Source organism: Pongo pygmaeus, chromosome 7, assembly GCF_028885625.2.
Source record: "Pongo pygmaeus isolate AG05252 chromosome 7, NHGRI_mPonPyg2-v2.0_pri, whole genome shotgun sequence".
In the NCBI taxonomy this organism is placed as follows: Eukaryota; Metazoa; Chordata; class Mammalia; order Primates; family Hominidae; genus Pongo; species Pongo pygmaeus.
The window spans coordinates 121,895,524-122,136,416 of NC_072380.2; the positions used below are offsets into that span (position 1 = coordinate 121,895,524).

The window sequence follows — 240,893 nt, forward strand, 5'->3', positions numbered from 1 at the left end:
CATTAACACCTAGGCCCTTCTTGATCTGACATCGTGTTTCTCTAGTTAGACTAAAGAATCCCCACTATGAAGTTGTTTCATCCCTAAGTACCTTTGAAAATCTGTTAACCCAGAAGCCCCCTTTCTCATATGTTTCTCATTCCTGTTTGCCCTTCAAAGTTCAGCTTTAGTTGCTAAAACATTCAGACATCCTTCTGACTTAGATCCCCCACTACTGTTTTTCTATAAGAAGCAGCTATGCATAATTCCTCTTCAACACAGTAGTTCTTGAACTTTTGCAGGCCTCTCCTGGAGAGGAGGAAATGACTTCTCTGACTTTGTATGATGCTTATTTGTGGATGAATGGGCAAGGGAACAAATGAAGGAACAAACAAGTGAATGAACAGTATGGGAGTATGAGAAAAGGTATAAATTGGGTATAGTTGAGAAAAGGATTCAAATTGATCTTTGGTTCACTTCCAGAGGCAATTTCATCTTTCTGATGAATTTAAAGTGTAGTCTTTGAACCAGCTGGGCTTAATTATGTAAAGTTTTGAGCCTGAGATAAGCACACAATCACAAAACCTACCCGAACGAGTTTTTTGTTTCACTTCATCTCATAAAACAATGTTCTAAAGTAAGTGATAGGGATGCTCATCATTCTGCTACCCATTATCACAATGAAAACAATCATAAATAGTACACAGGAAAGGTGAGAAATAGCGGATAGTTCTTATTTCATAGTACTGTATATGGAAATAAACCAAATTTGCTCATAGAGATACTATTTTATTACCTCAAAAATATATAAAGATGAAAACGTTATGAAAATATTTTAAAATGGGATTTAAAAATAACTGAATTGAGAACATCACAGCAATTTAGAATACTAAAGAGCATAGCTTTAAAATGATAGTGCTGAGAACTCCCCACCTCTACCCCACCACCTATAGGCTTCTTTGACATCTTATAAATGTTCTCTAGTTTGTATCTAGAATCACTTATATCTTTCAAATAAACCAACTTTGTGAACATCTTGACTCACATGATTGATTTCTGTAAGCTAGGAATATATTCTTTAAATTCTTGCACCCTTTCATGCTCAATGTTGGAAATTCAGGATTACTGTTACATGACTGCACCAGGTGAGTAAAATACTAATTAGGATTACTGTAAGCTGCTCGTATAGGATTAAAGAAGACCCAACTAAATTATTTATTTAATCACTTTGCTTTAGCATTATAAGTGTATCATTTGGTTGAGCAGTGCCAAGCCAGGAAATGGGTGATGCTGGGGATTGGTAATTGGATATGGGGCTTTTCATAACTTGATCAAAAGCTCCATCCAACTGAAGAGAGCTGTGACAGCTGTTCAGTAGCTGATGTTGGAAATGATCCAGTGTGTGTGTGTGCAAAACCCGTTTTGTAAATGACTCGTGTTACTCAATGACTTCATAAAACCCCTCATATTTACCATTAGAAACCACACGAAAGTCATTGGATGAATCTGCCAAGAAAACTAATGGGTGCAATTAATGCAGGTTCCAGTCTCATCTCTGATACTGAATTACCAGGTAAGACTGACCCTTCTGCCTCAGTTTCCTTATCTGCATAATAGGTCTGATAGTGCTGACCTGGAAGGAATGCAAATAATAAAACAAATATTATTAATAGAATAAACAAAAAGTAATATGGATTCATGTTATCTTAGAAATAATTTAAAAATATAAAATTGTTTACAATGTGTTTTCTAGTTGTACAGAGATATAGTACATGAATTACACTTGTGTAGAAAATAGCTGCTTTTATTTTTTAGGAATTTCTAATATTAATTACCATAAGAATATCTACAAAAATGAAGATGACCAGTGTAACTTGATTGAAATAGAATAAATATAACTATAGTAGCACTTAGCAGGGAGGGTTGAAATTATCTGTAGTCATCTTCGCCTTTGTTCTGTTATGAACTTCTCTATGACATGGACTGTATCTTATTTATCTTTGAATTTTCGGTGCCTAATAAATTATTGATAAGTAAGTGGCAAAAGAGAAAAATTTGGCTTGCGCCAGTTTATTCCAAGCTTCAGATTATATTTGATTATTCTGTTATCAGCCACAAGAGGGCACTTGAAGCCAGTATTTTGGTCCTCCTTGGGCGTCTAACTGAATTGTGTATTCTTTCAAACAGGTCTGCTTCTGATTCAGGCCACCCAGCCAGTAACTTTTTCAAGATGAAAGTGTTACTGAATTAAAACTTAATGTGAGGACTTCAGAAAGTGCTTCTTGTATAAATTAAGATGAAGCTACTGTGAGATGTAGATGTTGTTTAGCTGGGATCGTTTTCTGAAGTCAATTCAGCAATTCAAGCAAGAAGATGATTTAAATAGCATACACTGCTACTGAAATAGTCTATTTCACTTACTTTATCAACAATAATAATAAGAAGAAGCACAGTAAATTCTTAATAAAAATGAAAGAAAAATAATTTTCAGTGTTTATTTTCCTTGCTGTACCTTTCTCATAGCCTTTTTTAAAGGTAATAATATTGATATTTTCCTTTTTTAACCTGTATCACTTTATCAAAACACACACAGACACACACACTATGAATAGAGCCTTATATTATGCCAAAACCCTGTGGTCACTGAATGAATGTTGGCTTTTGATTACAATGGTAAAACACGTCAATAAACAAAGGCATGTAGAACCTGCAGTGCTGGTGCTATGTTGTTCATAAAGTAATTTTGGGTACAGGAGTTGGTGCCAGTGCTTATCACATCCATTAATGCCTCAACTTTCTGCCTGGGATCACTAGAATTAAATGATAAAAAATGGCTTTCAGTTGCCATATAACTTTTTACCTTAAAATATTTTGTTGAGCGCACACCCTTGATAATTTATCCCTCCTAGACAGCTACATATATCAAAGTTGGGCTTTTGCTGGGCTAACAGCCACAGAGTAGAATAATGGAAATAGAAATGTTTATTAAACCATAGCCTGTCTGATATGCAGGTGATTTAAGTAATGATATATATTGTCCGATTGGAGGAGCATTCAGTTGGGCTGAGATACTGACAGTATGTGAGTGAGTGTTCTGGTTCTCTTCTCAGTTCTACCATTAATTTCATTACTTATTTGTGGGTTCATGTGACAATTGCCTTTCAACAATATATCTCAGATTTGCTAGGGATACTGGCAATATAATCAAGTAAAAGAATTATGGGTGCTTCTTTCGAAGGTGTGACCTAGAGTCAGTTATAGTAAAGAACTTTACAAATCCATGTGTATATACACACATATGCACACACATGGATTTCTGTATATGCTGTACTATTCTTCTAGCAATGGTACTCATAAAATAATTCTGTATGTGTGGTCTATCACCCATATTTCACCTCCTACAAAAAAAATTGGGCTTTCAGGTAGACGAATTAATAAAATAGGGCAGACATATTCATTGATTAGTTGCATTTCCTGTGTTTCTGATCTAATTATTTCATTTTATAAAGACTTTTTAGAGACCTCCAATGAACTCCCCCTTTATCATTATCACTGCTCCCCACATGATTTCACTTCCCTCCTTACCAGCCTAAATTTGGTCATTATTAAGCTTAAAATTGATCGGTTTATCATTAGAACCTCCTTACTATTAACCTTAACTTCTCTCTCTTTTTTTTTGTAACCACACACAGTCTTGTCTAAACCTGGCTACTCTGAAAGCTTAGTCCATGCATGCACGTGTTTATCTGAATTTTGTTGAAGAAAATTACACAACCCTTCTGATAAGGCTCATTTTAAAATAAAAACCACTACATTGTGAAAAACAATTGGCATGGATTTCTCGAAAAGAAGTCAATGTCTTGAAGGAATGAAACACTTAAAAAAAGAGAAAGAAAAGCAAAAGCAAAGACAGGGCCTGTGCTAGATTAAAAGAAAGATATATTAAAGTTTAAAACAATGTGTCATCCTTGATAAATAAACAAAACACAACTATCCAAAGCATTATTTGGACATTTGGAAAAATTTAAGCATAGATTGTAGTTTCAGTGTTAAATTTCTTGAGTCTTACACTTACATTTGGGAAGAATGATCCTGTTCCATCTTGAAGTATTTAAGGATGAAGTGCCACATTGTAACTAACTCTCAAATGTTTTAATAGCAAAAACTGGTACTATATGAATAGACTATGAATAGAAAAATTAATAGAAAAAATGATACTATATATGGAGATAAAGATTTAAAATGTGAATCTAATAGAAGTGTATATACCTACTTATTGTAAATAAGTTTAAAATTTTTCAAAATACAAGTGTGATTTTTTGCTTCATTTTTAAAATGAATAAAATATTACAGATAGCATAAAAATATTTCCTGGTTTGGGTACATTTAATATGGAACAATAATATGTATAATATGTCAGCATTCCTTTTATATCTTTGGATACATGTTATATATATATATATAACTTGCCTTTATTTTCTGTGTTTTCAAAAACCACTTTATTGAGGTATGATTGACATGTAAAAAGCTATACTTATTTAATGTGTACATCTCAATGAGTTTGGGGATAAGTGTATACCTGTGAAACCATCACTACCATCAAGGTCATAGACATTTTCAGCACCTCCCAGACTTGCCTCCCCCACCCTTCGTTATTGTTTGTGTGTGTGTACGTGTGTGCGTGCATGTATGTAGTAAGAGCACTTAAGATCTACCCTCTTAGAAAATTTTAAGTATACAATACAGTATTGTTAGCTATAGGCACTGTGCTGCATAATAGATTACTAGAATTTACATAACTGAAACTTTGTACACTTTAACCATCATCTTCTAGTTTCCTCATCACCCCAGCCCCTGACAATCATTCTACTCTCTGCTTCTATCAGTTTGACTATTCTAGATTTCACATATAGGTGAGATCATACAGTATTTGACTGTCTGTGTTTGGCTTTTTTTCACTTAAACATTATATCCTCTAGGTCCATTCATGTTTTCACAAATGGCATGATTTCCCTTGTTTCTCAGGCTGAATAATTCTAGTGTGGAGGAGAGTGGGTAGATGAATGTAGAGATATGTATTAAATTTTCTTTATTCATCTATCCATCGATGGACACTTAGGGTAATTCCATATCTTGGTTACAGTGAATGATGCTTTAATGGACAGGAGGTGCAGACACATATTGAAGATCCTGGTTGGGTGCAGTGGCTCATGCCTGTAATCCTAGCACTTTTGGAGGCCAAGGTGGGTAGAATGCTTGAGCCCAGGAGTTCCAGACCAGCCTAGGCAATATGACAAAATCCCATCTCTACAAGAAATTCAAAAACTAGCTAGGTGTGGTGGCACACGCCTATTGTCCCAACTACTTGGGAGGCTGAGGTGGGAAGATTGCTTAGCTCATGAGGTCAAGGCTGCAGTGAGCCATGATTGCGCCACTACACTCAAGCATGGGTGACAGATGAGACCTTGTCTGAAAAAAAAATTCTGATTTCAATTCCTTTGGATATATACCTAGAAGTGGAATTGCTGGATTATATGACAGTTCTATTTTTTAACATTTTGAAAAATCTTCATACAGTTTTTCATCATGGCTGTACTAATTTACATACAAACCAACAATGTATCAGGGTTCCCTTTTCTCCACATTCTTGCCAACACTTATCTTTTGACTGTTTGATAATAGTCATTCTAAAAGTTGTGAGGTGAAATGGTGATTTTGATTTGCATATCCCTGATTGGTGATGTTAAGCACCTCATCATATAGCTTTTAGTCACTCGTATGTCTTCTTCTTTAGAGAAATATTTATTGGGTCCTTTGTCTATTTTTTAAATTGGGTTGGTTTATTGTTGTTTGTTTTTTACTATTGAGTTGTAGGAGTTCCTAATATTGTGGATATTAACCCCTTATCAAATAAATGGTTTGAAAACATATTCTTTCATTCTATAGATTGCCATTTCACTCGGGATTGCTTTCTTTGCTGCAAGAAAGCTTGTTAATTTGATATAATCTCACTTGTTTATTTTTGCCTGTATTTTGGCATCATATCCAAAACATCATTGCCAAGACCAATGTCAAGGAGTCTTTTCCCTGTTTTCTTCTAGTTTTATTGAATCATGTCTTTGAGTGTTTAATCAACTTTTGAGTTGATTTCCTGGTACTTAAGATATATGGATTAAACAGTTTTTTCCTTTTTCATATGCACATCTAGTTTGCCTAGCATAATTTATTGAAAAGACTGTTATTTCCCATTTTATATTATTGGCATTTTTAAAAAAAATTAGTTGACTGTACATGCATGGGTTTATTTTGGCCTCTCTATTCTGTTCCATTGGCTCACGTCTTTTTATGCCAGCATGACACTTTTTTCTTTCTTTTTTTTTTTTTTTTGAGACAGGATCTCCCTCTGCCACCCAGGCTGGAGTGCAGTGGCATGATCATGGTTTACTGCAGCCTCAACCTCTCAGGCTCAAGCGATCCTCCCACTGCAGCCTCACAAGTAGCTGGGACTACAGGCATGTGGCACTACACCTGGCTAATTTACAAAAAAAAACTTTTTATGTGGAGTTGGGGTCTCAGGTCTCCATATGTTGCTCAGGCTGATCTCAAACTCCTGGGCTCAAGTGATCCTTCCACCTCAGCCTCCCAAAGTATGATGCTTTTTTGATTTCTCTATTTGTTATGGCTTTATAAAATTATTTGAAACCAGGAAATGTGATGACTTCTGCTTTGTTCTTTTTGTTCAAGATTGCTTTGGCTTTTCAGGTCTTCTGTGATATCTTTTGAATTTAAGGATTGCTTTTTCTGTTTCTGTGAAAAATATTATTGAAATTTTAATGGGATTGCATGGAATATGTATATTCCTTTTAGTAGTATGGACAGTTTGACAGAATTAGGTAGTCTAAGCCATGAACATGGTTTGAAAAGAAATAATGGTCACAACCTCAAATGAACACTTTTTTCCTGCCCAAGAACTCCAGTACATTTTCCTAGGGTATACACTTTCCTACTCACCAAAATGCCTGTTTCCCACTTCTCTCCAGCACTAATAACACTGCCTCATGCTTATCAAGGCAACAGCAGCAATCTGACAAGAACGTGGCATCATCCCATCACCAAATTTACCAGTCTTCCTGAATCTGGACCCATACATTTAACCTTGCCTCCACTTGTCCCCTGGATTCCAGCGTCTCTCTTCTTCTCAATGATCTGTCTCTTACAGTTGTCCCTCCCGCTCTTCCATTGGAATTTTACCCCTCTGCTACATCAGCCATAGCAGCACAGTCACTTGGCCTGGTAACTACAATCTTTTATAAAAACCATGTCTTGGTCACATATCTCCCTCTAGGAACAGCCCCATTCCTCTGCTCCCATTATAAGCAAAACTTTTTAATTGGATTGTCTCTACTTCTTCACCCCCCACTCAACTCACTCAATTTGGCCTTATGGAAATCACCATTTCACTGAATCTACGTCCAGGTCAAGAGAGATTATCACCCTCTTCAACCTCCCAAAAGCATTGATAACAAGTGATGATTCTACATCCTCAGATGCGTTCTTCTCTTAATTTCTGTACTGCAATAGTGTTCTGCTTCCCCTCTAACCCATGGCTGCTGTCTGTCAGTCTTATTTGCTAACCTCTCTTCTGCTAGACCTCTAACTGTTGGAGTTTTCCAAATCCTAATCTTATGACCCACTTTCTTTTGTATCTTTACCCTCTGCCTAAATCAGTTGTTCCTAACCTTTTCTGAGTCCCTTTGGAAGTCAAGTGAAGGCTATGAACTCTTTCTCAGAATATTATGTTTAAATATACATAATAAAATTTGTAGAATTATACAGGAAACAAATTATATTAAAATTATAGTGATCAAATATTTCAAAATAAATGCATGATATTCATCTTTATTAACACAAAAATAAGACAATATATTTTAAATACAATTAACTTTAGAATCGTACCTTATTTAAAAAAAATCAGGGTAAAGTTGTTTCTTAACTTGGATAAGAACATTACACTGTAGGGTTGTGATTGACAGGACAAAATGCTTGCTATTGTTATGCAGGATATGTTTTCAATTTCAAATTTTTGTTTTAATGTTTATAAGTATTGAAACTCTTGATTAGTTAAGATTGTGTGTGTGTGTGTGTGTGTGTGTGTGTGTGTGTGTATGTTTGTAGCAAAAAGGATATCTTAGTACATTTGGGCTGCTGTAACAAAATAGCATAGACTAGGTGGTTTATAAACAACAGAAATGTATTACTTACAAACAGGAAGTTGTTTCTTATAGTTCTGAAGGCTGGGAAATTGGTGATCAAGGTGCCAGCGATTTAGTGTCTGATGAATGCCATCTTCTGGTTCATAGAAAGAATTTTTTCACTGCATCCTCACATGGCGGAAGGCATGAATGAGTTCCTTTGGGCCTATTTCATAAGGACACTAATCCCATTCATGAGGGCTTTCCAAGACCCAATCACCTTTAAAGAGCCCTCACCTCCTAACATCATAACTTTGGTATACCATCACTTTCAACACACAAATTTTGGGAGGATACAAACATTTAGATCATAGCATCAAATTAAAGTTTTTTAAGCTTATTTTACAAGGCCAAGATAAGCTTGCCTCAAAAGATATCAGAATCCTCAAAGGTTTTTTGAGTTAAATCCTACCTATAATGTTTTTGAGCCTAAGATCAAAGATTATAGACTAGGACAATGCTTTCAATACAGTTTATATCAGAAAGGAAAGGATTCTGGATTCATGGTTCAACTTTAATACAATTAAGATAGAAGTAACTTCCAAAAGGGTACTAAACAGTTTCTAGATATTTATAGATGTCTCTTTTCAAAGAAATTGGTAGTTAGCTAAGGGTAAAACATTTCAAAGTTTGGCAAAGATGTCAGTTTCTATTTTGATCTTCCAAATCAGCTACATATTCTGGAAAGATTACAATATTATTTAAAGTAGAAAGCCTAATGAACTTGAAAATTTTAGCCCATCCATGTGGCTAAAAATAATTTCCAGGTAAGCCAACCCATGCATCAGTAGTTTTTTTGAAGTATTCTGAATGCAGAATTTCTTTTCTTTAAGAAACATTAAGTAGTTGCCTTTAACTTAAACAAGCTCATAAATCTTACCCCTCACTCCCAAAATGAATTCATATATTTATGGTCAAATGATTTTCAACAAAAATGCCAAGAACACATGATGAGAAAGGGCAGTGTCTTCCAAAAATAGGGCTGGGAAAACTGGATATCTACATGCAGGAGAATGCAATTAGGACCTCATCTGATACCATAAACAAAAATTGACTAAAATAAAGATTTAAGTGTAAGACCTGAAACCATAAAACCACTAGAAAAAAAAATATTGGGGAAAAGCTTCAGGACATTGGTGTGGGCAATACTTCTTTTTGGATATAATTCTAAAAGCACAGGCAACAGAAAAAAAAATAGACAAATGGGCTAACATAAAACTAAAAAGCTTTTTCACAGCAAAGGAAACATCAACAGAGTGAAGAGGCTATCTATTAAACTGAAGAATATATTTGCAAACCGTGTATCTGATAAGGGGTTAATATCCAAAATATGTGTGAAACTCTTATAACTCAACATTAAGAAAACAAATAACCAGATTAAAAATAAGCAAGGACTTAAATGGATATTTCCCCAAAGAAGACATACAAATGGCCAACAGGTATACAGCAAGGTGTTCAACATTGAGCCAGTATAGGAAAGAAAGAAACTCGGTCCTGGCAGATAAGAGACATAGTAACCCAGATCTCCTCGCCCCTACTCCATAGACCTCAACTGTCCGGGCATTTCCCTGCCCTACCTTCTTGCCTCCCTTAACAAGCTGACCCAAGTCAGGGAGTAGAAAGCTGCCTCCTCCTAACTTAGCTGACCTGGCTGAATTCCCAACCATAAAAAGAAGAAACTGACCATTTATATCTTTGAGTGATGTCTTCCAAGGTTACTGAAGTGAAACTCTGGCATTCCCAATAATAAACAGACCAGATCCAGCCAGCTGAAGACAAGATGAATGAACTCCAGCACTGACCTTTCATGAAGGTTTTCCTCATTATAATCTCATTATAATACTTAAAATCACACCCAGGGGTGGGGATTTAGCATGCTAATGACACATACGACACATAAAGAAATATGTTATTAAACTGCGCAGGTGCTAAAAGTTTCCTGCCTCTATATGCCTACACATAGCTCCTTTTCTCACCTTAGCTCCCTTAAAATGACAAGAGCCAAGCCCTTTGGGGAGCTGGCACTGAGATCCATTTTCTATACATTTCTCCCTTGCTTTGTGTGAGCTGGAAGCCCATTAAAACCTTGCCTCAACAGAGCGAGACTCCGTCTCAAAAAAACAAACAAACAAACAAACAAAAACCTTGCCTAAGAAACATTTCTGTTTGGCCTGGTGTTCATTTCTATTTACTTGAGAGTCAAGAACTCAGAGTATGAGCTGCAGTAAAAACATCACTAATCATCAGGGAAATGCAAATAAAACCACAATGACATATTACCTCACACTTGTGAGAATGGCTATAATAAAAAAGACAAAAGATAACAACTGTTAACAAGAATCTGGAGTAAAAGGAATCCTGGTGCACTGTTGGTAGCAATGTAATTCAGTACAGCCATTAAGGAAAATGGTATGGAAGTTCCTCAAAAAATTAAAAATGGAACTATCATATGATCCAGCAATCCTACTTCTGGGTATGCATTCAAAGGAATTGAAATAAGGATTTGTAAGATACATCTGAACTCCCATGTGCATTGCAGAATTATTCACAATAGCCAAGATATGGAATTAATGTAAGTATACATCAGTAAATGAATGAAGAAAATATGGTATGTATACACAAGGGAATACTATTCAGCCATTAAAAATAGTAAAAAACTGTGATTTGCAACAACAGGGATGAACCTGGAGGACATCATGTTAAGTGAAATAAGCCAGGCACAGAAAGACAAATACTGCATGATCTCACTTATATGTGGAATCCAAAAAGGTCGAACTCATAGAAACAGAGAGTTGAATGTTGCTTATCAAAAGTTGGAGGTGAGGGGCTTTGGGAGATGTTGGTCAATAGATACAACATTTCAGTTAGACCACAGGAATAGTTTCAAGGGATCTATTGTACAACATGGTGACTACAGTTCAAAACAACATATTGTGTGCTTGGAAATTGATAAGAAAGAAGATTTCAAGTGTTCTCACCACACACACACACACCAACAAGTAATAAATAAATAACTCCTGCTCCCTTGGAAATCAGTGAACTTCTATTTGATAAAATGTAATTTATTTTTTGGTTGCCCTATTTCTTGATCATTTTTAAAACATGCAACAATTCAGAGGGTACTTTAAATAATGTCAATGACTTCTATGATTGGTGACAAAGCTTCTCTCAGGATTGTAAAAACAGCCTTTATTCCTATTGCATGTCTGTGTAAAAAACAACAAGTAATGACAGCATGAGGTGCTTTCATTGTCACTAAGGTAACAACACCAGATACATTGAAAAGCATTGTTAGAACCAATTAAGTAAAGAGTGTATAATGCTTTAATTTTTCCAATGTTTTATTTGGAAAAAGAATATAAAACAAAGCAGAACAATAAATTTTTTACCTTTCCCAAAATGTCACCAGCCTTGTTACTTTCCAAAAGAGACTCACAAAATCAGAATTTTGCCAGGTGCAATACTGAAGGGCAATGGTGAGAACATCAATCCTTTGATGGCTCATTTTAATGTTATGATATTTCAATAATTCTACAATGTATCAACACACTGGACAAAAGCACCTCTTCTAGATTTTTCCTCTATTTCAGTGCAAAAACCAGCTTGAGCATCTCCAGTGCACATGGCTGAACTGAAGTCTCTCCAACTTTATAGGATCTTAAGTAAAAGAATTTTGCTGGCCCAGCACGGTGGCTCAAGCCTGTAATCCCAGCACTTTGGGAGGCCGAGGGGGGCGGATCACGAGGTCAGGAGATGGAGACCATCTTGGCTAACAGGGTGAAACCCTGTCTCTACTAAAAATACAAAAAAAAAAAAAAAAAAAAAAAGAAAAGAAAAAATTAGCTGGGCGTGATGGCAGGCGCCTGTAGTCCCAGCTACTCGGGAGGCTGAGGCAGGAGAATGGCGTGAACCCGGGAGGCGGAGCTTGCAGTGAGCCGAGATCACGCCGCTGCTCTCCAGCCTGGGCGAAAGAGCAAGACTCCGTCTCAAAAAAAAAAAAAAGAATTTTGCTAAAAGGAGAACTCATATTTTCAAAGTGTCCTAGCTTTTACACCTTGAGATTTTTCTTGCATAACAAAAATCTGCTATTGGCAAGACATTTTATAAATAAAGACACGGTGGCCTTGGTGTCCCACCACATTTATGCGAGCGAAGCTATAATCCAGTCTTCATCATCATTCTTCTCTTCAATATAAACTGAAATCGGTTCTGTAAAAAATATAAGAAATTATGATAAAATAAAACATTTGATTCAAGTGACATTTTGAAACTCTATATTACACGGCTTAAGGCTTTTAAGCAATTTGATAAATGTCATAGAAACAAGTAATTTGGCTGTCAATTAAGTAAATTATAGGATATTCAAGAAATTTGTAAGACAAGTGAAATAAGACAAGTTTTTTTTTTTCAATTTGTTCATTTTTTAACACTTTTTATTACTTTAAACCTCAGGTAGACACAAGGTTTCAGCAGGAGTTCAGAAGCCATGCCCTTCTAGGAGTGCGAATAGTTTCGAGCATGGAATTTCATGGCGTTTTGTGTCTGTGCCTTCCTACAAATAATCATTCTCATTTCTGATATTCACAATTTTCTCACAGTTATTTTTAAAAGACACACTATATTTATGAAGGAGTAATCACAAATACCCATTTTACAACACACCAGATATAAAAAAGGAATTTAAAGGAAATAAACAAGTAAATGAAAGAAACATTGACACTCACAGAAGGTACCAAACTCTGTAAAACCTTTGTTATGGCACAACATGTTAGCAATAATGAATGACTTTAACACACTTCAGTAATCGTCTCAACAGTCAAATATGTTTGACATTACCTGGGCCATGTAGCTCCATGAAAATTTGCCAATGGAGAGTTAATGATTTTTATTTGAATGGTCCCATATTTGCACCCTTAAGCAATTAGAAACCTTTCATCTCCTTCCAGGCATTAAGCAACAAGGTTACATTGTTTGTTGTCTTCCTTGCTTTAGTATTTTCTGTCTAGCATCTATTAATTTTGAACATGTTATGTATTTCACTAATTTTTGTATTTATTGTCTATCTCCACCAAGAATGTAAGCTCCACGAGGACAGGGATTTTTCTTAATCACTGCCATTTTCTTAATGCCTACAATACTGAATATATGTTAAAGGCAAACTGTTGTTTTCCAAGTACCTCATTTTGTTCACCATCTTTCACTAATAGGTCTGGTTTTGAAATTAGGCCCTGAGTTGAGTGATACATTCACAATTAAATTCCTTATTCCCTCTAGTTCTGCAAGAGTTTCTATCAGTCCCTTATCATTTTCTTATTGCTTTTAAGTCAAGGGACCAATAAGTTTAAAAACAGTCTCTTTTTTCACCATATGGGCCAGTAGAACAGGCTACATAATTTGTGAGGTCTCATGCAAAATGAAAAGGGGAAGTCCCTTCCTCAAAAAATATTAAGGATCTCAAGATGACAGCAGAGTATTAAACCGAGTATGGGCCCTATGAGATTGCCCAGGTCACACTCACTATCCTGGCCCTTTAGGCAGGGTTTTGTTAGAGCTAGATTTTTGAAAACCTACAAAAGAAACACAGGCTTTAATGATCAGGATTCTACTTTCATGTTTTCTCATGTCCATGATGAGTCTGTGTTGCAAAGATTTGAAGACTGTAAAAATGAACACAAGTTAAATCATAAATTACATCAACTACATAACTGCTTTTTCTGGATCCAAGTTGACCTTTTGGTTATATGAATTTCCATCTAGTTACGATTATTTATTGGGACATTATCCCATCCAATTATTTTAATAATTCAAGACCAAAATTCTCACTGGTGTGATCATTTTTAGGACATTTATTTATCATGTAAATAAGCACTCCTTAAAGGGAAAAATCAGTTAAAGATGCTCATTCATTCCACAAAAGTTTATTAAAAATTTATATATGCAAATTATGGGGCTTTTTTCTTAGGCATTATAAGACAAGAAAGAAGGCTAATTTACCAGAAATCAACTTTCCTGAAGCTAATTAGTCCAATGATCATTTTGCTGAATGACTAATTTGCTGAATTTGCCAACTTAGATGACTGTAGTTTAATAGAAGTATTTACTAGCTTTAGTATGATTGTTGAATGTGAGTGACTAATGGTGATACATACAGAAAAAAATTATATATACATATAATATTGAATACATATGTACGTATATAATATGTATACCTAATACATACTTTATATATATTTAACTTATTCTAAGAAGACTAAGTGTGAAAGAAAGTGAAGCTATCTGAAAGAAACTAGTATAATGAACCATGCAATTAGTATGTGTTAAGTAGAAAAATAAAATAGGACACAATAGAAGTAACCATATTATATTTTGGATGTTGCATGCCATTTGCTGGTTGATATACTATCTAAAAATTTGGTAAAAAAAATCTTTTAAAAGTTTGGCAAAACAGAAGTCAACATAAAAAATTTGAAGCACTTTATTGATACACTCAATACTTAAGAACGTTTTCCTCTTTGTTATAAATTATATGAATTCTATCTACAGGAAAGTCTGCCTAATTTAATGGTTTCTCATTAAAAATTACAACTTCAGTATATAATATGGTAAGGATTCCTAACCCCAGGCCATGGACTGTTACCATGGCGAAGTATACACTCTTACATACTTTACCTTTATAGGCACAATTTTCAGTAGCTGATGACTTGGAGAGGGATTCCAAAAATTTATGAGACGAATATAACTAGATAACAAAATTATTTACTTTTCTTTTTTGGTTCTTCTTTCTTTCTTTTTTTTTTTTTGGACAGAAAGTCAGTCTCTGTCTCCCAAGCTGAAGTGCAGTGGCACGCACCATCATGGCTCAGTGCAGCCTCGACCTCTTGAACTCAAGTGATCTGCTCACCTCAGCCTCTTGAGTTTCTGAGACTACAGGCATGCACCACCATGCATGACTAATTTTTTAAAATTATTTATTTATTTTTTATTTTTTGTAGAGATGGGGGTCTCGCCTTGTTGCCCAGGCTGAAAATTATTTTCTTAACCCCACTAGACAGATATAAACTCCTCAAGAATAAGGGCCTAACTTTACTTATTTTAGGATTCTTTCTTCTATTTCTTCTCTCTTCCTTCCCAACTAGAGTTGTCAGATTTAGTAAATAAAAATATGGAAAGCTGAGTTAAATTTGGATTTCAGATAAACTCTGAACAATTTTTAGTATACATATGTCCTAAATCTTGCTTGGACATACTTAAAACTGGAAAAAATAATTTGTTGCTTATTTTAAATTCAAATTTACCTGGGTGGCCTGTATTTTATCTGTCAACTTTACTCCCAACCTCTACCTTTCCTCCGTCACCCAGCAAGTACTTAGAACAGACCCTGGAACACAGATGGCCTTGTGCAATAGATGAATGAGTAGGTGGACAGTGACCTTGAACAAGGAGTTTACTAAAACAGGCAGCTCTTTCAAGAAGTTTAATAACAAGTAAACTAGAGAGTTTGCCTCAATTAAGAAGAGAAGAAAGGATTTTTTGCTTGTGTTTAGTTTTTTAGTAATGAATACTGTATATCTTTCTAGGAAAAGAGGAGAACGGAGAGTGAATTAATTAGAAGTGAGATAAGGGGGATATTGTTAGAATAATAATCAGTAAGATGGGAAGAGAAGAGTTTTCACAAAGAGTTCAAAGAGGGGATTGACCATGTCATGGAAGAAAAATACTTCTTCCTGAAAGAGAGGAACAAAAAGAAAGGAAGGAGGGAAGGAAGGAAGGAAGGGAGGGAGGGAAAGAAAGAGAACTTAAAATTTTCTACTTATAAAAATTTTTAAACTAATAAAAAAGTGCAAAGGATCATACCTACACTTAAATTCAAACATTGTTTAAAATTTGCCAGATTTTTTTTTCAGCAAAACCATTTTGAAGTAAATTCCAGACATAAAGACACTACAACCCCAAATACTTCATCAGGCAATTCCATCACTTGAAAACACTCTTTGACTAAAGTATGATACCACTGTTATACCTAATGAAATGAACGCTTCTATAATATCTTTCAATACTTGTTACTTAATCCATATTCACTTTCCCTAATTTGTTCTGCAAACATCCTTCATAGCTTTATTATTATTATTATTTTTACAAACCAGGCTCCAATAGAAGATTATGCATTGCTATTTGGGTAATAATCTTTTAATATCTTGTAAAAACACATAACATTTTTAAATGTAGAAACTGCAAACTAGGTGGGTGGATCTTCTTATCTTTTTTTGTTGTTTGTTTTTGAGAGGGAGTCTCACTGTGTTGCCCAGGCTGGAGTGCAGGGGTGTGATCTCAGCTCATTGCAAGCTCCGCCTCCCGGCTTCAAGCAGTTCTCCTGCCTCAGCCTCCCAAGTAGCTGGGATTACAAGGCGTGCGCCACCCCACCCGGCTAATTTTTGTATTTTTAGTAGAGATGGTGTTTCACCATGTCAGCCAGTCTGGTCTCGAACTCTTGACCTCAAGTAATCCGCCCACCTCGGCCTCCCAAAGTGGTGGAATTACAGGCGTGAGCCGCTGTGCCCAGCCCCTTCTCACCTTTTAAAGAGTAGGGAGAGGTGGGCAATCAAGAGAGCCTGAGGTTAGGATATTAAGAACAGTGAGAGGATTTGGAATTAGCCCCTGGGGAGCACTCAGTGGGGAATAATAAACTGCCTTCTCCAGGGAGGTCAGAGACACCTGCGTTTCATTCGTCTGCTATCTGGCATCCCAGAAACAGATCAGCAGTGCTGGACTTCCCTCCATGCTAACAGTAAGCCTTCGCCCTAAGTCTACTGAACTGAGGGCAGTGGAGAGGATTAGAGAACTGGCTCTGGAGTCTCTCTGCTTGAGTCCTCACTCTGCACTTAGCTGTATGTCCCTGGGCAAGTCACCTAACATTTCTGTGTCTCAGTCCACTGCTTAGAAAAATGGGCATGAATAACAGTCCGCTATTGGAACTATTGTCTATAAAGCACTAGGCGCCGTGTTTGGGACATGCTGAGAAACCAACAAATATTATTATGATTGTCAATTAAAGAGATAGCACAATCTCATATGAATGTGAAGGGGTAAAAACGCGTGGGGTTTGTGTATTAGGTGGACTTATAGGCCCACCTGGGGAGGATTAATGACCAAGGCAGACAGGCAGATGAAAGTACGCGGGGAAAGAAAGAAAAGAGAAAAGAAAAGAAAAGAAAAAAGGAACAAAAAGAAAATAGAGGCGATCTAGGCAGACCTCAGTGATCATTGATTCCTTTCGCCAAAAGGAGTAAGGCCCTTCCACCTATGGGGACAGCCTTGGGAAGGAAGCACCCGGGTTTAAGTGTGGAGGTTTGATTATCAAGGACTGGTTCGGGGCCGGCTTGGTTCTCCCGCGAAGATTCCAGGGTGTGTATGTGTGTGTCCGCGCGCGCATGCAAATCCCAGAGGCGCAGCCCGACAGCAGGGGCGGGCCAGGCCACGGGAGGGCGGCCCATTTCCCCAGCTCTCCCGGGACGAAGCGGGCGCGCCAGCGAGTCGCAGTCCCCGGAGCCGAACTCCAGCACTAGCGCCAGCTGCGAGCGGAGGGCACCAACTCCGCGGAACTGGCTTTTCAATGGGACACCTGTGGCTCCTGGGTATTTGGGGCCTCTGGGGGCTGCTCCTGTGTGCCGCGGATCCCAGCACAGGTAACCCTTTGGGCACGCTAGGCAGGCAAGCAGGAGAGGCCCGCGTAGACACTACCCCTGCTCCCGGGGTCCTGGGAGAGGCGGGACCACCTGGCACCTGGCTGAGGCTGTGGGTGCGGTTGCATGACGATCCTGGGGACCAGGGGAGCTGGATAGCGGGCCTAGCAAACAGAGACAGACGCAGAGAGAGAGAAACAGAGACAAGGACACAGAGAAAGACATTGCGAGAGATTGCCTTTTAACTCATCGACGCTGCTACTTGAATGATGAAATCTCCCACTGGCACCCCCAAAGTGACACAAGTGAAAGGAGACTGAAATTTGGCGGGGGAGTGGGGACTGGGAAGAGGCAACCTGAGTCCCTTTTCCTCCATTCTTCTTGGGTCGCTTTCCTCACAAAAGAAAGGGCAACAACCCCCAGTAGGACGGGGATGGGCCTTCGTGGCAGGTGTCAGTCATTTCCAGGGGCAGCTGCCCTGTGTTTTCAAAGTAATACCCAGAAGAGGGCTGGGAAGAGACTGATAAGATAAGAAATTGGAGTTGTCTGTGGAGATAACAGGAGGATGAACCTGAGATAGCCGAGGAGCAGCACTGTCTGGAGATAGGATCCAGCTTCCTCGCTGGAGTTTCCTACTGTTGGCTGTGGGCTGCCCTGAGATATGAATATGCGCGAATAAGAACACCTTGGAGCTCTTGGCAAAGACAGACCCGAGGTACAGAGGCACTGGGTCTGGGGCCTCGGAACTGATCTCCTTTATGTTGCAGAGCTTTTGCTACTATAGGTGAAGTCCACTCTAAACCTTTTTAAGACAGAACTGAACAAGCCAATCATAATTCTCTTAGCCTTTTTATATACATCCATTTTGAGAAATTAATAATTTCTGTGGCCTTTCTTTGTATCATCACTTAAATTTTTCTACCTACTGTGAAAATTTCTTTTAGGATTCCAGCAATTACTAGATCTGTACAGTGTAAGCAGAAAATAAACACCTCTATCCACTGTGTAGCTTTGAGTTGTTTTAAAGAATTATTTGCAATACTCCAAAGAAGCAGGTCACACAACCCTGTTTGCCCGAGCAGTTCCCACTATCTAGAACTATCTTTATCTTTCTGACAACTGGTCCAGTCTAATTCATATTTGTCCTCAAAAACGTGGAAGGGGCATGTCTTCTTTGTAGAAGCCAATGTGACACAAGCAGCGTGGGTGAAATGCTCCTTGAGTCACCCATGGCCTCTATGCGCTCCTCTGTCTCTTCGTACTGTCTAACCTAAGCCTTCGGAAAGTTAGGACTGTTATACATTTATGTATCTCCAGGAAGCTAACACAGTTTGTTGAATGAATTAGTGACCTTTATATTAAGAACTCACTATCATCAGGAGGCTAGAAGAATCTCAGAAATTATCTTTCCTGAAGCCACACTCCCTCACAGAAAACAATTTCTTCTCAAAACCAACATTTCTCTTTGTATCTGGTCTAGTCTTTCAAACAACCTAGCACTGCATTTCTTCTGTGCTCTTATAATGACTTATTTCTTCTTGGTGTCTGCTGTTAGGTGAACTGGTAAGCGTAGTTACAGATCTGCAGTTAGCAGAGCACTACATGAAATTAAGGATTTAATACATGTTTTATAATATGATAGTAAGTGATGAAAATGATCATGTGTTATTTTTGCTCTTGGTAGCACCTAAGATAGTGCTTTGCACAAAGCCAGTGGGTATTAACTAAGTTAATAACTCTGTCAAGTCATTGGCAGAGCCAAAAATAAAACCTGGGTGAATTTTACTTCCAGTCCTGTAAACTTCGTAATGTTTTCCTTGCAACCTTGTGGTATGTGTTACAAATTTTGATGATTGAAATGAAGAACTTGGTGATTTGTACCTCTACTGTATTTTAATATTTTTCAGATGGCTCTCAAATAATCCCCAAAGTCACAGAAATAATACCTAAATACGGCAGCATAAATGGAGCAACAAGGCTGACTATAAGAGGGGAAGGTATCGTTGCTTTTTTTTTTTTTTGCCAAGGTTGAGGTATTTTCAAGACTATTTCATATTTAGAGCTTTATGGTTAAACAAACAAACAAATAAACAAACACCACTGGAGTTGTTTCTTCACTTGGCCAGAGTAGGAAAACTCTATCCTCTTTGATAGCTAGTGAAATCCCCAAGAGTCTTTATCAACTTGATCATCTGAATTTTTATTATACTGACTTGCTTAACATCAAGATCTGGATTAATGACTGAACTGAAAGAAATGAAATTAACCCAACTCAGCAATTATTTGCTTTATTCTTCATGAGCCTAATAACATTTAATTTATTTTAAGATCAAATAAAACATTTTATGGGTGTTGGGTAGAATGTTGATAAGAAAGTATAATAGAGAAATAGGAAATAGTATGTTAATGAAAGAGGAAAGGCAATAGAAAACCAAACGTTAGATTCCTTCTCCTGCCACCCAATCTCAGGCTTCATAAAGGCATGAGTACCATACATGGTTCCCCTTCTCCTTGCCTGGTCTTAGAATGAAACATAGAAGGCAATCAGTAAATATATTTAATGCACAGCTTTTCCTAGGTTTAAATAGGAATATGTGTTTCTTTCAGCCATAAGACCTTTGCAATATAAATGATACCAGTAATCAGATACTTAGGAATTTTTGAACAATAAGAAACATTTAAAAATATTAGAAAAATCTATTATTTGGTCTTTAAGACATGAAAAGTTTTAATAGCTCACAAAGATATTTAATTATTTTGTTATATAATGTAATGTCTTTTAATGTTTCTAATATTTCTGCAGAATTCAATCTCTCAATGATATGCTTAAAATGGTTTATGCTTCTACATTACAAACAATATATTTTGGATTAAAGTGTTATTTTTTAGAGTTAAGACCCATGAACAATATAATTGTTAAAGATTATTTTATATTATTCATATATCTTTAACCATATGTTTCTTACATTGTAAATTGCTGATAAGATGGTATGCTTGAAAGTTATTGGGTTTTAAACAGAAATTTAAATGTCATGAGAGAAATGCTCAGATTAAGAAAGAAGAAGGGCTAGGTGCGGTGGCTCACGCCCATAATTCCAGCACTTTGGGAGGCCGAGACGGGTGGATCACGAGGTCAGGAGATTGAGACCATTGTGGCCAACATGGTGAAGCCCCGTCTCTACTAAAAATGCAAAAATTAGCTGGGCATGGTGGTGCACGCCTGTAGTCCCAGCTGCCCAGGAGCCTGAGGCAGGAGAATCGCTTGAACCCAGGAGGCAGAGGTTGCAGTGAGCCGAGATCGTGCCACTGCACTCCAGCCTGGCGACAGAGTGAGTCTCCATCTCAAAGAAGAAGAAGAAGAAGAAAAAAACACCCAGCCATTTTCTTCTGTTTCCAGACCTGAACATTTTCTGATCTAGGAACTATGGCTTCAATTTAAGCACATAGACCCAGATCATCCCTAGTTCGAAATAAAAAAAAACCAAAACATTCCATTCTTTGGAAAGGTATCCTTTTAAATCTAGCTAAAATGTAATCTTTTCTCTTGTGTGGACGTTCTGAGGCAATTAGCCTGAGGACTCTTAATTATAAAGCCCAGAGTGTCATTTGGTAAATTTCTACTTTTCTCATCCGTCTCAGTTTCTGAATGTGTTCGGCATTGCAGATACTTAACACTTCCCAATTTCTCTTACAGTCCCCTGCCTTAACTACATTTTACAGATGACTAAAAACGTATTCTCATACGTCTTTCTCAGAGGCTGAGTCTAAATACTGTCTTATAGAGGCAGAGAATAGAATAGCGGTCATTGAGAACTGGGAAAAGAGGAAGTGGAGGAGGGGTATTGGTCAAAGGGTACAAAATTTCAGTTATGCAAAATGAATAAATCCTAGAGACCTACTGTACAGCATAGAGCATATAGTTAACAAGACTGCATTGTATACCTAAATGTTTGCTAAGAGGGAAAATCTTGTTACATATTCTTATCAAAAAATTTTTTTAATAAATAGAGCAGGAGGAAACTTTTGGAAGCAAGGGGTCTGTTTATGACCTTGCCTGTGGTTATGATTTTTTTTTTTTTGAGACGGAGTTTCACTCTTGTCACCCAGGCTGGAGTGCAGTGGCATGATCTTGGTTCACCACAACATCTGCCTCGTGGGTTCAAGCAATTGTCCTGCCTTAGCCTCCCGAGTAGCTGGAATTACAGGTGCCTGCCACCACGTCTGGCTAATTTTTTGTATTTTTAGTAGAGACGGGGTTTCACTATGTTGGCCAGGCTGGTCTTGAACTCCTGACTTCGTGATCTGCCCACCTCAGCCTCCCAAAGTGCTGGGATTACAGGCATGAGCCACTGAACCCTGCCGTGGTTATGGCTTTATGGGTATATACTTATATCCAAGCTCATAAGGTTGTATATATTAAATATATATAGCTTTCATGTGTCAATCATAGCTCAGTAAAGTGGTTTAAAATAAATTAATAAATGCTATTTTAATGTAGGCTTTTGGATGCCCATAATATATACAGAATGATTTTTACAAAATGATAATGAATTTGCAAAACACACCAGAGTTTCTATAGCTACATGAATGAACTTAAAGTTAATTTGGAGGGACTATATTCATGTAAATCACCAGGCTTGTCTCTGATAGATTCTCTGTTTTTAGAATTGCATGCAGTACTTATTTATCAATTACACAAGAACAATTTCTAAATGGAATTGTAAATTCTAGATGACTACCTAACTATTGGCTTCATATTACTTTTTAAAATGTTTTATTTTTGTAAAAGTCATTATAAAACAGTAAAATATTATAGAAATACTTGACTTAGAAAGTGAGTTCTCTGAAATTCTACCCAGTAGAAAGATCTACTGTTAACATTTTCATGTATCCAAATGACTTTTGGCTATTTCCAAACATAGTATAGTATTGACTTGTAAACATTTGCCACAGCATTACTTTGTTTAAAAGGCTGTGGTTGGGCTGGGCACGTTGGTCCGTGCCTGTAATCCCGGTGCTTTGGGAAGCTAAGGTAGGAGGATCACTTGAGGCCAGAAGTTTGAGACTAGCCTGGGCAACCAGCCTGGGCAACACAGCAAGACCCTGTCTCTACAAAGGAAACATTTAAAACATTAGTCCAGCATGATGGCCTGCATGCCTGCAGTCCTAGCTACTTGGGAGGCTAAGGTGAGAGGATTCCTTGAGGCCAGGAGTTTAAGGCTGCAATGAGCTATGATTGTACCACTGCACTCCAGCCTGGGTGATGGAGTGAAACCCTGCTTTAAAAATAAAATAAAACCTCACAAGACTATGCTTCAGGAGATACAGATACATGATTTTACTCTTATGATACCCAAGCCAAAGTGTTTTGAACAATGGCATGATTGTAGAAATTATTATACCTCCCTCTGAGATGACTAATTTGATTAAGAGCATTATAATTTTGATAAGTTCTGGAGTGTTTGTAATTATATTGGCTTTGTTACTTTATAGTCATATCTTGTATTTCTCAGTTGTTTTCTTTGATATTTATCATGTTTGTTTTTATTTTAAAAAATCAGTAAGATGGGAGGAATAACATTTTACTTTTGGCTCCTTTTTCTAGCCATTTCCCTTACAATTTCTGGCACACACATTTTTGTTGAAGTGTTGAATTATATACTTTTAATAATGTTACAGAAAGCATATGGACTTTGGTTCAGTCTGACTGGCTTTCAATTCACCTTTGCCATTTCATATCATGTGACTGGGGCAAGTTACTTCTCTGAGCCTCAGCTTACTCATCAGTAAAATGGACTATTAATTCCTACCTCTTGGGACTGTTGTGAATATTGAAAAGGATGATACATCTAAGGTATCCATTATAAATACCATAAACTCTATACATTAGAGCTATTTTTGTTTGTATTATTCTTTGCATTTATGTTATAGGTCTAGTTTAAATCTTTAGGAGTTGTCTTCCATCCATCGCACTGTATCTTTCTTTCCCATTGCTTTGAATGCTACAACTTTTAAGTAGGTGAATACACTTTCAACACTGCTTTTTTTAACTAGAGAAAACAAAACAGCCTGCGTTCTTCATGACAAGTGCTGGCTTTAATAACACTGACATTTTCCATGATAGCAGCCCAGGCGTTCCTTTTGGATTGCTGCTAACAGGAGACCCAGGTTTGCGTGCCTGGCAATTCCTGTCTCCAGTTTTTCTGCAAAATTAAAAAAAAAATACATCAACATGTCAGGAATTTCCATCCGAAGCCTCATCCTTTTCCATTTCCAGGGTACACTCAGCCTTTCCTGTAATCTTTGTGACTTGGAGAACTTCCAGAGGTGGTGTTTTTATCCTCAATCGTTGGTTTAGAATTATACTTTTTTTTTTTTTTTTGAGATGGAGTTTCACTCTTGTTGCCCAGGCTGGAGGGCAATGGCATGATCTCGACTCACTGCAACCTCCGCTTCCTGGGTTCAAGTGATTCTCCTGCCTCAGCCTCCCAAGTAGCAGGGTTTACAGGCACCTGCCACCACTCCCGGCTAATTTTTTGTATAGTAGAGACAGGGTTTCACCATCTTGGCCAGGTTGGTCTCAAACTCCTGACTTCAGGTGATACACCGGCCTCCGCCTCCCAAAGTACTGGGATTACAGGCATGAGCCACCACACCTGGCCTAGAATTATACTTTTAAGTTAAAATTTTTAAAAGGAAGACTCCTTTGTATTTCTTTTTAACTCTCTGGAATTAGTTTAAAAGTCAGAAATATTTATATACTTGTTTTTTCAGCAATATTAATAATAATATTTATGAATTATTGTGGATTTGGTTCATTATTTTCCCATAGATTTTACTTCTAGGACTTTTTCACATATGCTGTATATATTTGACATTATAGTAACTCCTAAGCTGAAAATGATATCATCTTTTGTTGGCATTATTTTTCAGAATGGTAGTTGTCTTGAGAATGCTGAAAAACAGATCCACGTTACCTATCATTGATGTGACATGTACCTGATAGGAAAATATATATATATATCTCACATCTGGAACCACACCACAAGTAAAACTTTCCATTCTTTAGTTGGTTGCCAGGAGCTCTTCTGTGTGTTACAAACTCAATGTGAACACCAAAGATAAGCAAAGTTGACAAAAGGAAAGAGTGGGTTTACATGTAACTTGCTTTGCAGTGTTTTCATGTCTTTTCACAGTCCCATTTTAGTAATAACTGCCTTTCTAGATTCCAAATTGCAAAGTCAATGCAAATGTCTCTCACATGTGAAATTGGTATTTATATTGTACTTTAGCTTATGCTGGATGAGTTATTTGGTTAACCTTAGAGGAATAAAATGATATTTATTAAAATCTCTACCCTTTTTTGAGTTTCTGCTTACTTTTCCTACATACTAAAGAAAGAATAGTCTAGCAGCTAAGAACATAAGGGCTGGAGGAAGTCTACAGCCTGGGTTCGAATCCCGGCTACCCACTTACTGATTCTGTGTTATTTTTATTTATTTTTATTTTTTTGAGATGGAGTTTCTCTCTGTTGCCCAGGCTGGAGTGCAATGGCGTGATCTTGGCTCACTGTAACCTCTGCCTCCCAGGTTCAAGTGATTCTCCTGCTTCAACCTCCCAAGTAGCTGGAATTACAGGGCACCACTGCATCTGGCTAATTTTTATATTTTTAATAGAGACAGAGTTTCACCATGTTGGCTAGGCTGGTCTCGAATTCCTGACCTCAGGTGATCTGCCTGCCTTGGCTTCCTAAAGTGCTGGGATTGCAGGCATGAGCCACCACACCTGGCCTCTGTGTTATTTTTAAAAAGGGATATTAATGATGAACCTAAATCTCAGGATTTTTTTATATTTTATTTTATGTATTTTTTTTTTTTAATTTTATTATTATTATACTTTAAGTTTTAGGGTACATGTGCACAATGTGCAGGTTTGTTACATATGTATACATGTGCTATGTTGGTGTGCTGCACCCATTAACTCGTCATTTAGCATTAGGTATATCTCCTAATGCTATCCCTCCCCCCTTTCCCCACCCCACAACAGTCCCCATTGTGTGATGTTCCCCTTCCTGTGTCCATGTGTTCTCATTGTTCAATTCCCACCTATTAGTGGGAACATGCGGTGTTTGGTTTTTTGTCATTAGGATAGTTTGCTGAGACTGATGGTTTCCAGCTTCATCCATGTCCCTACAAAGGACATAAACTCATCATTTTTTATGGCTGCATAGTATTCCATGGTGTATATGTGCCACATTTTCTTAATCCGGTCTATCATTGTTGGATATTTGGGTTGGTTCCAAGTCTTTGCTATTGTGAATAGTGCCGCAATAAACATACATGTGCATGTGTCTTTATAGCAGCATGATTTATAATTCTTCGGGTGTATACCCAGTAATGGGATGGCTGGGTCAAATAATATTTCTAGCTCTAGATCCCTGAGGAATCGCCACACTGACTTCCACAATGGTTGAACTAGTTTATACTAGTCCACCAACAGTGTAAAAGTGTTCCTATTTCTCCACATCCTCTCCAGCACCTGTTGTTTCCTGACTTTTTAATGATCACCATTCTAACTGGTGTTAGATGGTATCTCATTGTGGTTTTGATTTGCATTTCTCTAATGGCCAGTGATGATGAGCATTTTTTCATGTGTTTTTTGGCTGCATGGAATGTCTTCTTTTGAGAAATGCCTGTTCATATCCTTCGCCCACTTTTTGATGGGGTTGTTTTTTTCTTGTAAATTTGTTTGAGTTCATTGTAGATTCTGGATATTAGCCCTTTGTCAGATGAGTAGTTTGCAAAAATTTTCTCCCATTCTGTAGGTTGCCTGTTCACTCTGATGGTAGTTTCTTTTTCTGTGCAGAAGCTCTTTAGTTCAATTGATCCCATTTGTCAATTTTGGCTTTTGTTGCCATTGCTTTTGGTGTTTTAGACATGAAGTCCTTGCCCATGCCTATGTCCTGAATGGTATTGCCTAGGTTTTTTTCTAGGGTTTTTATGGTTTTAGGTCTAACATTTAAGTCTTTAATCCATCTTGAATTAATTTTTGTATAAGGTGTAAGGAAGGGATCCAGTTTCAGCTTTCTACATATGGCTAGCCAGTTTTCCCAGCACCATTTATTAAATAGGGAATCCTTTCCCCATTGCTTGTTTTTCTCAGGTTTGTCAAAGATCAGATAGTTGCAGATATGCAGTATTATTTCTGAGGGCTCTGTTCTGTTCCATTGATCTATATCTCTGTTTTGGTACCAGTACCATGCTGTTTTGGTTACTGTAGCCTTGTAGTATAGTTTGAAGTCAGGTAGCGTGATGCCTCCAGCTTTGTTCTTTTGGCTTAAGATTGACTTGGCTATGCGGGCTTTTTTTGGTTCCATATGAACTTTAAAGTAGTTTTTTCCAATTCTGTGAAGAAAGTCATTGGTAGCTTGATGGGGATGGCATTGAATCTGTAAATTACCTTGGGCAGTATGGCCATTTTCATGATATTGATTCTTCCTACTCATGAGCATGGAATGTTCTTCCATTTGTTTGTATCCTCTTTTATTTCCTTGAGCAGTGGTTTGTAGTTCTCCTTGAAGAGGTCCTTCACATCCCTTGTAAGTTGGATTCCTAGGTATTTTATTCTCTTTGAAGCAATTGTGAATGGGAGTTCACTCATGATTTGGCTCTCTGTTTGTCTGTTATTGGTGTATAAGAATGCTTGTGATTTTTGCACATTGATTTTGTATCCTGAGACTTTGCTGAAGTTGCTTATCAGCTTAAGGAGATTTTGGGCTGAGACGATTGGGTTATCTAGATATACAATGATGTCATCTGCAAACAGGGACAATTTGACTTTCTCTTTTCCTAACTGAATGCCCTTTATTTCCTTCTCTTGCCTGATTGCCCTGGCCAGAACTTCGAACACTATGTTGAATAGGAGTGGTGAGAGAGGGCATCCCTGTCTTGTGCCAGTTTTCAAAGTGAATGCTTCCAGTTTTTGCCCATTCAGTATGATATTGGCTGTGGGTTTGTCATAGATAGCTATTATTATTTTGAGATACGTCCCATCAATACCTAATTTATTGAGAGTTTTTAGCATGAAGGTTGTTGAATTTTGTCAAAGGCCTTTTCTGCATCTATTGAGATAATCATGTGGTTTTTGTCTTTGGTTCTGTTTATATGCTGGATTACGTTTATTGATTTTCATATGTTGAACCTGCCTTGCATCCCAGGGATAAAGCCCACTTGATCATGGTGGATAAGCTTTCTGATGTGCTGCTGGATTCGGTTTGCCAGTATTTTATTGAGGATTTTTGCATCAATGTTCATCAAGGATATTGGTCTAAAATTCTCTTTTTTTGTTGTGTCTCTGCCAGGCTTTGGTATCAGGATGATGCTGGCCTCATAAAATGAGTTAGGGATGATTCCCTCTTTTTCTATTGATTGGAATAGTTTCAGAAGGAATGGTACCAGCTCCTTCTTGTACCTCTGGTAGAATTCGGCTGTGAATCCATCTGGTCCTGGACTTTTTTTGGTTGGTAAGCTATTAATTATTGCCTCAATTTCAGAACCTGTTATTGGTCTATTCAGAAATTCAACTTCTTCCTGGTTTAGTCTTGGGAGGGTGTATGTGTCGAGGAATTTATCCATTTCTTCTAGATTTTCTATTTTATTTGCATAGAGGCGTTTATAGTATTCTCTGATGGTAGTTTGTATTTCTGTGGGATTGGTGGTGATATCCCCTTTGTCATTTTTTATTGCGTCTATTTGATTCTTCTCTCTTTTCTTATTAGTCCTGCCAGCAGTCTATCAATTTTGTTGATCTTTTCAAAAAACCAGCTCCTGGATTCATTCATTTTTTGAAGGGATTTTTCTGTCTCTATCCCCTTCAGTTCTGCTCTGATCTTAGTTATTTCTTGCCTTCTGCTAGCTTTTGAATGTGTTTGCTCTTGCTTCTCTAGTTCTTTTAATTGTGATGTTAGGGTGTCAATTTTAGATCTTTCCTGCTTTCTCTTGTGGGCATTTAGTGCTATAAAATTCCCTCTACATACTGCTTTGAATGAGATTCTGGTATGTTGTGTCTTTGTCCTCGTTGGTTTCAAAGAACATCTTTATTTCTGCATTCATTTCGTTATGTACCCAGTAGTCATTCAGGAGCAGGTTGTTCAGTTCCCATGTAGTTGAGCGGTTTAGAGTGAGTTTCTTAATCCTGAGTTCTAGTTTGATTGCACTGTGGTCTGAGAGACAGTTTGTTACAATTTCTGTTCTTTTACATTTGCTGAGGAGTGCTTTACTTCCAACTATGTGGTCAATTTTGGAATAGGTTTGGTGTGGTGCTGAAAAGAATGTATATTCTGTTGATTTGGGGTGGAGAGTTCTGTAGATGTCTATTAGGTCCACTTGGTGCAGAGCTGAGTTCAATTCCTGGATATCCTTTTTAACTTTCTGTCTCATTGATCTGTCTAATGTTGACAGTGGGGTGTTAAAGTCTCCCCTTATTATTGTATGGGAGTCTAAGTCTCTTTGTAGGTCACTAAGGACTTGATTTATGAATCTGGGTGCTCTTGTATTGGGTGCATATATATTTAGGATAGTTAGCTCTTCTTGTTGAATTGATCCCTTTACCATTATGTAATGGCCTTCTTTGTCTCTTTTGATCTTTGTTGGTTTAAAGTCTGTTTTATCAGAGACTAGGATTGCAACCCCTGCCTTTTTTGTTTTCCATTTGCTTGGTAGATCGTCCTCCAGCCTGTTATTTTGAGCCTATGTGTGTCTCTGCATGTGAGATGGGTTTCCCGAATACAGCACACTGATGGGTCTTGACTCTTTATCCAATTTGCCAGTCTGTGTCTTTTAATTGGAGCATTTAGTCCATTTACATTTAAGGTTAATATTGTTATGTGTGAATTTGATCCTGTCATTATGATGTTAGCTGGTTATTTTGCTTGTTAGTTGATGCAGTTTCTTCCTAGCCTTGATGGTCTTTACAATTTGGCATGTTTTTGCAGTGGCTGGTACCAGTTGCTCCTTTCCATGTTTAGTGCTTCCTTCAGGAGCTCTTTTAGGGCAGGCCTGGTAGTGACAAAATCTCAGCATTTGCTTGTCTGTAAAGTATTTTATTTCTCCTTCACTTATGAAGCTTAGTTTGGCTGGATATGAAATTCTGGGTTGAAAATTCTTTTCTTTACGAATGTTGAATATTGGCCCCCACTCTCTCTGGCTTGTAGAGTTTCTGCCGAGAGATCAGCTGTTAGTCTGATGGGCTTCCCTTTGTGGGTAACTCGACCTTTCTCTCTGGCTGTCCTTAACATTTTTTCCTTCATTTCAACTTTGGTGAATCTGACAATTATGTGTCTTGGAGTTGCTCTTCTTGAGGAGCAACTCTTTGTGGCATTCTCTGTATTTCCTGAATTTGAATGTTGGCCTGCCTTGCTAGATTGGGGAAGTTTTCCTGGATAATATCCTGCAGAGTTTTTTCCAACTTGGTTCCATTCTCCCTGTCACTTTCAGGTACACCAATCAGAGGTAGATTTGGTCTTTTCACATAGTCCCATATTTCTTGGAGGTTTGTTCATTTCTTTTTATTGTTTTTTCTCTAAACTTCCCTTCTCGCTTCATTTCATTCATTTCATCTTCCATCGCTGATACCCTTTCTTCCAGTTGATCGCATTGGCTACTGAGGCTTGTGCATTCGTCACGTAGTTCTCGTGCCGTGGTTTTCAGCTCCATCAGGTCCTTTAAGGACTTCTTTGCATTGGTTATTCATTCATCTAATTTTTAGTTAGCCATTCATCTAATTTTTTTTCAAGATTTTTAACTTCTTTGCCATTGGTTCGAACTTCCTCCTTTAGCTCGGAGTAGTTTGATCTTCTGAAGCCTTCTTCTCTCAACTTGTCAAAGTCATTCTCCATCCAGCTTTGTTCCATTGCTGATGAGGAGCTGCGTTCCTTTGGAGGAGGAGAGGCGCTCTGATTTTTAGAGTTTCCGGTGTTTCTGCTCTGTTTTTTCCCCATCTTTATGGTTTTATCTACCTTTGGTCTTTGATGATGGTGATGTACAGATGGGTTTTTGGTGTGGATGTCCTTTCTGTTTGTTAGTTGTCCTTCTAACAGTCAGGACCCTCAGCTGCAGGTCTGTTGGAGTTTGCTGGAGGTCCACTCCAGACCCAGTTTGCCTGGGTATCAGCAGCAGAGGCTGCAGAACAGCAGATATTGGTGAACTGCAGATAATGCTGCCTGATTGTTCCTCTGGAAGTTTTGTCTCAGAGGAGTACCCGGCCGTGTGAGGTGTCAGTCTGCCCCTACTGGGGCGTGCCTCCCAGTTAGGCTACTCGGGGATCAGGGACCTCCTTGAGGAGGCAGTCTGCCTGTTCTCAGATCTCAAGCTGCATGCTGGGAGAACCACTACTCTCTTCAAAGTTGTCAGACAGGCACATTTAAGTCTGCAGAGGTTACTGTTGCCTTTTGTTTGTCTGTGTCCTGCCCCCAGAGGTGGAGCCTACAGAGGCAGGAAGGCCTCCTTGAGCTGTGGTGGGCTCCACCCAGTTCGAGCTTCCTGGCCGCTTTGTTTACCTACTCAAGCCTGGGCAATGGCAGGCGCCCCTCCCCTAGCCTCGCTGCCGCCTTGCAGTTTGATCTCAGACTGCTGTGCTAGCAATGAGCGAGGCTCCGTGGGCGTAGGACCCTCTGAGCCAGGTGTAGGATATAATCTCCTGGTGTGCCGTTTGTTAAGCCCGTTGGAAAAGCACAGTATTAGGGTGGGAGTGACCCGATTTTCCAGGTGCCATCTGCCACCCCTTTCTTTGACTAGGAAAGGGAATTCCCTGACCCCTTGCGCTTCCCGGATGAGGTGATGCCTCGCCCTGCTTCGGCTCATGCACGTTGCACTGCACCTACTGTCCTGCACCCACTGTCCAGCACTCCCCAGTGAGATGAACCCAGTACCTCATTTGGAAATGCAGTAATCACCCATCTTCTGTGTTGCTCACGCTGGGAGCTGTAGACTGGAGCTGTTCCTATTCGGCCATCTTGGCTCCACCCCCCAAATCTCAGTATTTTTGTGACAAATAATAAGAGCAGGTATCTATTGAGATCTTAGCAGATATCTGATTAAGTCAGGTACCATGTTAAACATTATACAACAATGATCCTTTATTATTCCTAACTATCCATTAAGATAGATTATGGCCATTTTTCTAATGAGGAGACTAGGCTAAGAGGGGTTATATCTTGCCCAAGGTCATAATGGCAAGAGAGTGTTAGAGCTGGGATTCCAGGCCAGAATGTCAAGGTCCAAAGCCTGGGCCCTTTCAATTAAACATCACTGGCACCTGCCACGTAGCTTTACCAGAACTGGAGGTGAGAGGCTTTGATATCTGATGAACATCAGGCACAATGAAGTCCTGCTTCCAGGCCTACAAGAAACCAGAATTATTCATGTTGTCTAGCAGCCCTTTTGTGGAACACCGAAAATGCCTAATAATTTAAAAAGCAGTTGTACCACAGATATCTTCTGGCAACCCCAATTCTGCCACTTCAACTATTAAAGGTTATTTAAGGTGAGCATATATTGTAGTAATGATTGCTTTGTTGAAACATTTTGAAAACTGCTAACATTGTAAGGTAAGTAACAAATATTTATCTTTTTATAATGTTAGTATTATAAATGGAATATATTATAGCACTATTTGTCACATTGTAAATAGTATTATACACAACATTTAAAGAGTTAAATCTACATCTCTGGGTTTACCTTTTTTTGTTTACTGATGTTATGTTTATTATTGTATTATGGGATAATATGGTCTGTAGGTAATTAAATTCTGAAATTTAAATAGCTTATAAATTTACAATGACATGGATACGAATTGGCTAGTGCAAAAGAAAAATTTTCATAGTTTCAAATATTATACTACTGGTTAATTTGCCTAAAGTAGAGTTTTACTGTTAAGAACCTGTGAGTGATAGAGAAAAATAATATTTAAAAATTCACATACTGTTAGAATTCAGAATTTAGGAATTTTAGATATTGAAGTAATCTGGGCAAAAGCTGTTTATTTCCTAATTTAACTTTATTCCAAAGCAGTATAATATATAAAATTCCATAGATGTGTGTAATTTACTTTGTGAACTAGAACAGTATGAGTACCTTTTTAACATTTTTATTAGGAGAACATTTAATTATAGGATTTAATTAATAGAACACTAATCTTATTCATAGGTTTTATTTCTTGGGTTTATTCCAAAAGTGAATATTGTTTCAAAAATATAAAATATGCTTATGTGGCATACAAGGCTTAATCCATATTTAATTACTTCCAAATGTAGTTTTCAATTTTCATATGTTTATAGAAAGACTAAGGTAATTTTTGTGTATGTTTCACATTATCCTTTTGTCTCTTTCTGTTAGATCTCCCATCAGCATGCAAATATACTGTTATTCTGCCCACCTGAAAAAAAGTAAAAGAAAAATCATCAGCCTTCCCCTTGCTCCACACACCTCTCCAGCTACCAACACATTTCTCTGCTCCTGTTTGTAATTAAACTCCAAAAAATGTTAGCAATATTTGTTCTCTTCACTTTACTGTCCTCTGATCTTCTGTTGAACTCATGCCATTTATCCCATTATTTATCCCATTGTTCACTGAGATAATATCTTCACTCCTGCCCCTATTCTATTCTCAGAACAGCAGCTAGTGAATCTTAGACAGTGTGAGTCACATGATGTCACTCCTCATTTCAAAGCCTGCAATTATTCCCCACACTTAAAAATAACCTAAGCACCTTCATTTCTGGTCTCCTCTCCTACCAGTTCTCTTCACCCGTACTTCTTCAACCACACTTGCTATTATTTGAATCCACAAACATGGTCCCACCACAGGGCCTTGGCACATCCTGTTTCTTCTACTAAAAATGCACTTCCCATAGATATCCTCATGGCTTGCTTCCTCTGAAAAACTCCATGACTGTCTATAATACATACATCCTGTGTCCCACTTCACATCTTCACGGTATCACCTCTGACTTCAGTCATAAATGCTGCAAAGCGGCCCTAAGGCTCTTAAGTCACTTTTCACTATCCGCCTCCCTGGTAGGCAGAGCCATGATCAGTATGCACAGTTGCTAACTTTGTAGGCAGGAAAAGCGGTTTGTAGTAAGAACATACATGGACTCCTGGGCTGTCGAAGAGGACTTCACTAGTTGGTTAGGAACTGAAGGGAACATGATTGGAAGATCAGAAATTAGAACGTCTTAGAAAGAGGCATATGAAGGGACTCATAATAGTGAGCATAAAGCATGCAGATCTATGTGTCTCAAGTTAACTCCTGCAAGAGAACATCCCCCACAGAGGAGATGGAATAAACAGATGGATTGGATGATTCATCCAGGAGCTTCTCTCCGTGGCCACTGCAGTGCTAGTGCAGTGGGCCCATGAAGAATGGCCATGGGGTGGAGGCCATGCATGAGCCAACATGGACTCCCTTTCACCCAGGCTAAACAACCTACTGCTATTGCTGAATACCTGAACTGCCAGCAGCAGAGACCAACACTGAGCTCTCAATAGGGTACCACTCCTCAAAAAGTCCACCCAGCTTCTCAGTGACAAGTTGATTATAGCACTTTCCTTCTCCCATGGAAAGAACAGAGATCGACTGTTACTGGAACTGACACTCCAATTATGGGCTTTGCTTCCTCTTTCCACGGTTCTCTGTCAGCACCATCTTCTGAGAGCTTAGAGAGCCTGATATACTGCCATAGAATTCCATAAAATATTGCCTCAGAACAAGAAATGTATTTTATAGTGAAAAATTTGTGATAATGGGCACATGACCATGAAATCTGTCACTCAGAAACATGTGGCTTAGTAGAATGATGAGACAGCCTGTTAAAGCTATGGCCAAGATGCGAACTTGGGGAAAAACATCCTGTGGGGTGGGACCCTGGTATCCTCCATAACATGCATTGAACCAGTGACAGACATATGCTGTTGTTTTGTAATAGACAGATGCATGGAGCTGGAGATAAAGGGCTGCTTCCCTTCACCATCACTCCCTGTTATCCAGAAATTGAATTTGTGCTTTCTGCCTTTGCAACCTTACATTCTGCTGCATTTGTGGTTTTGTTTCCAGGTAGAAAATGCTCCCATCATGGGTCACAATATGGATTCCACTAAACTGAAACTACCACCATTGTCTACTCAGTTTGAATTCATCAAGCATATTTAGTATATGTCTAGAGATAATCAGTTCTAATTATCAAAAATAAATAGGGTTGCTTTAACTTAATGTGGTTAAGTAGGAGTTGGTCTGGAATTCAGTGTATTCATAGGGATGTCTCTTGGCTTCATGTCCAGTGATTACTGAGAACAGGCAATTGCAGCAACCACCACCTAACAAGAGCAAGGCAATTAGGAGCTCAGATTTCTGCAGGATGAACATTAGTGTCACCCCATTGGCTACAGTGCCGGCTGCAGGTAAGGGAAATCTACAATGGCTGATAGTAAGGGGGTATGGTGAAAATTAATTATAGTTTTAGGACTAGTTATATAGTAGTATAGCCTGTAGCTTGTCCCTCTAACCCTCTTGTATTAAATCTTAGCAGAGATCTCAGCTGGCTACCTCTAACACTCTTGTATTAAATCTTAGTAGAGCTCTCAGCTGGCTACCACCTCGAAAACTTGGTGATGGATTGTGCTTAATATGTAGGCCATGAGTAGCTATGTGTGGTATAGTGGGTAGACTGTATCAGATGCCTTTTATATTCAGCTTTACATCCTCTCTTTCTTACCTCTAACTCTAGTTAGAGCTGTGGCAAATAGTTCCTTATGTACTTTGACTGAACTTATGCTTCCAGCTTCTTGACTGAGTTCTAACACCATGTCTTTGTCAGTTATTCAAGGACTTGTCTAGTGCAGTAACTCCAGACTTTGGAACTTATATAGCATATACCTATGTGCAGTGTGAAAGTGCAGAAAAAGTTATTTCCCCCAGGGAGAACCCTCAACCAATGGGGACCAGATTTGATGAATAAATGCTTCTTGCCATTGATTTTTTGATTTGGAAAGACATGCTGTATTTTCCTTAGAAATTCCCAGCAATATTGAGCCCCAGTTGTCCTCAGCGGTGCCCAGCTTTTCTTTCCTCACCTTTTGCTCTCTCTCATACCTAAAATAGCTCATTGCCCAAATAAATTATGTGCTGGCAAATCCTTACCTCAGATTTTGCTTTGTAGAAACTTGAAACAAAGACCTCATCCTTGATAAGATAATGTTCTCCTCCTCTACTCTTTTTAGTCCTCTTAGCCTACCTTTTTCATGGTACTTATCACCCCCAGATATAGAATCTGGTGCTATGTAGGCTCACAGTAGGCTCTCTGTAACCTCAGGCCTGTCATCCACGAATCCAACCAACTGCGAATGGGAAATACAGTATTCACCAGATGTGGAATCTGGATACTTGTCCTGCAGGGCTTACTACAGGACTTGAACATTTGTGGATTTTTTATCCAAGGGGATGCTGGAACAAATCTCCATGAATACTAAGAGATGACTGTATCTATCCTCCAGCAATACTTTTATGAGTAAATGAACTGAAGACTAAATTTTGTGCTTCCAAAGAAGATTACAATCATAAGGATGAATATGAAATAGGTTCACTGCTTCAGTACTGTTTATGAAATCATTTACTGCATGATTTGATACCAGGTGACAACTGTTAGGTCTCTGAAGATAGAATACTATTAATAATAATTAAGCCTTCTTACTTTTCCAGGTTTTTCTCAAGCAAACCAGTTTAACTATGGAGTTGATAACGCTGAGTTGGGAAACAGTGTGCAATTAGTTTCTTCTTTCCAGTCAATTACTTGCGATGTAGAAAAAGATGCAAGTCATTCAACTCAAATTACATGCTATACTAGGTCTGTTTTAAAGTATCTTTAATAAAATCATTTTCATTATATCAGAAGTTACAGTTATGAATATTAGTATTATAATAGTTTTATTACCCTGGCTATTATAAATAATATTTTTCTGATTATAGGTTAGTATTTTTCATTTTGTGATGTTTAGACTATTTTATGCCTTTATTATATTCAATTTTAATTGGCATGATAAAAACATATTCTATCTTTTCCCATGTTATTAGAGCTATTACCTTATTGTTGAGCATTTTTAGAAGATAAATGAATACTATTTAATTGTAATGATGTGCCTTAAAATACCAAAATTATGCTTTTCTGTTCAATTTGATTAATTTTGTTCAAAATATTCATATAGTCATTAAGATTAAATATAATCATTTTGTATAGTGGCATTTCAAGTTCTTTACTATCAGCCCAAATTCATGTATGTTATTAGCAACTTCGGAAAAATTTTAAAAATCACTTTAAATTGCAACTTTCAATACTGAAATTAGAAACAGATAGCACATATTCTAGAGGATTTCATTTATCTTAGGCTTGTTGGCTGTTCTTCACCAGGAAAAGCTTACTTAGGGGAAACTTGATTAACTAGCACTTTTTAGGAAGTGAAGCATGGAATAACTGATTGTACCAAGGTGATATGTTACTATTTTAAATGTTTATTATTGCATTTCTTGTTATTACACTTGTTGTCCTTTTTAATAACCACCAATGTGCATAGTCGGAATAGGCATTTGCCTGAAGTTCATGAGGTTAGAGTTTGCAATAAAGAGTTCAGGATGGAGATCATTTTTCCATAATATAGAATGGAACTTAACTAGACATCAGTTACAATGTTGGACATTTTCTGTCAAAAATGTCATGCAGTCTGGGGCAGTATTTTTCATTAATACTATACACTAAATAAGAGAGGTATTGCATGTCTCACATATTCTTCATTTTCTTTATAGAGCAATGCCAGAAGATTCCTACACTGTTAGAGTCAGTGTGGACGGGGTTCCTGTTACAGAAAATAACACCTGCAAAGGTCACATCAACAGCTGGGCATGTACCTTCAATGTATGTAGGAATCTTCTCTTCAATTTATGTATAGTTGATCTTGCTTTCTTTCTTGCAGAACTGAATTTTTGTTTTTTAGTTTTATAGACTATTTCCACATTTAAAAATACATTAGCATGTAACAAAGGATAATTTCCCTCAATTTAAATTATCTTCCATAGTAATTTAATGTCTGTTATTTCTGATTTGTTTCCCCTCCTTTGATTTTATTATTAAATTAAACTTTCATACTTCCAACATGTTTTCTTGTTCATATTTTCCCCTTTATCTCTACTTCTACTCTTAGTATGATTCTCCCTTTTCCTATTTTCATCGAAGTAACTACCTTTCCTTTCTACGTAATTTCTAATATAATGAGATAAAATGTGCCTGCATGTGGTGTAAGAGCCACTCGAAATTTAGCTGCCCTAAATAGAAGTATTAGCAGTAATAAATTTTCTTCTAAGCATTATCCCATATATATAAATATATATAATTATATTAATTATATTAGTTATATATAGTTATATTTTTAATATATAAATAGTTTTATATATTATATATAATTATATATTATATATCATATATTATTAATTATATAATATGTAATTATATAATATATAATTACATATTATATAATAATATATGATATATAATATATAATATATATAATATATTATATATTATATTATATATATTATATATGATATATAATATATATCATATATAATAATATATTATATTATATATTATAATAATATATATCATATATAAAATATATGATATATAATATGATATATGATATATTATATATATTATTATATATGATATATGATATGTAATATATATAATATAATATATAATATATAATATATAATATATAATTATATATCATATATCATATATAATATATTATATATAATATATCATATATAATATATTATATATAATATATAATTATATATAATTATATATATTATATATATTAAATATATATTATATATAATATATAATATAATATTATTATATAATAATATATAATTATATATAATATTCTTATATATAATAATATATAATTATATATTAATATATAATATAATATTATTATATATAATTATATATAATTATATATAATATATAATATAATATTATTATATATAATAATATATAATATATGATATAATATATATAATATAATATATATGTAATATATGGTATATTATATTATATAATTGTATATAAATATATATAATTATATAATTATATATTATAATATATAAGTTATATATAAAATATATAATTATATAAAATATATAATTATATATTTATATATTATATATAAATATATTTAAAATATATATAATATATACATATAATTATATATAACTATTTATCTATATAAATAGTTATATATATATAATTATATTAGTTTTAAGTTGTCAATTACTGAGTACTACATTGTTCTAATATGAGATGAAATACTGAAGAAAACGATAATGACATCTGTCTTCAAGAAGCTTCTATGATTCCGAAATATATTGCCAAATATGATTCCCAGGTATCTCTGGCTTTCTTCTCTTTCCCCAGACGTGGAACTGTTTTTGGTTTTCTGGTATGTCACACCTAAATGGCCTTAAAGTGACCAAATTGAGCATATCTCAAACTGCAGTTTTTGTATTCCTCCTTAAATCTACTTTTTCTCTGATTATTTCTCACCATCTCAAGCTAGAAACCTGTTACCATTCTTGGTTTCTCCCTCCCTTCTCTTTCAGCCTCATAGCTATTAAGAAGCAAAACCACAATGATCCTATCCTCTAAATTAACTCTTAGGTTCATCTTATTTAAATATCTTCTTTCCTACATGACAGTTATATTATGAATATTGTTGAAATTTAGTAATGTAATAAATTATCTATTTCACAAAACTAGAAACAAAACAGAGATAAGTTTTCATGTTGACATTATTCTTTTTACAGGCAAAAAGTTTTAGAACACCAACAATAAGAAGCATCACACCTTTATCTGGAACTCCAGGTCTGTTATATGACATCTGAAATAACTTTTGGTTTCATGGCAAATAATGTGTTTATTTTTTAGTATATAAAATTAGTATAATTCCTGCAATTTTTAAATAGCATTTTTTTTCATTATAAAAATAACTATCAGCCAGCCACGGTGGCTCATGCCTGCAATCTCAGCATTTGGGGAGGCCAAAATGCAAGAATTCCTTGAGCCCAGGAGTTTGAGACCAGCTTGGGCAACATCATGAGATGCTGTCTCTAAAAATTAAAAATAAATAAGTTAGCCCGGCTTGGTGGCATGCACCTTTAGTCCCAGCTACTCCGGAGGCTGAGGCGAGAGGATAACTTGAGCCCAGAAGTGTAAGACTGCAGTGAGACATGATTGAGCTTACATGACAGAGCAAGACCCTATCTGAAAAAAAAAAAAAAAAGAAAAAACTACCAATATTTTTAAAAAATAATTTTCAATGGCTATGTCTTCATCTACTATAATGTATTTATCACCTCCCACCCCCACCACTTATACATTCAACTGGTTTCCAGGGTTTCATTATAATAACTATATTATTCCAGTTTATAATCCCAATGGCAATAACAGAGAATGTGTAACCTTGACAATTCTAGGTACTATTTTTTCAATAATTAATATACAAGATATAGTAGTTTTAAATTTTTTTCCAACTCTTTGATTTATGTAATTAAACTTATTTTTTGCCTATTGACCATTTGTATTCCTTCTTTTATACATTACCTGTTTATCTCTTTGGTTTAATTTAAAGTTATTCACCATTTTTCTTATTAAGTTACAAGGATTCTTTATATATCCTTAAAAAAGGATATTAACCGTTTATATGTTATATGTAAAAGTATATTTTGAATTTATCATTTACTTTTAAAACATATTAATGATTTTTCTGTCATCCAGACAACCTTTGATTTTTATTATCACATCTATAGATCTTAACATTTGTTACTTTTTCTTCATTTTTAAATAGCATTTAAAAATGGGTGGGAGGTCCTGCTAACCTAACTATACAAATATTATATAAATTTTCACCTATTTGTCAATAATTGTTATGGTTTTATTTTTTATATTTCATTTTTATTTCACCTAAGATTTCTCTTACTTTTTGGTTCAGAGATCTTTTTTTTTTTTTTCTCAAATAGTCACCCATTGACCCAAGCAGTACTTGTGGAATACCATCCTGTCTTCTATGCTACACTTCTTTACTCTATAAATATTTACAGATACTCATTCATATTTTACTGTGTTTGCTAGAACTCTCAGAACAATGCTAAACAATAGTGGCAAACATGAGGTATAAGTGTCTGGGTCCTGGTTTTATTGGGAAAATCTCTTATGTTTTCGTATTAAGTGTATGGATAGATTTTCTTACACAGAACCTTTTTGGGGTTTTTGTTTGTTTTCAGGTACACTAATAACAATCCAAGGGAGAATCTTTACTGATGTCTATGGAAGTAATATTGCACTAAGCTCAAATGGGAAAAATGTTAGGATTTTGAGGTAATCTTTTGATGTGGAAATATATTCTTATAACTCATAAATGAGAAGTAATATTCTAAAAATAATGGGTCCAATGATATTAAATCCCAATACAATGTAATATAACTAACCAGTGGGTTTTTTTTTTCAGCCATATTATAGAAAGTAAAACAGACCATTGGAAGATTCATTGACACGAAAGCAATGGTCCATATGTCTTTCTTTTTTGGTCTGATGTAATTTCTTATTGTTTTGTGATGGATTTATTAACAGAAGAAACGCACAGACAAGTCCAATAGTAATTGAGTTATAGTCATACAACTTTATTACTAGAGGCCTTTATTACTTAATCTAACTGTCTCATTTTGTGTATAAAAACACCTGAGGCCTAGAGGTCACACAGCTTAGTCAGGGTCAGGAGTAGAACACAGTCTCGTAACACAGTTTTGACACCTTTTCTACTGCTTCATGACGTACAGGCAAGTGCTGAAACCAAATATTGTCAATAACTCATTAACAGGCCAAGCTTTGAATCCTGTTTTGTCCATTTGCCAGCTGTGAACTAGATAGTAACTTTGGCTAGTTAGCTAATGTCAAAAAAGTAATTGTCCACATTTTGGACCGAAAACTAGCATTGTCACTAGAGTTTCCTCCTGTAGCATAGATGGTGTTATTTCAGTCCTGCCTTTAAAGACTGAAAGGCCTGTTTATTTCCTACAGAAAAAAGTATAGACTCACGGTTATGGCTTTCAAGATATTTTATGTTTATCGAACTCATGCATAAAACAGGTAAATGGATAAGTTAAACAATTCAGATAGACGCTCAGCAATTAGAGAATTTTTTGAATGCTGTAAAGGTGAGGTATATATACACACACATACAAATACATAATTTTGTAAAACAAGCAATTTAAAAGGTTTTAATAAGTGAAATAAAGATTTATCTGGCATTCTATAGAATAGCACCTTTAATTAAATCATATTTGTATGCATCTATAATTTCTGAAAACATTCATACTAATTCCTTATATGTAATGAAAGAACTTCCAAGTGTACAGATTAGTAGAAGTAAAAATTTTGTCTGCTTCAACATAGTTGAGTGTTATGAATGGTTTATATTCTAATTCTTAGACAGGGTTTTCTAAGCCATCCTTTCCCATAATGAAGCCAGGAAATAGAAAGTTTAACTTTCAAAAAGAGATTCCTTTTTTCCCCCACTGAAACTGGAATTTATTTCTGCTTAATATAAAGATTTGGATGGAAATTATTCCATGAAATCACAGAATTGCAGTGAGATGGGACATTAGAGGTCAGGCTACCTAATCCTTGTACTCTGGAAATCTCGAGCTATTATATGTAAATATAGAATTTTTTCACACATCTATTAATGTTTGGGCAAGAAAATCTTGGAGCTGCATTTATCTCATTTCTCCCATGTTGATTATGATACCAGGGCTCCCAAGGCCATTTATTATGCCTGGATTCTGTTAGTAGGGAGGGAGTTGAGAGCAATGGGCTGTGTTCTGGGCAGGAATTCAGGAGACCTGCTTCTCACAAATCTTGTCCATTCAACTAAATCTCCAAATTCAGACCAGGTAGAAGTTATAGAGGACATGCAAATGGATGGAGGGATTAGTGCTTACTAAGCAGCTTTTGATCTAAAAGATCAGGTAAAAAGAATTCTAAAAAGTATGTATTAAAGACCAAATAGGGTGGTTTTACTCTAGATACGCATACCCAGATCACTGTGTGGATTACCAACTGTGGTTAAGAACACTGACTGCAGCCAAACTGTCTGAGTTGGAATTCTTGCTCTACCCCTTATTGTCTGCAGGCTTGGGCAAGCTGCTTAACCTTTCTGTTTCAGTTTTTTCATCTGTAAAATTGAAGGATAATAGTTACTAACTCATAAGATGGTTGCAAGGATTAAACATCATGGGAACCTATAAGTATTAGCTGCTAAATTTGTTATTTAGCTAGAATAAGGCAGGAGGTTAGAAGGAGAATTTAAATCCATGAATGTGTATAATGGGTACAATAATTCAGTTTACTTGCTTTACAATCCTAATGTAATGATCAAATGAAGAGACTTATTATATGTAAAAGTATATTAAAAAGTTCAAAATTTTCTGCAAACAAAAGTCCTTATTTTTTATAGTTCAAGTTTGTATCTGGCCTTATTTTGAGTCTGGGATTTGCTGTCCCAAAAGCTGATGGTTTATTCTGGTGTTGCAAAGAATCTATCACCAATCAGTCACCTGCCAGCCTCCAATAGCATCAGGTACTATCAGCTTCAAAGTAATAGGTCAGACCCGATCACCTGAGGAAATATGAAGGCAGATGTTTTCCCTGCAGCTGAACTCTGGCTCTTCTCAGCTTCTTATTTTCATTTATGTGTCACTGATGCTGTTAGACATCCTCTTTCTCCTGATAACTTTGTGCTGTCTGTGCTGTTTACCTCAATTCCTATAGTATAAAACCTATTACAAAATTGTTTTTGAGTTGATTGAACTTCAGATGGATGACTTTATTATCTATTTCTATGTTGCCTTTTCTTGTAGTATTTAACACCTCTAACACACCAAATATGTTATGATTATCATGTTTTATTCGTCTTTCCCAGTTAAAATGTCAGCTCCCCAAGGGCAACAAAGGAATCTTTGTTAAGTTCACTGATGTGTCCCAGTACCTAGAACAGGGGCTGCCACATAATAGAGGTTCAGTAGATGTTTTGCTGAATGCATGAGTGAGGGATAATAATAAGTGACTGAGAAAAAAAATTTAAGGGAGCCAGTGAGTTGATGGGAGGAGTGCATTTTTGAAACAATTTGTTAAACATAACTTGATTTTTTCTAATAAAAATATTTGTACAGAGTTTACATTGGAGGAATGCCCTGTGAGCTTCTCATACCAGAATCTGATAATTTGTAAGTAATTCAAATTATTTTCTTTATAAAAACAAATAGCAGATATAAGCATACTAAATTTAAATAGTAATTGCTACCAATACTGCATAGCTATATGTTTTATAATACAGCATAAATTATAATATTCCACATAGCAAATTAGCAATCATTTTTACAGTTAGGTGCTACCTTATATCCTACTCGGTCTCCAAGATAGTATGACATGAACTATTTAGATTTTTATGAGAAAAGATGTTTTGAGCAATATCTTTATCAAGCAATTATTTTATTTGGCAGTATCTCAAAGTCTTTTAAAGGATTATTAAAGGGCATAGCCAAATTAATTATAAAATATTTTATTGTTATATAAAATTTTATGCAAACATCTTCAACAAAGTCTGGGAAATAGTTTTATTTTACAGAAGTTTTGGTTGTAGCAACAATTTCTGTCCTGATTCATATTCTGAAATTAATGAGTAGTTTTTAAGAGAAACACAATATTCTAAAATTTTAGTGTCTATGTAAGCTTTGACATTAACTTTTTTTTAATTAGATATGGTCTAAAACTGGATCATCCAAATGGAGATATGGGTTCTATGGTTTGTAAGACGACTGGAACTTTTATTGGCAAGTGTTGGTCATCTTTCTTCATAATGCTCACAGATGCCTTATTCTATTTCACTGTTTTGTATTCTCCTAGACCTCCCTCCTCTGCCCTTTTGGATCAGGTGTTTTTGTTTGTTTGTTTGTTTTTTGTATTTTCTCTTTTCCTTGGCTTCTTTTCACTTTCATGCAAACATGTATGAATCAGTATTTTCTTATGGTTTATATATAAGGTAAACTTCTTCAGGTTTCTCTTTCTTCTTCTTTCTCCCTACAGCATTCCATGTCTAATTTGGCTATTTTGCCTGTTGCCTTAATTTTGCTCTGTTGTTTTCTTCTTGATCTATGTCCTCCAGACACATAGATCTTTTAAGTGTGTGTGTGTGTGTGTGTGTGTGTGTGTGTGTCTGTGTGTGTGTTACAGAGTCTCGCTCTGTTGCCCAGGCTGGAGTGCAGTGGCGTGATCTTGGCTCACTGCAACCTCTGCCTCCCAGCTTCAAGTGATTATTGTGCCTCAGCTTCCCGAGTAGCCGGGATTACAGGCACGCACCACCATGCCTGGCTAATTTTTGTATTTTTAGTAGAGATGGGGTTTTGCCATGTTGGTCAGGCTGGTCTCAAACTCCTGACTTCGGGTGATCTGCCCGCCTCAGCCTCCCAAAGTGCTGGGATTACAGGGGTGAGCCAACGTGCCTGGCCTTCTTTTAATTCTTGAATGGGCTTCCCTCTCTTCTGTCTCAGGCCCTTTGCAAACTTCCTATCCTGAACATTTCAGATAAAATGCCATGTTCTCAAAAAGGCCTAGGTCATCACTTGTCTTACATTCTCAAAGCTCATTCTACTTTTTTTTTTTTTTAAATAGCATTATCACAAGTTTTAGTTCTCTGTGTCATTGCTCTTGGCTAATTTTTCCTTCCTCTAGACAATATGTTCTTTTAGAAGAAGGACAAGCTGTGTGCTCACCCCACATCTGCTCTCTCAGCTTCTAGCAGAGTGTCTGAACAGTTAAATAGCTGTTAGATAAATAAAAGAAATTTCAGGGCAATATGGTTACATATCTGTTCTTTTATTATTATTCATTCATGATCATATTTTGTTAGGTGTTTCTAGTTGTAACGTCAAGATACCTTATTATGTATATTTTTATATAGTGGCTGTTTTAAGATAGTTCAATTTTTATTTCTTTGATGATGAATAGAAAATTGGATAAATACAATTTTGATTTTATACTTCTTCTCTGCTTTTAAATCAGCTTTATAATATAGAGTTTTTGTTCTTCTGTGATTGGGAATTTAATTGATTGTGTATTTTCATTAAATTCCAGGTCATCACAATGTCAGCTTCATCTTAGATAATGATTATGGAAGGTAGGCTATTTTGTAAATAATAATTTTTATAATTGATTCAACAGGGTAGATAAGATAAAATGTATATTTAGTTTGTGCCGTAGATGCAGAGGTTTAAAAAATTAACTACTTTCTTTCCCCAATTAACAGTTATAGAGTCTGTAACTTCTTTTCACTTTCAATTTATGCTTCATACATAACCTTTCTGTTGTAGGGAAATCTAGCATTAACTAAAATAACATAAAAATCTTTACTTGTGTTATGGAAAAGTATTATTTAATGTCCTGCAGCTTTTCTGATTTAATTGTAACTTTTTAAATAACTAAAGTGATTAAATTTTGATTTAAACTAATAGAAGAATAAACAAAATCTCATGGTTAATATTACCTGATAAAGATTTTCTTTTAAGTTATCAAGACAGAGAGAGTTGTGAAAGATGGTAGTTATAACTTTCAATTGTGCATCTTAACAGCAATATTAATAACTCATATTTGACTTTTAATAAAACTAGAACTCATTTCCAGATGTTCTACATTCTAATTTCAATAAGAAAGATCATCATACATTTATAGAAACATCAGAATATGCAAATCTCAATGCATGTTGAAACCCCATATTATAGATAATAATAGTGAACATTTAGCAGCAGGCATGGTATTAAGCACTTTACATACATTATCAAGTTTAATCCTCCCAAAGAAGCTCCCAAGGATAAATTGAGTGTTATCATCCACCCTGTGTTACCCACTGGGAAAATGAGACTTAGGAACATAAAATAATTTGCCTAGGGATATTCAGCTAGTAGGAAGCAGCATTAGTGTGCAAACCCATGCCGTCTAACTCTAGGACCTGAGCATTTTATTCCAGCGCTTTGCCATGACTGATGGAGCAGTTCAGCAACCAGTACCACATTTCATCTCTACTTACCATCCTGATCCAGGATTTCATACCATAGCAGGATTTCCCCACTCTTGGGAGCATTTGCAAATGTGTGGAGAATCCCCTGGCTGTCACAGTAACTGGGTATGTTAATGGCCTTTAGTGGGCAGTATCATGATGTGCCAAACCCAAATTAATTGTTCTGCGCAAGATGTCATAGTGTCTTCCATTGAGAAAGTGAGTTGACAGAAACCCAAATAAATTGCATTATTTAACAATCAATCCTAATATAGCTATAGCAGATTAATAATAGGAAAGATCTGTTAATTTCTTTTTTTGTTTCTGAACAATGATCAGAGGTCTGAAAAAAATGGCAATATTACAATCAAAGTAGATGTTATTCCTAGTAGCACTCGCAGACTACAAGTGAAGGATGAGATTTTGTCCCTTCCTGTATGGAACTGCAATTGGTTAGTGAACTCAAGTACACTATCATTGTATTTAGAGATCATCTACTTCTAGACACCTAGAGGCAATCGGTGTCATTATAACAAATTGATGCCTGGCTGGACACTTTATTATACACCAATACAGGCTAGACCAAAACTAAGAGTAAATCAGAGTGGAAGATATATAAACAATGCTAGGATACACCTTTGTGATTTACATGGGACACATGACTTAGGGTCCCATAACTTAACAGTTATTCTCTTTAGGGATGACCTACTTACATACGACTTGATAAAACAGGACAACAGGATTTTGTTGAACGTATTAGAAAACCATGTTAGGAACAATAATTGTTGAGTTTTACATGATTTTTTGAACCATATATGATTTTTTTAAATGCTCTTAACAGCAACCTTCCCAAGGTGAAAGAAAAATGAATTCTTAGTTCTGAGTCTGTATGAAAGGCATTAATTGCCAAATCCATCATATGTCTCTCAGAGAAATAATTATCCAAAAATAGAAGGTATGAGTGATCAAGGTTGAATGTGATTGATAAGAACCCATAAATCAATATGCTGCATTAACATGCCCAGAAACTTTCAATTTAGAAATGCCAGCAAATTCACATATAATATAAGCAAAAATACTGCATTAAATTGTTGATTCTGTGGACTCAATTTATAATTCCACCCCTCACCCATTTTTTTTTAAAGCCAACGGCTATCCCTTTGTACAAATGTCTTAGAATTGAGGAAATTTGTGTTTCTATATAAAGTATTCTTATGAATTTAAGATAACAGAAATATGACATTTATGATTTAAAAGCCTAGTTTTAAAATTACATGGTGTTTTTGAATGTTAAATCATTCATTAACTTATAAAATTCGTATTTCACAAATTTCATGAGCATTGTTGAATATCAAATGAACCAATTAAAGGCCTTTCTGTGGCATCTATTCTGTATTTCTTTTAATAGCCAACCTTCTCTCCTCTATTACCCCAAGTTCAAACAACAGCTGTTCCAAACTGATAAGGTTCAGAAGAAGCTGCCTTAATTGAGAAATGCCTAGTCATTATCAATGAATTAGTGAAAATAACCTCAGTGTCATCCAAAATAAATTACATTCAAATTTTATTTCAGGAGGCAATTTCCCCACTAACTTAAGAAGCAGAGTTAATTTTTGAGATGCAGGATCTGACCAGACACAATATCGCTGGAGCTAGCATGGTTTCAGATCTTTGGGAAATCAGCCAAAAGGCTTCTGACATAAAAATATGAAATCTAGTATGAACTTCTTAAGTAACTAATCTAGCATAAAATATTTCCAGAGACTCTTTAGTCTTCCAAATGAACATGGTAATGCCTGGGTTAGATTTACAGGAGCATTAATTGTTGGTCTCAGTGACAAGATTTACATTATTCTTTTAGATTCTAATTCAGTGTAATTATGATGAATGAGATTTGAGTCTTAATATTTGAATTTCTTAACTTTTCTAATGGAGAATGTCTTGAAGGTAACTAAAGTAACAGCATTTAATTTCCAGAATTATTTTCCTTCTTAATTCTTTAGGTTTATAGAAGTATAAGTGTATATATATGAATAATGGGCACTGTGTTTATTAAGGACAGTTTTAACCCAGTCAATTGTTGCTAATTTGCTGTCATCCATTTGCAGTGTCACACAGATTAGTGGGCAGAGGAGGAGTACTGTGTAATACACAGGTGAGGAGCCACAGCTCTGGACTCAAACTGCCTGGGTCCAGTTCTGTGTCTGCCACTTACTCACTGTGTGATCTTAAGTTAATTCTCTGAAATTCACCTACCTCATGTGGTTGATGTAAAGATCAAACGGCATAATCAATTGAAAGGTCTTAGCATGATCCCTCCTCTTAGAACAAAAAGGAGGTTCTAAAAGAAGACAGACTGGGGTGGTCAGCAGAAGATCCCAGCCTTTATAAAGGGTAATCCTTCTGTATGCTTTTTTATGTCAATATAATTTCTTAAAATCAACTGTGGGGCCGGGCACAGTGGCTCACACCTGTAATCTCAGCACTTTGGGAGGTCGAGGAGGATGGATCACAAGGTCAAGGGATCGAGACCATCCTGGCCAACATAGTGAAACCCCGTCTCTACTAAATACAAAAAAATTAGCTGGGCATGGTGGCATTTACCTGTAGTCCCAGCTACTTGGGAGGCTGAGGCAGGAGAATCCCTTGAACCCAGGAAGCAAAGGTTGCAGTGAGCCAGGATTGCACCACTGCACTCCAGCCTGGCAACAGAGCAAGACTCTGCCAAAAAAAAAAAAAAAAAAAAAAAAAGAAATCAACTTTATTGAGATATAGTTTGCAATTCAGTAACAAATGTATATACCTATGTCACCAACAACCAAATCAAAATAAAGAACATTCTTGTCTTCTCCCAAAAGTTCCATCCTGCTCTTTTGCAGATTATGACATAATTTCTATCACTGAAGTTAAAAAAAAGTTCCTAAACTAAAGATCATTTGAAGCAGAAAATTTAACCTTTTTTTAACAGGAGTTTTCCACAGAAAATGGCATATTTTGTTTCTTCTCTCAATAAAATTGCAATGTTTCAAACATATGCAGGTATGTGACTTTTCTTTCACTCTGTTTTGGGGGGTGGGGGGAAGGCAGTGTAATTGATTTAATCAAACCAAAGACAATGAGTGTAAGGTGTATTATATTATTTGATGTACTGCTAGGAAAGGAAAAATGCCTAAGATGAGGAGTCTAACAGGAAGCTACAACATTAAGCAGGACCTCCCCCACAGCAGACAATATTCTTAGTTTAAGATTGATTGAAAAATAAACTCATTACACTAACACAGACAGCAGGGAAATTTGCATGTTTCAACTTTGGCTATTGGTAGAGGGAGGGAAAAAAATCTCCACTGTCAATCTTAACCAAAAACCAGTATAGAGGCCTCTCAATTTACGATGGGGTAACCCCATCATAAGTTGAAAATATTGTTACATTGAAAATGCATTTAATACACTGAATGTGTATTAGCTTAGCTTAGCTTTCCTTAAACGTGCTGAGAACACTCACACTGGCCTACAATTTGGCTAAATCATCTGACAACACAGTGCTCTGTAGAATACAGGTTGTTTACCCTCATCATTGCATGACTGACTGGGGGCTGCAGCTGGCTGTGCTGCTCAGCATCGGGAGAGAGTATTTACCGCATATCACTAGCCTGGAAAAAGATCAAAATTCAAAATTCTAAGTACTATATGGTTTCTACCAAATTCATTATATTTGCACCATTGTAAAGTCAAAAAATGTAAAGTCTGACTTTGGTAACTTGGAGACCATTTAAGCTGTCTCAGATTTATGCTCTCAGTGTGGTCCAAAAGAATCCTCAAGACAATCATAATTTAATTTAAAGAGGTTTCAGGTTGATAGTATCCCTTGGAGAGTATCAGAACAAACACAAATCATCCTGAAAGAATTGTACGTCACTCCCAGTCAGGAATAATGGAAAGATACATTTAGATTCCAAAGATGTCAAAAAAGGTGGGTCTTGGAATCAATCAAATGTGATATATCTTGGCTTTTCCTAGTAGTTTATTTAGTGTGAAATTCATATGTAAGAATACATAGATATTTGACAGAGTTAATAAGGATAAATTTTAGTAAGAATCTGCCATATGTCATGTATTGGGCTATTTTACAATATACCCACAACTTATATATACAAAGCCACAAGAAGTTCAATCATAGTTAAATGTATTACTCTAAAAGAAAATTATAAGAGATTAGTCCATAAACATAGGAAAGATTCATTCTTCAAGAGCGTATGGAAGAAGAAGTGGTTCTACCTGCCTTCCTGCTCAGCTCAGGTTTTCCTTACTTCTTTAATGCTCACATTACAAATAATGCTTTAATACCAGTCACCACTAAAGCCTGGTCCTCATGGAATGTAAGTCTCTGTCAATGCCATGTCTATTGTCCTTTTTGCAGGATTGCATCAGAGAAAGTAATGAAACACCTAATTCATGCAGTTGGTAATCTACTACCTGTGTTAGGCACTATGGCTAGGTAATTTGAAATTTTTAAAAAATCAGGCATTTGGGTTTATGTGTAATATTTATGATATTTTATTTAATGCGCTTTTCCCCCAGAGGTCACCACGATTTTCCCTTCACAAGGAAGCATTCGAGGTGGCACCACGCTGACAATAAGTGGGCGGTTCTTTGATCAGACAGATTTCCCCGTCAGAGTTCTAGTTGGAGGTATTTCTCATGGTTTTTGATATATTACCTTATTACCAAAAATTCTGCCTTTAATAATTTGTAATTAATAAAGACAAATTCTGTCTTTAATAATTTGTAATAATAATAATAGTCTTTTCTCAACTCATGCCTTCGATTGGAAGCTGAGTATTTTCACATAGTCATTTGGTTCTGGGGTTTGATACTCTTTCCATTGCAATTTTCCAGCAAGGGTCACTCCCTGAAACCTCATGTGAATAGGACCTGAGCTCTAGGGTTGGCACCAACAGGCTTTGTGTAGCAGCATTGTAGCTGCCATCCATGAATTCCTTGCCACAGTTTAAGGACACACCTATCCTTAATTTAGAAGCTCTTAAATGCCTTTTTTGAATGGTTGTTATTTCTCAGCGAGTTAGCTAATTATGAGGAAATTTAAAGTAATATTTTGGGTTATTCTCCTCATACTCTTCTCATATACTGTGCCTCATCTGGACATCAGTAATCACTGAAGATATTGGCCTTGGAAAGAGCAGTAATTTCAATGAGTTATCTGTTTATAAACGCATGTAGGACTTGGTTTTGTGGTTATGCTTCACTTTTATATGACCTGTCCAGATCTGTTCAGAGGTAGGGAGCTATGCAGTTCAAAAGAAGTGAATGTGATCGTGGGGATCTTCCCATTCAGCCATAATGACATCACTTCTATTGCTAGGCAAAATGCCCATGCAAAAAAGCATATGCATTTCCACAGTCCTCTTGCTCAAATACTTTCTACCTTTTACAGATTCTGCCCACAAGCCAGTCAAAATGTGATTTCAGAAAAAAGAGAAATGGATATTAAGCAACCTCATGTAATATTTATACAGTCTTCTTTCATGTCTGCATGAATCCTTGCTGGTCATTGGCATACATATTAAAACCTGGGCCATAAATATTTCAAATTTGTATAATGTATTAATCTGACCAGATTTTATGTTTTAAACATTAAAACCAGGGCCATAATGCACTTTTAATTTATATACTATGTTTTATAATCTGATCTTATGTTTATTTTGCATACGACTATGATACAGTTGATATGAAAAGAGAACATATTAGTTTTCTATCACCTTTCACTACCATTAATATGGCAACCAGATTCAAGATTTTGAATCCTCAATAATCTCCTGAAAACATGATGTTTATGTGTCTTCCCTTTGCTTCCAATAAAATGGGTGATTGGTTTAATATACTGTTCCTATTTGCTGTTTTCTGGTTCAAATTTCTTGCATCCACAAAACACTCAAAGTAGTGAAACGGGCTGGGTGCACTGACTCATGCCTGTAATCCCAGCAGTTTGGGAGGCTGAGGCAGGAAGATTACTTGAGCCCAGGAGTTTGATACCTGACTAGGCAATGCAGAGAGATCTGTCTCTACAAAAAAAGAAAGAAAAAAAGAAAAAAATTAGCTGGCGTAGTGGCACATGCCTGTAGTTCCAGCTACTTGAGAGGCTGAGATGGGAGGATTGCTTGAGCCCAGGAGGTGGAGGCTACGGTGAGCTATGATCATGCCACTGCACTCCAGCCTGGGTGACAGAGCAAGACCCTGACTCAAAAAACACACAATAAAATAGTGAAAAGTGGTGTCAAAATTTAAATTTTCCAGGCTATCAAACAAAACTTGGCAAAAATATCTCTCTCCATTTCCCTTGTCCTCACATTTCATGGGCTGCAATTGCCATTTCAGTGAATACTTTCTGAGGGCTGACCGTATGTGAGGCATTGTGAGGAACACATGGAGGTTTAAAACATAGACTCTTCTCCTAAGTCTAATTGTGCTTATGTAAAAGTTACAATAGCTATCTTTTAGGCTTTTTTTCTGTTTTGGTTTCAGTCTGTCTGTGAAAATGCCATTTAACAATTATTATCCCCCCTTTTTTTTTCATTTGAAGAACTTGGACTAAGCCAGCACTTTTTTCTACCGAAGAGGTCTAGGGTCATCTACCTTTGCAATTCTGAATGACATGGGTTTATTCAGCAACTTCTCTCCAAGGAACAAAATATAAGTTTTTACTTTGAATTCAGAAGTAACATTTTGTGCAAAGACATAGTATTATCAAATTTTTTATCTCAGAAATTATGAAATTTTCTATCTCAGGTTTGTGATGTTCCACCAGAAAAAAATGTTGCTTTGTGGAAGTATGACAATTATTATGTGAAAAGCTTTAATAGAGAATATGTAAAGGAAATAAAGAGCCCCAATTTTGCCTCTTGTTTATGCAACTTTGTTTTAATTGCAAAAGTGCTTAAAGATACACTGATGTGATTTGCATTCTGAAGTTTCAGTAGTAAAGGTTTTGTATCTTGCTTCTCTATAGGTGAACCTTGTGATATTTTGAATGTCACAGAAAATAGTATATGTTGCAAGACACCCCCCAAACCTCATATTCTCAAAACTGTATATCCAGGTAAGTTACCATAAGGGACAATGGCCATTTCTATATTTACATAAAAAGAATATATTAGTAAAAAATATTATTTAAACTTTTTAGAATTTAGAATTTGTAGTAAGAATTGTAAGAAATTTCCTCCAAGTTTTAAAATTTACATTTTCTGGACTAGAAAATATTTCTATTAAAATAGCTGCCAAAAAGCTGCACCTATGGAGAAAAACCCAGCCTAAATTATCAAGACACCCTACTGAAAACAGCACATCTCTACTGACAGAGTTTAATTATGCTTTTATTTCTAATTAAATTATGATAACTAAAACTTGGTACAGTCTACATAGAAATTTTTTAAGTGCCTTTTTCTGATTGAAAAAGATAAATAGGGGAAGTTAAATATTCACTTGTCTAGAATAATGTGGGAGTGAAAACAGGAGATGAGAGAAATGTTACTCTAAATTCTTTTCAGACTTACACCTTGTGGCTCAGTGAAATTGCTTTCCTATCTACACTAATACCATTGAAATGCTGTACATGTGTCTGCGTGTGGTGTGTATTTCATATCTTGTTCTCACAGTGAAAGTTGTTTATAATCATGTCTTCGTTTCACATTTGAAGCCAAATGAATTGTTTACGAACCTCTTAAATTTCTTTGGTTTGAATATTAGAAAAAAATGAACAGTTTAAGAAAATAATTTTGATAATTTATAATTGATGACTTTAAAGAAAATTGTGTATATCACTAGACACTGCTGCTGTAAAAGTATGAAGTGCTCAAAGCTTGTCTTCAACCAAATTCAGCTGAAGAAGGGTAGCCATTTTTTCCATATACAGACAACCTTAAGGCTGCTAAAGGAAGAAATAAGCCTAATTGTTATTGCAGTTGAAGGAAAAAAAAGAGAGAGATGGCTCCTTTCTGATTAGGAAAAAATTTAATCACAGGGTTTATTCTGGCAAGTATAGGTACAGTTTATTGAGAGTATCCAGTTTTTGATTCTGTCCAAGAAGGAGAAGAAATCCTAGAGTAGAAGTAATGTTTTTTTAAAAAAGTAAAACAAGTATTGAGAGAAATCTGAAAGCCAACAATTTCTCTTCTTTGATTAATGGCTTTGTAAGCCATTAATTTACTTTTGTTAGAATAGTCAAGGCAAAGGTTTTGTAATAAAATGGCATGAATCTTGAAGTTTTGCAACATCAGTTATATCGCAAGTAATAATTACTATATATTATCTTACATAAAGCACTTTTTAAATGCCAGATGTTTTACATGTGTATTATACATAATCCCTATAGCAGCCATGCAAATATTATTATTACTCCCATTTTACATATGTGGAAACTGAGGCTCAAATAAGTGAAGTAATAATGAACAAATTACAGACTGCCCTCTGACTGCAGGTACGTGTAGGGGAATGTGTAATTGTTTTGTTTGCACACATACTAAAAATATGAATTGATATACATAATCTATAACCAACACCCAAGTAGAAAGCCATTGAGACATTGCATTATGATCCTGATGAAAGTCTTATTTTATTTCATTACACTTAGGAGGGAGAGGCCTGAAGCTTGAGGTGTGGAATAATAGCCGTCCAGTACATTTGGAAGAGATACTTGAATACAATGAAAAAACGCCTGGGTACATGGGTGCCAGTTGAGTAGATTCAGCTTCCTATATTTGGCCCATGGAACAAGACATATTTGTTGCACGCTTTAGTGGATTTTTGGTGGCTCCAGATTCTGATGTTTATAGATTCTACATCAAAGGTGATGACCGTTATGCTATTTATTTTAGCCAGACTGGACTTCCAGAAGATAAGGTAGGGAAGCCTCAGAATACTATTTGATACTGTAAAAACATTATGGTGATATTTATATGTATCTTACTCTAAATCAAAATGAATGAACATATTAAAAATGTATGAGAAATGATGTCATGTGGTTTGGCTCGTGGCTATTATCCTGGATATGACACAAGATATAAGATGATAGAAAATCTACAGCCTACAAGAAAATTTCCCATACCTGAAATTATTCTACATTATTCTACATTTACTTGGTCATGAGATAAAATTCATCTCTCTATTTTGTTTTTTTATAAATAGAATTATACATTTAATTTCATATGTAGTTTTTCACATATTAGTATTAAATACTAATTTTATTAAATAATTTATATAATCACTATTTTTAATGACTAAGTAGTGTTATTACTTGGGTTTACCAAGCTTAGATAACCATCTCCCTACTGATAAGTTTTTATTTACTTCTGGTGTTTTATGACCACAAATAATACTCTATTGAACATCTATGATCATTAGACTTTTCTGTATTTGGGGTTACTTTGTTAGGACAGTTTCACAAATATGAAACTAACAGATCAAATCAAAGTAACATTTTATGACTCAACTTATGTGGCAAGATTGCTTCCCAAACTGGTTGTGTAAGTTTAAATTGCTATCTATCTGTAATTTATGAATTCTAATTTTTATCATAGTTTGTACTCCAAAGTGTGTGTACTCCAGAGATGGTATAATCATTCCTAATGGGAAGCCCAAAGTCCTCTTACTCTAGTGTGCAGAACCATTTAGCAATCTTTGGCAATCTAATTTGGATTAAATCTCTCAAAGTTCCCCACAGAGCAAAAGACTATTTTATTTGTCAATAACTACCTTTTTCCTGGTAAGTATCTTCTTAGTTTCCACTGCAGTTCTAATTGTGGAAAAGCTATGATCTGTGTAGTATACTTGGTACAGTAGTGTTGATGTTAGTGAAGGGTAGAAGGAATGAAGTGAACTTTGATAATTTAAAAAAAATTTATAGCATAGTAGATAACAGATCTTAAAAGAAAAATATAAAGTGGTTTTACATTTTTCTACTTATGAAATTTCTAAGACTGAAATAATAAATGATAAATAAATAAATGTTGAAAAGGTCTATTAATAAAATCTCCCTTTTCTCTGTCTCTGTCTCTCTGAGATTAGGTGAGGATTGCATGTCATTCTGCTAATGCCAACAGTTACTTTTCCAGTCCAACACAAAGATCAGATGATATTCATCTGCAGAAAGGAAAAGAGTAAGGTTTTTTCCTGTCATTAAATTACTGTGTGGTATTTACAAGCTTTAAGTTTGTATTTTAAAATAATTTCAATTTATTTTTATTGGTGGAAGTGATATTAGTTTATTGGCTTAATTTATAATTGGTCATTCTCTATAATTTTATTCAAATGTGTTTCTTGATTTTCAAGAATACTGGCATTCAGCTAACCAGGGAAATTTGAAGTCTAGATTAACCCTGTTGCAAAATTACACTTTTGTGAAATGTACTTGATCCTGTTCTTAGTTCTTTACTTGGACTTTTCAGTCAATCCACCCATCTAATTTTTCTGTTCCTGCAGCTGAGCTCTTCAGTATTGCTAGGGAAAAATCACTAAACCACATAGATTGTTGCCACTGTTAATATGTATTTGTTACTAACTGGTTTATTCCAGGCCCTGAGCCAGGTACTGGAAATTTAAGAATATTAAAATACACTGCCAGAACTGAAAGAGCATATCATTTAGTGTTGAAAGGTCAAGTCCAAGGAGCCAGTGAGTGGGATTATCATCCAAATACCAGATAATCCCATTCAAAAAACCATTCAGAATTCCTAGGAAACAGGAAGATAAAAGACATGATACATTCAAAATGGAGAAGGTGGTGGAATGGAGTTACGTGAAGAACATCAAAAGATGCATTTGCATCTGCTAGACTTTACTATATAACAAAGCACCTCAGACTGTAGCAACTTCAAACAACAAGTGTGTATTATTTTGCACAATTTTATAGTTGGCTGAGCTGTTCTTTTAGTCCTGGCTAGTTTATTTGGGGATTGGTAACCAAGAATGCCTCACTCACATGTCTAGAGCCTCAGCAGGCATGGTTGAGTCTTAGATATTTGGGGCATCCCATTGCACGTGGTCTCTCATCATCCAGGAGGCTAGCCCAGGTTTGTCACGTTGTAGATAGCTAATGCATACTGGGCTTAATACCTAGGTGATGATGGGTTGATAGGTGCAGTAAAGAGGGGAGTCCTAATGCACACACACTCTGCAATACTCTGTCTGTGCCATATTTGCTGATATCCCATTGCCCAAAGCAAGTGGCCAAGCCTAGACTCAAGGATGAAGAAATAGACTTCCCTTCTTGATGGGAGGAGTGATTTTTCTTTTAAGTTTACCACATCACCCTTTCAGATATTGATGAAGTTATGCTCAGAGGCAGCATCATGAGGATCTTATGGAATTGGACAGGGAGGGTTGGGATCAGTGGAAACTGGGAGCAAATTAATGTTCTCACACTTAATGTTCTCGCTGAGGTCTTAGTAATACTGACATGGGGAAAGAGTTTAATTCCTTTTTTATCCTCCTTCTTCTACTTTCCTTCTTTAAATATTAAACATTTTCTTCTATAACCATGAAAACTACTGGGCCAGGTCAAGATAAATGGAGTGCTTGATTAATCCCTACTGCAATTAAGTGTCAGTACATTTTCAGACTTTGACTTGGTTTTGGAAAACGAGTTCAGTCTACCAGCTTGGCAGGATGCACAGAGTTTGAATGAAAGCAACTCCTAATACATCTGCTGCCTGGTATCTGTGCTCCTGCAAAACCAGCTTGGAATTTACATACTGTGCTTACAATGATGGCTATGAAATCTGAAATTGAGGCCACTCTAGCTGGTTTATTGTAAAGTGGCTCTTCAAGCCTTTTCAAAGGTAGCTCATATTGCTAAATCATTTTACTCAAATATTAAAAATATAGTTTCATCTAGTGCATATCTTTTTGGTCACCTTATTTTGTTTGGAATTCTCCCTCAGTTACTAGTTTAAAAAATTTTGAATCCTTAAAATTCCCTTAGTGTTTGTTATTCATATGGATAATGGAATAATATCTATTTTATGAGACTTTTGTGAAGATTAAATATAATAGTGTCTGCAAAGTGCTTCGTTTATTGTCTAGCACAAAGAAAGTACCCAATTAATAGTTTTAAGCCACAAGTAAGGATGCAAAATTTTAATGGTTCTTCTTTGAATTCTGCTCTTTAATTAGTGTTGGTCATCTCAAGTCAGCAGAGCTGATGAGCAGGTTCTTATGGAAGTCAAGAGCCTGATATAATCCCCAAATATCAGTTCCATCGGGTGATGATCCAGAACCCCATCATTCTACACATATGAAACATGATAAATTTCCCTCATTCAGACTCTTTCATGAACTGTGGATACTTATTCTTCCTATATAAGAATATATGTTGAGTGATGTGAGACAATTTAGGGAAGCTCCCAGCTGTCCTCTCCAAAGATGTAAGCAATGGTGACCTTGCTAGAGATTTAGAGGAGAAGTAGTAATTTTGCACTCTCTTGTTAACAGCTGCTCAGTGAAGGCATTACCTTGGGTACACAGTAGGATGAGGGGCAGGAGACGTCAAGAATCAGGAATTCAAAATGTAAAGTGAAAATCCCATCCAGCTAATTGGAGGATCATAGTAAATCTGACCGGTAAAAGTTTCCTGAGGCGATGTTTTATTCCCCAAGTTACAAATGGAGCCAAATTTAAGGAACGTGAAAGTAGGAACTTTCATTCCTGACAAATATAACTACTCAGATACAAAATATATGCTATGTCTAAGCCTGCCATTTTCTTGAACACATTAAAATATTTAACCTCTGCATGTTGTCTGTGTTATATACCAGGGACAGGGTTATTTTTCAGGATCTTGAGTATAGGAAATAGTATTATCTTCTATAAATATTTATTGACTAAGCTGAATGAATTGATTATGAATGAGAACAACTTTCTACTAATGCAGATATCTTACATAATTCATTTTATTTTGGCAAAATGCTGTGAAAATTTTAACATTTGAATATTTAAAATATGAGAACTACAATATAAGTCATTTAACAGGCAGGCTTTTAAGATAATGTTGATATTTTATTCATTAAAATAATTTCATGGCAAGTGTTCTGGAAAAAAGTTATATTCATTAGTTACTCTATTTTCCAGATATTATACTGAAATCTTGCTGCAGGAGTATAGATTGAGTGCATTTGTTGATGTCGGACTGTACCAGTATCGAAATGTTTATACTGAACAACAAACAGGAGATGCAGTGAATGAAGAACAAGTTATCAAATCCCAGTCGACAATCATCCAGGAAGTACAGGTTTGCTATGATTGTAGTTCCACTAATAGAAAGAAAACGTTCGAAGGCAGGATCTCAATTTGATTATTAGTTTTTCTAGGTAAGATACTGTTTTAGGTGAAAGCAGTCATGGACAATTATTGAATTATGACTTTGAGTATTTGTGCGATAAGCCGAAAAGGCTGTTACTTGTCATTTTTGTAAAATAGAGCAATAAAGTGGTATTGAATAGCTGAATTATGATGCTTTTAAGATGTATGTATTTTTCATATGTTAAAAATGTTTTTTTAATTGGAAAATAGGTTATAACATTGGAAAACTGGGAAACAACTAATGCAATTAATGAAGTTCAGAAGATCAAGGTAACCAGCCCATGTTTGGAAGCTAATTCATGTTCACTTTACCAATATAAATTAATCTATAATATGGAAAAAACTGGTAAGTTCTAAATAATAAGGGAGATACTGTTTCTATTCATGTATAGATGTAGCCATAAAGTATTTGCTGTAGTCAAATTATACTGTCTGGAAAATATAGTTTTGATGATATGCTAGACAAAGAAGCAGAAAAATATATTATGGAAAAAAGCCTTCAGACTGGGATAGAAAATGACATCCATACAAATAACTTTCTGGCATATACCATCATTTTCTAATAATAATGATAAATATATATCTAAATGCACATGGAATTTATATATTTGTTACTCATAGGTGTAAGTTAAGAAAATAGGAATTGTGAATAGTCGACCCAAATGCCCATCAATGATAGACTGGATAAAGAAAATGTGGTACACCACAGAATACTATGCAGCCATAAAAAGGGACGAGATCATGTCCTTTTCGGGGACATGGATGGAGCTTAAAGCCATTTCCTCAGCAAACTAACTCAGGAACAGAAAACCAAACACTGCATGTTCTCACTTATAAGCGGGAGCTGAACAATGAGAACACATGGACACAGGGAGGGGAACAACCCACACTGGGGCCTGTTGGGGGGCGGGGTCGGCACGGGGAGGGCATTAGGTTAGGAAAAATAGCTAATGCATACTGGGCTTAATACCTAGGTGATGATGGGTTGCTAGGTGCAGCAAACCACTGTGACATACGTTTACCTATGTAACAAACCTGCACATCCTGCACATGTACCCCAGAACTTAAAAATAAAAAATTTAAAAGGAATTAAATTCATCATTGCACAGAAGTAAACATGACTTTCAATTTTTTACGTTAAATGATAGGCCTATGGAACACCAATTTATCAGCTAATAAACAACATTGCATTTCTATATTTTACAATAAATCCTAAAATACAACTTTTGCTACTACTGTTAATTGTTTTAACCAGTAAATATTGATGATTGCTTATTCTTTGCCAAATCCAATGATTATTACTGTGGGAATATTAAAACAATAAAATATCAGCCTTGTCCTCAAAGAGATCACAAATTAATTAGTCAATATTACTGAACTTGAATCAGTTTCAAAATACAATTTCTCTAAGTGATAACTTACGTGGTACAGAGTATAGGCGCTTTAAAAATGTAAATACAAGACATCAGTGTTGGCTGCGGTAGCTCAGAAAGATTTCAACTTTTCTGTTTGTTTGTTTTAATCCAATCAAAGTCTTCCTACCTGCTGATGCTTCTGAATTCATACTGCAATCAGCCTTGAATGACCTCTGGTCTATAAAACCGGACACAGTTCAAGTAATAAGAACACAGAATCCCCAGAGCTATGTCTACATGGTAACATTCATATCAACTAGAGGTAAGCATGTATTTAATTTTGTGCTTCTGTAGGAAACAAATGTATATCCTGTGCCACTCTAAAAGTTCCATAAGATGACAGAGAAAAAGATTTGGTTAATGTTAGGAGAAGCAGAAATTAAATGGTTTTTTTCTACAGTAATTTAAATTTTAGTTGTATTTCAAGGAATGTACAACTCCAATGCATGAGAAATGCACTATACATACTACAAATGCATTTTCCATATAATAGCCTACTCTATAAATTAGTAAAAACTAGTGAAAATATTCATTCTGAAAATAAAATTTAGTCAAATCACTATTTTCCAGGAGACATTCATCTGGTCAAATCTTACCTACTGAAAGGATTTTGTGGTCAAATTCACATGGGAGACACTGTATACCATGGGTCTTCCTTGAAGATTGGCAGAGCTCATTGGAATATTAAAATCCCTGAGGAGTCCTGCAGTATTAAAAAAAAAAGGAAAAAGAAAAAAATCAATTCACCTGTGTTTAATGCAAACTTATTTTATATCTCCATCTTTTTTCAGGTAATAGCTATTAACCTCCTATTAATGTTTTACACAAAACACTTTTGGAAATATTGACATAGACATTCTGCCTTCAAGTCAGACTACACAACTAATTTGGCTATTTGGTATATTTTGCTCAGAAAGTAGGTCCCTGAATGTGTGTGTGTTTACTTTTCTTTGGGCAATCATTGTTTTTCAATATGTAAGTAAAATGTTACTTCAATATTTATGTCTCATTTTATGAAATTGTTTATTTGATTGTTGAGTGGAGGATAAAGAATTTGATTTTACATGAATTTAAGTTTTAAAAAGTATACAAAAGTTAGATTGTCAAAATACTTATGAATAAACATATGGATATCCTTTTTGATGTTGATGTATTTTTATACATCAGAGAGAAATTTTAAGGCTTCAGCAGAGACCTTAAGAAATATGGTACCCAAATCCTAACTGGGCAAATTTTAAGACTTTACCCAACAAAAAGGGTCAAAAAGATCAATGAGATTCAACTGGTAGAGCATCCTTTCAAAGAGGAGAGACATTTGAGGACACGCCTTATTCCTCTCAAAGTGACAAAGCCAATGATTATCATACTAAGTGGCATGGTATGAACAAACCTCACAGGTCAGAGATTGTTTCCTGGAATTCAGCTTCGTGCCCTATTCATGTCTAAAGAAAATAGCAATATTCCAGCTAAGCATTTGCACTAAAATAATGGTACTAGCACAAAACTAAAAGAATTTTTGGAATATCCTACTGCTCATTGATCTTTATCTCACGGTCCTAATACATCTGTCTATCTTACAATACTTCCTTTTAAGCCATAGAAACAGAACCTTAAATATATAGCACTTTGTCTGTTTTGCTATTTATGCTATGGATAAATCTGCTCAAATTTAAGGATCTACATCGTCCCCATTCTTCCTTCTTTTGTGATAACGGAGCACCAAATGAAACCAATTTGGCTACATTTGAGCATCTATTTAATATATATAAATATATATAGTTTTATATATAGGCATTTTATTAGTTAACTTCCACAAATTCTGTTTGGCACTTAATTTCAGGAGACTTTGGTCTGCTTGGTTATGAAGTAGTTGAAGGGAATAATGTCACACTGGATATTACAGAACAAACCAAAGGAAAACCCAACTTGGAGACATTCACACTGAATTGGGATGGGATCACTTCTAAGCCGCTCACTCCATGGTCATCAGAGGCTGAAGTACGCTGTAGGAATGTTTCTACTACGCATTTTCCTTGCACCCTCTCACATCATTCATGGGCCATTTGTAGACAGATGGGAAAGAGACATTACTTCAAAAAAAATCACTGCAAATTATTTATCACCTGATCAACTCACCACAATTTATATACTGTGGATATTTTTATCTGAAAGGAGACTAAGAGTCAACCTAGCGCAGCCACCCCTTTTTCCAGACAAGGCATATCTCAAAGGTTCCAAAGCCTTGCCCTGCCGATGTGTAGAAGCTTTGAGTCCCTCTATGCACACTGGAATTGTTCTTCACTCAAAATCCAATTTGTTATCCTGTAAAATCAGAAATTCCTTGAGAGATGTAGTGCAATAAAAGCTTAGCTATAAAGTATTGGTTAGTTTAAATATCCTATTAATTTATTGATGTATTTTTATACATCAGAGAGAAATTTTAAGGCTTCAGCAGAGACCTTAAGGAATATGGTACCCAAATCCTAACTCGGCAAATTTTAAGACTTTACCCAACAAAAAGGGTCAAAAACATCAATGAGATTCCACTAGTGGAGCATCCTTTCAAAGAGGAGAGACATTTAAACAGAACACCATTTAAATGTCAACCTTTTATAAAGAACACTTTAAGGAGGAGTAATACATTCTTCTATTTGGCGTGATAGGTTGGAGCCTACCCATAGTGAGGAGAGAAGGGAGGAAATATTGCAAAGACAAGAGAAGGAAAGGGAAGTTCTTAGGTCTGTGCCAACAGGGCCTAATGTATCTCCATAGGGGGCAGCCGTTCATAAAGAAAGAATGCTTGTGAGTTACAACATTTTGACAACTATCTGGACAATGAATTTAAGTTAATATCTGTTTGCGGATTAAAGAGTATATATTGTCTCAAGCCCTTAATTCTAAGCGACAATTATTTCTGTGCTTTGCTGGAGAAATTGATATGGAAATTTTAGGAGACTTGTGAATATGTACTAATTTCTGCATAATCTGCAATAATTTATTATTTTTTGAAAAATTATAAATACACGCTTACGGTATATGCATGTAATCTTTTTTGTTTTTCAAGACAGAGTCTCACTCTGTCACCAGGCTGGAATGCAGTGGTGTGGTCTCCACTCACTGCAACCCTCCACCTCCCGGGTTCAAGCGATTCTCCTGCCTCAGCCTCCTGAGTAGCTGGGACTACAGGAGCGTGCCACATGCCCAGCTAATTTTTATATTTTTAAAAGAGACAGGATTTCACCATGTTGGCCAGAATCCATTGGAGTGTATAGTTTTTTTTTTCCAGTTAATTTTGAGTTATTTGGAAAAATTATTTATTTGGAATCTATCTAATTGGGTACTAATTAATTTAGGTTTGCTTCATTGCTCTCTTTAAAAAGCTCCTAAACAAATATGTGTGCCTTATAACTAAGTATGCTATTGTTAGCCAATTGTATGTAACTATTGTTATTCTAGAATAAAAGTCTTGAAAACTCATTAGGCACTAAAATTATCACACTAACTTAAAATTATTTAGAAAATTAACTCATAATCATGACTAAAATATGGGAATTATGAAAATGTCCTATTAATACTAATTAGTAGAATCAGTAGTAGGATTACTAGTGTTCTAACTTTTCATGAAAAGAAGTTACTAATGTTTATATTGCTAATTTAGTTTCAGGGAGCAGTGGAAGAAATGGTTAGCACTAAGTGTCCACCGCAAATTGCAAATTTTGAAGAAGGATTTGTTGTGAAATACTTCAGAGACTATGAAACTGATTTTAATCTGGTATGAAATATTTAATGAACTGTGAAACTGACCTAATAAGAATTTATATAATGGTTTGAAATTTTATTTCTTTTTTGAAGTAGCATTAATAACTTTGTCATTCACAGTCAAATTGCAAAAATGACTTTGTTATACATTTATTGTAAGGGCTGTTGGTAGGTGCTATTGGTAGTGCCTTCTATGATTCGTTCGTTAAAAAATTTTTGCTACTCATGAATTTTCTTGCTAGAAAGTAGGAAAGCTGATCAAAGGTAAGATTTGCAGTGTTTTTGTTTATTTTGTGCATAGGCCATTGTTGCATTGCTGTAAAGAAATACCTAAGACTGGGCAATTTAGAAAGAAAAGAGGTTTAATTGGCTCACAGTTCTGTAGGCTGTACAGGAAGCACGATGCTGACATCTGCTCGACATCTTGGAAGGCCTTGGGAAACTCTCAATCATGGTGAAGGCAAAGAGGGAACAGGCATGTCACTTGGCTTGGTGAAGAGCAAGAGAAGAGAGTGGGGCAGTGCCACAAACTTTTAAACAACCAGACCTTGTGAAAACTCACTCACTACCATGAGAACAGCACCGATGGGATGGTGCTAAGCCATTCATGAGAAATCCACCCCCACGATCAAATCACCTACCAACAGGCCCCACCTCAAACTTTGGGGATTACAATTCAACATGTGATTTGGTGGGGACACGGATCCAAATCATGTCATTTTGTTGGTGTTTTCTTTTTTCTTTTCTTTTCTTTTTTTCTTTTTTTTTTTGAGATGGAGTCTCGCTGTGTCTCCAGGCTGGAGTGCAGTGGCACGATCTCGGATCACTGCAACCTTCACCTCCCAAGTTCAAGCAATTTTTCTGCCTCAGTCTCCCGAGTAGCTGGGACTACAGGCTCGCGCCACCAGGCCCGGCTAATTTTTGTATTTTTAGTAGAGACAGGGTTTCACAATGTTGGCCAGGATGGTCTCGATCTCTTGACCTCATGATCCGCACGTCTCGGCCTCCCAAAGTGCTGGGATTACAGACGTGAGACACCGCACCTGGCCTTGGTTTTTGTTTTCTTAACTTGGATGCACAGTATATCCTTTCTCCTCATTGACTTCAGAGATTATAATTTATGGTGGGGCATTATGTGTTTTTATGTATTATGTAGTTTTATATAATTGCTTCTCGACATAACACTCTGGTTAATTAGTACACGGCCCAGTCATCATTTATTTCTTAATGAGATATTTTCTTTAATATAGAGTAAAGGAAGAAAATTGAATATGTGCTTTCTAATTCTCATTTTCAAGACTTCAGGAAGCCAGCTATTTGCTATTTCCAAGTGAAAACTGTAAGAATAAAAAATGTATACTCTAGTTATTTAATTCAGATTAATACCCTGGATATGAATATAAATCCTTGAAACTATCTCTCATGATACTTTTCATCAGCAGATTAGTGAGAAAAAATCTTTCCATTTAATAAATGACCTTTTCAACTTCATTTAATAAGCATATGTGTATTTATGTTCTATTTTGAACGTAGTAATAGCAGCCATGAGGATGGCACATGTAATTTATCTTCTACTCCTTTCCTACTTCATTTCTCATCACCACCCTCACATGCATTTCCATGCTGCACCTAACCTTACAGTTTGCATTCCCAGCACCATGCTCTCTCACACCTCTGCTTTTTTGCGCATATTTTGGCCTCTCTCCGAAGCCCCTATTTTCTTTTTACCATTTGCACAGTGCCTTTGACACTCTTTTCCATTCCAACAACTGCTATTTATCTTTAAAGACTTAACTCATTTGTCACTTCCCCTGAGTCATCTTTCTTGATGCTTTTATGTGAGTTAGATGCCTCCCTTGAGCCTTAGTATGATAATCATTGGCTTCTTTGTCTTAGACGGGTGGCCTCTGTCTACAGGGATAGAGTTCTTCACCACTTGAATCCTGAAGATTAAACAGCAAACACGCCAACAAGCAGAAACCTGACACACAGTAAACACTGCATAAACACTTATGGAAAGAATGAATAAATACCCATAAAGAGCTCATAACGTAAGGAAAAAAATCGAACTTGGGAACTAGTCAAATACTGGTATAAAGGATTATATAATTATGGATCCGAATGAGAGCTTTAGATTTCAGACAAGGAAGAAAACATCTCAAGTTAAAGTAATCAGGGAAACAATGGGGTCTGGGTTGAACCTTGAGTGGTCTGGGTGTATACATTGGGGGAAAACCAGAACAATAAATCATGTTTTCATTTGAAATATTATTGTTTCGGTAGGAACATATTAACAGAGGGCAGAAGACAGCTGAAACTGATGCTTACTGTGGTCGTTATTCCCTGAAAAACCCAGCTGTTCTTTTTGACTCAGCAGATGTTAAACCAAACAGACGACCATATGGAGATATTTTATTGTTTCCTTATAATCAGGTAAGCTCAACAAAATGATATGCTAATTGAATCTGGAAAATACCTTGGTAATAAAATTTCATGAAATTTTAAGACAAGGAAAAATGCTTGCCATATGATTAGTATGTCATATTGTAACAGGCACTATAGTGTAAATTCTGGGTGCTTATGGTTTCCTCTTCTGAGGATCCTCAAAATAATAAATATATACTATATATGTATATAGCACCATATATCATGTATTATATTTCTCTTTTAATTTCAGAAAAAAATATTTGCACACAAGTTTAAATACTAAAATAATTAAAAATGTATAAGATTCTTCATTTTTCTTCATTAATTAAGAAGAAAGAAAAATGGCTAGCCATCATAGGATGATCTTGGGTATCCAGTCAGGGAGAAGTGAAACAAAATTAGGAGCAGAGGAGATGGCAGTTTTAGTGAGGGTATTTAACACTGTTAATAATAGATTCACCCTTTCTCTTATTTTAAAATTCTCAAATTGTGGCACCTATCCTAAAATTCAAAGTTCTTAATATATTTGGCATGCCTAAGGACTTGGGGACCATTAAAATTGGTATTTAATTACTATTTTACAGTGACATTCATCTCTATCTCTAAATGTTCAATGATATTTATGTCCCATTTAATCTGCCCGAATGTTTACCTCTCTTCTTTTCTATGTGCATTGGACTTTCAAATTTACTGAGTAGCTTAGAGTTAGTACATAACTCATCTCTACAGAGAGTGAATTGTTTCCAGTTTTAAAGGAAACTATACGTAAAAAGAAATAGAGAATTTTAATTAATTGTAAGGTCATCTCAACGTCACTTCATCTATAAAATCTTTTGCAATTCTTCTGCAGCTAACTGGCTGAAATTAATCATTTCTTTCTCTGTGTTCTGGTACATTTTATGTAGAAAATGCTCAATCAATATTTATTGACTGAATTTATTTGAATTGTTATGAAACAATGTAATGGTCATATATTGTTACCATTGTTTTTCATATTTTTATGTAGTTATGTTTAGCATACAAAGAATTCCTGGCAAATTATATTGGTCTAAAATTCCAGTACCAAGACAATAGCAAGATTACTAGAAGCACTGACACACAGTTTACATACAACTTTGCTTATGGAAACAAGTAAGTTACACTATGAATTTGAAAATTACGTTATACCATGGTATATAAACTACAGAGATAAGACAAATCCATTTCTTGGGGTTTTTTGTTTTGGTCTGTTTGGAGAGATGACGGCAAATCATGCGCACAATGGATGTAAATGGCAATTTTCCTATTCTACACACGTACATCCAACAGAAATAGTCATGTTTTAAAGAAATCTCTACATTATGAAAATAACAATTGGTCATGACATAATCACCCATAACCATAAAAAGACAAAACAATGGTAAACTTTAGAATTTAAATTATGTATTACTAAATCTAATAATGTTCCTAGTTATGCTGGAAGGTAGAAAGAGACAGGCTTATCACAATATAGTCATTACAGTTTGATCACTGAAAAAAAGGAAGTAGAGAGATTTTGAAATAATGCTTGCTGTGCCAAAAGTTAGGCACAAAGAAATGCGAATAGAGAAACATAAAGGAAGAAACAAAATAAACCTAGAGAAGCTATTTAATGACTACAACTGTCATGCCTTTAAACACAATTTAGTTCTATATAATTATTTTTGGGGTTTTATTAATTTTTATATCTTCTGAAGTTTATGTCAGTTGTGACTGCATTTTCATACACAGTACATACAAAAATTTCATTTACAGTATTTCATTTACAACAGAAACAATAGTGAAGACATACACAGAGACACATACCTTTCTATTTTGTAAAGTACTCTCCATAAATTGTTGTTGTTTATTAAAGTATAATTTACATAAAGTAAAATTCACTCTTTTTAAGTGCACAGTTTAGTGAGTTTTAACACATGTATACAGTCATGTAACCATCACTCCACTGAAGACATAGAACATTTTCTCTCTACAATTTTAGAAGTTTTTCTTTCATATAAAGTTTTTCTCATAAAAATAACCATGGTGGAATCTCCATATCTTGAAAATATTCCTTTTTTTTTGCTTTTTTTTCTGTTATAGCTACATCACAATCTTTATTTTATATGGGTCTATACAGTTTATATGATACTCTAATACATGCCATGTAAATTTCCATCATTTTATAAGACATGGAGAGCATTATTCTATTATAATAAGACATGGAGAGCACTATTTTCTTCCCATCATAGAATAGAACTCTGTGACTCAGAACTGCCATGTGTGGAACAAGCACGAGGGAGAACCAGCTTCTCCTCTTGACACCTAGACAGAAGGAGTGAGAAAATGATCCGAAGTTGGAAATAGAACCAAATGTTTACCATAAACAAAACAAAGACAAGGAATAAAAACAGGCAAGATGTTAATGGAGAGTAGAGTAGTTAGATGGGAAGAAAGGGCAGTCTTGATGGAAGAATAAGTTTCTTGATGCAAAAGCTGCTGCTCAAATCTGCAATTTCAATTGTCCCGTTTTCTACATCTTCCCAACATTATTATTATTATTATTATTTTTGAGACAGGGTCTGATTCTGTCACCATGGCTGGAGTGCTGTGGGACCATCACAGTTCACTGCAGCCTTCACCTTCTGGGCTCAAGTGGTCCTCCCACCCCAGCCTTCCCCAACAAGTAGCTGGTACTGCAGGTGTGCATCACCATGCCCAACTAATTTTTTTGTTTTTGCGGAGATTGGGTCTTCCATGTTGCCACAGCTGGTCTTGAACTCCTAGGCTCAAGCAATCCTCCTGCCTAGGCCTCCCTCCCAAAGTCCTGGGATTATAGGCATGAGACACCATGCCTGGCCCCCAACACTATTTTCAAAATGCATCAGCCAGTTCCCAATTCATAACTTTAGAAATTCATATACTCTAAAAATTGTTGACATATGTTGGACTGCAAAGGAAACCTTGTTTGTTAAAGGTTTTAAAAACTATATTTTAGAGGACAAGAAGTGTGAAGTGGGAGACAGCCAGGGTGTAGACCTGGAGGTGCTCCAGCAAAGCTAGGTCTCCAGACTCTATCAGGAGGAAATCAGTTGTGTTCACTGGGACAGTGGCAGAAAGGTGACAAAAGATGGGACCAGGCAGGTGGGTGGGAGCATATCAGAGTTATCCTTCCTGTGGAACTGGAATGATCTTATTTTTAAAAAAGGATGGGGCTGGGCAACATGGCAACCATCTCTACAAAAAATACAAAAATTAGCTGGACATGGTGGTGCACACCTGTGGTCCCAGGTACTCAGGAGGCTGAAGTGGAGGATTGCTTGAGTCCGGGAGATCCAGGCTGCAGTGAGCCAAGATTGCGCCACTGCACTCCAGCCTGGGTGACAGAATGAGACCTTGTCTTAAAAAAAAAAAAAAAAAAAGGGTGTGTGTGTGTGTGTGTGTGTGTGTGTGTATGTGTGTGTGTAGGAAGTCATAGTCTTCCATTTTTAATATAAAACATCAACATCATATTTGAAGTATGTATCTCTGGCATCAGATCCTGAGCGTATGGACCTAATTCTCTTCAGATACTCTGATCAATCAATGGATAAAGTGAGGGCAACTGTAGACCAAGTTTAAATACAGGTGTCAGTATTTCTTTAGTCATGAGGTAGGAATCCACAGTCCAACAGGTGTTTGTCAGAGGGAAAAACTTTAATAAGGGCATTAAGCTTTTCAAAGAATTCTTCAGGAAACACAAAAGTCATGCTTCATATATTCCTTAGGTTCTTGAAATAAGCATTAAAAAGATAATGACTGATGTCTTGTCCCAAGTATAATATCTACACGTTTCCACAGAATGTAAAGAAAGAGAAATTCTTGTTTACACAAAGTTCATTAGATACTGAAGTGTGGTAGAACTTGAAGTGGACTTCAAAGAAGAGAGAGAGAAAAATGCCTGAAATGTATACATGCTGTGGATGGTGTTTGCACAGAACCATATGATTTTAATAATTAACAATATCAACTTAAACAATATTAATTCTTCCAATCCATGAACACTGGATATATTTCCATTCATCTGTGTTGAGAGAGGTATATTAGTATTGAAAAACATGTTGCATCCCCCAGTGCACAAATATATGCCTTTGAGGCCATTACATAGTTGAATCCGATGTATAAAATGGGACTGAAGCTAGCTCCTGGAATGAATGAAATGAGTGGGGAGAATGCTGCCATTCCACAGAGGAATTGTTGACTCAAAAGAGGACATCCTTTGTTGGCAGTCACATAGGCAGATGCAATACCAGGAGTTGAGCCAGCCCTGCCTCTGTTAGGTGGCAAGGAGCATGAAAAGTCCATAAACAATATGATTATATACCACTGCTTCGTGCCCAATTTGCTATAGTCCATCTTTATGAAGCAGAAATCCTTCTCAAAGGGACATCTGAAGGTACATTGTTCAACAGGAAGGAATGATTGAACTGAACAGTGAAATAACAATTTTACTTTTGATGCCTATCGCCCTTATGCTATGCACTCCTCCACTGCCACAGGATTTTGGAACATTTTATGGATCCTTGTTCTTCTGTATCAATCAAGTCATCACTTACCATATCATTAAATAGGTCTCTCCTTTTAGCCTATAATTTGGGATGGCTGAAGGGAGATGGGGATGGTTAATGGGTACAAAAAACAGCTAGAAAGAATGAATAAGACCTAGTATTTGATAGCACAACAGGGTAGCTGAAATCAATAATAATTAATAGTACATTTAAAAACAAAGTATAATTTCATTGTTTATAATACAAAGGATTAAAGGCTTGAGGGGATGGATACCCCATTTTACATGATATGATTATTATGCATTGCATGACTGTATCAAAACATCTCATGTACCCCCACAAATATAGACACCTACACATGTATCCACAAAAAATAAAACTAAAAATTTTTTTAAAATTAAAAAACTTATCTGCTGTACAGTAATTTTCAAGACACATTACATTTGATGAAGTTCATGGATTTTCTTTACCCTAAATGTTACAAGACCTTTTTTTTTTTCTTTTATTATTATTATTTTTATTATTATTATTATTATTATTATTATTATACTTTAGGTTTTATGGTACATGTGCGCAATGTGCAGGTAAGTTACATATGTATACATGTGCCATGCTGGTGCGCTGCACCCACCAACTCGTCATCTAGCATTAGGTATATCTCCCAATGCTATCCCTCCCCCCTCCCCCCACCCCACAACAGTCCCCGAAGTGTGATGTTCCCCTTCCTGTGTCCATGTGTTCTCATTGTTCAATTCCCACCTATGAGTGAGAATATGCGGTGTTTGGTTTTTTGTTCTTGCGATAGTTTACTGAGAATGATGATTTCCAATTTCATCCATGTCCCTACAAAGGACATGAACTCATCATTTTTTATGGCTGCATAGTATTCCATGGTGTATATGTGCCACATTTTCTTAATCCAGTCTATCATTGTTGGACATTTGGGTTGGTTCCAAGTCTTTGCTATTGTGAATAATGTGGCAATAAACATACGTGTGCATGTGTCTTTATAGCAGCATGATTTATAGTCCTTTGGGTATATACCCAGTAATGGGATGGCTGGGTCGAATGGAATTTCTAGTTCTAGATCCCTGAGGAATCGCCACACTGACTTCCACAAGGGTTGAACTAGTTTACAGTCCCACCAACAGTGTAAAAGTGTTCCTATTTCTCCACATCCTCTCCAGCACCTGTTGTTTCCTGACTTTTTAATGATTGCCATTCTAACTGGTGTGAGATGGTATCTCATTGTGGTTTTGATTTGCATTTCTCTGATGGCCAGTGATGGTGAGCATTTTTTCATGTGTTTTTTGGTTGCATAAATGTCTTCTTTTGAGAAGTGTCTGTTCATGTCCTTCGCCCACTTTTTGATGGGGTTGTTTGTTTTTTTCTTGTAAATTTGTTGGAGTTCATTGTAGATTCTGGATATTAGCCCTTTGTCAGATGAGTAGGTTGCGAAAATTTTCTCCCATTTTGTAGGTTGCCTGTTCACTCTGATGGTAGTTTCTTTTGCTGTGCAGAAGCTCTTTAGTTTAATTCGATCCCATTTGTCAATTTTGGCTTTTGTTGCCATTGCTTTTGGTGTTTTAGACATGAAGTCTTTGCCCATGCCTATGTCCTGAATGGTAATGCCTAGGTTTTCTTCTAGGGTTTTTATGGTTTTAGGTCTAACGTTTAAGTCTTTAATCCATCTTGAATTGATTTTTGTATACGGTGTAAGGAAGGGATCCAGTTTCAGCTTTCTACATATGGCTAGCCAGTTTTCCCAGCACCATTTATTAAATAGGGAATCCTTTCCCCATTTCTTGTTTTTCTCAGGTTTGTCAAAGATCAGATACTTGTAGATATGTGGCATTATTTCTGACGTCTCTGTTCTGTTCCATTGATCTATATCTCTGTTTTGGTACCAGTACCATGCTGTTTTGGTTACTGTAGCCTTGTAGTATAGTTTGAAGTCAGGTAGCGCGATGCCTCCAGCTTTGTTCTTTTGGCTTAGGATTGACTTGGCGATGCGGGCTCTTTTTTGGTTCCATATGAACTTTAAAGTAGTTTTTTTTTAAACAAGAATATTCTTGTTTAAAGAAAATCCATGGACACCATCAAATGTAATGCATCTTAAAAACCCTAGAAGAAAACCTAGGCATTACCATTCAGGACATAGGCATGGGCAAGGACTTCATGTCTAAAACATGGGCAAGGACTTCATGTCTAAAACATGAACACATGGACACATGGACACAGGAAGGGGAACATCACACTCTGGGGCCAGGAAGGGGAACATCACACTCTGGGGCCTATTGTGGGGTGGAGGGAGGGGGGAGGGATAGCATTAGGAGATATACCTAATGCTAAATGACGAGTTAATGGGTGCAGCACACCAGCATGGCACATGTAGACATATGTAACTAACCTGCACATTGTGCACATGTACCCTAAAACTTAAAGTATAATAATAATAAAATAAAATAAAAAAAATAAAAATAACATGGTTGCCTTGATATTACCAGTCAAGACGAGATAAATTTATCTGCTTCTAACAGTTGTTTCTTTTTTTCTTTTTATTCTTTTTTCTTATTTATTTATTTATTTATTTTTATTATTATTATTATACTTTAAGTTTTAGGGTACATGTGCACAATGTGCAGGTTAGTTACATATGTATACATGTGCCATGCTGGTGTGCTGCACCCATTAACTCGTCATTTAGCATTAGGTATATCTCCTAATGCTATCCCTCCCCCCCCACCCACCCCACAACAGTCCCCAGAGTGTGATGTTCCCCTTCCTGCGTCCATGTGTTCTCATTGTTCAATTCCCATCTATGAGTGAGAACATGTGGTGTTTGGTTTTTTGCCCTTGCGATAGTTTGCTGAGAATGATGATTTCCAATTTCATCCATGTCCTTACAAAGGACATGAACTCATCATTTTTTATGGCTGCATAGTATTCCATGGTGTATATGTGCCACATTTTCTTAATCCAGTCTACCATTGTTGGACATTTGGGTTGGTTCCAAGTCTTTGCTAGTGTGGTATTTCTTTTTTTCTTTTGAGACGGGGTCTCACTCTGTTGCCAAAGTTGGAGTGCAGTGGCGTGATCTCAGCTCACTGCAACCTCCACCTCCTAGGTTCAAGCAATTCTCCTGCCTCAGCCTCCTGAGTAGCTGGGATTACAGGCGAGCGCCACCCTGCCTGGCTAATTTTTTGTATTTTCAGTTAGTGACGGGGTTTCACCATATTGGTCAGGCTGGTCTCCAACTCCTGACCTCGTGATCCACCCACCTCGGCCTCCCAAAGCGCTGGGATTACAGGCGTGAGCCACCGCACCCGGACTCTAACAAATATTTCCAAATCTGCTTTAATATAGGTCAGACAGTCCACCTTGATCAAGTAGATGTATTAGTATTTGTTGTTTTCAGTACACTGTTAGTGTTAAAAGTACCATTTCCCATCCCCTAAAATTGTTCTACAACCTTCCAAAAAGTGGTTTGTAGTTGTAAATCAAGTTTTAAAATCTAAAAACAGGCTGCCTTTCTCTTCAAAAAATGGAATTATTTAATCACAAAGGCACAGTGTACAGTTCAGTTTTGATATCATTTGCAGTCTCCTTTTCCCTTACAAAAGGTCCTGTTCAGTATGCCAAATTTTCTAAGTTGTGGTTTTTAAAATTTTAGAATTGTATAATTAGTTGTACAATTCTACACTGTGGCCCTAGGTACTTTTTTTTTAATTTAAAGAGCACTTTAACTTAATGTCGTTTGCATACAATTTTCTAAAACTGATATGTGTAGTCTAATCTTTGATGAGCTAGAGGTGGATCCCATGATGAGTTTATGAACCCTGAAGAAAATGGGACTCTAAGGTACCCAAACAAACTAGTCAGTTAATAACTACAGTGGTAGCTGATGAAAGATTATTGTTAAACTATATTTAATTATTTGAATAGAAATACTTATATATGTGTTGCAAACTCTTATAGCTTTAATGCTTTACTGTAATTTATGGGATTCCAATGCAGTTATGATTTAATGGAAAATCTGAATCTGAGTTATACATTTAAAGGGTACTGTGCAACCATTTATATCTACAAATAACACCCTTCTAGCACTTAGAACAAGGGACAATGCTACTCCAGGGAACTTTCCTGGAAGTGTTATCAAGTTCCAGTTTTGCTTCTTAGCAGTGGACTGAACTTACTGTTCTATGCCTGGTATTGTTCACGAAAATTGTTGACTCCATTCTTGTGTCTTGTTTTGTTAATGTGCCCTACACCAATGCCTGTGCTTCTTGGTTTCCTTACTTGTTGTTACACAATGTTATTTTACATTCCTATGGCTACTGCCAAGGCTACAAATAAACGAAAGCTTATATTTGTATACAGTGCTAAATCTTTTAGTGCCAATGTAAGTTTCTGCCTGCTGTGCCTTGTTATGGCTGCTTTTCTGTGCTAATAAAGCTCCCTTGATGGTCTTCTTGTGGGAAAAAATATTTTAGTCTACAAAATTTTAATGCTTTTTAAAGTATATTTGCTTAAATGTTACCACAACAAATTAATCAAACATATTTCAGCTGGACTTACACTTGTATAGACCTTCTGGATCTCATAAGAACGAAATACACTGGGACAAATGTTTCTCTTCAGAGGATTAGTTTACATAAAGCATCAGAATCACAGTCTTTCTATGTGGATGTAGTGTACATTGGACACACATCTACAATCTCAACATTGGATGGTATGTTGTATCATTTGATCTCTACTTTAATCTAAATATAGTAAAATCTTACCATGGAAATTATTTTTATATTCTGTATTATAGATAGAAACATTAATATCTAAATATTAATGAGTCACTCTTTTATCTGAATAATATTATTATTTTATTTTGTAATGAATAGTGCAAGGTGATTATTCCAAGGATAAATGAATCCTTAATGAAAACTTTCTCACAATAGCAAGAATTTGCTTTATAGTCCAGGATTTTGTTTATGGATAAATACACTATGTCAAACATTTTCATTTTGCTTTGTTTTATTTTTGAGATCTAGTCCCAAAATGCAACTATTGACATTGACATCCGTCTACTAAGATTGACTTGAAACTTTCCATAGACTTAAGAGTGATAACTAATAATACTACAAATGAAACCTTCATTTCAATAGTGTTAGCATTGTGTTTCTAGTCATGTTAATAGACATGACATTTATTAGATGTAGTAATAATAAAAATTAAACTCTACGGTCTTTTAAAAAATTAACCTAACTCCAAATGTCACCTTAAAAGTGACTTTTCCCATTTTTGAAAGAAACATTAGAATCCTTTTCTTTGGAACTGCTTTCAAGTGCAAGGTGGTGAATTAACTGATTTTTTTTTTAATGTAAATGTTACTACTTCATTGTCACTCCTTTTGAATCTGCTGTCACCAGACCTACATTATGATTGATAGAACATGTATAAGACAGATGGATTGTGCTGGGATAAATGTTGTCGTTCATTAAACGATACTCACTTAGCACCTACTATGTGACAGGCATTGTGTCAAGTACTAACAAAAGAGCAATGAAGATGACAATCTTTGTCCTGCCCTCATGAAGCACACATCCTAGTGAGCACCACATTTGGGGGATGTAGAACAGAACAAAGCTAACTAACCACAGAAGGCTGCAGGAAACCCAGGGATTGGTGGCTTTTAAATATTTAGTTTTTACTTGATAGGGTTCATATGTCAAAAGACATAAAGCTTCATAATATAAAAATGAAAATTTAGCAAGCTTCATAAACTACTTTCCTTCAGGTCTTCTTTCTAATACTTGATTTTAGATACTTTATTCCATGACAATGTTGATATTATTTGATGATTTTATTTTTAGCAACAGAAGCAATGCAATTTTATCTCCTCTCTATTAGGTTAATTTTACATGGCAAAACCCACAATTACTTTTACACCAACCTAATATTTTTATTTATATTCTTTAGAAATGCCCAAGAGAAGACTTCCTGCATTAGCAAATAAAGGAATGTTCTTAGAGCACTTTCAGGTGAATCGGACCAAAACAAATGGGCCAACTATGACAAACCAATATTGTTACCATGACTTCATACAATTGCAGTCACAATATACCCATGATGGCTGTGAGCTTTGGGCAGGTAAGCCTAGAATTTTGCATTAATTTTTATGTAGTGAATTTTATTTTTAATTTTTTTAAATAACCAACATACAGATGGAATATTTTAACAGGAAAAGATAACTAACTATTCTAAGGTTATATGAAGACTTGGAGTACGAAAATTGACTTTAAGTATTAAAAAATTTCTTGCAGAAATATGTCTATGGGAAGGAAAACAGGGAGAAATATCCTTAAAAAACGAAGTCATATTTAAGTAGAGTTTTCTCTGTGGACGTAAAAGAAAAAGTTATGGTCTCTTCCAATAAACATCCTTAAACAGATATTATTGAAAGAAAAGTTGAGATTCTGCATTATGCTTTTAAATTGTTTTGTTATAAACACCATTTATTTTTGCTTGTATGAAAATTTATACAAGGGAAGAAAGAAGTGGTTTTTCATAATTCCAGAAGGACCTGAACAATTTTTTGTACATTTGTAATAAGATTAATATTAAATATTACACATATAAAGAAAAATTTAAAATTAAATTTCTGTAAAAATATTCAATGAGTTAATATGATTTCCTACCACAAACCAAAAACAAGTATAATAAGCTCAAGATTAAAGATTAAATAATCATTAACCATTGTAATTGGATTAGAGCCTCACAGAAAATTTTTGCAAAGTAAACAATTTTATGATTAAAATTACTGAAAACTTATAAAAACTCCAAAAAAGTTGCCTTTATCCCATCCTGGCCCAATGTTTTACTCTTAATATCTTCAAGATTAGCATCTTACAAATGCTTTTCAGTGCTTTACTCTTAGCTCTATTAGAAAATATAATAACTGGCCGGGCGTGGTGGCTCACGCCTGTAATACCAGCACTTTGGGAGGCCGAGGTGGGCGGATCATGAGGTCAGAAGATTGAGACTATCCGGGCTAACACGATGAAACCCCGTCTCCACTAAAAAGTACAAAAAAATTAGCCAGGTGTGGTGGCGGGTGCCTGTAGTCCCAGCTACTTCAGAGGCTGAGGCAGGAGAATGGCGTGAACCCGGGAGGTGGAGCTTGCAGTGAGCGGAGATCGAGCCACTGCACTTCAGCCTGGGCGACAGAGCGAGACTCTGTCTCAAAAAAAAAAAAAAAAAAAGAAAATATAATAACTAATTCAAAGCATCTGTGTCAAAATTCTCCCATTTTTCAAGATTCCTCAATAAACTAATTGGTAACTGTAACCTCTATCTTTAATTATTTATCAAAGTTGACACTGAAGAATACAGGACTTAGATTTTTGTGACTTTTTAAGAAAATTCAAGTGATAGGTACATGTAATAATATGCACATATGTTAAATGTATAGATCAATAAATTATTTTAAGAACTTTAACTTTGACATAATTGTAGATTCACATGCAGTTGTAAGAAATAACACAGAACTATTTTTATATCCTTTACCCATTTTCCCCCAATGATAATTTTTTTGTATAATATAGCATAATATCATAATCAGGAAATTGACGTGATAAAATCCACTGACTTTATTCAGATTCTTCCAGGATTGTGTGTGTGTGCGTGTTTGTGTAGTTCTTATACAATTTTATCACAGGTGTAGATTCATCTGACCACCAGCAGAACAGTTCTATTACGAGTATCTCTTGTGCTACCTTTTTGTAGCCGTGCTGTCACAGCCACCTCCCTTGTTCCCTTCCTCCTGCACTCACTCATATATGGCAACCACAAATTCATTCTCTCAATAATTTTGTTGTTTCAAGAATGCTACAAAAATGGAATCAGATGTCATATAATCCTACAAATACATAGCTTTTGGATACTGGCTTTTTTTCACTCAGCATAATTCCCTTGAGATCCATTCAGATTGTGTCGATCAATTTATTCGTTTTAATTGCTGAGTATATTTACTTTTATAGATGTACCAGTTTGTTTACTCACCCGTTGAAGGACATTTGAGTTGTTTCTTGGTTTTGGCTATTATGAATTAAACCGCTATGAACATTCATCTATAGGCTTTTGTGAGATATAAGTTTCCATTTTTTCTGGGTTAAATTCCCAACAGTGCAATTATAGGGTCGTATGGTAAGAACATGTATAGTTTTTAAAGAAACTACCATACTTTTTTCTGAAGTGGTTGTACCATTTTAGATTCCCACCAGCAGTGTACGATCCAGTTTCTGCACAATCTTGCCGGTGTTTGGTGATGTCACTATTTTTAATTTTAGGCATTCTGGTAGGGTGTGTAGCGATGGCTCATTTTCATTTTAATTGATATTCCCTAATGGCTAATGATGTTGAACATCTTTTTATGAACTTATTTGCCACCTACATATCTTCTACTGTGAAATGTCTAGGTATAATTCTTTCATCAGATATGTGGTTTGCAAATATTTTCTCCCAGACTGTACCTCACCTTTTCATCTTCTTCATAAGGTCTTTGACAGAACAAAGTTTTAAAAATTTTATGAGGCCAAATTTATCATTTTTTTTTCTTTTTTGAATGGTGCTTTTGGTTTCAAGTCTGAGAACTTACTTAGCTCTAGGTCCTGAGGATTTTTCTGTTTTTTTCTAAAAATCGTATAGATTTACATTTTATATTTAAGGGCATGATCCATTTTGTGTTAATTTTTACATATAGGACGTGATTTTTGGCTGAGGTTCATTTGTTTGCCTATGCCTCCAATTGTTTCAGCACCATTTATTGAAAAGGCTGTCTTTCTTCCATTTAATTGCATTGGAACCTTTGTCAAAAATCATATTTGTGCGGGCATATTTCTGAGTTTTCTATTCTTTCCATTGGTCTATGTGTCAGTCCTTCCACCAATACCACACATTTTTGACTATTGTATCTGAATAGTTAGACTTAACATTGAGTAGAGTGATTCTTCTCACTTTATTTTTCTTGTGCAAAATTGTTTTAGCTATTCTAGGTCCTGTGCCTTCCCATATAAATTTTAAAATAAGATTGTTTATGTCTACAAAAAAACCTTGCTGGTATTTTGACAATAATTACCTTAAATCTATAGACTGTTTTGGAGAGAATTGGCACCATTGTGATACTGAGTCTTCCAATCCATGAACACAGTGTGTTTCTCCATTTATTTGTCTTCTTTGTGCTTTACCAGCATATTTAGGTCTTCATTTATTACATTTATCAGCATTTTGCAATTTTCAGTTCAGGTCTAGTACATGTTTTGTGAGATTTATAAATGTGTTTCATTTTCTTCGAGCAGTTGTAAATGGTCTTGTGTTTTTAAATTCAATTTCCACATGTTCATTATTTGTATATAGAAATGTAATTGATTTTTGTGTCTTTATCTTGTATCTTATAACCTTGCTGAATTCAACACATTTTTACAAAGTAGATACACTCATGTAATCACACCCAGATCAAGATAATCATTAGCTCCCCAAGTACCTTCCTTGAACCACTCTTCTTTCTTAAACTCACTCCTCACCCCAATAACCACTCTTTTGACATCTACTACCATGAATTATTTTCGATTGTTCTTAAACTTCATATCAATAGAATCATACAGTGTGTACTCCTTTGAATCTAGCTTCTTTCATTCAATTTTTTGAGATTCACATTGCATACACTGTAGTTTCATTCTGTTTGATTGCTGTACATTTTTCCATAGTATAAATATACCATAATTTATCCATTCTATTGAACAACTTTTGCATTATTTCCAGCTTGGGGCTATTATGAATATAGCTGCTAGCAACCTTCTTGCTTACGTCTTTTAGCACTAATGTTTATTCATTCTGTGGTCTAGAAGGCTTATCATTTTAAATTTTACAGTAGTAACAGGTAACTATAAGGGATCAGAAACAGGAGAATATAATTTTCACTATTAGGGTTACAATCTATGAATTTCTACAGCATGTGCTGCTTCTGTCAATTGATTAGCACTGAACATTAAACAAGTATTTGTTTTTTAGCCTGGGTCAGCCACTGTATAAATCATAAACTTTCTTAAATTGTTGGTTAACTTTTCAAGACTCCATGTACTATTTTTTAAAAAATCGTTTTAGTTTTTTAATAGCCAAGACAACATCTCATGCTCCTTTGCCTCTCTGCAGTGATTAGCACTGTACCTTGAACAGAGTGCCTGCTCAATAAATATTTGTTCCTTGAGTGATGGAGGGTGCATTCTGAATTAATGAGGTATTACTGCAGTTCCAGCTGATTGCTGCACAGATGACTGAGTTGACTTTGGCCTCATTATTGCAGCTATATAGGTATGGCCTGTGTTGATTTTTGTGACACTCCTTAATGTTCTGAAGAATCCTGAATACATGAGGCTCATTTATGTCATGTCACAGGATTGTACCATGATGAAATAGAAATCATGTAAGCCATTGTTAAGTTTAATCATTTTATCAATATTTATTTTGGAAATTAGATAATCACACATGAGACAGAGAACGAGTTTGTCTACAGAGGAAATAATTGGCCAGGCGAGTCAAAAATTCGTATTCAAAGAATTCAAGCTGCATCTCCACCTCTAAGTGGCAGCTTTGACATTCAAGCTTATGGACATATTCTCAAAGGTATATGAAAAAAGTTTAAAATATTGGTGTATACACACACACATATGTATAACATTATAAAGTGTTAAATGTTGTTTAACTTGAGAATTACTACTTATTGATACATGCAAATATATTAATTATTTATTTGATATATAAGTAAATATGTGATATATTAAAGTCACACATGCATATATATTAATATATGCCCTATTAGGGTCAATTAATAGCCAATCATAATGTTGTTTCAAATCCTTCTTTTCAATAGATTAGGAGATAATTCACCCATCCAAAGCTAACATCATTTATTTTGATTGTTTTCCCTTAAAAATAATATTTTTAAAAGTCTACAAAAATTTATAACAATTTTTTATAGCCATTTTTTAAGGCAGTTGAAATTATGACTTTCATAAGTCAAAACTTTCTATAATACATGCATTTTAAAAAATAAGCACTCATTACTTACTGTGGTAGCCACAAACAATAACAATAATATTAAAATAGAAAAATTGAGAATTGGAATATGATTTTAAAAGGCATCTATAATTGAATTATCTAAGTCTGTGCTGTTCAATATGGTAGCCATAAGTCATATGTGGCTACTGAGCACTTAAAATGTGACTAGTGCCACATGTCAAAATATAACATTTGAATATAAGGGATTATATGCAATTTATTACTATTAAAATATTTTACCTGGTTTTGTTTTCTTTCTAAAATATAGCTACCAGAAAATATACAATTGTGTATGTGGTTCACATTATTTATCAGTTGGACAGGACTAATCTAGACAACTATAATAAATATTTTGGTGTACTCCTTTTTAGTAGTATTTCTCTTATAATTTACATAATTGAGAGTATGTCAGTAATATGAAGCTAAACTATTCAGGGCAAGTGACATTTTTATGTTTTTGTCACTGCTTTATCCACTATGCTGGTGACATTCTCAACTGTTTGTTTCTCTTTTATATTCATGACTTATAGGTTATCAGTATTTTCAAAGACATACAAATTAACATTGTTATTAATTTAATCAAAATTGATTTAAAAAATAAAAGTATTTCTATATTAAAAGATCATTTTAACACTCAATATCCTCTGACACTAAAAGGATTTTATTTTTAATATCAAAATGAATTATATGAAAACATCAACTGATATTTGATATTTGTGAATTGATATTAAAAATATTTGATCCAAGGCCACAGTTTGAGGTACATTACTCATATAATTTTTAAAAATAATTATTTATTATTATTTTGAAATGGATAAAATTGTATATATTTTATTTCCAGGAAAGATATAAATTCTTGGCATAAGTAGAATGCAAATTTTATTTTTACTATATTGGAGAGAGACATAGAGTTTGCAAATGATAATACATAGTACACATTTCATGTACTTTAAAGATGAAATTGGTTTGTGAATGTAATTTATTTTATTATTATTATTTTTTTGAGACGGAGTCTTGCTGTCACCAAGGCTGGAGTGCAGTGGCGTGATCTTGGACACTACAACCTCCGCCTCCCGGGTTCAAGTGGTTCCCCTGCCTCAGCCTCCTGAATAGCTGGGATTACAGGCACGCACCACCATGCCCAGCTAATTTTTGTATTTTTAGTAGAGATGGGGTTTTACCATGTTGGCCAGGCTGATCTCAAACTCCTGACCTCAGGTGGCCCACCCGCTTTGGCCTCTCAAACTGCTGAGATTACAGACGTGAGCCACCACATCCAGCCAGTTTATGAATTGTGACTCCTGCTGTTTGCCACCCCTCTGTGAGTGCAGGCCTCCCCGCTGCTGTGTCAGCTGCAGATCTGCAGTTTGCACTCCAGAGTCTGGAGGGAATGGGAAGAATCTCAGTTACACGAGAGGGAACGTGTGCTGGCTATGCGTGGAACATCAAGTGGAGAAGCACCTGTGGAAAGCAGAATCTTCTACAGGTTCCCTCATTTGGCTTGGCTTCTCTTTTCTTCTATGTGCTGCTTGCTTATTTGGACCCTGCCTTATTCCAAAAAGAACTGGAGGCTATGTATATTATAAAAATGCAAACCACAAACTAAAATTTCTTTAAAAGGAAATTAAGGAGAAGGTTTTTTTTTTGTTCTAAATTAAGCTGATTCAGTGTTCTCTTTCATGGAGAATAGCTGTTGGTACTTTACTCCATATCCCATTTAGAAAAAGTCCAGAAATGTGTGTGTTAGAATCCCCTTGACAGGGGCAGGTGGAGCACAGTCATGACGGGTCTCAGAACTAAACCGAACTAAATCCAGATGTATGCTAAGGGGGTCCCAAAGAGAATCAGCCTCACTATCATTCTACTACGAGAGCTATATTTTGGGGCCTTGGATACTTTTGTGGTTATGAAGATGATTTTTCCAAGTTCATAAGGGAGTAATGCCTTAGGCTGTCATCTAATTATGTTTCTTTAGTTAGAAGGAAGAAGAGAATGGGGGAAAGGAGTCAGGCCCAGAGTATGTGAAGGAGAGGAGTCTAGGGACCCAGATTGTCAAACATTAAAAAGATGATGCTTTCAGCCAGGCACAGTGGCTCATGCCTGTAATCCCAGCATTTTGGGAGGCTGAGGCAGGTGGATCACAGGAGTTCGAGATGAGCCTGACCAACATGGTGAAATCCTGTTTCTACTAAAAATACAAAATTAGCTGGACGTGGTAGTGCATGCCTGTAATTCCAGCTACTTGGGAGGCTGAGGCAGGAGAATGGCTTGAACCTGGTAGGTGGAGATTGCAGTGAGCTGAGATTGTGCCATTGCCATTGCACTCCAGCCTGGGCAACAAGAGCAAAATTCCATCTCAAAAAAAAAAAAAATGCTTTCTAGTGATGATGAGAGTGCAAGGAAATAGTTTCTTCTATGCAATGTTGGTGAGAATAAAAATTAGGACAACCTTTTGGGAAGATAACTTAGTAGTATCTTAATACGGAGACCTTATGATTCATCACTATCACTTACATAACTCTATCCTGCTGAAATAATAAGATAAATGTGAAATGATATAGGCACAAAGGTAGTCACTGCAGCATTATTTGTAAAAGTAAAACCTAGAAACCTAAATCCCCATCAATAGCAGAAAGATTGGTGTAACTTTCACATTGAATACTATGCAGCTATGTGTAGACCCACATATATTTACCTGGAAAGAAATTCATGACATAAAGAGGAAAAAAATGCAGAACTCTACTTATGAAATCATTTGGGGAAGGAGAGGAAGTGGAGAAGATAAGGAAGTGGGGGCAAAAACAACTATGTAAACATAGAAAACAAGTCTGTATGGTTGTGCAAAATAGTAATAGTCATAAGGATATGGGGGTTATTTTAAAGGAAATACATGGCTGGGAACTGAAATTAGAAAACTCCACGATGAAGATAGGTCTAGTGACTGACCTCCCTTGGTGTCTCTGCTGGTGTCTGTGCATCTACTCTCTTCCATCTTTTCTAATCAGTCCCTCTGCTTATTCATTGTTTCTGTTCCATATCATTTGGCTCACACATGGCCCAGCATGGAGACTCCTATCTCTTTGCTAGTCCCTGAATACATCAGAAGGTTGCCATATTTGCAGAGGAATTTTGTAAAGAACAAATTGTATGTACTGATTTGACTTGGCTTTATTTTTACCATTGGAAGAACATATAATTCCAAAATTGGGTAAAAAACCAGGGTAAAGGTAAAAAATGATACAAGGAAAAGTTGACTCTCGGATAGAAAGATGACTCAATTTTTCAATTATTTAAGAATAATTTATCAGTTATCATATTCAGAAAAAGCATAGGACATTTTGAGAAAATCAAGTTTAGTAGATTCATTTTCTTTAGATTTATTTTTTAATTATAAAAATTCAAGTTAATTTTAGTTTTAATTCAAGTTGTAATTGATGCAATGTATGATAATGCAATGGTCTTAATTTTTTTTTCTTGGATAGGTTATGTTCATTTTTGAAGAGGCTTCTTTTATTTAAAAAAAGTGACTACAATAGTTTTGAATTTTATTTTATGTCCTTTGACTTTTATTCACCTTTGCCTATGCTGAAATTTAAAATGAAAAACTAGTGTTGTCATAATTTGTTATAACCTTTCTAGTAAAATAATTGTGTGTAAAAATAGATTAATGATTCCAACATTATTGGAGAAAAGGCTAATATGACAGTTACAAGGATAAAGGAAGGTGGCTTATTCAGACAACATGTACTTGGAGACCTACTTCGTACACCCAGTCAACAGCCACAGGTATTTTTGAAACTTTTCTCATGATGCTTAATGTAATTTTAATAGTATAACTAGTTTGTAATATGTTAAAGACCTGGTGAAACAGGAGGTTTGACTTCTGTATTTCATGGGAACATTTGTCTTAACATTGATCAACTTGATAACATTATTTTATGACTTTTGGGAAAATTATCTTCCTTATGAAAAAATAGTAGATTTTTTTAGCTCTACTATGCCAGAATTTGAAAATAGAGGAATCTTTCCTTCAGTCTTTACAGCAGCTCTGTAAATATGCAGAAATTAAAGTGTAAAGAGATTAGGTGACTTTCCCAAGGGCAAAAATGAATGAAATATCAAAGTACAAAAAATATAGACTAATTTCAGTAAATTAGCAAACCAACACAATTCCATCACTTTTGTTAAAACCTATTCATATTGTACTGCTGCCTCTTTGCCCCTGTTCTGTAGCTTCTTGTTTCTTTACTTGAAGGTTGAAGTCTATGTCAACGGAATTCCAGCTAAATGTTCAGGTGACTGTGGATTTACATGGGATTCCGACATTACTCCTCTAGTCTTGGCGACAAGCCCTTCTCAAGGTAACTTCCTGATTTTTAACCTATACTTGGGTATGAAAGATAACCAGCAAAATGTAAACTCTGATAATGACTTTTAAAACTATGTTTCTACTAGTGTCACTGTTTGCTAAAGCAAGCAAACAGTTCTACATTGTGAAAATTAAAAACCCTATCAGAGAAAAAAGCTATGGAAAGGGCACTAATTATTTATTTTTGAAAAAAAAATTTCTTTTGAAGCTGAAATCTTGCCTTTGAAGTAGAGGATTTACTAATCTTAAAGTTCTCTAGTTTCACCAGTTAGACTCAGTCTCTAAAATTTCACTTGGGCATTGAGGAACTTTTGTTCAACTGTACCAGCTGGGGTATTAAGTGGAGTCTTTTATTCTATGAGACCACTTCCTCTAGGAGAGTTAGTATTAAAAGGCTAGTAACAAGACATCTGCTGTTTCATAAAAGAATATAATTGTGTCCTAGATTTGAGAATAAGAGATATAAAAATTATTGCCAGGAACTCAATCTATGGAACACATTATGCCATTTCTTCATAAATGGTATTATTGCTTCAAAAATGTGATTATGCTTTGTGTCTGAGCAACTAAGGACTGAAATAAAACAGCAGAAATAAGGATAGTAAGGGATGGCTTTTTTTCAATCAGAAAAATAAACTCAGATGCTATAGTTACATATTTAGTCTTGATGGATAGTAGGAAAATTCGCCAACTAATTTTATATTGGTACCTCCCAAAAAATTATTAAAATTTTAAAAATAGTGCATTTTTGTGTTGAAATAATATATTCTTCAGACTTTTTAAAATAGTGATAATACTAACTTTGGGATAATTCATGTTACATGGGGTTAAAACTCTCAAGAATAAGGATTTGATGAACTTTAATTTGGTTACAGTCCTTTGGTATCCTTATGTTTATATCCACTCTTGCATTTTGTAATGAATTCTCACTTTTTTTTTTTTTTTTTTTTTTTTTGAGACTGAGTCTTGCTGTCACCAGGCTGGAGTGCAGTAGTGCGATCTCAGCTCACTGCAACCTCCACCTCCCGGGTTCAAGCGATTCTCCCACCTCAGCCTCCCAAGTAGCTGGGACTACAGGTGCATACCACCACACCCAGATAATTTTTGTATTTTTAGTAGAGGCAGAGTTTTACCATGTTGGCCAGGATGGTTGAATTCCCACTTTTACATGCACTTCCTGAAAAACTATTTCTTACCCAATATAACAATCTGAATTGCCTTTTGCCACATTTGGATCATTTTTTAAATTGTGAAAATTTAAGCATAAAGAAAACTACAAAAATACACATATTTTTCACTGAAAATTAACAGTTGTTAACATTGTGTCATATTTACTTCCAATCATCAATTTAAGAAAGAAATATTATAGGAACAGCTAAATTTCTCTTTAAGCACCATCCCTAGACCTAGTCCCCTACGTAACTCTCGAGGGGCAATCACAGTAATTAATTATTGTGTGTGTATTCTTCCATGACATTTTAAATACCTTTTGTATACAACGCACACACACACACAAACACACACACACACAGTAATTTTGCCAGTTTTGTAAGCTTACAAATGAAATATTACAATGTAAATGTTATTTTGCATATTACTATTGTCATTCAGAATTCATTTTGAGATATATTTATGTGGTTTTATGTACACTTAATCAATCACCTTAAAGTATTTCATGAGTACACCAACTTACTAGTTCCTCTATTGGTGGACATTTAGATTATTTACAAGTTTTCACTTTTACCAATAAGACTATATTGAACTATCTTGTATAAACCTCCTATTGCATGCGTGTTAGAGCTTCTTTCGAGTATATACCCAGACGTGGTATTACTGGATAACAATTGGTTGTATGAGTATTCAGTTTACTAGATGACCAAATTGCTCTCCCAAGTGGCTATACTACCAGCAAATATAATAGCAACATATCCCCTACATCCTTGCCAATATTGGAAGTGATCGGCTTCCTAATTTTAACTATTCTGATGGGTGAAAGTTATCACTTTTTAGAAATTTTTCTATTCCCTTATTAGTAATGCACATGAGCATCTTCTCATATGTTTCTTGGACATTCAGATTATTTCTTCTGCAAAGTGTTAGCATCCTTTTTCCCTTTTTTATTGAATTGTCTTTTTAAAATTTACTTGTAACCATTTACTATATTTTATGTTTACCAATCCTTTGCACGTGGCTTCTCTCAGTATATTAGCTGTGCTAATGTGCTTACAAAAACATTTAAGTCATTGATTTATTCTAGGTTATTTATTTATTCCATTATGGTCAACCCCATGACTTCGTGTATCATATTTGAGAAATCCATCTCTACCTCAAAGTCATCAAGATATTTGATTATATTTACCTATAAAATGTTTGAGTTTTGTTTTTTGTTCTTAGCTATTTGAATCTATGTAGACTCTATATTGTGCATGGTGTTACATAAGTAGGGTGATCATATATATATGATTTGTTACAGTTAGATATGTAATATGTATCTATCTATCTATCTATCTATCTATCTATAATTCGTTGATCAAACCTGGACACTTTTGAGAGGGAATGAAAGAACCTAAAGTTTAAGACGCTGGAACACAGGTGTAAACCAGAACTGTCTCAGGCACTTTGAGATGTGTATCACCATAAACAGAGGAATCTTATTTTCTTTTCAAATGGGGAGTGTCCATACCACTAATTGTGTGGTTTATCCTTTCCTCATGAATTTGCAATGGCAAGTCCATCATATACTAAGTTACCATATAGAGATGTCTACTTAATTTCTTTGTTATGAGAATAATTTGTTTCTTTATCTTATGCCATATTTTCAATCAGATAATTCTTTCCACTAGTCTCTGTCAACACACAGATTCAAAATATGAACAGATATAGAGTAATTCAATGGAAATAATGGAAATAAAATGCTGTTGACAAATAAATGTGGATTTTTCTCCCTGCTCTCCTGTTAGGCTTATTGTTTATATCTTTTGAAGATAGACTTATTTTTATTTGAGAAATGTCTGATTTCATAACAACAGGTTTTATTTTTATAACTTTAGCATTGTTATTTAAATTGATCATTTTTAGGGTCCTATGAAGAAGGCACAATTCTAACCATAGTGGGTTCTGGATTTTCTCCTAGTTCAGCTGTATCAGTCTCAGTTGGACCAGTAGGTTGTTCTCTTCTGTCTGTGGATGGTAGGTCCTTTTAAAAACTATTAAGCCTAATTGTTCTTCTCTAAGATAAAGTGGAAGCAAAGGGCAGTATTACAATTATCTTGATCATGTACAATTATCATGATCCAGTATTACAATTATCATGATCCCTATGGGGTCACGAAATTGGCAACCTGGTCTATATAATGCCTTATCTTTGATTATGACCACAGATTATTTCACTGTTGTACGGTCTTTATCCTATAACAGTTTAATTTTATCCTTTTTTCCCCCTTCATTTGGAGGTTACATGAAATCTTCCTTGCATCCATGTGTCTCTGGGACACAAAAATGTATGAAATGCCTCTCTTGTGTTCCATGGTCCTGTCTGCCCATGTTTTGACAATCCCATGCAGGAAGAGGACCTGGCCATCTCCTGACTTCCAGTCCCATTTAACCTCTCTCCATTAATGTAGAATTTAAAGATCATTCAAATTTTTTTAACATCTTGAAATAGTGAAGGCCATAGTTATTTATTTCCCTAAAAGTTGTCTTTCATAATTCTAGGAGATTTTTCTTAACTTAAATCAATTGAAATTACATAAGTAAATTCATTTACCAAATCCTTTCGGTTGTTTTTAGTTTAGACCTTTTATGCATTGTTAAGCTCTAATAGTCAATACTGCACCTGTATTATTGATGTTCTAAAGAAAAAGAAAATGTGGTACATATACACCATGGAATACTATGCAGCCATAAAAAAGGATGAGTTCATATCCTTTGCAGGGACATGGATGAAGCTGGAAACCATCATTCTCAGTAAACTAACACAAGAACAGAAAACCAAACACCACATGTTCTCACTCATAAGTGGGAGTTGAACAATGAGAACGAGGGGAACATCACACACCAGGGCCTGTCGAGAGGTTGGGGGCTAGGGGAGGGATAGCACTAGAAGAAATACCTAATGTAGGTGACGGGTTAATGGGTGCAGCAAACCATGACATGTGTATATCTATGTAACAAACCTGCATGTTCTGCACATGTATCCCAGAACTTAAAGTATAATTTTAAAAAAGAGAGAGAAAAATCACTCTTCCCAACTCATGAAATCCTCAATATCAAATTCTCCTATCACCAGTGATAGAAATTATGTTTTCATACATACATCTCTGCTGAGGAATTAAATGGTCACATTTCAAAAAAAAAAAAAAGTAAGAAAATGTTTTCATTTACTTTTTTGGTTTTGTTTTTGGTGTTTTGGTTTTTGTTTTGGTTTCTGTGTTTTTGTTTTTTTGAGATGGAGTCTCACTCTGTTGCCCAGGCTGGAGTACAGTGGCATGATCTCAGCTCACTGCAATCTCTGCCTCCCGAGTTCAAGTGATTCTTCTGCCTCAGCCTGCCAAGTAGCTGAGATTACAGGTGCCTGCCACCACACCCAGCTATTTTTTGTATTTTTAGTAGAGACGGGGTTTCGCCTTGTTGGCCAAGCTGGTCTTGAACTCCTGAACTCAGGTGATCCACCCGCCTCAGCCTTCTAAAGTGCTGGGATTACAGGCGTGAGCCACCGCGCCTGCCCTTCATTTAGTTTTTGATCATCTTTCCTGATAAAACATAGTATTTTGCACAATTTTGGACATAATATGTTTGACCAAAAATTTTAGAATTATTAATATAAATGAGCTTATAAACTAGTTTTTTTTTTTAATTATGACAATAGTCTGTTTTGGGTACAGTAGCATCAGAAGCAGATTGTTTACTTTGCTTTCATTATTGGTTTACCTATTTTCTAGGAGTGTCTGATTCATAGCCTCAGGTAGTTTGTAAGAATTATTCCTCCTAAGATTCCCCCACCCATTAATATATGATTCGTTTTCTTTGGATATACTTCGTGAGATCTAAAAATGAAGGCCAATGTTAGTATTTGCAAGCATAACTTTTATCTCATAAAACTATTTGATTTACCATTTTCTTCATCTTTTTCTTTTTTTCACAAGAAAAAGAGCTCAAGTGCCAGATGCTGAATGGAAGTGCTGGACATGCCCCAGTTGCTGTGTCCGTGGCTGATGTTGGACTAGCACAGAATATAGGGGGTGAAGAGTTCTATTTTGTTTATCAGAGTCAGATCTCACATATCTGGCCTGATTCTGGAAGCATAGCAGGTAACGGTTAATGGTTTAAACAGAGAGAAAATTGCATGCATTTCCATCAGTTCAATGTGCTGTTTCTAGTACAGGGTGAAGGAAGAGGATCCCAAAGCTTCCTCTTATAGAACAAAGGAGAGTCTCCTTTGAGAAGGCACAGTGATTAAATGGCTGACTAATTCTTTTGTTTCTTACAAAGCACAAGTCAGGGTGCTGCTTATACTTACATCTTAGGTTATTGAATTAATATCATCAATTATTACATGTTTCTATAACAAGCACATCAATTATGTCAAGATAAGATTTATTAGTTATTATTCTGCTTACCAGCTGCTTCATTTGTAACCACAGTCTCAGTGGAGCTCCTTGACCCAGACAAAGTTCTGGGAACAAACTGGGGAAAGGAGGGCTAACACAGAGGATGGAAAGAACATAACACATTTTTCCTGTCCTGCTTCATTTCCTTTGTACATTTGTTTGTTTTTTTACCAGGCATAGTTTAGGGTTTTGTGCTTTGATTTTGATCCTTTTGGTATGCTTTTATTTTACATTATTTCATCGCTTATTTTTAAAGTTTAGTTTTCGTTTTACTTAGAGGTATTAAAATTTGAGATTTGGCAAGAGTCTTAATTCACTCTCCTTTTCCACCCACAGAACGGTTGAGTGAATAGAAGCAGCATAATTTTTCGTAGGATGAAGGCACTGTGAAAAATAGCAGATGCTGCTACCAATGCCCCATAGCAAATGTGTGTTGCAAATCTATGTTATTTCATTAAATCACTTAGCCCAGCTCCTTTATGGTTCTGAGCATCAGCACCCAGGCTCAGGTGTGTGGTGGGGATTGTACTCATCTCAAGTCTGGTCCTTGATCTATTGGCCAGTCCATCTCTTGGATCATTAGACTATTCTCCAAAGACAATTTTCAAAAAATTTTACTAACATTTCTTTTTGTTATGATTGAACTGGTTTTGTTGTTGTTTTTGTTTGCTTTTCTTATGAAGGTGGTACTCTACTGACTTTATCTGGATTTGGCTTTAATGAAAATTCAAAGGTATTAGTTGGAAATGAAACCTGCAATGTGATTGAAGGGGATTTGTACAGGATAACCTGCAGGACACCAAAAGTAAGGCCTCTGATTTCAGTCATTTTTTCCTCCTAAGTCTGAAATCTTATAAATTAGGAAACATTCAGTGGAGTGGGGGGTGAAACAAGTGATGTATTTACTTAGGAACTGCAGGGTTTCTATTATGCTCCTTAAAACTTATTTCTTCCACATCTTTCCACTAAGATTCAAAGACAAAATATTATCTCCACATTCAAGATACTTAAAATCATGAAGAAAAGAGACACATAAGCTAATATTAAACAACGTATTTCATTTGAGTTAATAGAAGTAGTAACAAAGTAAACATAAAACACAATGGAGAGAGGGCGTCAGAAACAGTTTCACAGAAAAGTTGATGTCCCATCAGAATTTGAGAATGAATGAGAGTTTACCATGGTAAATTTAAGGATGAAAAAAAATGAGTAGTCTAAAGATTTCAGGAAAGTCAATCTAGAAATTAATAGTTTTCAAAAAGGAATACTTTTTTTCTTTTTTTGAGACGGAGTCTCGCTCTGTCACCAGGCTGTAGTGCAATGGCACAATCTCGGCTCACTGCAACCTCTGCCTCCCGGGTTCAAGCCATTCTCCTGCCTCAGCCTCCCAAGCAGCTGGGACTACAGGCTTGCACCACCACGCCCAGCTAATTTTTATATTTTTAGTAGAGACAGGGTTTCACCATATTGGCCAGGATAATCTCAATCTCTTGACCTCGTGATCCACCCGCCTCGGCCTCCCAAAGTGCTGGGATTACAGGCGTGAGCCATCGCGCCCGGCCGGGAATACATTTTTAAATGTGTTAAAGTTTTAGTTTAAATGTGTTAAAATTTCAGTTTCACAAAAAAAGTAAAGTTCTCTGTGGAATATTGTATCTTAGAATCAATCATTATTCTTTATTTTTAAAACATAGTTTTTTTATTATTATACTTTAAGTTTTAGGGTACATGTGCACAACGTGCAGGTTTGTTACATATATATACAAGTGCCATGTTGGTGTGCTGCACCTATTAACTCATCATTAAACATTAGGTATATCTCCTAATGCTATCCCTTCCCCCTCCCCCCACCCCACAACAGGCCCCAGGGACACAGGAAGGGGAACATAAAACATAGTTTTTAAATTTAAACTTAGACTCTGGTTTCCTTATTACCTGCCAAAATATAATGAATCCTGTCACTGACTTTTTTAAAAAAGTGTAGCAGAATAAATGGGGGTATTATGTATTTGCAATCTGCAGGAAAAATAAATTTGCTTTTTGGACGAAATGATGGAGATGAGAATTGAGGGGATGTGGTAAACTAAAACTTACTTTGTTTACAATATGTCATTCAGTTAAACACTGAGTGTGGATTAAATAAATACTAGATGTGAAAAAATATTTTTCCTAATTGGGAATTGCATGGATGCTATATCTGCAAAAGCATCAAGTGGTTTTCTTAGGGGGTCCAAGTGCTTAGTCTTGGATTCTGGAGCGAGGTCTTCAAAAGATATAATGATGTGATTTGTCAGAGAAGAGAAATAAGAACTATACCTGTCTATTTTAAAAGCAAAAAGTCAAACTTTAGTTTCTAATGCTTTATCAGAGAATCGCTTCTCCAGAACATCTCAACAATATTGTGGAGCCATCAGAAATCCAATAATATAGATGCATTTAAATTGATCATAAAACCCATAAAACTACTATGTCATGTAACTTTATTTTGAGAACTCAACCATGTAACCTATATTTGACACCACAACTTTCTAAATATATGAAAACTGACACTGATCATGACTTTGAAATAAAACATCTTCAGAAGTTTATTCTGAATAATCTATTTCTTTTCAGCCCTTGCATTTCTATAGCTCAACAATTAATATTTTCTAATTTTTTTCCTCTTATTTTAGAAAACTGAGGGTACAGTTGATATTTCAGTTACTACCAATGGATTTCAAGCCACAGCAAGGGATGCTTTTAGTTATAATTGTTTACAGACACCAATTATAACTGATTTTAGTCCAAAAGTACGAACAATACTAGGTAAGAAATTCTTCAATAAGATCGGTCATTTGTCATACGTATAAAAAACATTTCTAGAAAGGCTTTTGAAGCATAGTTTCTTCTGTAGTTTTGTTTCTTAAAGTGAAACCAGTTATAGTTTTATGTGTGTGTATGTTTTATCCTCGATTAATCTATTATTTTATATTGAACATATGCAATAAGGAGAAAAATAGTAAGTTTTTTTTTTTAAAAAGGACTTTGTCATCTTTTTTCCTTTTGAGCAATTGAATGTACATTTCATCCCTTTGTGGCTGCTACCAACTCTTTCATTGTTTTTCCTTTTGCCTCTCAAAGTGTTAGGATTTCCTAAATCCAATGAAAGATGAGAGATGAATTGATTTATTTAATATGCAAATTTCACACTGGATAACAAGTTGAACTTTTTGCATTATTTTTTAAATTTTAAAATACCAGGAGAAGTTAATTTAACAATTAAGGGCTATAATTTTGGAAATGAACTCACACAAAACATGGTGGTGTATGTTGGAGGAAAAACCTGCCAGATTCTTCACTGGAACTTCACAGATATTAGATGCCTTTTGCCCAAGTTGTCTCCTGGAAAACATGATATCTATGTAGAAGTCAGAAACTGGGGTTTTGCATCAACAAGGTATGATAATGAATATAAACTTGATAGAGTTGTGGAACACATGGGACTAGTGGAATTGGGATAGGAAAAGAAGTGGGCATTAACCTTTAGGTGTTAATTGTTCTCTTTACCTTTCTATGTTTTCTTTTGCAAAAGATGCTGAGAATATCTCATACAACTGCAATATGACACATAGTTTTGAGACCAATGCCATTCAGATCAGGTTGTAAAATTCTCTGTACAACTAGGCTTATGTATATGTCACATGATTTCGATTCACTCAGGAAATGCATATCAAGTAGCTTCTAGGGTCTCAGTGCTGCTGGCTGGATTTACAGTGGATTAGAGGGGCATCTCCCCTGCATTAATGGTGCTCACAATTTTCTTGGAGAGAGAGATTTCAAACAGAGGATTACATCAAGAGTTTAATAGTAAGTGTGAAAAATACTGTGAGTTAGAGGTACCAGGTGCAGTAAGAGTCTATAATAGAGAGAGGTAACTTATCCTGAGCATCAGGGAAAGGTTCTCTGAAAAGGTGACAATTAAGCCAAGAAATGGGTAGGAGGTGGCGATCTGAAGGAGATGATGCAGAGAGGCTTTCTCCAACTCTATTTTCTGTAAGGACTTAGCATTTCTTTTTCCCTGAAACTATTTGTTAACTGATAAAATGTTAGTTCTAGTATGAGGAAGTTATTGGTTTGGAATACTTAGAAAAGGAAGATACTGAAATTTTATGGATACAAAAATGCCAATACAGCTAATGTCAGAGTAGAAGGAGAGATGATTGCAGCAAAATCTTGCAAGAAGTAAATGAAGATGAGCAACATTAAACATAAACCTCAGCACTACATCCATCTCTTGGTTTCACAGGGCAGAGCTCACATGGCTTCTGCATTGGCTTGTGCTGTAGCTTGACCATATAATGGGTGAAATTGACCCCATACAAAATTGCACATTCAGATTCAAGAAATAACAAGGTTACTCTGTGGAAGTTAAAAGTTAACACAGTGATTCACGTGAATTTTTCTGCCTCTCTGCAGTTAAGAAGGAAGTTGGGATTTGGAAGTCGAATATGTCATATCAGAAAAGCATTTACATTTTGATGGCCTCTTAGCAGATGCATCATAACCAAGCAAAATAAATTTAAAACTCTCTCATTGAAGTAGTGGGAAGGGAGACCCTGACAAGTTTTCAACAAACATAGAATAATAACTTCAAATTAATTATACAAAACTTTGATTACTCAAATGTGTGAGATTTAATTGGTAGTTTTAAAGCAGAGCTGCCTTTTTGTTTTAGTCTAATGAAAATATAAAATATTTTTAAAAATCTAATGTATTTCTTGTGACCTCAGTTCTCATAAGCATATTTTTCCATAATATTGTAGGATCTTCCATCTCAAATTCTTCTGCCATTAGAATTTTCAGAAATGTAATTTTCATTATTTCCTCTTTCTAAAGAAGTCATATCCTAGCAAGAGTTTAGCAAGATAAATCAGTAGGAAGCTCATTGAAAAATCTATTCATTTTTTTTCTCAGAGACAAATTAAATTCTTCAATACAGTGTGTCTTAGAAGTGACCAGCATGTTTCCACAAAGAGGCTCCTTGTTTGGTGGAACTGAAATTACCATAAGGGGTTTTGGATTCAGCACAATATCAGCTGAGAATACTGTGCTGTTAGGTAAGAGCTTCATTCATAGGAAAGTGATTATCATTTTTCTCAGCTTAAAGGATATACTATAGGTGTTGAGTTATTATGTGAATATTCTAAATCACAGCTTTATTTTTCTAGTAGCATAAAAAAAAGGTTAAGTGTATTTGGTTAAAGTGATAAAGAGAAACTGAATAACTACTTTTTATTTCAATAAATAATTACTGTGTATTTAATGTGTATACAACATATAGAGTGGAGGAGTTGTTCTGCAAATAATTAGTACTCACACATGATTCCTATCAGAAAAGAAGTTCTGAAGATCCTGCTATATAAGGCAGAGTTTTTTTAGGGTCTTGGTTGTTGATGAATTATGCTTCATCTCTATAATTCACAAAAAAATTTGACAAAATGTTTGCTTTTTAAAAATGTCCAGTATTTATTCTTTCTAGGGTCCATCCCTTGCAATGTTACATCATCATCAGAAAATGTCATAAAATGTATTCTTCATTCAACTGGGAATATATTCAGGATTACCAACAATGGGAAAGATTCAGGTATCAACCATTTATATACTATGAAAAAATGGAAGCACTGAAACCTGAAATTAATTTGATTTTTATTTATTTTATATTTCAAATTATTGAGAGACTGAGTATTGTTATTTCTTTTATAATTTGTCAGCAGTAACTGCTTGACATAGAGGGTCACATATAGAGCAAATTAGTGGTAGACTTGAGTCTAGAAGGCCATACTTTGCAATTTCCAACTTCAGGAATTACCATTTGGTTTTGCTCTAGTACAGAAACTCCCAAATTGTTGTAGTTTATTATCAGTCATGGATTTCCAAATGAATATTCCAATTAAAATTGATCATAGCTGTAAAAATATTCTATGTAAGATTTCTAAGCAAATTATTTGTTGACTTTCCAATTTTTTTTTTCAAATTGTCTGTTGATCATTGCTTTTGGAGTTTTGTGACTTAATTTTTCCTTATCTTCTTATTACCTTGCTTTCCATTATTTCTATTTGTTTTTGTTAAGTGCTTAAATTATGTAAGTAATGAAGTTTTAGTGTTGATTAAAATGTTTTCACTACTGACTGTATATAAATTGCCATGTTGTCAAAGATAATTATTAAGAAATTCTCTTTTTCTTTTAAAATGTGACTCAATTCTTGCCCCCAGTACATGGATTAGGTTATGCCTGGTCACCATCAGTCCTAAATGTGTCTGTGGGGGACACAGTGGCATGGCATTGGCAAACACATCCGTTTCTTAGAGGGATAGGATATAGGATTTTTTCTGTTTCCAGTCCTGGAAGTGTAATTTATGATGGCAAAGGATTCACAAATGGAAGACAAAAATCTACATCAGGTGTGTTTCTGCTTATTGGGTTTTGCATCATGCCACTTTTTCCTACATGTAATAAAATGACATTTTGTGTAGATTTAATACAGTATTTTTACATAAATAATATACACAAATGCATAAGGTAAGTTATTTGGCATTTTATTGCTATAGTAAAAATGTTACTAATGAGTGTAAGCAAGTTATTTTATACATATTCAAGTGAGTTCTGATATTAGAAATATCTTATATTGATTCTGTGATAATCAACCAATTGAAAAACATATTGAAAAAGCAAAATGCAATAAAATAGGAATATATGTTTAAATCAAACCAATCTGGTAGCAAGTGATGAACTTTGACTGACTGAAATCAATTTAAAATCAGTGTTTCCTATAGGACAGCTCAGTGTAAAATGTGCCTTTTAGATTGTCTGTTTTGTTTTGTACATGTAAGATTTTGAACCTTTCACACACAAAAAAAAATTTTCTTTCATTTCATGTTGAATTTTTCTTTAAATTTTGATGTGTTATGCCAGACTTGCCATGGTTTTCTAGAAAATCAATGCTGGATCTTGTTTTCATGGAATGTAATTTCGTTACACAAGATAGCTTTTAATAGCGAGTTTTCTTACTACATTCTGTTGACATTTCATACACATGAAAAATAAGAAACTGTCATCTGTATGTGCATTTAAATGATCATTTCAAATTGTTTTCAGTCTCTTTTCAAATATGCATTAATTGCTTATATTTATTATGTACAATCTCATTTTATGGCAGGTTCATTTTCTTACCAATTTACTTCACCTGGAATCCATTATTATAGCAGCGGGTATGTTGATGAGGCTCACTCCATTTTTCTCCAAGGAGTCATTAATGTTTTACCAGCTGAAACCAGGCACATTCCCCTGCACCTGTTTGTGGGTAGCTCTGAAGCCACATATGCTCATGGTAAGATGGTTAAAGATGGAAACTCTGTTACACAGGTGACCCAGGGTGTATGTAATATTTCTGGAGCAGGTAGCAGATTACTGGGTCTAACTGTGCTTCTATCTTACTAGCCACATGACCTTGAATAGGTTTGGGCTTCTCTGAGACTGGAATTTATCCTCTAAATTAAGGATCACATTAATGTCTTCCTACCAGTCTTTCTCCCAGAATCCTTGTGTGCCTCCAATGAGATGTAATGTAAAAAAGTTCTGACACTATGTATGTACCTGGACATATGTTAAAATGTAAGATGATGTTATTATTTTCCCCATGGGGTCTGGCCTTGGACAAACTGAAAAATAAATCAATTTTATATTCTGTTTTCTCTCTTTACTGTGACATCTTTGATCAGGTCTTTAATATTTTTGTACTGCCTAAGACCCATTTGTCATTTTGTTTTTCAAAAAAGATTTACCAGAATTTAAACCATCATCATCAAAATAAAGAGTAACACAGTTTGAAAACGGTTATCATTTTGGAATGTTATTCATGACTTACAGGCAGTTCTTTTGTCTAAAGGAGGACCTGAGAATTTGCACTTGGGAAGCTCTGTGGCAGGCTGCCTAGCAACAGAACCCCTGTGTGGCCTGAACAATACCAGGGTTAAAAATTCAAAAAGATGGCTATTTGAGGTTTCAAGTTGTTTTTCACCATCTATAAGCAATATTACTCCATCCGCTGGAACAATAAATGAACTAATAACAATTATTGGACATGGCTTTAGTAATCTCCCATGTGCTAATAAGGTAAGAATATAAATACCTCCTTTGTACTTCTATTATATGTTCCCAATAAAAGTATTTTGATGATAACCTTGTTATTTAATTTTTACCAGCTTTATTGAGCTATATCACATACCATACAATTCACCCATTTAAAGTGTACAATTCATAAACTTTTAGCATAGGCACAGAGTTGGCATTCATCACACAGTCAATTTTGGAACATTTTCATTACCCCCCCCAACAAAAAAAAACCCTAAAGCCCTTAGATATCACACCTAACCCCTCCATTGATCCCAGCCTAAGGCGATCTCTAATCTACTTTCTGTCTCTATAGATTTGGCTGTTCTGGACATTTCTAGTAAATAGAATCATACAATATGTGGTCCATTGTGACCAAGTTTATTTATTTTTCACTCAGCATAATGTTTTCAAGGTTCACCCAAGTTGTACCATGTATCAGTCCTTCATTTCTTTTTATGACCTAATATTATTCTATTGCATGTTAAACAACCTTTTATTTATCCATTCATCAGTTGATGGACATTTGGGTTGTTTTTACCTTTTGATTATTATGAATAATGTTGCAATGCACATTTATGTACAAATCATAATTTAATCCAAGAGATGCCTTAATCAGCCCCTCCCAAATTAAATTTATGAATAAAAGATATTTATTTGCACATGATTAGCTTTTAAAATTTATAGTTGTTGCTAATACAAAATTTGTTTATACCGGAGATATGTATTGACTTGTTTTATTTTGTATTCATTTTACTTACAGGTTACAATTGGTAGCTACCCCTGTGTCGTAGAAGAAAGTAGTGAGGATTCAATTACATGTCATATTGACCCTCAAAACTCAATGGATGTTGGTATAAGGGAAATTGTCACTTTGACTGTCTACAACCTGGGCACTGCTATCAATACGTTGCCCAATGAATTTGATAGGCGATTTGTACTTTTGCCAAACATTGACCTGGTGTTGCCAAATGCAGGATCAACTACAGGAATGACAAGAGTGACCATAAAAGGCTCTGGATTTGCAGTTTCTTCTGCAGGTGTAAAAGTCCTTATGGGTCATTTCCCATGTAAAGTTCTATCAGTGAATTATACGGCCATTGAATGTGAAACATCCCCTGCTGCCGAACAGCTTGTGGATGTAGATCTTCTAATACATGGAGTGCCTGCTCAGTGCCAGGGAAACTGCACCTTTTCATATTTAGAAACCATCACTCCTTATATAACAGGAGTCTTCCCAAACTCCATCATAGGATCTGTAAAACTTCTTATTGAAGGAGAAGGTTTGGGGACTGTTTTGGAGGACATTGCTGTTTTCATTGGAAATCAACAGTTCAGAGCGATAGAGGTTAATGAAAACAACATCACTGCTCTTGTGACTCCTCTTCCAGTTGGACATCATTCTCTTAGTGTTGTGGTGGGAAGTAAAGGCTTGGCTCTGGGAAACCTGACTGTCAGCAGCCCCCCAATAGCAACTCTATCACCAACTTCTGGAAGCATTGGTGGTGGAACTACACTGGTGATCACAGGAAATGGCTTCTATCCAGGCAACACTACAGTCACTATTGGGGATGACCCTTGTCAAATTATTTCCATCAACCCCAATGAAGTCTACTGCTGCACTCCCGCTGGGACCACTGGAATGGTCGGTGTTAAAATCTTTGTTAATACAGTTGCTTATCCACCTTTACTTTTTACATATGCCCTGGAGGATACTCCATTTCTCAGAGGAATTATCCCAAGCAGAGGTACTCCAATATCTGCCTTATTATCTTGATATTATTGTATTGATAATATTTATTAGTATACAATTGGAATGATATTTGTAAATAACTATTAAGGTGTGTTTATAAATGATCCCACTTACACTTAATACATGGGATTCAAGCTCTGTGTAGTCTCTGTTGTACGATTATTTTTCACACATTTATGGGATAACAATTTTAGCCAAATTTCAACTTCTATTTAGGAACAAAATTCCCATTAACTTGACCTAAATTTCAAATGAGGAAAAAATAAGTGAAGATAGACAAAAACTGGTAATTCATTTATGTTATTGATGTTGATTTGCGCTAGAAACTCCAGTTAAAATTCAAAAGTTATAATCTTACTTACATTGAGAGTGTTTCAGAGTTATTTCCATGAAACTACAAATGAGTACTAACTTATTAGCACACCAGAATTCTTTTTAAGGAGATAATTGGCACATTCAATGGAGAAAATATTATAAAATAAGATTTTCTTAATTGCTTAGCATGACTCATTTTTCTAATTTAACAATAGGTTGATATATCTTCTTGGTTCTTTGTCATTATGCTGTGCTATTTCTGATAATCTTCGAGCTATTAGAATGCTTATTATATATGTACTGAATTCTGGAGAGGAAGCTGTAATGTAATAGTTGAGAGCTTGGCTCTCAAATGGTTCAAATTTTGGTTCCTTTCATTTCCAGCAATGAAATTTTGGAGAAGTTTTTTTAAACATCAATTTCCTTATTTATGCAGGTACATATACACATTATAAAGTTAAAGAAGTTTATTCATATAATGTAACTTAGAATAGTACATTTAATGAAGAACTCATTAAATGTTAACCTTTTAGAAAAGTCTTTTTTAGGTTACATCACAAGGAAATGTATCAGGTTTGGGTAAGTAGTATTTTCTGCCTTCAAGGAGTTTGCCGTCGAAATCTTCTTTAATATGTCAAATTTGCTCATTTTGAAAGATGTGAACAATAGCAATGGCATATTTATTTTCCCATGTGGTTGTAATCGTTGCATATAATGGCATATATTTCTTATTTCCATGGACTGTGTCTCTTCCCATCTCTGCCTTTGAATGTTTTGTTTTTTTTTTTTCAAAACAATGTATTCAAAGGTATAAGAGACTTGCAGACATGTGAGAACTGAGCTGTTTTATTTGCTGAAGAGACAGGTGACAGAGCACACTGAGAACAACACTGTTCCATTTGAAAGGCAAAATGTCAAGCAAAATTAAATGTTAAGACCTATACAACTTTCTTTAGATTGTATCTTAAAACTATTCCATCCAGGTGCGGTGGCTCACGCCTGTAATCCTAGCACTTTGGGAGGCCGAGGCTGGCGGATTGCCTGAGCTCAGGAGTTCGAGATCAGCCTGGGCAACATGGTGAAACTCCGTCTCTACTAAAATACAAAAAATTAGCCGAGCGTGGCAGCATGCATCTGTAGTCCCAGCTACTTGGGAGGCTGAGGCAGGAAAATCACTTGAATCTGGCAGGCAGAAGTTGCAGTGAGCTGAGATCGCACCACTGCACTCCAGCCTGGGCGACAGAGCGAGACTCCATCTTCGAAACAAACAAACGAACAAACAAAAACTTTCCTAACATGAAACATCTCTTTAGTATCTCTCATGTTGAAAATAAAATAGTTATTTATATTTAAGCAATCCTCACTATGGTCAATCATATGGTAATTCTTTACTATTATCACTTGAATTAAAATCAAACTACTACTTGAGGGCACTGTGTTTGTAAAAAGTTATGTTGACGAATTTTCATCTAAAATTTAGGTATGCGAATATTCATTTGAACAACCTATGAAAAATTCCACATGTTTAATGCCCTCGATGTACATTTGTCAAAAGAGGGAAGCAAGAGAACAGCCAGAATCTAATTATTTGTTCTATGTGCACTCATTCAAGGCATTAACATCAACATTCACCTACAAGTCTTTAAATTAATTCCTTTTTTGTCTATTTACTATCTTACACCCATTTACATATCATAATTTGTTTACCAAGTCATACCTGTCAAAAATATTTGAATTAAGAAAAATGTAGTCTCTCCTCAAAAGAGTTGCTAATGTCAGGAAGGAAGGTACCAAAAATAAAGATAGTAAGCCTCATCCTTAAAATATGCTCTAACCCACGCTGCTCAGACATTCATGCTTCCTAACTCTAGACCTGCTCTTTTCTCCTCCTCTATTCTCTATTAGCGTGAATTAGTAACTTACAACTCAATAGAATGGACAGAAGGGCTGGAAAAATAATAAACATTGAGATAAATCACTTATAATTAATATACAGTAGACTGTAGTTTATATTGTAGTCAAAATGTATTGTATGACATAGCATGTATTGTTAATATTTATATTAGTTTTAAAACACTGCTTATTCTTTTATTTGTAAAAGTAAAGAGGTATATCTTTAAGTGCATGTGTATTAATAGTTAGATATATTTATATTGTGCGCTTTTTTTTTTAAGGTCCACCAGGAACTGAAATTGAGATCACTGGATCCAACTTTGGCTTTGAGATCTTGGAAATCTCAGTGATGATAAATAACATTCAGTGTAATGTAACAATGGCCAATGATAGTGTGTTGCAGTGCATCGTGGGAGATCATGCTGGGGGCACATTTCCTGTTATGATGCATCATAAGACAAAAGGCTCAGCCATGTCCACAGTTGTATTTGAGTACCTGCTTAATATTCAAAATATTAATCCAAGCCAAGGTAGTCATAAGTATGCAGGAACCTGCAGATATTTTGTTTCAGTAAACACTTATTTAGAAACTTTATTTAGAAAATAATATGTTACTCAAACACAAAACAATTCCCAGTTTTTTTGTTTTTGTTTTTTTGTTTGTTTGTTTTTTGTTTTTTGTTTTTTTTGAGATGGAGTCTTGCTCTGTCGCCCAGGCTGGAGTGCAGTGGCACGATCTTGGCTCACTGCAAGCTCTGCCTCCCAGGTTCACGCCATTCTCCTGCCTCAGCCTCCCGAGTAGCTGGGACTACAGGCACCCACCACCATGCCCGGCTAATTTTTTGTATTTTTAGTAGAGACAGGGTTTCACCATGAAAATTTATACTTCTTTTAGCACAGTACAAATATTTTTCTTTATGTAGCAAATAAATAAGCATGTAAGTGTATAATTATTTATTTCAAAATACTAAACTTTAAAATATAATACCTTATATTTCTTAGTGATGTATGATTAATTTACTTAAAACTTAATCCTACTTAAAATGACAGTTATACATGAAAATTTTTCTTAAATCATGTTTAGACATCACTGGTATGTAAGTATTTCTACATAAATTAGTATCTTTTTTATTTAAATTTTTTTTTGGTTAAAAACCTTAAGAAAGTATAAATAAACCAATCTACTTATAATTAAAATAGTAATTGCATAGTCTATGTTTTGCCTACTCTGAAATCCTTTGTGACATCTTTTTTAAATAAAATTTTAGTTCCTTGAAATAGTTCAAATAAATTACCAGATATGACATTTACTCAGTGAAGATTTTAAAACACTACAATCAAAAGAGATTCAGTTGCATTAATAGAATAATGCACTATAATTTCAGTTCTAAGAAACTCTTCATTTAATGTAACTTACTTTTAACATTTAAAATAAAGGTAAAAAATATGTACACAGAAGAGGTTTTATTTTAAATAGCTTTGTTTTTCCTTTTTATTTGTCTTCACTAGGGAGCTTTGGTGGGGGTCAAACCGTGACTGTGACAGGCACCGGATTTAATCCACAAAATTCAATTATATTAGTTTGTGGCTCAGAATGTGCAATTGACAGGCTTAGATCTGATTACACAACATTATTATGTGAAATTCCATCTAATAATGGTAAGTTGTCAGAAAAAATAATGGCAGTCTTTGAGAACTAGTTAATTTTATAAAGATCAGTTAATTTCTTTTTTCAAGTTCTTGGATTCCTTGGAGTAATTAAATCACTTTATGACTGTCCTGATTCTAAGCAATTTCTTCAGGACATTTTCTAGATTTACTTGTCTTTTGAGATTCATAAGTTGCAGATGGAATTGTTTATAATAAATTGCAGTTTTTCCGTTTATGGTATAAACTGATGGTTCTTAGTTTATTGAGCATACCAAATGGAGAACACATTTTTAGTTCCCATTAGAGTATTAGGCTTCCATTAAGATAGGAATTTCATTAATGGCTATGAGTGTCAACGCCAGTAGTGCATTGCTAAACTCAAACCCTAGCTGTGTCATTGAATAAGTTATTTAACCTCTCTATGACTCAGTTTTTTCAACTATAAAGTAAGATGAATCACAGTAGTCTACTGGATTATTATCAGGTTTAATAAGTTAATGTACATAAAGTGGATGGAATGATGTCTAGAACCATATGTAATTTGCTATTATTCTTATTCTTACTTATTTATTTTTAGTTAATAGTTAAGAGCCTGGGCTCTGAGGAGTCCCTGAATCTCAATTTTGTTACTTACTGTGTAACCCTAGCCAAGTAACTTCTCTCTGCTTCAGTTTCTCCACATATTAAATGGAGATATTATTAACTCTAATTCAATGGATTGTTGTGAAGATTAAATATTTGGTAATTTGGACAACAAATCTTAATTATTACTTAACAAAATTTAGAAGATATTTAAACAATGTGAATATTCTAGAAGAATAAAGGATATGTTTTGTGTGAATACATTTTTTAAAACATCAACAAAATTTGTGAAGCTTTTCTAAATATTGTTGCTTCTTTCTCTGACTTCCTTAACAAAGAACATTGAAAAATGCAATATTTTTATGACTGAGCTTATTTATCATTTCCACACCAGAGTTTAATCCTGATTTAAAAAGAAATATGTAGCAATGCTTCGAGACTTGTCAAGGTTTTAGGTTGTTTGTCTTAAAACTGGCTCTGCATCTTCTCGTTATGTTTTTGCATCAGGTTTCTGTAGTCCTTGTCTCTGACCTTGCCTTCAGCTGTCATTCCTTGCTGTTGTCAGTGTGCCTGCCTTTAAGCAGTTCTTCCCTCCTTCCCGTTCTAATTTACAAAGTTGGATCCTCTAGAATTGGAAAACTAAGCAGGCAAGTTTGTAGAATGTTCTGCAGGAAGAGTCTCCCCGGGAGGGTCGAAGGGCTTTTTCTTCTGTTGATAATGAGCATGAACTTTGTAATGTTTTTGGCTGTTGCTAGAGGCCACTATTATTCACATGTAGCCTAGGTATATTGGAAAAGGAAGATGATTGTGTGAAAAGGAAGATGTTATTGAAAATGTTTGGAGGTTTTGGAAATGAATCAGGGCCTGATGGCAGAACTGCATTCAGTCTGATCCTCCTTTCATAGGCACGGGAGCTGAGCAAGCCTGTGAAGTGAGTGTGGTTAATGGGAAAGATTCGTCACAGTCCATGACTGTTTACGTACGCAGTGTCACTGACTCCACTCATCACTGCAGTATCTCCTAAGAGAGGCAGTACAGCAGGGGGCACCAGACTGACAGTCGTGGGATCAGGATTCAGGTACTGTCTCCACACAAACACGCATCAGTGTGCATTTCCAGACTTGAGCCATTATGCCTGCTTTCTCCTATGCCCGGACAGTGCAGAAATACAGTCATGCAATGTGTACCTATATGCTCGTAACTTAAGCTTAAGGCAAAAATAGTACTAATTGCTAACATTTATTGAGTATTTATTTTGTGGCAACCACCTGCCTACCCATAGAGAAGTCCTGCCTTACTTCCTGAGATGTTTTTACCTCGTTTTATGGTTAGAAGACAGATTAAACAGGTTAGACAACTTGCCCCCAATCCTAGTATGTAGCATCACAAATATAAATCACCTTCTTGTTATACTTTCCCCATCATCTTATCTCCAGCTATGATCTGCTTCACTGGGTCAAAGAAACATCTTTCCATACAGCAGTTCTATTCCACTGTAATTGGTCAAGTTTCTTTTTCTCAAACATACTCATTATTTGGCTCAAATCTGTGTACTGCATTGTCATCATTATTCAGGTGGGGAAGGCTGAAATCAAAACACCAGATCACATACACCATAGAAGCTCATTGTAACTTCTCAAGCAGTTATGATTACCTTGAACTTGCATTTTTACCTGGAGGTTAAGTTCTAAAGTCCACAAACATGATGAAAATGTCACACGGACAAGTGATCCTTGAAAATCTCTTTTAAAAGTACCTGTTGGGAGATCAACATAGAATCACTGAACAACAACAACAATCACTGTTTCTTTCCCCAACACTGGAACATCTGCTAGTTACAGTCCTATTTTCTGGACTCTTAACCTCTTTGTTTACTTTTTTTCAATAAATATTTTGAAGTCTTAATATTGAAAAAAAGCATCAATCTACACTTTGGTGGCTGATAGAATCAGGTCTTTTTTTTTTTTTTTTGCAATAATACATAGAAATAAAAGGGTTTGACAGCGTGATCTAGAAATTTGAAAAAAACATACATGTTATGTTTTCCCTCTTTTTTACAGTGAAAATATAGAGGATGTTCATATCACCATAGCTGAAGCCAAATGTGATGTTGAGTATTCCAACAAGACACACATCATCTGCATGACAGATGCCCATACTCTCTCAGGGTGGGCTCCAGTTCGTGTCCACATCAGAGGTGTCGGCATAGCCAAACTGGTAATAGTGCTGTTGGGTATAGTAATCACAGCAATAGAAAACTAGCATTATGGGAGGTGGGCTAATTGGTAATTGTTGTTTTACTTTAATGTCTCCAAAAAAATAACTGAGCTGTGACAATAATAAATTTAAAGTAGCTTACATTTTTTGTTGCTTTTCCTAAAATTTTTATTATTTTAGATTTTTTTTTCTTTTATTATTATTATTATTATTATACTTTAGGTTTTATGGTACATGTGCGCAATGTGCAGGTAAGTTACATATGTATACATGTGCCATGCTGGTGCGCTGCACCCACCAACTCGTCATCTAGCATTAGGTATATCTCCTAATGCTATCCCTCCCCCCTCCCCCCACTCCACAACAGTCCCCAGAGTGTGATGTTCCCCTTCCTGTGTCCATGTGTTCTCATTGTTCAATTCCCACCTATGAGTGAGAATATGCGGTGTTTGGTTTTTTGTTCTTGCGATAGTTTACTGAGAATGATGATTTCCAATTTCATCCATGTCCCTACAAAGGACGTGAACTCATCATTTTTTATGGCTGCATAGTATTCCATGGTGTATATGTGCCACATTTTCTTAATCCAGTCTATCATTGTTGGACATTTGGGTTGGTTCCAAGTCTTTGCTATTGTGAATAATGCCGCAATAAGCATACATGTGCATGTGTCTTTATAGCAGCATGATTTATAGTCCTTTGGGTATATACCCAGTAATGGGATGGCTGGGTCGAATGGAATTTCTAGTTCTAGATCCCTGAGGAATCGCCACACTGACTTCCACAAGGGTTGAACTAGTTTACAGTCCCACCAACAGTGTAAAAGTGTTCCTATTTCTCCACATCCTCTCCAGCACCTGTTGTTTCCTGACTTTTTAATGATTGCCATTCTAACTGGTGTGAGATGGTATCACATTGTGGTTTTGATTTGCATTTCTCTGATGGCCAGTGATGGTGAGCATTTTTTCATGTGTTTTTTGGCTGCATAAATGTCTTCTTTTGAGAAGTGTCTGTTCATGTCCTTCGCCCACTTTTTGATGGGGTTGTTTGTTTTTTTCTTGTAAATTTGTTGGAGTTCATTGTAGATTCTGGATATTAGCCCTTTGTCAGATGAGTAGGTTGCGAAAATTTTCTCCCATTTTGTAGGTTGCCTGTTCACTCTGATGGTAGTTTCTTTTGCTGTGCAGAAGCTCTTGAGTTTAATTAGATCCCATTTGTCAATTTTGGCTTTTGTTGCCATTGCTTTTGGTGTTTTAGACATGAAGTCCTTGCCCATGCCTATGTCCTGAATGGTAATACCTAGGTTTTCTTCTAGGGTTTTTATGGTTTTAGGTCTAACATTTAAATCTTTAATCCATCTTGAATTGATTTTTGTATAAGGTGTAAGGAAGGGATCCAGTTTCAGCTTTCTACATATGGCTAGCCAGTTTTCCCAGCACCATTTATTAAATAGGGAATCCTTTCCCCATTTCTTGTTTTTGTCAGGTTTGTCAAAGATCAGATACTTGTAGATATGTGGCATTATTTCTGACGGCTCTGTTCTGTTCCATTGATCTATATCTCTGTTTTGGTACCAGTACCATGCTGTTTTGGTTACTGTAGCCTTGTAGTATAGTTTGAAGTCAGGTAGTGTGATGCCTCCAGCTTTGTTCTTTTGGCTTAGGATTGACTTGGCGATGCGGGCTCTTTTTTGGTTCCATATGAACTTTAAAGTAGTTTTTTCCAATTCTGTGAAGAAAGTCATTGGTAGCTTGATGGGGATGGCATTGAATCTGTAAATTACCTTGGGAAGGATGGCCATTTTCATGATATTGATTCTTCCTACCCGTGAGCATGGAATGTTCTTCCATTTGTTTGTATCCTCTTTTATTTCCTTGAGCAGTGGTTTGTAGTTCTCCTTGAAGAGGTCTTTCACATCCCTTGTAAGTTGGATTCCTAGGTATTTTATTCTCTTTGAAGCAATTGTGAATGGGAGTTCACTCATGATTTGGCTCTCTGTTTGTCTGTTATTGATGTATAAGAATGCTTGTGATTTTTGCACATTGATTTTGTATCCTGAGACTTTGCTGAAGTTGCTTATCAGCTTAAGGAGATTTTGGGCTGAGACAATGGGGTTTTCTAGATATACTATATCATGTCATCTGCAAACAGGGACAATTTGACTTCCTCTTTTCCTAATTGAATACCCTTGATTTCCTTCTCCTGCCTAATTGCCCTGGCCAGAACTTCCAACACTATGTTGAATAGAAGTGGTGAGAGAGGGCATCCCTGTCTTGTGCCAGTTTTCAAAGGGAATGCTTCTAGTTTATGCCCATTCAGTATGATATTGGCTGTGGGTTTGTCATAAATAGCTCTCATTATTTTGAGATACGTCCCATCAATTCCTAATTTATTGAGAGTTTTTAGCATGAAGGGTTGTTGAATTTTGTCAAAGGCCTTTTCTGCATCTATTGAGATAATCATGTGGTTTTTGTCTTTGGTTCTGTTTATATGCTGGATTACATTTATTGATTTGTGTATATTGAACCAGCCTCGCATCCCAGGGATGAAGCCCACTTGATCATGGTGGATAAGCTTTTTGATGTGCTGCTGGATTCTGTTTGCCAGTATTTTATTGAGGATTTTTGCATCAATGTTCATCAAGGATATTGGTCTAAAATTCTCTTTTTTTGTTGTGTCTCTGCCAGGCTTTGGTATCAGGATGATGCTGGCCTCATAAAATGAGTTAGGGAGGATTCCCTCTTTTTCTATTGATTGGAATAGTTTCAGAAGGAATGGTACCAGCTCCTCCTTGTACCTCTGGTAGAATTCGGCTGTGAATCCATCTGGACCTGGACTTTTTTTGGTTGGTAAGCTATTGATTATTGCCACAATTTCAGCTCCTGTTATTGGTCTATTCAGAGATTCAACTTCTTCCTGGTTTAGTCTTGGGAGGGTGTATGTGTTGAGGAATTTATCCATTTCTTCTAGATTTTCTAGTTTATTTGCATAGAGGTGTTTGTAATATTCTCTGATGGTAGTTTGTATTTCTGTGGGATCGGTGGTGATATCCCCTTTATCATTTTTTATTGCATCTATTTGATTCTTCTCTCTTTTTTTCTTTATTAATCTTGCTAGCAGTCTATCAATTTTGTTGATCCTTTCAAAAAACCAGCTCCTGGATTCATTGATTTTTTGAAGGGTTTTTTGTGTCTCTATTTCCTTCAGTTCTGCTCTGATTTTAGTTATTTCTTGCCTTCTGCTAGCTTTTGAATGTGTTTGCTCTTGCTTTTCTAGTTCTTTTCATTGTGATGTTAGGGTGTCAATTTTGGATCTTTCCTGCTTTCTCTTGTGGGCATTTAGTGCTATAAATTTCCCTCTACACACTGCTTTGAATGCATCCCAGAGATTCTGGTATGTTGTGTCTTGGTTCTCGTTGGTTTCAAAGAACATCTTTATTTCTGCCTTCATTTTGTTATGTACCCAGTAGTCATTCAGGAGCAGGTTGTTCAGTTTCCACGTAGTTGAGCGGTTTTGAGTGAGATTCTTAATCCTGAGTTCTAGCTTGATTGCACTGTGATCTGAGAGACAGTTTGTTACAATTTCTGTTCTTTTACATTTATTGAGGAGAGCTTTACTTCCAAGTATATGGTCAATTTTGGAATAGGTGTGGTGTGGTGCTGAAAAAAATGTATATTCTGTTGATTTGGGGTGGAGAGTTCTGTAGATGTCTATTAGGTCTGCTTGGTGCAGAGCTGAGTTCAATTCCTGGGTATCCTTGTTGACTTTCTGTCTCGTTGATCTGTCTAATGTTGATAGTGGGGTGTTAAAGTCTCCCATTATTAATGTGTGGGAGTCTAAGTCTCTTTGTAGGTCACTCAGGACTTGCTTTATGAATCTGGGTGCTCCTGTATTGGGTGCATATATATTTAGGATAGTTAGATCTTCTTGTTGAATTAATCCCTTTACCATTATGTAATGGCCTTCTTTGTCTCTTTTGATCTTTGTTGGTTTAAAGTCTGTTTTATCAGAGACTAGGATTGCAACCCCTGCCTTTTTTTGTTTTCCATTTGCTTGGTAGATCTTCCTCCATCCTTTTATTTTGAGCCTATGTGTGTCTCTGAATGTGAGATGGGTTTCCTGAATACAGCACACTGATGGGTCTTGAGTCTTTATCCAGTTTGCCAGTCTGTGTCTTTTAATTGGAGCATTTAGTCCATTTACATTTAAAGTTAATATTGTTATGTGTGAATTTGATCCTGTCATTATGATGTTAGCTGGATATTTTGCTCATTAGTTGATGCAGTCTCTTCCTAGTCTCGATGTTCTTTACATTTCGGTATGATTTTGCAGTGGTTGGTACCGGTTGTGCCTTTCCATGTTTAGCACTTCCTTCAGGAGCTCTTTTAGGGCAGGCCTGGTGGTGACAAAATCTCTCAGCATTTGCTTGTCTGTAAAGTATTTTATTTCTCCTTCATTTATGAAGCTTCGTTTGGCAGGATATGAAATTCTGGGTTGAAAATTCTTTTCTTTAAGAATGTTGAATATTGGCCCCCACTCTCTTCTGGCTTGTAGGGTTTCTGCCAAGAGATCCGCTGTTAGTCTGATGGGCTTCCCTTTGATGGTAACCCAACCTTTCTCTCTGGCTGCCCTTAACATTTTTTCCTTCATTTCAACTTTGGTGAATCTGACAATTATGTGTCTTGGAGTTGCTCTTCTCGAGGAGTATCTTTGTGGCGTTCTCTGTATTTCCTGAATCTGAATGTTGGCCTGCCTTGCTAGATTGGGGAAGTTCTCCTGGATAATATCCTGCAGAGTGTTTTCCAACTTGTTTCCATTCTCCCCGTCACTTTCAGGTACACCAATCAGACGTAGATTTGGTCTTTTCACATAGTCCCACATTTCTTGGAGGCTTTGCTCGTTTCTTTTTATTCTTTTTTCTCTAAACTTCCCTTCTCGCTTCATTTCATTCATTTCATCTTCCAGGGCTGATACCCTTTCTTCCATTTGATCGCATCGGCTCCTGAGGCTTCTGCATTCTTCACGTAGTTCTCGAGCCTTGGTTTTCAGCTCCATCAGCTCCTTTAAGCACTTCTCTGTACTGGTTATTCTAGTTATACATTCTTCTAAATTTTTTTCAAAGTTTTCAACTTCTTTGCCTTTGGTTTGAATATCCTCCCGTAGCTCGGAGTAATTTGATCGTCTGAAGCCTTCTTCTCTCAGCTCGTCAAAGTCATTCTCCGTCCAGCTTTGTTCCGTTGCTGGTGAGGAACTGCGTTCCTTTGGAGGAGGAGAGGTACTCTGCTTTTTAGAGTTTCCAGTTTTTCTGCTCTGTTTTTTCCCCATCTTTGTGGTTTTATCTACTTTTGGTCTTTGATGATGGTGATGTACAGATGGGTTTTTGGTGTGGATGTCCTTTCTGTTAGTTTTCCTTCTAACAGACAGAACCCTCAGCTGCAGGTCTGTTGGAGTACCTGGCCGGCCGTGTGAGGTGTCAGTCTGCCCCTGCTGGGGGGTGCCTCCCAGTTAGGCTGCTCGGGGGTCAGGGGTCAGGGACCCACTTGAGGAGGCAGTCAGCCCGTTCTCAGATCTCCAGCTGCGTGCTGGGAGAACCACTGCTCTCCTCACAGCTGTGAGACAGGGACATTTAAGTCTGCAGAGGTTACTGCTGTCTTTTTGTTTGTCTGTGTCCTGCCCCCAGAGGTGGAGCCTACAGAGGCAGGCAGGCCTCCTTGAGCTGTGGTGGGCTCCACCCAGTTCAAGCTTCCAGGCTGCTTTGTTTACCTAAGCGAGCCTGGGCAATGGCGGGCGCCCCTCCCCCAGCCTCGCCGCCGACTTGCTGTTTGATCTCAGACTGCTGTGCTAGCAATCAGGGAGACTCCGTGGGCGTAGGACCCTCTGAGCCAGGTGCGGGCTATACTCTCCTGGGGCACCATTTCCTAAGCCCATCGGAAAAGCACAGTATTCGGGTGGGAGTGGCCCGATTTTCCAGGTGCGGTCTGTCACCCCTGGAAGGGGAACTCCCTGACCCCTTGCGCTTCCCGAGTGAGGCAATGCCTCACCCCTGCTTCGGCTGGCGCAAGGTGCGCTCACCCACTGACCTGCGCCCACTGTCTGGCACTCCCTAGTGAGATGAACACGGTACCTCAGATGGAAATGCAGAAATCACCCGTCTTCTGCGTCGCTCGCGCTGGGAGCTGTAGACCGGAGCTGTTCTTATTCGGCCATCTTGGCTCCTCCTATTTTAGATTTTTGATTTTTCTGAGTTGTTCGGTAATTGGTAATAGATTTTTTAAACTTGATCATTATTGTGAAATAAACCAAGAGGCAATTATGACACATTTTAAGTAGGTTAGATTTTATTATTAGTAAAATGCTTATTGTTTATATATATTTATTATATAATATAAATATATTTATATTGTAATAAAATGCTTTTTTGAAAAATCAAATGAAAAACTCTGGTAAAATCCCTAAATTTTAAGGTCTCTTATGTTCTATTACAGGATAATGCTGACTTTCTTTATGTTGATGCCTGGTCCTCCAATTTCTCATGGGGGGGAAAATCTCCTCCAGAAGAAGGGTCTCTTGTTGTTATTACAAGAGGACAGATCATTCTGCTGGATCAAAGCACCCCTATTTTGAAAATGTTGCTTATTCAGGGTAAATTTCTGAATATCTGTTCATTAGACTCTGCCTGAGAAATATTTCTGTGAAACTGATTTAATCAAAATCCACAATTATGAACATCCATAGTTGCATCATCTTTGTAATACACAGTGTAGTCCTGGGCTTTCTAAATTGAGTATTACAATCCATTTGTGGTTATGGTATTATTGAATGTGTTGCAGCCAGCATTTTAAAAACTAAATAGGATAGAAAGCATCAGAATAGATTGCATGCATATGGGTAAGTACCTTTTAAAGCTAAATGTTGTTTTATGAAACTTTTGGTTCAATAACAATGTGGGGAGGTGTGAGCATGCCCGCCCACTTTCACTAGATAACAACAAAAATGGTATTTTCCACTTTGAAAAACACTGATGTAGTGGGTCCCATGAGTTAAAAAGTCATAGAGATTTGTTCAGGTCTATCCTAAATGATTCCCTTGACTCCCTTTGGAAGACAGGTTGTGATTTTCACCTTTGCCTGTGAACCTGTTTCTGTTGTTTCCTGGGGTTGTCTCTGCTGCTGTGTTTTATTTTTTACTATGGAAAACTAAATAACCACAACTGTGACAACTGCATGTAAAAGAATCATTAATTGGTAAGAGTAGACTGCTTGAGGATTTAGTGCACAAACTTTGCCATAACAGGCTTAGCCACCGGAAGACTCCTGCATTGTTATTGTACTATTTTTAACTTCTGGGAAAATAGAGAAGTTTCAGGTTGTTGAAGTTATTAAATATTGGACCTTTGGACAAGTAAAATTTTACTACTTACAAATTTACAAATTTACACTAGGTTCATAAAAATGTATCTTGGTATGATCTTTAATAATGCTAATCAGGCTATAGCTGTTGAGAGTGCAAATTAATGGGTAAAAGTTCAGAGCTAATGTTGACATTATAATGGTTTTTATAAACATGCTTTTCTTTAATTGCTTTTGTTCTTAATTTATACTTTGAGGTGCTGTGTTTGTAGAACTAATTTGCATAGCTGAGCTATTTAGTAGCATCTAAAACAAGCTACTCTCCCAATGTTCAAGGGAAAATAATCTTCCCTGGGATTTGATTTTCTGTAAACTCCCATGGTCTTGTCTGGAGTTTTTATGCTTTCATGTTGCCAAAGAACTGAAGTGAAGTTATATGCGTAACAATAGCAGAACATGAATGAAGAATTAACTTTTAATTTAATGTATAATTTAATAATTATTATGTTAAATTGTAATGAATAATTTAATAGGTAACTTTTAACAAGATTTTTCCTTGTGCTGTATTTCAAAATTATATGATTCATAGGTGGAACTCTAATATTTGATGAAGCTGACATTGAACTCCAGGCAGAAAATATTCTAATTACAGATGGAGGCGTTCTTCAGGTATTCAAAAGAACATAATACATGTTCATTTCCAACCTGTCTCCATTCATTTTTTTAAATACTATGTGTAAAATGGATAGTTAATTATACCAACCTCTCCTAAGTTTATCTTTGTTTAGGTCTCTGTTATTGGTATAAAATCCTTTATGCAAGGAGAAAAGTTTCCCAGAATCTTGTGTTTTTAATGGGAAGATAGTAGTATATTCCCATAGAGCAGAATTTAAAATAGAACAGGAAAGAATTAACTCTGAGATGTGGCTAAAGTCAATCAGTATACCTTTCAAAGGTCTGGCATAGTGTATTTGGCTGTCTAGAAAATTAAAGGTTTATCTTTCAAAAGAAAGATATGAACAACTGAGCAATGAATTCTCAAAAGAGAAGAAAGGATAGAAAAGAACTACTTTTGTGTGATTAGAATTGTGGATTTGGGGTTTTAATTTTCTGAATGGCATTTGTGACATCTGTTGCAGATTGGGACAGAGACATCCCCATTCCAACACAAGGCTGTCATTACCTTGCATGGGCACCTGCGATCTCCTGAGCTCCCTGTCTATGGTGCCAAAACACTGGCTGTGCGGGAGGGAATCCTGGATCTGCACGGTACTGTGGCCAAGTAGCTAAGGGAGTTGGTAGAGGAAGACTCACCAGGACACCAGGGATAATTATCCTGTGATAATTATAAGTTATCCTGTGATAAAGTGAAAGTGTGTTAGGCTTCTCACGTCTTTAGATATCCCCTCTTTACCCCTTCCTTCTTTCCCACATCCAAGCCAGGCTAGCCCAGACATCAAGACTCAGAACCAGGCCATGTGCGGTGGCTCATACCTATAATCCCAGCACCTGGGGAGGCCAAAGCGGGTGAATCACCTAAGGCCAGGAGTTTGATACAAGCCTGGCCAACATGGCAAAACCCTGTCTCTACTAAAAATACAAAATTTAGCCAGGCATGGTGGTGCACACCTGTAAGCCCAGCTACTTAGGAGGCTGAGGCAGGAGAATCGCTTGAACCCAGGAGGTAGTGGCTGCAGTGAGCCAAGATCACACCACTGCGCTCTAGGCTGGGCAACAGAGTGAGACTCTGTCTCTGTCTGAAACAAAACAAAACAAACAAACAAACAAACAAAAACAAAAAAACTCAGAACCAAGGCCACACTTGGGAAAGCCTTTCTGGGTCTTTTCTACATTCCTCTTCTTCCCCCTTTCCATGAGCCTCCAGGCTATTCTCGTTTCATTTTACACTAACCATAGTACCTGTCTGTGATTGCCTGTTTATTTATTTATCTATATAAAAAGACTAAGTCTAGAAGCAGAAGAATGTAATTTCTTATATTTGTATCTGAAAGTGGGGCCTTTCTAAAATATAACAAGAGATTTATAGTTGTGGATTTCTATAACTATATCCTAGAACCTTGTCAGCAAGCAAAAATGATTTTGATCATGTTTGAGGTACCAGGGCAACACACTATTTAAAGAAAGCATGATGTGAATCTTTTTTATGTTGAAGTCTTCTACATTGCAATAATCTATCCCTTTTATAAATTTAGAATACCATAAACATGATACCTTATTATCATAAAAGTCTTACATGGGGCTCAATATATATATACTATGTAATTTCTTAGAAAATCTACATTTGACTCTAGATTATTAGTTTAACAAATTCCTATCAATAATGACAAAGACAATAGACTTTTGCTCATTTTGTCAATATTATCACACCCCATTTAAATTGTGTCCCTGTAAAAAAAGATGGTTATAAATAGGGTATATCATTGCAGAAGAATATTTTTGAAAAGTTGTATAGTCATGTACATGTCATTACAAACACAATTGTTACTTTTATAAAGCAAGCATTCTATATATTTCTTTTTGGAGAAATGTATGAAATGCTAAGGTAAAATGAACCTTTCCAACATTGATTCAACTTAGGAAAAGATTAAAATGTGTAAAGTTCTCAATAACCAATCAAACACATGTAAAGAAGTACTCAGTGTGTATGTTGGTTCTAGGTGTGCCTGTTCCTGTGATCTGGACTCGCTTGGCTCATACTGCAAAGGCAGGGGAAAGAATTTTAATTTTACAAGAAGCAGTAACATGGAAACCAGGAGATAACATTGTAGTTGCAAGCACAGGACACAGGTATGATATCTTCTGGGCTTAATGATGTGTATTTAGAAAAGAAATTTTTATACTGTATAAAGAGGGACAATTCAGACGGTGCATGACTGTTTGGTTTAAACTTTAAATCTCTAATAAAGAAATATGAACAGCCAAATACAGATTTGCCAAGTGTTAACATTAGGTTGATCACATTTGTATTGCATTATAATTAACAGATTTACAATAAGAAAAAATATACATTTGAACCTATGAAATAACTATGTCCTAGTAAAATGTATGTTTTACATGGTTTGGCTCCCATGTAAGAATCTATTTGGAAAAAAGAAGTGTTTGACTACTAAAAGTCATTTGGAAATATCTTAGAGTTTTAAATAAACACCTTAATGAATACAAAAATGTAAATGAGCTTCTTAGTTTGAGGTCACCAAAGAACGTGTTTGAAAGCAGCTAGTGAACTCTCTTATCTTACAGCCTTAGCAAATGGTTCCCATTGAGCAAAATTGTTAATAATGACTGAATAAAAGAGAAGAAATCATTATACAAAAAGTGATGATTCACATAACCTTTTAAGTGCCTGTTATTTTAACACAAACTACTTATGACCCTTAATTTCTGTTTAATTACATATTTAAGCAAATAAGACATAAAAGAAAGAAAATTAACATAACACCACCAAGTATCACCGGGGTAGGGGCAAGAGGAGCATTATTTTTGCTTTATTGTTCAAATTATAGATAATAGTAAAATTGAATATGGTTATGATTATTAGGAAATGAACAGTGATTTATAAGAAACAGCTAAATTGTGTTAAGGCCATGATTCAACTTAAATTTAAAATTCAAGATGGCATTTTGAGTTTGCCATATTCCATGTTAAAAATAGACTTGCAGTTATTAGGAAGAATTAAATATATACTTAGCTTTAGTGCTCATTTTGTTCTGCCCTTGGAAGAAATTTTAATTATATAATGGCAAAATAAAAAAGCAGGAAAATGATAGGGCTTACTAACAGAATAGAAAATCTTCATTTATGGTTTTTTGTATGAAATGAAAGGGTTTATAATAGGGCTATTTAGTTTTCAGAAACAAGAATTAAGGGGTTTCCCACCAAATCTAATTTTTCACTGTGTCATTGATAAATCCTATTTGAGAGTTTGCAAAGCCAGTAGTTAAGAAAATGCCTTCAAAAGTCAGTTTGTCTGTGTCTAGCTCCCTGCAATACCACTTACTAGTTCTGTAGTTATATTATTTTACCTCTCTGTGCTTCAGTAAAATTGGAATGCTATTAGTAAGGATTACATTAGTTAATAAGTGTAAAGCAGTAAAAGCAGAACTTGGCTCAAACTAAGTGCTTATTACACTTAGTGTTGTTATATTACAACAAAGGAAGGAAAGATGTGTTTAGGTACATACAACATATGAAAACGCTTTTCACAACTTCTTTTCTTAAGAAATCATTGTATCACCCGAATCCAGGAAAATTCAAGAGAGGCTAATCTAAAGCCTTTTTGCATACCACCTGTGAGATCTTGTACCACTGGTTTGCCCTTATCTCTAAGCATCCTTAATCTCCACCTCTCCTTGCCCCTCCCCCTACAATTCCTTCCCTGTATCTTTTGGAATGATTCTTGTCCCCATCCACCCATTGTCTTGGTAAACAGCTTTGTTCTTCTGTCTCCTGTAGCATCTTTCTTTTTTTAATCCTTTATTTTAGAGTTGTAACCTGCTTAAATATTATATGCTCATTTCTTCTATTTTATCCTTACTATCCTTTGTTTTCTTTTTTTAAACACCTGCATTCTAGTTTTCTTCTTCACAAATCTTTTTCTGTGACCTTCTAATCTAATTATCATCATTCATTATTTCCTTTGTATCACCAAGTTCTTTTGGTCTGCCCTTGGCATGTCTCTCAGCTTTCTCTGCTCTCAGTTTGATTTAGATTCTCAGCCTCTCACACCTGCAATATTACATCATCTTCCTCTTGGGCTCCATTCCACTTTCTTCCCCCACGAATTCATTCTGCATTAATTTATTCAATCAATCAAAACCTGTTATTGAGTTGTGACAGGTGCTGTACTAAGTGCTCAGCATATAAAATGATTTCACTGGGTCTCATGCCTAGAAGAGCAGACAAGTCAGTGGAAGAGACAGAAAGGTAGATATCTCACAGGACTGCAGCGTGGTTGCTCTGAGCACTAACAGAGCTTTATGCAGAGTGTATTGAGAATGCAGAAGTAGGTTTGGGAAAGTTGAGAGAGCTGCTTTGAATCTGTTTCACATGTGGCACTGTCATTTGAACTGGCATTTAAAGGAGTAAAAGGATTTGCCAAGGGAGAGAAGGGTCAAAAGAAAACGGTGGGAAAACACAGAGGTAACTCCCTTAGGCTTATCTTTGTTAACAGCAGCAATCACACTTTAGTAGATAATACATTATACAATCAAGCATTGATACACTTGTCTCCTTAAAATCAGGGAAACTTTCTACTTGGTATCCCCAGTGCTTAGTTCTGTGCCTAAAATGCAGGTTAGACCCTCAATAAATGTTTGTTGAATGACTAAATGCATGAATGTGTACATTATAGAATTGGCAAATCCCTTCTGCTGTGGCTGGAATTTGGGGTATATTTGGAGGAATGGTAAAAATGAGACCTCCTAAACTTCAACTCAATCATTTCTTTTCCTTGTTCAGGAACCTTCAGTGACTCCCCTTTGTAAATGTTCTCAACTTGTGCATGACTGAAATTTTGGACCAGATAATCTTTGTTACGTTGGGGAATCCTGTGTATCATGGGATGCTTAGAAACACCCCTGGTCTCTACCTACTAGATGCCAGTAGCAGCCCCCAATTGTAACAACCAAAAGTGTCTACAGGCATTGCTAAACATCCCCTGGGAGGAATAAAATCATCCTCAATTGAGAACCACTGAGTATGATCCTCCACGTTATAAATGAATAGTTTTCCAAATACTTTTTGTAAGCTAATCCAGTTCTAGTAACGAATGTAGAACTTGAAAAATATTTAATTGAATTGAATATATTTGTAAAACTTAAGCAAGAATAAAATATTTTATTCTAATTTCTGTTCAGAATATTATATGACATAAGAATAGTTTCCTATTTTGCAAAGAAGTATTTAAAACAAATAAAACAAATATACCAAAACAATATGTTATGTCAATTTATATTAATTTTAAAATTTTTTTGTTAAAATTTTTACAGACACAGTCAAGGAGAAAATGAAAAAATGACCATTGCATCTGTATCTGCTGATGGCATAAACATAACACTAAGTAACCCACTAAATTACACACACTTAGGAATTACGGTCACACTCCCTGATGGAACTCTGTTTGAAGCAAGAGCAGAAGTTGGAATTCTTACAAGAAATATTTTAATAAGAGGATCTGATAATGTGGAGTGGAATAACAAAATTCCCGCATGTCCTGATGGATTTGACACAGGTAATTTTAGCAGCTCTCGTGGTTGGTATAATCATGCCATATACTTTTACAATTTAATTGGTTTATATTGAAATACATTATTTCAATGTATTTCATTGTAAATATCATTAAATATAATTTAATGATGTTAATCTTATTATAAGATACCATTAAATACCTTGTAAATATAATTAAATGTGGAAATTTGGAAATGCTGATAGCATTTGTGAGTAACATGAAGATATTTGGATATATTGAAGGAAAGTGGTTAATGCTGACACTATAATGGGAGAAATAAGTACACTTGGATTCTGTTGATAAATTATCTTCCTATAATTATGATTCATTATTATGTTTAGATTAGACCTTGATGATTAGTTTTAATATTGTCAGCAAGAAACAGCATTATTTAGATTTACTCAGAAAATATGGCGAACAATATTTGATAGTGATACAAAGATTCTGTTTAGCAAATTTTTGATTCATCAGGGCTTTTTCAATTTTCCAGAATTTGCAGTTTATCAGAACAGTGTGAGAGTGGATTTACTGTAGAAAGATATTTTAATTAATTCCTAGACTGATGATGGATAGACAGACAAATGAATAGATGGAATGATAGGGGGGAAATATCTATAGATAAATAGATCTGAGCCAGTGGGGGTAGGTTAAGTCAGAGTTTTTCAAAGTCAGCACTGTTGGTATTTTGGCCCAGATAATTCTTTGCTGTGAGGCACTGTCCTGTGCATCACAGGATGTTTGACAGCACACTTGGCATCTACCAACTAAATTCTAGTAGCCTCTTCCAACAACTTTGACAACCAAAAGTGTTTCCAGACTTTGAAAAAATGTTCCCTGGGGGCAAAATTGGCCTCAGTTAAAAACCACTGGACTAGGTTATGCTCTATTTACAAACAAGCCCAAAATGTCAGTGATTTAAAATATAAAAGTCTATTTCTCATTCATGCTACATGTGTCCCATATGGGTCAACAGGTGGGCTCTTCTCATTATAATTGCCTTGGGATCCAGGCTTTTGAAGGATCTATCTCAGCATGGGCTTCTGTGATCTCTGAGGCAGGAGATGAGATTGCTGGAGAGTAAAGCACTAGCAACTCACTGCTTTGGTCTCAAAGTGACAGATGTCTCTTATACTCAAGGGTCATTGGTCAGAACTGATTCCATGGCTATGCCTAACTTGAAGAGAGTGAGTTAGTGCAAACCTCATATACCCAGAAATAGAAGGGAAATGGATATTAGTGAATTTTAATGATGTTTATATCACAGTTCTCATATCTATAGCAGGAAGCAGAATGCATATACTATAAGTAGTTGAATAATAACTGATGCAGCTTAAATAATAGCCTTTTCTTCAAAAGGAAGTGTAAGACAAAGCTCATGGGATTTTATGTCAAATGAGCTATGTTCTCATTCCAGTTCATCTGCGTCAAGTATCACAATGTACATGAAACCTAGTTTCATCCTGTTTAAATTAAGAATACTTTCTGTTCTATTTACTATGGTTGTAAAAAAGTAAGTGACATAATACATATTTTCATGTTCTACAAATACAAAATTGCATTGATTATATTAATCCTCAAATCTTGGGGAAGGCTTCATAAATATTAAAACTAAATCCCATTATCAATATTCCCTACATCATTCAAATATTTGTTTAGTATCTTCCCTGAAAAATACTGTATAAGTACTTTAGGGAATACAAAGTTGAACAAGACAAGGTACTTACCTATCTTGCTATCTAAAAGAGGAAATGATGTGAATGCAAATAACTATGTTCTAGGATGAGGTTGAGATCATATGTGAATCAAATGATACAATTAGTTATGAGAAAATCTTCAATATAAGAGGATTCTGACTTTTTTTATGATGCTTTAAAAACTGTTTTGAAGGAGAATTTGCTACACAGACATGTCTCCAAGGAAAGTTTGGAGAAGAAATAGGAAGTGACCAATTTGGAGGCTGCATTATGTTTCATGCTCCTGTACCTGGTGCTAACATGGTAACTGGGAGAATAGAATATGTAGAGGTGAGAGGCATTATTACTAATATCACCGTGGTTTGCTCGAGGTTATCCATACAAGAAATGTGTATTGAACCCCTGCTGTTTGTCAATGCTACTTATAATCTGGTAGGGGAGACAGATACATAAGTAAACAATTTTAATACACCCATTTGATCATACCAAAATTTTCTTTCTCAAATTTTGTCACACCCCAAATCGAATTCATCAGCATTTCTATCTTCTCTACCCACAAAATGCTGTATCCAGAATCCAGTCTCTTTCCATACCTCCACCTGATGCTGAGCCTGAGCCACTATCTCCTCCCACCTGGACTGCTGTGATTTTCTCCTACCTGGTCTTCCTGCTCCCACGTTGCTCTAATAGAGTCTCCACACTTCAAAGTAAAATTTTAAAACCATAAGTCAGATCTTGTTACACCCCTCTTCAAAATCCTTCAGTGGCTTCATAGTATACGTAAAACAACAGGTCCAAGTCCATCCCATAGGAACCATGTGATCTGACACAGAGATGCCCTCTGATTTATCTCCTACGACCCTATGCCTTGCTTGTGCCATGCTGGTCATAGAGGACTCCTTATGTGATCATGTCAAGCACATTCCTATCTCAGGTCCTTTGTACTTGCTTTCCATTATTTATTTATTTATTTATTTATTTTTGAGATGGAGTCTCACTCTGTTGCCAGGCTGGAGTGCAGTGGCGCAATCTCGGCTCACTGCAACTTCCACCTCCCGGGTTCAAGCAATTCTCCTGCCTCAGCCTCCCGAGTAGGTGGGACTACAGGTGCATGCCACCACACCCAGCTAATTTTTGTATTTTTAGTAGAGATGGGTTTTCACCATGTTGGCCAGAATGGTCTTGATCTCCTGACATTGTAATCCACCTGCCTCGGTCTCCCAAAGTGCTGGGATTACAGGCATGAGCCACCGCGCCTGGCCTGTACTTGCTTTTCATTCTGCTTGGAATCCTCCTCCACCAAATACTTGCATGGCTGACACCCTAATTTCAGTCAGATCTTTTGACAAGGGTTATTGCTCCAGAGAGGACTTTCCTCACCACTTTTATTTAAAATTGCCACCCAAACTCCTGTTTACTTTATTTATACCTAACTCCTAATAGGATATCTGTTTTTATTTATTTTCAATCTCTTCCTCTAGAACAGAAGCTCTATTATTTTACAGATGTTGTCTTTATGGTTCTCTGCTGATTCCCCGGAACAATGCATGGCATATAGTAGATTCTCAGTTGATTATAAATTAAACAAATACATAAATATGCATATTATCCCTATGACACTAGAAACTCCTGTGTATCTTATTTATATTCAGGCTGTATAATCACGGTTTGGCATAGTTCTTATCATGTATTCAGCAGAAGGAAGGAAGGGAGGGAGGAAGGGATAATAAAATCCATAAATCCATTAAACCAGGCACACCTCGACTGCACTGATGGTGACAGAATCAGCACCTCCATTTTGTAAACTTCCCTCCTTCTAAGATATGTTACATGTGACATCTCAGATATGGACTAAGTGAGATTGCTAGGTTGATTTGGATATTGAATATTAATAACGGTTAATTTTTAGCTTTATATGGACAACAAAAATAGAGGACCTAATGTTTCATTTCCTTACCCCATGAGATTATATGACACACCTGTGCATGCTCACATGCATGCACGCACGCACATACACACACACACACACAGACACACTGGTATCCTCTGTATTCAATTATTAAATCATAGACCATTTGAAAGAATGCACAGCAGGGTGATTAAGAGCACCAGCTCTAGAGTTAGACCAGCTTGGGTTTAAATGGAACTTTATAACCATAAACAAGATACTCAGCCTTTCTAAACTTCTATTTATTAATCTGTAAATGAAGTCAATGGTAAGTGCCTACTTTAGGGGATTATGGCAAAGACTAGGATCATGCATGCAAAAGAGCACAACATCTGGTACACATAAAACATTCAAGAAATGTTTCTTATTATTACATAAGAAGCAAAGTAAAGTAAAAGAGAAAGAAGTCTTTCAAGATGTTTTATTTCCTAAAACACAAAAGTTTACTAATATACCAAGGCAAAAAGCAGAAGAGTCAAAGATGGCTTTTTACATTCTTTCATTCATTTTGTAGTAAGTGTGGTCTGTTATACATTGTATAAAACATGGTGGGTTGGGGGTTTAATAACATTTTCAAATAATAAACATGAAAAATTTGGAAGAAATAAATGTATTAATAATAATATAAAATTAGATATTTTTTGAAACAAGAAAATATGAGCTCAACATCTGAGCTATTACTAAATAACTGTGATTTCTGGGCTTAACAGGTATTCCATGCTGGCCAGGCTTTCCGGTTGGGGCGATATCCAATACATTGGCACCTGCTTGGAGATTTACAGTTTAAATCTTATGTAAGAGGCTGTGCAATTCACCAGGCCTATAACAGAGCTGTTACTATTCATAACACACACCATCTTCTGGTTGAGAGGAATATTATATATGATATTAAAGGAGGAGCATTTTTTATAGAAGACGGTATTGAACATGGCAATATCCTCCAGTATAACTTGGCAGTATTTGTACAGCAAAGTACCAGTCTTCTGAATGATGATGTGACACTGGCTGCATTTTGGGTCACCAACCCAAACAATACCATACGACACAATGCTGTTGCTGGTGGCACTCACTTTGGCTTTTGGTACCGGATGAACAACCACCCTGATGGGCCATCCTATGACAGAAACATTTGTCAAAAAAGAGTTCCCCTTGGCGAATTTTTTAACAATACTGTCCATTCTCAAGGTTGGTTTGGAATGTGGATCTTTGAGGAATATTTCCCCATGCAAACGGGATCTTGTACATCTACAGTGCCTGCGCCTGCAATATTTAAATCACTTACTACTTGGAATTGTCAAAAAGGAGCTGAATGGGTCAATGGAGGTGCCCTTCAGTTCCATAACTTTGTGATGGTGAATAACTATGAGGCTGGAATTGAGACTAAGATGATCTTGGCTCCTTATGTTGGAGGGTGGGGTGAAACCAATGGAGCGGTGATTAAAAATGCCAAAATAGTTGGCCATCTTGATGAACTGGGAATGGGGTCTGCATTTTGCACAGCAAAAGGCCTGGTTCTCCCATTTAGTGAAGGCTTGACTGTCTCTTCTGTGCACTTTATGAACTTTGACCGTCCCAACTGTGTAGCTTTGGGAGTGACATCCATCTCTGGAGTTTGTAATGACAGATGTGGGGGTTGGAGTGCAAAGTTTGTTGACATCCAGTATTCTCACACACCAAACAAGGCTGGCTTTCGCTGGGAACATGAAATGGTAATGATTGATGTTGATGGCTCACTTACAGGTAATGTTATTTTTTAATTTGTGATAAAAATCCATTGGAAATATATTTGTGTTAGCACAGAGTTGAATTGTTAAAGCAGACTTAGGTGCATTACAGATCTTACCCAATAGCAAACTTTACTAATAATTTAAACGATAGAGGCAAGCACCAGGCACAGATGAGACATTCTTTTCTGGAAGAGCCCCAGTCTGTCAGAGGGAGCCTCCAAATATGTCCTTTTTCTCCTGCATTGGCACATTGATTTTAAATTAACAGAAAATTTTGGGCAATATTCATGGAAACATTGATCACAAAAGGAAATCATTTCAGTTTTAGAAGTCCTCCATTTTATACTCAGTTAATTGCACAGATAAGAAACTGCTTACATCACTACCCTAATTTTCCAGCCAGTCATGCTCCAGAAACATATAAATTGCAGGCTTATTTACAAAAGCAATATAGACAGACTGTATCTATCCTTGTGAAAATACTTTTAAGAGAAGAAATAAGTCACAAACCTGCTGTGAACCCTTTTATTCCAATCTAAATCCTAAATTTGTAATTTATTCGAAGAATACCAAAAAAACAAAATTCCATATACATTGTAGGTTAAATTTTTTTAGCATTTCAAGTTCAGAGTATGTCACATTTTCAATATTTCATAAATATTCATGATTTCTAGAATTTAGCAGCTTTACAAATTGTAAATGATAAAAAATCTGTCTAAATAAGATAGCAAGGATATGTGCCTCATACTTTGTGAGTCAATCGACAGGTAAACCTATAGACAGTAATGATTTACTTTTGAAAGACTCTGAAGGATGAGAGAAGATTCATCTCAAAATTCAAACGCAAAAGTTGAGTTTTCAACCACAGTTGTTAACTTCTGTTTCAAGTATAATCTTAACTTTAAAGAAGGAGAATGTTTGGGTGCTTTTGATATATAAAGCTTTGTGTAATGTTTATTGATTTACTTAATTCAGTTTAGGTTTTTAATGTCAATTGGTAGTCTACCAGTTTCGAGTAAAGGCTTTATGGTCATAACACCTGGATTTAAATCCTCTATGTCCTTGAATAGGCTACTCATCCCACTTCCTATGTCCAACTTTGATTCTCATGGGTGCTTCAGACCCTGTGTTTCAGCTAAATCCACAATAACATTCCTAACCAAAGAGCCACTGCAAAGCTTCTGTATGAGATCCTCTTGCTCCATGCAAACAAACAAACAAACAAAGTTAGCCAGACCTTTAGACTGTATTAGTGGTACTATAGGTCACAATTCTGTATATTGTAGACCTTTTTTGTGTTTCTTAATGTGAAATAAAAAACATATTTTGTTTGTTTGTTTCCCAGGGCACAAAGGACATACCGTCATTCCACACAGCTCATTGCTAGACCCTTCTCATTGTACTCAGGAAGCTGAGTGGAGCATTGGGTTCCCTGGATCAGTCTGTGATGCTTCAGTCAGCTTTCACCGTTTAGCGTTCAACCAGCCTACTCCAGTATCTCTGCTTGAAAAGGATGTGGTTCTTTCAGACTCTTTTGGTAAGTGGAATATATTAGTTTAAACAACTAATTGAAATATATCTTCCTAAACTTTTGTCATCATCTTCTTGCATTGTTACTTGGTTGTTCAGACATTGCAAAAAGTATAATATTTATATTAGAGTCCAAGCAGGAAACAAATAATACTCTTGAAGTAGGTGTTTGAGAAGCATTTTATAAATGCAGAGGCTAGCAAAATATTCTGCTGATCAAGAAACCTCCAGACAATATTATGACAGAGAGAGGGAGCGTTGGCACAGCCCTTGGAGCAAGTAAAAATGTACCAGTGTTCCTGCCACTCAAAGCAAATGTTTTTGATTGTCCTTGCTGATTGAGATGGGATGGGGGAGCATTTACTAGGTTAATAGCTGCCTACCAGGTGCCAGGGATTGTGGATTTACTGATTTGTTCCGGTAAAGGTACAATACCTGGAACACCAGAACATGGTGAAACCCCGTCTCTACAAAAAATACAAAAAATTAGCCGGGCGTGGTGTCGGGCCCCCATAGTCCCAGCTACTAGGGAGGCTGAGGCAGGAGAATGGCGTGAACCCGGGAGGCAGAGCTTGCAGTGAGCCAAGATCGCATCAATGCACTCCAGCCAGGCCAATAGAGCGAGAGTCCGTCTCAAAAAAAAAAAAAAATTATAGAAATGGGATTCTAATTCTATCACAATAATGCTTGACATCATTACCTGATTATGTTGCATTAATTTACTGTCATTGTTCATAATCCATCTGGCATTTGCACCAGCCAAACAAGCAAGCTAACTAAATGGGGATGTGGTGAAAATCCTGAATCTCACATTTCTTAAATCTTCAATCATGGCACTAATCTCTGCATTCCGCCCCCCGCCCCAACTCAAGGATTTAAACTTGCTTTTATTTGATTAAGGAGGTGGCAAAATGGTTCCTATAGAGTATCCACATAGTTCCTCCTACTATATTTGACCCTACTCCATTAGTTGGGGAACCAGTGTGGGAATTCTTCAGTTATTGAGTCTGCCTAGTCTCACTCTACCTGACCTAACCTACCCTGACTGGCTCAGATCTGTATCTCTATCTCTTTATCATTCCGTCCATCATCTCTCTAGAAATTATTGGTTAAAATATCTATAATGAATCCACTCTCACAATATACACTGTTCTGAGGGACTGCAGATTCTGAAAAATGGAAAAAGCATTGATGAATCAAAGATTTGCTAAACAAAATCTTTATATCATCATCAAATATGGTTTTTTACATTTTCTGGGTAAATATAAATGATGCAGCTTCTTGACAGCAATATGGAAAACTGTAATCATCAAGTTCTAAACACGTAATAAGGAATCATAAGTATAGAAAAAGTTTAATAACAAAATCCAAGTGCACTTATTTTTCTCTTATAGTATCAATATTTACCATTTCTCATCAGTATTGCAAATACTTTCATGTTACTTTAAAATGCTATCAGCATTGTTGAATTTCCCCCATTTAATGATATTTACAAAGTAGAGACTTGCCATTTAAAAATTTTAAACCATGTATCTCAATATAAACCAATTAAGAGTTGAAAGTGTTTAGCATAATTATACCAGCCACATGACAGCTGCTAAAATTACTTATGTCAAATCCATCAGGACATGCTGGAATTTTGTTATTACACTCCACGTTGTCAGCTTCTCTTATTAGGATATTTCTTAGAAGAATTTCAGCTTCTGCCCTTGTTTCAAATGGAGCCAGTCTTTTAGATTTTTATATATGATTCAGGAAGGCAGGTATTTCTGCATTTATGACATAATAGCTTTCTTGTTAAGTCTCTCTGTGCCCTTTAAGAATTAAGATTTTTTATTTAGTTACTAAACTGTGAATACCTAGAGGGCAATATCTACAAACTTACCTTTCTGACACCATAAGACTCATCACAGAACATTGTAAATAGTAAGTACTCAGCAAGTGTTGAATTAAATGGAATTAGTTGCAATACTCGGACCATATTGCAAATACTCAAACCAGATTTTGTATGTCTGTTTCCACTGTACATTCTGGAACTGGAGAAATAACCATAATATGTACCCATGACCCTACTGGTCTCACTGTGAGACTAAGTGAAGACTCATCCATCACTTGCCCTTGATAAGCCCCCATTCTGGCTGGTGGGCCATGTTAGCATGTTGGCATTGGTGACTTCGAAGATTATTAGCATCAGTTTAGAGCCAGGATCTAATAATATGGAAGGTCTGGTTATTTTTCTTTCCTTAGTATAATCAGCCACATATCTCTTTCACTCAGTGGTGGGGCTTTTGGTTTTTGAATTGGCTTGGATCTAGAAAATAGGTAAGAAGCAGTGAATTGCTACCTAGGTAATTTGAGTTAGATTTCTGTCATCTAAGACTTCTGTTAGTTTTCTTCCTATATGCAAACCAAATGTCACCTTAATATGCTACTCATCTATTTAATCTTTGGAATCTCAAGATCAATCAATCAACTATCACAGATTCCTGCAGGTCAGAACACTCTGATTCCTCTGCCCAGTGACTATTGTGCTAATTAAACCTACCTTTATATCTAATGGTTAAGCACTGACTCCTGCCACTTTTAGATTCCATTATTCCTACTGGGATCAAAAAACCCAATCCCATGGCACCATCCCCTACCAGCGTTTCTGGCATTGAGAGAACAGCCACTATAGAACTCTTCAAAGGGCTAGTAAGGGAAAATTCTATTACCATTACTGGCCCTGAAAAGATGAAGGGAAGAAACAGTTACATGGACTCAGAGACAGCGCTGTATGAAGAAGGCTGCCTGAAAGAAGCTATGCCCCTTGGTTGAGAGATACAAGAGCCCACCAAGATCCCCCTACATTCCCTAAGGGTGAGAATCAGGGCAATAAATACCTCTCTTTCACCTTTCTCCTTCCATCTCTTCTCTTTACTGTGTTTCTTACTGTCCAAACCCAACCAGAAGCTAGAAGGCAAAGGAACAGGGTAGAGAAGGGTGAAAATTGGGTCTACAGGAGAAAATATAAGTTTGCAGTGCCACTTCCATCATTCATTATGATAATATAAGTTATTACATTTAATTTTAAAACATTTCTTCTAGGTTTTTTTCCCCTGCAAATTAAAAGGGTCTTGTACCTGCTATCTGAGTAATAGCTATACCCACTGTCACAGTGCCTTAATAATATAAACCCAGAAACCATTGCTTTTCTTCTGATAAATAGATGTCCAGAATGGAATGACGTTACTTAAACTTTTAAAGTCTGTGGTACAATAAAATATTTTAAACAAAACATCTATGAATGTTTCTTCCAAATAAAAACTGAAACAAAAGGTAACCAAAACATCAAAAGCAAATGAAATTATTTTATCTAATGAAGTGATATTTTAGTATTTCCCATTACTGTATCATAGAATAGTTTCTTATTTAATCATCCTTTTATATACTTTATGGCATACCTGTGAGTAAACTGAACATTAGTACTTTATTAAAACATGATTTAAGATACACTTTTACAGAAACACAGAGATGTGCAACCTTCCTAAGTAAATTGTTTTAAATATACAACATAATAAAGTATGTATTCCTTACAAGTTGATCCCCGAAAATATTTGGATGGAGATCGGGAAAAGTATCTGAGTATTCTGCTTTTGATACCAGTTACTCTACTGAGCCTTGTTGGCAATACTCAGATCATCATGAAAACAAATACTGTGATCTGAAGTGTAGCCATACTTGTAACTGCAAAATGAGGTCATCATCATATTTAGATAACTTAGTTTGGAGAGAGAGTGAAGTTAACCATTACTATGAACCCAAGCTTATTATAGAACTTTCCAATTGGAGAGAACAAAGCAAAGAAAAATCTGATAAGAAAGGCAAATCAAAATGTGAAAGGAATGGATTGGTTAAAGCCCAGATAGCGCTAGAGGAAGCATCACAACAACTGGCTGGAAAAGAAAGGGAAAAGAAGCAGGGATTTGATTTTGATTCCTTTATTGCAGGAACTATTCAGCTTAGTTCCCAGCATGAGCCTACTGATGTTGTTGATAAATTAAATGACTTGAATAGCGCAGTGTCCCAACTAGAATTGAAAAGTTTGATATCAAAGTCAGTAAGCCAAGAAAAACAGGAAAAAGGAATGGCAAATCTGGTTCAATTAGAAGCCTTGTACCAATCTTCTTGGGACAGCCAGTTTCTGAGTGGTAGGGAGGACTGTTTTTTCATAAATCAGTTTTGTGAGGTAAGGAAGGATGAACAAGTTGAAAAGGAAAACACTTACACTAGTTACTTGGACAAGTTCTTTAGCAGGAAAGAAGATCCTGAAATGCTAGAAACTGAGCCAGTAGAGGATGGGAAGCTTGGGGAGAGAGAAATGAGGAAGGATTTCTGAACAACACTGGGGAGTTCCTCTTTAACAAGCAGCTCGAGTCCATAGGCATCCCGCAGTTTCACAGTCCAGTTGGGTCACCACTTAAGTCAATATAGGCCACATTAACACCTTCTGCTATGAAATCTTCTCCTCAAATTCCTCATTAAACGTACAGCAGCATCTGAAACATCTAAACTAAAACACTCAGCAGACATTTATCTTTGTATTCTTCATGAAATGTGTTTTGTCTTTTTTTATTACTAGTGTTTAAGTCATTTTTTACTTGAATCAGATGGTGTCATTTAGTAAGGGTTTTATGAGTTCTTGTTTTTTAAAATCCAGACTTTCTTTTTCTACATGTGAGATCGTTTTCATTTTAACTGGCATGTCATTTACACACAAAAATAAAGACTAGAGAAAAATAGTACAACACAGGAGGAGAAAAGAAATGCACAAAGACAAGTAAAGAACATTCTCTCATAGAACAATGATCTGTTTTACAGGAAACAAACCTTGCCTTGAAATTTACACAGTGAGACTGTACATAATTGCATGAAAATAGCTATTTTTTAAGACATTTTTCATTCATGAGTATTTTCAAGGTTTTCATACTGTACACATTTCTTAAAACACGTGATACCAGCAGCAACTGAAAATGAATGCCCTATTTGGTACACGTGTGTTATCTACCTCAAGGTAACAAGAGTATGTGGCAAAACATATACCACCCATAGTGCTTCACAAAATGCACTTCTATTTAGCCAGCCTTTGTTGTAGTAAACTATTCTTAATAAAACTCATTCACCATAAAACCTAAAGTATAATAATAATAATAATAATAATAATAATAATAATAAAAACTCATTCACTGTTTATAAATGTTCTGGTATGCATTCTTTATAGTGAAGTGTTAATACATCACATCTTATTTATTTTAGCAAATTAGTATATCTTCTGTATTTAATTATAAAAATTAACTTAGTTTTAAAGATTTATTTGCAAATACACTTTTTCCATTTCGCACTATGGTTTGTTGCCTACCTAGCTGAATCTATAATGTCAGCTTATCCTAAGGCTGTCCACGTACTTAATTTACTTAAGTGTTCATTTTAAGTAACGTGCTCACTGTGTATAGGAATTTGTATTTTGGAGGTGCCTGATCTACAAAGAAAAATTAATTAGGAATTACTTTATTATAAAATGCTCCTAGAAGTCTTAATTGTGCTTTTTTTTAAAAAAAAAAGAATGTTAGACTTGTGTGCATGGAAGTAATTAAGATACATCATTACTGTAGTTTAAAAGTTGTACATGATAAGACATTTTGTTTTTACTGTATGTTTTTACTGAATGATCTATTCCCCATCCCAAGGCAAGCATGAATAAAATTAGGTTAAACGTAAAAAAAAATAAAGTATATATTCCTTTAACTATTAATTTTTAAGCACTAATATTCAAATATCTAAGCTTTCAAATCTCTAAGCTTTCTTTTTGTGGTAATTTTTAGTGGTGGTGAGGATTTTAGAAAGGAGCTTTTTTGTTTGCTTATTTGTTTATATTCTGGTTTTTTGATTCAGGGAATCTGGTATTTCTGAATTTATAACATTATAGCTTTCTTGTCAAGTTTCTCTGCACCCTTTGGTCTATTCCATTCGAGAATTAAGATTTTTTATTGAGTTGCTAAACTGTGAATACCTAGAGGGCAAGATCTACAAACTTATCTTTCTGATGCCACAAGGCTCGACACAGAACATTGCAAATAGTAACTACTCAGCAAGTGTTGAATTAAGTGGAATTAGTTGCAATACTCAGACCAGATTGCAAATTAGAGAAAACACTATGCTAGGCATTTTACTTCTGTGTGTGAAAAAAAAAAATCAACTGTATAGTAAAGTACATTTGGCTACGTTGATCTCCATTAAAGTCAAATAAAATTATTTACTTCTAAAAATTAAAAACAGAAAAAGATAACTTGTCCTGATTGTATATGTATGCTGAGTGAAACAAAAGTTTAAAAAGTTTACTAGATTAGTGGGAAGTAAGGGTTTGCTATAATTTTACATATGTCTTTATATATCTTTATCAAAGCATCTCATGCATGATGGTATATCTTTATGTAAATATATGTATAAAGTTATACCAGATGGCAAATTAATTTGAGACACTAACTCTTAATGATCCTATTTTTAGAAAATATCAACTTCAAAGAGTTTATATTTCAGTCCAAGACACTTAAAACCAAAATACTTGAAATGAGTGCAGCTTAAAAAATTAGGAAAAACACAACTTAGAAAAATGGAAATTTGTTTCACTTATGAAACTGAATTATTAAGAAATGTCAGGTTAAAATGCAATCCCAAGCATCAGAAAACTTCAGTGGAGGCTGGGTGTGGTGGCTTATGCCTGTAATCCTAGCCCTTTGGGAGGCAAAGGTGGGCAGATCACTTGAGATCAGGAGTTCGAAACCAGCCTGGCCAACATGGTGAAACCCTGTCTCTGCTAAAACTACCAGAAAAATTAGCCAGGTGTGGTGGCACATGCCTGTGATCCCAGCTACTCGGGAGGTTGAGGCAGGAGAATTGCTTGAATCCAGGAGGCAGAGTTTGCAGTGAGCCGAGATCATACCACTGGACTCCAGCCTGGGTGACAGATAGAGACTCCATCTCAAGAAAAAAAAAAAAAAAGAAAAGAAAAAGAAAGAAAAGAACTCAATTCAGTAGAATTGAGTTCTGCAAATCCAGGAGCAAATTCTAGAGGTTTTGGATGATTTTAATCAGCTCTTTTATTTTAACCATTGCTTCACAACAGACTATCTCAAAACTCAATAGCTTAAGCCTACAATCATTTATTCTTAGGTGTCCAAGGGCTAGTTTGATTGATCTAGGCTGGGCTCTGCTGGAAGGCTCTGCTTCAATATAAGGCTTTGCTTCTCACCAAGGGCTGAGCTCAGGTAACTCAACATTTACTCATTCCAGGTGTCAGGCAAAAGGAGAGCAGTTACCTGGGGGAGGCTCTTCTCTTTGTGAAAATAGAGGCTTAAGAAGTCAAGCCTCACTGAGCAAGCACTTTTCAAGCATTTACTAGTGTCAGTTCCACTAATGTCCCATCGGCCAAGATCAATGAAGCAGGGAAGTCTACTTTGCCCTCAAGGAGAAGAGAGGAGTGGATATTTGCTGAACAATAATCCAGCTAGTCACAGTTCTTTTCATACTTTACAGGATTTTCTGGTAGTGAAAGTTTTTGGTGTCTCTGGTCATGAATCTTTTAAAGTTAGTACTAACTCATAAAGCATAGAAATTCATGAATTTGTTCTCTCATGGTATTGGAATTTTGTTGGGCCTTATTTTAGACAGATTATTTTATAATCTTGCTTCTAGCTTCTTCCTCCTAAATTTTTTAAATAAGAGGTTGTTAATTTAATATAAAATCCAATCTGAGATGAAAAGTAAAGGAAGGGGGAGAAAAATAGAGGCAATTAATGAAAGACCTTTCCTTTATATTGTAAGAGAACTTTTCAAATCTTCTATTAAAGTTATCAGGCACTCTCTTGTGACCAAAGCATTACTAAATTATATAGTTTTTCCTATAACAGGTAGTTCAGGTTCAAGGTTTGTATTCCTAAAATGTATATATCTTCATCAGTGTTAAGTTATAGGTCTAGTTGTAGCCTTGTTCTTTAAGAACTCTAAATCAAAACACCATTAAAGTCAAACAAAATTATTTACTAGTAAAAATTAATACGTGTTGTACAGATTTTAATTAGCTCAACAGATATAGGAAACTCTAATAAAGAATCAGAGCTTATGTTTTTATATATTCTACATCAAGGATTCCGAATAACTAAGTTCTTAAAGAATAAAAATGAAATTATGTTTAGATCAGTAACCTTTAAATAATTATATTAATATATTTAGGCACTTTCGTTTTAGCAGTTGTAATTTCACGATGTTTCAAGTGTATTTTTCCCTTAGGAATAAAGGCTCCATCTCAATTCAAAATTCCAGGTTTGAAAGCATTTTGCTATCTAGTTGAATGTAATATTAATCATTTCAGTTCTTCAGTCAAATGAAGACATTTAGAACATAAGTAATGAAATGCCATATGAATCTTTTTAAAGACTTTCATAGACTAAACCAATATTTGCTAAACCAACATTTGCTAAACCAACCAAACTAAACTAACATTTGCACTTGTTTACAAAAGGAGGGGTTTATCAGAGGTAGAGATTACTATTATTTGCTTGTTCTATGTTCTCCTATAGGCACAAGCATTATTCCATTTCAGAAGAAACGACTGACTCATATGTCTGGATGGATGGCTCTGATTCCAAATGCAAGTCACATTAACTGGTATTTTAAAGATGTGGATCACATAACCAACATTTCATATACATCAACATTCTATGGATTTAAGGTAAAAATATTTATCTTCTAATTATTATAATTGTGTATTATCCAAACACAGCCTACATCCTCATACTTACTCACACACATTGTCAGGCCACAGGGACCTTTCATCACAAATTGAGCTATTGAAATCCTGCACATTCTTTATGAACCACTCTGAATCTAAGAAGTAAGCCAAAAAAATCTCATTTGAGAATCAGAAGTAAGCAATCTTTCTGCCACATTGCTGTAGTACTAAGCTTATTCCCCTGTCATTATTACCATGATAATAACTTACCTTTGCTGAGAGTTTATGGTATCTCAGGGACCAGCAGTTAAGGATTTTATTTTTTATATCATGAAATATATTAAACATACCTGAGGTCGAGAGTTTGAGACCAGCCTGGGCAACATGGTGAAACCTCGTCTCTGTTAAAAATACCAAAAAAAAAAAAAATTAGCCGGGTGTGGTGGTGGGCACCTGTAGTCCCAGCTACTTGGGGAGACTGGGGCAGGAGAATCACTTCAACCCAAGAGGCAGAGGTTGCAGTGAACCACGATTGCCCCACTGCACTCCAGCCTGGGCAACAGAGGGTGACTCCATCTCAAAAAACAACAACAACAACAACAACAACAACAAAAAACCACTACCTAACTCTATCTAAATCTAACATTCTGTGAATATTTACTTTCTAATTTATAAAAAAAGTAAAATATGGTAGATAAAGTAGAAGCCTTCTGTATTATTTACTCTCATCTTATTCCCCATTCTCCACCTCTAATGGTAGCCAGTATCCTGAATTGGATGTTTTCCATCTTATACATGTTCTTCCACTTATACTACACGTTTGTGCAGCATTGTTTTAAATATTTTTAAACATTATAGAAATAAAATATTGTCTACAATTTTATCTGTCAATTTTTAAAATAAAATATTTTCTAAATATATGCATATATACACACATACACACATCACATATGTGTATGCATATATATATACTCTACATGTGTATACTTAATGTATATGTATTTATATATACATAAACACACACAGGAGAGAGAGAGATCCTTTCGTTGCCTTAGTGACAGAACTAGCATTATTGTCATAGACATGTAAGATGTTAATAAACAAAATAGAAATTCAAGACAAAAAACAAACTAAAGCCAAAACTTTTAAATCTTAACATAATATAGGGGCTAATTGTATGTCATTAAAATTAATGTGTTATATGAAGAATATTAACATACAAGTCACATTTTTCTATAAACTTTTATAGGAAGAAGACTATGTAATTATATCACATAACTTCACTCAAAATCCTGATATGTTTAATATTGTTGATATGAGGAATGGTTCCTCAAATCCATTGAATTGGAATACTAGCCAGAATGGAGACTGGCACCTTGAAGCAAACACTAGTACTCTATATTACTTGGGTATGTGTCATTAGGCAGAAATGATATTTTATCTAATGCTTTGTCTAAAAGATGAGAAAAATTGCTTAATAAGCAAATGTGTTGTGCAGGGCTTAATATATACAGGATCCAATAAATGCTGAATGGAAAAACTGGAGACAAAATTTATTCTTGAAAAGGTTTTGAGTTGAATTAAGAACTTTCATTTTATGTTGAGGGTGACACCAGCATGCTTACACCTAGACAGTTTTATTTCATGGGCTTAGAGAAAATGAATACAATGGAAACTGGCATATATTTTGTTTCCATTTTTATTATTTAATTATTTGGAAAATTAAAATATTTAAGAATAAGTTTTAATTAAATTCTAAAGCATTCATTTTTATCAAGATATTTTGACTGTGTATGTCTTTATAATACACACATTATCAGAATTTCTCCATACTTCTTCCATACATATGAATTATAATTCAAGTTACTGCCTAAAAGAACATTTTCCAACATGCCATAATTTTGTTTACATTCAAGTACTTTGGTCACTATGTTCATTTAACCCACTTTTACTTCACTTTCAGTGTCAGGAAGAAATGACCTTCATCAGAGTCAGCTCATTTCTGGGAACCTGGATCCTGATGTGAAAGACGTTGTTATTAATTTCCAAGCTTACTGTTGTATTCTCCAGGATTGCTTTCCTGTACATCCCCCATCAAGAAAACCAATTCCCAAGAAGTGACCAGCCACGTATAAGTACATAGGCCTTTTGTAGTTGATACCCTTCAGTATCTCTTAACATAATCCTTTTCACATGTCACTCCTGGGTGAAATAACAATGCTTTACTCCTGCACAATGTCTTGTAGGTTACAAAGTACTTTCACATTCACTGCTTTGCTTGAGCCTTACAAAAACCTTCGTGAGAAAATGAAAAAGTCTTACAAAAATTATGTGTGAAAGTTACTGGTAGCCTCATAGTTGCAGAATGTTAGATTTAGATTATTAGACCTGGCCCAACTCCCTTATTATATAGACGAGAAAGCTGACACCCAGTGAACATAGGTGCATTACCTGAGATCACAGAGCTCACTGATGGCATATCCAGTACAGCACCAGATACTAAGTCTCCTCGTGAATCCACTGCTTTCTTAGCAGGTGCTGTCTCTAAAATAACCATCGTGGTCAAATCTCATAATAGAACTTAGTTAATTTTCTTTCAAAAATATTTTAATTCTTCTAGTTAAAAACGATATTTCTATCTTTGTAACTTATGTAGCTCTTTACCTTTATTTCTTGTGAAGCATCACTTTCTACCTTGTATTAGAGTATTACTGGACATGATGGTACTAGCACATTCAGTATTAGTCTTTAAGACCCTGAAAGGCGTGATCCTGAATTGATGTATATTTGCATCCCTTATGGACAATACTACTGACAAAACATGATGATAATGCTAAAAACTAACATTTAGTGGGCACTGAATAGCCCACTACTGTGTAACAAGTACAACTCAATGATAATTATTAGATAAATTACATTTCAAAGTAAATAGATACTGTAGTGGTTATTGTACAAAAGAACAAAAATTGAATTTGTTTATATATTCATTCAACCACTAAAAAAAATTTACTGAGTATCCACTATGTGCCAGGCATTTTGGATTCAATTATAAACAACATAGATGTGATCTCTGATCTCATCACACTCATATTCAATCCAAAGAGATGACAAAACAAGCAAATAAACAAACAAAAAAGTAAACAGAAGATAAAGTACGTAAGTGTGAGTTGTGATAAATGTTATAAAAAAATGGATATGGGGCTGGGACAGAGAGCAATATGGCAGGGACAGCCTTTGGGTGGGGTGGTTAGGAACACCCTCAGGGAGGGGTTATTCCAACCGCAACCCAAAGGATGAGGAAGAGCTCACTGCATGAAGGGTGGGAGAGACCTAGGGAGCAACTTGTGCAAGTGCCCTGACATAGAAAGGGTGTAGCATGTCACAGAATGGAGAGACAATCATCAAGGCCCTTGTGCATTCTGAGGTAGATATAATTATTAAATATTTAATTAACATTTATTATGACTACTGTAACAGATTTAGATTGCTCTAGGCCAGAATGTGATAAAGGTAAACTATGATAAACTACATGTATATGCCATGGTATAGTTTTTCTTTCTTCCCACGGTATGAATTTTCATCACTGGAAATAGTTATAATTGGATTGGTTAATTTGTATTATTCAACTAGCTATGAATAATACAAGACAAAACAGAATCTTGACCCTGAAGTGCTACCTCAGGATTAGAACAGAAGGCTCAAGCTATATAACTTAATGCTTAGTTTAAGAGGGCTTTGTTGATCGTAACAATGGGAAATAAGAAGGGGAATGCATAACATGATTATTGATAGTGAGTGATGGTATGAATAAGAATGAAGGGCTATGATTGTGAATATTTTCCAGTGGGAAAATATCACCAATTTTATAATAATATCCTTCATAAAAATTTGCATTAAAAGGTATTTTCTAGAAGGCATAGTGATGAAAACTGAAGACCGTTTGTCCTCCCGTGCACTTTATGAAATTATTTCAATTTAACCTAGCCTTCACTTTGGATACAGACCTGCCAGCCCCATCCCAACCCAGGGGCTTAATGGCATTGGTACATCCTTTTCAACTCAGAGACCATCCTTCTACCCCTTTCTTCACAGAATCTAGCCAACTATATCCTCTACCCCTACTCCCCATGAAACAGCACCATGGGTCAAGGGTCTTTAAAAGGACAAAGCGTGCATTTCTTTTTTCTTCTCTACTATGTAAAATCTTATGGGGAAATGGAATGGTTTACATTTTAGACAAAATTAGAGTATATAACAACAAGTAGTAATTCATGGAAGTATTTCTCTTCTCTTTTCAGTTTATGGTCAAATGATTCTTTTTGGCAATCATCACGAGAAAATAATTATACTGTACCTCACCCAGGGGCAAATGTGATTATACCTGAAGGTAAATGCATAAACACAAATGAATAAAAATGTTTGTTTTATGTAATATTAACACTATGGCAGGGTAGATGTCACAGTTTTATCAGCACACCTTGGGGAAAGAGCAAGTGTGGAGAAGTGGACTCTATTAATGCATCCTGGATACTAAACCTAGCCTTCTGGGGTTTCTGTGGATTTAAACCTGACCATTAATTAACAAGAGCAGATTTTCTGGGAGAGATAGGAATCAGGTATTATATGAAAAGACATGTCATAAACTTACTCAAAACTAGGACTCACTGATAAGCTTGTCAATGTTTTGCTATAAGTTGTAGTTTATGGATGATGTTATATTTCTTAAAATATTGTTTTATAGGAACATGGATTGTAGCTGACATAGATATGCCATCAATGGAAAGACTCATTATTTGGGGGGTTCTAGAACTGGAAGATAAATACAATGTAGGAGCTGCAGAATCTTCTTACAGAGAAGTTGTTTTGAATGCTACCTACATATCACTGCAGGTAAGAGTGAGGGCCTTGTAGTTTATATCTTTATTAATCTAATTCTAAAATGTATATTTACTCAAATAATAAGAAGGAAGCATATTCAATTGGTGTGAATAAAAACACAACTGGCTCTAGCCCATTAAATGCGAATCTCAGGTAAGTCCAATGTATTTCTGTTCTCCTTTAAATTATGGACTAAACATTTCTTAGGAGTAGTTATATGGGATTCTTGAGTCTGCAGTTAGCCCAGTTTCAATTCTGTATAGAATATCTATGTCATTATGAGGTCAGGCTAAACCAACAGCTTGTTCCAACAAAGAGTCCTAGGAGTTCTGAAAAAAGTAAAAGAATTTAAGCCTTTTGTTCTTTAAATACAACAAACAGTATTTAAAAAAAAAAACCAAAGGGACATAGATGGAATTATGAAAGCAAGAGAAAATAAATCAAAATGTTACAGTTATTCGGAACAATCCCCACATTCCTTGTAAACCCCGGATGGTCTTGAACCTGTACCAGCTTAATCAGCTCGATTGTCCTGTCAGTCTTTTAATATTGTTCATGAAAAAGAATCGCTTAGCCAAAAAGCTATTAAGCAGCATTAAAATAATAAGTAGTTAGCATTATTATTATTTCTTTGAGGAAAGCAATAAAGTCCAGAAACTTGGTTATTAATATTTTAAAAGTGCATTGTATTTTGATTAGACATATGGCTTTAAGGTAAATTAAAATTACAACTGAATTTTACCTTATTATTTTTTAGTTGGGTAACCATGGGTAAGTTATTTGACCTCTTTCACCATTAGTTTTCTCACCTGCGAAATAAGGATAATAATACTAATTCATGAATTTGGTGTAAAGAAAGGTTAAATGATATAATATGTGTGAAGCATTACACATTATGCCTGATGGAAACAGCAAGCATTTAATGATAGCTATTAACTATTAGTATTAACAATGATGGCTCATAAATGGCATAGCTTGGGTGTAAGCGTGAAGAGTATATTTTACATATAGGATATTACTTTCAAATACATTATGGTCTGTTCAAACACCACTAGTTTAGGTCTTATGAAATCTCAGTTTTAGGTCTAGTTCTGTCAGTAAGTAGATATTGAATTTGACCATCGAAAAATCATTTAAACTGCTTATCCAAAAGTGAAATTAAAGTCACTTCCAGTTATAATGCTGTTCTTTATATAACAAAACTCATTCCTTTTTACTAGGGGATGCTTCCAGTGACTCCTTAATTCATTTTTTATGGGTGGACTTTTTTTCCTGGTAAATTTTTAAGTATTAACAATTTTCTGCTTCATTTCAGGGAGGTAGATTAATCGGTGGCTGGGAAGATAACCCTTTTAAAGGAGACTTAAAGATTGTTCTTAGAGGAAATCATACTACACTAGACTGGGCTCTTCCAGAAGGACCAAATCAAGGGGCAAAGGTCTTAGGTGTGTGTCTACAGATACCAAAAGTGTCACATCTGTTTTTAGAATCTACTTTAAAATATATGGCACCAAAGTACATATCAGTTCATAATGATAAATACTTTATCATAATAAGTACTTCTGATACAAAAGTATCAGAAGTTTTTATAGAAATTTATTTATTGTAAAGGGTTATAGAAGTAGCAGAGATTTTAGAATTAAATCACATCACATTTCACCAGGTAAAAACAGATATAAATGTGTATATTTTAAACCAAAATGTAATTTATTACAAAACTAATATTAACAAATCTCTTTGTATGTACATTATTTTTTCCAATCTGGTTTTCTTCATACAGTTTTCCTTATGTAAGCAATACTACGTTTCACATTTTGGTACCTTTCCTTAAAGGGTGACTTTCCTACACAATTATTCCATTTATAGTATTAACAAATAATCTGTGGATCAGTTGACTCTGCAATCAATTACCCAATCACAGCTATTGCTGAGATTTAATTTCCCAGTTGCATTGGTATACTGTGGATATTCTTATTTGAGCTCAGAAAGCAAATGGCTTGAAAGAGTTTAACCTGGTCAGAATTAAGAACTGCTTTTATGAATGGTATTGCATATTTATTTAGGAGACACATACAAGCATGTGCTACCATTGTTTTACTGTAAAATTTCTAAAACTGACACCAAGTAAATAAGGGGCTAAACAATTGCTTGAGATTGAATTAGCTCACCATTCACAAATGTCCTGAGGCAGACAAATTCAATCTTAAAAAAAAATTTATGTGTTTTTTATTTCAAAAGTAACACTTTATTTTTTATTTTATTTTATTTTATTTTTATTATACTTTAAGTTTTAGGGTACATGCAGGGTACACAACGTGCAGGTTAGTTACATATGTATACATGTGCCATGTTGGTGTGCTGCCCCCAGTAACTCATCATTTACATTAGGTATATCTCCAAATGCTATCCCTCCCCCTTCCCTCCACCCCACAACAGGCCCCGGTGTGTGATGTTCCCCTTCCTGTGTCCATGTGTTCTTATTGTTCAGTTCCCACCTATAAGTGAGAACATGTGGTGTTTGGTTTTTTGTCCTTGCGATAGTTTACTGAGAATGATGATTTCCAATTTCATCCATGTCCCTACAAAGGACATGAACTCATCATTTTTTATGGCTGCATAGTATTCCATGGTGTATATGTGCCACATTTTCTTAATCCAGTCTATCATTGTTGGACATTTGGGTTGGTTCCAAGTCTTTGCTATTGTGAATAATGCTGCAATAAACATACGTGTGCATGTGTCTTTATAGCAGCATGATTTATAGTCCTTTGGGTATATACCCAGTAATGGGATGGCTGGGTCAAATGGAATTTCTAGTTCTAGATCCTTGAGGAATCGCCACACTGACTTCCACAATGGTTGAACTAGTTTACAGTCCCACCAACAGTGTAAAAGTGTTCCTATTTCTCCACATCCTCTCCAGCACCTGTTGTTTCCTGACTTTTTAATGATTGCCATTCTAACTGGTGTGAGATGGTATCTCATTGTGCTTTTGATTTGCATTTCTCTGATGGCCAGTGATGGTGAGCATTTTTTCATGTGTTTTTTGGCTGCATAAATGTCTTCTTTTGAGAAGTGTCTGTTCATGTCCTTGGCCCACTTTTTGATGGGGTTGTTTGTTTTTTTCTTGTAAATTTGTTTGAGTTCATTGTAGATTCTGGATATTAGCCCTTTGTCAGATGAGTAGATTGCAAAAATTTTCTCCCATCTTGTAGGTTGCCTGTTCACTCTGATGGTAGTTTCTTTTGCTGTGCAGAAGCTCTTTAGCATGGAACAATATCAAGAAAACATATCTGTGAAGAATACACATCTTTCTAATTCTCTTTTAAGGACACTAGCATTAGTTAAAATTTTTTTGTGTGTTTTCCTGTGTTTTTAATCTATGCCTACATTCATATTACATATACTGATTTGTGGTGATAGTATTGTTCCTTTCATAAAACATGGTCAAACTAAGTATATTATAATGCAATTTTCTTTTCTCAGTGAACATATTATGAAAATCTTTCCTGATCAAAACTTACAGATAAAACTCTTTTTTATAGCCTATTATTCTACAGTATTAGTATATTAAACTTTATTCCATCCTTTTCCTATTGATGTATATTTGGATTAATTTCAGTTTCCTTATGTTTCTAAATATTGCTGTGGTAAGCATCTTCATTCATGTACTCTTGTATACTGGCTTTAATGTCTATGAGCCAGATTTCCGGAAGTGGGTTAAAGGGTCAACGTCTTCTTACATGGTTCCAAGCAGAGAGCACCAATTCATTCCTTTCATTCTGAAATGTTTAATCACATAATAAAATATATCAATGAACATTTTCATTTTATACCAGCACCTAACTCAGTACTATGTGGTGAATAAGTAGGAATGTGCTTTTCTTCTTTAGGGGTGTTTGGTGAGCTGGATCTTCATGGAATTCCACATTCAATATATAAAACTAAGCTCTCAGAAACTGCACTTGCAGGTTCTAAAGTCCTGTCTCTGATGGATGCTGTGGATTGGCAGGTAGACAATTATGTAATGGAAAATGAATATACCCAGTGGGTCAGCTGAAAAAAGTTTCTATTCTACTCTCATGGGCATTCATTTTCTCATGTGATTAACCAGATGAAAAATGTGTATTTTGCAATAAGCTTGCAAAAATGTATCCAATAGGAGGCATTTAAAAATTGTGACTTCAATGGTCCTTTAAAATAAATAGAGAACGTTGTGTGTGTGTGCATATATACATATGTATGTATATTGTATTTATATATATTTTGTGACTATATATTATGTATATATATTTTATGACATAAATGACTATAGATTAGTCATACAATATATGACTAATATATATTATGTATATACAAGCTAATATATGTAATATATGTCATTAAAATGTATATACATAATATATTAGTCATATTAGTCATATTTTATACCAATGTATATTAGTCATAAAAGAAAAATATGGACATTTTGGATAAAATTATTTATTCTAAATTCTTGCAAAACAGAAAATGGAATTATTTAAAATATATTTTATTATCTTGGTTACCTCTTCACTTCTAATTTATGATTTTACATGTTAAGAATTTGAAAAGAAAACAAATTCTGACACCCAATGACATCCAAATACTGCCTGTGTTAAATGAGATATTTTAATAAAGTATAAATGGTAGCAATTCTCATCTCTACTGTGCTCATAAACTGTGCACAAGCCATAGAGTCCACATGTTTTACAAATACATTTTTTAATGCCAAGAAAAATTAGAGAAATGGATGGATTTCATCTCCAGGCTCTCAGATCTCAGCCAGTTCCTTTCTGGTGAGAACAAGCTTTAGACTCACAGAATAAAGAGAGCCTTAGTTTGAGCAAATCAATGCAAATCATCAAAACATATGGGTTTGCTCTCTTAGTGTAGTTTATAATTGGTAAATAGAAAGAGGGTTTATTGAGAAGTATTATCATCTATTTACAATATGTTTTTATTTGTGATAGTTCTGGTATGATTACTTTTTAAGGAGAGTAATTAAGTGATTTTGATATCCCTATTATTTATCCAATTAATACTGTCTGCAAATTTTGTGTCAGAGTAATATTTAACCAAGTGTCACACACTTTTCTAGGCATTGGGGATTTAGTGGTGAAGAAATTTGTCCAAGCTATCATGGAACTTCCATTGGAGTGGGAGAGTCAGATAGTAAATGAACAAATAAATATCTATTAATTTCAAATAATGTGCATAATGAAGGAAATAAAACAGGTAGTGTGATAGAGACGGCCATGACAAAGAGTAGCAGATAACATTGAATATTCCAGAGATGGTCTTTGTCAAGGGTACATCCGAGCAGAGATTTGGATGACAAGGAGAAGCTCAATATACGAAGTTCTAGGACTCAGCCTTGCCCTTTAACTTTCCTCAGGCTTTTCTGCCTTTCAGGAATAACAAGTGATAGTTAATTGTACTAAACAAACAAACAAAAAACTAGGGAAAAAATTCAACTCTTAATAATATTGTCCTGAGCAGTTTTTAATAAAAATGTGAGTATGTTTGCTTTGATGTCTTTGCTTTTTTAAAAAAGGTATATTGCTGTGATTTTACTAAATGGCTGAATTAAAGTTAAGAAAATGCTCAGATAATTCAAAATGTATAATTCTTAATATCAAACACAAGCATATATACTTTTAGAGACTTCAATGTACTGTTCATTCTTTCTGATAATGCCATAATTGCCAATGAGATATAAATTAAATTTGAATGATTTAATAATAATATCAAGAAATATAAACCTATTCTTAAAATTGTTCTTAAGTTTGGCACTTGAATTTTTCTAAGGAGGGAGAAGGGATTGTGATAACAACCACAAGCTATGATTTCCACCAGACAGAAACAAGACGTATCGCTAAAATCCTGCATGATCATAAAATTCTCATTCTTGATGACAGCCTTTCCTACACTCACTTTGGTAAGTGGATGCTTTTTAACCAAATAGATATATAATTGTGTTGAAAGATTCACATTTACTCTGTAATTATAATTCTTTGATAAAACATGTCACAAATATGTTAAAGGAGCATTTTATTCAGATTGGCAATGATACCCAGTGAGCGCTGCTCTTTCTGTGTTGGTTACCGATAGTCCCCGCTATGTGCTTTCATTCATTCAGCAAATATTCAGACCTACTGTTTGACATTTTATAGGGTAAGACTCAACACTTTCTGTTTAAAGCAAGCTCCTAGGTGATTCTTGTGCATGCTGAAATTTGAGGATCCCTGATCCAAAAGCCTTGTTGTCCTAAACTGTTTCATGGATATAGTCTTTAGCGGTAAATGCATTTAGACAAGTAATAATGGAAGGATAAAACTATAATTGTTGAGGAAAGAAGGAATAAGCATGATCTGAAGATGAGTTTTCCACTTACAGGAGCAGGGCCTTCCCAGCACTCTAGCCTTTCCCCATTTGGCATGGTACCTTCATCCAAATCTCAGGAAGTGGGAGCAGACAGTAGTGTAAAGTTAGAAAATCCTTTCAGATGCCCATGACACTCACAGGAACTCCAGATGCAAGACAGCATGATAGACTAGCAGACATCTGACCTGCATGAAAAAGAAACTGAAAAGAACTTCTCAAAGCAGTACTTTGACAGAAGCGCATGTGCCTATAATTCTATATCATATATTTTTCTTTAAATCATGAAGAAAATTTTATTTGAAAAATGTTTCATTTTAATTGTTGTAAAACGTTGGTTTTTGAAGTTTGACATTATAGATTCTTTCATTAAAATATCAAGCATTTTTCTCTGTTTGAAATGCACCTGCTTGTCTTAAAGTTTTGAATAACATTTCTTAAAATGTAGCGTGTAATCTAGGTTATGTTTTACAAATTGTTAAGATGTAAATGTACAGATGGTGTTGGATATGCTACTACCTATTGATGAAGACTTGTGGTTGATATAAAATATGCCACAGAAAAAGTGGAACAAACCAAGGTTTAGGTGGCAGGAGCGTTAATAGCTATGTGTTGTTGATCCTTCTCCTAGCTTTGGGCAAATTCTTTTACTTCCCTACCTTATTTCCTCATCTACTAAAATTACAATACACTTCTCAATTTGCCACACAACAGGGTTTTCATGTATAATTTGAAGTGATTATATACTACCTTCAAGATTTGTTAAGTAGTAACTTTATACTTGCTGATTATAATAATCATTTTGATGTAAATAGAGGAAATATTTTTGATTATATTTCATTTTATAAATATGAATATCATAATATCAGACTGCCATCTATATACGTTTAAACATGTAAATATAATCATGCATTCATGTTGATATTTGGCTTATTAGAAGGCTGTTTAGCATATGAACTGCAAAGGAACTAGTAAAGACAGATATTTCTCAGCATTGGCAGTAATCTAGCTGCCTTTATGCTGCAGCTGAAAAATACCATGTCCCTGGAACTGGTGAGAGCTACACATTAGCAGCTGATGTTGGGATACTGAGTAGGAACATCAAAATAGTTGGTGAAGATTACCCAGGTTGGTCTGAGGACTCTTTTGGAGCACGCGTACTGGTTGGTTCATTCACTGAAAATATGATGACATTTAAAGGTTGGTATCAATTCAGTTTATTTTTCTAAATGAGCTATAACGTGATCTCATCTATATTTAGTCAGCTCTTACATAATTCTCACTTTTTTAGTAAGATTATGTGGGAAAATAAAGCATTAAAAGTGATTATGCAGCCCAGTTGTTACCTTCCAAGTAAATTCTCTTAAATTACTGCTTTTAATTTTATCTTCACAGACAAAATGAATTATCAAATTAACAACGACCTTAGGTAACAGTTAGACCAGTCTTTCACCTAACAGAGATAATTTTATAATAAGTACCACAGATCATTTGTTGTTTTCATTTTGTTTTAAGGAAAATTTCAAGCATACACCAAAAATAGAGAAAACAATATAATGAATACCAATGTACTAATCACCAGCTTCAACGATGATCAACTTTGGCCAATCTTGTTTCATCTACACCTCCATCCACTTTCTTCATGCTCCTGGATTGTATTGAAGCAACCACATATTATATCATCTAGAAATATTTTAGTATGCAACTCTAAGACATTTTAGAAAATACCAACAAATATCACACCTAAAAATGTTAATTTCTTAATAATAATTTCTTATCATCAAATGATAGTTCAAATTTCCCCAGTATCCTCCGACCCTCCCTCCCTCCCTTCCTTCCTCCTTCCCTCCCTCCCTCCCTCCTTTCCTCCCTTCCTCCCTCCCTTCTTTCCATCCATCATCTTGTTTCAAATAAGGATCTAAATAAGATCCACATTGCAACTGGTTATGAATCTTAAATCTGTGATTCATTCCTCTCTCCTTGCAATTTATCTATAAAAGAAGTTGGTCCTCTAATTCTGTGGAGTTTCCAACAGTCTGGAATTGAGTGATTGCATTCCTGGAATTTAACTTGTTCTTGTCTCCCTGTATTTCCTATGCCTAGGTGATTTAAAACTAGAGATTTCAGGCTCAGTTTTTAGTCAAGAATTATGCCAGACAGGGTGTCTCAGGCCTGGAATCCCAGCACTTTGGGAGGCCAAGGTGGGATGACTACTTGAGGCCAGGAGTTTGAAATCAGCCTGGGCAACATAGTGAGACCCAGCCAAAAGAAAGAAAGAGAGAAAGAGAGAGAGGAAGGAAGGAAGGAAGGAGGGAAGGAAGGAAGGGAGGAGAAAAGGTACAGTTGGTAGTGTATTTTTCCATCAGTAGGTACATAATGTATGATTGTTTCTCTTCTTAACAGTTAATAGCTACTAATTAACATTGCCTAGATTCATTAAATCATTAAGGTTTAAAATTTCCTTCTCATTTATAATAAAGAAAATCTCCCTTAAAGAACCATTTGACTGCACTGAAAAATAGTTCCTATAGGAAATACAGGAAAAAATGCTTGATTTTTCCTCATATTGAGTAGGTTTCAAGATAATGTGTTGGTTTCCAAGCATCCTCCCAAAGTGACAGGGAGTTTTTATTTGTTTAGTTGTTAGTATCATTATGTGCTCCTGGATCAAAACATATTTGACCTGTTCAAATCCATTGTGATTGTTAATTTGATTAATACTCAGAATGCTCCATTATTGACCTTCAGAAACTTTTCATGTTGATGCCTGTCCTCTTGACAGGACTTAGTTTTCTAAGTCTCTTTACTTTCTGATACGGCAAGCACATATTGTAATTTTTTTCTAAGATTGGAACTCATTGTTCCGCCAAGTAATTCTGGTTCTTTTTACTGGAAGATGTTATTTGGATCCCACAATCTGGGTACTAGGAGTAGATCATCCATTCTTGATTTGAACTGTTTCTGCAGGTACTCATTTGTTCAAAACACTGCCTATTTCATTTTGCAACAGATCTATTTTAGAAAATCTTTATATTGAGCAAACAGCAGTCTCATTATAGCCTCTATTTGTTGGTCATAATCTGCCAGAGGAAGCTTACCTGATGATGGTGGTGCTGCTGCTGCTGATAATGATGGTGATGGTAATGATGAACATGATACAAGATCACAGGCAGTGTGCTAAGCATTAAACACATACGATCTCATTTAATCCTCATAATGTTATGGCATAAATATTATCCCTCTTTTAAAGATGAAGAAACAGATGATTAAAGGGGTAAAGTTGCTTTGATCTTGAATATTAATTTGTGTCTTTCTCACTTCAAATTCGGTGATGAACTCTATTCCTATGACAATCTTTCCTTGCTCCTATAAATTGTTTTGTGATGTGAGTAAAGACAACACATCTATGGCTTTTTTAAGCCCAGGTGGCTTGTAGTAATCATGTCTTCTCTATCATTATCTCAATTATTCATATCTTCTCAACCATGTATATAAGAATTGCCTCATGGATTTTAAGGTAGGCTTTCCTTTCTAGCACAAAATAACTTTCCTCCAACACATCCTATTAAGTATCAGTTTTTGAACAAATAATATTCTCTTTTGTTATTTTCCAGCCATGAGTTCCTGTGCCTCAGTTTTTTTTTTAACTACATGATAGAGATATAAAAGTTCCTAACCCACAGGGTGCTTTATGGGAATTAAACCCCATACTGCCTGTTATGCATTTAGTACAGCACTTGACAAAGAGCAATCTCTCATGGATTGTTATTGCTGTTATTAGTAGTCTGTAAAATTACCCTTTGCCACCTCGATGGTACTTATAATAAGCTGACCAGCAGATAATTGGCAATACATATTCTGAAAGAGATTATAAAAGGTAATGCCCTTAAAAGCTCTTTATGGCATCAAAAGGGAAATGTCAGGTAAATTACATTTTATGCCTTATGCCATACATTCTCAATTCGAAAATATCACCCCCTAGGAGGAAAAACTTAGTTATTGAGGTGGGGGCAAAAAATGTAGGTATTACAATGGTTTGTGGTCCTCCAAAGGGCCACTGTATACTAACAGATATATGGTATATATGCGTTATTAAAATTTTGCAGGAGAGTGCGTGCTATTAGGAAAAAAAATGTTGAAAAAGGCTATTTGTGAGTACAATGAAAAGAGGTCTGAGAAATACTACCTCTTCTGGATTAAAGGAGCAAAGAATAATGATTTTTTCATGAAAAATTTGAACAACTTTGTGTAGCTTTTCAAACATGTTTTATTCCAACTGTTTTAAGAAAAACAAATTTTAAATCTTTCCCTACCTTAGGAAATGCAAGAATAAGTAATGTGGAATTTTATCACAGTGGTCAAGAAGGCTTCAGGGATAGCACAGATCCAAGATATGCTGTAACGTTTCTTAACCTAGGACAGGTTTGTGCTTTATTTTTAATTTTGTGTATATTAAAAATATGCAAAATATTTTTATTTTCATTTGGCTTCTAAATAGCCACATCTTATATTAGCTAAAATTATAATCTAATATAATAGAACTTTCTTGGCCCATTAACTTTTTAGACCTATGTAAGCAGGATTTGACTCCACCCATATTGTGCGTTTATTTAAGGCCAGTAAAAACCATAGGAAAAATAGTACAGAGGGTAAAAAAATCAAAGATCTATAATAGTGGTTTATATATCCACTTTATTTTGCAATGACCAAAAAAACATTTTTCCAAATGGTTTCTAGTAAACAAAGAGAGTATTGCTTAAATTTCTCAAATGAAATGCATGTCTGATCTACACCTCCATCAAAAGTGGGAAAATAAATATTCTGAGAGGGCTGGTGTTTTAAGAAAAATGAGAGACAGCATATTTCTTAGTAGAAATAAAAAATAATCTGTAGGTTTAAATTGAAACCCCTAACCTGTTCACTGACTGGTTCCTATAGACATTTGAATAGTAACTCCTTGCCTAAAGTATTACTTTTTGTAATTAAAAAAAAAATCCCTGTCGTCATAAAGTATTTTGAAAAAATAATATTTAGCACCTTAGCATTTTATAGGTGATAATAGGAATATAAATGCATAGAAAAGAACTTGAGAATTTTGAAATCTGCATTTAAAGTAAGCATATATATTTAATATATCTAATAATAAATTCAGATATATGGAAATTTCCATATTTTATATATGGATATATTGAAGACTTATGGAGAAATCATCTTTAAGAGAAAGTGAATTGAGTATTGATTATTGATCAAGGTTTGTTTACTGAAAATCATTTACTTCAATTTTTTAAAATATATTGTAATTTTATTTTAAAAATGTTCTCTGTATCCCAATGTTGTATAGATTCAAGAACATGGCTCATCTTATATTCGAGGCTGTGCTTTTCACCATGGCTTCTCTCCAGCAATTGGTGTATTTGGGACAGATGGATTGGACATAGATGACAACGTCATTCACTTTACAGTGGGGGAAGGTAATATAATAATATTTTGGTCCAAATTACACATTCTGTGGAGGCTTTCTTATCTGTGTACTCTAGAGCCACACTGCCCAATTGATCTTTCTGTGAGGATGGAAATGGTCTATATTTATGCTGTCTATTATAGTAATTACTAAGTCATATGTGTCTATTGAGCACTTGAATTATGGCTAGGAGCTGAATTATGACTGAGGAACTGAATTTTTAATTTTAATGGTACATAATTTAATTGTACTTAATATACATTTAAATAGCCACATGTGGCTATGGCTATCATATTAGACACTATACCCCTATAACATGGAAGAATTTTTACCACATCATGTTCTTATATGAGTTATCTAATCACTAATTATTTAAATTTAATACTCCTCACATATCAATCACAAATGTTATTACAAATAAAAGTTATATACAACTTTAGGCATATTCTATTGATTTTTGTCAATATGAAGTATAATAAACTTATTTAATGTATATAAAAGCTGTGGGTGTGTTTGTTAAATAAAATCTGAGATGGACCCTGTGAACCCACATATTTAACAAGCATCCCAGAAGATTCTAATTCAGATAGTCTATTAAAGAGGTAGAGTTCATTATCAAAGAGTTCAGAGGACTCCTTCAAAACTCTAAGAGGATCATTTGTCAGGCTCAAAGTAGAAAAATAATTTTATTGAAAAATCTAAAAACATTACTCATAATAGTCGTTGCAAGTTGACTTATGTATTTTGGGGATTTTCTTTCTTTTTTTCTTTTTTTAAACAGGCATAAGAATATGGGGGAATGCCAACCGAGTCCGAGGGAATTTGATTGCACTTTCGGTTTGGCCAGGAACCTATCAGAACAGAAAAGATTTAAGTTCAACTCTCTGGCATGCAGCAATTGAGGTAGTGAGAACAAACTTATAATTACACTAATTTATAATTATATCAGTTATTGAAAAATATCTAATAAAATGAGCTAACTAAAGGAGTGAATGCACTTTTAAAAAGATGATGTAAGTTTCGATGGCCATTGGTATATATTTTTTTCTGTCAATGTCTATTGGTTTAAATAGTTCTCTTACCTCATTTCTTCTCCAACATTATTTCAAGTTCCAGTACAGGGCCTCTTTGCTGCTGCTCGACTGAGTGCTTTAGGTATATTGCTACTTAATTCTGGATTTAGTTTCCTCCCTAAATGAAAATAGACAATGGAATCTCTAAAATTCTTTTCTCATCTAAAATTGTCATGATTTTACATGCAAGGTTGTTATACTTATCTGATATTACTAATTGGAACCTTCTTGTTTGCCATGAAGTTTCTTCAATTACTATAGGTGTTTGTTGAGATATAGAGTAAGATTACAAACAAGAAAAGAGAACGTGGAGGAGATAGCTTCCTCCTGTCTTTACCTATGACATACAATCAAAGGAAATTTAAAATAGTTATCTTTGAAAGATGAGATAAGGATTGAGTTTTTTTGTGTGCAACTATTAATACCTTAAGGTAAAATCTGAAAGCTGAAATTTAGTATACATTTATGAGGTAAAAAATATTCTCTTTTTATCTGTTTATACATATTAAATATCAATTCCAAATCTTTAAGGCTATCTATGGCTTTTGAAGGAAAAGGTACTTAATTGACATTTATGAATTCATGTGACTCTATTTTTATCAAAATATTTAAAAATAAGTGTGTTTGATATGGTCGCAACTTTTCACTGTTTTGCTGACACCATAGGCAAGAATGAAATGTGTGCTCTATGCTTCCATTTTTTATTACTTTGACTTGGGTTATAAAATAAAATTGTTTAGTAATTACCTAACGCTCATGCTAACCTACTTTGTGATTATAGCAAACGTTATGTAAACTAGTCAATGTCTCCACTGAATCTTATGATCCACTCTCATTGCCTTAGTTGTCGTTTTTTAAATAAATTAATCAAATTGGTAACAAAATGTAACTAAAAAGAGCTTGCACCTGTAATCCTAACTACTTGGGAGTTTAAGAGGATTGCTTAAGCTTAGGAGTTTGAGATCTACCTGAGCAACATAGCGAGACCCTGTCTCTCTCTCTCTCTTTTTATATATATATGTTATATATATTCTATGTATGCATACTTTTATATAAATATATATTTATATTAAACATATATAAATATAATATACAAACATACATTTATCGCTTTTTCAGTGATCACAACTTCCTAAAAAAAGTGTTAACATTCTTCTTACCTTGTTATAATACTGGAATGTGTTCTGTGCCTTGTAAATTTTAAACCACATTCAGTAGATTATGTGACTGAAATAAGAAATAATCTCTTTAATGTAGTTTTTAAATGAAGTCCAGGCTATAGTACTTAATGATGGTTTTACACCAAGAACCTAGTGTAGTTTCATCATTTGTAATTAAGTTTGAATGGGGTAAATAATAAATAAAAATTTTCCTCCTAAAAATGTAGTCATAATTAAAGGTTTTCATAAGTATATTGTCATACACTTACTCTCGATTTATATAAATGTTTACTAGCCTGATACACAGTATTTTTTTTAATCATTGCACTAGATAAATAGAGGGACCAATACAGTTTTACAGAATAATGTAGTGACTGGATTTGGAAGAGCAGGATACCGCATTGATGGTGAACCTTGCCCAGGTAAGTCTTTTAAACCAGGAATCGCTAAAACTAGGAAATAACTTGTAGAAAATTGTTAAAATAAATAATTATTGTTTTTTTTCCCTTTTAACTTTTTTTTTTAGTTATTATTATACTTTAGGTTTTAGGGTACATGTGCGCAATGTGCAGGTTAGTTACATATGTATACATGTGCCATGCTGGTGAACTGCACCCACTAACTCGTCATCTAGCATTAGGTATATCTCCCAATGCTATCCCTCTCCCCTCCCCCCACCCCACAACAGTCCCCAGAGTGTGATGATCCCCTTCCTGTGTCCATGTGTTCTCATTGTTCAATTCCCACCTATAAGTGAGAATATGCGGTGTTTGGTTTTTTGTTCTTGCGATAGTTTACTGAGAATGATGATTTCCAATTTCATCCATGTCCCTACAAAGGACATGAACTCATCATTTTTTATGGCTGCATAGTATTCCGTGGTGTATATGTGCCACATTTTCTTAATCCAATCTATCATTGTTAGACATTTGGGTTGGTTCCAAGTCTTTGCTATTGTGAATAATGCCGCAATAAACATACGTGTGCATGTGTCTTTATAGCAGCATGATTTATAGTCCTTTGGGTATATACCCAGTAATGGGATGGCTGGGTCAAATGGAATTTCTAGTTCTAGTTCCCTGAGGAATCGCCACACTGACTTCCACAAGGGTTGAACTAGTTTACAGTCCCACCAACAGTGTAAAAGTGTTCCTATTTCTCCACATCCTCTCCAGCACCTGTTGTTTCCTGACTTTTTAATGATTGCCATTCTAACTGGTGTGAGATGGTATCTCATTGTGGTTTTGATTTGCATTTCTCTGATGGCCAGCGATGGTGAGCATTTTTTCATGTGTTTTTTGGCTGCATAAATGTCTTCTTTTGAGAAGTGTCTGTTCATGTCCTTGGCCCACTTTTTGATGGGGTTGTTTGTTTTTTCCTTGTAAATTTGTTTGAGTTCATTGTAGATTCTGGATATTAGCCCTTTGTCAGATGAGTAGGTTGCGAAAATTTTCTCCCATCTTGTAGGTTGCCTGTTCACTCTGATGGTAGTTTCTTTTGCTGTGCAGAAGCTCTTTAGTTTAATTCGATCCCATTTGTCAATTTTGGCTTTTGTTGCCATTGCTTTTGGTGTTTTAGACATGAAGTCCTTGCCCATGCCTATGTCCTGAATGGTAATGCCTAAGTTTTCTTCTAGGGTTTTTATGGTTTTAGGTCTAACGTTTAAGTCTTTAATCCATCTTGAATTGATTTTTGTATAAGGTGTAAGGAAGGGATCCAGTTTCAGCTTTCTACATATGGCTAGCCAGTTTTCCCAGCACCATTTATTACATAGGGAATCCTTTCCCCATTGCTTGTTTTTGTCAGGTTTGTCAAAGATCAGATAGTTGTAGATATGTGGCATTATTTCTGAGGGCTCTGTTCTGTTCCATTGATCTATATCTCTGTTTTGGTACCAGTACCATGCTGTTTTGGTTACTGTAGCCTTGTAGTATAGTTTGAAGTCAGGTAGTGTGATGCCTCCAGCTTTCTTCTTTTGGCTTAGGATTGACTTGGCGATGCGGGCTCTTTTTTGGTTCCATATGAACTTTAAAGTAGTTGTTTCCAATTCGGTGAAGAAAGTCATTGGTAGCTTGATGGGGATGGCATTGAATCTGTAAATTACCTTGGGCAGTGTGGCCATTTTCACGATATTGATTCTTCCTACCCATGAGCATGGAATGTTCTTCCATTTGTTTGTATCCTCTTTTATTTCCTGGAGCAGTGGTTTGTAGTTCTCCTTGAAGAGGTCCTTCATGTCCCTTGTAAGTTGGATTCCTAGGTATTTTATTCTCTTTGAAGCAATTGTGAATGGGAGTTCACTCATGATTTGGCTCTCTGTTTGTCTGTTGTTGGTGTATAAGAATGCCTGTGATTTTTCTACATTGATTCTGTATCCTGAGACTTTGCTGAAGTTGCTTATCAGCTTAAGGAGATTTTGGGCTGAGACACTGGGGTTTTCTAGATATACAATCATGTTATCTGCAAACAGGGACAATTTGTCTTCCTCTTTTCCTAATTGAATACCCTTTATTTCCTTCTCCTGCCTAATTGCCCTGGCCAGAACTTCGAACACTATGTTGAATAGGAGTGGTGAGAGAGGGCATCCCTGTCTTGTGCCAGTTTTCAAAGGGAATGCTTCCAGTTTTTGCCCATTCAGTATGATATTGGCTGTGGGTTTGTCATAGGTAGCTCTTACTATTTTGAGATACGTCCCATCAGTACCTAATTTATTGAGAGTTTTTAGCACGAAGGTTGTTGAATTTTGTCAAAGGCCTTTTCTGCATCTATTGAGATAATCATGTGGTTTGACTTTGACGAGCTGAGAGAAGAACGTTTCAGACGATCAAATTACTGCGAGCTATGGGAGGATATTCAAACCAAAGACAAAGAAGTTGAAAACTTTGAAAAAAATTTAGAAGAATGTATAACTAGAATAGTCAATACAGAGAAGTGCTTAAAGGAGCTGATGGAGCTGAAAACTAAGGCTCGAGAACTACGTGAAGAATGCAGAAGCCTCCGGAGCTGATGCGATCAAATGGAAGAAAGGGTATCAGCGATGGAAGATGAAATAAAATGAAGTGAGAAGGGAAGTTTAGAGAAAAAAGAATAAAAAGAAACGAGCAAAGCCTCCAAGAAATATGGGACTATGTGAAAAGACCAAATCTACGTCTGATTGGTGTACCTGAAAGTGATGGGGAGAATGGAAACAAGTTGGAAAACACTCTGCAGGATATTATCCAGGAGAACTTCCCCAATCTAGCAAGGCAGGGCAAATTCAGACTCAGGTAATACAGAGAACACCACAAAGATACTCCTCGAGAAGAGCAACTCCAAGACACATAATTGTCAGATTCACCGAAGTTGAAATGAAGGAAAAAATGTTAAGGGCAGCCAGAGAGAAAGGTCGGGTTACCATCAAAGGGAAGCCCATCAGACTAACAGCGGATCTCTCAACAGAAACTCTACAAGCCAGAAGAGAGTGGGGGCCAATATTCAACATTCTTAAAGAAAGGAGTTTTCAACCCAGAATTTCATATCCAGCCAATCTAAGCTTCATAAGTGAAGGAGAAACAAAATACTTTACAGACAAGCAAATGCTGAGATTTTGTCACCACCAGGCCTGCCCTAAAAGAGCTCCTGAAGGAAGCGCTAAACATGGAAAGGCACAACCGGTACCAGCCACTGCAAAATCATGACAAAATGTAAAGACCATCGAGACTAGGAAGAGACTGCATCAACTAACGAGCAAAATAACCAGCTAACATCATAATGACAGGATCAAATTCACACATAACAATATTAACTTTAAATGTAAATGGACTAAATGCTCCAATTAAAAGACACAGACTGGCAAATTGGATAAAGAGTCAAGACCCATCAGTGTGCTGTATTCAGGAAACCCATCTCATGTGCAGAGACACACATAGGCTCAAAATAAAAGGATGGAGGATGATCTACCAAGCAAATGGAAAACAAAAAAAGGCAGGGGTTGCAATCCTAGTCTCTGATAAAACAGACTTTAAACCAACAAAGATCAAAAGAGACAAAGAAGGCCATTACATAATGGTAAAGGGATCAATTCAACAAGAAGAGCTAACTATCCTAAATATATATGCACCGAATACAGGAGCAACTAGATTCATAAAGCAAGTCTTGAGTGACCTACAAAGAGACATAGACTCCCACACATTAATAAGGGAAGACTTTAACACCCCACTGTCAACATTAGACAAATCAACGAGACAGAAAGTCAACAAGGATACCCAGGAATTGAACTCAGCTCTGCACCAAGCAGACCTAATATACATCTACAGAACTCTCCACCCCAAATCAACAGAATATACATTTTTTTCAGCACTACACCACACCTATTCCAAAATTGACCACATACTTGGAAGTAAAGCTCTCCTCAGTAAATGTAAAAGAACAGAAATTATAACAAATTATCTCTCAGATCACAGTGCAATCAAGCTAGAACTCAGGATTAAGAATCTCACTCAAAACCACTCAACTACATGGAAACTGAACAACCTGCTCCTGAATGACTACTGGGTACATAACGAAATGAAGGCAGAAATAAAGATGTTCTTTGAAACCAACGAGAACCAAGACACAACATACCAGAATCTCTGGGATGCATTCAAAGCAGTGTGTAGAGGGAAATTTATAGCACTAAATGCCCACAAGAGAAAGCAGGAAAGATCCAAAATTGACACCCTAACATCACAATGAAAAGAACTAGAAAAGCAAGAGCAAACACATTCAAAAGCTAGCAGAAGGCAAGAAATAACTAAAATCAGAGCAGAACTGAAGGAAATAGAGACACAAAAAACCCTTCAAAAATTGTTTGTTAATTCAATATGTAATATCTTTTCCTTCTGGGCACTGAAATAACTCAACAAGATAAATTATTTCAAGATAACATTGGATCTAAAAAAATAAATAAATAGGTTTCTAAGGAAAACTTTATTTTCCCAAGTTTATGATCCCAAAACTCCAACGACAACTTGAGTTCTTGATTTGGTTGGTATTGGGACAGTAAGTACCTCATCCCACCACCATTTTTAAAAAAACAGCACTTATTATAGAGATACATGTTGACATACGCCATTATTTTAACTTCTGCTTTGGTAGAATAAATGCTCACTATTCATATGTTAAACCTGCATGCATCAAAAAGTCAATGAACATGAACAGACACTTCTCAAATATAGATTTCTCTATATTGGATTAGTAAAAATTAAGAAGTAACTGAGCATCTACTCTTTTGGCAAGGCTGTAGGGAAAGCGAAACATTTACACCTTGCTGGTTGAAGGACAAAACAATATAATCTCTACTTAGGGTAACATGACAACATCTACCAAAATCACATGTGCATTTACCTTTGACTCAGTATTTCCAATTCTATGATTCTAGCCAACAGTTGCCTTGACAAACTTAGAAAATTATTTATGAACAAGGCTATTCATCACAGCATTGTCTGTCCTAGCTGAAAACCAAAAGACACTTTGTGTCCCGCAGTGGTAGAATAGTTACATAAAGCCAGACGATGGAACACTAGACTACTCGAAGAAAGAAGACAGAAGAGTTCAATGAATTGATATGAAGAAATATCTAGAATATTCTTAAGTGCTAACTGGAGAGTGCAAAATAGTTTATATAATACTATTTTAGGTATAATACCTATAAAATATGTTTTGTGGAAGCAAGGGAAGGAATCAGAATGTATATGATATTTGTATTTACATAAGGAAAGTATAAAAATCATAGAAAGTAATTGGGAACAAGGAGACTCAGTACTTATAATTGCATACTTTTTAAATAACCTTTATATTTTCAACCAATAATTTATAATAAATAATTACCAGATCAAAAAAGTAAAATACATAACAAATCTGCAGACTTTACCCCTCAAGAAATTTAAAGAAATTTAAAGAAAATGGGACTTTCTTTGAGAAATGTATGTCCCTTCCAGAGTTGATTTTAAAAGAAAAATCTCAGTGTAGTTACTTTTTAACAGCTTTATTTGGCATGATTTATATAGCATAAAATTCACCTTTTAAAAAATATACTAGTTAAAAGTGTATTTATTTTTAAGATTCTTTGAATCAGCATTTTTTTTCTGTCAATTCAAACATTTTTAGACTTCAGCTGGTTTTATTCTTGTGCAAAATACATTTTGAAGGAATAAAAACTACTTTGTCAACATACTTAACTGATTCCTTGATATATGCTTTTGTTAAATATTTTAGTTCCCAACCACTTAAAGTGGCTTTTCTTTGACTTAAAAATTTAAAATATGTAATTTCTTTACAACTACAATAAAGTTATCCTTATGGATTTTTCAACATCAAAATATCTTTGAATATGAATATTTACTAGTATGTATAATGCTATGTAATGCATTTTTCACTGACTATGTTGATATTCCTAAATAATTGAGACTATTTATAAGGAGATTTTGGAGTTATAGCAACTGAAATATGAAACATGAAATATGAAACTGAAATATGAAACAGAGAAATGAAGAGTTTACGTTCCTGTAATGGTACATCAATTTATTCAATCCATCCTCCAGACAAGAGTCTGGGAAACTGGGGATAGTGATATATACTGGGTTCAGGGGTCAAACCCTATTTGTCCATGCATCTATATTGTGTGACTCTAAGGGAGAGAAATGTAAAAATCTTCTTTTAATAGTAATAATTTTAATAATGCAGGAAAGTTATCAAAACCAGGAAAATCATAAATAAAATGTAAAACCCAATGGACTAGGAAGAAGGGAAAATCAGCAGAAGATAAAAGGAAACAGATACCAGGGAACCTGAACAGGAGAGCTGGTATTAAGTACAATTTAGGAGGTGGTGCTGCTCTTTATAGACAATCCTCCAATTCATGCCTGTGTGGGGAGGGAGTTATTGTTATTGAACTGATTTGGACATAAGTAAAACTTTCATGAAAATCGCCTTTGTTCTATATATTAATAATGAGTATAGTTGCCATTTATTGAGAGTATTTGCTAGGCACTGTATGTGGGTTATTTCATTTTATTTTGAAACAATTTCATTTTATTTTGAAACAATTTATTTTGAAACAATTTCAAATTTCAATTTATTTTGAAATTTTCAATTTCAATGAATTAAATTTAATTCATTCAATTTAATTCATTCAATTTATTCAATTTAATTCATTCAATTTAATTCATTCAATTTAATTCATTTCAATTTAATGAATTAAATTTAATTCATTCAATTTAATTCATTCAATTTATTCAATTTATTCAATTTAATTCATTCAATTTAATTCATTTCAATTTATTAATTCATTTTAATTCATTTTAATTTAATTTTTAATTTTCATTTAAATTTAATTCAATTTAATTCATTCAATTTAATTCATTTCAATTTATTTTCAATTTATTTTGAAACAATTCTGAATTAATCATTAAAACTTTTTACATATGAGGAAACTAAGGTCCTAAAAGGTTAAACAACTTTCCCAGGATAATGCATACACCAATTGTTAAAATATTTAAAGACCACCTATCTCTGTACTATCTTCTAGGCTCCAAGAAATGTTGGTGAATGAGCTAGGCGCAATGTCTTCTGTCATGAAGCTTACATCTTAGTAGGAGAGAAGAGATGGATAATTCTCAAATAATTAATAATGAAAATATCAAGTGAAAGGAATTTTAATTGTAATGTAAAGTGACTGAGGTGTTATTTTGTATCAGGTATTTACGGAAGGTCTTTTAAGGAAGTGACATTTGACTTGAAAATGGGATGGCCAGAAGGACATAGCAATGGAAAGATGTTCAGGGGAAGCATTTCACAGACAGTAAGCTGTATCAAGTTTAGGCTTATTTGTATCTAAATCCCATGTTCTTTCTAATTAAATTAATGTTTTCTTTAATCAGATAAAATAATGTAAGGGTGTTAACACTAAAGTTTTGCAAATGAGTATACAGTTATTTTAAGTAACAGTGAAGAGACTAGTTAGACAAAAGTAAATACTAATTAGAATAAACCAGGCGAGGTGGGGCATGCCTGTAGTCCCAGCTACTCAGGAGGCCAAGGCAGGAAGATGGCTTGAGTTTGAGACGAGTTTGAGTAACATAGTGAGACTCCATCTCGAGAACATTTAAAGAAAAACACTAAATAGAGTGAACCATAAATGGCAGAGCCATAAAAATATTTGATCATATTAAACCTGATATCAGAATTATGTATGTAATTTTGAAAAGAATTTTGTTAACTTTAACTGATACTGCTTATTAAAACTATATGACATGAAATGTAGTGTTCATTCTCTGGTTCTGTATTTCCCTCCAAGGCCAGTTTAATCCTGTGGAAAAGTGGTTTGACAATGAAGCCCATGGAGGTTTATATGGGATCTATATGAACCAAGATGGCCTTCCTGGATGTTCTCTTATACAAGGATTTACCATTTGGACATGCTGGGATTATGGAATTTATTTTCAGGTAATTATGATTAAAGATGGTGATTGTTTATTTTCTTTTATGATTGTCCTTAGTATTATGTAACCTGCAAATTCTGTTGCAGACCACAGAGAGTGTGCACATTTATAATGTGACCCTGGTTGACAATGGAATGGCCATTTTTCCAATGATTTACATGCCAGCTGCTATATCACACAAAATTTCCAGTAAAAGTGTACAAATTAAGGTAAGAAATTAATACAGCCACACCATGGAGAAAAAAATAACTCGAAGGGTGGAATTTCTGAAGGACTAATAAGAATAATCTCCTTAACTTCTACAACATCTATCTCTGTCTCGCCCACACCTCCCTGACTTTTTTCCCACTGCCCTCTGCCTAAAAAACTTCTTTTTTTTTTTTTTTTTTTTTGACATGGAGTCTCGCTCCGTAGCCCAGACTGGAGTGCAGTGGCACAATTTCGGCTCACTGCAAACTCCGCCTCCCGGGTTCACATCCTGCCTCAGCCTCCCGAGTAGCTAGGACTACAGGCGCCCACCACCACGCCCGGCTAATGTTTTATATTTTTAGTAGAGATGGGGTTTCACGGTGTTAGCCAGGATGGTCTCGATCTCCTGACCTCATGATCTGCCTGCTTCGGCCTCCCAAAGTACTGAAATTACAGGCGTGAGCCACCGCGCCCAGCAAAAAAGCTGTTCATTCCTATCTCTCTTCCTCCCTTCCCTCTTCTTGCTTATCACCTGCTAATCTTGCAATAGTTAGTTAAATTTTCGCTCCCTCTATGAAGTTTTTTCTGAGCCAGTTTAGGTGGTAATGACACTTCCTCCACTTTTTTGTTCCTACTGTTCCCTGGATGTATTTATCACAGAAACATAACATGTCCTTATATATAATTATTTACATGTCTGTCTTCCCTCTCCTATTCTCAGTGTTTTTCCAGTTGGGGTAGCAACCTTTGTCATCTTTGTTTAATGAATGATCCACTTTTTGAATTTATAGTTTGCGTTTTATTTACTACAGTAGAATTTAGTACTATTCATTATCATGTTTTCTTTTAGTAAGAGCTATTATTAATGCTATATTGTTTGGCTTATTTCCAAACAGAGCTCATTAATTGTTGGAAGTAGCCCTGGGTTTAATTGCTCTGATGTCCTAACTAATGATGATCCCAATATTGAACTCACTGTTGCTCATCGGAGTCCTAGATCTCCATCAGGTGAAAAATTTGAAACTTTAATTTTGTTGTTCATACGAGTGCATATTCAATTTTCATTAACTTTTTTTTTTGGTAAAAGGTGGGAGAAGTGGGATTTGTTGGCCTACCTTTGCTTCAGCTCATAACATGGCACCCTGAAAGCCCCATGCAGGGATCATGAGTTACAATGCCATCAGTGGCCTTTTGGACATCTCAGGCAAGTACACAGTCTTTTACAAATCTTCTCAATTTCTGTAAAGAATGTGTAGAGGATAACTAATAATGTTTCATTGTTAGTAAAAATGATTTAAGTGAATTTTTATAGCAATCTGCTCAATATGACAAAGAAATCAGACATCAGAGTCAATTTTGAGAATGGTTTCTTGGCAGGATTCTTACACTGTATGTTGAAGAATTGATGTTAAATTTTCCTTCTAAAACAACAACAACAAAACACTGGTATTTGTGATTTAATATTAATTAATTTGTATAATTTGTAAATGCCCTTTCATGTAAGTAGGATTATATATTATCATCCTCTTTTAAAATTGAAGAACCTTAAGCTAAAGAACTTTAGTGCCTGGCCAAATTCCCACAGCTATTGGCACAGCTAGGATTAGAATCAAAATCTTCTGATTCAAACTCCACTGCTCTTTCACTGAACCAGGATGGCTGCTTAGAAATGTAAAATAATTATATGTAAATTAATGTAGTAAACACATCAATTATTTTCATTTGGCCTATTAAATAACACAGTGCATTTCCTGTTTTAATGGAGCAAGTGTCCCTTCCAGGATAATTTTAACCAGTGTCTCTTTGAAGAAAGTAGTTCAGTAAGTTAGACATCTAAGTTTTAGCATATTCTTCCTCACAACTTTAGATCCCAGAAATGTGAAACAAATGAGGAACATTTTTAAGTGTTAATTGCAATGTTCATACCCTTGGAGGAAATTGTATAACATGCTACATAGGTTGTAATTGAACATATATGGCTTTTAATAAATAATATGCTCCAGAATATTATAAATATCATGTGGCAATGAAACTGCCCTTATGAAATGAAGCCTTAAGATTGAAATTTATTGAAAGAACATTAATAACTATTATTCTTTCATAAGATATAGTCTTTTAAAATAACATGTAAAAGTTGGTTGACTGAGATTCCCTAGAAACAGCCTTAGATGAGGACTTTTATATTAGTGGCTTCTTGGAACACCTAGTAGAAAGGGAAGGAAGAGAACAGGGTAAGGGAAGTTGCTAAGCAAGGATATGATATGAGCTGAAGGGCGGCTACACTTGATGTCACTGGGAAACTCTAGAGTGTAAGTTAAAATTGCCACGGAGTTGGTCCCACATTTGGCAAGGTGGGTGGGAGACGGGAGTCATTTGTATCCCTATGCTACTTTTTGGTTACAGCTGCCCCTATGGGGAGGACCTTGATTTCCCAGGTATGTGGCTCCTTTCTGGCTAAGCTAATTGTCTGGGAAAAGGGAGATTTGTTAACAGCCAATATTCAAAGAGATGTGAGATGGGTGTACCAGCCTGTATCCACTTTAGTCCTCTCTTGGGACCACTGGGATCTACTTGCTTTCTTCATTGTTAGTTATATTAAGTTACATATGATTTCTCCAAGATTCTGCATGGTCACAATTTCTGGGAAAAACTTTAAGAAGAGGGTTGGTGGTCACACTGCCATAGCTGGTCCCTAAACCATAAATGATACTCATCATCTCTCTCATCCATCACCCTTTCTAAATTTCCATCTTCCTTGGTTAACACTTCTGCTTGTCAAGATGGCTTGCCTGGTAGAATCCCTGTTATAAATAGGCCCCTGGTCCACGGTGGCTCACGCCTGTAATCCCAGCACTTTGGAAGGCCAAGGCAGATGAATCATGAGGTCGGGAGTTCCAGACCAGTCTGGCCAACATGGTGAAACCCCTACTCTACTAAAAATACAAAAAAAAATTAGCTGGGCATAGTGGCGGGTGCCTGTAATCCCAGCTACTTGTAAGGCTGAGGCAGGAGAATCACTTGAAACTGGGAGGCGGAGGTTGCAGTGAGCTGAGATCACACAACTGTACTCCAGCTTGGTCAATAGAGTAAAACTCTGTCTCAAAAAAAGAAAAAGTCCCTGGTTTCTGTGCCCTTATGAAGCCATGACTTCTGTACTTGCCATTTTACAACTAATAGTGAGCATATACCCCAGTGGATCATGTGAGTGCATCCTGCCTTCATTCTATAGAATAGGCCTACCTCTGCATGGTGATCAGGATCAGTTACTTCTGCCAGATGGTAAATGCCTTCTTTGTCTGATGAGAAGCCTGAAGTGACCATGAGGTAGGTATAGCTTTATTTTTATTGAGTCACTTACTGTATGTCCTGCTGAAACACTTCTCATCTGGGAACTATGACCTCTAGACTCATAGAACCTAAAACTTTAGTATTGGAAGCACAAGTTCCCCAAGTGAACTTCCAGGGATAATGGTGAAAACAGTTACTCCCACTTCTTGCCTTTGGTACCAGCACCCATGTATTCTATATTTTTGATATATACCACCATATAATGCCTTTTGTTTTAGGTTAATAACACATTTTTTTCAGGTTGTCATTTCCAAAGTTGACACCTCAGCTGTGCCTTCAAGAATCTATTCCACCAGTCTTTTGGGGTGACATTCTCCAGATGCTATATTGTATGATTGGAGCAATTCTTCCATTGTGATCCCATTGTCTTATGGTCGCCCCGTACCTATTTTGTCGAACGTGAGTTCTTTAGTCCAGGGTGATGTTATGTAGGAGCCCGTGCCATTAGATCACTTTGTGAGTCCTAGTATGGTGGTGCTAACTGAAGCCCTATAATAAAGGAAAACTCACACCAGGAATACATGTCAGTACTACTCAGCATGAATTGTTACCTTTTCCAGGGTGGAATAAACCTGGTGTCACCAACTTTAATTTAAGTGTTTGATTTCCTGAGGAATGGTGGTATACTAAAGACTACATTTTAATTTCTGTGCCAGGCAATTTGGGTCAGACATTATGTAGTAGAAGTAGCTCCACTAACATTGGAAAGAAGGTGTCCATGCTGTTGGGTCCATGCATAGCCTCCATCTTCACCAAAAAGGCTACTCAGTTCATAAGCTGATTTTGTAAGGGCTGGGGTAGCTGAGGACAGAGATTAACTGACATTTGTTGGACAAATCATCCTGCCCATTTGGTTTTTCAGGTACTCTTCTGTATTGAATGCTTATTGGTGGGCAACAGCATGCCTTTTGTACCCATTTTGACAGGTCTATCCACATGCTTTTTCCTGAACATCCAGTCTACTTCCTTCCAGGCCCCTTACCAACCAGCTAAGCCACTCATCACTACCCAGGAGTCCATATTTATCCTTACCTTAGATCAGTTCTCTCTCCACAAAAAGTAGGTGACCCTGTGTACTACCCAAATTTCTCTTAATTGGAAAGATCTTCCCACACCACACCACACCACACCACACTCATTCAAGGCCACCTCCGAGTTGGGCTGAAATGCATTTGGAATTATATAATACATCCAATTTCAATATTCCCATTTTTGAGCCTTTGACCTGCATTTTTCTCACAACATGTCATGGAAATTTGGGCATTTCTACTTAATGTGGGCCATCACTATTTCCAAGCTTCTAAAAGTCATTCCAGCAACATATTAAAACTGGCCATACTAGTGTATAATTCCCTTGGAATAGGTCCTGTGGAAGATAAGATTTGTCTTGTAAGGCTCTGTTGAGGTCCCTGATGATTTCAAGCAAGCAGAGCAGGAAGTTACTTTCTAATAAGAAGGAATATACCATTTATACACATCCAGAGCATTCAGCACATTCTGAGACTTCAGGGTCCAAGTGGCTCTTCCCACATATCTCCATCCAACTTAGCATCCCACTTTGTTTCTGTGAAGGCCTTTGATGTAGGGGATTTGGTAGGGCTCAGAACCCAAACATCTCTTAAGTTGTAAGTTTCCTCCGATCTTACACTTAGATCCTGAGATTTGCTTTGAATGTGTGAATGACCACCATAGTTTCCTTTTCTTTCTTCAAAGCATTAATAAAGCAGAAGCAGAAATGGAATTCTTACACAAGTGGCTTATTGAAGGTATGCTCTCAGGAGAAAGGGAGTGAGAGAAGTATTAGAATAGGGCAGAGGAAGGAGCTAAGCAAGGATATGAGCTCAACTGAAGTCCAGCTTCTTCGACCTGAAACTTCAGAGAGCTGTGGAGTATAAATTGTGCCAAATATTTTTCCCACATTGAGACAAAAGGTTCTTCCATATCTCTTGTCAGTCAGGCATAGCTACTTGTGGTAATGGACAGGAGTACATAATCTCTCAGGTGAGGGAACTCTCAAGTGGCTAAAGGCAATTCTTTAGAGAAGACAGCAGCTGGCCAGGTACAGTAGCACCTGTAATTCCAGCACTTTGGGAGGCCAAGGTGAGTGGATCACTTGAGGTCAGGAGTTTGAGGCCAGCCTGCCCAACGTGGTGCAACCCCATCTCTACTGAAAAAATAGAAAAATCAGCCAGTCATGGTGGCAGGCACCTGTAATCCCAGCTACTCAGGAGGCTGAGGCAGAATTGCTTGAACCCAGGAGGCAGAGGTTGCAAGGAGCCATGATCACACCACTGGACTCCAGCCTGGGCTACAGAGACTCCATCTCAAAAAACAAAAAACAAAAACAAAACAAAACAAAACAAAAAAACAGAAGACTGCAGCTATGAGTGGTTTGCAGCCAATACTTATAGGAGGAAATAGGGGTTGGGTGCACTGGCCCAGTAAAGGAGATCTGGGCAGGGCACAAACAGCATCTGCTACTGTGATACTTTATTAATACTCATCTACAGGTTTGTATTCCTGTATATAGACTCTTCTTAGGAGAAAATATAATTAAGAAGGGGCATAGATAAAACATAACTGATTTAAGAATTTTAGAGGTCACCTTTTGCTTTTCTGTTTAGAGTTATTGGATTTTAAGTACAATGGAGATTAAGTTTTTGAATCCAATCAATTTTCTCTTTTAGCCACGTAATATATACAAAGAAGCCAAGGGAAAAATAGTGGTTCATTTATCTTATCTGGATAACAAACAACCCCGAAATTTAGAGACTTTAAATTTAGCTCATGATTCTGTGGATTGTCAATTTGGGCTTTGTTCAGCTGGATGGTTTTTCTGCTAGTCTCACCTGGTCTTGTCCATTAGGTGCCGTCAGTTTACAGGATGGCTCTGGGCTGGTTAGTCTAGGATAGCCTTACTTCTATGTCTGGTGGTTGCTGCTTGCTGACAGTTGGTGTTGGCCATTAGCTGGGGTGATAGGAGTGATAGAGCCACATGTATCCCAGGCTTACTCATATGTTGGAAGTCACAGAATTCCCTGGAACACTAAGAAAGAGCAAGCTCCAATATGCAAGCACTCTCCAGATCTCTGTTTATGCCATGATTGCTATTGTCCCATTGGCCAAACCAAGTTACATGGCCAAGCCCAGAGAAAATATGGGAGATCATTACCCAGTGATATGGATATTGGGAGGCAACAGGCTACAACAAATAGTGGTAGACTTATTTACCATATCAGGCAAGAGCTGCATGTTTAAGGTAGTGACAAAAGATGTGTTTGGCAGAATGTGCATTAAATCTGATTTTATCACTTTCTTTAGAGAAAATAATCACTTATCTATTATTTATGTTTTAGGTTCAACATTCGTTGGATTTAAGAATGTTTGTTCAGGGGAAACTAATGTTATATTCATTACTAACCCTTTAAATGAGGATTTACAGCATCCAATCCATGTGAAGAATGTAAAACTGGTTGATACTACTGAACAATCAAAAATATTTATACATAGGCCTGATATAAGGTAAAATACATAAAAATTGTGGTTTTTTTATCTTTATAGTTTTTCATTCTCACTTCCTCCTGCTCAAGATCTGAGAAAGTTGGCATACTAAAATAACTGCCAGTTTTTATGATACTTTAATAAGCATTATGAAAATTAAGACCATTTAATAATGTAAATCTAAATGTTCTCAGATGAGTTTTTAAAACTGGGCTTTAATATATATGTTTTCTCCCATTGCTTTTTCTGTGTGTGAATCATCAATAACATCATCATTGTTAAATATGAAAGCTATAGATGGGCTCTGAAGTATGTTATACATTAATATCTTTCCATTTAAGAGCAGGCATAATGTGCCTGTAGTTCTAGCTACTCAGGAGGTTGAAGCAAGAGGATTGCTTGAGCCCAGGAGTTTGAGGATATCCTGGAAAATACCTCTGCCACTCAGGCTGGAGTGCGGTGGTGCTATCATGGCTCACTGCAGCCTCAAACTCTTGAGTTCAAGCAATACTTCCACCTCAGCCTCCCAAGCAGCTGAGACTACAAGCACAAGCCACTATGCCTGGCTGAATTTTTTTTTTTTTTTTTTTTTTTTTTTTGTAGAGACAGGGTCTTTCCATGTTTCCCAGGCTGGTCTTGAACTCCTAGCCTCAAGGGTTCCTTCTGCTTTGACCTCCCAAAGCACTGGGATTACAGGCAAGAGCCACACACACAATTTTTTTGTTTGTTTCTCCAATAACAGTCATTAATAGATAAGAGATATCTCTTATTATTTCTTCCATTTTTCTTACCCTTTTTGGTTACCTATTGCTTCCAAAATATCCTATCACCCTATTGCTTCCAAAATATCCTATCACAGGTACCCCAAATGTGCTTGGAAATTAAATGTCAGCCATTATAATCACTGTGATTACAAATACACATAAACTTAGAACAATGATTTTCCGATCACAAAGGTCAGTTGGTGTCAGGACATTTCCAGAAGCGATCATTTAGATTCTAAGTCATAGAATAATATATCTAATAATTCCTATTTTTATTAGAAGTACAGACCAGGAATTTAGATATAAGACGATACTGGAGGCAGAAAAAATTTTATTACTGATCTTTGACCATTTTCAGTTTAGGGGAAGAGAAAAGGAATTATGTTCTGTATTTAAATAGGCATCTCAGCCAGTCACTGTGGCTAGTGCCTGTAATCTCAGAATTTTGGGAGGCTGAGGCAGGATGATTGCTTGAGTCCAGGAGTTTGAGGCTAGCCTGGGCAACATAGGGAGATACTATCTCTACAAAAAATTAAAAAATTAAAATTAGCTGGGTGTGGTGGTGTGCACCTGTGGTCCTAGCTACTCAGGAGGCTGAGGCAGGAGGATTGCTTGAGCCCAGGAGGTTGAGGCTGCAGTCAGCTGTGATCACACCACTGTACTCCACCTTGGGCAACACAGTGAGACCCTGTCTCAGAAAAAAAGTAGGCACCTCTTCAGATAAATGTAATATTTCATAAATTGTTTGACTTCATCTGATTTTGCTTTGCTGACAGTCCAACACTTATTCATTTAATTATTGTTGAATTCAGTGTTTGGGTGGTCAATAGAGCCCCTCCTCAGTAGGCAGTTATTAGCTCTTATTTAGTTGTCACTGAATCTTTCAGATTCAACATATAATTTTAGTTTCTAAGTCCTGAAGAAAATACCACGTTTTCAAATATGATTTTTCTGAGTTCTGTGCTTGCAGGCAATGCCATCAGTGCTCTCCCAGATCTTTACGGGGCAGTGTACCCAGCCCCCAAATGTTCTCAGTGTTGGCCAATAACAACTCATGGCTTTTCAGAACTTTGCTCTTAGCCAAATAGAACTAGCCATAGGAGTCCAAAGTGCTCCCTCCCACCACCCTGCAGTTCCTGTAAAATGACTGACTGATTCAGGAGTACAAGACTGGCTGCTTTGTCTTAAGGTGGCAACAGCTCTGCTGTGTGGTTCATATGCCAGGGGTTTTCATGGGATCAGATTAAAGCTAGTGGATAAACCACTTCTCTTCTCCCCCTTTTGAGAGGATTCTTTTGCTAATTTACTTGAACAAAAATCCACATCTCAGGCTTTATTTCTTGGGAACCTAGACTAAGAGCCCAAAGCCACAACATAAAAGACTGCCACTAGGCACTCTACTCACAGACTTGCTTACAAAAGCACATTGCACATACTTGAATACAACGAACACATGAACTATAAAAATATTTATTAAAATCCTTCTCTAAAACTTGTATACTATGTAAGGAATAACTTGTATTAATAGCTTCATGTCTTTCTCATAGCAAAAAGGGAGAGCTATTCTAGATAATATTTAATAGATCTGAGCTGTCCACTATTATTTTGTTACTATAACTCTGCCCATGGTGTATATCATGGTATTCTATGAGTATATTGTATGCATACCATTTGAATGTATAGTGCCTTACACATTAAATAGCTGTTTTATTATTATAATCAGGTAACAATCAATCAACACTCCAGGTAACTCAAGATGAGGCCAAAATACCATCTACATTTGAACTGCATGATGAATTTACCTTACCTCTTACTTTTATCTATAGAATGGTTACTAAAATATGTAGCATAATAAACACAATCCAAGTATATCCATATATCCATAAACAAAGGTCTGTAAGAATATATACTAATCTGTAATTGGTGATGAGCCTAAAAGCTTAGTATAGGAAGGTGATAGGGATTGAGCTTTTAATAAATCTTTAGATTATTTTGTAGTAAGCAATACTTTCATAATTTTTAAAGACAAGAAGGAAAGGAAATAATAATAAAGACTTCCCTGCCAACACAGGGATTTTATACGTCCTGTACAAGAGTAATCATTCACCTACTCTCTGGAGCAATGTTAGTAGTTGTGAACAATGCACAAATAAGAAATCTATCATTCAACAATATATAGAATAGAAAAGTGGAATTCTGATTTTATATCCCACAGGTATGACTTGTTGTTTTGAAATGTTAATGAATTCATAATCATAGACCAAATCAACAGAATGGAAATGCAGACCTCATCATAATGCAAACTACATAGGCTACTTGGTCCCACTTTGAAATCTCTCTGAAATAAGATTCAATAGATCAATTTTTTTTGGATACCCTCTAAGTAAATATTCAAGTATATTCATATTGCTCTCTAGAAACAATGAACTGAATGATTCAACTTTTTTCCACAGTAAGGTCAATCCATCTGATTGTGTAGACATGGTTTGTGATGCCAAAAGGAAATCTTTTCTTAGAGACATAGACGGCTCCTTTCTGGGGAATGCTGGTTCTGTGATACCTCAAGCAGAATATGAATGGGATGGAAACAGCCAAGTAGGAATTGGAGACTACAGAATTCCTAAGGCGATGCTCACATTCTTGAATGGAAGTAGAATTCCTGTCACTGAGAAAGCACCTCATAAAGGTTTGTTGGATCTTACTTATTCTGTCATTAGGCCTTAAACTCATGAAACAAAATACATGTTTTATTTTTAATGACTTATCTACTCAACCAATAACTTATATTTTCTACTTGTTAAACTAACATAACAGGAAAAAGATGTTATGAGGATTTTTTTTTGCAAACAGATTCTGTATTATTGCTAAAATGTATACACATATGTTTCTAGGAATTATTAGAGATTCAACCTGTAAGTACCTTCCAGAGTGGCAGAGCTATCAGTGCTTTGGGATGGAATATGCAATGATGGTTATTGAAAGTCTGGATCCTGACACAGAAACTCGAAGACTTTCCCCAGTGGCTATAATGGGCAATGGTTATGTTGATCTCATTAATGGTAGGTATTCAATATGCGTAAACTACAGTTACTCAAAACATTTGCTTGTTATTAAATGCATGAAGCCATCTCATAAATTATTTACTCTACACAACTAGCAAACATCAGGCCGTTTGCCTTCCATTTGTAAGAATGAGCAATGTGTGGGGGAGAGACTTGATCTTGCCGTACCTCATCCAGGAAAGCAAGGACAGTTATTTAAAATTGGGCATTAAAATAAAAAGAAGGAGGGGAAGAGGGATGGAGAGGAGAGCAAGAAGTAGGGGAAAAGTTATTTCTGGAGTGATCTTCATACTTTATTGATAAGGTGGTATAAATATTTTAAAGAAAAAAATGGTCCAAGTATCTCCAAAAAATACAATTTGCCTAATGTATATTAAAAACTGATAATGTGTTATTTGGAATACCTGACAAGCAGTATTCTCAGCCTGCTCATGTTTTATGCTCATGAATCTTTGGAAGACTTATCTTGCTATCAACATGTTTTTTCATCTCTACTTCCTTTGACTGTCAAGACCAGCTGGTCAAGCTCTAGCATCAGGTTTCTTCCATTCTGGTCTTAGAAGGCTGTAGCAGAGAAGGAAGGTAATGACCTCCATGAGGATGCAGATCAGCTTAGGAGACCAAGGCTTTTTGAATAAGATGAATTTCTAAAAGGTACTGAAAACACAGGACAGGGATTCATCGTATATCCTTGAAATGACACCAGGGGCTCAAAGCTTAGTCCCTAAACAGGCTTAGATTAGGATCTTTCATGTGCTGAAAGTGTACATAGCTTCGATTAGATAGATTTATGTGCCCTTGTAGTGTCATAACATGTACTAAAATATTCTAGAAATCAATAAAATATAAGTGCTTTAAAAACTTGTTTACAAGAACAGAATGAACTAAATCAGGAGTATTCCAAAGTTTCATGATTTTAGGGCTCTCCTCACTTCTCCCACCCCAATGTGTGCTATGCCAAGTTTCTGTGACCTGCAGTTAACCCAATTTTAGACGCTGCTTTTCAGATTGTATGAAGCAGAGATCACGAGAACAACTTCAGAACTGTCAATGAATAATGGAGTAATAGAAGAGATCTTTCCAAATAGCTCTGTTTTATATGGTGAAAAAGATTTCATTGTCTTATTTTTACATTTCCCTTTTCTGGCAAGCAATACAAGTTTTCCATTTATGATAATGACAAGACATATTTCTTCAATATGAATTTAAATTTTAAAAAGTGACTATCAATTATAAGAAGTCTTATGTAAATGATAGCAGCACAGAAAAATCATGAAGGTGTTAGAAGAATCACTGAAGCTTGGGATGTGCTATATTAGATGGGAAAAAATTCCCCAAGATAAAAGTTACAGAAAATCACTGAAGTTTCCTTTTGAATATTAATATTAAATTTTATTTATTTTAAATATATGACTTTTGTCTCTAAATTTTTGTTATACATAGATATTTCTTTATGTTTGTTTTCAAAACCCACAAAGAAAGTATATTTAAAAGTAGGATTTATATTTTGTATGCTAAGGAAAAGGTTAGGCTCTACATGAACTTTAGAAGTTTATATTGATTTAAAATTTGATTGAAGTGTAGTTATAAATATTGATAATACTTCCAAGTAAGCTAGGAAATTCAGAAAACCTAATGAATAAATACATCAATACAATTCATTCCATATTTCACTCAATGTTTTATATATGTATAATCTCAGCCACTTTAAATGAAATAGAGAAGTTTGTTATAAAAGTCATTTTAAACCTGCTCAGAAAATGTTTGGATTCAGGTAGAAAAGCATTCACTATCTCTTGGCTTTCTAGAGGGTTTGATAGAGTGTTATTTCTTAGGTGGCTTCAGTTCATTAATGATGTCAACACTCTAATAGTCATAACTGTCAACAAAAATTTCTTAAAATGGAGGAAGATTAATTACTTGATTAGACAAATGTGTTTGTTGAATTTACGAATTAACTATTTTTAAAAAACAAGTGCATGAGTGAAAGAACAAATTAATGAATCAACGGTTCAGGCATTCAAATGTCCATGTTTTCCAGGTACAGAGCCTATTGTTAACAAATTACCTCTATTATAGCACATTTCCTAACAAAGAGCCTGAGAAAGTTCAATTCCCACTCAAGCTTATATTTGGTAGGGAGGAGAAAGGATCAAGCATTTTCTTCCTCACCATGTGGCCTAGGCTTGAATACTATCATTAAAGTAGAGATATATGGAAATCTACTATTTCTGTCAGTGACCTTCCAATACAAATTCTTATTAACACATTAATGTACCCTTCTTGCCCTGGGCAGTGTAAAAGTAGGGTGATAGGAAGAAGTTTCTTCCCTGCCTTCCTTTTTAAGCCAAGGTTTGAGAAAAGCTTAGCTGGCTGGGTAACGGTGGATGGGTAATAGGTATAAATGCTGAACTTGCATTTGAACTTGACCACTGCAATTTATTTTTAATACAATTACTCTTCAGATTTTATACTAATAAAATGCATGATATAGGAGTATGCACTTTCATTCTGCATGGATTTAGGCCCACAGGATCATGGCTGGTGTGCTGGATATACATGCCAGAGAAGGCTGTCCCTGTTTCACAGCATTGTGGCTCTGAACAAATCTTATGAAGTTTACTTCACTGGCACCAGTCCTCAGAATCTTGGACTGATGTTGCTTAATGTTGATCATAACAAGGTAGGGCAAGATGTCTTAAAAGTAATTGCTGTTGATTATTTGCATGTTATTTCTATCTGCTAAGGCTTGGACCTCCTCCCCTGTTCTAACATTGTCAGCCTTACAGCTCATTTCCAAGGATGCATCAGGGTACCACTGAAATTATTATTAGCCTAGACAGTTTTCATCAACCTGAAGGTACAAGTACCAAGCATTACCATCATCCCCTTGCCATATGCACTTGATCCTGGTGCTCCATACATGAGGCAAACCTAAATTTTTACATAAAAATAATGTATATCCAAAACCGATCACTTGGAATTATATACTTATTCTTCAATGCTGCTATTACTTATATATATATCAGAAATACACCTTTGGAATTTACTTCAGAGACTGCAGCATGTTATTTTTAATATCTTCAATAATGTTAAGTCTTTGCTAGAAACTGAACTCAGCCAGGATCATTAAATTTATATTTAATAAGTATGAAAAACATATGAGTTTAACCAGTAGTGTCATCATTCAGATTTTCTTTTCTAAGAATATGAGACTTTAAAGTCCCAGGGTGTTTAATGTGAAGAAAGAATGCTGATAAGGTGAAACAGAGAAAGGAGTAAGGAAAGGAGGCACCTGCCCCTTCCCAGGAGACAGCAGTTCCATCCCTTCGCTCCAGACAAAACCTTGGAACCACTCTTGACTCCTCTCTTTTGCTCACATTCCTCATCCAACCAATCTGCAAGTTGTTTTGAGTCTCTCTTCAAAATACCAGAATCTGCCCACTTCTCACCACCTCCACTGCGCCTTTCCTGGATCATGGTAATTGCCTCCCAATTCCTTTCTACTTCCACCTTTGCCCTTCTATAGTCTGTTCTCAACTTAGTAGCCAGATACCATGAAAATATGTCAGATCACGTCTCTCCCATGCCCCAAACCCTGTAACAATTTCCCTATCGGTCTCTGTCCAAGAGTCAGAATCCTCACCGTGGCCTGTGAGGCCCTATGGGAATCTCTCCCATCCCTGAGCTCTCTGGCTTCTTCTACTCCTCCAGCCCCACTGAGCTCCTTGCTGTTCCTACAGACACCAAACATGCTACCCTCCCCCGCCCGGGCCTATGTTTCTGACGTTGCCTCAGTCTAAAACATTCTTCCCTAAGTGGCTAAAGTTCCCCTCTCCTCAGATTCCACTTTCCTCAATAGGCCTCCAAGATCACGCCTCCTTGCTTGGCTCTCCCAAGTTACATGCACCCTGATTTACTTTTTTCTTTTCTCCACAGGATTCATCACCATCTAACATGTTTCCTACTTTACCTTTTATTATTTCTATTTTTTGTCTCTCATCACTCTTGAATATAAGCTCAGAGAAGCCAGTGGCTCTGCCAGCACTTAGAATACCACATGGCTGAAATAGGAACTCAAAATTTTCTTTTGTAAAAAATTAGAAGGGAATATTTTAACTCTAAAAATGAGAATAGTGACTACAAAGTAATGTGACTGTTAATATTCTGAGCCTCTGAAGACAATATCCAAAGAAGATTCCAGAACTATGTATAGCTTATTAAACTCCATATTAATCCTTCCCTGCTCTTGGAAAGGCCAGTCTCTTTATGATCATAGCTGAGAGCATGAAATGTAAGCAATATAAACATGAAAAATGACTAAAATTGAATCAGAGAGGATAGTTATTTTGAAAACTATTTTGGTCTTCCTACCAAATTTTTCTCAGAGATAAGCATTTTTTTCCCAACATTAAGTACTTAATTTTGTGTGGCTGCATTATATAGAGTATAGCTAAGTCCCTCTTTCCCTGCTCCTGATGTTGAAAGCCTGTGTTGTTCTTTGTTGTCTTTTAAATGAACCTTTTTTTTAAACTTAGGGATACTCCTCTAATAATTTCTCTTATTGCACTTTTCTACTAAGAATAGTCAATTAAGAGTTAAGCTGTACTATCTGTATGAATGGTTGAATGTAAGCCCATTTTAAAATTTTAGCTCATCCCTTATCCCAAATCCATAAAACTTAGTTTTAATAGTTTGCAGAAAGTGTACAATATTGAAGGATGGTTTAAGTGCTAAATTATAAATATTCCGTTTTGTTGCTTTCTTAAAATTTTTTTTTCTTTAATAGGTTGTTCTAGTAGGAATTTTCTTTTCCACACTTCAACGTTTGGATGTCTATGTGAACAACTTATTGGTCTGTCCAAAAACTACAATATGGAATGCCCAGCAGAAACACTGTGAACTTAATAACCATCTGTACAAAGGTATTTTCTCAGAAAAATACAGTACGCGTGGAATATGTACTTATTTATAATATTTTAAATGTCTGATTATTAGTATTTTTAATTCCTTATCTATTGATGATGCAGAAGAAAACAAGTTTTTAGCCATAGTCCACCAAATACTAAGATGTGTTCATTTGTAACATGAGTGTCTTGAAAGATCACTCCTAATGGAACTTATTTATCGGTGCACGTGCAGATATGAGTTTTTGTTTGTCATGGACATTCTTTTGCTTCCTAAGAATGTTTTCATTCTGCATACATTGAGTTCAGTTCTTCCTATGTCTAGAAGGGATTTTGCTTAAAAGTTCTACCTTATCTTGGCTTTACTTCTATTTCATAGAGGTTAGAGCCTAAATTAATTGGCAGTCATAAGAATTATTGCCAAGAAAGCTAATATAACATCAACTGAAGGTTGTGAAGTAAATATGATAAAATAAACTTTTGTTAAATGAAACATATGGAAGAGGCAAAACTTATTCATTGACCGATATTTGTAAAACCAGGATTTATTTCTGCTTATGTATGTCTTTTTGTTAAACAGGGTTCTAATGAGGCCAATAGCATACATTCCATTCCACATGGGCTACTCATCGTCATTTTCTGATGTGATCCATATTCTTAGCTAACCATTATATAGATGTGTGTGGTAGATCGTAATATGAGCTAGACTTGAAAATATGAATGGGTAATCTGTTTGCTTTACCATTTATAGAAGAAGTCGTATTCCTACTAATAACATGAATTGCTAATGTTTCCAGAGACATTACTATATTTTAGGCACAGCTCTACATGCTTTATATGTAACTCATTGTTACTACATCATAGTAACTCTATGAGGTAGGCACAGATGAGTAAATTGAGACACAGGAAGTAATTTGCCAAGATAGTGGTCTTAGTTCAGTCTGCCATAACAAAATACCACAGATTGAGTGGCTCAAACAACAGAAATTTATTTTCTTTGGATCTCTGAAAGTCTGAGATCAGGGTGCCATGATAGTCATGTTCTGCTGAGGGTTCTTTGCTCAGCTTGCAGATGGCCACTTTCTTGCTGTGTCCTGACATGGCTGAGAGAGTGCCAGCAAGCTCTCTGGTGTCTCCTTTTAGAAGGGCACTAATTCCATCATGAGGTCTCTGCCTTCACAATCTCATCTAAACCCTATTTCCTCCCAAAGGCTCTCATCTCCAAATATCATCACCTTGAAGATTAGGGCTTCAATATGTGAAATTTGGGGACACAATTCAGTCCATAGCAGTCTCAAGCTGGTATGGTGCACAACAAGAACTCAAAAACAGTCTAGCTCTAAAACCCATGCACTTAACCATTATGCCATATTGCCTTCTTTTAAATTAAGAGAGTCAGCGTTAGTACTTTTTATATATAAATAGTTGTGTCATGAATAAAATGGCATTTGTAGCTTAATTTTAATAAATTGTTCACTCTTTTCAAATAACACATACGGTACCAAGCACAGTATCATTTAGAGTCAGAAAAATAGGAACTATCTTCATAGGCAGAGAGTTCCGCTAACATATATTGAGCCCAGACAAATGCTGAATTGTATAATTAGTAGTGGAATAAGGTATTTAGTTTCTTACCACATTTCATTGTGAGGCTTATTAGGAAAAAGAAATTAAAATTTTAGAAGGAGGAGGGCATTTCACAGTAATGAAAAAAGCAGAGACAGAGATATTAATAAAACATTTCCAAAACCCCAAAATATGTATAGATCCATAACACAGGGATATTATTTTGTTCTCCATAGACAGAACGTAATGTAAAGAATTGATAATGTAGGTGCTGAAGAGCCAGAAAACAACTCCACCACTGCCCTCTTACAGATAAATGTGTGTTTTATGGTAGTGGTAGTGGTGTTTTTCTAAAACAGCGTTGCTTTTAAGTGAATGTTTTGCTTTGGCACTTGGCATGCAAAATAATATCCCTGTGTTATGAACCTATACATATTTTGGGAGTTACCCAAATGTTTTATGATCTTTGTCTCTGCTCCTTTCATTACTGTGAAATTCCTTCTTCTTCCTAAAATTTTAATTTCTTTTTCCTAGTAAGCCTCACAATGAAATGTGGTAAGAAGCTACATACCTCATTCCACCACTATTACACAGTTCAGTGTTTGTCTGGGCTCAATATGTGTTAGTGGGTTTATTAGCTCTTAGAAATTGTTGATACTCTGCCATAAAATCATACATATATTCATTCATTATAATGATCTCAATCAGTTTTGTAAAATTCAGTTCCCTAGCAGAATTTGTTTTGCATTAACCAAACATTATTCAGGCTGAAATGTAAGCCTGTTTAGTTGGTATAAGATTCTTCTGAGATGTTTTAATATATTTCATTTTTATTACACAGTTTTGTCCTTAGTTAAAATAGAAACACTGAATTGTAAATGCTCTTTTAAGAGTTGGCATATAGCACTGTATAAATTAGATAGCTAGTAAAGTTAAATTTATATTTTTAAATTACCAAATGCCTTCAGTCAAGGCTTTAAAATTATGAGCATGTGAATAGTGTTTCAACTACAGTATAGGCTCCTGGGATCATAACTCGATTTGTTTCTCATTTATACTGTGTCTATATAGCTAATTTTTTAAAAAAACAATGTATAATGGTTATTTGTGGTATTTTTTAAAGGAGTGGCTTTAATTTTGCGAGTCAGTTCTATAAGTATTTTTGTTTTTAAAAAGGTATGCTTTCTTATGAAAGAATGATAAAGTTGAATTTGGGGGGATTTTCTAAATTCAAACAAACATTAAGTAATGCAGGTTGATTGTGATACTATAAAATACTTAGCTGTGATGTTCTGGCTTTTTTCCTTCATAGATCAATTCCTTCCTAACCTGGATTCCACTGTCCTTGGTGAAAACTACTTTGATAGAACCTACCAGATGCTTTATCTTTTGGTTAAAGGAACTATACCTGTTGAAATTCACACTGCCACAGTGATATTTGTTTCTTTCCAATTACCTGCTGCAACAGAAGATGACTTTTATACCTCTCACAATCTGGTTAGAAATCTTGCCTTGTTCTTAAAGATACCAAGTGACAAAATCCGTATCAGCAAAGTAAGAGGGAAGAGTCTGAGGAGGAAGAGATCCATGGGATTCATAATTGAAATAGAGATTGGAGACCCTCCTATTCAGTTCTTAAGCAATGGCACCACAGGTATGAATAACAGGTGTTTGAGATGGAGGAATGCAATTACCAAATCCATATCCATAAATAACCTGATTAGGGCCTGGTGAGCCAGGCCTCAGGAAGTCCCATCAACCCCACATCCTGAACCCTTTAAGCGCCTCGAGACCCTTTTTCCTTCTTTGCTCCTGTACTACCAAACTCTTTTAGAATTGGAAGGAATTTGAATCTCTGTTTTGTTATTGTGATGATTAATAAATTCAACAAAAGAATTTGATCTAATATAAAAAGATCTGGGAAGACCTACTTAAGCAAGTAACCTTATAAATGAGAGATTAAGGATGAAGATAGTCAACGAAAAGACAGAGGAAAAAGAGTGTTCAGGCTATGGAAACTGTTGGTGAGAGTTTGGTGCATTTGAAGAGAGGAAACAGGTCCAATTGGTCTGGAGTGGAAGGAGCCAGGAAGGACAAGCTGCTGGAGGTGTAGCCGAGGGGTAGATAGGTGCTAGATGTGGAGAGCTTTGGAAGTCAAAGGAAGGACTGTGGATGTTTTCTTAAGAAAAAGAGTAAATATTCTTGGATATTCTGAGCAGTAGAGTGGTGGGTTAGATTTCCACAGTAAAGTCACAGATTCACCCCAACAAGGGCAGATGTGCAAGTATATAATCTGTCTTTATTTCCTGTGACTGAGCGAATCATCCTCACAAGCCATCATCCCCTCCTGTGTCCCTCACTTCCTATTTTTTATCAGAGATAAAAATATCAGAGATAAAAAATATCAGAGATAAAAATAAAAAATAAGCTCAACTGTCCCATCAGAGAAATCTCTGCTGGCTGAAATCATTTCCTTAGGGTCACTCAGTTTGGGCACTTGAGTAAATGCTCAGCTCTTCAAATTTTCTCTATCCATCTGCTCCTTTCAAGTTGGGGTCTGAATACCAAGGGGCTGTCCTGGCCTCCGTCCTCACGTTATCGTCTTGTCTTCACAGCCTCTGGTACAGAGTGGGTCATCTTCTCTGCTCTACATATACATCTCTTGAGGTACTACTGAACTTTCCTGGTCTTCTGGCATGCAATAACATCCCCCACTGCTAACCTGCAACCATGCCTTTGTCTTCAGTGGTCAAGCAGAAGTACTCTGACCTAGGTGTACCCCTCCCCAAGAATAGGAGAGGCAGGTATCTGTCAGAGGAAGATCTATCATCCAGCTAATGAAGCTTACGCTTCAAGCCCCCTCACTGATACAAGTCCTGGGAGGGGCTTTCACTTTCAATACCTTAGGAGAGGTCCTCATAATGTGGTCAAATCATTGAATGTTATTATGAAAGCTACAAAGGTATGATTTTTCTGCACTCCTTTTCCTAAAGAGATCCTCCAGATGTATATAAACTGCAGCCCCACTAGGCTGGGATCTACCCTATCTACCTGTGTTCAGTCACTTTATCATTAAACTCCCAGGTTCTGTGTAAACCTGGGTACTGGGTGAAGTTCTCACTTTATGCCACTAGAGATCTTCACTCATTTTCCCAAGAGGTTTGCTTCTAGGCATTGACCCTATGCACCTACCACATTATCACTCTGGAATTCTACCAGCTAAGCAGGCGGAAGTTTCTTCCATTGGGGGAATAAGCCTGTGGGAAGCCTTGCCTGCGTGGAGGGAGGTGTTTATAAACTCTTGGTTAGAAGAGCGTAGGAAGCATAGGCTTGTGTTGCAACCAGATCTCCCACAATGTTCTCTGCCCAGAGTCATAGTTAACTTTCCTTCATCAGTTCTGTACTCACTTCGACTTACAGACTCAGGGTTTGGACTCAGCATGACTTTGCCCGTTACTTTAGGAGTCGTAGAGGGCCCATGGCACACATACAGATTACTTACCTACTCTTAGAAATCCCTGGTGAGCCCTTACGTGTCGTGAGGTCCAAAATTTACCACACTAGCCACTAGATATCCAAAGAAACTGGGATTTATTTCTTACATGTGACATACATTTCCCCACATACAATCCCTCCTATGTCCATCCCCTTAAAGCAGTTTCAGCTTGTTAGATTTCTCCAGACAGGTATAAGACCACTGAAGAATGTAGAAGTTAGAGATGGTGGGAGGGACAGGCTAATGGCATGTTTTCTAGACATAGACTGGGATAGTGTTTCAAGTCTCAAGGAGAACCCTACAACTTGGTGAATCACAGCAAAATGTTGAGAAGTGGCAAGAAAGATGTTCATGTAGTTGTACTCCTGGCTCTTTATAGCTTTTATATAGTATCAGGATATCCAGAAATTCCCAGATGTCCTAGAAAGGGGTTACCTATGTATTAATGGCATTTATGAGCAGACAGAGTCCTACAGCCAGGAATAAGAGGCCTTCAAGTTAAGGTCTTTGGTTTCTAGATGGCAATCAGCAGAAATGAATGCCCTCACATGTCGAACGGTCAGCGAGAACCTGTTAACAGTGCAGACTGCATCAGACTCCATGCAAAGTAGTAATAGTAGTACATGGACCTGAAGCAGTTCTGTACTGCTGCAGCTAGATACACAAGCCCTCAGACTTGGGAGGCCTTCTTGGAGAAGGCTGTTTCTGGAGGGAGTATGAGGAGAGGGAGGAATCTGAAAGACTGAGCCTTTTTCCAAAAGAGTCTGAGTCATCCAAAAGAGTCCTTTTAAACTGACAAGGATTGAAATAGCTTAGGACTGTGGGGTTCATAGTGTCATGTCAGACCTGCTGGCCCAAGACGTTACCTCCTTCTTCCTGAGCACTCTAAGCCTATGGCTTAACTTTAATAGAAGAAACTCAGTGATTTGATTCCTCAAGGCATGACTCTGGATATGGAAGGTACAGGATACCTAGGAACAAGGGGTTAGCAAGGCCTGCAATACACCAAAACGTTATCCTGGTTTACAGTTGTTTCTTAAAAGATCAGTCTGACTCCAGAGGCCAGTTTAAAAGTGGTTTTAGTAACCCTGCTGATGTGGCTTTAATTAGGATTTTAACAACAGGGACAGAGAGAGTTAGAAATTGGTAACGGATTAGATGTGGTGTAGTGGAGAGGTGAAGGAGCAGGGATTAAGCAAAACTACCAGGCTTCTGAAAAAAGGAATATGGTGCATTAAGGTACCACTTTTTAAGGTAAGGAGCACTGTGGGGGCAGAAGGTTTAAGAGGAAACTCCAGACCTGACATGCTAGAAAAGGGGAACAGAAACTGTATGTAGTGTTAAAAGTAACTGAAAATTGTCAGATGTCCAAAGCAAGTAACAATTGGTTAGTAATTTAATAACTTTAGCAACTAATATATTAATACATACACATAATAAGATCAATTCTAACAATCCTTCCATTCCAAAATTAACACTTTATTTTCTAAAATGACACATGATAATAGAAATGCATGATAATGCTTCATTGGTAAACAAAGATTGGTAGCAGAAAGTATTAAATTAAGAGACATATATTCTCCCACTATGTTTTCATTCGTTTTTCTTGTATCTGTTTTATCTACCTTTGTTCTTCCTTTAATTCCAACTTAAAATATATTCTGCTGAGTTCTTCCTTTTCCTCCCCTCATTAATATGACTGTTCATATTAATGAACAGGTAAGACTAGAAAGCCTTAGAATTCTATAATGTGATGGAGCAATGCAAAGAAAGCTAAAGTGAAAAACTCTCATGTGTTCTCACAGTTCTACACTTTTATAATCCAAATGTCATAATACTGTTTCCCTATAGGTCAGATGCAATTATCTGAACTCCAGGAAATTGCTGCTTCTCTTGGACAAGCTGTAATTTTAGGAAAAATCAGTAGCATCCTTGGATTTAACATTTCGTCCATGTCGATTACTAATCCCCTCCCCAGCCCAAGTGACTCTGGGTGGATTAAGGTAAGAAAATGCAACTAGAAAAAATGCATTTTGGGGGACTTAAAATATCATTACTTATTTCTTATTTTAACTCTCTGTTTCTATTTCAAAACAATAATTTAGCAGGCATGTCTTTCTTATTTATTGTTGACTTTTCATAGGCTTGCTAAAATGATAATAAAGTTGTTTGAACAAAGGAGCATATCTTCCAAAAGTTGTGTATTGGTTCCAAATTTGCTTTGCTTTGCATATTTATAACAATGCTTCATAAATTTAATGGAGGAAATATTGTAATTATATTAATTTTACATATTGAACATATTCTAAAATAAATAATGAATATATTATACTCAGCCTGGCTAAAATGAGTTTGCTGCTGAGTGTAGTTTATCATGCAGAAACCAGTTCATCCCTCGTTCATTCACAGGTAACTGCCCAGCCAGTTGAAAGGTCTCCATTTCCTGTTCATCACGTGGCCTTTGTGTCCTCACTCTTAGTGATCACTCAGCTGGTGGCAGCACAGCTGGGACAGCCATTTCCTCAGCAGCCTTCGGTAAAGGCAACAGATTCTGACGTAAGTCGTAACTCAAAATTTTATTTAAGTGAAGGAATTAAGCTACAAATTCTGAAGGATGAGCCAGTTTCACTCATCCTGGTGTGCTGGCAGCCTGAGGATCACACGGCCCCTTTAGAAGTTGGACTAATATCCAAGGATACCATCTTGTAATGTCTTAAAAATGTTTATGTTAAATGAACTTCTGCTGCTCAGGTTTGTGAACTCTTTGTGTAGAATAAGGAGCTTCTGCAGATTTTCAATTTATAATGAGGCATTTTTGAAAATAAAGTTTTGCATATATGTTTAAAAGCATGGAAACAGGACAATTGTTATAATTATCTACTTTTTTTTTTTTTAGGGTAACTGTGTATCAGTTGGAATTACTGCACTAACTTTGAGGGCCATACTCAAGGACTCCAATAATAACCAAGTCAATGGCCTTAGTGGAAATACAACAATTCTGTTTAGCAGCTGTTGGGCCAACTACACAGACCTTACTCCCCTTAGAACAGGTGGGTGCACTATTTTGGATCCTCACATATACAGCCATAAATAGAGACAATTATAATGTTCTTTTAACTAACAAAGCATTCTGTAACACTCTGGTCAATAAATTATAGACATCAGAATGCTATATTTTTCCTTGTTTCGGAAAATATTTAGTCTAGCTTAAGAGTAGATTTAATATGTGAAATAAATAGAAATTAAAATAAAAAATTAAGGAAATCAAATTATATCATGATTTATCCATTTGTATACTTTCCTAAATTTGCTCACTAAAGATGTATTACATTATTGTAAGAAAAATTAACACATAGATTTTCAAATTCAATAAAATAAAGGATAAGTTAGGCTCATATAACTTTAATGTCTTAAGGAGGAGTTCAGAGTTGGGCTAGAAAGTTGGCTGTGGTCTTTCTGAAAGCAAAAGCAAAAGAGAAAATGAGCATTATCATAATTTACAGTACCCACCAAATAAACAGACCAGTTACTGTGAGAATTATAATATTCTCTGAGAACAGAACAAATGTCTCCTGTGATTTTTCAGAAAGTGTGCACAATTAATCTGTATTAAGTGATATCTTCAACATCGGTCCAGTAAATACAGCCATGACGGCCACAATTACGTTTTTTATACTATCTTCATATAGGTTGATGACACAACTCTGATTGGTAAAAACCATTCTACCAGGGTCCAGATGATATATCCCCAAACAGATCTCTCTTGGTGATAGAATGTAGAGTATCTAAAAGAATGAAATGGATAAACTGCTTACATTTGAGAAAGGCCTCCATTGTTCTGTTTGTCCCAACCCAGGGCCTATTTAAGATAGTTAGGGGCCTTAACTTCTGAAAAGGCTGTGTAGTGGCACCCCTCCCCCCAATTTTTTCCCTGAATTTTTGTTTCTCCATGCTTTGATAGTGTCCTACACCAGATATGTTCAGTCTGCCTACTGGGCAGCAATATCTCAGCCTAATGTTTGATAATAATTAAATGACAGTTCAGTGGTGTGCTCCTAGACAAGTACCTTGTGTCCCACTGCTTTCTGGTTTAGAACAGAGCTAAATTCTTTCAACTATCAGCCCAAATGGAATTTTTTTTTATGGGAAATGAGGCAGCTGGCAAGAACCCTACCTGAAAAGAAGTTTGCTCACCTCTTCATGAGGGTGGACCCAATAAGTATCCAGTGGAAAAGAACCAACCTTGTGACTAAGGTCTTCAAACTACAATGTTCCAAAAGTACCCAGGATCACTGGAGCACTAAAGCACTAAAATAGGTTTTGGCATTTTACTGTGGCAACAAAATAATAATTTAAGCAGTTTTCTTTCATATATTAAGTTTTTTTTTCAGAATTCAAAGCTTCCCTTGGGAGGGTCTGTCTTACTTGCCAAGGAGAAGTGCCAGCACTCTTCACCTGTGTGTCTCCTTTTCCATCCTTCCTTCCCTCCCTTCCTCCTTCCTTCCTTCCTCCTTCCTTCCTTCCTCTCTCCCTCCCTCCTTCTGTCCTTCCTTCCATCCCTCCTTCCCTCCCCCTCTGTCCTCTCTCTTACCCTCTCCTTCTCCCCTCCCCTCTTCCTCTCTCTCTCTCCTCTTTTCTTCATCAAGTGTGGCATCTCAGTTCCCTGGTTATGTGCAATAAGGAAAGCCAAGTATAGGAATCTCTTCATTATTTTTAAATCAATTAGCCAGTTTGTAGATTAACCACAGTAAAATTACAATAACAACAAAGCATTAGTGAGAAAATTAACAAAATATCTTTCACTGGCTCTTTCTAGCAGTTAACCCCCACAGTCACTGCACTGAAGGAAATCCCCTTGCTGATCAGACTGCGGCCTGACAGCACAGCACCCCTCTTCTACATATAGCTCCATAAAGAGCAAAGCAGGGTACTTGGGTAGAGGAGATACAGGTTGTGGTTTCTAACACAGAAAATGGTGATGTGAGAAATGAGTGGGAGAAAAAGGATCTGCATCTTTAACCAACGTAGATAAAGAGAGTATTACTAACAGACACTGGGACATATTTGTTTAGCGTCCTATGTAATGTTTAGTGTTTGTTTCGGTTTCTATTGCTATGAAACAAACCAGCCCCAGATCTAATAACACCATTTCATTTGCTCACAATTCTGTGTGTCAGAAATTTGGGCCAGGATGGCTCATCACTGCTCCAATGTCTGGGGCTTCAGCTGGGAATTTCCATTAGCTAGCGCTGGCTAAGATGGCTTGATTCTGGATTTTGGCTGGGTTCTTCAGTTCTCCTCTATGTGGTCTTTCCATAAGGCTAGCTTGGTCTTCTTCACAGTACTTCAGGAGGAGAAAAACAAAATAAAAGGACTACCCTAAATTATTTGCTCGTCAAAAAAATTAATAAAAAAATTCACTTGCCACAAAAATTCAGATTTTTTAATGCAAAAAGAAAAAATTTTTAATACATCATTGTCAGGAATTGTCAGTGACAGAAAATTCTATAGTACAGTGCCCATATATCCTGAAAGTTATGTAATGAATTGCAATTGTTCATGAAACCACAGATGTGATCAAGGTCTAATTATATTCTCTTCCTAAAAAACGAATGAAAACAGAAATGACTTTTTAAAAACAAATAACACAGAAAACAGATGAGTAAAAACTTACAGGGCTGTACAAGTATTAGAAACGCTATTCTGTGTAGTGATTATTATTAATGATAGCAATAGACCCAAAAGAAATTATAGCAAGGAAAAACATATTGGCTATCTCCTATTCAAAACTGTGGGAAGATTTAACCTGGAGATTAAATAATATTGGATGAGCTCTTTAACTTTTTTACATTCTAAACACAAGTAACAATGTTTCTAAAATGTCTACCTGGAATAAGGAAAAAGGGTCATAGCCTTGTAATACAAAAATGGCATCTAACTTCAAACAAATGTGAAACATGGTAAAAGTTTTTTGAATCTTAATGGAGGGAATATGGTTGTTTGCTGTATTATTCTTTCAACTCTTTTCTTGTTTGAAATTTTTCAAAATAAAAAGTTCAGTATTCATCCCCACCGCCCCCAACTGAGCCTGATGCTTCTCTACTCCTAGGTCAAGTACGAAGGGATGAAACTGAGATTCAACACCCTCACCTCTCTTCCCTATTGTCCCTCATTTCCAACAGTTTTTGTCTAGTCCTGGGCACTAGGAAGGGGCTCTAAGAAGCAGGTACTGCTGCTGCAGAAAGAAAATCTACCCAGCTTCCCTGTTGTTCAGTTAATGGGCAGATAGAACTCTTCTAACTCTGAGACCCTGTCTATACTTGTCTGTACTTAAACTAATTTATTTGACTTAACTTTCAAAAATATTTCATCAGGATCTGTATAGTGTTTTTCAGTCAATGAAAATCAAATGGGAACTGTATGAAAACAAGTAAAACATAAAAGGAAATCAAACACTATGATGCTTTTTTTTTCCAGGAAAAAATTATAAGATTGAATTTATACTGGATAATGTTGTTTGGGTAGAATCCAGAACTTTCAGCCTGCTGGCAGAGTCTGTCTCTAGCAGTGGCAGCAGCAGCAGTAGTAGCAGCAGCAGTGGCAGCAGCAGCAGCAGCAACAGCAAAGCATCAACTGTGGGTACATATGCCCAGATAATGACTGTAGTAATTAGCTGTCTGATTGGAAGAATGTGGTTCTTGGAAATATTTATGGCTGCAGTTTCAACTTTGAATATAACTTTAAGTAAGTACAGTCCATCAATACATTATTTCTCTACATGTTGAAGTACCAGTGTTTACTGGATAAAGGCTGTGTGCACAGCTCTTGTGCATGATATCACTGTGTGCACAAAGAGAAAGTAACAGCCTCAATGGCAGAGACAAGACAACCTTTGGAAAATGTTATTCACTACATGTTGGTCTATAAGAATGTGGTGAAACAAGGCTGGGCACAGTGGCTCATACCTGTAATCCCAGCATTTTGGGTGGCTGAGGCAGGTGGATCACCTGAGGTCAGGAGTTGGAGACCAGCCTGGCCAACATGGCAAAACCCCATCTCTACTAAAAATATTAAAAAATTAGCCGGGCATGGTGGTGCGCAACTGTAATCCTAGCTACTCGGGTGGCTGAGGCAGGAGAATCGCTTGAGCCTGGGAAGTGGAGGCTGCAGTGAACTGAGATCCCGCCACTGCACTCCAGCCTGCGTGACAGAGCAAGACTCTGTCAAAGTAAATAAATACATAAATAAACAAATAAATAAATAAATAAATAAGTAATGTGAAACAAAAGTGCAGGTCATGTCAGAACTCTTTTTGAGTTGCAAGATGCAGATTCTTAGCTTGAATTGATCTAGCTAGTAAAGTGATCACTTAGCAGTCCAGAAGTTGTCTGGTTTCTGAAACAGTTGGATCTAAGGACTCAGATGATATCTTCTAGAACCTCTGTCTCTTCTTCTCTTGGCTCCACTGTCTTTGGTTAGCTTCACTCCCAGGCTGACTCCTCACCATGCCCAATCCTCATTACAAAGGTACCTACCAACATCTTCTACCAGCCCATCAACCAATACAGAAAGAGCTAACTTCTTTCCCAACAGTTCCACAGAAAAGCCCCAAAGCTATGTCATTGACCTGCCTTGGGTCACATGCCCATTCCTGAACAAATCACTGTGGCCACAGCATTCTAATTAGCTTGGCCTGGTCACATGGGGTAAGGTACTGAGAATGGCGGAGGTGTAGTTTCACTAAGGATAATAAAGGTGCTAGTACCAGGAATGACAGGCAGACAGAGAGACATTGAATATTAGAGAGCTTGATAAAAGGGAGAGGTCCCTATATGATTAGAGATGACTGCAAATGTCATTGCATTAGCAACACATGAAAGTTGGGACTGTATAAAATGTATAAGATTTGGAAAGGGAGGGAAAAGGCACTCAAGAACAGGGACATGATAGGAGCAAGGAAAAAATGGCAGTGGAATAAAACATCTTCAGTTATACATGTTTAGCACAGAATTCCTCACATCTCCTTACAAACATACTTCTCCAATTATCCCTTCTCAGTTAATGCCAGTGCCATTTTTGCCTATCCTCCATATTGCTGTCAGATTTAAGGTCATGTAATGCTAACAGGAATCTCAAATCCTCAACTGTTCCTCACTACATGCAAAAAATATAATCAACATCAAAGACCTTGAAAACAGATTTGAAGACTCCCTCCTTTTACCAAATCATTTCCAGAAAGAATTCTCTCCACCCTACATATTCCCTGTAGCTATACCTGGGCTGCCAGCCTCTACTCACCAAGGTTACCTCTCACAGCATCCTTCTATGTCTTGCTCAAATTCCACCTCATCCAGCAGGTTTCCCTTCTTGCTTCCCACTCTACATTTAATTCTCCTCTCCCTTGGTCTCCAACTGCACTTTGTGTTTATATCATTATTATAGTCCTTTCTGTAATGTACTTGTATTAAGCTTATATTCAAATCTATCTTCATCACCAAATTGTGAGCACTTACAAGACTGTATGCCTTGCATATTATAAGTACGAAAAATGTGGTTGTGGTTTAATTGATTTTAAATCTTGAAAGTGAAAGTTGAGTCTTTACCTCTGACTTAAGGGGAAATGTTGAGTAGGGGTATTGTGGGCAAATTGTAAAGAGCTTTGACTGGAACATATTAATCAGTTTGCAATTCATTTAATGGGGGAGAGTTTCTGACAGGTTAGTGAAAAAAATCACATAAGAGATACTGTATAATAAAGTCGAGGAAGAATTTGAGGTGGGGTAACAATTTAGAAGAATACTAAAGCATATTGAGCAATAAAAGCCAAGACTAGATTTTAAATTTAAATATAAAGGATCGGGGACATAGTAAGGCTGGGTCTGGAAGTGACAAAACAAACTGGAGGCTGAAACAAACTACTGGGGTCTCAGGAATAGCCAGAAAACAAGAAGAAGGAAATCCTTTCTTTTCTCCTAATGGAAGAAATTAATTGGAGTCCAGCGGTCAAGGGAGAAGCATAGTTTGCAGAGACATTGTCCTGGCCTCTTATAGCTGAATATAGACAAGGAGGTTTATGTTATTTTTATGCCAGTTTTCTTGTCTCCAGAATAGTAATAAAAGTAAGACCAATTGTTTATTTTATAATAGGATGACAAGCATTTCTTTAATTCATTTTATTTTTTTCTCAGAAGCATTAAAATGTAAGGTCTAATTGGCTAAATATTGCTCAATATACATTTGTGCATTTTTCATTGCCTCATTAAGTGCAAAAACCTTTATTGACTCTCATCCTGCTTACTCCTGACAACTTTGGTACTTTACCAAATTAATGTAATTCTATTCTCAAATAATTAGTAAATCATATAGCTCCTGAGTTTTTTCCAGGAACTCTTCCAAATAAGATTAATCAATGGCTTCTCCTTTGCTACTAAATAAACTACCATTTTTCAATTAGAATATAAGAAATTTAAACACCACTAATGGATTAAAATGCTGGGTTCTTTTATAACTTTGCATTCTGAACTAATAATATATTACTTTTAAGAGGATCATGAAGTTTCACTAAATAACAGACCTTATATTTTAAATGTGTCGTTTTGAATGTGAAAAAAATAAAAAAATCTTGTATAAACACCACAATCTATAAATTTCTACAAAAAAACCGTTACTGATTCTAACATTAAATGGGTAAACTTAGAAATACTGCTAACTATACCATAAAAATGAGAAAAGTTAAAATTAATGAAATATATTTTAAATTATACTATATGCTGTTGCTACTTAAAATTGTTTTGTATTTTCATTTTTCAGGAAGCTACTAAAGTGCTGCTCTGAAGAATAGGCTGAAAACAAAAATATAAGAATTATTAGCTATTTTGTTGGGCAACAGGCAAAAGTCTATAGCATTTTCATGAAAATATACTAAAAATATTTTTATGATATATAAAATGTACTAATTAGCTTTAAACGCTAAAATCAGATTTCTTCAAAATATAAATTTGTTTTGATTCTTTATATTTGTATGTTCTTATTTCATTTCAATAAACTTCCAGGAATTTGTCATTTGGAAGTAGATTTGACACCTCTAAGTTATTGTTCCAACAAATCATAGAATCCTTTAAATAATGGAAAGAGCTTGTCTAGTTCGGACTTAAGCTCTTTACATCAGATTGGAATCATTTTAAGTATTATTTTTAATACTTGGGGGGGATTCTTATTTTCTCTATCCATTTATAAGGTTTTGATTTCCAACAATCTAAGCCATTCTAGTTTCTAAGGATTTTGGAGAGACGAGATTGTCTTCACACAATCTGAGATGACAATCTCATCTCAGATTTTTGACACTGAGTTCCTGTCTTTCAGATTCACAGTAATCCCAGGAATTCTAGACTGTCCTGTATTTCTGGATCTGCCAAACTCTGGACAATATTTGGAAAAGTTTTCTTGTCCTTGGAATGAACTTTTGGAACAAGTCCAAACTCCTTCTCTGCCTACCCCTCCTTCCCACTCAAAACTGCCACTACTAAGAGCATGACTCCCCTCAACCCTGGGCACCAGTTGAGGGTTGAGGGGTTCCTTTAACTGGTGGATGCTTATTCACTGTTTACTGGATGAATGAAGTATAAAGTGTGGGGAAGTCAACAACAGAACAGAACTTATTTTCAAGAAGATAAATTAGAGAATGCAAAAAAGCTACAGACTAAGGTAGCTAAGTTAACCGAACTCCCTAACAGTATTGAAAATAGCAATTCTTTACTCAGAAAATTCTAAAGGGAATACTTAATTTGACAGAACTCCTAATAAAGACATTGTAGCCACATCCAGAGCCTTCCAGCAAGTGACACTCAGCAAACATTTGGGACAGCTGAGAGAATTCAACAGAGCCCATACCTTTGTCTCTTGTATACCATCTCCTAGTACATTCACCTCAGATCATTGTTAATCTTACTTAGCAGAAAATATATAAACACTTACCAGGTAGTAAAATCAAATATCTTGGTATAAATGTGGCATTTCTTTCATTTGAGCAGTATCTGTTGGGTGTTCTAGTAAGTAGGAAGGCTACAAGAAATAAGATGCTATGCCTTCCCTCGAGGAGTTTTCAGGATATTTGGGGAAAGAATGGAAACAGACCATTTCAATATAACATGATCACTGTCTCAGGGAGAGAGAGACAGAGAAAGACAGAGAGATAGAGACAGAGACAGAGAGGGAGGGGGAGAGAGAGAGATAGAGAGAGAGAGAGAGAAAGCATGAGGTTGCTAGCAATATGAAGGCCTTAAGCCTTGTTCAGGAGGGCTACCTAGAAGAGCAGTAGAAGAAAACTGGGAGAGAACCACTGAAGGCCTAGGGGCTACAGAAAAAATTAAAATGAACAGCTGGAATGGAAATAGTCACAATTTTAAGGGAATTGCAGGTAAGAGGTCCCTGACAAGGTAGTCTTCAAAGTATACATGAAAGCCCCTTCATGAGGAACATTTGCCATGTCCAGAGAGCATTGATACTTGACTGTACAGCACCGGGTAACAGAGCACTTTTATACTCCCCTCAGTTCCAACCCTGGTGGGGTGAAAAACCTCTGTTCCTGGGATAGGGAGGGGGAAAGAGACCCAACATGGGCCATTTCATGCTGAGACTTAAAAATCAGTCTTCCTAAGGCAAATCTAGTTTACTGTTCATTCCATGATACTTCCTTTCTGTTGGAAAACTAAATTCCAAAAACTGCAATTCCAGCATCTATGGAACAAATTCCTACATTTGGGTTCTGGAAGAGATACAAAAATATTCTTCACACCAGAACACTGTAAAAGCCATAAAATTGTCCACCATCTGTATTCTTTTCTTACCTAAAGGTTTAATTCAGCCCACTGGAGTTTTTTTGTCAAGATTTTTTCTGTCGGTTTTTAATAAGGAAATTTTCTAATACAAGTTATATGGCAGTAAAAGGAATTTCTAAAAATTGCTTCTTAGCCACAGACTTTGTTAAAAAGTTCCTGTTTTAACTGCTTTAGGTTTCTGGCTGTCTGCTTTTTAAGAACTTTCTAGAATTATCATAATACATAATTGCTTATTCCAGATAAATTACAATTTAATTACTACTTTTAAAAATGCTTGAATTATTGGAATCCATGGGCAATATGGCTTCACATATCCCTTATTCATATTCTAAGCAACTTTTATTTTTGCTTTTTTTTGCATTTAAATAATATTTCTCTGAACATTCCTATCTTAGAAATTGAAGTTTAAATTCTTAAAAATAATTCTTATTGTAAGAAGTGGCTATCTGCTCTTGAACAAGTCATAAAAATCCTTTGATGTGTGAATATTCTTCTACCTAAGACCTGAAGCGTTGGTGAAGTAAATATGTTGTTCCAATTTGGGTCAAAGTAAGAAACAGAGAATAAGAAGTTAATAAGAATAGCTTCTTGTATTTCTCATAGTAAGTGAAATGTTTATATCTTGTACTACTGTCTCTATTCATTCCTAAATTCCATCACCTTGTGATCATTGCAATGACTTCCAGATGGTCCATCTGTTTTTACCTTTTATCCATTTTATCCCCAAAAGTGCTATTTAAAATACCCCTAGCACTAACAATAACAATAATCAATAATAAAGTAAAGGTTTATCACATGTTCACTATATGCCAGACACTATGCTGTGTGTTCTACATGGACTCTTTCCTTACAGCAATCCTATGAGGATAACCTTATTCCCTTCTCCAAATGAGGAAACTTGAAATGTTGAAAGGTTAGGTTAAATTCTCAAGTTCACAGAGCTACTAATGGTAAAGCTGGGATTCAAACACAGACAATTTAACTCCAGAGCCCAAATTCCAACATTTAATTGCTTCCCACTTTTCCTCAAGCATGGGCAAGTGCTTCATTGGGAAGAGTTTTTAATCCAAATTCCTGTTCAAATTCTTGGTTTCTACTTTACCACTTCTATGCCCTCAGGCAAGTTCTTAGTTTCCCTTATTCTCAGTTTCTTCAACTATAAAATGTGGAAAGTGTGGTATCTGAAGACTGATGGTATCATATATATGACATGTAACACAGTGCCTAACAGGCGGTAAAATGATAGCCACTCTTGTTTTTATTTCCATAATGTGGCCTATATCATGTCAATCCCTGGCCCAGTAAACCATTAGGCTTCTTATTACACTGGAACAGTGCCTGGCATGTAATAAGCACCATGTGAGTGCTAATTATTAGAATTATTGGCTGGGCACTGGGCCACCTAGAACAAAGACAATTTCCCAGCTTCACTTGCAGTGAGACTGATCAACTTCTGTGTAGTGGGTTACAAAAACAGACATTATCTCGTGGCATATTCTAGAAACTGACCTTAAAACATAGCTATTATGCATCCCTTTGCCCTTTCTTCATCCCTTCCTGTTTTTCCTGCTACATGGAGCAAGATGGCTCCTGAGACCTGGAGGATAAAGGCCAGTGCCTTTTATTGCTCCATAACTTGTATTAGAAAATCTCCTTACTAAAAATCTACAGAAAAATCTTGACAAAAAAAAAATCCAGTGGATTGAATTAAAATTTTAGGTAAGAAAAGACTAAGATGGTGGACAACTTTATGGCTTTTACAATGTCCTTGTGTGAAGAATATTTTTATACCTCTTCCAGAACCCAGAGAGCTCAGCTGAAAGGCGTTTGGGTTCCTGACATTGTGGTGCCCTATACCAGCCCTTGCTCCTTTAGGGTTTCATTGTTATTTGGTGGTTATCCTAAATCTCCTGCTTTCATCAGATGTCTGAGATGGCAAAATTTGAAAGGAGCAATAGAACAGAGAGTTAATCCTTCCTAATGGGAAAGGTGGACAATGCCAGGGTTAAAATACCACATGCATCTTTGAGTTACTACTATACCCTCCCAAATGGAAATGCTTAAACTTTAATCTGAGGCCAGGTGCAGTGGCTCATGCCTGTAATCCCAGCACTCTGGGAGGCCGAGGCAGGCGGATTACGAGGTCAGGAGATCGAGACTATCCTGGCTAACACAGTGAAATCCTGTCTCTACTAAAAATACAAAAAAATTAGCCGGGCATGGTGGCGGGCACCTGTAGTCTCAGCTAGTCGGGAGGCTGAGGCAGGAGAATGGTGTGAACCCGGGAGGCGGAGCTTGCAGTGAGCTGAGATCGCGCCACTGCACTCCAGCCTGGGTGACAGAGTGAGACTCATCTCAAAAAAACAACAAAAAACTTTAATCTGAATCCATTATGTGTTGGGTTGGGGAATCTACTGAAACAGTGGCAGAGTCTTGCCCTTTTTCTAAGATCATCAGTGGGCATTTTCAGCTTCCCCATTATGGTAGTAGCTGCAAGGAGTGTTCAGTCTCCAGTGAAAGAAATATTAAGATTTATTCCCCCAATTTCCCCTCCCCAGAGAGTAGCTACAGACACACTGTGTAAGACCAAATAGGAACAGTCTGCCATAGGGGACATAGTAGGTACTTGAATACTTGTGGGCAGTCTAACCAGCTACAAACCTCTTGTTGCCTTACTTGCAAGTCCTAATATAGTACTGTAGTTATTATAATTCCATCATTCTGAAATTAGAAAGATGGTCATGGAAAAACTGTTCTAAGAACGCCGTTCACCCATGAATGTGACTTTATTAGAGGTTTTTTTTTTAGGTTAAGGACTATGTATTCTTTCAATTTCTCTGAAGTGCTCAGCACACACTCTGCCCATGGTAAGTGTTAAATAAACTTTCTAATAAACCAATGATTGGGTAGCATGATGAAACTTTTCCTATCCTAGCTTTTCGAGATTAAGAAATCTTTTAAAAATATTACAGAAACTGCACTTTATCCTGACTTACAGCCTTAATGTTTGAAGTAGCAGTGTATAAAATTCACACCCAGTTATAGACTGAGTAATTATGGTTGCTATGGTAATGGGCTCTGTGCCTATAAGCAAAAAAATATAATTCCTTTTGTGCAAGATATTTATGACTGTGCCTGGTTACATGGCAATAGTATTTTCCTTTGGTTTTTCATTACAGTAATTTATGCATTTAGGCAGATGATCCTTTATATATATAAATGCTATAAATTCTTAGGAAGAAAATAAATTTATTGTTTTTCACATCAAAAATTTCTAGTATGATTATGAGTTCAATTTTCAAGTGAAAATAATCCTTAAAGGATTTAATTTCAAATAAGAACTATGTACAAAATATAAATTTAAGTTAATTCTCACTGTATGAAATGTACAGTATACATAGACCAACTCCTTTAACAAGAATTTCTGGTATGTCTTAAAGGGTCATGGGTGGTTGGAGGGAGATCCCCAAACAAACAATTCAAAATTAAGAGTTTAAAAAGCAACAATCAAGACACATATCCTCCTAAGTGAATTTGAATTGATGGACACTGGAAAATTTAAAAAGGTCAGTTACTATGAAGAAGGTATAACGATATTTATATTAATCAGACAGCAAAGTACCAAACTGACTTAGAGGAAGGAAAATAGTAAAATACAAAAGACTAAGTTAGGAGATCATTTTGATATCCGGATGTGCTGAAATGATGGACATTGAGAAGAAAGAATAGACAAAACTTGGCAGCAGATCTTGGTATGAGATAAATATCCCATGAGTAGTACATAAAAGCCTGGAGAGAGAGGGGAAGGATTGTAGGTGTCCTAGCTCTGACAGCTGGTCTTTCATCCTATGCCTTTAAAACAAAGGGAACAAAGAAGGTAGAAGTGGGGGTATGCAGGGTTGACTTCTGGCTTTCCCTCTGTTTCCCTTTGTTAATGTGTTGCTAGTAGACATGTCTACTTCTGGTTGCTGATGACATAAAATTCACCTCTATTTCTTGGAAGCACTATTCCATGTTGTGAGCTAAAGGGGATTGTACTGATCTTGAAGATAATAAATCTGTTTGCTTCAAAGCTTTCACCGATTTTATTGCTGTATTTCCAACACATTTCCACATATGGTATGATATTTAATTTGCAAAATAAATCCGTAAAGCAGGAATTACTAACCTAATTTTGCAGATGAGAAAACTGAGGCTTAAACTTGTTCAAGGTCAAAGTCACGATGTCCATCATGCTGTAGCTCAATGAATGAGTCTCCCATTGTTTCATGTTGTTTTATTTCTACTTTCTCAATCCATGTACAAGATAGATTTACAAACTACTGTTTTATGTTGGTTGTATGAATTTCAATACATTTACTGTTAGAAATAACAAAAGGTCTTAGACTGCCAGATGCTGTTCACATCAACTCTACTTAATTCATAATATAGGTGAACTCTGTCATAAACCTAATAACGATGTGGACATTAGCCAGAAGTATGATGTGGCTGAACCTCACTACTGAATATAAAATGAGAATTCACCTCATCTTTTCATTTGAATTTATTTCTACTAAAATATATGTATTATTTTTCTCGATTTCTAACCAGGCCCCTTCTGAAGAAACCTGGTTAACTCTAAATTGTTACTAAATTTTGAATCTTCCTGTATTTAACAATAACATTACTGCTAATTGTAATAACAATTAAGAGGAAAAATTTATTTAAGTGCTTCATAGAAAGTTAATTTTCATTTAATAGAAAAGAAATAAAAAATCTGCTTCAGACTGTTTGATTTCTCTATTAGGCAATTGACCCTAACTAGTATATGGTGATTTTGAATATTAAAAAAGAAGTTATAATTTTCCAGAATACTAATGTTTATTATTTTGAAAGCAAGTAAAATTCTCCAGTAGGAAGATTAATAAAACAATTCATTAAAATTCTCATCAGAAAATCCTATGCTTTCAAATGTATCTGCTCAAAGCTGTCACTCTATGTGCGGCAAAGCTTTGTTTTACTTGATCAAGAAATGAATGTGACTTTATGATCTTGTATTCAACTGTGAACAGCTGTTCATTAATAAAAAGCCATTAAAGTCCAAGTCAGAACAGCAGGTCTAAAATTGTGTTTGAGGGAAAAAAACCCCACCCTTTGGTAAAAAGCCAGGGAACTGGGTTGGGAAAGATCTGGAAGCAGAGGGCTGTGTTTGCAGTCTGCTCCTACCTCCTGGGCCAGGTCAGGTGACAAGGCCAGAGTTAGCCCCAGCTGGAGAAGTCAGAATAAAGCCTATGTAGGCTTTGAAAAGGGAGAGTAAGTGGTGGGCTGGAGGTTGATAGTGTGAATAAATCAAGCTGCTAATTGGGCAGAGGCTGATCAGAAGCGTTAAAGTGAGCAAAATGGTTTGGACATAGAGCAGGCAGAATTAACTATATTCCATTGAGTAAAAGAAATTCATATACCAGGTTCTATCCCTTATGTTCCTCCCATTTGACATTTGGTGGTCTCCTACCTCCACCCCACACAAGCTTTGGGGAGAGGACAGGACTTAAAGTTGCCTGTTCCCAAGAGGTAGTCCCTAAACCCAATCCCAAATTATTGACTTGTGATCCCAATTATGGGCTTACTATTTAACAAGTAAAGATGATTTTAAAATATTATTTTATAGGTATTACTAAAGTAAATTTTAAATTTGCAGTCTTTAGCGAGCTTTGTTTTCTGTTTTGCTATTGTGTTGGGAAACAAGTACTCAGCAACTAGCTGTTTCTGGAAAAGTATATACCTTTCGTTTTGTTTCATTTGGAAATGGCAAATTTAATAAAGAAAACTGAAGAATCAGGAAAAAGAAGAAAATATCCTGGGGCATAATAAATTATCAAAGCAATCAACTCTTTAAGAAAAAAAAATTTAAAACATGTTTATATCCGAATATAGGTTATTTTGGATTTTTTTTTTTTTTTTTTTTTGAGTCAGGGTCTTGCTCTGTCTCCCAGGCTGGAGTGCAGGGCCCAATCATGGCTCACCGTAGTCTCAACCTCCCAGGCTCAAGTGATTCTTCCCACCTCAGCCTTCTGAGTAGCTGGGACTACAGGCACGCGCCACCAAACCTGGCTAATTTTTAAATTATTTGTAGAAACGGAGTTTCGCCCGTTGCCTAGGCTGGTCTTAAATTCCTGGGCTCAAGCGTTCCTCCTGCCTTGGCCTCCCAAAGTGCTGAGATTACAGGCATGAGCTACCGTGCCCAGCTAGATAACTTGATTTTTTAAATCCCCCCCCCAAAAAATTAGAAATTTTATATTGAAATTTAGACATTAGAATTCGAGAGATTAAAGTTAGAGCAGGTGTTTAAGGGACTGCCAGGGGTTGTATGGCCTTTGGGAAATGCAATTACCGGAAATGATACTGTAGTAGTGCAATAGTAATGCAGTAGTAGTAGTAGCTGCAGTAACAACTATTATCTATGAATGTTTGCTATGTGCCAGGCTCTGTGCTAACAGAGCTTTGCAAGCATTAGTACTGCATGAAGTAGGCACTATTATGGCCATTTTACTGATGAGGAAATTGAAGAGATTAAATAATTTTACCCAACTTTACACAGAACCATTCCAGAGCACGAGCCATAAACACATCTTTCCCGTCTTGGAAATTAAATTATTAATAAAAAACGTGGTGCAAATTGGAAGGAGGACGGTTGTGGTAGATTATCACAAAGTTAAGTGGGTAGGTGGTTGCTGGGTCAGGGTGGGAGAACAAAGGCAGCTGTAGTAAAAAAAAAAAAAAATTAAAGGCATGTAAAGAAAAAGGCTGGTTGAGGAACAATTTGCATAAACTGATTTTGGCCTTAGACCCTATTCACCTCTCCCTCACCAGTCACTTTGCAACTGTGGAGCATAGTATTCTGAGGGTCCCCTGCACATAACAACCCTTTTCATACTATACAAGATAAAAAGAAGAATCAGGCTGCAAAGAGAGAAGCACTGAAGGAAAGAACATCTCAGGTTGAAAGAAGGGCAAGTCCAGGGTGCATGTGAGGAACAAATGCATGGACAGGGTGAAGTGCCACTTCTTCATTTCTAGTTAAACACAATTCAATTAAAAATTACTGGGAGGAGGCTACGTCCTGAATTAAACTCAGCATTCCGCATTTTTGAGGTGGCGGAATGACTGAGGGGAGGGGGTCTGACTAGCCGCATCCAAATCTTCCTGAGACAGAGGAAGATCCCTCATTTGTTGCAGTGTATTTTCCTTGGTCGCATCTGATAGAGGGGTTCTGTGGGTTGAACAGAAAGGGACTCGGCTGGAGGGGAAGCGCTCTGCATAGAAGGAAAGTAGGGACATCTGGCAGAAGCAGGCGCTCCAAGAATAAACAGTCAAAGCAGCTCGCAATGGTCCCAAAAAGCTACCCCTCAGCGAACCTGGCTTGCCTGTCGCCACTTGCCCCGCTCCCGGCCCTCATTGGCTCCCAGTCCCGACGTCAGACCCAGAGCCTCTCGCCTATTGGGCCAGCCAGGACCTGAGGCGGAGTGCAGAAGCGAGGACCTGGAGACAGCCGAGAGCCGCCTTCAAGGAGGGCTGGGGGCGGGGCTAGAGGAGGGGCTGGGGGCGGGTTTCCCGAGGAGGGGGCGGCCATGGCAGCTGCGCGGAGGCAACGCAGGCTGCTACGGAGCGCGCGCCCGGCTTTGAATGAGCGAGGCTGGGAGTGAACGGGCGGAGCGCGAGCTCGAGGAAGAGACAGGCAGCGCGCGTGAGCGCGCCTTGTGTGCGCGCGCGGCCCGCGGCAGCTGGGAGCCTCCGCCGGGCGGGCGGGGAGGGGGAGGGGCAGGTGAGTGTGTGCGGTTCGCGCGTGTCTGGGAGGGGCTTTCCTCTCCCTACCCCCATCCTGACCCCAGTCCTAGCCTCTGGGGCATCGTCTGCCCTTCGCCGTCGGCCCTCCGCTTAGCCGGGCACTTCCCGCCCTCCCACCTTCCTTTTCGCCCTTGCACCAGACTTCCCTCGACGCCCGATAGCTGCTCTGGGTACTGTTTCCGGGTCAGGGTGACTTCTGGGGTGAGGAAACTGCGACTGGGAGCGGGACCCAGGCGTGCAGCATTCGCCATGCTCCGCTCACGCGTGGGAGACTGGGCTGTGAGGTACCGGCCCGGAAAGCACGCAGCCTCCGAAGCCGCCTTCCTCAGGGAAATTTGCGTGACCTTACTGCCCTCCGTCTACAGGCCTTGTACCTCTCCAGGCCGATTTTTCCACAATTTAAATCCCAGTCCACCTGGTATCCAGCTCCAGCAACTTAGAGCGTTTCACGTCACGCCGGGCGCCAGGCGTCGGCTTGTATAACCTGAAAACGCTCCTGTTTTTCTCATCTGTGCAGTGGGTATGATTTTTTTTCATCAACCAATTTCACGTGGGTAATCTGTAATGAAACCACTTAAGTTATGAAACTCTTTCCTTTTGAGTTATTTGGGAGACCTTACTCCGCCTTCGGAACCGCCCCAGTGGTGTCACATACTTGAGGGCCTGACTCTCGGTTGCCAGACATGGCACAGAATGTTCGATTTTACTACCGGCTTTCACACTCCGCTTCTGTTTCCCCTTCTCTTACGGGCCGCTGCTCATACCTTTATTTATCAAATTTAAGTGAGTTCGGGTAAATTTTATTTTGGGAGCTTTGTAATATTTTCTAACCCACTTTAGAGAGTTATAGTTTGAGGATATTCTGGACTGTACTAGATCATATGGTTTTCAAATTTTGGTATGAAAAGATTCGGAAATAGAGTTTCAGAAATACAGCACCTGTTTAGTATGTACCGAACATAGATTTTGGCTTTGCTTGTTTTGTGAATTGTGATGTATTGAGGCTACTTGAAAGGACCTCCAGCAGTTTACCGAGAATTTCAACAAGAAAAGATATAATACATTTGATCTATCAGTTTCTAATGTAGCATTCTTTTTTTTAATTGTAGTAAATTTTTTTTTTCCGTTAACATGGCAGAGCTCTCATTCCTGATTTCCTAGAGTTGTCATTTCTTCAAAAAGCCTTAATGAGGATACATTGCCTCATAGTTTTGAATCTCATTCTGATATACCTCAAATTTTTGTCTTTGTAATTTTTAAGGAAATTTAATGTTAAGATTAGATTGTATTAACATTGTTCCGTTCTAGAAAGTGTTTTAAAGCAACCAAAGTGTAAAGTAGCGTAAGATACTTATCAAATTGGTGAGCTAGAGGGCATTTCAAAAATCGCACTCAGGCAATGTGCACACAATTAAAAGGTTTCTTAAGTAGGATGTGATGTGGGGAGAGCCTTGGGCTTTCTGATCAGTCTCTTTAAATCCTGGGTAAGTGAATCTAAGTCTGTCAACCTCATCTATTAAACGGGAGTAGTGAAAAACCTACCTCTTTTGGTTGTCCTTAGGATTCCAGTGAGGTGATCGAACATTGTCTTGAGCGTTCAAGTGCTCAAGGAATGTTAGTTTCCTTCCATTCAACAAATATTTGAGTACCTACTATGTGCCCGGCTTTGACTGAGACCTATAAATACCAGAATGAGCAAGACTGATGGACGTCCTGCCTCCTTAGTTTCTTGCATTCCTCAGGAATAAGTTTATGGGCAAGCTCATGACAATTGGGAGTGAACGCAGAGTTTCCCTATGCGGAGTTGGTAGTATTTCCCAGCTTCCAAATCCAAAGTAGCCACTGAAACATAGTAGGTGCTAATATATATTCATTTAGATGAATCGGGACATTAAGTAAATACAGGTCTCAAAGGATATTCCTGCCTGCCAGTCAGTGTAATTGATAAAGTCAAAGTGTGGCTTGATCGCATTTTCCCTATTTTAGTGCAACTGGTTGGAAAATTTATCTTGGAAGTGGTAGTATCACTGAATTATTAAGAATGCTCATTGTTCATGAGATGTTCTTGGCTTTTGAATTAAATAAACCTAGGTTTGAATGGAGTCACTGGATGTGCTTACTCTGTTTAATTCTATGAAACAAGGACAATAGTATATATGTCATAAGATGGCTTTTTGAGTTAAGTGAGTTAACATTTCGATAGTGCATGGTTCATAGGAGACAGTCAATGAGTATCAGTTCTCCTCTTTTATTAATCACAAAAGAAAATTTTCCGCAGAATGAGGATATTCTTGATTGCTAGGGAGAGAATTCTATTCTGTAATCACTAAAAGACTCAGTTTCTATTTTTTATTGGGGAAAAAAAAACAACCTTTAAATTTTACCTCCAGTTAGCATTGAAGTCATTCAAGTTGGCGAATGTTTATTAAACAATGACACTAACAATATTTGGAAAGGTGATGGCTGTGGTTACCAGGGCTCTGTATGAAATTTATTCTCAACTTTTATTCATGTATATCCACAACATACTGATAGAGTATCTCCTTGATTCTATTTCCTTCCCTGCCAAGTACCACACGTTCTGTAGTCTCTTTTCTGGCTCTTTTTTCTTATAATTTTTCAGAAACTTTAGGCTAATTTTCATTTCAGAAAGTTTTCTTTTGATTGAGAGTTTTGTTCTTGACAAATCAGCTTTAAATGAAGCGATTGTTCACCATTGTAATTTTTCAGATCATTCTACTCATAATGAAGCAATCAAACTTTTTTTTCAAGTCTTACTTTGCAAATGGTAACTGAAGGTACCAAATGAATAAAATACTCTAGAGAAGGGTTGTACAGGGCAAAGTAAGGTATAGAAATAACCATAATACAAAATAAAAAATGTTGTTTCTCGGGAAGAGTAAAATACTAGAATTAAGAAGACTTTACAGTACTCCAGCAAGAGGTAGTAAAGGCTTATGCTAGATAGATTACAGTGGAAATAGGAAAGAATATAGGCAGTACTGGGAAATTGAATAGGGTCTTTTTGGCAATTAGGTGTAAGGAAGAAAGGAGGAGTCAGCATTGTTGCATGATTTGAACCTGAGTAAACCACTAGTTGGGATGTTTTTGACAGAAGTATTTAAATAACTCAAGTATAATTTTTAATATATATATATATATATATATTTTTTTTTTTTACAGTCACTGTTCTTTTCATCCTGTCAATTAGTAGGCCACTTCCAGGCTAGGCATTCAGTAAATCGTTCAGCTTATATGGAGAGACAGCCTCCATATGTGCAAAAGTACATGAGTATTGCTAAGGTAACATTTTGGAGCCCTGTCTTTGTACCTTAATAGCCTACAAGCCCCTTCTGACCCTAGAAATAGAAAAGACTAGTGCGCGTTTTGCCTTTCCTTAGAAGAAACTGGCAATGATGGCTCTACAGAGCAATCAAGATCAGATACTATGAGAGTTAAGTATGTTTTTCTGGCTTTCTGATTTTGTTTTGTTCTTATTTTTTATGTGTTTGTTTGGAACTTTTGTATTGAGGTATAGCATACAAACAGTACATAAAGTCAAGTATGTGGTGTTACTACTCAGATTGAGATATTAGATCTTAGCTCTCTAATGCTTCAGTATACCCTATCAGAGATGACCATTTTTTTTAACTATATAATTTTTAACCCATTCAATGTAATATTTTATTAGGTAAAAAGCTGCATTACATGCTTTTTTCAAGACTTTAGGAGTCTTGAATCCCCATGAAATGCATTTTTAAAAAGCATGGGCTGGGCACGGTAGCTCACACCTGTAATCCCAGCACTTTGGGAGGCTGAGGCAGGCAGATCACTTGAGGCCAGGAGTTCGAGACCAGCCTAGCCAACATGGCGAAACCCCGTCTCTAGTAAAAATACAAAAATTAGCGGGTGTGGTGGCATGTGCCAGTAGTCTCAGATTTGGGGGTGGCTGAGGTACAAGAATAGCTTGAACCCAGGAGACAGAGGTTGCAGTGAGCCAAGATTGTACTGCCACACTCCAGCCTGGGTGACACAGCAAGACTCTATTTCAATTAAAAAAAAAAAAAAGTATGTTATAGTACAGGGATGTTGTATTTATCCAGGATGATTTTACTCCTTATGTTTCTAAATGTTATTGCTTATCTTATGCTCATGTAAGGTAATTAAAAAACTAATTAACATTTCAATTTTAAAAAGGAGTATATAGCTGTCCCTTTAATGTGGTCACATGATAATTATTACTTAGGTTTTATCCCCTTTTAAGTAAATATGTGTAGAACTGAAGTCCAAATATACTGCTTATGCTTTTTTATTTTGGGAAAAAAAACTATCAGATTACTGTATGTTTTTTCTTTTTGTTTTAAGAAGTCAGCACTCTAAATAATTGTATTAATCAAGTGTTGTGATTGTTTCTAAAGGTGTTACTAATGGATTGAGAGGCCAGTCTGCTTTAGTTGTGATTTTGTTATTACCTGGTTGTTTCACCTTGAGCAGAACCGTTAACTTCAGTGTATCTTAGTTTCCTCATTTAGAAAATTTAAGAAGTTGGATGACGTATTCTCCAGCTGTTCCAATGACAGGAATCATGATTCTAAATATGTAGTAATTCTCCTCCTTTGACAAAGAAAGGCAAGAAAAAGCTAAGACATGAGATTCCATTATTGGTAACGTTATTCCTGTAAGTGTGTGCACATATGCCCACACATATGTATGTTTGCCTGTGTATTTCTTGTGACTTGATTTACCGTGTGGTCTGTTCTACCTCTCAACAGTGGAAAAATGACTATCTGTCATGGATTAACAGATTTTTTTTCCCTCTTTCATGTGTATTTTGAGGCTCTTAGTGAGGACATTGTCATAGTTACTTAAGTTTTCAGCTTTAACTTGTGCCAAAACTCATCTTAAGAAATTTTTAAAATTAAACAGTGATTATTAGGGTAAATATATGCAGTACATATATAGTATACAATATATGCAATACATATATAGTATAGGTGACTAAGATGTATAAGAAAAATTTGGAAATTAAGAACCATGTTTAAAAAGGATACAGGCCGGGCGTGGTGGCCCACACCTGTAATTCCAGCACTTTGGGAGGCTGAGGGGGTGGATCACTTGAGGTCAAGAGTTCGAGATTAGCCTGGCCAACATGGTGAAATCCTGTCTCTACTAAAAATACAAAAATTAACCTGGTGTGGTGGCAGGCACCTGTGGTCCCAGCTACTCGAGAGGCTGAGACAGGAGAATTGCTTGAACCCGGGAAGCGGAAGTTGCGGTGAGCTCAGATTGCACCACGGCACTCCAGCCTGGGAAACAGAGTGAGACTGTGTCTCAAAAAAAAAAATACAAAATAAAAAAGACTACCAAAATAATTCCAGTTTTACCTTTTTTTTTTGAAATGGAATCTCACTCTGTTGCCTAGGCTGGGGTGCAGTCGTGTGATCTCGGCTCACCTCAACCTCCACCTCCCAGGTTCAAGTGATTCTCCTGCCTCAGCCTCCTGAGTAGCTGGGACTACAGGCATGTGCCACCACATCTGGCTAATTTTTGTATTATTAGTAGACGCAGGATTTCACCATATTGGCCAGGCTGGTCTCGAACTCCTGACCTCGTGATCTGCCCGCCTCAGCCTCCCAAAGCGCTGGGACTACAGACGTGAGCCACCGCGCCTGGCATACTTTTACCATTTTTAGAATCTTTATTCCTATCATTGCTATGGCTGTAGTTTTCAATTCCTGTGTCATCTCTTTCATAAAGACATGTATCTTGTTATTTAGTCATAGGGAGGCAGTATGAGTGTGATATTTAAGGACTGAAACACTACAACCAGACTCTTTGGGTTCAAATTCCAGTTCTATAACTCATCAGTTCTGTATCTTTGGCAGCTTACTTAACCCCGCTGTGCCTTAGTTTTCTTATCTGAAGTAGAGACAAAATAGTACTTGCTTCAAGTCCTTCCCAGGGTTGTTGTGAGCATTGAATGAGTTATTACATGTTAATCACTAAGAAGAATGCTTTTTATGAAATATAAAGTAAGCTATTACAGTATATTGAAATGCTATTGTGAAGTCAGATTTCTGTTTTTAGAGAAGTTCTGAAATAATGTTTCTTTTCACTAATTGTCCTAGTTTCCTAATGGAAGTTGGCTTTCTAGAAAGTAACAAATAATTGATATGAGATTATGATGGTGTTAATGACTTTTTAAAATAATATTCTAACCAGAATATGAACAATGTTCTAATTTAAGTGACATAATATTGTTCAAAAATGTCTTTGTGTAGATTGTTTTAACAGCTCCTTTGAGCTCTAATTGAAATACAATAAACTATATAATTGAAGTATACAATTTGATTAGTTTTGATGAATATATATACACTCACCTATGAAACCACCACAATTGAAGCAGTAAGTATATCCATTACCTCCAAAAGTTTCGTCATGTCCATCAGTGATCCTTCCTTCCCACTTCTCCCTGCCTCATTACAAGGCACTGCTGATATTTTCTGTCATTCTATATTTGTTTATAATTTCTCGAGCAAGCTTGTCCAGTCTGCTGCCTGTGGGCCTCATATAGCCCAGGATGGCTTTGACTGCAGCCCAATGCAAATTAGTAAACTTTCTTAAAACATTATGAGATTTTTTTGCAATTTTTTTAGGCTTATCAGCTCTGGTTAGTGTTAGTGTATTTTATGTGTGGCCCAAGACAATTCTTTTTCCAGTGTGGCCCAGGGAAGCCAAAAGATTGGACACCCCTGTTCTAGAGCTTAAAAAATACTATATATGGAATCATACGGTGTGTATGTTTTTGGTGGTCTGACTCTTTTCATTCAGTATAATTATTCTGAGATATAGTCATGCTATTACTTGTAACAATAGTTCATTCCTTTTTATTGCTGAGTAGTAGTCTTGTGTATTTATATACAATTTGTTTATCCACTCACCTGTTGATACACATTTGTATTGTTTCCAGTTTGGAGCTATTAAATAAAAATAAAGCTGCTATTCAAATACAAGTCTTTTATTTATTTATTTATTTCAATTTTTTTTTGAGACGGAGTCCTGCTCTGTCACCAGGCTGAAGTGCAGTGGCTCAATCTCAGCTCACTGCAACCTCCGCGTCCTGCATTCAAGCTATTCTCCTGCCTCAGCCTTCAAATACAAGTCTTTATATGGCTATATACTTTTCTTTATCTTGGGTAAATTACTAGGAGTAGAATGGCTGGGTCATATGGTAGATGTTTGTTAAACTTTGTAAGAAACTACCAAACTGTTTTTCAAAGTGGTTGTACATTTTACTTTCCCACTACCAAAGTATGAGAGTGCCAGTTGTTCCGAATCCTCACTAGTACTTGCTATGGTCATTATTTTTAGTTTGAATCATCCCAGTAGGTATGTAATAATTTCTCACTGTGGCTTTAATTTGCATTTTTCTAATGATTAAAGATGTTGACCATCATTTAATGTACTTATCTACCATTGTATATGTTCTTTTTTTTTTTTTTTTCGAGATGGAGTCTCACTCTGTTGCCCAGGCTGGAGTGCAGTGGCGTGATCTCGGCTTACTTCAAGCTCTGCCTGCCGGGTTCACGCCATTCTCCTGCCTCAGCCTCCTGAGTAGCTGGGACTACAGGTGCCCGTGACCATGCCCAGCTAATTTTTTGTATTTTTAGTAGAGACAGGGTTTCATTGTGTTGGCCAGGATGGTCTTGGTCTCCTGACCTCGTGATCCGCCCGCCTGGGCCTCCCAAAGTGCTGGGATTACAGGTGTGAGCCACCACGCCCGGCCTTGTATATGTTTTTTGATGAAATGTCTAGTTAGACCTTTTGCTGATTTTGAAATTGAGTTTTTAAAAATTATTTTTGAATTTTGAGAGGTTCTTATATATTCTGGGTTTAAGTCGTTTATCAGACATATGCTTTGCACAGATTTTTCTCTCAGTCTGTGATTTGTCTTTTCATTCCAGTAGTGTTTTTGAATTGTAGTTTTTAATTTTGATAAAGTCCAATTTACTAATCTTTTATTTTATGGATTGTGCTTTTGTTGTACTACCTAAAAATCTTTGCCTAACCCAGCGTCACAAATTTTTTTTTTTCTTCAAATTTTGTAGTTTTAGACTACATTTAGCTCTATAACCTATTTTTAATTACTTGTAACTGGTGCCAGATATATATTGAAGGATTTTGTTTTGATTTTTTCCATATGGATATGGATATCCAGTTTAACCAGCACTTTTTTTTTCTTAATAACTATTCTTTTCTCCCTGAATTACCTTTGCATCTTTATCAGATTTCAGTTTTTGTATATACGTGGGTCTATTCCTATACTTTCCATTGATCTATTCGTGTATTTTGATTCCAGTACTGCACAGTTTTGATTACTGAAGCTTTATAACAAGTCTTGAAACCAGATAGTGCTAGCTGTTTTACTTTGTTCTTTTTCAAAGTTGTTTTGGCTGTTATATACGTTCTTTGCATTTCCATATGAATTTTAGGAATTAGCTTGTCAAGTTTTACAGAAAAAACCTGCCCAGATTTTGGTTGAGATTGCCTGGAATCTATAACTCATTTTGGGAAATGTTGATATCTTAATAAAAATCTTCTGTCTCTGACAAAGTCTTTTTAAGTTAATATAGGCCTTTTAACTGTCTCAGCAATGTTTGATAGTTTTCAGTAGTCAAGTCCTTAATTAGATTTGTCCTCAAGTATCATCTTTTTATGCTTATATAAATTTTTTTTAACATTTCAATTTCTTACTGATTGTTGTTAACATATAGAAATACAATTAATGGTAGATCCCATTGAATTTTCCACATAGAGTATCACACTTTTATTTCTTCCTTTCCATTCTGGATGCCTTTTATTTCTTTTCTATTTTTTTCTTTTTTCTTTTTTTTTTTTTTTGCTGGATTGCATTGGCCAGAACTTCCACTACAATGTTGACTAAAAGTAGAAAAAGCAGACATGCTTGTGTTGTTCATGATCTTAGGGAGAAATTGTCAAATTTTTTTACCGTTAAGTCTTATATTACTATAGGTTTTTCATAGATGTTCTTGATCAAGTTGAGAAAGTTCCCTTATACTTTGCTGCAATTTTTTTTTTTTTTTTAACAGGAATGGATGTTGAGTTTTGTCAAAGGCTTTTTCTGTCTCTATTGAGATGTTTATATGGTTTTTCATTTTTAGTTTGCTAATATGATGAATGACATTTGATTTTTAAATGTTAAACCAATCCAACATTTCCAAACTAAGCACCGGTTTTTCACGATGTAGTATCCATTTATATATTGTTGGATTTAATTTACTAATATTTAGCTAAGGAGATTTGTGTCTGGATTCATAGAATATTAATAGTTTTCTTTTCTAGTAATATCTTTGGATTAGTATCAGTATAGTACTGGCCTCAAATAATGAGTTGGGGAAATATTCCTTCTTCAGTTTTTTGGCAGTTTGTATAGAATTGGTATTATTCCTTCCTAAGTGTTTTGTAGAATTTACCAGTGAAGCCATCTGTGTCTGGGAGATTTTTATAACTACAAATTTAATTTCTTTAATAGATATATAGATTTTCAGGTTGTTCTTCTTATGCTTTAGTAATTTGTGTCTTTCAGGGAAGTTGTCCATTTCATCTCACTTGTCAAGTAAATACAGGCACAAAGGTGTTTGTAATAGTTCTTCAGTATCCTTTTAATATCTGCAGACTCTAATAATGTTATCTGTCTTGTTTATGATATTGGCAAAATTCTGTTATTAAGGACACGTGTTTTAGATTGTTATGTACTTTTTATTAATTGACCCCTTTATCACTGTGAAATGACTACTTTTATACCTGGTAATGTTATTTTCCCTATAGTCTGTCTAACATTGAAGTAGTCGCTTCACCTTTCTTTTGATTAGTGCCAGCATAGTGTATTTTCTCCTATCCTTTTACTTTTAACCTATTTGTGTCTTTTTATTTAAAATGCATTTCTCATTGGCAACATGGAGTGGGGCAGTCTTTCTTTCTTATCCAATCTAACAATCTCTTCTTTTCAGTTGGAATGCTACACAATTTGCATTTAATGAGATTATTGATATGGTTAGATTTACATCTGTCATCTTATTTGTTTTTGACTTGTCCCATGTGTTATTTGTTCTCTTTTCTTTGTTTCCTGCTGCCTTTTCAATTGAGTAGTTTTTATCTCCCTGCTTGTCTTATTGGTTATGACCAGTCCTTGCCTCTCAGAATATATGATTTAATGGACTTACTAGAGGTAGTCCTAGGTATTGGCATTTCTTTAATAGATTCCCAGATTTGTGAACCACTGGACTAAATGAGCTCCATGGTAACTTTCAACTTACTAGCTATGTGACTTTGGTCAAGTTATTTGACCTCTCTTAATTCAATTTCCTCATCTATAAAATGGATATAAGGAAATATATTCATCTGCAAGTTAAAAATATTTAAAGTATTTTAAATAGTATTATGTTCATGTGGTTCAAACTTTAAAAGGTACCCAGAGATTTCATATATTCTATTTTATACTCTTTTATTTTTTGAATTGTAGATTTTTATATTAATAGATTTAGGTAAAATTATTTTCAAAAACCAGAATGAAGGGTTTTATCCTTACAACCATTGAAAACTCGAAAACCTGGTTTTTGACTTGTTAATATGATTTAAATTATAATTTTAAAATTTACTGTGTTATATTTAGTTTCTAGAGAAAGGTAAAAAATATATTAGATTTTTCTTAGTGCATAATAGGTCTTTTCAGGACAGGAGTATGACTTTTGAAATCAATTTAATGCATTTTTTGTTTTGTGCCTCTTCCACAGGTTTTGATTCCCACCATGGCCATCACCCAGTTTCGGTTATTTAAATTTTGTACCTGCCTAGCAACAGTATTCTCATTCCTAAAGAGACTGATATGCAGGTAAATAAGTTTTATGTTCAAACTGACCTGTTTATCTCCTCGCTGGTTTTGGATACCTTCGAAACTTCAAATTTTGTGGACAGGACAGGTTATATTTAAGCTGAATATCTTGATTGCAGTATTTATTCATTAATCCCTAGTCATTTTTAAATACTTTTTCTCTACTTCAGATCTAGAAAATAGAGGTTCAGTTGTTTTTGTTCATTCAAATTCTTACACTTTCCACTAAAATAACATGCTTAATACCATTTAGGAATAGACAGACCAACTTTCATTATTATAATCATCACAGAACTTTGATGTATTTGTTTCATTATGGGAATGTTTTAAAGTGGTTAGGTGAAATTCAGAATAGGTATTTCTGTCTATACTACAATAGTGTTGTTTTTATATTTAAAAAAAAAAAAAAACTTTAACAGAGAAATCCTAAAAAAAAAAAAAATTTTTTTTGTCTCTTTAAGTAACATTCTAGAATATGTAGGAAGTCAAGGGCAGGTAAGTCATTTGCTTTAGGACGTCATCTGTAGACTTCAGTTCCTTCTGTTTTGTCACACAGTCATACCCAAGAGCCATGATTTCTAAAATGTGTGCTGAGGCACCTCAGGGCTTTACATGAAATTCACAGGGATGCCATAGAATATTTTAAATTTTACAGTGAAACACAGTGATAGCATCTGTTGAATACCTCAACTCAAAGTAGTTCACATTTGCAACATTAAATCCTGCAGTATTTTTTTATGATGGTGTTCTTTAATGTTTGAGATAAGTTTTTGTTTACTTATATTTTTGGTGACATCTCGTTGCAAAGCCAGGATTTTAGGTTGTAATTAAAAGTGAGTACTGCACCAAAATTAATGTAGAATTGAAAACAAGAATGATGGTCTCCAGTCTTATTCTAAGGCATAAGAAGCTGTGCAGTGTTCAATAGGCACACAGATTTCATTAATAAGTTAAGTGATTGTGGTTATTTAAGAATAAAATAAAAATATTACTTTTTCTTTAAATGTGTATTTTTTACAATGGCTACTAAGCAGTTAGGATATACTTAAGTTTTTTGGATGTAACTACCTTATTCAGTGGAATTGTTAGGTGTTTCTGTGGCCTAAGGGTACTGTGAAAAAGTTACTTACACACTAAGAGGAGGGTATAGTAAAAGAGGAAATGGACAACAATCAGCTCTTTTTTTATATATATAGACATGACTTAGAGGTTACACACAACAATTTTTGCACTGCCTGCTTTCCAGAGCTTAGTCATATGGCCCCCTAGCTGCAAGGAAGGATAGGAACTGCAGTCTCTGGCTGTATGACCATTTGATAGCTGCCAAAACTCTGAGACTTAAGTGCCATTGAATTTATTGCTAGAAGTAGAGTGGTCTGGGATTTAAAAAAAAAAAAAAAAAAAAAAAGTCCAGGGTATTGCAAGAGAACAAGTGAGTGTAATGATCATCCAGAGATGATCACTGGGGCAGAAGTGAAGAAAGAAATGGAAAGTTTAGGTGGTTGACTTGAAATCACCCAAGAGGATAGGATTTGGGAAGTAGAAAAAGGAGCGAACTAAGTGTTCAAATTACCAGAGAATGAGGAAGAGAATGGCCAGAAATTCACCAGGTAAAGCAACATTAAAAATGGGTATTAATTGCCAGAAGGCAGGAAGTTAAAAGAAGCATTGTGTTAACAGTGGTGATGAAATATAGATGTTTTCTTCTTGTACTTCTATTTTTTAAAATTTTCATTAAATATAGATTACTTCTAGGATAAGAAATTTTCTTGATGTGAAAATATTAAGGACATTCCTATTGGCATTATAAATTTCTATTGTAAATGTATACATATTTAGAATTGATTGTATGTTCAGTTTTAAAGAAAACTGACCGTATGTTAGGATAAGCTTCTCTTTGGTGTCTGAAGGAACCTTAGACTATGTATTTTAAAATACCAGACTTGGCTAGGCATGGTAGCTCATGCCTGTAATCCCAATGCCTTGGGAGGCTGAGGGGGTCGGATAGCTTGAGGCCAGGAGTTCAAGACCAGCCTGGGCAACACAGCAGGACCCCATCTCTATGGAAAGGAAAAACAGGCTTATATCATAAATTTCAAAAAGGACTAGATTACTTTTCTATTCACCCTTTAAACAAATATAGCTTTGAATCTGTAATAAAAATAGCTGACTTTATCGTTCTTAGTTCTTAGTTGATGCTTTATAGATTATTTGAAGTGAAGTAAATGACTAATTATCTCTATTACCTGCCATTTTTTGTATGTTGTGCTATGTAGCAGGCACACACTGTCTAGAGGTTTTAAATATGTCACTTAATTAAATCCAAACAACCCTGCAAAAGTGGGTTTGAATACCTGCATTTTATAGATGAGGCTGTTGAGGCTGAGAAGTAGGTAATTCTAACTAGACATAATAGAAGTAACATTGGAAACTGTGGTTTACACAGATTCCACAGCCCATGTTCTTAACAACTGGGTTATAGTACGCCCTGTTTAATGTGGTACTTTTCCTACTAATCCTTAAAAGTAAGTTACCGTTTGGTTCAAACCAGTGATTTTTAAACTTCTTAATAGTTAATCTTATCAAGAAACCCCATGTGTAAAATATAAAAGCCAAGCCACCCTGTTTAAAACAGCAAAGGTGGCCCAGACCTTCACCCACAGAACCCACAGCACTCCAAGGAGCATGCTCTGAAACCGTCTTGCATTTTTATTTTTTACTTTATATTCCTCTTGAGTTTGTTCATAATTCTGAGTCCTAAGCCAAAAACCAGTTATGTTGTTCTGTCCAAGATTTAAAAAACATTCACAGGATGTCTGATTTATGACTTTTTTTTTTTTTTTACCATAAATTAGTGAGTAACTGTTATTAAAATCAATAATCATAAAATTGAGAAAGATCTTGTTTTATAAGCCTTAAATTACCGTACATAGTAGTGCTTTTACTTTGCTTGTTTTGGTAGTTCTTGAAATAAATTATTTCATTTTTGTTTCAGATCTGGCAGAGGACGGAAATTAAGTGGAGACCAAATAACTTTGCCAACTACAGTTGATTATTCATCAGTTCCTAAGCAGGTAGTTTTTTTTGTGTGTTCTTTTGTTTTGTTTTGTTTTGAAAGATTGAATAAGTGTCCTAGAACAATATTTTAAAAACTGGATTGCAGATCATTAATAGAAATTACTTTAATTTTTGTTGTGTTGTTAAATTTATCTGGTCTGAAAATTCTATTTGGTTCTTCATTTTATCTTGTTTCTTTGTTGACATTTTCTATTTTGTTTTCATTGGTTTCAAGTGTTTGCTATTGCTTGTTGGAACATTTTTATAATAGCTATTTTAAAGCCTTAGAGAATTCCAACATATCATTTTGGTGTTGGTATCTGTTGATTAACTTGCCTTGCAAATTAAGATTTATTGTTTTTGTATGCTGAATAATTCTGGGTTGTTTCATGAACATTTTGAATACTATGTTTTGAGACTTCATCTTATTTAAATCCTGTGTGAGAAGCTTGGTATTTTTTATCAGATGATCAGTCTGGTTAGGCTTGGGTGAAAATGTCCAGCCCTTCTGTGGGTTGTAGTTTTAATGTCAGTTCAGTTTTCAGAGCATTTGCTTTTGTTTTACTTTGTTTTTTGTTTTTTGATGGATATAATAGAATAAAATAGAACAGAATATATCAGAATGTCTTGTATTTTTTGAACTTTTGATCAAGTTTTGATCTTTGACATAAAATTTATATTTTCCTGTGGGTCAAAAAAGTGTGAAAACCAGTGTTTTAGAAAGCCCATTTTTCTAATAAATCATCAATGAAGTGCTCATTAAGTTGCCCCTTTTTGGCTGATAATGTTGATCAATTAAATTTAGACGGATGTTGAAGAGTGGACTTCCTGGGATGAAGATGCACCCACCAGCGTAAAGATCGAAGGAGGGAATGGGAATGTGGCCACACAACAAAATTCTTTGGAACAACTGGAACCTGACTATTTTAAGGACATGACACCAACCATTAGGAAAACACAGAAAGTATGTTAAGATTTATGCTTTTGGAGATTAAACTACTTTTTAGATTCCTATAGTTAAAATTAGGTGATAACAATTCACATTTATTAGAAAGCCTATTTTTTTTATTATACTTTAAGTTTTAGGGTACATGTGCACAACGTGCAGGTTAGTTACATATGTATACATGTGCCATGTTGGTGTGCTGCACCCATCAACTCGTATATTAACATTAGGTGTATCTCCTAATGCTATCCCTCCCCACTCCCCCGACCCCACAACAGGCCCCAGTGTGTGATGTTCCCCTTCCTATGTCCATGTGTTCTCATTGTTCAGTTCCCACCTATGACAGAGAATGTGGTGTTTGGTTTTTTGTCCTTGCGATAGTTTGCTGAGAATGATGGTTTCCATCTTCATCCATGTGCCTACAGAGGACATGAACTCATCCTTTTTTATGGCTGCATAGTATTCCATGGTGTATATGTGCCACATTTTCTTAATCCAGTCTATCAGCCTATTTCTAATTATCAGTTGTTTGTTTTCTGTCATGTTAAGTAAGAATTTTATATGTTTGAATGTCCTAGACATAGTTCTAGTAAGTTGTACCCCAAGTCTTTTAAAATTATATTTATATATGTATTGAAATCCTACTATATGTCAGATTCTAGACTCCAATCTCTGCCATGGAGACTAAGGTGAATTGGATAAGAGTTCTAACAAGTTCGTACTTCAGTAATATCTACAAGCTGATAAGTAGATTTTATTGTTTGTAACCATTATAAAACTGATGCAGGACTCTAAAAACTTAAGAGTAATTGTGAGTTTGTATTAGTCATCCATACATTATTTAATCCCTTTTGAATTGAATATGGAAGATAATTTAGAGATGCAGGGAATTACTGGAAAAAACAGAATGCTTGAGTATTTTCCTTTTTATTATCAAAATAGTACATGTACTTTTTTTAAATCAAAAACTGTAGAAGAACTTATAATGAAAAGTGAGACTCCTGACCCATCACTCTTAGCCAGTTCTTCCAAGAAACAGCCACTCAATAATTTTCTGTCTGGATTTCTTCAAGTGTTTGTCATCGTATCTATCTATAATATGGTTATATTGCCATTTCTTGTTTACCAGTAACAGGCATTGTCCACTGACATTCATACTATGGTAAATGAAGATTTATTTCTTACTACCATTCCCTCTCCTTTATTCCAGTCTACCTCACTAATCACTCTGCTATATCAGAAAAACACACTTAAAGCTCACTTTCTTGTTCAAACATAGAAAATATTTTTATCATATATATATAAACATACACACACATACACACTTTATAAAAATTAGGACATTATTTCACATTTTCTAATACAGTTGTTCCTCACCTTCTTTCTCTCAGGTGATTTCAGCTATACATTTATATTTACATTGTCTAGGTTGATAACATTTACATTCTTTGTTGTTGAGTTGTCCAAATGTCTCAATGCTAGAACACATTAAATTGTGTATTTTTAAAGGATCCTTTAAGTGAGTTTCTTAATAGATGAATACCTTGCATTGTGGAAGTATACTGCTGCTCTCAGTAGGAATCTAGTATATTACTATGGTGCCTTATTAAATTAATTAGAATGGAAATGCTTTGAATGAGGCTACCAACATCATATAAGTGTATTTCGATGCTACTGGCCTGAATGAGTTAATGTATTCATAGGTATCTCACATGCTGAGAGAGTTGTTTATACTATTGGCAGGATATGATACCTGTTGTTATTTAATACAGTAACTAAAAGTGATTGATTATATTTTGAGGTCTGGGGAAAGTAGGAGAGAAAGAAAGAAAATGAGCCTGTATTAATTTTTAAAAGTGAAATACAATTTTTCTTAGTGTGTAACTGATTTGTACAACAGTTGCCTGGGAAATTGGTATTCACAGACTTTTTTTTTAGTTTTTACATTGTAAATTTTAAGAAGAAATATTTTAAGTAATTAGAAAATGTTTTGGTTGTCTATTTTTATGTAGTGATTTGTAAAAGATCCCTATAATTCTTTTTCAATTAATCTTTCAGATTGTTATTAAGAAGAGAGAACCATTGAATTTTGGCATCCCAGATGGGAGCACAGGTTTTTCTAGTAGATTAGCAGCTACACAAGATCTGCCTTTTATTCATCAGTCTGTAAGTATGTTAATGGTTCTAGGGAAAGGTTTTGTTTTGTTTCTGTTTTCTTTAAAGCAGAGGAATAAAATCTAAATGAGTTTAACATAGTATTCGTATTTTTGTAACTTTGAAACAGGTTTAGCAGTTTGATGGAATTTAATCTGGAGTTTTACCAATCCTAACCTTTTATGAGATTGTAAATTACATTAGATACTAAGATCAAGGTCCCATTGTACACATGAAAGATAGAGATACAATATTATTTAAAAATATAAACATCAGAGAGATTACCATTAAAATGAGAGATTAACCCTAATGGTAGATTATTTTAAAGTGAGTTATGAATTGTTTTCTTCATAGAGTGTATTTTCATTCAAAGTATGATTTAATTTTAAATGGTTTGACTTAAATGAAACTTTTTAGAGGAAAAATTTTTGAAACAAGTAGACAGCTGAGGTTCTCAACCTTGGGAGCATATCAGAATCAGCTTTGGAAGTTTTTTAAAAGCACAAATATCCAGACCCCTCCCTACCTAAGCTTTAAGCATGCTTTGATTGGTTGATTATATTATCTATTGTTGTGTAACAACTCCAAATTCAGTGACTTGAAATAATAACAAATATTAATGTAACACAGTTTCTGTGGATTGAGAATCCAGGTGACTAAACTAGGTGGTTCTAACTCAGAATTTCTCATGAGTTTGCAGACAAGTCATTGGGTTGGGGCTACAATCATCTGAAGGCTTGACTGTGGTCGAAGGATTCATTTCAAAGACAGCTCACTTCTACACCTGACAAATTAATGCTGTTTGTTTGCACAAAGCCTCAGTTCCTTGCTGTGCACCTCTCCAAGGAGCTGCTTGAATTTCTTTATGATGTAACTCCTGATTTTCCCAGTAAGTTATAAGATGGTGAGAGCACTTGCTCATGGGTGAGGGTGACACCACAATGCCTTTTTGTGATGTGGTTTTATAAGTGATACACTGTCACTTCCACGTTATTTCATTGAAGCCACTAAATCCGGCCCACATGCAAGCCTCCACCTCTTGAAGGAAGGAATGTCTAAGAATTTGTGGACATATTTTTAAATTACATCTGTCTGTCAATCTATGTATTTTATTTATTTGTTTAAACTGCACAGTTGCTTCTGAGGTCCCTCTTCCCAGGGGACCCATGTATTATGTATGTTTTTAATTCATTGAGTAAAAACACTGTTTTTACTAAAGCCAGGCCCTGTGGCATTAAACGGTCTTTGCCTCAGAAAAATGCATTTAGTAGGGGAGACATGATATTAAATAAATGATCACACACATCAATATAATTACAAACTTTGATAATTCCTATGCAGTTACACGATGCTATGAACACATAACACCATAGATACTTAGCTGAATAACATAGCATTATAATGTTTTTTATTTTATGTATCTCAAAATTAAACTTTATTCATAAGTGTTTGATCTATATTGGTGAAATGCTTTAATCCTACCCACTGAATTAGCAATATTTGCCACCTAAATATAATTATAATACTATCATACCTCATTGTAAAGTTGTAAATATACAACTACTTACAGAGTTGAGAAGGGGTAAATAGGGTAGATGGAGAATGTCTCCACTGCTGTTTCCACATATTTTCCTCCCAAGCAGACAGAATAAAGGGGCATTGCATAGGAGAGGATGGTAACCTATTGGACTTTGTTTTCTATACCAAAAATATCTTACCATTCATTCTACAAATTAGATTCTTCTTTTAAAATACAGATTTTCTTTTTTTCTAGAATTCATCATTCGTATTGTTGTGAAAGTTCTTTTATACGAAAGATAAATGTCATGTTTTATACTTTTTTAGTTTGTTAATTGGTTTGGATATTTTTGTTGGGCAGGTGTATTTAGTTTTTATGTAGACAAATCTATCAATGGTTTCCCCCCTTTTCTTTTTACTAAGGCCATCTCTACTAAAGGATCAGATACCACCTTTTTAATGGTCTCTACAGTTTCACTTTTTAAAAAAATCTAAATATTTTATGTACTCTAACAGTCAAATACTTTAGCGGAAGAATAGATAATATGAATGGGAAATTTACAAATAAGAAATAGACATAACCTAATTTGAAGAAAAGCTTGATCTTATTAGTGCTCAAAGTAGGCCCAGTGAGGTGGTACATGCCTGTAATCTCAGCACTTTGGGAGGCCAAGGCGGGCAGGTTACTTGAGCTCAGGAATTCGAGACCAGCCTAGGCAACATGGCGAAATCTTCTCTCTACAAAAATAAAAAAATTAGCTGGGTGTGGTGGTGCGCGCCTGTAGTCCCAGCTACTTGGGAGGGACTGGGGTAAGAGGATTGCTTGAGCCCAAGAGGTCGAGGCTGCCGTGAGCTGTGATCACACTGCACTCCAGCCTAGGTGACAGAGTGAGACCTTGTCTCAAACAAACAAAACAAAGTAAAATAACAAGATACAATTTTAAATATTGTCAAATTAGTAAACATAGAAAAGAAAACAGCTGAGTGCAGTGGCTTACACTTGTAATCCCAGCAATTTGGGAGATTGAGGCAGGAGGATCACTTGAGTTCAGGAGTTCAAGACCAACCTGAGCAACATAGCTAGACCTCATCTCTAAAAAAATGTAAAAAACAATCAGCCAGGTTTGGTGGCATGTGCCTGTAGTCCCAGCTACTAGGGCTGCTGAGGTGGGAGGATCCCTTGAGCCCGGGAGTTTGAAGCTGCAGTGAGCCATGATCACACCATGCACTGCAGCCTGGGCAACAAAGTGAAATGCTGATTCCTTAAAAAAAAAAAAGGGAGAAGAAAAGGCAAGATTTCTACCTACTGCGGTCAAGAGGATAACTTGGTACTTTTCAAGGCTGTCATTTGCACTTTGTTTCAGTAGCTTTAAAAATGCTCCTTTCAGAAATGTATATTAAATAATTAGAAATATTTTAAGAATTTTTAACAGAGTATGGTATTACATATATTCTCAGGAGAAGAAAACTCAAAACATTCTATTTCATTTTTAGGGGTAAGTATTTAAAACGATATGATATTAAATAAATCTGTTCACAGATTGGTACCAGTTATTTTACACACAGTCACTTTCACAGCTACCTAAACAGTCCAGCATGACCATTTTCACTGGTTATTGAAAGAAAACAGTGAACTTTTAGAGGTCTGGCTTGGGAAATAGAGATAGGGACCAGTAGATAATACCAGCTAAGAAAGACTGGGAAAAGGAAACATGACATAGAAGTATTTCATTAAAGATAAATTTTGCATGATTTGTCATTTTTGCCTAGGATTGAGACAGTAAGTGCCAATAACAAATTTCCAGTAAGTTACATATGCTTAAATGAAGATGACTGTGCTAGTTTTTAAACTTCAGCTCACAGTTCTTCTCAGCACAAATTAGTCCAGTCAAGGATTTCTAATTCAGTCTGGGATCAGTCAGTTTCTTGTCACTCTATCCCGAGCTCCCTCATCTTACTGAGGAGAGAAAGAAACAAAAGACATGTTCTGTTCTTGTTCGTTCCAAAATAAAGTACAGCAAAGAAGAGAATTTAATATAAGAGAGTATCCCATGAAACATAAGATAAAGAAGAAAGCTGGCCTTGCCTAGGACTGTTGAGCAGTGAAAGTCATACATCAGTTCTAAGCAAGCCAAAAGCAAAATCATCTGTGCCTTGTATAGGACAGGGTAAGGAAGCTGAGAAGACACAGGAGAATGACAGGTTCTGAGTTATGTGTTAAAAGATACTCTGTTTTTGACGGCTCTGTGGAGAAAGGATGGCTTTTACTCTCTTAATTTTGTTTTACTTTTCATTGTAGTCTGAATTAGGTGACTTAGATACCTGGCAGGAAAATACCAATGCATGGGAAGAAGAAGAAGATGCAGCCTGGCAAGCAGAAGAAGTTCTGAGGTATTTGAGTGGCATTTATATTGCAACCTGAGTAGAAGAACTAGATTTCTTCCCTACTATGTTTCAAGTCAAGGGAGCCTATTCTGCCAAATATTATATTTTTCTTCATTTGATCCTTAGATAATATGGACTTTTTTTTTTTTGTATTTCAGACTGCAGATACTATTTTATATGATTAAAACCTCACAGAAACCAAGAATTTTAAGCTCTATAGGAACAAAATAACTTTATTAATGGCAAATGGAGTGTTATATATACATGTATATAAAAGGTTTTATATATTTTTTTATATATGTATAAGGTTATATACATATACATACCATATTACAAGCTTGATATTTCTCTAGGTCAGAAGTTACAACTTTATTTCCATTTCCTCATGATTCAGCATAGTGCCCAGTACTGCTCATTTGAATGAAAATAACTTATGTGACACTCTACGTTTGTACATATATCTTAAATGATGTCCATGAAAGCCCTATGTGTTAGATGAACTACCCATTCTGCAAAAAAATACTATTCTGGAAGTTTTAAAGTTCATTTTTATTGGTTGTTCTTTTTTGTGTGTGATCAGCAAACATATTTCTTAGTACTGCTACATTAGGTCAAAGAGTAAACAGAAAATTTATCTTAAGGGAGAGCTAGTGACTGATTACTGATTTTTAAAAGTCAGATATTTAAATGCATCTAAAGAATTTATACATTTTTAAAATTGTGTAGTAAGATACAGCAATATAAATTTTTTATTTTAAAATTGAGATTGTTTTTACCATAGGAATAGCAAACAAATTATTCTTTATCTGACTCTCAACAAAAAAACTGATTTCGTTTTTGTATTTTCCTTTCTTGGCTTTGTCAATAAATTACAGTTACTGTGAACAACCAGCAGAGGGTGCAGCTAAATAACTGGGAATTTTGTTTGAAGTTTTTGTTTTTTTCCTTTGAAGTATATCAAGCCCTTTTTTTTTTTTTTTTTTTCTGGTTAGGATATGTCACATTTCAAAATTCAGTCAGTAAAATTGTGAGCGTTTTTAAAATTTAGTTCTTATTTAGTCAGTATAGCTTATCTTTTATAAAGGGAATATTTTTTAAATTGTGAACTGTAACACTTAGGATATTGCATGGATCATCAAAAAAGATAAATCATCTCTTTAAAATTCTGTGTTATTTTAAAAAACAAATAATAGATACAGATGTCTGAGTATTTTAAGACATTTTGGGGATTCTAGTAATTATTAGTGCCATTAACCACAAAGACAAAGGAAGGGGGCTGTCCTTTTTAAATACAGTAATCTCACTGTAGAGTTCATGCCATGAGTTCACAAGTATCTTAATATTGTACAAAAACCTTTTCTTTTTCATTCTAGCCTCTTAACCCCTAAGCAAAACAAAACAAATGAAAAAATGTACTTAAAAACTTAATGTTTTACCCTTTAAGGACCGCTTGGGAGAGTGAGATTGTTAATCCGTAATAGACATGCTTCATGCTGCAAGTACATAGGTAGAGCCAAAGAGAAATGGAGGTGTCGGTACATTGTTACTGCCCCTGGATAGCCATTGAGCATTTTAAAAGTGTATCCACATTCCCTATCTTCTAACTCTGAGCTTTTTTCCTGTTGCGACTATAAATACTGCCAGTACTGTGATCAGTATTGCTAAGAATGAAGATTCTGGTATTTTAATAATTCCCAGCATGAATCTGGATAGGTAAAATGTATTTTTGTCTGCAGCTATCTCTTAAGTTCTCTTTTATACTTTAGTTTTTGGTACAGATTGGGTATCCCTTTCCAAAATGCTTTGGACCAGAAGTGTTTCAGATTTTGAAATTTTTGAGAGTTTAGAATATTTGTGTTCTACTGCTAGTTCATCATCCCAAATATGAAAATCTAAAATCTGAAATGCTCCAATGAGAATTTCCTTTGAGCCCTCAGAAAGTTTCAGATTTTGGAGCATTTCAGATTTCAGATTTTTGTATTTGGGATGCTCAGCCCTTATATTATTTCAGCTAGTAACCAGGTCAAAACTTTGTTGTCTTACTTGTTTATAACCTAGCCAGCCCTTTATAGTTTTTTCTCTACCTCCCTTTTTTCTTCTGGTTTGACATTTTTAGTTCAGATTATTAGTTTTTGTTGAACATGAGCAAAGTGATGAAAAACAGATTTTTTAAAACTATTCTTCAGAAATTGATAGCAAAAGTCAAAATGTTGCCAAAAATAGTTTCTTTACTTTCTTGAATTTTGGTCATCCATAACTCTGCCTACTCGTCTTTATGATACATTTCACTCACTGTAGTTAATATTGAGCTCCCCCAGACATAGATAATCCACTTTGGATTTTTCTGCATATAACCTAATGTTGCCTATTCCATGCCCAATTGTGACCTGTAGCTTCCTTCCTCAACATTGCATACTTGAATGATTTTCTCACACCCTAACCCTTCAGATCTGGGACCAACATATGTTTACTCTGCTCTCTCCTGTTTCATCATCCCACTCCTACCTCCACTCCCTACATAAACCAATCAATAAAGATAGAGAGAGTGAGTCTGGGTCAGTGGAGTTATGGAAAGAGTAAGGAAGAGGTATGTATTTCACAAAGTATGATTAGTAAATACCTACCACTCTTTTTTTTTTTTTTTTTGACTTTTAAGTTCAGGGGTACATGTGCAGGATGTGCAGGTTTGTTACATAGGTAAACATGTGTCAGGGGGGTTTGTCGTACAGATATTTCATCAGCCAGGTATTAAATCTAGTATCCATTAGTTATTTTTCCTGATCCTCTCCCTCTGTCTAACCTCAGCCCTTCTGGTAGGCCCCAGTATGCATTGTTCTCCTCTGTGTGTTCATGTGTTCTCATCATTTAGCGCCTACTTATAAGTGAGAACATGCAGTATTTGATTAAATACCCACCACTCTTCTCTTTGGTAGAGTTAGTCACGTGTTAATCTTGAAATTTACTTGGTGGAAGGTGTATCTTAAGTTTCCATTTTCTTTTTGGAGCATGTGTTCTGTTCAGCTGTGTTCATCATGCACTTTAAAAACTGGCTGTTTGTAACTACTATAATAACAGGAGATTATCAAGCTCAATATCAAGCTTTTCTGAATGGTATCCCCAGAAAAAGATGTGGTTCAATGGAAGTATTGTTTTACAAAATGGAGATAATCTAAATAAGAAGTGTCAGAAGATGTGGGTTCTTATCCCTGTACTTAATCCTATGACTTTGGGCAAGTCACTTAGCCTTTATGCCTCATTTTACTTATTTGTAAAATAGAGATAATATTTCTTCTGTTTCACAAGTCATGTTCTAAGGACTAAGAGAAATCCTGTTTTTGAAAATATTTGGAATTTTCAAATTAGTGAGAAAATTTCAAGACTTTAAACATTTTATTTGGTGATAATAAAAAGGCACTGCTATTTCTTTCTAGAATTTATTTGCCATTTTATCTGTGTGGTATTTTCTAAAAGTAAAAGTATAAGTATGTTTCTTTTCAGACAGCAGAAACTAGCAGACAGAGAAAAGAGAGCAGCCGAACAACAAAGGAAGAAAATGGAAAAGGAAGCACAACGGCTAATGAAGAAGGAACAAAACAAAATTGGTGTGAAACTTTCATAACACATGTTCTTCAAATTTTATCATGCCAGTAGGAGAAATCTCAGCTCCACAACCCAAGCAACATTTGTATGGATTTAAGAGTATTTTAAGAATACACACTGCTTGATTTTAATACATTGATCAGGCCATCCAGGACACCACGATTCTCCCAAAGTACCTTGAACTCTTAGTGATTGAGACTCAAAAAAACAAAAAAGACTTGAGACATTGTTTTCTTCAACATGCTCCAAATATAAGATGTTTGCTGTACAGAAAGTATCACAAATGGAATATATCAGTACCTCTCAAGCTAGCGTTTCTAGCTAAATAAATGGGTGTATATAATTTTATGGTGGAAAATAACTGTACTGTCTGTTATGATTTCCTTCAATGTGCATAATGATAAAATAAATAATTTCAGTATTCTTTGGTTTCCATGGTTACCTGACCTAAATTAGATAAATTGTAGGGCTTTAGCTTTCTTATTTTTGTCAAAAGTTGGTGTTGACGTACATTCCCTCTAATTTGAACTGGTATTGTTTACGTTTGATACAACATTAAGGAATTTGATGATTTTCATTTCATGAAAATGACATTAAATGCAATAATTTTATTTATCATAAACATTTTGTACATCATTGTTTTCTTTTGGATTAGTGTTGTCATACATGTAATTTATATCGCATGTATAAACATTGAAAATCAACTAAAATGACATTTGTTTTACATTATAACTTGTGAGTTTTAAGAACTAGTATTAGTAGTTTTTTCCTTTCATTATAGATTTTAAGATGTTGTGGTATCTTTGAGTGCCTTAGTTCTCCCTTCCTCCCAAAAGCCATTAATTTACAAATGCTTAAAGCCATCAGGTCAAATATTTCAAAGCCTTTAGATTATTTCTGTATTAGCTTTAGATGTCTGACGTTATGTAGGATACCTGTGTTCTTGGCTAGGATAACATTATTGATTCATTAAATCATAGAGGTAGGAATAATAATCTTTTATTTATGATGTTGATTGGCTCCAAAATAGTCTTAAGGAGATAAATACTGTGTCTATAGGGGAAAAGTAGACTTCATATTTTAAGATCCCATTAACCTTTTCACCGCAATTGAAATGCATCCAGCCTGATTTTCCTATCATTTTGGAATTTTTAAAGATTTTTACTTTCTTAAGTTACTGCCTAGAATCAACATTCTGTGAGATTTTAAAATGTCATAGATACTCTACAGGCCAAACCTTGCTAATTTATTTTACTTAAAGTGATATTTTATAGAAAAATTGTAAGTTATACAATGAGAACCCTTTAAGCCCTTAGCCTAAGCTTCCAGACTAAATGTGATTATAGAATAAGATGAAATTTAACTTTGGTACAGAGCTTTTTATAGCCCCAAATTATATTTCCAGTTGTTATATTCATTAGAATTTCTGCTAATAAACTCCCAACTTAAATGGAATTGGGCTCAAAGTTTTAATAATGTATTCTCTTCCTTCTTTGTATTTATATTTAGTTATTATGGGAATACAACATATCTTCTCTAAATTTGGAATTCATAAAGGATAACTTCCTTTAGCTCAATTACTTGTATTGCTTTTCCCTAGTAGCTGAAAAGTATTTAAGTTTGCTTTGGTCATGATTTTCATGTGTTTGAGGTTTTTGTTGTTGTTGTTGTTGTTGTTGTTGTTGTTGTTGTTTGGCTTTTTGGTTTTTGATTATTTAAAAATAAAGACATTAGAAATTAGAGTTAGTATGATTAGGAAGAAATAGATTTTTCTTGTGGAAAGAATAGGTAACAATTCTGGAATTTATTTTCTCTCTATTGATGTGTAAACTAAATTCCTGTATTAACTTGGGTATATTTTGGTCCCAAAAGTAATCACTGAGTTAAATGCATATGAGAAACAATTCATGGTAGCATACTGTCTCTTTTAGCTACTAAATTTATGGTTTCTATTTTTTGTTTTCTTGATTTCAATAAAGAATTGTCAGTTTTAGATGCTTATTAGAAATAATAAGAAATACTGGTAGGCATAGATAGAATTAGTGAAGTTTTAACCATTACCAAAATTGTGCATTTCATGTACTGAGATAACAAGTAATCAAAGACATGTGAAACTTACCTTGTGTTGTTTTTTTTTTTTTGTTTTGTTTTGTTTTTTATGTAGTAATTTCATGGTTTCTAGCCATTTCCTCTTCTTAAGCTTTACCTAGGGATATTCTCTACTTGGCTCTTCTTTTAGTATAGCATGTTTAATTGAGTTGACATTTTAGAACTGAAAATTTAAAATTCTGCATCCGAATTTCTCAGTTTTGACATGCACTCACCTCTGGGTGATTACTTCTAGGTTGTTTCTAGATGAAGATTGGTGATTGGGCAGAAGGTACCTATAGAAACCAGCATCTGGATTGAGCTTCCAACACCACTCTACAGGCTACCGCCGTGGTGTAAACCTAACCATAGTCAGTGTTCCAAAAAGCCTGAATTTTGTTGAGAATGGTATGTTTACTAAAGGATGGTTTGAGCCAGACAGAGCTAACATACTCATCTTGTTTGATCCTATGAAGTTCAGATTTGGAATAACCAACAATGATTTTCATACTCCTTAAGCCCCTTGCTCAAAGGAAATCTTTAGGCATGTAAGCAAACATGACAGGGTTCCGAATGGATCCCTGCTGGGAGGTTGGGAGTGGGCTAGAGCCTACAGATTGTTCCAGGGAAGGAGCTTATACCCTCTCAGGTGAACTGGAGGGCTGAAGAAGGTAGTGGGTTCATGAAGAGCATATTTAGTAGCTAATAACTTAAACATGTTTTTGTCATTTACATAGTTTTTTTTTTTAATTTGAACTGTTCTGTCCTAATACAACATGAAGAGATTTATTTTTTTCTTTGTGTAATTCCTTTCACTTTTCTTTAATGTAACCAAAACTATCCCAAGCTTACAGCAATAGCTAGGCACTCCTTTTATACTCAACTGTTTTTTGTTTTTTTTACATTGCCTTCTACTTTTTATCTTCCATCCCTCTTGGTCATGACCATTGGGCATACTCAATAACCAGAGTAAGTTTTGAGAGCTAGTAAAATGCTTTTTCACCAGACACCTTCGATCTTCTATAGCTTGAAAGAAACACTCTATTCTAGGGACCTCCTTGACCATCTTTTACCCTCATACAACAGATTTGTTTCTATCCTTTCATACCTCCTGCTGACACTGCTAGTTCACCAGCGGAAACGTTTGCAGAGAAGCTCACTGAAAGTCTGCGGCCAGTCCAAGATAATCCCAGCCTTCCCTTTCAGGGGACTTCTTTTCAGGGGATCTTTCTGTAGATGCTTTCCTTATATACATTGATCAGATCACCCCGGCTCTGAGAGGTTCCCAGAGTTCTCAGAGCTTCTGTAGAGATAGTACAGCATTAAACAAATTGCCAGAGTTTGCAAGTCTTTTAAATGGAAATGGTGGTTGTAAGGATTGAGACTGTACGTTAAGTGTTCAGTATAAGCACTCAATAATTGGAAGTTGGTATGAGGCCCTGTATACTTCCCACATCTCACCATGCAGTGGTATTGACAGCCCCTTCCCTGCAAAGAGTGGGAGAAGTTGCCTAATCTTGCAGTATTTTATACACCTTTAAATTGAACTTGAAATTTAGCAAGAAAGAAAACATTTATTGTAAGTCTGAGTCTTTGACTAATTATGTCAATGACTCTTAGCAATCCTGTAAGAGAGATACTACCCTTATTTCACATATAAGGAAACCAAGGCTTAGAAAATAAATTGTGTACTTGATTAATGGAATGGAAAATAACAACCTTTGAGAGGAGGTTATAATAGTGGTTAATCAACAGTCTATGTGGACTATGATTTCTAAGGCCTCTCTTGATGGAACTGTGGGCCGCCAAAAAGCCTTTTAAAGTTTCTCCTAGTTCTTAATGAAGATAGCATTACAAATTATAGTAGATAATACCCATTTGTGTTTTCTAATAATTTAATAAATATGAAGAAAATTAGCTTGGTTTTTATTTTCATATAAATGACAACTGTAGTTGAATATCAGTGCCATATAATTTCATATTTGCAGTTTATTTGGGTCAGATAAGGCAAAATGAAATGTGATTTATATTCACACAACTGCAGAAATAAGCCAATTAGCTCACTTGATTGGGTCATAATTATAATGAGGTCAAGGCCACAGGTTCCATGCATGTGCAGATCAGTATCGTACCTAGAGTCCTGCCTGCTACAAACTGTCCCTGACCTTGTCAGTTATTAGCGAGTGTCTAGGATTTAGTTGAGAGAACGAATGGCACAGAAGAAAACATCTTGTATAGAAAATTCAAAGGACATACTCTGATCAGTATGTTGACTTATTCTTGGAGCAATTTTGGCTCTTTATAAGATATTAACTACTGCCCATAATTAGTTTTATTTGTTAAAAATTTTCAAACCTTAATTTGAATTCTTATACAGCAATGCCATTTCCAAACCTGTTGACTATTCCTGAATAAACGCAGTGCTTACCTATTTTATGGAGAAAACACCATCATCAGATTTAGTGGCCTCTGAAATTAACTCAGCATTTTATTGCAGTGCTAAGTGAAGATGTGCATAAGAATATAGATATTTAACTTGTCACATTTAAGTTTAAAATGTGAAAATACAAGTGCTTTTTTTGCTTTGCGAGGCTCTGCAGTGCATCTGAACCTCGTAATTACCTAATCTGTCTTGATTAGAAGGAGCCCTTATGGAGTGAGACAGTGCATGGGCGATCATTTTTAAAACTTGTCCATGTACAGCTTCCAGTGGGAGATGTAAAAATTATTGTCTGCTTTTGTTTTTCATTTTCTGTATACAACCAACAAGCTAGAAATAATGTGCTGGTTCAGAAGAATTAAAGGTCAGTTTTAAATGCTAGCACCTATTGTTTACTGTAGAAAGTGAGGCTGGCAAACCGTTTCAAACATTGTGAGCTACTTTAATTGCAAGGAAGGGGAGGGAGGGTCTTAACTGTACCATCAAATTAGAGAAGCCATGATACGTACCTTTAATATTCACAAGGGGAGTCAGACTTGATTTTATAATACATTGTCATCTTATATGTATCATGATAGTCCCAGATATTTACATGGCTTCTATAATCTGAGGGAGAGAGAATGAGTCCTCTTCATAGTTAGACCAATAAAGCACTGGCAGACCAAATTTTGCAACAAAGGTTTAGAAAACAATTTTGTTAAGCATTCCTTATTTAGGGCAATAGAGAAACATATCTTCAGCATTAACCAGAGCAGTATTTCAAGTAACAGTTTTCATACATGAGATCTTACATGAACTGGAAGTTTTCAAAGAACCTGGTATATAGGGAAATGACATGCAAGCTCTTCTCAGAAGTAATACCAGGACCCCCTCAGGGGGCCAGGGGGAGGCCAATGGCAGGGCTTCCAGCCTGTGCGTTCATTTGTATGTGTTTTATATATTGGAGTGTTTAAATGTCTAAAATACTTATTAAAGTTGTACATCTTTTAACCAACTTGAATGCTTACTAAAAATATTTCAACCTTCTAACAAAAAGTCTTCTAAGTAGAACTTAAACCTTTTTTAAATTTTAAAATTCCTTGAAGTTATTATTGTAACCATTAGTTATAACAATCATTATGATGGTGGGAAAATCAGTGGTCACAGCAGTGCATCCAGTGGGTTTAAAATAATTACCTGATATAAGCCTGTTTTATTCTATTTGGACTTTCTAATTGTTTTTGTTCAGGACAATTGAGAGTTTGTTGACATTCTTTCAAGATTTGTTATAAACTATTAATTTCCTAGGCTACTGCCTCATTGTGCACATTTTGCCGGCAAGATTGGAAGGAAATAAAATTTTTTCAAGTGCTCACTGACCCAAAATGGAAATGGGAAACTACCCCAAATCTTTTAAAATGAAAAACCTTCAAGAGGAAAACATATCAGACCCAACCACTACTTAGGCAGGGCAAAAGATTAATGCAAATCACAGTCTTCCTTTTTCTTCTGCCACAAATGTCAGAAACGCTTGGCATCTGAGTGCATGGCATTTTTTTTCCCTCTTTTCTGAACAGCTCAACTTGGAAAGGTCAACATATCCCTTTGGGAAAAATCTTTTCTTATAAATTGGAATGTTTGCACACATAACTGTAGGAAATGTTTAACATTTGCTTTGATGGGACAGCAGTTTGTTCAATAGAGTGGAATTGTTCTTGTTTTTTTCCATTTTCCTGCTTGTTCGTACATCACAGGCACTCAAATTACTGAAAGCAACTTCGAGGCACTTCTTTCTATGGGATCAGATCATCCTGTCCACAAAACCAGCCAATGCCTTGGGCTTCCAAAAGGCAAATATGTTCCATCTTTTATTTACTCCAAGGGACTCATTTGTGAGAGACTGTTCTGAATAAAAGCAGTAATTTTCCACAGACTATACAGCTGAAACCCTGAAGAAGGAGGAGAGGGAGGAAGAGGGGGTGTCCAGTGTCTCCAATGGGTTATTTGAACCTTTTGGTTTATGTAAAGGAGGATATAGGACATTAAGACAATAAAACTATTTGCTATTGGTGATCAGCTGCATCCAATCTGACAATATTTGTGGTTTGTGGAGAATTCTTTCTAACCAGAGCCTATCCTTTCCCTCCAACTTGAATTGATGGAGAACAGTGCTGAGTTTGTGTAGTTATATTTGTTTCTATGGAAACAAGCAGATACTCAAAACAGGCTTATAATCTTTTTAAAGTAAAAATGCTTTTAGCAATGACTTAAAATAAGCACAAGGAGGGACTTTAAGGAAGATACCAGTATCTAAGTATTGATCTGGGCTGGACTACAGGAAGGGACCTGAGTCAGCATGGCTCATGATTTCAGGACACTTCCGATTATTCACCTCCAGAAATAGTTTCCCTTCCATTTCAAACAAATCCTTCTACTGCTGACTAGAGCTGCAAGACGTGTAAATACAAATGTGTGTGCTTGAGACACGTGTGTATTCCAATAGAAATGTCCTATCAGAGACAAACCATCTCTCCTCACACACACATTCCCATGCCCTGGATCCTGTCCCTTCTTTTCAAAGGCTCTCCTTCTTCAATTAATTTATAATTTTTTCTTATTTTTTTCCCTGCTATGTCATTAATTTGTTTTTCTTCATTGGCCTAATCACAAAAGCATACAAACATGTTCTGTCTCTTCTCAATATTGAAAAATTAACCTTTGACCTTGTATCTCCTTTTAACTACCACTCAATTTCCTATTCTCTTTAATTGTAAAACTTAATAAAATAAAAAAATTCAGCAGCACATATTTCTTTCACTTTCTCTCTTCCATTCACTCTTCAGCCTGCTCCAATTGGCCTTCCATCCCCATTTCTCCAAGGAATGATCTTGACACAGTCCTTAAGACCTTGCTGTCAAAGCCGGTGAGTATGTAACTATTCTCATATTAATCTCTTGGTGGGACTTCAACATAATTGACTGCTCCATTCTTCTTGAATTACTCTCTTCTCTTGGTTTTTATACTACTAATCACCTAGTTTTGCTCCTACATTTTGGGCTGTCATTTCTCTGGCTGTTTTGTTGGTTCTTCATCCTCCACCTCTGTCTAAATATGGAAGTACCTCAGAAATCCATTTTTGACCTTTTTTCCTTCTCTACACTCTTCCTGGATGACCTCACTTGTTCCCATGGTTTTAATTACCACACAAATGCCAGAAGGGCTCAATGTTATAACTCTAGTCCTGACAGCTCCCTTGATTTTCGCATTTATATATGCAGTTACTCTTGATATCTTCACATAGATATTTTAATAGACATCTCAGTTTTATTTTTCCCAAGCTTGTTTCTCTTGAACTCTTCCCATTCTGAGCAAATACGGCCGCCATTGATCCAATTGCTCAAGCTAAAAACCTGAGTCACCCTCATTTTTTTTCTTTTCCTTACTCCACATTTAATCCATCAGCAAATCACATTAGTTCTATCTTCAAGCTATATCTGTAATTCTTCAACTTAATCTCTGTATCTACTTCCACCTCCAAATTGGCATCATCTCTCATCTGGACATTACAATAGACCCCTAAATGGTGTCCTTGAATAAACTGAAACCTCTATCATGGTTTATGTGGCCCCATGTGAAGCAGCTTCTTGTCTACTCCAACTTTCTCCTTTCTTCTCACTCTGCTCCAGCCACACTGACCTCCAGGATGCTCCTGTCACACTCTGAGCCCTTTCTGTCTGACAGCCTTTGCATTTGTTTCTCTTGCAACAAGATTTTGTCTCATATTTTCGCATGATTGACTCTTTTTCATCCATTCCCACCAATGTTATTTCTTCAGAGATGTGGTCCTTACTTTCACTTCTGCCACACTTGGTCAAAATATCCTATTTCCTTTGAGGCATTTACCACTATCTGAAACCATCTTTTGTTTATTTGATGGCATGTTGTGTCCCTCACAGACACAGAATGTAAGCTTCCTGAGGACAGAAACCTTTTCTGTCTCCTTCACTATCTAAGACCCATCCTGGAAAGTGCCCAGTTAGCATCGGAGTACCTGGTATTTGCTGGATTAATTAATTCATTCAACAGCAATTTTTAGACTTCCCACTTATGTGCCAGGTGCTGTACTAAGTTATTGTTAAATTTTATCTTTAGAAAATTAAAATATTTTTAAAATATTTTGTGGGTACCCAGTAGGTGTCTATATAGGGCTTATGAGCTATTTTGGTACAGGCATGCAATGTGTGTGCAATAGTCACATCATGGAAGATGGGCTATCCATCCCCTCAAGCATCCTTTGTGTTAAAACAATCCAATTATATTTTAGTGATTTTAATACATG

General features: G+C 35.8%; 3 protein-coding genes across 5 annotated transcripts; all 3 read left to right on the forward strand.

The window, feature by feature from the left end:
• The first annotated feature begins 17,841 nt into the window (after positions 1–17,841).
• PKHD1L1 (PKHD1 like 1) lies at positions 17,842–198,024 on the forward strand. The gene is given in 80 exon segments (XM_063669026.1): positions 17,842–17,914; positions 19,819–19,908; positions 36,665–36,809; positions 37,763–37,871; positions 39,827–39,884; positions 41,303–41,396; positions 44,249–44,302; positions 44,835–44,908; positions 46,209–46,251; positions 50,096–50,166; positions 51,706–51,816; positions 54,152–54,241; positions 55,772–56,040; positions 57,205–57,296; positions 60,265–60,424; positions 60,706–60,841; positions 62,029–62,172; positions 63,751–63,908; positions 65,569–65,682; positions 67,953–68,102; positions 69,103–69,227; positions 77,209–77,372; positions 78,614–78,719; positions 78,721–78,784; positions 83,167–83,314; positions 85,081–85,235; positions 87,413–87,535; positions 88,005–88,110; positions 91,197–91,307; positions 93,263–93,427; positions 94,411–94,532; positions 96,400–96,532; positions 96,968–97,163; positions 98,681–98,823; positions 99,246–99,350; positions 99,980–100,168; positions 100,924–101,094; positions 101,653–101,879; positions 102,640–103,624; positions 106,119–106,367; positions 107,347–107,496; positions 108,975–109,041; positions 109,043–109,147; positions 110,130–110,286; positions 116,772–116,928; positions 118,225–118,304; positions 118,775–118,904; positions 120,314–120,443; positions 123,644–123,885; positions 125,770–125,906; positions 128,235–129,264; positions 130,597–130,788; positions 139,397–139,548; positions 140,798–140,957; positions 141,512–141,683; positions 143,847–143,935; positions 144,290–144,438; positions 145,742–145,871; positions 148,320–148,438; positions 150,256–150,385; positions 151,855–152,028; positions 155,147–155,250; positions 156,170–156,299; positions 157,071–157,192; positions 158,854–158,944; positions 166,837–166,985; positions 167,068–167,190; positions 168,067–168,178; positions 168,258–168,374; positions 173,875–174,040; positions 177,237–177,469; positions 177,675–177,842; positions 180,371–180,528; positions 182,635–182,770; positions 185,631–185,972; positions 189,666–189,817; positions 190,224–190,370; positions 190,711–190,864; positions 194,292–194,558; positions 197,625–198,024. Coding segments are annotated over 80 exon segments (12,756 nt in total). The 3' UTR covers positions 197,636–198,024.
• LOC134739953 (mitogen-activated protein kinase 6-like) lies at positions 134,438–135,346 on the forward strand. Its single transcript, XM_063668476.1, has one exon. The coding sequence runs from the start codon at positions 134,515–134,517 to the stop codon at positions 135,157–135,159; it is 645 nt and encodes a 214-aa protein (XP_063524546.1). The 5' UTR covers positions 134,438–134,514; the 3' UTR covers positions 135,160–135,346.
• Positions 198,025–207,217: 9,193 nt separating the features above from the next.
• Positions 207,218–233,502, forward strand: EBAG9 (estrogen receptor binding site associated antigen 9). 3 transcript variants are annotated; one of them, XM_054499883.2, is made up of 7 exons: positions 207,218–207,452; positions 218,290–218,387; positions 221,383–221,461; positions 222,250–222,408; positions 224,449–224,556; positions 228,362–228,453; positions 231,946–233,502. In XM_054499883.2, exons 2-7 carry the CDS (start codon positions 218,305–218,307, stop codon positions 232,064–232,066), a joined length of 642 nt encoding a protein of 213 aa, XP_054355858.1. In that variant the 5' UTR covers positions 207,218–207,452; positions 218,290–218,304; the 3' UTR covers positions 232,067–233,502. The 3 variants fall into 3 exon arrangements, with proteins under 3 accessions (XP_054355858.1, XP_054355860.1, XP_063525097.1); XM_054499885.2 differs by having other exon boundaries at positions 207,451–207,995; XM_063669027.1 differs by lacking the exon at positions 207,218–207,452 and adding an exon at positions 207,645–208,258.
• Positions 233,503–240,893: the final 7,391 nt, after the last annotated feature.

Coding starts and splice junctions, on each gene's coding strand:
- LOC134739953 (XM_063668476.1), top strand. CDS start 134,515: ATGAGGTCATCATCATATTTAGATAACTTAGTTTGGAGAGAGAGTGAA.
- EBAG9 (XM_054499883.2), top strand. CDS start 218,305: ATGGCCATCACCCAGTTTCGGTTATTTAAATTTTGTACCTGCCTAGCA. Junction 221,462..222,249: donor ATTCATCAGTTCCTAAGCAG/GTAGTTTTTTTT, acceptor AATTAAATTTAG/ACGGATGTTGAAGAGTGGAC. Junction 228,454..231,945: donor CAAGCAGAAGAAGTTCTGAG/GTATTTGAGTGG, acceptor GTTTCTTTTCAG/ACAGCAGAAACTAGCAGACA.